The sequence below is a fragment of the Trachypithecus francoisi genome, unplaced genomic scaffold (assembly GCF_009764315.1).
Source record: "Trachypithecus francoisi isolate TF-2019V2 unplaced genomic scaffold, Tfra_2.0 Lachesis_group6, whole genome shotgun sequence".
NCBI classification, from domain to species: domain Eukaryota; kingdom Metazoa; phylum Chordata; class Mammalia; order Primates; family Cercopithecidae; genus Trachypithecus; species Trachypithecus francoisi.
In genome coordinates this window covers 93,775,361-94,063,718 of record NW_022681471.1, presented here as the reverse complement: position 1 = coordinate 94,063,718, position 288,358 = coordinate 93,775,361, and the positions used below count along the sequence as shown (strand labels likewise).

Sequence of the window (288,358 nt, the reverse complement as noted above, 5' to 3'; positions counted from 1 at the left end):
GTTCCACCAAGGCAGGGGTTCTTGGAAGCTTTGCTTCAGCAGATGGTCTCCTTAAAACAAGCACCATCCAAACCTTGATGGCATCACTGATTACTCAAATAAATGGATTTTTTCCCAAATTATTAACACAGGGTATCCAAAAAGTCAAGAACAACAGGATAAACATATTCTTAAACAATATGTAGCTTCTATTTCAAATAATATGCTCACTACATTTTTCTTCTATTTCCATAAATCTTCTAAGGTGAGGTACTTCTAAATTTAAAGCAACCAGTCCAATTGTTACTCTGAAAAAAGTTTATATTGTACTATGCTAAATATATAACAATATTACAGAATGTCTGGAAACACAGGGGAAAAAGTGTATTCATAAATAGATATTTATAAGTGTATGTATAAATGTATAAACAAAAATACAAATAAAATACTCGAGTGTTCAGAAAGTCTAGAAACATAAAGAAAAGATTATAATAGGTTGAGGAGAAATACATTGAACATATTATTTGAAAATGTAGCTAACATACTGCTTGACAATAAGTTTATCCTATGTTTTCTGGATGTTCAGACACCTTGTAGAATGTCATTAGATCACGGCTCACTGTGGTTACATGATTCAGATATATCAGGCCTACATTATATCTTCCTCCTCCCTTCCTCCCTTTCTGCCTCCCTTCCTCCTTTTTATTTTTATTTTTATTTTGTCTTTCCTCCCACAGTCATTTTCTGAGCACCTACAATATGTAAGCCCTCCGCTAGACATGGATGTATGTGTTGGGGTGGGGGGTGGAGGATGGAGGGGGAGGGCGAGCCAGTCCCTGCTCTTAAGGAGTATTCTCCTTGGGACATAAAATATAAATATGTGACACATTTAAATGTTATTATAAGCCAGTATCTCACATGAGTGATTCAAAAAGTATGTGTTATAAATTCTGGGGCAGAGGTGTGAAGCTGTCCAGGACATTTGACATGGACAGACCATTTTTAAGGCATTTCATTATGCGATGTGAAAACTGCCTTCAGTATGCTCTCCACCTAGGATATAAGCACACATGAGTCCAATAGCAAGCCATGAACGAACTCTACCCTACAATACAGTGAGAATTTCTTTTAACTTTCCAAATTTAAATGAAAGGGGATTATTTATTTATTTATTTATTTATTTATTTATTTATTTGAGATGAGTCTTGCTCTGTTGCCCAGGCTGGAATGAAGTGGTGCAATCTCAGCTCACTGCAGCCTCCACCTCCCACGTCCAAGCGATTCTCCTGCCTCAGCATCCCGAGTAGCTGGGATTACGGGTGCGCATCACAATGCTGAAAGTGGATTTTTGATTGAAGGCAATTGTACTTAATCATCCACAACATGAGACCTGGCTCCAACTCAGGGTTAAGGACAACAGCATGTCACCTAGTTTCTGGGCACAGGCTGGATATTACCAGAGGCAGGGAAGTGAATTTTTCCATTTCATTTCTCCTGATTCCTTTCATGCAGATCACTTTCTTTGAGAGGTGAAGAGGAAAACGAGATGTCATCTTTAGCCTCCAGAAGGCAGGAGAGAGGAGAAATTGCCTTGCTCGAAATTATAATCTGTCATCCAATTTAAGGAAGTCCGCTGGAACAAAGCCTCAGACTTCTAAAGAAAGCACGCCCGTTCCCACTCTCCGTGAGAACTTGCCTAGAGTAGAGTTTCTCAACTTCAGCACTATTGTCATTTGGGGCTTGCTGATTCTCTGTTGCGGGGGCTGTCCTGTCCTGTGCACTGTAGGGTGTGTAGCAGCATCCTGGCCCTCTGCTGACTAGATGCCAATAGCACCCACACTCAGCTGTGACAACCGAAGATGTCCTCAGATATTGCCAAATGTCCCCTAGGGGTTGAAATTTACCCTGGGGAGCAGAATCACATCTTGGCTACACATTGTGATCACCTGGGGTAACTGGGTGACCACTGGGTACTGATGCCTGGGGTTAGCCCCCAGAGTGTCTGATTGGATTGATCTGGTTGTCGTCTGGGCTTCAAGGCTTTTATACACTTTCCAAGGGTTGATCTCAGATTTGTCCACTGATTCTGACTCTGACAGAGACCCTCACTCAGATTTAATGTCTGATGCCATGTTGACCTGGTAATCACCCCAGCCTGTAGCCACCTGGCTTAGTTGGTTTGGTGTTGGCATGCAGCTGATGTTGGCATCTAGCACCTGACCTCAGATCAGCCTACTGTAGCCTTTCAAGTCAAAACATTACCTTTTCCACAACGATTTGTTATTCACTCATCACGTTTTACCAAGGAAATTCAGACATCAACATCATACCAATGGGGGACGTATTTGGAGGCAAGGGGTCTTTGTGACAGTCCCTCAAAACATCTCAAGAAGAAGGCTTCTCCTCACAACTCATTTTGTGAGAGTAAAGGCCATGTATGTGGTTCGTGCCTCGGTGGTGTATGCGTGCAGGAGGAAGCACTGAGAAGTAAATGAGAAGTAAAGCCAAGGGACAACATCCACACCTTTTTCTCTTTTCCTCTTGAAATTTTCTTGGTCTATCCCTGAGAAGGCAACATGCCAGAATAATGATCCTCCATGTTTTCACTTTTTTTAAGCAAACCTCCCCTGAATGAACTAGAACAACCACAATCTACCGCCCATACCCTATGACCCGGTCAATTTCTAGCTGTACATTCAACAGGAATGTTTACTTATATTACCTAAAAGTAAATACTACAGTGTTTTTAGCAGCATTTTCCATAGTAGCCCAAACCGGAAACTATCCAAATGTGTATCAACAGCGGAATGGATACATAGTGGTATTCTCACAAAGGAAGACCATACAGCCATAAGAATGAATGTTCTATAACTACACACAACATATTTGTGAATTTCACAGATATTATGTCAGGCAATAGAAACCAGCTCAAAAAGGATATATATTGATGATCGAATTTGTATAAGGTCCCCAAACAGGCAAAACTTCTTGACACTGTTAGATGTCAGGATAGAGGTGACCCTGAGCAATGGGAATTGTGACTAGGGAGCATGAGGGGGCTTCTGGAGTGCTGCATGTCACACTTCATTTCTTAATCTGGATATTGGTTATGTGGGTGTGTTCAGTTTAAGAAAATTGATTGACTTATACATTTATAATTTATATACTTTTTTGTTTGTGTATTATACTTTAATGAAAACTCACAACTTAAAAACTACCTTCTCTTCTTACCTGCTGCATCCTCACTCCCAAGTTGGGAGATTGCAGGCCTTGACTTGACACTGCTGAGTCAGGAGGTGGGCAAGCCCAGAAAGCCCCTCTTGTCCTTGTCATTGTTCCTGCCCCACCACTGTAGCCCTCTGCTCAGGTGCACAGGCTGGAAGCAGTTAGCACAGAAGTGAGAGGACTTACTGTCTCACGGCCTGTCTGCTGGGACCAGGACAATTCCACTGACTATTGACCTCCTGAGACTACAAACACCGTCCGGCTCCAAATCAGGCAGAAAGCTGTAGAATCTTTATTTCTTTTAATCTAGATTGTTTATCCCTAAATCAACAATCTTGCAACAATGACAGAGTCAGGCTATGGCTTGAGGATGGCATCCACTGGTGTGGCCTTTTGGCATCCACCGCCCCGGCATGTCTCACTCCAGGCTGTACATCATCTCTGTCAAGGGCCTCTGCTCATCACAGCAGCTAATGTGCTTTTCCCACAGATGATCCCATTGTATTCGTCCCAACATCTGGGTAATATTCTGGATTGCACACAAATGAGAATCGGGGTGTTTATTTTACTAGCAGAGTACACCTGCAGCTTAAATAGCGTATGCTGAACAGCTGTTGATGACTATAAATTGAGACCTGGGTGAGGAGTTGTAAACCCTGGAGGTTCATCCCTAGCAAGAAGAATCCAAGACTTTCAAATTCAATAAATCTGGACATTATTGAGAGAAGAGAGACATCATTACAGACAGATAATGGTTTGAAATCTCATCCAGTGATGATTGGGGAAGCAGACGTAAGCCAGGATGATTTTTATACGTTTCGATAGCCCCTGCCGAGTGGGAGATTAAATAAGCGAAAGGTCTGATTGGTAACCACATTTGGGCCACCAAGCAATTGCAGAGAGGTGGAGGCAATCATACTGCCTGAGCTTGCCAGGAGGAAAGGAATGGGGTTAAACTGCTAAAGGCAATCCATTTTGTCACATAGCTTTATGTACTCAGACATTCTAAAACCCAGTTATATAATTCACCTAAGGTGTTGCCCATCTGGGACAGTTACTGCCTCCCTCCCCAATATACTCAGTTGTTCAGCCAGTCATTCCAACATTTAAAAAAAAATTAAATAATATTTATGTGCAGAGTGCTGGGAATAGAATAATGAAAGCTATGATCCCCGACTTCAAGGAAGCCACTATCAAGCTGGCCTTGTTATTGACTGCTGCATAATAAACCACCACAAAATTTAAGGTCTCACTACAAGAGCAACCAGGGTGACAATCCTAATTAGTTCAAGCTATTAAATACCAGAGACTGAGAAGTTTATACCACAGACATTTATTTCTCACAGTTCTGAGGCTGAGAAGTTCATGGTGTCAGCAGATTTGGTTCTTGGTGAGGGCTCTCTTCTTGGCTTATAGATGGCAACCTTCTCACCATGTCCTTACATGGCCTTTCCTCAATGCACACACACACACAGAATTCTCTTTCTCGTCCTCTTCCTATAAAGGCACAAATCTCATCATGAGGGGCCCATTCTCCTGATATCACCTAAATCTAATCACCTCCCAAAGGCTGCACCTCCAAATATTATCACATTGGAGGTTAGCACTTCAACATATGAATTTGGGGGGACACAAACATTCAGTCCATAAGAGTGACCAACCGTATTAGTTTGCCAGGGCTGCCATAACAAATACCACAGACTTGGTGTCTTAAACAGCAGAAATATATTTTCTCATAGTTGCGGAGGATGGAAGTACAAGATCAAGGTGTTAGCAGGGTTGGCATCTTCTGAATCTCTCTCCTTGGCTTGTAGATCATCTCCTCCTTGCTGTGTCCTCACATGTTTGCCCCTTGGTCTGTGTGTTGTTTGTCTTTTAATCTCCTCTTCTTATAACACCAGCCATTCATATTGTATTAAGGCCCACCCTAATGTCCTCATTTTAGCTTAATTATTTCTTCAAAGTCCATATCTCCAATTACAGTCACATTTCAAGGTACTGTGGGTTATGACTTCAACATATAAATTTGCAGGGTTTGGAGGGGGTGGAACAATTCAGGCTGCAACACCAACCATTCAGTTTTGCCTGAGACTGAGGATGTGGGACTTTTGGTGCTAAAATATGGAAAGACCCAGGCAAACCAGGACAAATTGGTCACTCTAAGAACAGCATTCAATTTGCTCACAAATCTGTGACATAGGCAGGACTCAAAACAGACAACTTATACCTGTTCCACTCATGATCATCTGGGGCAGCTCAAAGGCTGGAGGCTGAAATCATCCAAGGCTCACTTACTCACATGTCTGACACTTGATGCTGGAAAGACCCAAACAGCTGGGCGATGGACAGCTTGAGTTTCTTGGGCACCTCCCTCTATCTCTATGTGGTCCCTCCATGTGGTTTTTCTAACATGATGGCCTCTGAGTAGCCAGACTTCTTATAGAATGCCTCTGGGATCCCAAGGCAGGCATCCCAAAAAAGCAAGAGCCAGGCAAAATCTGTGTTGCCTTTTATGACCCAGCCACTGAGCACCATATAGCATTGCCTGTCCCACATGCTGCATGTCAAGGCAATCATAACTGCCTGCCCAGGTTCAAGGGAAGTAGAAATCACTGGATCCCTCAAGATCCATCACTTGATCAGGTATCAACAAGAACACATGGGCCAAGAATTATTGTTGCAGCCATTTTTTTTAAGTTTTGATTGTGGTAAAATACACATAACATAAAATTTACTATGTTAATCATTTTTAAATATGCAGCTCACTAGGGTTAAGTTATTCATATTGTTGTGCGACCAAGCTCCAGAACTCTTTATCTTGCAACACTGAAACTGCACCCATTAAGCACTAATTCCCCATTTCCCCTCCTCCCAGTCTCTGACAACCACCATTCTATTTTCTGTCTCTATGAGTCTGACCGCTTTTAGGTACCCATGTAAGTGGAATCATTTGTCCTTTTGTGACTGGCTTATTTCATTTAGTATATTAAGGCCCACCCTAATGTCCTCATTTTAGCTTAATTATTGGTTCATCCATGTTGTAGCATGAGTCAGAAGTTCTATTCTTTTTAAGGCTAAATAATATTCCACTGGATGGATAGACTACATATCACAGGCATTTTTGATACAATCCATCACACTAGAGGAGAACAGAGACCAATCAACTCAGTTATAGCACAGCAAGGTAAGCATTATGACCAGAATATGGCGGGATGTTATGAGGGCACAGAGGAGAGGGAAAGCCTTCCTGGAGGAGGTGATCCATTCCAGACAGGCAGGCATTACGAACTATGCTTTCCAGGCAGAGCAAACAGGAAGCGCAAGGGCCCTAGGGAGCAAAAGCAGCAGGGTGTTTAGGAGCCTGGTTCAGGTTATGCCATACTGAGTTTGCGGGGGTACCGCTCTCACAGAGATGACAATAATGCCCTCTAGAATGATGCTGTGCACAGTCTGCTCATCCATCTTCCACAGTCCTGCAAAAGAACAAGCAGGGAAGAAAGCAAGGAGATGCAGTGGAGATCCAGGAGGATCTTCTACAAAATCCAAAGGGTTAGGGATTTTATCCTGGAGGCAATGAGAAACCACCAAAGAATTTTAAATGGGAAGGAGAGAGAAACAAAAATGAGAACTTACTATTATTAGTGGAAATAAGGCTGCCATTGTGGATGGTGGGGATGTGGAGAGGGATGTTAGATCTCTTCGAGCTCTTTCGTTTTGACCTCCATTGACATATCTGATTTACCAGTTATCACGGGGAAGCCTTAAGGGGCCTGGTCCTGAGGTGAGATTAGAACAGGTCCACTTTCCTTCTGAGCCCAGCATCTGAATCTCCCACCAGCCAGCTCTAAATCTACATGGCATTTGCATTCTAGTCACGGGAGAAAGACAATATGAAAGCAAAGGGGTGTCTGGGGTAGTCACAGATGGAGACCCATGCTGTCAGGAAAAGAAACTCAGGTGGTAGAGAGTGGCTAGGTGGGGGTAAAGCCAACATTTAGTAAGGCGATCAGAGAGGGGATCTCTGAGGAGGGAATTTTTGGACTGACACCTCCATGACAAGTAGATAGCAGCCACGTGAAACTGAGAGGAGGGTTTTGCAGGGAGGGAGATCAGTAAATGTGAAGCCTTCAGGGTGCAAACAATGTTGGTATATTTAAGAAACAGCAAGGTCAGTGTGGCTGAAGTGGAGCTCTGAAGAGGGGGTAAGAGGAGATGAGTTGGGGAGTAGGTGGGAGTTGTGTAGGCCAGCCATTTTAGATGAAATGAATAGGAAGCTACAGGAGGGTTTTAGACAGGAGTGGCGGAACATCAGACACCTCTTAGACACTATCCCTTAACACCTTCTCAACCTCACCTGTTGAATGGGCCTTGACTAGTTTTTCTGTCCTAGCTGCAATGGTGGCCAGCTCTGTACACACTCTATGATTAACTTCACATAGACACACTCCAATGTGACTTCAACTCATGCCTCATCCATGTGTCTCTCACCTCCCCTTAGGATTTTCCCCATTGACAAGGTGACATGACCGCTGAGGAACCCACAAGGAAACTACATGTGTACAACTCGTAAGTGCAGGGAGTTACTGTCTCATGGAGTAGACTGTTGACCTACAGGAGAGAAGAGTTGATATTTCTTCCCCCTTCTTCCCCTGGGACAGATTATCTTGAAAGGCAGAACTTACATGGCTTCTCTGAAGCCAGCCCATCAGCTCCAGCAATCAGTTTCACTTGATACTAAAGAGTTGCTAGCTCAGTAACACGCCCTTTATTGGCTCACCGTCCTTCCCTGCCTCACCTCCTTTGTTCCTCACTGCAACTTCCTTAGATTGCACAACCTAATATAATATTGAACTTTACCACAGAGTATTTTTAGGGGAATCTGCGGTTCAGGCAGAAATGTTCTAATTTACCGGTAAAAAAGGTCAATCTGACTTCTGTACAGGTGTTTGATTACTCAGAGACAAGTGTGGGAGTTGGGAGAGACACATTAAGAGGCTCTTGCAGTTGTCCAGGTAAGAGATGATAGTGCCTGAGATGAGGGGATGGTAGTGGAGATAGAGGAGTGGATACACTCATATGTCTCGGAGGCACAGCTGACAGGAACAGCTAATGGATTGGATATGGCACTACAGAGAAATCAAGGCTGACTTCTAGGTTTATAGCTTGAGCAACTAGCCAATGATGGTGCCTTTTATCAAGAGGGGGAACACTAGAAAAGAAGCAGGTCTGAAAAACTTATTTGTTTATCAAATATTTTTTGGAGCATCTACTATGTGCTAGTGAAGGGGTCCAGGATGTGCTACAGTGGCATAAGGATTATTTTGAGCTGAAGGCATCTGTGTATCAACAGCTGCAGGAATAAGATTTTTCTGAACCTCCCTTACATTTCTAAAAGCAGAGCTTCCCGAAAGAATTTAACTGTCATAAATCCCCTCTCCCCGAGTTTCACAATCAGGGGAAATGGACTCTTATCAACAAAGAGGAAGTCAGCCCCGGTTAAGATAAATCACCTGAACAGATATTGATGTAAAACTGTTACATCACCCATCTTCTCCTAAGGGTGCATTTGTTTTTCCTAAAACTCATTTATTCTCCCAGAAGTGTCCCTCTGCCCCTCCTCATCCTCTCTTAAGATGGTATATAGGCCAGCCGCAGTGGTTCACGCCTGTAATCCCAGCAGTTTGGGAGGCTGAGGCAGGCGGATCACAAGGTCAAGAGAAGGAGACCATCCTGGCCAATACCATGAAACCCTGTCTCTACTAAAAATACAAAAATTAGCTGGGTGTGGTGGCATGTGCCTGTAGTCCCAGCTACTCGGGGGGCTGAGGCAGGAGAATCACTTGAACCCAGGAGGCAGAAGTTGCAGTGAGCTGAGATTGCGCCACTGAGCAAGACTTTGCCAAAACAAACAAACAAACAAAAAAAAAGACGGTATATAAGCCCCAAATTCTAATACCTCCTTGAATTACATTTCTTTGTGAACTTCCCACCTACATATGTAATTAAATCTGTGTTTTTCTCTTGCTAATCTGTTTTTTGTCAGCTTAATTTGCAGGCCTTCAATCACTGAACTCAAGAGGGTAGAGGAAAAATTTTTCCTCGCTGACATTGTCCAGCATGTTAGGTGCTTCAGATTCAGAGCTGAGATGCCCATATGCTATCTCACCAGGCTCAGTAATGACAATACTGTGGAACTGTGTACAAGGGGCCATCAAAATACCATGAGGGACATCAAATGTCCCTCAGGGGAGGAAAGAAGGAGTCAGGGAAGAATCCCGGAAAAGTTTAAGTAGAGTTCTGAAGGATGGGAGAAAGCCAGAAAAAGAGGACAAGGATGATTCAGGTGGCAAATGCAAATATGCAGGAATATGAGCAGGCATAGCCCTTGTAATTAAGAACGTTTGTGGTGAAGGTCAAGAAGAAGTGAAAGAATGAAAGAAGAATCTTGAGGCAGAACAACAGCAGCCACGAGAAGAGCTTTTTAGACATGCTGAGGCATTTGCCCTTTAGCCTGACAGCTAAGGGGAGCCACTGAGGGGGTTCCCAAAACCATACACATACTTTACTATTTTGTGCTTTTGCACGTGGGGTTTCCTCAGCCTGGAACATTCTCCCCCATTCCCCTTCCTACTTCCTGACAAAGTCTTACTCATGTTTCAAGTGCTTCATTCATGGCTACATCCTCTCTGCTGGATCCCCACCCTGCCCCCCAAGTTATAGTTCTCTGCACCTCCATTTCTGCTCAGCTTCACGATGCCACGAGCTGGCTATGACCTTGGCCTCCCTCTTCTCCTCCAGGCTGTGAACTCCTTAAAACTTGGACTCCCTCTTTCCGATTAGAGCCTAGCCAGAGGTCTGGAGAATGTAGAATCTGCTCAGTAATTGGCTGAATGGAATGCCTTTGAAATGTGAGAGAAGCTTGAAACCAAAGAGGACGGACAGCATCCACAGACTCCAGGGAAGAAAACCAGTCTCTGCAGCCAGGTGAGAAGAGGTGATGAAGAGTCATCAAAGACTTTCTATATCTCACATCAGCTCTGAGTCAGGGACATGGGAAATGTCCCCTTTTAAGTCCAACCACTCTTCAGCTTTTGTGCCATGGAATCAGTGCTCACTGTTGGGCTCAGTCTAGTGATGTAGGCAGTTGCCCACATAGCCCCACCAGACCAAGACCACCAACTTTTTTTACACAGTACAAGAAACGGCATTCGTTGAAAGGCTGACATGTTCTGCCAATGCAGACCCAGACTGGCCCTGAACCAATGGCTGGAGGGGGAAGGCGAAAGTTTCCATGTCTCCTTTTCTGCTGTTATTCCCGTTTGCACATATGGGATTTATTCTTTACAAGTTTAAATGTTACATTGAAAATAAATTCAAATGACCAAAATGTTTCATGGAACAATCCATAATAAAGATAAAAGCCACCTGCGCTGGGGGAGGCACCGACAGCCAATTCTAAATTGCTCTAGTGACTAGAACTTCCTGAATGGAATTCTCAAGCGCTCTCCCAACAACTTGAAGAGCTCATCTGTCCAGTTGGAGTAGAACTGTCCAAAGGTGGGATCACCATATTTCAATCAAACAAACAAACAAAACGGAGGAAAACAAAACTTCCTGGAAAGACAGAAACAAAACAAAATAAAACAAAATCACAATGGTACTTAATGGATTCAAATAACATGGAGTTTCCTTATTCTTGTACAGAATATAGTATATATATGTGTGTGTATGTGTGTGTATGTGTGTATATATATGTGTATATATACACATACACATATAATTTCCCATTTATTCCATTATGGAATCCCAGTCTAAGATCATGACCCCTCCCAAATACTAATGTAATGGAGGGACTTTTATGGTCATCTCTACAGTTAGATTGACCTCATAAAATAATGCGAGTTATATACATGCACATACACATAAGCCAGATTCTCAACTTACGTAATTCTATGGGAATTCACAGAGTTATATTGGTTGAGAATTTGGCTTAAGTTTCTATTATAGAAATTCCCATCAACTAGCATGAGATGAGGCTCCACACACATTGCCACAAAGCTTCATAGGCTGAGAATCTGGCCCACAGAGCACAGAATAATGTCCATCCAAACATCGGCTTAGATTTTTTCTGGCCTTGCTTTCCAGAGCAGCTTGCATGATGGAATGAGCAAATGCCTTTGGCCTCTGGAGCTCTATGAATCAGTGTGATCCAGTATGGGAAGTTCCAGGCTATCTGTCCATCCTGGAGGGGCACAATCCCTTCCCACCTCAGTTTCCTTTTCTGTGAATTGGGTGGGACTATTAACTGCCTCCCCACTCTCACTCTGAGGGTTCTCTGCTGTTTATGAAAGTGCAGTTTGTGAATAGGATGTCCAGAAAATAGGCATTAAGAGCTGGAGCCAGGCATTGGTTGCCAGAGAAAATGCATTTATTTGCTAGGTTAGCAAGTGCCAACACCAGTAATTGAATTTGTGCCAAAACATGCATTTTAAAAAATGTTGTTCTGTTCCATTCATTATTTATAGAACATCACCTAAGGGCAGTGCATGCTACAAGCCAAAAATCTCATTCTGTATTTTATCAGAAACCCATTGCAGGGAAGGGGAGAAGGGAGAGGGAGGGAGAAAATAAAATGAGATTTCTGGAAAAAGCTAAAGGAACTTGTCTGGCATGTTTTGTCTGGACCAGCAATGCCCACAGGGCGACTCGATAATAATCTCCAAATGCAAGGGGATTGGAGAGCAGCTGCTCTCACCACTCAGGACGGGAGAAGAAACCTCCACAGCACCATGAAAGATTTAGGCTAGTTAGAAAGGGAAACTTCTTTAACAGGGAAGGTAAAGCAGTGGAATTGAGAGCAGGGGAAGACTTTTAGATGAGGGAAGGGTCTCATGTATTCTAGACAGTGTAAGGATAAGAAGTCGATTCGATGTTTCCTTGACTCTGAGACAATAGATGTCCCTAGAGGTCAGCAACGCACCAGGGAATTTTCCAGATCCAATAAAGGGTGGTTCTCTGGGAAGAATGGCATATGATCACGTTAGGAGCATGGGTTCTGGTGTGAGAGACCGTGCTTTGAATGTCATGTTTGGGCAAATGACTTAACCTTTCTGTGCCTGCTTAAGGATCCATAATATGGGGATAATTGCTCATTCAACCCTACGGCTGTACCAGACATTGTCCTGGGAAAAGGGAATACAGCAATGAACACAGTAGGCAAAACAAAAACAAACAAACAAACAAACAAACAAAAACCAGCAACAACAAAAAACCCTGCCAATTATAATGGGGGTGGTAGACTTACTGTAATAACAAAGAATAAATAAGGAAAATATACTGCATGTCTGATGGTAATAAGTGCTGTGGGGATAAATTAAGCAGGGAAGGGGGGTGGGGAAGTTCTAATTTTAAGTAGGGTGTGGGGGACAGGTCACAAACTGAGACGGCGCCTTTTGAGGAAAGATTTGAAGGAACTGAAGAAGTGAGCTAAGAGGTTGTAGTGGGTTGAATAGCGCTTCCAAAAGGATATGTCCACATCCTGACCCTGGAACCTGTGAATGTGACTTTATTTGAAAAAAAGGGTCTTTGTAGATGTCATTAAGTTAAAGATCTCTAGATGAGATTGGTCTGGATTATCTGGTGGACCCTAAATCCAGTGGCAGGTGTCCTTATAAGAGACAGAAAGGAGAAGACAGGCACAGAGGAGAAGACCATGTGAAGATGGAAGCAGAGATTGGAGTGATGCGGACACAAGCCAAGGAATGCCTGAAGCTACCAGAAGCTGGAAGAGGCAAGAAAGGATTCTCTCCTAAAGCCTTCAGAGGGATCATGGCCCTGTGACACCTAGATTTCAGACTTCTGGCCTCCAGAATAGTGAGAGAATAAATTTATCTTGTTGTAAGTCACCAAGCTTGTGGTGATTTGTTATGGCAGCCCTGGGAAAGCAATACACACAGCATCTAAGGCAAGAGAGTTAAGCAGAGAGAATAGCAGGTGCAAAGGCTCTGAGGCGGATCTTTTGCCTGCCTGCTTGGGAAAGAGCAAGGAGGTCTGTGTGTCTGGGATGGAGGGAGTGATAGGAGTTAACAGCTGGAAGCTCTCTGCTAACAGCACTTTCCACAGCTGGGCAGCATGTTCTTCCTGAAAGAGGAGGGATAATATGGTTTAGCTCTGTGTCCTCACCCAAATCTCATCTGGAGTTGTGCTCTTTGGTGTTGGAGGAGAGACCTGGTGAGAGGTGATTGGATCATGGGGACAGACTTCCCCCTTGCTGTTCTCGTCATAGTGAATGAGTTCTTGTATTATCTTGGTAGTTTAAAAGTGTGTGGCACTTCCCCCTTTGCTCTCTTGCTCTCTCTCCTGCTCTGCCATGGTAAAATGTGTTTGCTTCCCCTTTGCCTTCTGCCATGATTGTAAGTTTCCTGAGGCCTCCCAGCCACGCTTTCTGTACAGCCTGCAGAACTTTGAGAAAATTAAACCTTTTTTCATCATGAAAATTAAACCTTTTTTTATCAGGAAGATTAAACCTTTTTTCATCATAATTTACCCAGTCTCAGGTAGTTATTTATAGCAGTGTGAGAATGGACCAATACAAGTGGGTTGGGGGAAATGACACATATCCATATCTAACATAAGCAGTTAGTCTAAGTGAGAAAGCAATTGCAAAATGATGATGGCTTGGACCAAGCCAATATGATTAGAAGTAGAAGTAGTGAGAATACGTTTTTGAGGGATAGAGACAACTGGGTTTACAGTGGATTGGATGTGGGATATACAATAAAGGAGGAGGCCAAGGATGACTTCAAGCATTTTGGCCAGAGCAAATAGAAACATGGAACTATCATCAACTGAGACCAAGAACGCTATAAATGGGGCAGGTTTGGAAGCAAAGATCAAGAGTTTGATTTCAGGCAGGTTAGGTTTAAGACACTTATTAAACATCTGAGTGTAAACAGCAGACAGTCAATCAGATATCTGACTGAAGGGGAGATGTTTGATCCAGAGACGTAAATTCGGAAAAATTTTAAAATTTATTTTTAAACTTATAGCAAAATTCTGTCTTTTTGTTATACAGTTTTATGAGGTTTTTAAAAAATGCATAATCATGTAACCACTACCACAATCAAGATACAGAATTGTTCTATCATCTTTAAAAAACTCCCTCATATTACCCCTTTGTAATCAAACCCTCCCCCCATCTACAGCCCTTGATAACCACTAATCTATTTTCTGTCACTAGAGTTTTCCCTTTTCAGAATGTCACATAAATACAAATCATACAGTGTATTTGTCTGCTTTTACACTGCAAATAAAGACATACCTGAGACTAGGTAATTTCTAAAGAAAAGAGGTTTAATGGACTCACAGTTCCACATGGCTGAGGAGGCCTCACACTCATGGCAGATGGCAAAGGAGAAACAAAGGCACATCTTACATGGTGGCAGGCAAGAGAGTGTGTGCAGGGGAACTGCCCTTTTATAAAACCATCAGATCTCGTGAGACGTATTCACTATCATGAGAACAGCATGGGAAAAACTCATCCCCATGATTCCACTGGCTCCCTCCCATGACACGTAGGGATTATGGGAGCTACAATTCAAGATGAGATTTGGGTGGGGACAGAGCCAAACCATATGATACAGTATGTAGCATTTTGAATCTGGCTTCTTTCACTCAGCATAGTGCATTTGAGATTCAATCATGTCACTGTGTTTATCAGTAGTCCATTACTTTTTCTGCTGAGTAGTATTCCACTGTATGACTGTACCAGATTTTGCCTACCCTTTCACCCACTGAAGGACATATGGGTGGTCTCCACTTATTAGTAATTATGATAAAGCTGGTATGCACATTCATGTACAGGTTTTTGTGTGAACAAAAGTTTTCAGTTTTCTCAGGTACAAAACTAGGAATGGGATTGTTGGATCATATGGTAGATTTACATTTAACTCTACAAGAAACTGTCAACTGTTTTCCAAAGTAACTGTACCATTTTGCATTTCCACCAGCAACGTCAGATATTTACTTATTTATTGACCATTCTAATGGGTGTGTAGGAGTATTTCATTGTGGCTTTAATTTGCCTTTCCCTAATGATTAACAATGTTGGGTGTCATTTCATGTGCTTATTTGCCATCTGAGTATCTTTAGTAAAGTATCCATTCAGATATTTGCCCATTTTAAATTGGGTTATTTGCTTTTATATTGTTGAGTATGAAAAATCCCTTATAGAGTCTGCTTAAAAGTCTTTTGTCTGATATGTGATTTGGAAATACATTCTCCAAGCCTGTACCTTCTCTTTTTTACTCTTTTAAAAGTATTTTTAGCAGAGAAAAAGTTTTAAATTTTGGCGAAGCTCAGTTTAACATTTTTTTTTTCTTTTACAGATCATGCTTTTGTTGTTGAAGCCAAGAATCCATTGCCTAATTTAAGGTCACAAAGATCTTCTCCTTTATTTTCTTTTAAAAGTCTTATAATTTAGGTATTACATTTAGGTCTATGAACCATTTTGAGTGAATTTTTGTATAAGGCTTCAGGTATAGTCAAGGTACTTTTTTTGCATATGTGTATTGTCTTAGTCCATCTGGACTGCTGTGACAAAATATAAACTGGATGGCTTATAAACTACAGAAATTTATTTCTCACAGTTCTGAGGCTGGGAAGTTCAAGATCAAAGTGCCAGCAATTCAGTGCCTGGTGAGGGCTCGTTTCTCATAGGCTCTTTCTTGCTGCATCCTCACATGGTGGAAGGCACAAGTTAGCTTCCTGGGCCTAATTTATAAGGTCAGTAATCCCATTCATGAAGGCTCTTCATGACCTAATCACCTTCTAAAATGCCTCACTTAACTTACTAATACCATAACCTTGGGGGTTAGGGTTCAACATATGAATTGCGGGGGCCAGGGTGGGGAGGAGACACAAACATTTAGATCATAGCAGGTATCCAACTACTCTAGCACCATTTGTTGAAGTTCTGTTCTTTTTTCAATCTATGCTTTCTTCCATTTTAAAAAATCCTCTTTTAATTATTCAGACTGGATAATTTCTATTGACCTATTTTCAAGTGCACTCACTTTTTTCTGTATCATCCCTATTCTGCTGTTGAACCCATCCAGTGTTTCTTTTGTTAGAGATACATTTTTCAGTTCTAAAATTTCCATTTGATTCTTCTGTTATAGTTTCTATTTTTCTCTTGAGAACATCTATCTTTCCATTCATTCCAAGAATGTTCACCGTCACTTCATGGAACATGGTTATGATAGCTGCTTTAAAGTCCTTGCTAATCCCACATCTGGATTATCATGGTATTGACATCTGTCTATTGTCCTTTCCCTTTCGAATTGATCCTGGTTCTTTATACGTTGAATAATTTTAGATTACATTTTGAACGTATTGACTATTATGTTGTGAGACTGGGTCCTGTTAAAGTTCTCTTGAGAATGTCAATAGATATTGTTTTTATTTTAGCAGGAAATCAGCACAGTTAGGTTAAGACCAGAATTTTGTCTCACTGTCTGTGGGTAGTGGTTCAAATGTCATTTCAGGATTGAATGTCATTGTTTTTATTGTCCTAATCTATGTGACTGGAACTCAGGAACTTGTATGGGACTTGGGGTATACCACTCCTATTATAGCTCAGTTCTCAAAGACTTCACTGTGCTTCTTTGGGTCTGTGTTGCTCATGATAGCTGACTTGTGAAGAGCCCAGGACTTGTGTCAGTTAATACACAGAATTATGGGGATTCCCTTTTCCAGCTCTCTCCTCTCTAAGATTTTCTCCACACTCTCTGGTTCCCAAGGTCCACTTTCTCCAATTCGTTTGGCCAGAAAAATAGGTTTCCCTCAGAGTTCCAACTTTCCTCACTACTGTACTGCCATATAGTTCTGCATCACTGGAACCATCCTTGGGGTAAAGCAGCGACAGAAAAGACAGAGAAAAAAAAGATGGGATTCCTTCTACACTCGTCAAACACAGGGACCCCTTTTCCCAGTTCTATTAGTCAAGGAAACAAATTTTAGGTGCCTGAACTGCCACTGCCACTGTCACTACAGCAGTGACTGGGGCTAGCCCTAGGACAAAGCCTGCAGACAACAAAAGAAAAAGGAAAAAGAATGGGTGTTCTCCTGAACCCTCTCACTCTCAGGGGTTCCTTTCTCCAGGCCTGTGGCCAGAAATATTTGGATTTCTATTAGAGTTTTTGGTGCCCACTCCCATTTCATGTTCTGTGACTTAGGCCACCAGACCACCCTCATATCAAGTCAAAAGACATGAGGAAAAAAAGAAATAGCAATATGGCTAGCATTGGGCCTTATTCAAGTTTTGACTTCATTCTTGAATCTATCCACTATTGTTTACCTTTCAGAGTCCTTCAGTAATTACTTTGTATATTCTGTCTGGAGTTTTCAGATATAATTGGTGGCAGAGATAGACTAAATAGGCTTACTCCATCTTGGCTGGCCCTGGAAGTTTTACACGTATGTGAGTGTGTGTGTCTCTGTGTGTGATATTTATATCAACCATTTAGATTGGACATTTATGCTATTGAAACTATTCATATTGAATAAGATCACCAGCAAAGGAATGGGTTTAGATAGAAAAGAAAAGAGGCTCAAGAACTGAGGCCTAGGAGAATCCAACAGTTAGAGGGCAGGGAACAGAGGAGGAATGACCAGAAATAGAATGAAAACTCAAAAAGCCAAATGTCTCGGATGCCAAGAAGACTGTTTCAAAGGGGAGGGAGTGATTCCCTGGGTCAAATGCTGCCAATGAAGAATACGAAGACTGAGACTTTACCTTTGGATCATTCTGATGGTTGTGGGACAGTTAAGTGAGATGATGTATGGAACAGCTAACAGTGTGCCCAAGAGGTAGAAGCATTATAAAGTTCCTGAGTGACCCTCTTCCCTGCCTTTGCCCATTTTGTTTCTTCACCTGGTATTCTGTCCTCTGCTTATCCATATTGTGGATGAACTTGAATCCCACCTGTTCTCTAAAACCTTTTCTGGGTACTCTAAATCTTAGGGATATTCCTCTCCTCTGGGGTCTCCTTACTACGTGGTCTGTGCTGCCAAGTTACAGAAAGCAACATGGTGTGCAGAAGCTTGCTTGGATTTCTGTCCTTGAATTTCAACTCTACCTCTTACTAGCTGAGTGAACTTAGGGAAACTATGTAACCTTTCTGAGCCTGTATTTCCTCATCTTAAAAATCAGGACAAACACAATGATCTCATCTGCATTTTTGTGAGGAGTAAATGAGATAATATTTATAAAACCTTTGAGTTCAGCGGATCCTTTCTCCTTCCTGCTTCACACCTTAGCATTGGTTCATGTGTGCTAGTTTGCTCTTACCAATAAGCATCTTGAGGGTCGGAGTCATGCCTTAGTGTTCCTTTCTGTCCCCTCTTGCATTGAGCATGTTGATGGGTTCCACAAGTGCTTTATTGACATCAGAAGTATTTTCTAATCCAGAGTACAAATTATAGCCTGTCAAAAAGAAGCACGCAGCTGTGATGTCTGGTTTACAGGTAGCAAGTCATCAGGAATGCTTAGCATGTCTGGACCAATTCACAGAGAGTGTTTGAAGCAAGATATTCTTTCTGGGTATGTATCTGTTGTCCAAGGAAAGCTTGAATCTTGTTTTGATGATGACAATTACAAACTATGAAATTTTAGATAGCAAGAGAATGGAAGACATAAAGTAGGTAAAGTAATAGAAAATTAATTTCAGCAAAGCTAAAGCAAGCAAGTTTGGAAGAACTTGATGGCTAAGGCATTACAAGGTGGTAGAAAGACCACTGGGTAGACAATCAGAGGAACTGGTAGTTCTGGTCTTGTTTTTGCCCCCTCACCGCTTGGGTGGTTTTGACTGAGTTAATAAAGCTCTCCCTGGCAACACACACATGCCTTGGCCTCTTCTCTGAAATAAGGACATAGGACCTTGGGTGGTTAGGTCTGAGCTCCCTTTCATCTCAAGGACCCATTCATTCAAGACACACTCATCAAGGTCTCCTACGTGCTCGGTACTGGAAGAGACAATGGGAATACAGAGAAGAAAACTATGAAATTCAGTAGTCATTGCTCTGGTGATAGATCATGGGTATATTAAATTCCACATATTATATCTTCGCAGTTAATATAAGGAATCAACAATCAGCCAAGTTTGTTCCCTATTTCAACCATTGTTCCTATAATAGCTAACATCCTGCATGACCAAATGCAAAAACAGCAATGAATTTGAAGGAACAGTCTCCTTTTAAAAAAAAAAAAACAAAAAACCTGTTCTTTCTCCTACTAAAAGATAACCACACTCCATATTGAATTATCCTGAAAGACACAAGGCCTGTGTTTCTCGGGGTCACAAATGATGACTTACTAGCTTACTTATGTCCCAATCCCATTTTCTAAAAGCTGTGTCACAGTTGTGCTGATAAAAGGGGATTCCTTTAGGGAGACAATGACCTTTTTTGGGGAAAAGTTAATTTATTAATTTTAACTAATTGTGTGTTTTGTTTCTGGTGCACAACAGCCTCACCTCTGGATGGGACCGAGCATGGGTACACTGGGCCATTACCGTGATTTATCAGGAGCTGATTACCCAGCCAATCACTCCCTGACTGAAATAAAGTGAGAAAAATCAAACTAACCTTCCATTCAGTGGAAGATATTCCAAATGGTGGTTTGCTTCATGCTTGCACAGAGACTCTGGCTGGGCAGCCCAGATGAACACTTTGTGTGATGTGATGCCCACAGCTGCCTAGCTAGCTGTCTCCAAGGGTCCAATCATTTATCGCTTCTCTTCGGCTGTGTGTGTGTACAAGCAGGCAGCTGGGTGGGGGGGGGTGTGACCCCAGGGCTGCTGCAATAAATCAGAATCCCTAATGCCAGATGCATGCTCATCCTTCCGCATTAATTTATTGTGGGGTTTTGTTATTATCCTTCACACAAGGAGGGGCTACATTTATTTTTCCTGAGTGAGAAAAGGCAGAATTGGACATTGAAGTCTCCTGAACTAAAATCCAAAGGAACAGGGACATCCACCCTGGTGGTGGTGATGGTAGGGGTGGAAAGGGAAGCGCTGAAATCAGCAGTTCACCCGGGCATGGCTTGTCTAGAGATGATGTTGTTCGTGGGATAACAGCACAAATCTTAAGTTCTCAGACAGACTGCCTCGCTTTTCTGAGTTCAGAAGGCCACTGTAAATCTAAGACTTAAGCTTGGTTTTTCAGTTTCAAAGTTGCTACATTTCTAACCAGAAATCTGTAGGGGCATAATATTTGGTTTTTATCTCAAGCCTCCCCCAGTAGGTTATTAAGCTCCCTTAAACATCTCTCAGCAGCCTGTACAATGCTACGAGGAGGGGGAGAAAAAAACCTTCTGATATATTGTTTCATCTTTTCGCTGCTTTTCCTAAAGCTCCCTAGATTTTATTTTGTTACCTTGGGAAATAGAAAGATTCTGAGGCTTTCTTATATTTCTGAAAAAGCAGCTTTTGGATATGCTGATAATGGCTAACCAGTCCTCAAATTTGTTGGTTTTTCTTCTCATTAGCACATAATCTCAGCCGTGAACTTGGACTTTCTAAAAAGGAAGAGCCAAGTGTCAGCAAAGAGTGTTTATGCAGGTTGGCCTCAAATTGGCCCATCCCAGCTCCTTGATATCGACACCAAAACTCCTCTGGGTAGAGTGACATGGAGAACATGCTTATAGAGGAAAGCAAAAAAATTGCTGGGTTATTTATTGGAAATTAATATGCCTCTTTGGGGGCTAGTTTTGTGACAAGTTGTGTCATTTGTAGGACTGGTTGGGGGCCCATACACCATAGCCATTCATTTTCTCAGGTGCTATGTATTCCCCACGAGAAAGTCTTCATCCACCATTAGCCTCATCCCTAATGGCCTATATTAATTTATAACTGAGGGGAATTGCAAAAATGCACCATGTTTCACAGAAGGAAGGCAAGCTTTAGTAACCCTTTTAAAGTAATAATAAATTAAGGGGCAAAGAATGCCCGTATTTATCTTGCATCATTTTTATAGTTATTGCTGCTATTTTTCTTATGCTAGCTTAATTAAGATATGTCTTCAGGGAATTAACTTCTGTTGGAAAGGAGCAGAATTTTTAAAAAATGGCTTTGTTTTATTTCTGTGAATAAAGAGTAGGTACTGTGGGTTGATCAGATGGAGAAAAGTGGAGAATTCTGGCCTGGGAGTCTCATCCCAGTTCTACCACACACTACCAGGTGACTTGGGTGTTACTTTCCCCATCTGGGCCTCAGATCTAGAGGAAGAAGTTGGATGAACCAATCTCCAATCTCTGATACCCTTCCCCTGGTTTTTTTGATCATCCTCAGGTTGATAACTAAGCAGTCAAGCCAATCACTGTCAGATCTGTTCACGTCAATCACAAAACTCCCCAAAATCACTGAAACCTATGTTACTTTTTAAACACTGAACTGGGTAGGCCCTTCAATATCCAGATTGATCATTCTGCAGCTGGTTGTTATGACAGCCAGAAACACTGCTGCAAACGCCAAAGACTTACTAGAGAGAAATGGACACAACCAGATGCCCCTCTGCTGTGAGAGCTTTAAAGGGGCCAAGTCGACCCTGTGGATTTGTTCTCTCCTGCCCAGGGCTGACACTGGTCCAATTCGTCTTTTTCTCTGACACAAGATTTTGTGCTTACTCATTTTATGACAGCTTTGTATTTAATCCACAAAGCAACTCTGGTTGACTTGAAAAGTCCGTCTGTAGCCAACCATAGCCTGCTTCTTCAAGTTAATTATTTCTTTGTTTTTTAAAAATCCATATGCACAGTAATTCTTGTGCATGTACATTTTTATTTTCATATTAATGTTATATGACATGGGACAAGCAATAGCTCAATCTGGCTGGTTAAGAAGGGCATACGAGGCCCTTTTAAGGTTTTGCGATCACAAAAGGTTTCCCCTCTTCACTTCCTCTTGAAAAGGCATCCTCTTTTCTCAGTAGAAGATAAGTAATACAGCAATCATTCCAAACAGGCTGTCCTTCAACAGGCCTCATCCCACCAAGCAGGACACTGGCCGTTACCACTGACGGTAAATTACTAGACTGTGGAGCCATCTTTGCCAGTCAGAAATATTTCCTCACCACACCAGCTCTGTTTGGTTGGTTGTGGGTTTGTGCCGTTCCTGGCACAGGGAGAGCCTTCTCCTCCTCTGCCAGGTTTCTTTCAGACTTGCTACAGCCTTGTTTCAACTCTGGCTCAGAAGCCAACCCACAAAACTACCTTTCCAATTGCTCCTTTTGGCTCAGAGAATGTTGTCCAGTTTCCTGTGAGGGCCTCAGTCAAAGGCGTTGTTGTTCCCAGAGCTAGTACCCCCATGGGATAGGCCATTGCCAATCACGTCGCCCTCACCCGCCCCAGCCTTGGGGACTGTTGGGGGACTTTGAGTTCCCACAGACCCAGAAGCAGCCAATGAGAGTCTGGGATGCCATTGGCCAACGTTGCAGTGCATAATGATAGGGTTCTGAAACTTGTGACTTATAAAGACCTTGGTCAAGTTGACTCTGAAAATAAAAAAGAAAATGTCGTCAAGCAACAGCAGGTAATAATAATATGGATTAGGTCTCAAACTAACACAAATTAATTTGAGATTTCAGGCCACTTAACAGGAGACCTCCTATTCATCTTCTCAAACTCCATCCCTCTCCTGTCAACACACACAATGTTCCCTTCTCAGGAAGTAATTTCTGTTTAAAAGCTTTTATTGACCACTTTATGGTGATTTCATTCTCAATTTACAATACCTCTCAGACTCCATACACATAAGCTATGGAATCTTAATTTCTGAAGAGGGAGTAGCTGCTGTTTGTTCAAAAGAAGACATCAGGTTTGGCCAATGCCCTGATTTCTTTAGGAGAAGACTCTGTCCCTGGAACTGAGGAAGGCATAATGCTCTAAATGCCATGTGGTCAGTGGCAGCTGAACCTCATAAGAACTAAGTCACTTCAGCATACAGGTTCCATTGCACCCCACTCATCCTCATCCTTGCCCCTCTCCTTAATTTGCCCACTTGTTTGATAATGGGATGGGAGACATCAAGCCAAAATATCGATTAAGTACACTCTGCATTCTGAACACAGTCCAAAGCAAAAAGAATGGGGAAGGGAGTCAAAACTGATAGCTCAGGCCCTTACAGTTTCTTGCTAAGGATCTTCCTATAGCTTGATAACTGGTCTCTTCCACACTGCCAGCTTCTCCTCTACTCTCTAATACAGTGGTTCTCAAACTTTAGGGGCATCAGAATCACCTGGGGGCTTGTGAAAACACAGGTTTCTAGGCCCTACCCCCAGATTGTCTAATTTAGTAGGTCTAGGAGTGGAGGCAAGCATACTTCACTAAAAAGTTCCCAGATGATTCTTACTTTCATGGTCCGGGGACCACACTTTGAAAAATACTGTTCTAATCCATCCTTCTCTCTGTTTCCAGAGTGATCCTCTAGCACAGAGGACTTATCAAACACTCACCACTCAGTCACCATGGAATAAAGTCTCACTTCAATATGGCAGTTAGGGTCTCCACAACGTGGTCCCCACTGATGCGTGCAGCCACAATCTCACACAGCCCGTGTTCTAGTACTTAGACTGGGTTCCCTCAGAAGCAAATCCTGAGACAAAGATTTGAAGAACAATGCCAGGAAGCAATAGTATGAGAGGCAATAAGTGAGACTGGGAAGGAAAGGAAACCAATACAGTATGAATTAAGAAGAAGATTACTGTTGTGGGCAACTGGGGCTCCATCTCACTGGGTGTCTCTGGGCACTGCACAGAGCATCGCTCAGAGTTTTATTGTCTGAGGGAGTGAGGGGCCCGGGGTTTTAATCACCAACTTCTGCCAGTCACTGGTTGAGGGCTACTTCTAGACTAATTAATTACCCATTACTCCCAGCATGCTCTGTGTACAAGTCTAGCTTACTCTGACGGCCAGAGAAAGGCCGCAGGTAGTGTCCCAGGAATTTGAAGTAGGAAGCCACCAGGCCAGGGTCCATGGGAATGATGAGAGCTGAGGGTTCTTTGCTGGGGCACCAACCGCTTTGGCTCCACCAGCCAAACCCATTCTCTTCATGCCCAGCTCTTTCTCACATCTGCTCTTCCACACAGGCCCGAGCCTGCCTTCTCCGACTTTGGCTCTTTGGAAGACAGAGTTCTGGACTGGGCTGAGCCAATTCTTGGGGTGTGGGTGGGCAAAAGCCTGGATTATCCTTGGCCCAACAGACCATATGAGGTTAAGGAGCCCGAGGGCAGGCAGTGAGTAAAAACAGCAGCCCCAAGAGGCTGGTGGACACTAGAAAAAATGCTGCAAGGTGGGTGGTGGCTTGGGGTGCTGAAAAAGCAGCTGAGGTGTCTGGAGGCACACTCTTTGGAGATCATCAATTTGGGACATAATTTGAGCTCTTTTACCTTCTTTAGGACAGTGGCAGCTACCTGCCCTGCAGTGATTATGAAATATAATAGAATCCTATTGCCCAAATGAGAAGTCTGAAGGAGCACAGGCTACACATCACTGCTAAGCTGGTTCCTGGATGTCTTTAAAACCTCATCGATGTGGTCACTGTTACTGTATTCTGGTACTTTGATTTGAAGTGCCACCCTGCCCAGGTGCTGAGAGAACTCTTTCCTGCTCAGTCAGTCTTTGCCTCAGGCATCAAGCCTAAGAAATTGTTGATTCCTTGAGAATCCAATAGCATGGAACACTAGGACCATCAACACGTTGAGAATGTTCTCTCCCTTGATTTCAGACAGACTTATTCTGCTATTGGGGTTACGTGAGTGCAGACTTATGGTTCACTTAAAGTGATTCGGAGCAGTAAATGTGTGTGACATTGATTGTGTGGGTGGGCAAGAAGGACAAGAATAATAAGCAACAAAAAATTCTCATTTAATGTTATATTGTAACTTAATATTCTCTATACAAAAAATAAAATGTTTTCTCTTAAAAATACAGAAATTTTTTCCTAAGGAAATTTCTAACTGAAACTGTCTTATGCTCATAAAATGTTAGTGAGTGGCTGGTTCATATCCTTTATTGTTTTAAAATCGCCTTATCCTTTTTATCATGGTTGAAGTGATATATGCATGAACTTTGCAAGGCATAAGAAAACATAATTTACTTGACATGATTTGGGGAGAGAAAAACTGAAATATATTAAACAACCCTCAACCGCATTATTTAGAAAGAAGAAAATCAGAGACACTAATTGCCCATGATGGCTATTTATACAACACACCACTGGAGGCAAGGATACTGGTTGCTCTTGAAATAGGCAGTTTAAACTTGATCCAGAAGGCAACCAGTGGAGCCAGTAAAGACACATAATCTGGGAGGTGACATGTTTTCTCTGTTAAAGTTCAGCTATTGAGAGGGTAAAGAAATAAGAACAGGCCCTAAGTCTAGTTTTGAAATCTCAAACGAAACTGCAGAGTGGGAAAACTTTGTCCTCTTTCCTATCTCATTCCCCTGCTTGATGTCCTTCCTGTAGATGCCCACCATCCTGAAGATGACCCCTAAATGTCCCAAACTCAACTAAGCAATGACTCCTGCTCTAGAACGATCCTTTCTTTTCTCCACATCAACCAAAATGTACCTGTGTCTTACCCTTCAAAAGTTTGCTGTATGATTAATTAGCTGCCAGCTATTATATAATCTAATAAACAAATTCCCAGGAAGGAGTCAAGGGCTAATGGTGGCAAAAGGAGAATCCATCAATTTCCCACTTCAATCTGGGTGTCAATGTAGGCAGGTCCTATTTTGTTAATGGATTCTGTTACTGAGAATACTAAAAGTGAAATGAAGAAATACCTGGGGAATCCCTCAATGTTTTAAGGACTTTAGTAGTTCCCAAAGAAGTTGTGATGGGCAAATACACTCAATTGCCACATCATTTTGTTCCCTATTTAATGATGTTTAAATGAGAGGATCCCTATTAGACAGAGAAAGAGGAAAGGTCTACATTTATATTTTTACAAATACACAAATAACTTGAATTTCTAAAAAAAAAAAAAAAAATCATCCAGGCATGGTGGCATGCACCTGTAGTCCCAGCTACTTGGAGGCTGAGGCAGGAGGATCACTTGAGCCAAGAAGTTCAAGTTCAGCCTGGGCAACATAGTGAGACCCTCATTTCTAAAAAATAAATTTTTAAAATTAAAAAAAAAGTCTAAGAGAGTGACCTTAGAATCCTCAGTTCTAATAAATTAAGAATATTTTTTCCTCTTTCACTGGTAGAATATAAATTCTAAATTCCATTTCTCAAATCATTTCCTTAGGCCATGTACCTGAAATGGCATTGGCCTCTCTAAGCCTTAAGGTATCTTTGTTTTGACCCACTGCCAGACAATATGAATCGTCATCAGAGTAAAATACGGACCAACACAGTCACACAAAAGACACTATCTGTTATGACCCAGTAGTATGGAAGGCTCACCCTAGGTTCTCCAAAAAGGCCCCGTGCCTATTCCCAAGTGACCCTCATACCAAAAACACTATCCCTGCACTCCCAAAGATGTTGTAACTAACATTGTCAAGCAGAATTACTTTAGGGGAAGGAATGAAATCTAAGTTAAACTATGGAGCAACAGCAATGTACCAGGCAGTGTATAGTAGGAGGCTTTTATAGACTTTTCTTTCTTTTACTTGTCTCAAAAAGTTGTAAGATGGCTATTATAATTCTCCATTTCTCAAAGAGAAACTTCAAAAAGAAAAAAAATACTTGCTACCTAATAAGTGGTAGAATCAAAACTGGCTGACTCATGCTATTTCCTTGAAATCAGTGCTTCTCTAAGTGTGATCCCTAGACCAGCAGCCTCAGCATCACCCGGGAACTTGTTAGAAATGTCCTTTCTCAGGCCTCACACCAGACCTACTGGCTGAGAAACTCAAATCTCAGTAACTCAGCAATTTGTGGATTTGTGTTTTAACAAGCCCTCCCAGTGATGCTGATGCTCATTAAAGTTTAAGAACTCCTGTCCCAGACCACATTGCCTTTCAGATCCACCATGACCATATCCAGGGAAAAGTTGGCTACACTTTTGCCTCTAGCATGAGCGTTTAATCCTTATAAGCCCAGATACAAGCCTAGTCCTCTGTAACCACCCTGTTCTCAGATGATCTCTTTCTCCTCTGAGCCTCAATAGCGGTCATTGTCTATATAATCCTTTTGCCAATTTATCACTTATGTCTTATGACAACTCTTCCACTGGGGACTGAAACTCTTAGACCTTTGTAGCAATTTAATTTTTCACACTTGTCTTCCACTTAACAGTGCCTGACAACAGTGGCTTGTATAAAGCAACACACTCCATAAATATTAGTTTCCATGATGAATGGAGAGATCAGAAGCTATAACAATTGCTTTATATACTACAAGAATATAGGAGCCAAGTGTGGTGGCTCACACCTGTAATCCCAGTACATTGGAAGGCCGAGGTGGGAGGATTGCTTGAGTCCAGGAGTTTGAGATGAGCCTGGGCAACATAGTGAGACCCCCTCTCTAGAAAAAAAAATTAGCAAGGTGTGGTGGCACACACCTGTGGTACTAGCTACTCAAGAAGCTCAGGTGGGAGGATCGCTTGAGCCCGAGAGGTGAAGGCTGCAGTGAGCAATGAGCAATGATCCCACCCCTGCACTCCAGCCTAGGTGACAGAGCGACATCCTGTCTCAAATAAAATAAAATAAAATAAAATAAAATAAAATAAAAAAGGAACATTGGGCTATTCTTCAGTCTGGAGAGCACTCATTAAATGAAATGCTGACAAAGGAGAATGTGTCCTTCTCACGGCCATTGCTTCTTAAACTCTAAAGTGTGACAAACCATCTGAGGATCTTACTGAAATGCAGATTACATGTAGGAGATCTGAGATGGAGTCTAACATTCTAAATTCCTACAAGCTTCCAGATGGTGTTGATGCTGCTGGTCTACAGAGCACACTTTGAGTAGCATGGCTAAGGCAACCATGATCTTGATGGATCTGAAAACTGTGACACAGGAAGAATAGTTGAGGTGGGGACCTAGGTGGTCTTTAGACATTTGAAGATGAGGAATACATGCACACTTAGCTGGTCCAAGAACAGTGAGAGGAAGTTACATTACATTAAGAAGACTTTATTTCAGCTCAATAGGGAAGACCTTCCAAATAATCAAAATTGTATCTATTGTAAATGTGTTACCTAAAAATACCTGTGCACTTACCCATGCCCAGAGGTACCACAGGAGGGAATCCTGAATGGGACAAGGTGAACAAGATGGTCCCAGGGCCAATCCAGCATCAAGACTTAAGTACAGGGCTTTTCTTCCCCAACTGAGACCACACCTTGTTTATATTAATAATGTTGTCAGTGTTCCCAATATAGGTATTCTGAAGAAAATTTATAGAAGTGTAAAGGGAAAATGAAAATCAGCAAAAATCCTATTATCCAGAGATAACTACTGTGAACATTTTGGACTATTTCCTATAAGCCCTTTTCTAAGCCCATGTTTTAAAATAATTGACATTTTCTTGATATAGAATTTTGAACTCTGATCTTTTTCCCTTCGTATTTGTATCTTAAGTGAGTCCTCCTGTCATTAAAAAAGAATGTTTCACACGCATCTTCTTAACGGCTACGTCATATTGCTTCCTTATAGGTATTGAAATGGATTTTACCAGCCCCTAATTGTAGGACATTTCTGTTATTTCTGTATCTTCACTATTTTACATAATATCACAAATGTTAACTTAGTGCATAAATCTTGGTCATCATCTCTGATTATTTCCTTAGGTTGTCTTCTAGAGGATGGATATGTTAAGGTTGTAAATAGATGCTCCTGAATTGCTATTTATAAAGGTTATACCAATTTACGTTCCCATCAGAAATAAGAGAAGGTACAGATTCCTCATTTTCTTCGGCAATAAATTACTACTTCTTAACGTTTATGACATTGATTTCATGGAAATAGAATCTTATTATAGTATTTCCTTTACTTGATTTACATTCAACATCAAATGCAATTTTAGGTTTGTTGATCATTTTTCTGTTTTGTGACTGTGTTCTTTACTTATTTTTCATTAGTCATAGAATATTCATTATCAAATGTGTATAACATACTTTTTACATATTACAAATAAATGTGGTGACCCATCATTTGTCATATTTAAAATATTTGCTGTCTAATTTTATGTTTTTGAGGTTCTAAAATTTTAATTTCATTATCAAATCTGTTAATCCTTTTCTGCTGCTTTCAATTTCTTTCACACTTGGGAAGTTCCCCATTAGATTATACTTAGTCAACAAATGCTCTTTTTTTTCTTTTTCTTTTTTTTGAGACGGTCTCACTCTGTTGCCTAGGCTGGAGTGCAATGGACTGATTACGGCTCACAGCAGCCTCGACATCCCTGGGCTCAGGTGATCCTGTCACCTCAGCCTCCTGAGTAGCTGGAACCACAGGCATGCACCACCATGCCTGGCTAATTTTTGTATTTTTTTGTACAGACGGGGTTTCGCCATGTTGGCCAGGCTGGTCTCAAACTCCTGGGCTCAAGCCATCTGCCCACCACCACCTCTCAAAGTGCTGGGATTACAGGCATGAGCCACTGAGACCGGCCCAAATGTTCAATTTTGATGGCTTGAATTTTGACAGCGAACTTTTATAATCAACATTCAGATTGGTTATGTAGTTTTATTTTCTGAATAGCTGTTTTTGTGTTCAGTGTATTGAATAATGGGTGTTTTCTCCCACTGAATTGTTTTCATTGTTGTTATTAGAGGTACAATCTCTTTGTCACTCAGGCTGGAGTGCAGTGGCACAATCACAGCTCACTGCAGCCTCGAACTCCTGGGCTCAAGGGTCCTCCTGCCTTGGCCTCCCAAAGTGTCAGGATTACAGACGTGAGCCACCACACCCTGCCTCACTGAATTTTTTTACATTAAAAATTGTAATTTTATTTGTTAATGGTACAAAACGCTTTTACTCTCTAAACATTAATATTTCTAGTGAGAGCAATATGACTGAATATGCATCATTTTTAAAATCTTCACTTAACACAAGCAATAAACTATCTTAAAGTCTTAAATCAAGACTATTTTAATACCTATTTCCCAATGTTTCATTTTTTTAAATTTCAAAATTACAGAAAAATTAAAAGAATAGTACAATTAATACCTATACATCCTTTGTCAATTGTTAATATTTTGGCATACTCCCTTTAACTCTTTTTTGTCTATCATCTATCTATTTATCTATCATCTATCCTTGTTTTGTTTTCCTGAACCACTTAATAGATGCAGTCATTTGGACACTTCACCTGAAAGTCTTCACCATGTGTCTCTGCAAAACAAGGGGATTCTTATATGAATAAAATACTTGGAAAACAGCTTTTATACAACATTATTATCCAATAGAGTCCATATTCAAATTTCCTTGATTTTCCTGAACTATGTCCTTTATTGCTTTAATTTTCCTTACATAGAATCCAATCTGGGATCACACATTATATTTAGTCATTTTAGCCCTTTAGTCTTCTTTTTTGCCTTTCATGATACTGACAGTTTGTAATGTTTTAGGCCAGTTGTCTTGTAGAATGTCTCACAATTTGGCTAGTCTGCTAATTTATTCAAGAACAGATCCTCGTGAAATATTTTTATTGGAAAAACTACACAGGTGATGTTTTGTACTTGTCAGGGCATCATATCAGGAGACTCATTGATTTTTTAAAAAAATCAGTGTAAGGCTGGGCGAGGTGGCTCACTCCTGTAATCCCAGCACTTTGGGAGGCCGAGGCGGGCAGATCACTTGAGGTCGGGAGTTCAAGACCAGCCTGACCAACATGGAGAAACCCCATCTCTACTAATAATATAAAAATTAGCCAGGTGTGGTGGTGCACCCGTGTAGTCCCAGCTACTCGGGAGGCTGAGGCATGAGAATTGCTTGAAACTGGGAGGTGGAGGTTGCAGTGAGCTGAGATCGCACCATTGCACTACAGCCTGGGCAGCAAGAGCGAAACTCTGTCTCAAAAAAAAAAAAAGAGAAAAAAGAAAAAAAAAAACCCAGCTTAATTGAGGTATAACTTAGATATAAAAAATTCACCAATTTTTTTTTTTTTTTTTTTTTTTTTGAGACGGAGTCTTGCTCTGCCGCCCAGGCTGGAGTGCAGTGGCCGGATCTCAGCTCACTGCAAGCTCTGCCTCCCGGGTTTACGCCATTCTCCTGCCTCAGCCTCCCGAGTAGCTGGACTACAGGCGCCCGCCTCGTCGCCCGGCTAGTTTTTTGTATTTTTTAGTAGAGACGGGGTTTCACCGTAGTAGCCAGGATGGTCTCGATCTCCTGACCTCGTGATCCGCCCGTCTCGGCCTCCCAAAGTGCTGGGATTACAGGCTTGAGCCACCGCGCCCGGCTAAAATTCACCAATTTTAAGTGTAAAATTAGATGAGTATTGGCAACATATAGTCATGAAACTACCACTTCAACTATGATTAAGAACATCTGCAGGGAAACATCACACATCGGGTCCTATTGTGGGGAGGGGGGAGGGGGGAGGGATAGCATTAGGAGATACACCTAATGTAAATGACGAGTTAATGGGTGCAGCACACCAACATGGCACATGTATACATATGTAACAGACCTGCACGTTGTGCACATGTACCCTAGAACTTAAAGTATAATAGTAATAAAAAAATATTGGCCGGCACGGTGGCTCAAGCCTGTAATCCCAGCACTTTGGGAGGCCGAGACGGGCGGATCACGAGGTCAGGAGATCGAGACCATCCTGGCTAACACGGTGAAACCCCGTCTCTACTAAAAAATACAAAAAACTAGCCGGGCGAGATGGCGGGCGCCTGTAGTCCCAGCTACTTGGGAGGCTGAGGCGAGAGAATGGCGTAAACCCGGGAGGCGGAGCTTGCAGTGAGCTGAGATCCGGCCACTGCACTCCAGCCTGGGCGACAGAGCGAGACTCCGTCTCAAAAAAAAAAAAAAAAAAATTGAAAAAAAAAAAGAACATCTGCAACATCCCTAAGGGCTCCCATGTTCCCCTTTGCAATCAATCCCCTGCCCACACCCCTGGCATCCACTGATCTGCTTTCTGTCACTTTAGTCTTGGCTTTTCTAGAATGTCATATGAGTAGATCATACCGACTTCTCTCATCTGTATTCCTTCACTTAACATAGGGCATTTGAGATACATCCACGTGGTTGCATATATCAATAATTTGTTCCTTTTATTAGTGAGTAGTAATCGATTGTATGGATGTATCAGTGTGTGTATCCATTCACCAGTTGATTGATACTTTGATTCTTGCCAATCTGGGGATACCATTAATAAACTTGCTATGAATATTTCAATACAAGTCTTTGTGTGAACACGTTTTCATTTCTCTTGGGCATACACCTAGCATGGGATCGCTGCTTCATATGGTCTGTTTAATTTTATAAGAAACCCCCAAACTATTCTCCAAAGTGACTATACCACTTTTGCATTTCCACCAGTTGCTCTGCATCCTAGCCAGCTCTTGATATTTTTTTAAACTTTATTTTAGCCATTCTAATGGGATGTGTAATGATGTCATATGTGGCTTTAATTTGCATTTACTTAATGTCAAATGATGTTGAACTCCTTTTCATGTGTTTATTTACCATCCAAATAGCTTCTTTAGTGAAGTTATCTCTTCAAGTCCTTGGCCTAGTTTTTAAATTGGTTTGTTATCTTAATGTTGAGTTTTAAAAGTTCTTCATATATTTTGGATATAAGTCTTTGTTAGATACGTGATTTACAAATGCTTTCTCCCAGTCTGTGACTTGCCTAATTTTCTTAATCATTTCTTTTGGACAAAATTATACATTTTTATCAAGTTCAGTGCATCACATTTTTCTGTTTCATGTTCCTTAATCTTTTCTTCTGCAGTGTCTAATCTGCTGCTAATCCCATACGGTGTGTTTTTTTTGGCCTTTTTAATATCTTCCTTGCTCTTACCATATTCATGTTTTCCTTTGCCTTATTGAACATATGGATATATTAGCTGTTTTAATTTTGTAGTGTTCTTCAAATAGCTTTGTTAATCTAAGGTTATCTTGGGTCTTCTAAGAGATTGTATTATTATGAAAGTGATTTCTTTCATTATGTTTTCTAGTTATTGCTGATTTACCAGAAAGCTGATTTCTATATGTATTTATATATACATATATCTATATATATACACCTTATATGCATAACTTTTCTGAATTGTTTAATTATAAGATGATCTTTAAAAATTACTCTCTTGGTTTCTCTATGTAGACTATCTTTTCGCCTGAAAATAAGAATTATCCTATCCAATAAGCTTATCCTATCTGATAGTACTACTTCTCATTTCTGTTATGTATCTTATAATCTTCGCTTATATATTTCCCTAAATAATATCAAATAATAATAGTGACACTGGCCATCTTTGCTTAAGATTTAACATGAATATCATTTTTCACTGTTAAGAATGATGTTTGCTATTAATTTGAAATAAATCTTCCCTATCTTGCTAAGAAAGTATTCACACATTGCTAACTTTTGAAGCACTTTCATAAGAAATGAGTGGAGTTTATCTAATATATTGTTGGCATTTAATGTGAAGATCATATGCCTTAAGATGTAATACATTAACTGATTCTAAATATTTAACAATTTTTTTACTGCTATGACGTAGCGTATTTGGTTACAGTGAATTATCCTTTTAATATATTTTTGGATCCGATTTAATGATACTTTAAGATATTTGCATGTATAAGTGACATTGAATATCATCTTCCTTTTCACACTATTTTTTAACGTGTTATGAAATGAATGTTATGTGAGTTTTACAAAAATAACTAGCTTTCTATTTTTAGTGTGGTAGTTAAGAGTATAGACTCTAGAGCTAGACTGTATAAACTTGAATCCAAGATTCACCACTTTACTAGCTGAGTGATGCTAGGCAAGTTACTTCATCTCCTTAGTTTTCTTTTTAACAAAATATATTTTTAATTTCTTAGCATATATGTGTACACAATATTCCCAATAATTTTATAATGCTGTCTATATCCTCTATTACATGTATGATTCTCCATTTCATTATATGTAATAATGTTCACATATTATTTTTCTAAAGCTGATTCCTGAATTTTATTACAAAATTCTACTGATCGCTGTTTCTTTCTTTTTTTTTCTTCTTGAGACAGAGTTTTACTCTTGTCACCTAGGCTGGAGTGCAATGGCGCCATCTCGGCTCGCTGTGCAACCTCCACCTCCCAGGTTCAAGTGATTCTCCTGCCTCAGCCTCCTAAGTAGCTGGCATTACAGGCACCCACTGCCATGCGCGGCTAATTTTTTGTATTTTCAGTAGAGATAGGATTTCACCATGTTGGCCAGGCTGGTCTCGAACTCCTGAGCTCTGGTGATCCACCCGCCTAGGCCTCCCAAAGTGTTGGGATTACAGGCGTGAGCCACTGCACCTGGCCTTTTTCTGATTTTAAATTCATGTTTTTCTTCCTCCGGCTTTTGATAGCTTTTTATCTAATTTGTTTATACACAAGCTTTATATAATACTTTAGAAATCTAAGCTATGAGTTTATCTTTAAATACAACTTTATTCATATTCCACAAATTGTACAGGTTTCTTTTACAGCTTTATTGAAGTATAACTGGTAAACAGTAAACAATATTAATCCACTTTGTCAGTATAGACAAGTTTGCATTCTTTGGAAACTTATGTAAATGAAATCACATAGTATGTATGCTTTTATTTCCGGTTTTTCACTAACCACATTTACTTTGAGATTCATCCATATTCATGACATGTATCAATAGTGCATTTTTTGGATATATTGCTATTTATTCATTTACCTGGAAATTTGGGTTGTTTCCAGTTTTTAACTCTTATAAATAAAGCTGTTATGGCATTTGTATGTAAGCCTTTGTATGGAAATGTGCTTTCATTTCTCTTGGGTAAATACCTAGGAGTAGAATAGCTAGGAGGGTGTATGTTGAACGTTTTAAGAAACTACCAAATTGTTTTCTAAGGTGGTTGTACTAGTTTACATTCCCAGCAGCAGCATGCCAGTTGCTCCACATCCTCACCAACAATTGCAATGATGTAATTTGAGACATTCTATTAGGTATGTATAGTTACCTTATTATGGTTTTGGTTTGCATTTCCTTAAACTATTCATATTGAATATCTTTTTGTGTGCTTATTTGCCATCTGCATACCCTCCAGTACAATGCTGAGCAGAAGTGGTGAAAGTGTACATCATATTTTCCTGATCTTCGAAGGAAAGCATTCAGTCTCTCACTTTTAAGTGTGATGTTAGCTGTAGGGTTTTTTGTAGGTGCTTTTCATCATGTTGAGGAAGCTCCCTTCTACTTTGCTGGGAGTTTTTAATCGGGAATTTTGGATTTTGTCAATTCTTTTATGAAGTCTATTGAAATAATCATGTAATTTTAAAAAATCTGCTACTGACATTTATGTTTTGAATGTTAAACCAACTTTGCACTAAGCTAAACTCTGCTTGGTCATGATGTATTATCATTTTTATAGATTATTGGATTTATTTTTCTAAAATTATGTTAAGAAATTTTGAATCATGTGAAGGTGAGCGCTTTGGCTTCCCAGGGATTGTATTTCCTCAGCTATCTGAAGGAGTTTGGTTAAGGTGGCCTATAAAAAACTTCCTAAAAAGAAATTAAGTCAGCTTGAGACTTCCTCCTTTGAGAAGACATTTAGGGTGGAGTAAGAAGTAAATTTTAAAAAGGTATATGGACATTTTTTTCTACCTGTGCAACACCATAATTCAGAACTATTCCATACTGTTGTTCTGGAAAAATTTTGCTCATGGAATGTCAATGTAATGACTGATATTAAAATGTCTGAAAATGAAGCATCAAACAAAACTGTTGTTTAAAATCTTAAAAAAATAGAAAAAGATGAACAGGTATATATAATAAGAGAGGGTGATGAAATAAATGTGATAAAATGTTCAAGAATCTGGGTGAAGGGGATAGGGGAGTTCTTTGTACTGTTCTTGAAATGTTTCTGTAAATTTAAAAAGACTTCAAAATAAATTATTAGAAAAATAATTTTTTAAAAGAGAAAGTTTGGGCCAGGTGCTGTGGCTCACACCTGTAATCCCAACACTTTGGGAGGCCAAGATGGGCGGATCACCTAAGGTCAGGAGTTCAAGACCAGCCTGGCCAACATGGCAAAACCCCATCTCTTCTAAAAATACAAAAATTTTGTAAATTTTACAAATTTACAAAGGCATGGGGCGTGGTGGCACATGCCTGTAATCCCAGCTACTCGGGAGGCTGAGGCAGGAGAATGGCTTGAACCCAGGAGGTGGAGGTTACAATAAGCCGAGATCGCACCACTGCACTTTAACCTGGGAGACAGAGCAAATTTCCATCTAAAAAAAAAAAAAAGTTTGCATCTATGTTCATGAGGAATATTGATCTGTAGTTTCTTTTCCTTTAAATATCATTTTCTGGTTTTTGTATCAGAATAACATTCAACTGATAGCATGAGTTGGGAAGTATTCCATTCTCTTCAATTTTTTGGAAGAGTTTATGTAGAAATCAGTATTATTTCTTTATGAAATGTTTGGTGCAATTCCCCAGTGAAGCCATTTTCCTTTTGCCTCTGCATTTCATATGAATTTTAGAATAAGTATGTCAATTTCTACAAAAATACTTACTCTCATTGTGATTGGGATTATAATGAATCTATAGATCAATTTGGAGAGAACTGCTCATGATAAACGCTTTCATTTTTTCCATATCTGAAAAAGTCTTTATTTTGCCTTTCTTTAAATTTTTTAAATTAACCTTTTATTAATTTAAAAAATTAATAAATTAATTTTTAATTAAATTTTTAACATGCAGTTGTAAGAAACAATAGAGAGAAATCTCATGTAGCACTTACCCAGATCCCCCATTGGTAGTGTCTTGAAAAACTATAGTACTGTATCACACCAGAATACTGACATTGATAGTGAAGAGACGGAGCATTTTCATTATCACAAGGATTCATCCCTTGCCGTTTTGTATCTACACCTATTTCCTCTCCTCCCAACCTCTACACTACCCCTTTAAACTCTGGCAACCACTAATCTGTTCTTCATTTCTATAATTTTGTCAATATATCTGTATAAATGGAATAATATAGTATGTAATCTTTGGGGATTGGCTTTTTTCACACAGGGTAATTCTCTGTAGACTCATCCAAGTTGTTACATTGTATCAACAATTCATTCCTTTTTATTGCTGAGTAGTATTCTACAGTATGGAGGTGCTGCAGTTAACCATTTACCCTTTGAAGGACAGTTAGGCTGTTTGGGTTAGCGTAAATAAAGCTACTATAACCATTCATATATAGGTTTTTTACCCAGGAGTGAAATTGCTGGGTCATATGGTAATTACGTGTTTAAAGAAACTACCAAGATGTTTTACGGAGTGGCTGTACCACTTAACATTCCCACTATCAACGTATGAGTGATCCAGCTTTTCCACAACCAGCCAGTATTTTATGTTGCTGTTTTCTTTCTTTTTTTTTTAAACATTCTGATAGATGTGTAGTGATATTGCATGGTAACTTTGTTTGTGTTACCCCAATGGTTAAATGATGTTGAATGTCTTTTCATGTGTTTTTCATCTGTACGTCGTCTTTGGTGAAATGTTGGTTCGTGTCTTTTGTAATGGATTGAGTTTTGAGATTTATTTACTCTAGATACTCATCCTTTGTTGCATATATGGTTTGCAAAGATTTTCCCTGAGTCTGTAGCGTGTCTCTTCATCCTCTTAATAGGGTCTTTTGCAGAGCAAATGTTTAAAAGTCCAATTTATATTTTTTTCTTTTATGGATCACACTTCTGACGTTAAGTCTAAGAACTCTTCACCTACCCTTTATCCTGAGTATTTTCTCCTGGGTTTTTTTCTAAACCTTTTACGTGTTTACATTTTACTGTTAAGTCCATGATCCTTTTTGAGGTGATATTTGTACAAAGCATGAAGCTTAAGTAAAGGCTTTTCTTTCTTTTTGCCTATAAATGTTCAGTTACCTCAGCACCACTTGGTGAAATTGCTTTAGTATTTTTATCAAAAATCAGTTGATCATATTTGTGTGAGTCTATTTCTGGGTTCTCTATCCACTTCCAATGATCTATGTTTCTATGCTCCTACCAATGCCAAACAGTCTTGATGATTGTAGCTATATCATAAAAATATTTAAATCAGATAGACTGGCTCCTCCACTTTGACCTTCTTCAAAATCATTTTAGCTTTTCTAGTTCCATTCTTTTTCCATATAAATGTTAAAATAATCTTCTCTGTATCTACAAAAATGTTGCTGAAATTTTAGTGGGAATTGCATTATATTTGTATTTCAATTTGGGAGAATTTACATCTTTATTATATTGAGCCTTTCAGTTCATAGTCAACTGACATTTTTATTGAGGTGAAATTCGCATTGCAAGAAATTAACCATTTTACAGTGTAAAATTAAGTGGCATTTAGTACATTCACCATGTTGTACAACCACCACCTGTGTCTAGTTCCAAAACATTTTCATTGTCCCCAAAGAAAACCCTGTCTTGATGAAGCAGTCACTCCCCATTCCTTCCTTCCTCCAGCTCACTCTGCTTTCTGTCTTGATGAACTTAACCCATTCTGGATATTTCATATCAATAAAGCCATACAATATGTGACCTTTTGTATCTGGTTTCTTTTAGTTGGCATGTTTTTGGGGTTCCTCCATGTTGTAGCATGTATCCATACCTCAATCCTTCTTTGACTAAATAATATTCCACTGTATATATATGCCATAATTTGCTCATCCATCTATAAATGTACATTTGGGTTGTTTTCTGCTAAGAACATTTGTGCATAAATATTTGAGTACCTGTTTGGCCTTCATTTTTGGAAGATATTTTTATTGGGCATAGAATTCTACATTGTCAGTTTTACTTTTCCAGTACTTTAAAGATATCTGTCCACTATCTTTTTGCTTTCATTGTTTCTGAAGAAAAATCTGCTGGAATCTTTATTTTTGTTCCTCTATCCATAACATATAATTTTTCTGTGGCTGCTTTTAAGATTTTCAATCTATATCTAGTTCTGAGAAGTTTATGATGTTTTGGTCTGATTTTCTATTTCTTGTGCTTGTTTTTTAATATTCTTGGATTCATATGTTACTAGCTTCTATAAAATTTGAAAAACTTGAGGTCATTATTTCCCTGTCTTTCTTCTCCCTCTGCTACTATAATCACACATTAGAATGCTTTAAGTTGTCCCACAGTTCACTGATGTGTTCTTTTTTTTTTTTTTTTTTTTTTAACAATCTTCTTACTCCTAGAGCTTCATTTTGGGATTTCTATTGGTAATCTTTTCTTCTGCAAAGTCTAATCTCCCATGAATCACATTATGGTATTTTTCATCTCACCTCACACTGTAGTTTTTATCAGAAGTCCAGTCTTTTCTTGTCTTCCATATCTCTCATTAACTTTTTGATCATATGGAAGATAGTTATAATAGCTGTTTAATTGTCCTTGTTGGCTAATTATAACATCTATGTCAGGTCTAGATCAGTTCCTATCGATTTTTTTCCTCATTGTGAATTGAAGTTTCCTTTCCTATCCATGCCTGGTAATTTTTTTGCTGGATGCCATACTTTGTGAATTTTACCTTCTTAAGTGCTGGATATTTATGTATTCCTATAGATATTCTTCACCTTTTTTTTTTTTTTTTGACATGGAGTCTTGCTCTGTCACCCAGGCTGGAGTGCAGTGGCTCGATCTTAGCTCACTGCAAGCTCCGTCTCCTGGGTTCACGCCATTCTCCTGCCTCAGCCTCCCGAGAAGCTGGGACTACAGGCGCCTGCCACCACACCCGGCTAATTTTTTGTATTTTTAGTAGAGACGGGGTTTCACCGTGTTAGCCAGGATGGTCTCGATCTCCTGACCTCGTGATTCGTCCGCCTCAGCCTCCCAAAGTGCTGGGATTACAGGCGTGAGCCACCGTGCTGGCCTTCTTCAGCTTTTTTTCTACGACATGGCTAAATTACTTGGAAACAGTTTGATCCTTTTAGGTCGTGCTTTTGAAATTTGTTAGGTGAGATAAAACCATGTTTCATCTAGGGTTAATTATTTCTCATTACTGAGGCAAGAACGTTCTGGGTACAATAGTCCATGAATTATAAGACTTTTCAGACAGTTTGTTGAGAATAGGCATTATTACTATGTTTGTATACCAAGTATTACTTCTTCTAATCCTTTCAGGTGCTTCTTTCTCCAGTCTTGGATAGTTTCCTTGCACACATGCACTGCTCAGTACTCAGCTAAATATGTGAGGAGCCCCCTGCAGAACTTTGAAGTTCTATCTCCGTGCAGTTCTCTCCTCTCAAATAATCTGTCCTGTGAACTCTAGCTCCCTGGGTACTCTTAGACTCTTGACCCCATCTCCTGTAGTCATGGGGTCTGCTATATTTGACTTGGTTTACCTCTTCCCTCAACATTGGCGAGACACTCTCTCTCTAGGAGTAATCTAGGGTAAAAGTGAGGTTCACCACACTTTTATACAACAGTAGTTATATAATTTTTAGTTGGTAGTGTTCTAGTTCTAGTGCCAGTTCTAGTGGCAATTTAGTTGGTAGTGTTCTAAACATTTTTCTCTTTGGCTTCATATGCATCATACTTCTACTTCTTGCTAGTTTCCACAGTGTTTAGCATGATGCCTTATATATAGTAAGCACTCAATAAATGCTTGACTTTGATATTTTAAATTTGATTTTTTTGTTTTGTTTTGTTTTTTGTTTTTGAGATGGAGTCTCACTCTGTCTCCCAGGCTGGACTGCAGTGGCACGGTCTCAGCTCACTGCAACCTCCGCCTACAGTGTTCAAGTGATTCTCCTGCCTCAGCCTCCCAAGTAGCTGGGACTATAGGCGCCCACCACCACGCCCAACTAATTTTTGTATTTTTAGTAGAGACGAAGTTTCACCATGTTGGTCAGGCTGGTCTGGAATTCCTGGCCTCAAGTGATCCACCTGACTTGGCCTCCCAACATCAAGTGGCTGGGATTACAGGTATAAGCCACTATGCCCCGCCCAGTCTTTCTCAAATCAATTGTGCCACATAACATAACTTACTTATGGTAGTGACTATCCTATCATATTCATGATTCACAACCATATTCAAATGGGAAGGGATTATATAAAGGTATTGGCCACTGGCAGGCATCTTACAATTCTGCCCACCACATTCTTGTTCCCATCAGTCAGAGTCAAAAACTTTACTAATGATGAAGAATTGGGTAGAGTGCTAAGAAGTGTTTGCCTCAGTATTGGGAAAAAATTAGTCCTAAACTAAAGGCTGCTCTTGTCTTGCCTAACAAAGCTTTAAAGCATGACCTTAAAGAAGGAAATTGTTTCCAAGTAACTTAACCATACCCCAGAACAAAGCTCACAACTGTTTAAGAGAATGCAAATATATTCAGCACACCACAAAATAAAAGTCTAAATTTTGGCATCTAAAAAAAAAATTAGCAAGCATGCAAAAAGCAGGAAGATATTATCCATAATGGGGAGAAAAATCACTCAAAACAGACATGGAAATTACTTAGATGATAAAATTAGTAGATAAGGATATTTGAACCATTATTATAACTTTATTCCATACATACATGAAGCTAGAGGAAAAACTGAGCATCTTAAGTAGGGACATTAAAGATATAAAAAGACCTAAATCTAACACCATGTACAGTACAGGATGAAAAATATAGTGGGTGGGATTAATGGCAGATTAGGTATCGCAGAAAAAATTATTAATGAACTTGAAGACTGAGCAAACGTCAGTATCCAATATGAACTACACGCCCCCCCCCAAAAAAAATGAGAAAAGGGTGAACAACGCATCAGTGACCACGGGACAGCTTTAAGCATCCTAATATATATGTAATAGGAGTCACCAATGGAAAAGAGAGGAGTGGTAATTAAAAAAGCACTTGGGCCAGGTGCAGTGGCTCATGCCTGTAATTCCAGCTCTTTGGGAGGCTGAGGCAGGCGGATCACCTGAGGTCAGGAGTTCGAGACCAGCCTGTTAGTTAACATGGTGAAACCCCATCTCTACTAAAAATATAAAAATTAGCCAGGCATGGTGGTGGGCACCTGTAATTCCAGCTACTTGGGAGGTTAAGGCAGGAGAATCGCTTGAACCCAGGAGGTGGAGGCTGCAGTGAGCCGAGACCATGCCATTGCACTCCAGCTGGGCAACAGGAGCAAAACTCTGTCTCCAAAAAAAAAAAAAAAAAGGCACTTGAAGATAACATGGTCAAACATTTTCCAATTTTATGAAAACTATAAATCTAAGGAACCAAGAAGCTCAACAAATCCCAAGCACAAGAAAACTAGCCCAAGGCTCATCATAAACAAATTGTTTAAAACTAGTGATAAATAGAAAATGCTGAAATCAGCCAAAGAAAAAACATATATTACATACAGAGGGACAAAAATAAAGTTGACAGATTTCTCATGTGAAACAATGTAAGCCAGAAATAAGGGGAGCAATGTACTTAAAATATAGAAAGAAGAAACTTTCAACTTAGGCATTTATACCCTGTGAAAATATCTTTCTAAAATGAAAGCAAAATAAAGACATTTTAAGACATTTAAAAAGAAAGCAAAATAATTCATCACCAACTGACCCATACTACAAGAAATGTTAAACGAAGTATTTTAGGCACAAGAGAAATGATACCAGATGGAAATATGGATCTGCACAAAGGATTAAAAAGCACAAGAAATGGTAACTACATAGATAACTACATTAGTTTTTTCTTGTTATTTAAATCTCTTTAAAAGATAATTGACTATTAAATAAAAATAGCAATGCAGTGTGGGGCTTAAAACATATGAAAAGTAAGGTAATAATAGCACAAGATTTAATAGGGGAGAAATGGATGTATACTATTTTAAGATTACTATACTATACCATACATCATTGGAAGGTAGATTGTGCTAAGTTAAAGGCATATACTGCAAACCCTAAAACAACGAATATAATAACAAATTGAAGAGTTATAATGAAAGGGTCCAGAATAAGTCACCGTGGCATAAAAATTATTTTGAGCTGAAGGCATTTGAGTTCCTGAAAAACTTTCTCTGCCTAAAAGCAGTGCCTCCCAAAAGAACTCAATCGTCATAAATCCCTTCCCCAGGAGCAACTGTCTACCAGATTGCTTCACTGGTAAATTCTACTAAATGTTTAAGGAAGAAATAATACCAATTCTATACAAGCTCTTCCATAAAATTGAAAAGGAAGGAATATTTCCCAACTTATTCTATGAGGCCAATATTATCACAAAACCAAAACCAGACAAAGATATGACAAGAAAAGAAAACTAGGATTAATGTCCTTCATAGATTTTCATAGGAGAAAAAATTTCAACAAAATTTTAGCAAATTGAATCCAGCAATTTATAAGAAGGATAACACATCGTGTCCGAATAGGGTTCATTCCAGTAATGCACAGTTGGTTTCAAAATTTTAATATTCAAAATTCAATGTCATTTTCAATTAAAAAGTGGACAAAGGACTCAAGTAGTCATTTCTCCAAAGAAAATTTACAAATGGCCAAAAAACACAGAAAAGATGCTCAGCATCATTAGTCTTTAGGGAAATACAAATCAAACGAGCTACCAGTTCACACGCAGCAGGATAGCTATTTTAAAAAATGGAAAATAACATGTGTTGGTAAAGATATGAAGACACTGGAACCCTCATACCTTTCAGGTAGAAATATGAAATGGTTCAGTCACTATGGAAAACAATTTGGCAGTTCCTCAAAAAGTTAAATGAAGAATGACTATATGACCCTAGAATTCTACTGTTAGGTATATACTCAAGAGAACTGAAAACTAGTACTCAAACAAAATACATGTGCATACATGTTTATATAGCAGCACTATTCACAAAAGTCAAAAGGAGAAAACAACCCAAATGTCCACTGATGCATGAATGGATATACAAATTGTGGTATATCCATAAAATATTGTTCAGCCACAAAAAGAAATGAAGTAGTAATACATGCTACAACATGGATGACCAAAAACATTATGCTAAGTGAAAGAAGCCAGATACAAAGGTCACATACTGTATGATTCCATTTATATGAAATATTTAGAGTAAGTAAACTCATAAAGACAGAAAGGAGATTAGTGGTTGCCAGGGGGCTGAAGGCAAGAGGTATAGAGAGTGACTGCTTCATGGGTATGGGGTTCCTTTTGTGGTGATAAAAATATTTTGGAACTAGAGGTGGTGGCAGCACAACACTGTGAATGTACTAAATGCCACTATATTTTACAATTTAAAATGGTTAATTTTATATGAATTTTATCTTATCAAAACATTTAAAAATTAATGTCATTTACTATATTAAACAAGTACTATGTTTAAAAAGAAAAATAAGATTATCTTAATAGACGCAGCACAATGTTTAACAAAATCCAAAATCCATTCCTGATAAAATCTCTCAGCAAAATAGAAATAGAAGGGAGCTTGCTAAGCCTGATAAAGGATGTCTACTAACATCCTATAGCTAACATCATACTTAATGGTGAAACACTGAATGCTTTCCTTCTAAGTTCAGTGACAAGAAAGGGATGTCCACCCTCATCATCTCTATTCAATGTTGTACTGGAAGTTCTAGCCAGTGCAATATGACAAGAAAAGGGAATAAAAGGCATCCATATTTGAAATGAAGAAGTAAAACTTTATTCATGGACTAACATCATCTATATGAAAAATCTGATCATCTATGATTGTCTATTTGTATTGTACATGTGAAATATCTGATGATGTCTAAAAAAAGCTGCAAGACTAATAAATGAGTTTATTAAGGTTGAAGGATATAAGATCAATGTATAAAAATCAAATAAATAAAAAATGTATTTTATCTTCTAGCAACAATCAAAAATTAAAATTTTCAAAAATTACCATTTACATTGGCATTAACAATTGGAAATACTTAGGGAGGAATCTGTCAAATATGTACAATACCTGCTCACTGGAAACTACAAAACATTGCTGAGATAAAGAAGCCTTAAATAAACAGAGTGACATACTGTGTTCATGGGCCAGAAGACTCAATATTATTAAGATAACAATTCTCTTCAAATGGGTCTGTAGATTCAGTACAATCCCAATAAAAATCCTAGCATGATTTTAGAATTGACAAGCTGATACATAGGAAATTGTAAAAGATCTAGAATAGCCAAAACTACTATGGAAAGAACAAAGTTGGAGAATTAATGCTACTGATTTCAAGACCTATTAAAAAGCTATAGTAAACAAGCCAGTGTGGTATTAATGTAAAAATCAGCACATAAATCAGTAGAACAGAATAGAAAATCCAGAAATAGATCCACACATAATTGACAACTGATTTTCTGCAATGGTTAATTCCCTGGAGACATGTTAATCTTTTCAACAAAGGATACTATAACAATTGGATATCCATATTCAAAAAAATAAATAAATAAACTTGGAGCCATACTTTGTGCTGTATACAAAAACAAACTTGAAATGGATTATAGACGTAAATGAAAAACCTAAAACTACAAAACTTCTAGAAGGAAACACAGAAAAAACCTTTGTGAACTTGGTTTATACAAAGATTTATTAAGTATAACACCAACACATAATCCATGAAAGAATAAATTAATAAAATAGACTTCATCAGAATTAAAACCTTTTGCCTTTCAAAAGACCCTGTTAAGAAAATGTAAAGACAACTATAGTCCGAGATAAAATATTTGGAAATCACACATCAGATAAAAAGCCTGTGTCCAGAACATTTAATGAACTCTCAAAACTCAATAAGAAGAATATAAACAATCACAATGAGTTACAGTGTTTCCTTGATATCTGTGGAGGATTGGCTCCAGGACCTCCTGCAGATACCCAAATTTGTGGATGCTCAAGTTCCTGATAGACAAAGTGGCACAGGTGTTCACATATAACCTATACACTTCCTCCCATATACCTTACATCATCTCTAGATAACTTACAATACCTAATACAATGTAAGCACCACGTAAATAGTTGTTATACTTCATTGTTTAGAAAATGACAAGGCAAAAACATCTGTGCATGTCAGTACAAACGCAATTTTAAAAAATGTTTTCTGCCTGCAGTTGGTTGAATCAACATATGTGGAACCCATGGAGATGAACAATTGACTGTACTACTACACAGCTATTAGAATGGCTAAAATTTGAAGGATTAACCATAACAAGTGTAGGGGTAGAAATGTGCGCTACCTTTCCTCACGGTAAGAGTCACGGCCAACACTCCTATAACAAAAGACTGGTTAACAAGAGAAAAGCATAACTAATTTATTTAATCTCGATTCTATGTGACATGGGAGCCTTCAGACCCAAAGACCCAGGACAAACTGTCTATTTTTATGCTTAGGTTTGATGAAGAACGGACAGCTGTGTGGAAATGTGTTTAGACAAAAGGGTACAATCTAATGGTAACAGCCTGAAGGGGGAAGCTCAGTAAGGCCTGTCCATTCATATGCTTTTTGGCCTCTCTGTGTAGCATTTCTTTCCTCTGGGTATAGGACACCTGTCACATGAGGGTCTCCAAGGGAAAAGGGGAAGGTCAGAGATGACCTTTCTAGGTTCTATGACCTACATTGGGGAAGAGGAATTCTGGTTTCTATGACACTTTTCTAGGAGAAAACCAGGAATAGAGAGAGGAGGGCAGCAGAGGGTCAGAGAGACCTTGCCTCTGAGGACTTCAAATCTCCTTTAGTTTAAAGTACTCAGCACACCAAGTTACTAAATTTTGGGGTATTGTGTTTTTGTTACTGGAAAGGGGTCCCAATCCAGATGCCAAGAGAGGGTTCTTGGACTTCATGCAAGGAAGAATTTGGGATGAGTCCATAAAGTGAAAGCAAGTTTATTAAGAAAGTAAAGAATAAAAGAATAGTTACTCCATTGGCAGAGCAGTGGCATGGGCTGCTCGACTGAGTATACTTATAGTTATTTCTTCATTATATGCTAAACAAGGGGTGGATTAGTCATGAGTTTTCTGGGAAAGGAACCGAGATTTCCCAGAACTGGGGGTCCCTCCCCTTTTTAGACTATATAGGGTAACTTTCAGATGTTGACATGTTTATTAGTCCATTTTTACACTGCTATGAAGAGATACCCGAGACTGGGTAATATATAAAGGGAAGAGGTTTAATTGACTCACAGTTCCCCATTGCTGGGGAGGCCTCAGGAAACTTACAGTCATGGTGTAAGGCAAAGGAGAAGCAGGCACCTTCTTCACATGGTGGCAGGACAGAGTGAGTGCAAGCAGGGGAAATGCCAGATCTCTTGAGAACTGACTCACCATCATGAGAACAGCATGGGGGAAACCATCCCCCATGATCCAATTATCTCCACCTGGTCCCATCCTTAACACGTGGGGATTGTGGGGATTATGGGGATTATAATTCAAGGTGAGATTTGGGTGGGGACACAGAACCAAACCATATCACCATGGCATTTGTAAACTGTCCTGGCACTGGTGGAGTGTCTTCTACCATGCTAATGCATTATAATTGGCATATAATGAGCAGTGATGACGACCAGAGGTCACTTTCATCACCATCTTGGTTTTGGTGGATTTTTGGCCAGCTTCTTTACCACATTCTGTTTTATCAGCAAGGTCTCTGTGACCTGTTTCTTCTGCTGACCTCCTATCTCATCCTGTGACTAAGAATGCCTAACCTCCTGGAAATTCAGCCCACTAGGTCTCGGCCTTATTTTGCCCAGCCCCTATTCAAGATGGAGTCGCTCTGGTTCAAATGTCTCTGACACTCCTAAGTCAGGCTTTCAGTTATTTATAGTTCATTACGCTAGGACTCAAAGTAGGAAGGCAGCCTCAGGCCAAATTTAGTTTAATTTAACAATTTATGATCTTGATAGGGGTGATGTATCATGGGTACATACATATACCAACTCATCAAATTGTATACTTAAATATGTGCAGTTCACTGTTAAGTCAATAAAGCTGGTTTTTAGAAAGTTATTACTGTTAGTAATATGCGAGGCACTATGGTTCTCAGACAACATGCCTCCCCTGGGTAATCTTATCCAAACTCACAATTACCATCCATACTCTGATGATTCCCAAGTATGCATCGCCAGCCCAGGCCATTCTGCTGAGATTCAGACCTGTTAATCCAGCTGCCTTAACATGGCCACTTATCAGTTCTGCAAGCACCCTAATTCAGCATGCCCAAGGCAGAATTTTTGATATTCTCCCTTCACTTGATTTTTCTCTCATGTGCCCCAGTACAATGAAAGGCAACACCATCTATCCAGCTGTGAAAATGACCCAGTCATAATTTTGATTTCTTCTCCTCATCTCCAACATCACAAATGCATTGTGAATCCCTCCACTTCTCACCAACATTACATTAATCCAAACTACCCATCACTTCTCTGGCAACAGTCTCCTAATCAGTCTTCTTGCCGCCAAACTCACTCTTAGAGTTCACACACACAAAGCAGCCAGAGATTTTTAAATACAGACATGATCTTTCCATTCCCCAGACTAAAATATTTCAGAAACTTCTCATTGCCTTGGGATGAAGTGCAAACTCTTCAACATGACTCACACACACAAGGTGGTCCCTATTTTTGTCCCAACTCCCCTCTAAAATGGTCATCTTTTGCCACTTCCCTTCTCACTCTCCTAGCTCCAGTCATAGTTAAAACTGGGGGTATTTACAGGCGTCTGAAATGGCCGTTCAGCTCCTGTTTTTTATTCAACGGGTGGCCTTACAGCAATAATGAACAGTGGTAGCACAGGAGAAAAAAGCAGGCAAAAGTAATTTTATCAAGTTCCTATTTCAGTCAGAGGTTCTTGTTGTATAGGCAAAGTAGGAAAAAAGAAACACAAAGATGACTTTGGTGGAAGTATTTCTAAAGGAGAATGCATTTTTATGTTTTCACCAAGCTATCGGCCCCTCTGGATTTCAATATTATAGTGGGGTCATAACAAGCATTTCCTCTATTGTTGGCTTTACACAGATGCGAAGTGGTGCTCAGGAAGCTAGGAGACTGATGAATAGTTGGTTTGATGTATTTGAATCATTCAGCACTTTGAGTTAAATGTGCATATTCTGTTCAAAATAGACAATGGGGAGGGGCAGTCCCCCCTTTCCCTCTCTAACTTGCATAACATCAGGCCTCACTGCTTTAACTAATGAGTATTTAGAAGTAAAGGCTCCTACTGATTCCAGCGAGTCATTAATTCTCTGCTTGCAGAGCCGCTGTGGAGTTTTTCATCGGCCACATTTTTTTAGCTTTCACCAAGTTGCTTCTGAGCCGCAGTGCTGACCCCTGGGCTCCTGTGTGTACCACACACCAGACACATAATGGACTTGAAAGTCCCCTTGCAAGGAATTTTACTGGGGACCAGGAACAAATTACAAAGAAGATGCATATTCTAGCCACTCCATTGACAAAGATGTCTCAGAACTCTTAGTTTCAGGGAACTTAATTGACCTTGAATGAAAATGTATATTTAAACCAATATGTATAACCTGGTAGAATAAGGGGAGGAGGTGAGTTACAAAATTCTCTTAAACTAATTGCACAGTCAGTCCTACCCTTTGTAATAATGACTGTTTGCTCCATTATCGCTCCAGGTTATTATTTTCTAAATAGCCTCATTGATCTTGCCTCAGTGGGCTTTCCATTTTTACACATTACATTCTCTTGGGAATTGAAAAGCACGGTGTCTCTGAAGATGCTCAGTCAACTTGAAAACACTCATTTTCGAAAAGGTCTTACCCTGCCTTCAACTTGAAGCAACTCAGACTTTGCACAAACAAACATTAGAGCAGAGACGCATCACTCGTGTATATGTTTCTACCATCACTGGGAAGCTGTTTGTCTGAAAGGTTATTTATAGACCATTTTTTAAGGGTATTCAAAATTCAGGGATCTATACTCATCACTAAAATGAATGTACATGTAATTGGAAGCATGACACTTCATTATAATGATTATAATGGTTTCTGCATTATTCAATATCATAAATATTTTGTGGAAGGCCCTATTTCGTTATGACTCCAACTACTAAACTTATAGCTAAATCATGTGTGGTGGAAGGGAAATGAGAAAGAAGAAATAAGTGGAAAAGGCGAGGAAGCAACCCCAACTCAAGATAAATTCAAGTTGGAAAGGCAAGAGTTTTGTGTTTTGTATTGATTTGAGATTTCACTTTACTCATCAATAATTCCCTGTTTGAAAGAAGGGAGGGCAATTTAAATATTCTAAACTCATGACTGAGGGGTCCATAAAGCCTGGAAGCTCTATGACCCCAAATAACCAAACTTCAAATACTCTAGTCTTTAAAAAAATAATAACAAGAATAGTAATTGTCAGTAATTGAATCAAAGGCAATACAGGAAATAAAGTAGGCAAAATGTTTAAACTATTATAAATGCTTGAAAGTTACAAAGCTCTGTATCTCCCCTCTGTTGTCTAAACTTTTAACCATTTTAGTAAGCTGAAGCTAAAGTAAACCAATAGACTTACCTACATTACTTTTCAAGTGGTTAGGTAAAAAAGGTAATAAAAGGCAAATAAGTACTGCAAATTAATCCTCTGCTGGCGACATCATACCTCACAACAGTGCCTCAGCAAACCACTTAATGTGAACTTCAACAGCTTTTAATCAGTTTTGTATGAAAAGACATGATTTGATTTGGGTTTTCAAATGGCTTTATCAATCATTCCCACAGTTCCAAGAATACTAAATAACAATTAGTTCTTAGGACAAAAGGTTTGCCTATATTAACCTTCAACTCACCCAGACATCCAAAGGCAGCACTTGCTTTTTCTTCAAAATGAGAGCATGTTAGCAGCTGAAAATATAAGTATATGGAAAGGTTGTGAAACTTCTTTCAAATTATTACCCTGGAACAATGACCATAGTTGGGATTTCTCTTTTGCAGAGGGAAGAGAAGAGGCAGAAATTCCAGTCCTCCTTCCTCCAAAATTTTAGTCTCGGGATTTATTGGTGCTGAAAACCACAGTTATCTACTGCTTGAAACCTAAGCAGAATGCATCAGCATTTCGGGACCACCTGGGACCAAGGGGGGCTGGGAGACTTCCAGATGGATTGTAAGACAATTCACTGATATTTACACAACGAGAATAAATGTTTTTCCTAAGATAGCATTTCCTTTCAGTGTTTTGAGACCACCAGCAAAAGAGGGAGGTACAGAAATTCTATTACATTAATAGTCTTTGTTTTTATGGCTTTGGCATTTATTAACTAGTGGGAGCTGTTTATTGGGTCATAAACTTTACTAATGGGGATATTATCTCTAAATTATAAATCTTGTTCAGTATATGGCTTAGTTATAAAAAGAATAATTATTTAAAATGTCTGTATGGCTGCAACGTATCATGTTTATCGGCATGAATCCTATAATGGCCATTTCATTGCTAATTGTGGGCTTGAACTAGAAACAACCAGGGCAGTAACACACATCTATGCAATAGAATAAGCAGTTGTCCACAAACTCAGGAGCATTGTCATTGGTTTGCTTCCTTTTTCTCCCCCAGCTTCTCAAATGAACTACATTATAAACCTCTACAAGGGCTAAATTATCTACATATTTAAACTCTTGAAGGAAAGACAACTGACTGAAGAGTTGAATAGGTAAGTGACGAATGTGTCAGCTTGAAAAGTTCCAGGAAAGTGTCATCCTTCTAAAAGCTTGCTCTCTGGGGAATGAAAAATCTTAAAGTGACAAAATGGCTTGGCACTGTCAGTTGCCTTAAAAAGAACCTGGGACAAAAATCAAGTAGTCAAATTTAGGATTTATGGTAGATAGTTTTGGTATATAAATTGAGTATACTAGTTTAGTGTTAAGTCCTGAGAGGGTTGGGGGGAGCATCTATTCTAACAATAGCACATGTGGAATTATTCTAGGGTTTATATATAGAAATCGCTTATTGATTAACTTCAATTTTTTAAAAATGAAAGGGCCATTGTTGTCGAGAGTAAATTGGTACATTTGAGTGTCAAGAAGCCAGCAAGACACTGCTGCAAATGTGGAGTGAAAGAATAATGAGTCCGAAGGGTCCCTTGAGATGTCATCAGCTCCTCTTCTTCTCAGAGTAGTCCCTGAAAGGTAAATGGTGCAGTTCCTTCTTGATAGGCCTCCATTGTCTCCCAGAACAACGGAGGCAAATGGATTTATGATACATAGCACCCCACACTGAACAATGGGATAGACGGGGATAGACTTCTTACACTGAATTCCCAGAGGTACATGGCTATGGGTTTTAATCAAAGGTACACTACATGACAAGAGTTCTGCTGAAGAAAAATAAAAATAGAACTAGAAAAATGCAGGGGAAAAATGTAGTTTCTGAATATTTAAACCTCTAGGGTGGGGTGGGTGGGATGTGTGTGTAAAACAAACCAAAAAAAAAAAATCTCAAAATCTTCAGCTTTCACATTTGCAAATATTTTAGACATAATAAATTTTTGGTCAAACTATAATTATATACACATGCATATATTCCTAAGCTAACAAGCTGACTTCAGATAGAAAAAAGGGCATTACAAATATAAATACTGCATATGTTTCCTGTGTGTGTGTGTGTATATATGTGTGTGCGTGTGTGTGTGTGTGTGTGTGTGTGTGTGTGTGTTTTGGGAGGTTCTTTTTCTTCCCATAGCTTTACTAAGTTCAAAAAATAAACATATTTACTCTAGAGAGGCTTAAGAATTATTTTGATGAGGTGGGTTGCTACAAAACTTAACTATATAAGTAATAAACGTGTCAAAAAGGTTTCAAAAATGTTTAATAGAATCACAACTTATTGCTGTGATATAATTTGATTTGTATTGTCATGTATAACCTTCAAAAGTTATTTTCTGTTCATATACTAATGAATCAAATTATGTTGGATGAAAAATTATCAGAAGATTTTTTGGTATTAATAAAACATACATATAATAAAAATATTCAACATTTTTTTTTTTTTTTTTTGAGATGGAGTCTTGCTCTGTCGCCCAGGCTGGAGTGCAGTGGCCGGATCTCAGCTCACTGCAAGCTCCGCCTCCCGGGTTTACGCCATTCTCCTGCCTCAGCCTCCCGAGTAGCTGGGACTACAGGAGCCCGCCACCTCGCCCGGCTAGTTTTTTGTATTTTTTAGTAGAGACGGGGTTTCACCGTGTTAGCCAGGATGGTCTCGATCTCCTGACCTTGTGATCCGCCCGTCTCGGCCTCCCAAAGTGCTGGGATTACAGGCTTGAGCCACCGCGCCCGGCCTCAACATGTTTTAAGATGGCATTTTAAATAGTAACAGTACGGCAGCAATATAACATGATGTTCTGAAAAACTAATATGACAAAATAGGATTAATTGTGATTTGTGGATTTCCATTTAATATAAACCTTCTTTCTTTTTTGTTTTTAATGAAATTATATCTACTAAAGTAAATGTGGCAAAATGAGAGAAGTAAATCAAAGAGAATTGACCAAAACTGGCATGGTTATTCCTCCTCTAAGCCAAACACGTCCTTCAAAAGGGTCAAGTAGTCAATGTATTTCGCAGGAATAGGTGATGGCATACCAAGCCCGATATCATCACATCTCTAGAAAAAAAACCAAAAATGGATATGATTAGAACCACATTTCAAAGTACAGTTTTGAAAATTCAACACCAAAGTTTATTTTCAAAGGGAAAATTTCTACCATCTACTTTAGGTTCATAAAGACTTTGTGGTAGACTTGATACTTGTTCTTGATTCTTCATTCCCTCCCTGTATAAGAATTACGTGCCCACACTCTTTGTCATATGACTCTGTAGAACCTCCCATGGAGTAAGAAGAGTATATTTTCCTGTTCCTTTGATATGTGGTTGGCCACATGACTGGCTTTGACCTATGTACTGTTAGCAGACATATCATAAACAGAGGCTCTAGCGTGCTGGCATCATTTGGCTTGGCCTTCTGTGCCTCTGCCATCACCACGAAAAGAACATGGCCCAGGATGCTGCTGTTTTTAGAATGACCAAGGGGGATCAGACCAGGCTGGACTTGCAGACTAAGAGCCAAGCTTAGCTGAATCCAGCCATGCTTCACTGACCCACATGCCCATAGACAAGAAAAATAAATGTGCCTTGTTGTGAACCACTGAAATTTCAGGAGTTGTCATGCAGCATTAATACAGTGATAGATCCTCCTATACTTTCTTAGGAACCCAATTTTTATTTTTATTTTATTTGTTTTAAGACAGGGTCTCACTTTGTTGCCCAGGCTGGAGTACAGTGGCGCAATCTCTGCTCACTGCAATCTCTGACTCCCAAGTTCAAGTGATTCTCATGCCTCAGCCTCCCAAGTAGCTGGGATTACAGGCACATGCCACCACGCCCGGCTAATTTTTGTATTTTTAGGAGAGACGGGTTTCGCCATATAGACCAGACTGGTCTGGTCTCAAACTCCTGGCTTCAAGTTATCCGTCCACCTCAGCCTCCCAAAGTGCTGGAATTACAGGCGTGAACTGCTGCCTAAAGAACCCAATTTTTAAAATACAAACTGGTAGCTATACTGGCTGTTTGGTTACTGTTTCTTCCGTAAACAATGAAAAGAACACTGGATCACTCACAGTGTGATCTTGCAGATAAGCCACTTTGTGTGTGTGTGTGTGTGTGTGTATACATATACACACGCAGATGCACATTTTATATAATATGTAAATATGTGTGTATATACACACACACACAAACTTTTTGAATATGCTGCAATGGTTAATTAATATCAACAAGAGGCAAAGTCCATATATATGGCTGCTTATATTTCTACTGTCAAGGTTAAAATATATGACTGTCAAGGTTAATTGTTGTATATAAGAGGTTCTATATCTTTACTAGTGTTACATTAGTATCCAGAATCGCAAGGTGTCATAGAAATACAGGTAAAGGCTCAATAATTTGATGTGATGGAATTTTGGAAGCAAGCTGAGTAAGTGGTGTTTCAGTTGCACCTTATGGGATGAAAACCAGTTCAGCAGAGGGTTTAGGTCGTGAAGGGTGTTCCAGGCATAGGGACCAGTGTAAGCAAAGGCCTGGAGACCTAAAATCTATTTTCAAGAAAGGGTGAGTAGCCCAGTGTGGTATGTGGCACATGGTGCAAAGTGGCAAGAGTGATGGTTAGAAGGAGAAGCTGGGGCCAAACTTCTGGCCTTCTGTGCTAGTTTCTACTTGAGGCTGTGGTTACGGGAAGTCACTGTAGGTCTTCGCCAGTGAAATGACAGAAATCTGATTAGAAACTGATTAGCTAACTTGCTGGATGTACAGAGAATGAAATGAAGTAAGAAAATCAATCTGGAGGTGAGTGCAATAATACCGCTGAAAGACGACTGTGCCATAACCAGGGCAGCTGAAGTGGGCATGGAGGACAGGAGCTACCTCTGAGAGATGCTGCTGCAGGAGAACATGAAATAGCTAGAAGGGGATCAATTGAAATGGTGAAAAAAGAAAGGTGTAGTGCTATGGGTTGAGTTGTGTCCCCGCCCCCCGGCAAAAGAGGTATGTGAAGTCCTAATCCCTAGTACCTCAGAATGTGACCTTGTTTGGAAATAGGGTTTTTGCAGATGTGATTAGGTAAATTAAGATGAGGAAAATGAGATCATACTGGAGTAGGGTGGGCCCCTAATCCAATATGACTGGCCTCCCTATAAGAAGACAGCCAGGTAAAGACAGAGACACACAGGGGGAACACCAGGTGACCATAGAGGCAGAGATTAGAGTTTTGCAGCTGCAAACCAAGGAACACCAAAGATTGCCAGCAAACCATCAGAGTCTAGGAAGAGGCAGGGAAGGATTCCCACACAGGTTTCAGAGAAAGTGTGGCCCTGCTGACATCTAGATTTTGGACTGCTAGCCTCCAGAACTGTGGGAGAATAAATTTCTATTGTTTTAAGCAACTCAGTCTGTGGTGCTTCGTGAGGGCATCACTAGGAAACTAATACAGGTAAGGATGGTTCTAAGAACTCTAAATTTAGTAATAGTTGACAGTATCTGTTATTAGTTTCCTGGGGCTGTCATTACAAAGTACCACAAAAGAAGTGGCTTAAAGCAACAGAAACTTATTCTTTCACAGTTCAGAAGGCCAGAAGTCCAAAACCAAGGTGTTGGCAGCATTGGATCTTTCTGGAGGCTTTCAGGGAGAATTTATTCCATGCCTCCCTCCTGGCTTCTGGTGGTGGCTGGCAGTCATGCCTTGGCTTGTAGGCATATCACTCGAGCGTCTGCCTCCAACTTCACATGGTGTTCTCTGTGTGTACCAATATGTCTTCATGCGGCTTTCTTATAAAGTCACCAATCACTGCATTTAGGGTCCACTCTAATCCAGCATAACTTCATTTTAATTAATTTTATCTGCAAAGACTATTTCCAAATAAGGTCACATTCTAAGGTTTGGGGTAGACATGATTTTTGGAGGGGACAATATTCAACCCAGTGTAATATCATAAGGAAAGCAGGAAGAGTTTAAAAACATTTTTTAGTAGGAAAACAAGGCTCAGAGGGAAATTCTAAGTTCAGTTGTGGGCATTTTTTCTTTCAGGTGTCCATGGGACATCAAGGTGAAGATTCTGGTAAACATCTGTAAATGTGGTTCTATATAGCACAGAGCTAGAATCCAGAACTGTGCAAAGATATAGAAGTCACTGGAATATGAGTGACATGTAAAACTATGACAATTGACAACACTGTCATAGAATCAGACAATAACTAAGTACCAGCATCTCTAATTCAGGTGTAAAACCTTAATTTAAGAGATGATTTACGATGATGATAAACTAGTTGCAGATTTGTGCAGGGTTATAGATAGGAATCTTGTAATTACCTAGTAGTAATAGGACTAACAATACATTTATTGGATATTTACTACATGGTTGATACTCTTTTAAGTGTTTTACATGTATTAAGTTACTTAATCATCACAGAAATCCCTTAAGAGGTAAGTATTATGAGGATAATCTATTTACAGAAAAAGAAACTGAGACACAGAAGGATTAAATAGATTGTCTCAAGTCAAACCTCCAGTCAGTGGAGAAGCCTGGATTATAATAACCTGGGCAGTGGGGCTGCAGAACTATGCTCATCTGCGGGGCAACCCTCCAGAGCTGAGAAGGATCTATTTAGAAGCAGCTGGCTTTCATCCTACATAGCTACATTTGGTCCTCACACTTCCAACAAGAAAAGTTAAGTACAAAACAAGGCAGTTCTTGAAGTGACACTACTCTTCTCTCTCAAGGATGCTGCCTCTCAGAAGTTGAGTCCAAACCACCAACTGGCAGTATGAAGAGCGAAATGACCATTCAGATGGCTGATGGCTAAACCCACTCCTAAGGGGTGTTTTGTGCAACTCATACCACATGGAACTTGGTAAAACGTCCTTCCTTACACCAAAAAGTAGTAAACCATTACACACACACACACACACACTAAACAATACATTTTAATCAATGAAGGCTAAGATCAATAGTCATTCAACTCCACTATTTAACATGTCCTCAAAAATTTCATTACAAAACTTACAGCAATATTTGCTCTTAAGTGATGTTTGTAAATTTATTCTCATTATAGAGAAATAATACAAATATATGCCTTCAAAAATCACCTCCTCTAAGAGGTCTTTTAAATAAAAGTTTTCAACACAGAAATAATGCATTATGTAACTCATAAAAATATGATGAAATGGGGGCGGAGCAAGATGGCCGAATAGGAACAGCTCCAGTCTCCAACTCCCAGCGCGAGTGACACAGAAGACCGGTGATTTCTGCATTTTCAACTGAGGTACTGGGGTCATCTCTCTAGGGAGTGCCGGACAATCAGTGCTGGTCAGCTGCTGCAGCCTGACCAGCGTGAGCTGAAGCAGGGCGAGGCATCGCCTCACCTGGAAGCACAAGGGGGAAGGAAATCCGTTTTCCTAGCCAGGGAACTGAGACACACAACACCTGGAAAATCGGGTAACTCCCACCCCAATACTGCGCTTTAAGGAAACAGGCACACCAGGAGAATATATCCCACACCTGGCCGGGAGGGTCCCACGCCCACGGAGCCTCCCTCACTGCTAACACAGCAGTCTGCCGCGATCTATCCGCAAGGCAGCAGCGAGGCTGGGGGAGGGGCGCCCGCCATTGCTGAGGCTTAAGTAGGTAAACAAAGCCGCTGGGAAGCTCGAACTGGGTGGAGCTCACAGCAGCTCAAGGAAACCTGCCTGTCTCTGTAGACTCCACCTCTGGGGACAGCCCACAGCTGAGGTTCAATAGGGGAAGCAGCGGGGGCCGGTGCAGAGGCGAACGACTCTGTCTGACAGCTTTGGGGAGAGCCGTGGATCTACCAACGTGGAGGTTGAGATCCGAGAACGGACAGACTGCCTGCCCAGGTGGGTCCCTGACTCCTGAGTAGCCTAGCTGGGAGACATCCCCCAATAGGGGCAGTCTGACACCCCACACCTCACAGGGTGGAGTCATCCCTGAGAGGAAACTTCCAAAGGAAGAATCAGACAGGTACACTCGCTGTTCAGCAATATTCTATCTTCGGCAACCTCTGCTGCTGATACCCAGGCAAACAGGGTCGGGAGTGGACCTCAAGCAATCTCCAATAGACCAACAGACAGTCCTTCTGACTGTCAGACGGAAAACTATCAAACAGGAAGGACACCTACACCAAAACCCCATCAGTACGTCACCGTCATCAAAGACCAGAGACAGATAAAACCACAAAGATGGGGAAGAAACAGGGCAGAAAAGCTGGAAATTCAAAAAATAAGAGCGCATCTCCCCCTGCAAAGGAGCGCAGCCCATCGCCAGCAACGGATCAAAGCTGGTCAGAGAATGACTTTGACGAGATGAGAGAAGAAGGCTTCAGCCATCAAAATTCTAAGAGCTAAAGGAGGAATTACGTACCCAGCGCAAAGAAACTAAAAATCTTGAAAAAGAGTGGAAGAATTGACAGCTAGACTAATTAATGCAGAGAAGATCATAAACGAAATGACAGAGATGGAAAACATGACACGAGAAATACGTGACAAATGCACAAGCTTCAGTAACCGACTCGATCAACTGGAAGAAAGAGTATCAGCGATTGAGGATCAAATGAATGAAATGAAGCGAGAAGAGAAAACCAAAAGAAAAAAGAAGAAAAAGAAATGAACAAAGCCTGCAAGAAGTATGGGATTATGTAAAAAGACCAATCTACGTCTGATTGGGGTGCCTGAAAGTGAGGGGGAAAATGGAACCAAGTTGGAAAACACTCTTCAGGATATCATCCAGGAGAACTTCCCCAACCTAGTAGGGCAGGCCAACATTCAAATTCAGGAAATACAGAGAACGCCACAAAGATACTCCTCCAGAAGAGCAACTCCAAACACATAATTGCCAGATTCACCAAAGTTGAAATGAAGGAAAAAATCTTAAGGGCAGCCAGAGAGAAAGGTCGGGTTACCCACAAAGGGAAGCCCATCAGACTAACAGCAGATCTCTCGGCAGAAACTCTACAAGCAGAAGAGAGTGGGGGCCAATATTCAACGTTCTTAAAGAAAAGAATTTTCAACCTAGAATTTCATATTCAGCCAAACTAAGTTTCATAAGTGAAGGAGAATAAATCCTTTACAGATAAGCAAATGCTTAGAGATTTTGTCACCACCAGGCCTGCCTTACAAGAGACCCTGAAGGAAGCCCTAAACATGGAAAGGAACAACCGGTACCAGCCATTGCAAAAACATGCCAAAATGTAAACCATCGAGGCTAGGAAGAAACTGCATCAACTAATGAGCAAAATACCAGTTAATATCATAATGACAGGATCAAGTTCACACATAACAATATTAACCTTAAATGTCATGGACTAAATGCTCCAATTAAAAGACACAGACTGGCAAACTGGATAAAGAGTCAAGACCCATCAGTCTGCTGTATTCAGGAGACCCATCTCACATGCAGAGACATACATAGGCTCAAAATAAAGGGATGGAGAAGATCTACCAAGCAAATGGAGAACAAAAAAAAGCAGGGGTTGCAATCCTAGTCTCTGATAAAACAGACTTTAAACCATCAAAGATCAAAAGAGACAAAGAAGGCCATTACATAATGGTAAAGGGATCAATTCAACAGGAAGAGCTAACTCTCCTAAATATATATGCACCCAATACAGGAGCACCCACATTCATAAAGCAAGTCCTTAGAGACCTACAAGAGACTTAGACTCCCATACAATAATAATGGGAGATTTCAACACTCCACTGTCAACATTAGACAGATCAACGAGACAGAAAGTTAACAAGGATATCCAGGAATTGAACTCATCTCTGCACCAAGCGGACCTAATAGACATCTATAGAACTCTCCACCCCAAATCAACAGAATATACATTCTTCTCAGCACCACATCGCACTTATTCCAAAATTGACCACATAATTGGAAGTAAAGCACTCCTCAGCAAATGTACAAGAACAGAAATTATAACAAACTGTCTCTCAGACCACAGTGCAATCAAACTAGAACTCAGGACTAAGAAACTCAATCAAAACCGCTCAACTACATGGAAACTGAACAACCTGCCCTGAATGACTACTGGTACATAACGAAATGAAAGCAGAAATAAAGATGTTCTTTGAAACCAATGAGAACAAAGATACAACATACCAGAATCTCTGGGACACATTTAAAGCAGTGTGTAGAGGGAAATTTATAGCACTAAATGCCCACAAGAGAAAGCAGGAAAGATCTAAAATTGACACTTTAACATCACAATTAAAAGAACTAGAGAGGCAAGAGCAAACACATTCAAAAGCTAGCAGAAGGCAAGAAATAACTAAGATCAGAGCAGAACTGAAGGAGATAGAGTCACAAAAAACCCTCCAAAAAATCAATGAATCCAGGAGTTGGTTTTTTGAAAAGATCAACAAAATTGACAGACCGCTAGCAAGACTAATAAAGAAGAAAAGAGAGAGGAATCAAATAGACGCAAAAAAAATGATAAGGGGATATCACCACTGACCCCACAGAAATACAAACAACCATCAGAGAATACTATAAATGCCTCTACAAATCAGCTAGAAAATCTAGAAGAAATGGATAATTTCCTGGACACTTACACTCTCCCAAGACTGAACCAGGAAGAAGTTGAATCCCTGAATAGACCAATAGCAGGCTCTGAAATTGAGGCAACAATTAATAGCCTACCCACCAAAAAAAGTCCAGGACCAGTGGATTCACAGCTGAATTCTACCACAGGTACAAGGAGGAGCTGGTACCATTCCTTCTGAAACTATTCCAATCAATAGAAAAAGAGGAATCCTCCCTAACTCATTTTATGAGGCCAACATCATCCTGATACCAAAGCCTGGCAGAGACACAACAAAAAAAGAGAATTTTAGGCCAATATCCCTGATGAACATCGATGCAAAAATTCTCAATAAAATACTGGCAAACCGGATTCAGCAGCACATCAAAAAGCTTATCCACCATGATCAAGTGGGCTTCATCCCTGGGATGCAAGGCTGGTTCAACATTCGCAAATCAATAAATGTAATCCAGCATATAAACAGAACCAAAGACAAGAACCACATGATTATCTCAATAGATGCAGAAAAGGCTTTTGACAAAATTCAACAGCCCTTTATGCTAAAAACGCTCAATAAATTCGGTATTGATGGAATGTATCTCAAAATAATAAGAGCTATTTATGACAAACCCACAGCTAATATCATACTGAATGGGCAAAAACTGGAAAAATTCCCTTTGAAAACTGGCACAAGACAGGGATGCCCTCTCTCACCACTCCTATTCAACATAGTGTTGGAAGTTCTGGCTAGGGCAATCAGGCAAGAGAAAGAAATCAAGAGTATCCAGTTAGGAAAAGAAGAAGTCAAATTGTCCCTGTTTGCAGATGACATGATTGTATATTTAGAAAACCCCATCGTCTCAGCCCAAATCTCCTTAAGCTGATAAGCAACTTCAGCAAAGTCTCAGGATACAAAATTATGTGCAAAAATCACAAGCATTTTTATACACCAGTAACAGACAAGCAGAGAGCCAAATCAGGAATCAACTTCCATCACAATTGCTTCAAAGAGAATAAAATACCTAGGAATCCAGCTTACAAGGGATGTAAAGGACCTCTTCAAGGAGAACTACAAACCACTGCTCAGTGAAATCAAAAAGGACACAAACAATGGAAGAACATACCATGCTCATGGATAGGAAGAATCAATATCGTGAAAATGGCCATACTGCCCAAGGTGATTTATAGATCAATGCCATCCCCATCAAGCTACCAATGACTTTCTTCACAGAATTGGAAAAAATGGCTTTAAAGTTCATATGGAACCAAAAAAGAGCCCGCATTGCCAAGACAATCCTAAGTCAAAAGGACAAAGCTGGAGGCGTCACGCTACCTGACTTCAAACTATACTACAAGGCTACAGTAACCAAAACAGCATGGTACTGGTACACAACAGAGAAATAGACCAATGGAACAGAACAGAGTCCTCAGAAATAATACCACACATCTACAGCCATCTGATCTTTGACAAACCTGACAAAAAACAAGAATGGGGAAAGGATTCCCTATTTAATAAATGGTGCGGGAAAATTGGCTAGCCATAAGTAGAAAGCTGAAACTGGATCCTTTCTTACTCCTTATACGAAAATTAATTCAAGATGGATTAGAGACTTAAATGTTACACCTAATACCATAAAAACCCTAGAAGAAAATCTAGGTAGTACCATTCAGGACATAGGCATGGGCAAGGACTTCATGTCTAAAACACCAAAAGCAATGGCAGCCAAAGCCAAAATTGACAAATGGGATCTCATTAAACTAAAGAGCTTTTGCACAGCAAAAGAAACTACCATCAGAGTGAACAGGCAACCTACAGAATGGGAGAACATTTTTGCAACCTACTCATCTGACAAAGGGCTAATATCCAGAATCTACAAAGAACTCAAACAATATACAAGAAAAAAGAAAACAACCCCATCAAAAAGTGAGGAAGGATATGAACAGACATTTCTCAAAAGAAGACATCCATACAGCCAACAGACACATGAAAAAATGCTCGTCATCACTCGCCATCAGAGAAATGCAAATCAAAACCACAATGAGATACCATCTCACACCAGTTAGAATGGCAATCATTAAGAAGTCAGGAAACAATAGATGTTGGAGAGGATGTGGAGAAATAGGAACACTTTTACACTGTTGGTGGGATTGTAAACTAGTTCAACCATTATGGAAAACAGTATGGCGATTCCTCAAGGATCTAGAACTAGATGTACCATATGACCCAGCCATCCCACTACTGGGTATATACCCAAAGGATTATAAATTACTCTACTACAAAGACACATGCACACGTATGTTTATTGCGGCACTATTCACAATAGCAAAGACTTGGAATCAACCCAAATGTCCATCTGTGACAGACTGGATTAAGAAAATGTGGCACATATACACCATGGAATACTATGCAGCCATCAAAAAGGATGAGTTTGTGTCCTTGTAGGGACATGGATGCAGCTGGAAACATCATTCTTAGCAAACTATCACAAGAAGAGAAAACCAAACACCGCATGTTCACTTATGGTGGGAACTGAACAATGAGATCACTTGGACTCGGGAAGGGGAACATCACACACTGGGGCCTATCAGGGGGAGGGGGGAGGAGGGAGGGATTGCATTGGGGAGTATACATGATATAAACGTTATGCACATGTACCCTAGAACTTAAAGTATAATAATAAAAAAAAATATGATGAAATTATTTGGGGACTGGATCCTCTTATGAAACAGGTCAGGACTAGAAGATTCTGCCTCATAGCTTATGAGTTAGCAAAAGTGGTTTTGTTTTTGTATTTTTGAGCAAGGAATTGTGATTTCAATGCTGACAATAAAGGGAAAATAATAGAACTTACAATGCAATCATGAGAACTCAAGAATTTGGAGATGAGATCAAATTTGTTAGCAACTTGGGCACAATGAAACTCAAGTAAATATCCATGAGATTTGGTACTAAGGATATTTAAGATGAAAAGGTAACCGTGGTCCATTTCTTTAAATCCTGACCACTTTAAACCCCATGACTCGCACAAATCTCTCCTGACTACTCTGGCCCCATTGTGCTCTTTCTTTCGAATCAATGCCACTTCCCTTGATTATTTTTCCTTTTGTTACTCTTCCTTAGGTTCCAGGTGGGAGTGACTTTCTGTCCAAATACTTCATAAATGCCACAGCACATTAGCAGTGCTGTGGGTCCATCTATTGCCAACCCCCAATTCAGGGAGATTTTCGCAACTATTGGCTTAAAATGGACTAATGGAATCAAATTTGGGACCAAAGGAAGGTTAGGAAACAGGGGAGGTTTCCAAGGCTCAGGGGATGGGGTGAGAGGCATCAATAAAGTAGAGGGAAAGGCACTTTCTTCATAATTTTGTCTATAATTGGATCTACTTAAGGAATCTCGTGGCTAGCCCCTTGGTAAAATGACGACATTTTTGGCAACATAAGAAATCCACATATTACCACTGCCTAATTGTACTTCTAATAAATCTGCAAATGTTCCAAATATTGTAGAATCTTTATGAAAATCTGGGCAGTGAGTTAAAATAGTGCTTCATTGATTTTTTTTAACCCTACACTATGCAATGCAAAGAAAACTCATATATGGCTTTCCCAGCAGTGCATATCAGTTTTAAGTGGGAATAACTGTGTGGTACTTTTACAACAGGAGGAGTCATCCACAGAAGTTGATCCTGCCCATTCCAGGTGAGAACAAGCTTACTTGCATCTCTGTAAAGCAGATTCCCCTGGCAGTGCAGGTTTGGAATTTGGGATTTTAACTGTCTACGTGTAGCAGGCTCTGCCAGCACCCCTTCCTATCTCCTCATCCTTTCCACTCTGGAGCACACCAACATGACTTCCAATGGCCAGCACCTGCGTTCCTTCACCCTAGGGCTACTCTTTGGCCTCTGAGGCTTGCTTTGGCTGTCTCTGTGGCAAGCCACAAGTGCCAGGGAATTATTTCCTTTCCTCCACTTCAAGAGCAGCCCTCAAACAATGACTGATGGGAGTTGATGGATGAATACTGTGGCTCCCTTGCACTTTGGGTGGGATGACTCTGAAGTGTCAGTGTTTCCCAGTTGCATTAAGCTCTAATCATTAGGTCAGGTGTGGGGGCTCACACCTGCAATTCCACCATTTGGGTGGCTGAGGTGGGAGATCACTTAAAGCCAGGACTTCTAAACAAGCCTGGTCAACACAGTGAGACCCTGTCTCTACAAAAGAAAAAAAAACAAACAGCAGGGTGTGGTGGTGTGGGCCTGTAGTCCCAGCTGCTTGGGAGGCTGAGGTAGGAGGATTACTTGAGCCCAGGAGTTTAAGGCTGCAGTGAGCCATGATTGCACCACTACACTCCACCCTGGGTGACAGAGTGAGACCCTGTCCCAAAACAAAACAAAACTTTCAATCGTCTACATCATCTACATTTGTAACTGGTTTGCTAATATGCCTTTAGTAGCTCCTTCCCTTCCCTTTCTCACTCTCCCACTCCCTTACTAGTGTTTTCACTTCTCCCCACAAAATGATTTACACTTAAATCTTTGTCTCCAAGTCTGCTTCTAGAGGAAGTCAGATGTAGATTCTATGCAATTTTGCATTTATCAAAATTAAGAACATGTCTAAGAAAGCACAGCACAGCTTGAAACAAAGCAACTTCCTGGCAAACTGGATGAATCCAGAGTCTCCAAGTGACTTCCAGATAACTCAAAAGACAGCACTCAAATCTCAGAACAAAATTTGATGTAATCTGGAGCATAAACAATACATGCCACATAGTGTTTTCTGGAGGAAGGAAGAACTATGAAATGCAGAGTGAAATTCAATAATACAAAAATCATGATTCTAAAATGTCTGGGAATCATTGTCTCCAAGAAGGCCCTATGACATCTTCCAAGCTGGCTGTCACTCGAGGCACTTAAGATGTCAAACCAGTTGGCAATAAATTACTCGTTCATCAGTGGTGAAAAAAATGTAGCTGCCGATCTGTAAAATCACACACCCTTGAAATGGGAAGCAAAGATGGCACTGGATGAAAACCCAGTAAACAGCAGCTGCCCAGTGAGAATAGCAAAGCTGTGTGTGAGCTAATGGGCCCTAGATTTATTTGCTTTGACATTTTTAAAAGGAAATTAATTGGATTATGTCTCCTTCTTGTTTAAAATTTTCTAATGTAATACTGGCCACCAGATGCATGAGGGGAAAGATCGGGAGCCAATTAAATTCCATGCTTCACTGAAACAAGGTTATTTTTATTCCTCCCAAATGCAAGGCAGATAGAGTCATGTTAGTGATTTCACCATGTTACTCCTCTCTACTCACTAGCAAAAGGATGTTTCTATGAGAAAGATCTATAAATGTATGGAAAAGGCCAGTGGTGTATACAGTATTAAAACTGTGATTTTCTTAGATTTTCTCCCTTCAAATAAAGTTAACACGGCTTTAGAAATAATCTAATTAGTTTGACAAAATCATAAAAGCAATTAAATTTTAAGCAAATCAAATTGAAATAAATTTGGGGAAAGATGTTGCAAATATTTCTTGAGATAATCAAGAGCGTTCTGATAACATAAGGAAAAGCTCATATATAAAGCCAGAAGATTAGCTTATATTTCTGTACATTTCTGTCTTTACAGCAATGCCAATATTTCATGATTGTTTCCCCTTTCTGTAGACAAAGCTTCAACAGAGTTGTCATCTGTATGTGAGTTGTAGCTAAAAGACAGGTGTAGTTTCTAAACAGAAAACCTTTCCTTGGAAGTGCAATGCAGGGCAAGTAAAGTTTTCAGGGAGATGTGGATTTTTGAGCTTCAATGACAGGCTTATGTGTACAATTCAAGTGGACATCACCCGATGCTGTAGATGAAAGTGGATTCCAGGAGTATCATTTCCTACTAGGTTATTGCTCTGTGTTAGGTCAACAGTATGTGTTTGCCAGTTATTTTTTAAGTCTAAGAGGAATGGTTAACAACCTTTCATTTTGACTGTTATATTCAACCACAAATATTAGAAATAACTTTACTTATTTAAAAAATTGGCACCAGTCCCTGACTATATAATCCTCACCATTAGGAATATCTCTGAACCTCAGCTTCCTATCTATAAATTGGGGATAATACTTATTCTTGCAAGACTGTTGGGACAACAAAATGTCACAGGTTATTCCATGCTCTAAATACCAAAAGGAGAATCTCAGCAAGGTGAGTGTCCAAAGGCGTTTCCCAAGGTGTACCCAACTGCCCCCTACTTCCTGATGCCAAGGGCCTATATCATCCCATTGCGAAAGAGAGCACTTTCGAGCTGACTACTAATGTTTTCGCAGTGACGATGTTCATAAAATGAAGCCACATCCAATTTTTCTCAGAAATGTCAAAAGATAAGACGCCAGTCACACCGTGTAAGTTATAAAGTTTATATGAGAACCGATTTAGTGTTATTTTTTAAAACGTGACTTCTGAGATTAACCAGACAGGCTCTAAACAGTGGGACCTATTCTGCCAGTTTTACAGCTACCATCTGTGAGCAAACACAATAGAATGGAAATGGGGTCTCCAGGCCATGACAGCGCCAGGGCAACATGCTGAGACCATAGATAGTCACATAATGGAGTGAGAGTTAAATTACAGCCCCATGGCTCACCATGGGCTGCTGAGGGGCCAGGCAGAGGGATAAGCAAGAGAGTCCAATGAGAATCCAGGCTACAAGCCATTGGCTACAGGCCATAGCCAACAGTCATGATGGATGACAGCTTACATCCAACCATGTAGGAAAAACCTGTCACCAAAGGGCAGTAGGACTAATCAAAGCTAGACGAGCTATACTACAGTACTCTTTAAATTCTCCTTGTTTGTTGTTGGCCCCAATTCTTACTAGCTGAGGCCACCTGACAAGCACATGTAGGGGAGCCACCTCTGAGTACAGGAAACTGGTTCTCAATCCAGCAAACCAAGCCCCAGAAGCAGTTAGTGTAGATCTGGCTTTTATCCTGGCTGTGGGGCTTGTTCTGAGCTCAAGGCTTTATTCTGGTAACAGATTGTGCTGGGTCAGTCTCCATTTGCCCCTCAAGATCATTCTTTGTCCTTTTCACTCTGCTTTCTGCCCCGGGAGACCGACTCTGTGGATTGCATCACTCCTCAAGCTTCCTTGCTTTCTGGCTTCTGGGTGGGTTCAGCCAATGTGAAGCAGCATCAGGAGATCAGAAAACAGGAGAAGCAAGAGGTCAGAGTATGGATTTTACTTCCCTTCACCCTGTTGCCTCCATGCCAGGCCATGGTTTGGAAGTGGCTATAGTGGCTACACTACTCTACCTGCTGCTATAGTTCCAGCTCCTCTGCTGGGCTCCAATAACACCAGTCCCCCAGTCCCTCCCTGCTTCTCCCGTTCTTGCCAGTCCCTGAGGGCTCCACCCTCCCCCGCATCCCTTAACCCCACCCACCCATCAACAGTCCCTTTATCAAATCCATCTCCAGGATCCCTTTGAGTATGCTGCGTACTTCCTGCTGTAACCTCACGGGTTTAGGGACTTAGCCAGCTCTGTCCCCTTGGCAGGGTGAAAGCTTGGTCTGAGCCTGCTGAGTGGCTTCCTCTGATTGCCGAATGGTGCTAACTTCAAGATTCCCCATCACTATGCTCACTGTTTTGGAGGGATGCCCTGCTAGAACTCCCTTCCAATCTCAAGTCTTGTGGACCAGACCACACCCCTACTCAGCCTGTGGTTGGCTGAATCCTGTGGTCTTGTTCCTGGTTTCTGGCCTCTCCCTTCTCACCCCATGATGGTTAGTCACACTAGACTGGGAAGGTGTCCCAAATTTCCACCCATAACATCCATCCTAACCATTCATGCTGATGCAGACAGAATTAGAGTTGAATCTAGTACTGAGGCCTACTCAACTTTCATCAGCCAATAAGTTTCTTTTTATTTCTCAGTAAGATTCCCAGTCCAGAAATGAGATCCTGCTGATGACAATATTCAGCCCAGGAGTAAAAATATCCAGGTTCCAGGTGGTGGCCTGTCCTGGTAACTTCTACAGAGCTCTCCATAACACCTCTGAAACTTTAACCTGAGCCAGCCTGTCAGGCTCATATACTGGAGGAAGGGTGCAGCTCCCCAACCCTGGCGCCTCCATTTAAGCCTTGCTTCCACATAGGAGCTCAGCCTGCCATTCCTTGTTCTCAAAAGACCTTTGGTCTCATCACTTCACACTCAGGGCTGGGATGCCTTCACAACCTGATGGATCTTACCCTGAAGCCCTACATGTGACTGGCTATGGAAGACTCCTCAAACGTTGGCAATCCCCAAAGTCATAACTGGGAGGTTTTCTCTGCCCAGTTGTGCCCCCAGGACATCTAGTCTGACTCCACCATGGTCTCTTATGGCATAATCACTCTCCTCTCAGTTCCCTACTATGAATAGAAGGCTAGGAAATAACCAGGGAACCAGCTGGGGAGGAGGCTGTCACACTGCCAGGCTCTCAGTTGATACCAAGTAACAGTCAACAGGGGCTTCAAGAGTAGTTGGTTGCCAAGCTGTGATATACTATCCAGAATTCCCTTGAGGAGGGATTTGGTGGCCCAGCTGCTGGGAGTCCCCTTCATGGATTTCCTGAGCTACAAACATGTCTTGGCTGCAAAGAGCCACGCTGCACAAAGTCACATCTCTTCTTGAACCAACCCACCGGGACAAAGGCCAGGCCATTCTGGCCCAACTCAGGACAACACTGAAAAGACATGCTAACTCCAGAGCTCCCTATGGGTTGGACAAGGCTATCTTTGGGCTTGTATCACAGTTCAACTTCTCCCTCTGCCCACTCTTCTTCTTTTCCCCCACCTTCCATGGGAGATGATCCCAAGGACACTCCTAAATAAATATCCTACACATTAGACTCCATCTGCTTCCTGGAGAACCCCACCTGTGACAAACTCTGACCTAGCAGTGTTTCAGGGCATTATTCAACATTATTAATAACATGTGAGCACACTTACATGGGTCAGTAGATATTATACTTTTTGCTCCTGTATTCTACTGTATAAACTATTCAACATTGTGCTCAACCCCTTCATGCTAAATATTTTCACATGAGATTATAGACTCACTGGTAACATTCCCAAGCTATTTTATGTCTTCTTTATGAAATAATAACAAGCTTATCAGTACCAGAGTGGTTCAAACTCTTTGGAATCTAGTTTAGTTCTCATTGTTGGTGAAATTGATCAGGTACCATTTTATATCTATTTTCTTTTCTTTTTAATTGGCTGAAAAAGAATAGTCCTTTCCGAATGCCTCCTGCAGACTGAAATATTTCTAGGCTTTATCAGCAGAACTGATGAGCCCTATGAGTAAAGTTCTCACCATAAATGAATTGCAATTAGAAGAACCTAGTGCTGAAGCCCAAGCTGTTTCTGATGTGACATTCCTGGCCTAGAACCATTCTCTTGCCATTAAGAATAGAATCTCCCATCTTAACCTTGGCAGGACTGCCCAGCCCCCGACTTGAGGAAAGTAAGACATCTCCATTTTACAAAAAATAATAGCATCCAACACTTAAGCCCTTACTATGGCAGAGGTATTGTGATAAGTGACTTGTGTATTGATTTCCTTAATCCTCACAACCCTAATGGAAGAACTATTCTTATCGCCATTTTTGAGATGGGAAAACCTGAAAGGTTGAGTAATTTGTAAAAAGTTACCCAGTTAGTTGATCGTAGAGCTAAGGCAGGGTCCCTGTGATTGGACCTTCTGTTCTACATTGCCTCTCAAAAGCATCTGAGGTCCAGGGCTCGATACCTATCACGGTTGACAGAGTTGAAAAGTGATGAAACTGGGGAGAGGTGATTAAAGGCAGAGTGGATCTTTGGCCATCCCATGTGGTGACTTCTCTTCTAGTGTGTATGGTGATCTTTTTGCGGGTCATGAAATCAATTTAATGGGTCATGAACAACATTCAAAAGAGAGGAGAAAAAGAGGTGGTGGGTAATGACAAAAAGGAAAAGAAAAGAAAGGAAGAGAGAAATGAAAAAAGAAAAGAATGTATCATACTGCCACCACATGTAGTCAGAAAAGTATTAATCCATGAAACTTAGATTCCGTTATATATGTGCATGCTGTGTTGTTATGAAAAAAATATCTTTCTTACTGTAGGTTGCAGTACAAAAGATGATTGGATCTCATTCAAACTCAATAGTCATCAGGAAAATAAAATTTAAAGTAGTAAGTAGTAAGTAGTAAGGTATGTTTTCAGAGGCAAAATAAAAAACAACCTGAATGCCTGTCAATAAAGAGTAGATTAACAGAGCCAGGCGCGGTGGCTCATGCCTGTAATCCCAGCACTTTGGGAGGCCGAGGCGGGCGGATCATAAGGTCAGGAGTTCAAGACCAGCCTGGCCAACATGGTAAAAACTTGTCTCTACTAAAAATACAAAAAAATTAGCCAGGCATGGTGGCGTGTGCTTATAGTCCCAGCGACTCAGGAAGCTGAGGCAGGAGAATCGCTTGAACCTGGGAGGTGGAGGTTGCAGTGAGCCAAGATCACGCCAGCTTGGGCAACAGAATGAGACTTCGTCTCAAAAAAAAAAAAAAAGAAAAAAAAGAGATTAATAAATTATTATATATTCACACTACAGCTATTAAGAATGGTTTAGGTCTATACATATTCAACTAGGGAAATTTTCCATGATAAGAAGAAAAGCATACTCCAGATAAATGCATGTGGTATAATCATATTTTCACACATACATGATGAAATAAAACCCCCAACACAGAGGTAAACATTTGGGTGGTGGACTGAGTGGAATGGAAGAGTAAAGAGAGAAGTAGAAAGTAAAGAAAAGAATGACAAAGGATTATAGCAAAAATAGGTATGTCCTATATATTATTCAGGGTCTCACGGGAAATGGAGGACATATGCAAACTGTGGAAATTGAGAAGAGTTTAATAAAGTGACTAGTTACAAAGTTGTGGGAAGTGTTTAGGAAAACCAACAGGGGATAATTCCCTGGGTTTATAACAGCAGGGAGCCATTACTACCGCCTGAGGCTGAAGGGGCACATGAAGTGGCCAGCCATATGCAAAGAGCCTCTAGAAAAGTGCTGTGGACTTTGAAGGAGGAGGCCATCAATCTTCTGTGACTGGTAGGGAGGAAGAAGATTGCTCTCTCCTTTCACCCTCTACTCTCCTGCTAGTGCATCCCACTGGTCAACCCAACTGGAGGCCAGAGGGCTAGGGGACCCACTCATGTGGCCTACAAAGGTCAGCTGCCAAGGACTGGCCTGGGCAGGGTCAGAGCACGGTAAGGGCTCTGGAGAGCAGTCCTAAAGAGACATAGGGATGCAGTCAATACAGACTACTAGAACATTCAATGAAAAGGTAGAAAAATATAAATCCCATCTACCATGTTTCTATTTGTATGTAAAAATTAAATATTCACATGGATAAGAATGAAAGGGTTATCAGGGCAAATGACTGATTTGTTTTTGTGATAGTATTTCAGATTTGGGTTAATCCAATCTAGTATCTTCAAAAATAATTATATTTGAAGGACAGTTTTCTTTTTTATTCTTTGCAGCAAGAGACCTGAGTTAAAATTCTGACTCTGCCTTACGTTGCTGTTTATCTAACTTCCTCATCTCTAAACTGGGAATAATAAAAGTACCTAAGATTGCTAAGAGGATTAAATAAGCTAAGTGATTTTGAGATCTTAGAACAGTAGTTGGCACACAGTAAATGCTTTAAGTGTTTGCCGTTATTTATGGGGACAACAGGACAAGAGCCTCCATGGCCAGGCGTGGTGGCTCACATCTGTAATCCTAGCACTTTGGGAGGCCAAGGCAGGTGGACCACTTGAGGTCGGGGGTTCGAGACCAGCCTGGCCAACATGGTGAAACCTTGTCTCTACCAAAAATACAAAAATTAGCCGGGTGTGGTGGCACGTGCCTGTAATCCCGGCTGTTCGGGAGGCTGAGGCAGGAGAATCGCTTGAACCCGGGAGGTGAAGATTGTGGTGAGCTGAGATCGCACCACTGCACTGCAGCCTGGGTGACAGAGTGAGACTCCATCTCTAGTCCACCCACCATCCAGCCAAAGCAAGTTCTGTGTAAAGGGCACTCTTGATCATGTTGCTGTCTTCCTTGAAGTTAGTCAGTGGTCTCCAGACCTCGCAGGACAATATTCAAATGTTACCCTTGCAGGTATCTCCAGCTTTATCCTTTTCACCTCTTCCCCATGTGCCTTTGCTCTGGCCACACCAATTCCTCCTGGTTCTGTACAAGTACCATGCTGTCCCATGTCCAGAGAATTCTGTTGGAAATGCTTTTTCCAGACCATGTCACTGTCCTACCTTGCTAACTCTTACTACTCATCACTGAAATTTCAAATGTCACCTCCCCTGAAAATACTTCCTGTTCCCCCCAGTCTGTTTAGAAGCAGCTACCTCCTCATCCCATAGAATCTCATGCAGGCTGTATCACGCCACACTCCAAGTCATGAGGGTACCAATTCCCGCATCAGTAGTGGGCCCCTCAAAGGTAGCAATGACAATTTTAGTCTCTGGACCCTAGCCTAGAACAGAGAACCTGATGAGAGTCGATACTTAATCCTGATTTGTCTGGGGATTACATTCATAAATGAACAAGATAAGTAACTTAACTGACCCAAAGTCATTCAGCTAAGTAGGTGGCAGGGCCAAAATTCAAACCCAGCTCTGTCTGACTCCAAAGGCTACTACTTTCCCCCAACCATCTGGAAGTTCTATGGCTGCCCTTGGAGTAGCTGCATGCCTGAGGGAATTCCAGGGGCACTAGACCAGCTCCAGCCAGAATGAGCTGGTCAGCAGAGACCGGGAGAAATAAATGCCTCCTTTCTGGGAGTATCAACCACATGACATTTGCTTTATCAGGGACTTTCCCAAGAAAATCAATTTCTGGAGCATGTTAAAATACAAACAAACCACCACCCACCCACCCACTTCTTAAAGACAATTGGTCCAAAGAGATCTTAGAGAATTCAGACAATTCCACAATGTTGACAGCACCATCTGATCACGTGAACTTTGTTTTCCCTAACCAAGCATTTTTCTATGGAATTTTGATTTTAAATTTGGCTCCACCGTGAAATGTGCATCCCATATTCTATTGTTTCACCCATGGCAAACCTGGGTGCACAGCCACGGATACCCTAGGGATTCTTGCCATAGGCACCATTTGAGATTTGCTCTTGTGGCTTATGATGATGTTACCAGAATCCCTTGATAACAGTGTTTATATCTATTTATAACTGTAACCTATTATCCTATTTTCCATATAATTGGATGCGACTGAGGTTAAAAAGAAATTCAGCTGCATAAGAAAAGTCATGCTTTACAGAGCAGATGTTTGCTCAGCATGGAAAGTAAATTAGCCTTTAACACAAATACCCAGAAACACATATACACTCTTTCCAAAAGCACTGGTGTTAATATTTTATGATGAAAAATAATTTAAAGATAAAGGATATTAAACATGCAAGGGAAGTAACCATAGATGGTTTTTAAAATAGGTGTTCATTTACCTCTTTAAGGTATGATGCTGGTTGCAATTCAGGCACTGGATTCTTTCTCCAGTTCAGGGCAGAGAAAAATGACTTATAATCTATTTGTTTTTCACTGTCTTCAAACCTGAAAATATAATTATAATATATAATTTGACTCAATCTGCTGAATTCAAGACCAAAATGTCAGTTTCAATTTTTATCATGAAAACATAATACCATATATGCTTCAATATCTGAGATTTTTCTTATTTCTTACAATTTCTTATTGCTTCTGACCCTCCAGAATGTAAATTCTTTGAGCAGGGATCTTGCCTATCTAATTCATCAAATATCCCCAACAACAAGATCAGTGCTGGCACTTAGTAGGTGTTCAATAAATACTTGTTGCACTTGCCACAGAAGTAAATTTGCTCATTCAGTAACTAAGACTATAGTGATATTTTGTTAAAAATATTTAAAGGTCCTTTTAGTTTAATGGTTGATATTATATGTCAGCAAAATAGAATGTCCTTATATTTCTTAAATTGCATACCTTTTAAATCTTTAAGCAAGCTAGATTCATTTGTCTACCAGTATATTTTTTGAAAAAATAAAAGGCATCTTTGTCATTTATTATGTAGCCATTAAAAGGAGTTATTTAGATCCAAATTTGCTATCATATAAATTTGTTCTTGATACACTGTTGAGCAGAAAGGAGGCTGTAAAACAGTATGTAGAGTTATGATCCCACTTTAGGTTTATACTTCTATTAAAAAACAGAAAAAGTATGGTAGCAATAGACTTTCGTATTAAGAAGAGATATCTCTGGAAGAGAGATTCTGATTTTGCTTTTCTTTAGACTTTTGTGTATCATCTGATGGTTTTAAGTTTATAATGAGAAAAACTTCAGCCCATTTTCATTTTGAAAAAAAATTAACAAATGATTATTCTGTACCGTAAAAATACAGGTCAAAAATAACGAATCTCTTTCACTACTATTTCCTAATTATGGACATTGGCTAAAATTCTTCCTTAACCATAATAGAGTTTTGGCCATGAAGATACAGTAATTTCAACACATTGCTACAATGACCAAAACATAAAATACTTCTTAGTGTAATGCCTTAATGCCACCCATCCTAAATTTGATCATGTTCTGCCAGTTTTTAAGGCTGATTATCATGTAACACCAGTTTTTGAAGGAAAATACAAAGTACAAAGTGGTCACTAGACATTGTTCCAGGCACCCTATTCCAGGCTCCTGCCCTTAAAATATACTCCTAATCAGTCCAAAGATTTTTCTCTTTTCTTCTCAAAGTACTAAAAAATTAATAGCTTATATTTATAAACTAATAAAAATTAGCAGCAATAAATTAAATGTTACAAGCTGAAGTCACATAGCCTCATCAATCTAAACAAAATAGAATAAACAAAGTGACCAGAAGAGGGGAAAGGGGAATTCTGTAATTCTTTTGTGTACATTTTCTTTGGCCAAGGATTCTAAGCTGCAATTCCAATATACTGCCCCCTACCCACTGTTTACCCTTTAAATTGTGGCTCACTAGTCAGTTCAACTCCTTTAAAGGACATACTCTGTTTATGGAAATATTTATAGCCAAAATGTGGGACCATCATTTCTTTTATTTGTGTATGTTTTTGGGGAAGAATGAAAACTCAGTTAAAGATGTCTCATAATAAACTTCTTCTTCTTTTTTTTTTTTTTTTTTTTTTTTTTTTTTTTTAGCACAGAGCCTTGAAAGAAAGCATTTCCTAACATTCTGAGCAGGAGCTAAGGTCAAAGAATGAGATCATGTAGGACCTTTGGCTTTTATGCTGAGGAAAACTAAGAACCACTGGAGCATATTATACAGAAAGGTTATGAGACCTTCAATGTTCTGAATGTCTGTGTCCCCTCAAAATTCATATAATGAGACCGCATCAATGTGATGATATGAGGAGTTGGGGCTTCAGGAAAGGTGATTAGATAGTGAGGGCTCTGCCCTCATGATGAGATTAGTGCCCTTATATTAATTAAAGAGACCCCAGAGAGCACTCTTGCCCCTTCTGCCATGTAATCCTTTAAGGATTCAGAGGGAAGGCATCGTCTATGAACCAGGAAGTGGGCCCTCATCAGCCCCAAATCTGTTGTCATCTTGGTCTTGGGCATCCCAGCCATGAGAACTCTGAGCAATGAATTTCTGTTGTTTATAAGCCACCTAGTTTATGGTATTGTTGTAGCAATCCGAACAGACTAAGAAGGGACTTATGATATTTTTAAAAGATCACTCTGACTGATATATCAGAGTTGAACACAGAGGGCAAGGCAGAAGTGGCAAGGACAGTTAGAAGTCCCTTGCAGGGATCCAGATGAGAGAAAATGGCAGTTTAGATGAGGGCAGTGGCACATGGAAGGCAGTGAGAAGTGGGCAATTCTGAATATACTTTGAATGTGGGATTCCTAAAAGACTATATATTATATATATATATTTAAGAGAGAGAGGGAAAACAGAGAGTATTCAGGATGACTCCAATGCCTCTGCTTGAATAACTGGAGCAATGGAACTGCCCTAACTGAGATGAGAAAGACTGCACGGGCTGCAGGTTGGAAAGATCATGAGCTCAGTTTGTTTACGCCGCATTGGATGGAAAGTGAGAAAGTGGGGCTATGAGTCTGAAGCTCAAGGAAGTAGTCCATTTGAAGACACAAATGTGGGAGTCGTTAGCCATACAGAAGGTATTTAAAGTCATAAAATTGGGAGACTTGAGGAGATTATCAATAACATAAGTTCTTCTGTCTGTTCTTAAAGTACAGAATTTGTTAGCAAATTCCCATTACATCAGTTATAAGAGGCACTTACTCAATCTTAGGGGTTTCAGAAGTATAGTATCCTAGTAATCTGGGAACCAGTCAAAGACTACCAAATAAATCTAGGATCACATCAGACTTCACTCCTCATATACAATCCACTAAGCAGTCCTGTGGGTTCTACCACTGTAGCATATAACAAGTCTATCTATTTCTCTGCATCTCTTTTACCACTCCCTAATTCCAAGCCACTATTGTCTCTTATCTGGATTATAGCAATAACTTCCTGTCTTGGTCTTGCTACTTCTACTCTTACCTTGCTGCAGACCATCCTCCACCACAGTGCTCTTTCTAAAACACAGATCAATCACTTTCTTGCTTGCAATCCTCCAGTGGCTTCCCAATCCACTTAGAACACAAGCTAACTCCTTATCAGGGTTTATAAGACCCAATTAATCTGGCTGCTGATGGCCTCTCTGATTACATCTCCTCACTTGAAAACTCTCTCTGTTTAAAATGTTTCAGGTAAACTAGCCTTCTTCTAGTTCCCTGATCATGCCAAGATTGCTGGCAGAAATGCAAGGCATTTGCTCTTCTGGTCCCTTTGTCTGGAAAGTCCCATTTCAAATGTTGCTTCCTTAGAAAGTCCTCCTGAAGTTCCTCTTATCTGAGTCCCTATGCCTGACTTTGCATTTGCCCTAGATGATGGCACTGGAACTTACTGGAAAATTTCTGGAAGTCACCACAGGAAGTCCTATTATTAGACTCTGTTACCACTAACTCTGATACTTACCTGTTACCTCATAACACCCAGTCTTCCTTCCTGCCCAGTTCATATGTCAGACTCAAAACATTGAACCATTTATCCATTTAGGGGGACATTTGAGAATAATATTTAGGAATCAAATGATATTCAGGAAGGTCCACTGAATAAAAGTATACATAGCTCAGAAATAATGTCTATATTTTTTTGAGAAAAAATGCCCATGAACGACTTCATTTCCAAAATCCCAGAGCCAGGCCTAAAGGAAGACTTGTGGTAATGTGGTAAAATACTCCAAGCTTTTCTTTTTCAGTTCTGTCTTAGAGGATCTCAGTGTGTGTGGGAATCCCCCCAAGAGGCACAAGGGAGAAAAGAACAAAGGATATTTCAATCAAAAGGAATAAAACTAGCTCATGTTTCTTGGAAGAATTCTTTGCTCTTGGGAAGTAGATAGAGTTGCAGTAAATCACGATGAATCAATCACAAATATTTCTCTCCCTTTTCCCCAAATCCTACCAAAATGACCAAAAAATAATAAAAATAGGTTATAACCCACAATGACAAAGAGAATTGGAAAAAAGACAATGGTAGAGAAGAGACGTCAAACTCTTTTCAAGATGAAAAGTAAACAGAGGATTGGTAAATAACTTGGCAGAGCTGAGGAAGAGAAGCTGAACCCTAAATGTCCCTGTCAGTGGGGAGAGTGCACTCAGAGTCCAGTTTATTTGGCCCACAAAATTCCTGGGAGAATGAGTAACTGCTGACTCCAGGTGCCAATAAAGGGAGGGATACGGCGTGGCACTGAAAACACCGATTGTTTGAAAGCCTGAAGAAAGCGGGGGCGGGTGCAGTGGCTCAGGCCTGTAATCCCAGCACTTTGGGAGGCCAAGGCGGGCGGATCACGAGGTCAGGAGACCAAGACCATCCTGGCTAACACGGAGGAACCCCATCTCTACTAAAAATACAAAAAATTAGCCGGGTGTGGCGGCGGGCACCTGTAGTCCCAGGTGCTTGGGAGGCTGAGGCAGGAGAATGGCGTGAACCCGGGAGGCGGAGCTTGCAGTGAGCCGAGATCGTGCCACTGCACTCCAGCCTGGGTGACAGAGCGAGATTCCATCTCAAAAGAAAAAAAAAAAAGCCTGAAGAAAGCAAGAGCAACTGAACCGCCAAGTATCTTCTTCCATACTATGCTCCTCCCTGTAGAGAGCAGAGGCTTGTTCGCCAGAGAAATTCAAGGAAAGAAGCTCCAGTTGGGGAGAGGAGGCAAAATGGAGTGTAGAAGACGAGGGCGGTCAGGCGCCTTCCTTCCCCTTTTCTATTCCTAGAATACCAGTGGCCATGCTTAAACTCTCCCTTTCCCCCATCACACCCTCCCTGCTATCGTTGCAGGAGAAGGTAGGATTCTTCTCTCCATATTCTGAATGGTTAAAGAGAAATCTCCAGATTCCAGCTTCTGGGGATTCTCTAATAAAAGGAAGCCTCAGGAGTTGACTGGGCAGTGAAATCCATTAATCAACAAACCCCTTCCCCCGACCAAAGCATCCAACATTAAAGACAGAAGCCAAAACAGCAACAGAAAAAAAAAAAAAAAAAAAGGAACCAATGGCAATTCAGGGAACGAAGGGAAAGATGTGAGATATGAGGATGTATTACATTCCTGAAAAAAGAACAGAAGACTACAAGAAAGGAATATCTGGATGAAAAACGTGCTCTTGGAATGAAAAATATTAATATGATAGTAAAAGACGCAGTAGAAGGGCTGGAATACAAACTTAAGCAAATCCCTTAGTAAATGCATCCTAATGAAAAAGAAAATCTGGGAGAGAAAATATCCAAATTTGAGAGATCTAAAATCTTTCTATTATTTATTTATTTATTTATTTATTTTTCATACAGAGTCTTGCTCTGTTGCCAAGGCTGGAGTGCAGTGGCATGATTATAGCTTATTGCAGCCTCGATCTCCCAGGCTTAAGTGATCCTCCAGCTTCAGTCTACCGGGTAACTGCAACTACAGGCATGCACCACCATGCCTGGCTAATTTTTTTTATTTTTATTTTTGTAGAGACAGGGTCTCACTATGTTGCCAGGCTGGCCGAGAACTCCTGAGCTCAAGTCTCCTCCTGCCTCGGCCTCACAAAGTGCTGGGATTACAGGTGTGAGCCACCACACTTGGCCTTAAAATCTTAGCAATAGGAGTTCTCATAATAGAGAAGAAATTATTAAATAATTAATAGAAAATTTCTCAGAACCAAAGGACAGTGACTCCAAACTAGAAGAGCCTATAGGGTGTTAAGCACAATGAATCCATATATAGTTACACACACACACACACACACACTCTCTCTCTCCCTCTCTCTCTCTCTCATCATGAACTTTCAGAATACCAGGAATAAAGAGAAGATCCTAAGAGCATTCCAAAAGAATAAATAGCAATGGAAATCAATATTAAGCTAAATTTTCAGTCACTATAACAGGAAGTTAGCAGACAGTATCTGCAAATGATCAATTATGGTATCATGTGCAGTGCACTCAATATGTACATGCTGTTTTAAATAGCAGAAGCAGCTAGAAGTGCTAAAAGTGGCTCCTTCTTGTGAATGGGTCTGGGGGGTGGAGAAGAATGTGGCCAGAGACTGCTGTTGTTGAAATAAGCTTTTTAGAATGATTTGATAATTTTTGACTATCAACATATGTCAGTTTGATACAAATAAAATTTTAAGGAGTGTAAAAGCAGATGAGAGACTCTGAGACATGATTTTCCAGGGAGTAAACATGTAAAAGTCAGATGTGGAAAGAAAGAAGTGCTACTAGTCAGGAGTATATTCAGGAGGAATGAGTCTCTCAGTTTTCCTCCCTGCTCCAAATTCTGCCCGTAGCCTCCTGGGCCACTGACGTAAGGTGATTTTTCATGCCATCATTTACTATATAACATGCACTCTAATATACACCATGCTTGCTAGATGAGGTTGTAAGGAGAGAATCAGGACATAAGGAAGATCTCCAGTCCTAACAATAGTATAGGTCAGAGGAGGAGGAGGAGGCAGGGGAAGCAGTTCAGAGAAAGGTCTGAATATTACAGGAGTGAGAACAAATCAGTCAGTCAGTGACTACAGTTACCCCTGAAGGTTATCTCCCCAAGTCTGCCATCGAGGAGGGAGGCCTCCCTCTGTCTCATGGCTAGAAGCATCATTTACCAAATCCTAGGCATCCTTTCAAAATAATCTGGAAAAGCCTATGAGTCGTATAGAAGATAAATCTCCTTATTTCATTGCCATGCTGTGCTTTCCATAAAAAACGTGGTCCCAATTCTCCACCTGAGTCCTCTGCTTCACTCCTCTCCAAACGACATTGGCTCTTGTTAAAACTCTGATCCATGGTCAAAGGACAAAGATTTGCCACTCTGGAGGAAATTCTTTTCAAAAGGCTTTGAAGGCAATTCCAAAGAAGAACTTTCTATGGCCACATTGTTGGAATCAGTGTGCAGCCTTCCAGGGTGACTGCCCTAAAGGGCAGCACTAATTCTGGCTTTGAAGTGTTTCTACGCTTGTTAAAAAGTCAGCCTTCTTACTTTCAAGTCCTAGCTCACAGTGTGAAAGTGTTTTCCTAAAACCTCCATAAATTTTCTTTCCCTTTGATACTCACGAATCCACCATTTTCTCCACTACACAAACTCGGAGACATGTTTGTGGAAAAAGGGGGAGGGAAGGCAATTCCTCTGGTTCCTTTCTAGATAATACGACCCCTCGAACATGCTTCCTGATGTCTTGCTAGGTGGGAGTTCTTAGAACTGAGTCTGATGTGACGTTTGACTGATGTTCATACTCTCCCTCCCCAAAACGATAAATGGCTTGAAAACCACAGAAGCCATCCATCTCCTTGCTAAGGGGAATAATCCTGAGCTGCTCTATTTCCACCCCTGGTAGAGGTAAAAGGCTCAGTGGCAGCTGTATTTTGCTGAAGAGGAGCCTTCTTCTCCTCTATTGCAAAGGTCACCCCATCATTTAGGGGAATGGTCTGGAGGGAGAGAAGATGGTGAAGATCCATTTTTGACTCAGTTGTATTTGGTTTCAGTCCATTACCCAACAAACCCAGGGGTGCATCCTGAAACACCTGGTAAAAGTCATCAAGGCCAGACATTTGAGAAGAGGTGGAGCTCTGGGCCCCTGCGTCAAGTTGCCAATAAGTAACTCTGGTTATCTCTAAATAGTCATGCCTCTAAATTCCAATTCTGACTACAGCACAGATCTCTGTGAGGTGGGTCACAGCTGCCAGGTAAGGACTGTACATAGAGTCGATACTCTGTTTGTCCACATGGTTTGGGATTTAAAAGAAAAATCTTTTCAACTAGAAATTCCCTTACATTTGAAAAGGTAGAAAGCATCTGGGTGGGTGGATGTGTCTGACAAAGAGACAGAGAGAGTGAGAGGAGAGAGCATACTAAGTAGGAAAAAGGGAGAGACAGAGAGAAGGGGCTTCTCTCTGAAAACTTCATCAGTACACCAAACACTCTGCCACAATAGCTACCACATGGCTCAGCCTTGCCCTTCACCCTCACTGCCAGGTATTGTTGGGTGAAATCACAGGAGCCCTAACCCTGCCTCTGGGAGCGGGGCAGGGGGTAGGGCTGGGTAGACTATAATGAGATGATTTTAAAGCCCTGTTAACTTTTTCCATTTTAACTGATATTTCTGGATGAGGCACCAGCTCTCTTGGGAGGCCAGTTCTAAGGCATTCCATGGAACCCAAAGCCAACTATAAAAGTCTAGCTCAGGACAGAGCTGTTGGGGAAAGAGTTGCACTTGAATCTCTAGTTATTCCAAGTCTAGATTCAGAAGGCCACAATTAGGGGAGAAGGCTGCCTCTTTCCTTCCCAGTCCCACGAAGAATACAGAATGGAATGACTTCAGAATTCCCTCTACCTCTTACGGTCTAAGAATCACAATTTCTTGCTTATTATTACAGAGGAACATTAATATCCAAATGAAGGCTCAGAGGGGTTGAGTAAATGCCCAAGAATCGCATGGCAAGGAAGCAGTAGAGTTGACCTGCAGAGGCAGGAGCAGCTCTGGTGGATACCAAGCCCATGTTTTTCTCCCCCGTGTCCAGTGCATTAGCACAGGACAAGTTTTTGAGGCTGCAAAAATAAACGATATCTAGTCCCTACCCCCAGAAGCTCAGATAGAGGCAAAGGCTTAGAGTATCTTAGGGAGTTGCAGTTCTGCTTCCATTAGAGGCTCATCTTGGCCTGGAGCACAGTCTTCAGTGAAAGACTCTCCTTATACCTCAGAGTTACACTTATGAAATGAAGAATAATGCCTATTGTCAATTAAAATGTACCTTTTAATATGCTCAAAAATTTGTAAAATATTCTAAGGCCCTTAGCACTACATCAATACAAAGTGTCACTCCTATTATTAATGGATAATCGCTACCACTATAAGAACATTTGAGTCTGATGCTCTGTACATTAATGAAATGAATTTGCTTGGTATGTAAGGTGACCTTATACCAGCTCCCACAGCACAAACTGACAGGGGCTGACATAACCAGATACAAAAAGATTTTGAAGTCTTGATTCCAGTTTGAGTTATGCTAACATAATAGGAAAAGGCCAAGCTGAATTACAAGAAAAATGGGAATGGGGTAGAAGGAAAATCCTGGTACCAAAATATAGGGTTAGGAGAAATACATGGGTAACAATTACTGGGTGAAAGAAAACATCCAACCCTTTAGCCATATTGTTTTTCATCTCCTGATGTGAATTCACACAGCAGGTTACACGGCTGCTCAACAGTTGCCTAGCTTCATCCCAAGGCAGGTAAAACTACTACTGGGCAAGAGCGTGCATTGAACAAAGTCAACAAGCTCCATGCCTGCCTCCCACGGGAGACTGCAGACGTCAGAGGGGGCTCTGGCTTAGCGTGCCATAAGGAGGGCTGTGCAGAAAGAGACTCTGGTCAGGGCTCTGTAAAACCTGTGGAGTCTGTGGGGAACAATAAGAATGCAGAATATAAATGTAAGCTGCAGGCTGATGGGCCCATTAGGAATTAGGGCAGTCTTTGAAAGGAATCTGCAGAGATGATGCAAAACACCAAGCATGTGACCCAAATCATGGCAGGGCATATTGGAGGGAGAGGGGAATGGGAATGAGACATTTTCTAATCTGATTAGTCTGAAGTTTCCCCTGAGTGTGGAGAAGGGTCACTGCACAATTAGAGGCAAAGTTAGACTGAACATGGTCTGCTTAGCAGCTGAGCAGGATGACCTCCTCAAAGCTAAGCTGGGCTTGGAGACAGATGTGTTCAGAGACTGAGACGACTTCGAAGCAAGTTCTGAAACAATCTTTTTGCATTTAATGTCAAATCGTAAAGGCAAAGACAAAACAGTCTGCTGAGAGAATGAGAGGATGATGACTTGGTGGCCTCAGCACTGGATAAGAAACATGTAGGTCCTCCAGAGGCCAGGCTCCCACATTACTGGACTTTCCAGGACAACTCATCCTCAAGGCCATCAAAAGATAATCTAATAAACATCCACAGCTTCCTGACTAGAAGACAGCTTAATGTGTGAAAGGCATTCAGATCCAATTGTTGTAAAACATGGCTTCGTCTACATAGAAAGACACAGGTTTCTTCCAGTTCATTTCTAAGTCCGAGTGTGTGGTCTACGGTCCCTGACTTTAATTTCTCTCCTAGTCCTCAATCAATTCTTTGCATGAGGTACTGTGCTGGGTACTTTATGTATGTTATCTCAATTAATCCTCCTAACCACTAGGAAATAGGTAATGTTATCTCATTCGAGAGATAAGGAATCTGAGGTTCAGGCAGGTCAAAACCCATGCACAAGATCACACAGCTAATAAGTGGACTCAAAGAATTTAAGAGATAGGAGTGGAGGAGGGGGGTAAAATTGTCAGGATGTGACAACCCATTGGTTATTTATAGGTGGTAAATCAAACAGAAGCAGTGTCTGCATCTGAATGAATCAAAGTTCAAATCACAACTCTTCATTACAAGGTAAGGGATAAAGAGACACATAAATAGTGCTGTGAGAATTCTTAGGAGGAGATAATCACTCTGAGGTTCAGCCAAACAAATGCAACAGAGCTTCATGGACATGGTGCCACTTGAAATGGGTCTTGAAGGAAGAGCAAGCTTTCAGCAAGTGAAAACCATTGGGAGCTATTGCCTACTGAAGAAATAGCAAGAGAAAAGGCCAGAGGAAAAAAAAAGGTGGGGGGAGCTAGGGAAGGCAGGAGGTATATGTATAAAATGCTAAACGGCCCATGTGGCTACACTACTGGGAACAGGAAGGGGAGTTTTGGGGGTGGGGGATGATAACTGTGAAGAACTCTGAGTCCAAGGCCTGCCTACTTCATCTCAGTTCCTTTACAGCAGGATCCCTCACATGGCTGCTAGCAAATAAAAGCAAATAGGGTTAAACAAAAACAAATCAAAACAAAACAAATAGAGTTGATAATCTAGAAAATTATCCAGGTCGATTCAATGCACACACACATCCAACTAGATTTGCCCTCTTCTGGGTTTCCCTCCTGACACCTTGGACCCTAGTTCTCTGACATAGAATTGGCTTTACCTGTTCCTTTGGTTTCTCTTTTTGTCTCAAACAAGGACTCCCCACTTCAGACCCTATTTGAGAACAATGCTCCAACTGTCAACCCTAAGCCCCACTATGGAGAAGGAGCTTAATTCAAAGTTAAAGAGATGGTCCTTCCTTAGAGAGCAAAGAGACACCACAGAAGGTTTGTGAGTAAAAGTGCAATATGATGTCATGTATTTTTGCTCTTAGAAGGTACTTAGCTGCTATATGTAAAGATGGATTTAAACATTTAGAGACTCGTGGATGAAAGACCAATGTGGTGGCACTGCAGTATTTAAGAAGCAATATGGGTCAGAACAAGAATGATGATAGTGGAAATGGAGAGGAGAGAGTAGACGCAGGCAGTAAGGAAGAGGTAGAACTGTCAAGACATTCTAATCTACTGGCTATTTGTAGACAGTAACTCAAAATAATTAGAAGCAGAGGATGTGCCTTTGAAAAGTTCAGGATTCAATTCACAGCTCTTCTTCTTCCACACTATGTGAATCTGGGCAAAATACCTTGTCTCTCTAAACCTCAGCATCCTTATGTATGCGATACAAAGGATAACAGTTCCGACCTCACCAAGCTGTACTCAAAAAGTAAATGAGATAATGTATCCAAAACAATGATCACAATGCCTAGAACACAGCCAAAAATGTCAGAATTATCAAGATATATAAGTCAGAGGAGGAGCTAGAGTGAGTGATGCTATAGGACGCATAAGAGGTGGCTGGAGTCTAGGTGGCTGAGAGGGACATGCCAGGAAATCAAAAGTCAGATTCAACAGTAGAATTGATGTGTTTTAGAAAGCAGTTCACCATGCTCTCCTTTTACAGCATCATAATCTCTAGGTTTTACATCTGGTGCTCTATCAGGACAGAGCCCCATGCTAATAATCCTAGGTTCTCTTACTGCATGTCTGTAGCTATCAGGAACTGCTGCTTTGAAAAACCTGCCCTGAATTTTACATCTAATGTCCTCCTAACCAATAAAGTTGTGTATTTCATTTTGCTCCAGGAATCTGTGGATATGTAAGTGTGTATTCATGTTAAAAAGATAAAATAATAATTTGTAATAGGCTCTCTAACATTCAAAATCAAGACAAACTTTTCCTTCAGTAACACTTAAATGGAGGTAGGTCACCAATAATATAATCAAAACAGTTAAGGGTAAATCAAGGATAATTAAAGGGAGATGTAAAACCAGGAATGGTCCCCCAGATAAAACTATGCAGGCCAATCCCTATCAAGAGTGGAACTCTAACTTACCTTGACAATAAGGATTCTAGAAGATCATCACTCAGAGGTAATCTGGAGGATTTGCACAGCCTTTTAATGTCTTTGGTGGGTAATACATTTTTTCTGCATTAAAACAGAGTAAATGAGCTTTTATATACCTTGTATACCTTTAGTAACAATTACATATTATAGGAAAGAAAATACATTTGTGATGTTTCCTGAGAATGTACACATGGAAGTATGAAAATTGGCATTGGAATTCACATAAGGAAGAACAGTCATATTTCATCAACTTTTTCTATTTCAGAGGCCACCAGACTCCATCCTTACAAAGGCTTTTCCTTCAAGATGCAGATCCTTGGTTGGTGACAGTACAGCCTATTAAGGCCGCAGCCACAAGTGTTGCTCTAATAATTGATCTGCATTCTTGACCACTAGTCAAAAATGGTTCTGATATTTGAAAACATCTCTTAATTTGACAGGCATCTAGAGCCTCCAACACAAGTATGATATGACTTGAGGGTGTTTTTCTGTTCTTTTCCTTGGACCCAAACCTTATAACCTGGAAGCCCCAGCTGGGGCCTCAATATTTACTTCAATTTTTTCAGATGCTAGCAGTTTTCTCTAGAGCAGCCCAACAGTCATTTTCTCCAGTCTTCTGGGGGCAAAGAAATGCTTGTCCAATGTTCTCATTCAGCCAACACTTTTCCAGGCATCAGCAAAATTAGAACCAACAGGAAAGAAAGTTGGCTCTTTTCTTTGCAATGAGAATGTTTATATCTAGAATGAAAGCTTGTTGGATCTGGAAGAACCTCAGGCTATCTGGTCAAGCAGCCCCATTGTTCCCAAGAAGTGTTCCTTGAATGAAGGAGGGCCACACTTCTCACTCTGGGGAAGGGGCACCACCAGGGTGGAAGGCAGGGCAAGGGCCATGCAAAACTCAGGTCACACATCTTCTAGGAAGCTTGGGGAAGCTTAAAGAGTCAAGGAAAAATACCACCTTTATAAAAGCTCAAAGAGGATGCATTATGGATTAATTAAAAAAATGTTTATTTCTAAGACAAACTATGGGACCTACACAGATATTCAGGGTATGCAGTTAGCCACTTGGGTGCAGACTTCAAGTTTGGGGATAAGGAAAGAGGTCATAAGGAAGAGAGATGGCAGTGGTGTGCAGCATAAGGACTAGAAGCTAGAGTGAGAACTAAGATTTTTCTAATTCTAGATTAAATCAGTAAATTTATATTTCTCCCCCACTGTATCAGGTCTGTAAGATGAATAAAAAAAAAATAAGATGTTTGCATCCAGTTGTATATAACAATGACTTAATGAAGCTCAACACGCAGACAATCAACATATAAGAAATAGCTTATGCTGAACTTCATTATTTTCAAGAAGAAATAATTTCAAAGAAATTCTATAGATCGTTTGCTTGAAAATTCCATTTTCTGTTTATTATAAAAGTTACATGTATAAATCTCCATCAGTAATAAAATAATGTAAAAAGATCACATCTCAGAATTAACCCTTTTAACATTTTGATTTACTATGCTTCAGTTGAAAGCTTCTAGAAACAAATGAAAAGAACATGCAAGGGAGAGGCCTATTCTTTCAAAGGTACAGGGCCTCTCCTATTCCATCAACAAGACCAGCCTGGCCAACATGGTGAAACCCTGTCTCTACTAAAAATACAAAAAAAAAAAAATTAGCTGGGCGTGGCGGTATGAGCCTGTAGTCCCAACTACTCAGGAGGCTGAGGCAGGAGAATCTCTTAAACCTGGGAGGTGGAGGTTGTAGTGAGCCGAGGTCATGCCACTGCACTCTAGCCTGGGCGACAGAACCAGATGCCATGTCACACATACACACACACACACACACACAAAGCTCACCATCACTGGGAAATATCTGTATCCAAATACTTCTCCGAAAATGATTTAAGTGTCTGTGCTAAATAGTAGAGTATGAGTATGATGACACATGTCAATTTTCTTTTTGCACTTTTTGATAAAATAGAAATTCCTTCATTATTCAGGTTCACAGAAATGTAAATGATTAGAATCAATAAAACAAAAGCTTACTTTTCTCGATCTTCATATACACAGGAATAAATGAAACTGTCGAAATTCTCAAACATATTTTTCTTGAACTTTTCGTGGGCCAGTGCGATTAAGAAATCCACATCTGAACAGGTGTCCTCAGGCGCACGGTAGTGACGTACAATGGTTACAAATTCTTGCTCTGAGAGGTTTCCAACAGTAAAAGACATCAATATGTCTCTGTAATAAAAATGGAAAAACATTTATAAGCTGATACATAATAATACAGTATTTTACCTCTCCTTCTATTTAAAGATACAAATTCCATTTTATAAACTTTACCAACTGTACAGAGGTCAGGTGATTTTTTTAAACTTAATTTCTCTACTTAATTTGGGAGCAGCAGGAAGGCACCAATGCCAGAATGGAAAATCATAGGCACTGTAGCTTATAAATAAAATGGCATTTTGCCCAGAGTCAAACACCTACCAAATAACAGCCTGCAACCAGGAAGTAAATTTTTAAAGACCTTGAATGGTCAAAAAACCTGTCACCAAGTACATGACTTTATTCAATGCCTATTAATCTTCCTTACACAAAATAGTAACAGGCTTGCGTTTCTGGTTTCCTGGGACATAAGATTGTTAAGTTAATAAATTAGAAAGGTGTTTTGGGATGGGGAAAGCAATCACACACATTTCTGTAATAAAAAGTAAAAATGGACACACCCTAGCAGTGAGAAAAAAAAATAAGAGAAAAAAATGAAAAGTTAAAAGACCTATGTAAGCGTATAGCTATCTGCATCTTTAGAAGGCAAATGATACTGAGATTATTAGGCAGAGCTTAAAAAACTAAATAACAACATATCAACGAAGAAGACTCGAGGCCTAACAAATTGGCTGAATTGTTTACAATGTAACTCTGTGTGAAAGCCATAAACTATGCAGCATACATCAGAAAGAATTACATCAAAACGATTAAAATGCAAAATGTTATGTGGTTACAGGAATAAGCTTCCACTGTCTAGAAAATTTATTTACTGGAAATAATTCAGTTTCCAAGAATCCTGAATAAACAAAGGAATAGAAAATTTTATTTGGCCTTCTGCTAGAAAGAGGTCTTTCAGAATAAATGCTTTCAGTTCTTTCAGGTATTTCTGGACATTATCATTTAATAATTCTAGATTCTCCTAGTCAAGAATTTCCATAGAGTCTAGGAAAGCCCACAGCAATGATGTTGACCTATCTAAAGGAAATTCATTTCATCTACATCTACTTCTCAAGTTTCCTCAGTTGTTTGTTTTGTTTAAATTTGGTTTTGCTTTTGTATTTTTAATGGGAAATGAATGCAAAATCCAACCAAGATGATCCCAGAATTTCAGCAAGTCAGGTCAGACAACCAATTAGTAATATTGGCAGGAGGCTCGCTATATGGAAAACACTGTAAAAGGCTCTCTGGCATTTTAACTTTTCCGAGTCTGTTATCTATTTGCACTGTCCAAGCATATAGAAGAACTTTCAAAGCCACAAACTGGTAGGGCCACTTAAATAAACAGTAATAGCAATAACTTCTGCCATTTGTTGAGTACTAACTGTGTGCCAGGTCCTGTGCTAACAGGGACTTCTGACATCTAGCCTAGGAGGTGATGCTACTATTATCCCCACTGTACAGATGTGAACTGAGGCAGAGAAATGTTAAGTAACCTGCCTAATGTCACAAAAGCCAGAATGTGAACCCATGTAGTCTGGCTCTAAAGCCCATGCTCTTGCATACTACTCTATCCCTCTTCTGTTGGGACACAGAAGGTGGAGAGAACTGATGGAGTGGGGCTCAGTCAGGAAATCTGCCTAAAGTCAGTGGGGTTTAAGCTGATTTTTTATGAACCTCTATTGCCTTTATTTCCATCATCTCTGCTTTGAGGGCTATCACTAACCATTATTTAAAAACTAAGAGAAAATAATTTCAGAAAACCTGAGTCACCAACCATCACTGACAGAGGGCTAAGTAACCACAAAAGAGCCACTCCAAGTAAAGCCCCTGGCTCCTCTACAACACTGGTCAAGAAATAGTCATGCCATGTGTGTAAAATGGAACACTACACCATCATTAAAAGTATGATGTTTGGGGCCAGGTGCGGTAGCTCATGCTCATAATCCCGGCACTTAGGGAGGCCAAGATGGGCAGATCGCCTGAGGTCAGGAGTTCGAGACCAGCCTGGCCAACGTGGTGAAACCCCATCTCTACTAAAAATACAAAAATTAGCTGGGCGTGGTGGTGCACACCTGTAATCCCAGCTACTCGGGAGGCTGAGGCACGAGAATCACTTGAACCCAAGAGGCAGAGGTTGTGGTAGCTGAGATTATGCCACTGCACTCCAGCCTGGGTGACAGAGTGAGACTGTCTCAAAAAAGAAAAATAAATAAAATAAAAATAAAAAGAAGATTATAGAAGAATATATCTAAAAGTTAAAAAAAAGTTATGATGTCTGGGAGGCTGAGGCAGGAGGACTGCTTCAGCCAGCAGTTTGAGGCTGCAGTGAGCTATGACCATGCCACTGTACTCCAGCCTGGGCAACATAGTGAGAACCCATCTCTACCAAAAAAAAAAAAAAAAAAGCTGGGCATGGTGGCATGCACCTATAATCCCAGCTACTTGGGAGGCTGAGGCAGGAGGATCACTTGAAGTTAGGAGTTTGAGGCTGCAGTGAGCTATGATCATACTGCTGCACTCCAGCATGAGTGACAGACCAAGACCCCATCTCTAAAAAAAGAAAAGTATGGTACTGATTGATATTTATTGGTATGATAGATGTCCATGCTATGTTGATAAATGTAGTATGATCCCAGTGAAAAATCAAGATACAGGTACACATATAGTCATAGAAATAAGACCAGAAGGATGCATGCCAAAACATCAATAGTATTATCCTGAATGGCTGAGATGTCTTTTTAAAATAAAACGTATTTCCATTTTTTCTGAATTTTTGTAATAATCAAATATTATTTTCACTGTCTAAATAAAAAAAAAAAAACATTCGAAAGCATTTCCTTTTGAGAGTAGAATATGGCGTGAAGAAGAGAAAGTGGCATGCTCCCAAGGACAAGGAAAAAGAACGTGTGAAGCAATAACTAGAAACTTTCCATACATCTTTCACTAAACTTATTATAGCATCACCAGAACATAAAAGTTTATTTTCCTTTTCATTGGATAAACTGAAATTATCCTGGCTTCACTGCAGTTAAAATTTATATCTGCTGGGTTTCTGTATGCTTGGGTTTTAAACAGCTCAGTATTCCAGTTTTACATGGCGTTACATGAGAGTTTCAAACAAGCTGCGCTATACTTGAAACTGCTGACAGCCCTGCAGAGCATCAGGGGCTCCTGGAGCGGCTGCCTGTGTGGCTGCTGCGCCCACATGAGGCAGGTTCCTGCACCAGGGATCTCAATCAGGATGTACAAGCCTCACCTTGCAGACCTCAGATGGCTGTTGCCACTCTGCCCCGCATTTGCCACATGTGTGTTTTTCAGGATTCACCCCGCCCTGTTAAACTTTAGTAGGATTCACAAAGAATTAAAAATCAAAAGTCACACATTCCATTTTTTTTGTAGTAAAATACACATAGCATAAAATTTCCCATTTGTGACATTTAGTATATTCACAATGTTGTACAACTACCACCTCTATCTAGTTCTGAAACATTTCCATCACCCCAAATAAACCTCATACCCATTGAGCAACCACACCTCTTTCCTCCCTCCTTCCTAATCCTCCTCCCTACCCAGAAACCACTAATCTGCTATCTCTACAGATTTGCCAGATTCTGGATATTTTATATAAATGGAATTATGTAATATGTATTCTTTTGTGATTGGTTCTCTCAGCACATTTTCAAAGTTCATCCAGGTTGTAGCATGTATCAGGACTTCATCGTTTTTCACTGCTGAATTCTTATTCATTGTACTATCATACTATTGTTCATTGTATGAATGTGCCATACTTTGTTTATCCACTCATACGTCCATGGACATGTGGGTTGTTGCCACCTTTGGCTGTTGTGAATAGTGCTGCTATGAACATCTGTGTACAAGTTTTTGTGTAAACACCTGTTTTCAATTCTTTGGGGTACATATACCAAGGAGTGAAACTCCTGGGTCACAGGTAAGTCTGTTTAACCTATTGTGGCACTGCCAAACTGCTTTCTGCACACTCTATTTTTGCTTAGCAGCAGCCACAAAAACATAGGTCCAACTTCCATCAAGCATAGCCCTTCCTCACCTAAAAACGTCATACTGAACTTGAAATAAAATCTGATAGCAAAATCTGATCTCAGTACTTCTTGACCAATCATTTCAGGGAAATAAAAATGTATTTTAAAAGGCAGTTGTGATTGTATTGATCTTGTGTCCTGTGATTATTATTACTAATCTTGAAGATTTAGATAGCAAGTTACCTTTGCCTTTAGCCAACACTGCACTACATTCCTGGAACTGATATTTTTATACAGTATAATACTATAATATCACAGTATTATTTAGTTAATCTTATAAGGGATGCTGCCATGATTTTCTCTTGGCTTTTGTAACTAAAGTCATAAGACTCAAAAAAATGCCAAGATGCTCTAGGGTATTGAGAATTCTATGCAGAATTCTGAAACATGAAACGCTAAACAGCTTTATAAGACATAATTCCATTAAAGTCATCCAGTAAAATGGTGAATCAAAACTTCCTTTTAAAGCTCTGAATCTCAGGGTATTTTCTTACTTGTTGAATCATTAAAGTCTGAGCAATGTCTTTCAAATAAACTAAAAAAAATTAGTTTTAGCATAAACAAGGCTCAAGAGCCTAAGCCTTCAGACCCCAAGGCATACAGCAAAATCTAGTTGAGCCTAAATTAAACCAAGCAGCAGTTTTGGCGACAATTAGGTAGCACCCTTTCTCATTACTTTCAATTTGATATTCATCAAATAAAATGTGTTTTGCTTCCTGTAATCAGAAGCTGTGCACACCTGCTCATATTCTACCCTCCCTCAGGCTTTCTCTTACACTTGTGGGCCTAAGCTGTCCATACAAAACAGAAACCTTTGCTGTATTATCACTTATGTTCCAGCATGTCATACTGTGGTTTTGTTCATTGTTGAATCTGTGGCTACAGTATTGCCAGACAGTAGAGGGTGGTAGAGATAGCTGGTAGAATATGTGTCAGAGGAAGGAGAGATGGGAAAATACATCACAGAGAGTCCAATACAAATGTCTGACCAAACAGGTTTTGCTACAGGCCTAACCAGAGTTTAATGCCATGTACAAAGCTCTTCAACTTCACTGGAGAACAAGGCCATTACAGATGGCCACTTCACCTCCAGAGAGTGCAGTTATAGACTTGTGGTATAAGTGGTTTCTTCTGGAGTTATGCAACATGGTGGCCTCACAAGACAGACCAAGGAATTCCACAGAAAAGGAGAAAAAAGGGGTCACTGCAGACTATCAGAAAACTATCTACTCCAGCTGAGGTCACAAGCTTGTTTTCAACCAGGAGGCAGTGTGGTTTAGTGGAAAAAGTGTGAGCTTTCAAATTACATTGACCTGTATTAAAATTCCAGTCCCACTAATTCACCAGTAAATGGGAACTGTGGTAAACTACTCAACTTCTCTGAACCTCAGTTCCTTACCTGTGAAATGGGACAAGACCACTTGTGAAACATAATTTTATTTTCCTATAGAAGCCAGGATGGTATGTTAAAACAGAAGTCAGATCATGTTCTTTGCCTATTCAAAACCCTGTGAGGGCTTGCCATCTCTCTCAAAGTAGAACTCAAAGGCCTCATGATGGCTTACAAGGCCTGACATGATTGGCCCCTCCTCTGCTGCTGCTGTCGCTAGGAACTCATCCTCTACAACTCTTCCCATCCTTCCCTCTACACCAGCCTAAAACAAGCCAGGCACATTTCAACTTCAGAGCCTTTGTACTTGCTGTTCTCTCTACCTGGAATGGAATGTTCTTCCCCAAGACAGTCACATAGGCTATTCTTTCACCTCCTGTAGGGCATCTTATCTTGTTAGATGTCAGTTTCTCTGTGAGGCGTTCTCTGGCCAACCTTCTTAAAAGTGTGACCCCTGGCGGGGCATGGTGGCTCACGCCTGTAATCCCAGCACTTTGGGAGGCCAAGGTGGGCAGATCACCTGAGGTCAGGGGTTCAAGATCAGTCTGGCCAACATGGCGAAACCCCGTCTCTACAAAAATTAACCAGGTGTGGTGGTGCACGCCTGTAGTCCCAGCTACTCGGGAGACTGAGGCAGAAGAATTGCTTGAACCTGGAAGGCAGAGGTTGCAGTGAGCTGAGATCGCGCCATTACCCTCCAGCCTGGGCAATAAGAGCGAAACTCCATCTCAAAAAAACAATAATAAAAAATAAAATAAAAAGTGTGACCCCTTCCTCCACAACTCTGGCACTTCCTAATCCTTTTCCTGCTTTCTTTTCCTCAGTGTCATTCATCACACTCTAACGGTATATAATTACTTATTTTGAAGATAGTCTTTATCTCCCTCCCACCCCCACTGGAGTGTAAGATCCACAGAGAGTAGTGGTTTTTGTCTGTTTTGTTCATTGTTGAATCTGTGACACCTTAAATAGCCCCTGGCACATAGTAAGCTCTCTATAACAAATAGTCTGATGAAGAAATGAAAAATGAGGATTAAGTTAGCAAGATATAAAAAGCATTCAGCATAATACCTTGAACTATGAATGCTCAATAAATGATAGCAATTTTTATTATTATCATCATCTCACAATGGAGATAATTTCAAGTTGTATTAAACTGAAAGCACTACTTCTCTTAAGTAAGTTTGTCTTGGAGAAATGTGAAATGCTTTTGATGACTCTGAAACCTTACAATCTATCTGCAGGATATAAAATGAAAATGGCATGCTTGTTTTAAATAGTCATATTCAGGAGTAAGTCTAAAGTGCTAAAAAATAAACTCCAGGTGTGCCTCCTTTTATACAATGAATAGATCTGAAATGCTCCATAAATACTTAATTTTTAGAAATTGAATTAGATGCCCTCTTTCACTCTCTATTACATATAAAGATATGCTATCTTTATCTTGGTCATTTTAAATTGGCAATGGCATCTAACATCTTAGCTTTAAATTCCTCTAATTTCTGTCAAGTTCTTAATGACAAGCAAGCACACTGAACCCTGAAAGAAATAATAAATCCTTTTTTTTTAAGAGGCAGGTTCTCACTCTGCACCCAGGCTGGAGTGTAGTGGTGTGATCATGGCTCACTGCAACCACGGACTCCTGGACTCAAGCAATCCTCCCATCTTAGCCTCCCAAGTAGCTAGCTTCACAGGGGTGCACTACCATGCTTGGCTAATTTTTAAACTTTCTTGTAGAGATGGGGTCTTGCTATGTTGCCGAGGTTGGTCTCCTAGGCTCAAGTGATCCTCTCACTTTGGCCTCCCAAAGTGCTGGGGTTACAGGTGGTGAGCCACTGTGCCCAGTTTAAAGAAATCCTTTGAAACTAAATAACATTTACATACTATAAATAATAACAGCCAAATTCATCTGCCTTGTAAATTGAGTTTTTGATACATTTTCTCAAAGAGAAGTAAGTACATCTGCAGTGAAAATCATTGACCCTACTGTCTTATTCCAAATAAATATAAGCAGCTTCATGTTTTCTCTGTATTACTGTTCTAATCTTCATTTCACATCAACTATAATACTATGGTTTTTCCTGTTTTGACATGTAGTGGAATGTACATGGTAATTTTAATTTATTTAGTTTGAAATTCAGTATGTCTTGGTACACTCAACTTCAGGCCTATTTAAGTGTAGCCAAACAAAATGAGATATTTTCATGCAGTTAAGAGTAATTGCTGTATACCATTAACAGTCTATTCTTCACAGAAGTATAATTTTAGAAATCCTTTAAAATGTTCATCTATAATTCTTCCATGATTTGGTACAGTATGCATTTAAACAAGCTAAAGCAACAGTGGGCTTTTTAGTTTTGTTTTTTAAATTGTGTCAACATTTTTGGTAATTGGTAACAGCAAATGAAGTCTCAATACTGGTGCTTAACATGCAAGGTAAGCAGAAGGAGTGAATATTAATTTCATTTACAAGCAGAGTTCTTTGTTTTCTACCACTGCCTTTGCATTAACACCCACTTTACGTTCAGGGATTATTTGTCTCCAAGCAAACCCCACTTGTTTGGCGTTTTGTTTTTCACTGTCTCTCACTTGGTTACCACACGGTTTAGAGGCCTACAAGATCATAGTGAGCTCTGTGACAATCGGGGGGCCTTATGTGATGAAGGGTGCCCCCAGCTAAACTCACAGGTACTTACTGATCATACAACAGGTGAATACAAAACACGGTCTCTGTGCCCTATTGGTGCTTATAATCAATTTAGTAATTCAAGATTTACTCACATCAAATAATTATCAGTAATATAATCAGATTCTTTTTTTTTTTTTTTTTTTTTTTGAGATGGAGTCTCGCTCTGCCGCCTGGGCTGGAGTGCAGTGGCTGGATCTCAGCTCACTTCAGCTCACTGCAAGCTCCGCCTCCCGGGTTCACGCCATTCTCCTGCCTCAGCCTCCCGAGTAGCTGGGACTACAGGCGCCCGCCACCACGCCTGGCTAGTTTTTTGTATTTTTTAGTAGAGACGGGGTTTCACCGTGTTAGCCAGGATAGTCTCGATCTCCTGACCTCATGATCCACCCGTCTCGGCCTCCCAAAGTGCTGGGATTACAGGCTTGAGCCACCGCGCCCGGCCTCAGATTCTTAAATCTTTTTGAACATACACTTTAAAATATAAAATTTGGGCCACGCATGGAGCTTCTTACCTGTAATTCTAGCAACTCGGGAGGCCAAGGTGGGAGGGTGACTTGAAGCCAAGAGTTCAAGGCCAGCCTGGGAAACCTAATGAGACTCCATTTTTACCAAAAAAATTAAAAAATTAACCAGGCATGGTAGCACGTGCCTGTAATCCCAGCTACTTGGGAGGCTGAGGTGTGAGGATCATTTGAGCCAAGGAGGTCAAAGTTGCAGTGAGCCATGATCGTTCTGCTGTACACCAGCCTGGGTGACAGAGCAAGACCATGTCTCAAAGGAAAACAAAATGTGTACATATATATACAGGCTTTACTCCATTATAAAAGTAATATATTTCCAATTATAGAGAATTTGGATAACATGTAAAAGCAAGGAAAAAAAGAAAAGAAAAACCATACACACCCCTGCCACCCAGATATAACCAAGTAAACATCCTGGTACACTCCTCTGCAGTCTCTTTACTATGCATGGGCATTTGTCTTTTTCTTAATAGGTGTGAACATATTTTCATCTTTTTCACTTAACTAATACATTTCCATGTTATTACAGACTATTCTGAAACCAAAATGCTAAACCATACTTCTGTTACTGGATATTACATGTTTTTTTTCCAAATTTTTATACAAATAATGCCATAATGAGCATCTATATGCATAAACATTTGTCTGTATTTACAATTATTCCCTTCGGATGGTGTTCCAGAAGTACAATTAGTGAGGCAAAACAAAGGAACATTTGACCAGCTAGGCAACATAGCAAGACCCCATCTCTACAGAAATTTTAAAAAATTAGCTTGGCATTGTGGTGTGTGCCTACGGTCCCAGCTACTTGGGAGACTGAGAGGCCAGGAGGATAGCTTGAGTCCAGGAGTTTGAGGCTTCAGTGAGCTATGATGGTATCACTGCACTCCAGCCTGGGTGACAGAGTGAGAAAGTGTCTCAAAAAAGAAAAGTAAAATAAAAATTAAAAAGACTGTAATCCCAGCACTTTGGGAGGCCGAGGCAGGCGGATCACAAGGCCAGGAGATTGAGACCATCCCGGCTAACACGGTGAAACCCCGTTTCTATTAAAAAAAACCCCGTCTCTATTAAAAGCCAACCCCATCTCTACAAAAAATTAGCCAGGCATGGTGGCGGGCGCCTGTAGTCCCAGCTACTCAGGAGGCTGTGGCAGGAGAATGGTGCGAACCCGGGAGGCGGAGCTTGCAGTGAGCCGAGATCGAGCCACTGCACTCCAGCCTGGGCGACAGAGCAAGACTCCGTCTCAAAAAAAAAAAAAAAAAAAATTAAAAATAAAGTAACACTTAAAAAGGTCTTGACACACAGTACTAAGTTGCTTTTACCCTCCCATCAGCAATGAGGAAGAGTCCTCAGCAATGGAATATCCTTTCAAAAGGTGTTTCCTGTCAAATATGGAGACGGAAGTAAAAGAAAAAAAAAGTGTGTGTGTTTCTTTTTTTCTTTCTTTCTTTAACAGAGTCTCGCTCTGTCACCCAGGCTGGAGTGGAGTGGTGCGATCTCAGATCATTGCAACCTCTCCCTCCTGGGATCAAGTGAGCCTCCCACCTCAGCCTCCTGAGCATATGGGGGCTGCAGGTATGTGCCACCACGTCCAGCAATTTTTTTTTTTTTTGGTAGAGACGGGGTTGGCTTTTTGTTTTGCCCAGGTTGGTTTCAAACTCCTGGGCTCAAGCCATCCGCCTGGCTCAGCCTCCCCAACGATGGGATTATAGGCATGAACCACCATGCCTGGCCATAAAAGCATTTCCTAATTCAACAAGTAAAAATGATGCCTCATTTTAATCAATAATAATTGATTACTAATAAACTTCAACATCTCTTCCCCTTATTTAAGAAATATTCCTCTATTGTGTTCTGTCTGCACACATCCCTTGTCCATGAATTCATTCATTCATTCATTCATTCATTCATTCAATAAACACTGATTGAACATTAACTTTATGTTGAATGATGGAGAATAATAGAGGAATGGACCAGATTTGACTCCCAACCCTCAATATCTACATCCTAGAATCAACCACAGACTAGAGGAAAAGCCAAGTCAGTGAAGTAGAAAAAGTGCTACAATAAAGATATGTCCAAAAGCTCAGAGAAAGTACCCCTCATCCAGTCTGACATGTGTATACATGTAGGAAGAAATTCAGGAAAGCTTCACAGCAGAGGTGGTAGCAGAGCAGATCTTGAAGATGAAAGGCAATCTGCCAACCAGAGAAGTGGGAGCTGAGTAAGGGAAGGAGGCTGAGAGGAATGGGAGAAAGAATCATATCCTCAAAGATTCAAAGAGGGCAAGAAGAGCCAGTGTGGTGGATCACACCTGTAATCCCAGCACTTTGGGATGCTGAGGCGGGTGGGTCACTTGAGGTCAGGAGTTTGAGACCAGCCTGACCAACATGGTGAAACCCCATCTCTACTAAAAATACAAAAAAAAAAAAAAAAAATTACTGGGCATGATGGTGCACACCTGTAGCCCCAGATACTTGGGAGGCTGAGGTAGAAGAATGCTTGAACCCAGGAGGCGGAGGTTGCAGTAAGCCGAGATTGTGACACTGCACTCTAGCCTGGGCGATGACGAAGCAAGACTCTATCTCGAAAAAAAAAAAAGAGGGCAAGAAGATGGTATAATACACCTGAGAAACTGTACAAAGTGTTAATAACAGGCACAGACATTATCAAGAGCTCAGTCTATGTCAAACATTGATCTGCTTCACATGCATAGACTCATTTAACCCTCATGACAATCCTTTCAGTAGGAACTTGGTTCCCATTATGCTGATGAGGAACTAAGGCCTAGACAGCTTTAACAGATTGCCCAAGGGCACAGTACTATTAATAGTAAGAGGTGGAGCCAAGAATTGAACCACGATGTTCAGGGTTCATAGAATGATTAGAATATAGTGAAAACAAAGCAAGAGATAAATTAGAGAGCTGGCAGGTGGGGCCCAATCATGAGAGGTGCATGTGTGTGCCATGTTAGGATACCTAGGTTTTCTTCTGTTGGTGAAGGGAATCTCTTGAAGTGTGTTGAGCAAGACAGCAATATGAGCAGAGAGTTAGAAGCCCAAGTACTCAGGAAGCAATGCAGAGGTAGGCACGGGAGTGCTTCTGGGATGAAGAGAATGGGCTGAGGTTGCAGCTCAGAGGCAAAACTAGAATTGAATGTGCTGGACCTCGGATGGACTCTAAGCCTCTTGTTGAGTGTCTGGGAGACAGGGCCATCATGGAAGCTAGCTTTGGACAGCAGGAGGGACACCTTTTCTACTGAGATGAAAAAGGAATGCCAAGTTGTGGATGTGGGGGCATGGGTGTGGTTTACATCTCAGGATCTCTATATGCTCTATGAACCTGGAGATGAGGTTTTCTGTTATAAATTGGAAGAAAATGGTGAAGTTAGGAGCTTAAGAGTGAGAAAGTTTGAAATATCCATTGTGGAGCGTGGAAACAGGTACAACTAGGCCTTGATTCCCTCCTTAACTGCTTCTTCATCCTCAGCTACTCACTGATCCATCAGTTGTTCAGCTTGTCATCTGTGCCTTTGATTTCTATTGGTCCTTTCCTTTCAGCATATAGAATGTTCATGTCTCTCTCAACTTAAAACAGCAAAACCCAGTCCATGACCTTCTGCCCAGTAAAGTCATCCTGGTAGTGTCCACCAGCCTGGCAGAACCTGTCTTCCACAGCAGCCTGGTGACAAGAAGAAGCCACAGCAGCGGCGTTTGGCAGTGGTCTGGCCATCCCCAGATAAAATAAGCATCCCTGAGGTTCCTGGACAACAAAGGACAAAGGAAAAGAGAAGAGGTCTCAAGAATAGACTGACAAATCTCCAATAGGAATTCCAGATAATATGGCAAATGGGAATTAAATGAGAAAGTAAAAGAGAGGCGACCATATGCCAATCTGGAGCAGGTGGCATGTGCCATGATGGTTCAAGGGCAATCAAGTTCACATTTATGGTGAAGATTTCTCTTGATTTCTTTTCCTCCTGTCATCTTATTTTGTGTTTTCAGTTTTTCATGTATTGTTGCTATTACCTTAGACTGATTGCTACTTGTCTTTTGCAATACAGCCTAAACGTAGCAGGTTCTTGAATAACATTACCTCACTCAACATCATTTTATGATAATGCTGATTGGGAAAAAAATGGCTCCAGGCTAGAGCCACTGTCTGCATGAAGTTTGTACTTTCTCCCCATGTCTGCATGGGTTTTCTCTGGTTTCTTCTCACATCCCGAAGCTGTGCACATGAGGTAAGCTGGCATGTCCATATGGTCCCAGTGTGACTGAGTGTGGATGTGTGAGTGCGCCCTGCGATGGGATGGTGTCCTGTCCAGGGCTGGTTCCCATCTTGTACCCTGAGCTGCTGGGACAGGCTCCAGCCACTCATGACCTTGAACTGGAATAAGTGAGTTGGAAAATGAATGAACAAATGAATACAAATTAGGATAAAATAAAAACTCATCAAGTCTATGACGATAAAGGATATGGGACAAAAGCACTCAGCAAGCCTGCTCTACTTCTGATTTTTTGGTTTTGAACTGCAAGGTGGCAAAAGATGCTCCTTACAATGTTTGCTCTGCAAACATTTATTCCTGATTTAACCCATCACTACCATGGCCACTGCCACTCACTGATTCACCAAAATTGGGTAAATCATTGTCTTGTTTTTATTAATTTTTTTTTTTTTTTGAGACAGAGTTTCCCTCTTGTTGCCTAGGCTGGAGTGCAGTAGTGTGATCTCGGCTCACTGTAACCTCTGCCTCCATGGTTTAAGCGATTCTCCTGCCTCAGTCTCCCGAGTAGCTGGGATTACAGGCGCCTGCCACCATACCCGGCTAATTTTTTGTATTTTTAGTAGAGACAGGGTTTCACCATGTTGGCCAGGCTGGTCTCAAACTCCTGAACTTAGGTGATCCACCTGCTTCGGCCTCCCAACGTGCTGGGATTATAGGCATGAGTCACTGCGCCTGGTCTATTCATCTTTCTTAAATGTATGTATAGCTCACATTTATTTCAATGCTTGATATTGTAAGTGTCTGGGTCTTTATTTAGAAGTTTGGTGATTTTTTTTGTGAACAGAAGTATGCTGCAGGACCTTAACTTCTGTTTATCTCAATTAGCCTAAGGGAAAATTGGTTTCATATATGTCATTCACCTAAAGTCACAGTTTCCGAAAACCTATTGACAGCATTAAGGATTTACCGTATTTGGTTTGCTCTTAGGTTCTGCAATTCCATTTAGAATCCTATTCTTGATTAACTTGAAATTGCCCTAAAATATCTTAAGCCTATATATACCTAATTATCAAAGAAATGGATGAAATATGATTTCACATTCAGATACAATATGAGGAATTTTGCCCTTAGTCTCCTTATTCTCTCTTTCTGAGTTTCAGTTATTTTATCTGTGGCATAACCCATATCATCTACCTTTTTAATTTTTCTAATCATGTCATTCACCTCTTTGAAATAATGTTTTTGCTTTGAATTCACGTATGTAAGTGTGTGTGTGTGTGTGTGTGTGTGTGTATAAAACCTGTTTTAATGTCCAATGCTGCTCTAGTTTTTAAAGATAAGATGTCCTCTTTGAGTTCTTAATTTTGATTTTTGTCATCATGTTCTGGATTAAGTTATTAAAGTAATATATTACTTTGAACAATTTACTAAAGAAACTAGATATTTTTGGTTTTCTTAAAGATTTAAAAAACATTTCTATTGTTCCATGCATAAAAAACAACTTGTTTACCCTCAAAGCACTGAAGATTTAACCACTGCCGCTGTGTATTGCCTGAGGTAACATCTTTTTGGGTTTCAGGGCATTGGTTCTGCTGGTGATGGTGGTATTTTTAAGCGTTGTTTTGGATAAGTTTGCTTTGATGCTTATAAGAGTCTTTTCTTTTATGTGACCTTTCACATTTTTACCAAGGCATATTTAATGATCTCTTTTCATATATTTTACATGGATCAGAGTGAATTCTCTCAATTTACAAATACTTCATTTAGCTTAGAAAATGATTTTTTAAATGATCTTTGATTATCACTTCAGCTGCATTTATTTAGTTCTCCCTCTACCTTCCTTTCTGCTCTCTTCTTGGTCATTGTTTCAATCCCTCTCTTGGTGGTGTTTCCGAAGATAGTTCTCTGGTTTATTACCAAGTTTCTGCAGTGTCCAGTTTTCTATTAGTGCCTCTAATTTAATTTTTAATTCATAAAATGTGTTTTGTAAGTTTTAACACATCTTTCTTTATTCTTCTCTTCTTGCTTCTCAAAATGGCTTGCTCCTGCTGAGACTCTGATATATTTTGTTGTGACCATAATGAAAATTTTAAGGCCCCCCCAACCATCTGAATGGACGCCTCCTCTCAACCAAGGGCATTCCAAAGTTAACCTGAAAAACTAGTTCAGGCCATGATGGGAAGTGGGAGCCAGACATGCTTCATTATACCCTCCTCCCTTTTGGAATTATTGATAGAACAGACTTTTTAAGTCTGATTAGAAACATGTACAATCTATTCTCTCTGAAGCCTGCTACCTGGAGGCTTCATCTGCATGGTAAAACCTTGGTCTTCACAACCCCTTATAGCAGTGCAGACATTCCTTTCTATTGATAATAACTCTTTCAACCCATTGCCAATCAGAAATCTTTAAATCTACCTATGACCTGAAAGCCTGCTACCCCTACCCCTTCAAACTGTCCCACCTTCCTGGACCAAACCAATGTACATCTTACATGTATTTATTGAAGTCTGAAGTCCCCATAAAATGCATAAACCAAGCTGTGCCCTGACCTACCTTGGGCATACGTCTCAGGACCTCCTCAGGCTCTGTCACGGGCATGTCCCTAACCTTGGCAAAATAAACTTTCTAAATTGATTGAGACCTTTCTCAGATACTTTTGGTTTACAATTACATAACTAGTTTCTTAGAACAAACAAACTAAAACTAACGTTTCATACAACAAATCACTTTCAGAATCTGTATGGATTCTCCTGTAGTGCATGATTTAGTCTTTTTCCGCTCATGCAACTTTACAAAGAGGTCTCTAGAACAGTCCTGGGCATTGGTGTGTGGCTATGGTTCACGAATTCCACAGGCTCTGTCACAGATGGCGCATGCATGTGTATGTGTCCGTCTGTGTAGACAGAGGGAGAGTGACCAAGGAAAGGAGGGACCTAGTTGTATCCGTCATAAATAAATGTGCCAAATCACTATGAAAAGAGGGCACATTTATTTAGGGAGGGAGGGTGAGAGGGAGGAAGAAAGACCAGCTTTTGATTTAGAGACCAAGAAGCCAAATTTGGGATAGGTGTTTGGTAGGAAAAGAAGAGGATGAAGGGCAGAGTAAAAGCTGGGAGCCTTGTCCCAATACCCCAACCACTGACAAAGGAATTCCAAGAGAGGCTCTCCATGCAGTGGTCCAGAGTTGTGTAGTTCACAACCAGCACAACCCTTAGCAGTGGCTCTTCCCTGGGACCACTGACTCACCTGGAAGCCCTAGGGTAGACTTTTGGGCTTGTGCTCAATTAACAAATTGTCACTAAGGCAACTAGGTCTCTCATGCCAGGAAATAAATCAAAAAGGCAGAAATATAAGTCCATCAATGAATAAAATGATTTACTTCCTTACCAGAATATGAAATAGGAGAATTTCTTACATTTTATTGTTGTGGCCTATTTTTTTATTTGTTTTGGGTCTTCTATGAAGAATTCTGAGCTTGGGAGAGGGTAGTACTGGGCTGAAAATCAAATCACTTATCTGAATTAGAAGTCATAGACACGATCTAGGCAAGTTATCCGGCTACATTTTGACAGTGACTGGAACTTTGAAACTTTGCAATGTCAGTAAGAAATCATTTTCAATCCAGATAATGTAATGAGAACTTGTTCTTGGCTCCTTGTTTTAAACACTCTGTGCTTAAATTCTGTGTAATGGATCCCAGCATGTAACCACAGAACATCAGTCCTAAATATAGAAGTTTTCAAAGTAATGGAAGAAATCCATATGCTGATAGCTTCATCTCTAAAACTTAGGTGGCTCTAAATCAAAAATAAAGTAAATATGCTCACCTAGTGTTCACATTTCTACTTATAAAATATAAGGAAAATGAGCATGAATTAATTAAGATCAAACAAAATGGGGAAGCTGGTTGTCAGTTACAACCGTAACTTCCCTGCCACTTCAGGGACCCAGCTATATTCCAGCTTAGGGAGGGAGTGTGCAACTCTAGCAGGCGCTGGCACAAAGTTCTACCCAGGTTACAGAATGGTCACTCACGGGGTCCAATTTGTACTGAGCTCATTTGTTGCAATGGTAACTAGCCACAACCAGAGCCACTTCATGCCCAAGCCTCCTGCAGCGGGGAATTAAACCTGCATGGTGGCAGCAGATACAACCAGTGCAGGGGCCTCTGTGCCTCAAGGGGCAGTGAGTTTTTCTCAAAGTCATTTCCATTCCCTCTGTGGGATATTGCACCATTGCCTTCAATACTTCCCTCTTGCTATCTGGGCCCTTTCCCGTGTCGTTCTGCTGTTGCACTCTCCAAAGGGGCACAATTTTCCTGATCTTTGACAATGGGGTCAGCTACAGGACTTGTTTTGGCCAAGAGAATGATGTGGAAGTCAAAGTGTGTCAGTTCTGAGCCTAGGCCTCAAGAGGTCTTCTTATTTCCCACTCCAACTGCACTTCTGCCATCGCCATGAGAACGACATACTTGGGTAGCCCGCTGCTCCTTGAAGGAGAATGACAGACATGTGGAACAGAGCCACCCCAGCTGGGCCCAGCTCAGATCAACGAACCCTCAGCCAACCCACAGACCTGTAAGCTAAATAAATGTGTGTGTGCATGTGCGTGTGTGTGTTTGTGTGACAGAGATTTTCAGGTCATTTATTACACATCAAAATTCTGGCAATGATGATTGATGTACTCTCCTAAGTCCTGCCTTCTTGCACTTTCTTCTCCTTCACACCTTAGTGCTAAGAGGCAGCTTCAAACCCCAGTGTTAAGCTGGACCTCAAGAAGGTGGACACCTGGGCTATGGCACATGATGCCTCTGGCAGAATTAATTTGACTGAACAGTATTCTGACGGAATGATATTATTTTCTTCTAAGGAATACTGTCAGAAACAGCCACCTGTCCTTCATCCCTGGGTATCCTGGGGCATGCTACTGAGACCACCACTCACCTACCAGAGAGTCCTTTCTGTGAGTGGCCAGTGGAGAATGTCTTTCTTGCGCTCTGCATTAGGATCCCTTTTCCTAAGCAACTGGCTTATTGTTGCTTTATGTTTTTTGTGTTTTGGGTTTGGTTTTTTTGTTTGTTTGTTTTTTGAGACAGTGTTTTACTCTGTTGTCCAAGTTAAGAGTATAGGGGTGTGATCACAGCTCCCTGCAGCCTCGACCTCCCCAGGTTCAGGTGATCCTCCCACCTCAGCCTCCCTAGCAGCTGGGGACCACAGGTGTGCACCACCATGTCCAGCTAATTTTTGTATTTCTAGTAGAGATGGGTTTTCACCATGTTGCCCAGGTTGGTTGGAAACTCCTGGGCTCAAGTGGTCCACCAGCCTTGGCCTGCCACAGTGCTGAGATTACAGGCATGAGCCACCACACCCAGCTTATAGTTGCTTTATGAACACCATGAACTGATCATGGTCTCCTATTTTGCACTGACCTCTAGGAAGCCTGTGGCTGACTGCTAGTAAACGCCCCTAACTTCAGAGCCTGTAAATATACTCTGTATGCCAACCCCACTCCTGGCTCCCTTGTTCTTTCCTACTTATATTTTTTCTTTTTAGTATTTGCATATTCATTTTATGCTATAGAACTGTCTACATCTTTCTAGCTTACCTTAAATCCATTTCTGAAACAAGGCAAAATAGATAAATATAAAAATACAAACAGTAGCGAGAAGAAGAACTGAAGGGGTATTTACCCAGAAAGTTTTTTTAAATCCTACCCCAACTGCCCCCATTCCAAAAGACAGTCTTCTAGAAAAGGCAGAGTCAAGGAAAAAGATTTTAATCAGAGCCAAGATCTCAAAGTTGGTGGAGACAGCTGCTGAGCCATCCAGGGGCACGTGCTTTCTAGATCCAGAGTGTAAGTTCCATGTGGCCAGTGGTAAGAAGCGGATGGAACTAATGCCATGGATATTTGCTGGCTTAGTGTTTAGCATATGTTAATTCATCTAATGCCCCCAGTAAGCTCCTGAATGATTCTCATTTCACAGATTATGAACCTGAAGCATTAGAGAGGCAGAATGAATTGTCAACCTTAGCTAGTTTGATTCTAAATCTTAACTCATGATGAAATTGCTAGACTGCCTGGTACAAATCCCAGCTCTGCAACTTAATATGTAATTCTGGGTACATTCCTTAACCTCTCTGCTTTTTAGTTTCCTCATCTGCAAGATGGGAATAATAATAGTGCCCACTTTGTAGGATTGCTGTGAGGAGTAAATGAGTTAATATGCAGAAAGCATTTAGTGCAACATTTGTCACATGGTAAGCAGCAAGCATATAAATGTTAGCTACTATGATAATTATTAGTAAGTGGTAGAATGAACCATCCTTCAAGAAAGGTCAAAATAAGTCTAGGAATGCCCTGTCAATATGATCCTATTAAGTGAGTGAAAATTGAATCCAAACAAAAGGTACCACCTTTGTTCATTCATTCATTCATTCATTCATCTATTCTCCAACTAACATGCATGTCGGAATAAAAAGATATGCTGGGTAACACCAGCCATAAATAAAAAGAGTTCAAAGAGGCAAGGATTACTGTGAGCTGCGGTGGTAAGGAACATCTTAAGAGAAGAAATATAATTTAGTCCATGTCTTCAGGAGCAGGCAGGAGAAACTGGACAGCAAAGGAGAAACCCCTCCAAAATGGTGTGGGAAGAGAGTGACCCAGACTGGGCAGCACAGAACCAGCATTCCAAGGCCACAGATGAGGCTGGCACTCCCAAAGGGCAGCTTATCATCTCTGAGCCTCTATCATCCACCATGGGACCTGACACAGAGTACATGCAAAATATATGTTTTATTGAATGAATGAAGAAAGAATAAACTTACATGATTAAACACTGTACTATGTGGCACGCCTTCCAAACCCAGTACTTTGAGTTGCAAAATTTACTTGAATGAAAAGCAGCCTGGCAGGGCCTGCCCTATGGTGGCCCAAGTGCCATTACCCTCCTGCCCTGCAGTATCCTCTCATTTTATATCCTAATTTTTACATCATAATTCTCCCTCTGAGGAACTACAAATTAGCATTTACTTACTGCTCCCATTTTTAAACACAAAATTTGCAATCTAATTAAAGAAGAAATCATGGGTGGCACTAACTGGGTCATTTGTTAGCAACTAAATGGCTATATAGCGGCCTTGCTTTTATTCATAGAAGCTTCATTTAGAAAACAGACCATTAGAACATTGTATTTTGGACGAAACAGTAGTTTCACTGTTAATGATTTCCTCATTTCCACAGGAATATAATCATGGAAAAAGAAATAAAATAAACACAATATAAAAATATATGTATATATAAAACTCCAGAAAAAGAGTTGGCCCTTTTTCCACTCTTAGAAACATAAGAAACACTCTATCTGTTTTGGCACAACATTATATGGTTTATTTATTCTAAAATGCCAATAATTTTTTCTAGCGTCCCATAAAATTCAAGGTTATAAGAATGGATGTGCTTCAAAAATAGAAAGAGAAAAGCCTAAGCGTGATTAAGATTTTTAAACAGTGGAACTGATTTTAACTAGGCCTATATGATCACAGCCAAATCCAGTTTAGCACAGGTATTAATAATAATGTGACATTCCCTAATAATAACGTGTCTAGTCAGTATTTTCCCCAGTGTAATTTTAGAGAGTCTTATGGCATGGGAGAGAGATTGTGCATGGCAAAATGGTAGATTAGGCAGCAATTAAAACTCACACTCCTGGCTGAGCTTGCGAAAACAGAGAGAAATGTCTCCAGGTACCAACGCGAAGAAGTAGCTGACAGCCAAAGAGAAAAGTGAAAAAGCGAATAGGTGGCAGCAGGATGAGAGGTAGTTGGGGTGGGGAGGAAGTGGGATCAAACCCTTTAGCAGGTAAGAGCTTAGATTTTTAACACTCACTGGGGCACAAAAGACAAGACCTCCAGTCCAGGACAGTAGCAACTGGGAACTCCTACACATTAAACCTGTGCATAAAGCTAGAACTGTAAAAAGGCTGCAAGTGAAGTGAAAGAATTAATAAACTCTACCCATTGGACAAGAGAGATGACAATGAGGCCTTTCTCTGCTGAGTCTCTAGGTATAAAAAAAAAAAAATTATCTGATACAAATCAAAGCCAATATTCCACCTAATAAGAATTTAGAGTATAAATGTACTTTGCCCACTTACTATATAAGCTCTGATACAGTTTACATGTTTGTCCCCTCCAAATCTGACATTGAAAGGTAATCCCCAGTGTTGGAGGTGGGGCCTGGTGGGAGGTATTTGGATCATGGAGGCAGATCCCTCATGAGTGGCTCAGCACCGTCCCCTCAGTGATGAGTGAGCTCTCGTTCTGAGTTCACATGAGATCTGTTTGTTTAAAATAACTTGACACCTCCTTACTCTCTCTCTCTTGCTCCCACTTACCATGTAATATGCCATCTCCCCTCTTTGCTTTCTGCCCTGATGGTAAGCTTCCTGAGCTCTCCCCAGAGGCAGATGCTAGCACCACACTTCCTATACAGTCTGAAGATCCGTAAGCCAAAATTAACATTTTTTCTTTATAAATTACCCAGCCTCAGGCATTCCTTTATAACAAAAAAAATTGACCAACCCATGTTCCAAGGCAATTAAGCAACATCAAAAATAACATGAAATTAGACCAGTTTGTAAGCTAGCCCAGAAAGGTAAAATCCAAACTACTCAAAGAGTTCTATTGCTGGATGCTAAAATTAGCAGGTGAGTTTGAGAAAAAGTAGGGTTTGCATAGTCTCAAAGTATCTCTTTCAAGGTATTTATTAAATGCAAAAGGAAAGATAACAACTTTCCAATGGAGAAACCTGGCAGACATTACCTGAATCAAGTGATCAAGGCCAACATCACCAATAGTAAGACATGCTGACATCATGAACCACTTGATATGATGTTCTAAGAAGGAGACAACATCATTTCTGTGGTATTCTTTACAAAAGTGTATAATCTCAATGCAACTATGAGAAAACATCAGACAACTCCAAATTGAACAACATTCTACAAAATAACTGACCACTATTCTTAAAAAGTATCAAGGTCATAAAAGACAAAGAAAGGTTGAGGAATTGTTACAGACCACAGAAGACTAACAAGAAACAACTACTAAATGCAATGTGGGATCCTGGATAGGATCATGGGACAGAAAAATGACATTAGTGAAAAACTGGTAAAATTCAAATGAAGTTTTTAGTCTGTAGAATTGTCCCAATGTTAATAGTTTGGGTTTAATAATTACACTATGGTAAGATGTTAACACAGAAAAAGCTGGGTGAGGGAAATATGAGAACTCTCTGTACTAGTTTGGTAACTTTTCTGTAAGTCTACAATTAGTTCAAAATAAAAGATTTTTTAAAAACGACTCTAAATGGTCAACCCAAGCAACAAAAGAATAATGAAGTGGAGGAAGAAAGTCCAATTTAAGATGAGCAAACAGAAAACAAAAGCAAACAACCCACCCTAAGTCAGCAGATACAACAGAAGAATTGGCATTCCATGAATTTGGGACAATAGAACAAAAATCAGTAATGAACCATGAAATTATTATATTTAAAATTATTAAACAGATAAAACATAGAGAAGCCATAAGAAAAGAATAAGATGCTACAGAAAAGAACGGAAACATGAAACACAACAATTAAATAGTACTTAAAGAATAAGAAGGCAGAGTCACTGAATCAATGAACTAGATGAAATTTAAGGAAAATTCCAGAAATGGAGCAGCACAGAATGAAAAATAAATGAAAAGAATGAAAGATCAAAAGACATGGAGAAAAAAGAGGAGTTTGACAGGATATTAAGAGATAACAAGAACAGGTTGAGTTTGAGAAGGAAAACAGGCAAAATGAACAAGAGAAGTTATTTGAAGAGATAATGGCTCAGAATAATTCTCAAACTGAAGAATTATAAATAGTCCCAAGATGCATTGTAATAAAACTGCAGAACACCAAAAACAAAGAAAGACAGCCAGAGGGAATAAAGGCTTATGACTACAAAGGAACAATTATATTAACAAGAGACGTACCAACAATGGAGACAGAAGACAATAGAGTATCTTCAAAAGATCAAAGGAAAATAGTTAAATCTAGAATTATGTACCCGTTTAAACTTCAAAAGTAAGAGAAAAATACATGCATTTCAGAAATTAAGACTTAATTCCCAGGGTTATGAAGCAAGTCTCATTAAATATCAAAGAATCAAGAAGATGCAGACAATGTTCTCTAACTAAATGTAATAAAAAGAGAAATTAAGAACCAAAAGACAGTAACTTCACACACATATGGAAATGTCAAAACAAACTTTTAAATAATTAATTGGCCAAAAAAGAAATAATACGAGAAAATATTTATATATGGAGGATAATAAACACTAAACACACCACAGCTAAAGTAATACTCAGAAGGCAAATTAAAGCCTTAAGTGCATTTCTTAGAAAAGAAACAATGATGTAACAAACCTGCACGTTGTGCACATGTACCCTAGAACTTAAAGTATATAAAAAATTTTAAAAAAAGAAAAGAAACACTGAAAATCAGTGAAACAGATATCCAAGTCAAGAAGTTAGAAAATAAACACAGAGAAAGTACAAAGAACAACATGATAAAAATAAGAATACAAATTGATGAATTAATGAAATAAAAAACAAAGTTTAAAAAGAGGGTTAACAAGTTAAAATTTGGTTGTTTACAAAAATCTAAAAAACAACTCCAGTAAAATTGAATTTTTACAAAGGTAGAAATCAACAGTAACAGGACTAAAAAGGTGATAAAAAATTTAAAATTAGGTGAAATGAAAAAGTTTCTAGAAGCTACATAATTTTCAAAACCAACTCAAGAGAAATAGAAATCCAGAATAAAATGTATTACCCTTAGAGGAAGTGAATCATTAAAAATCTACCCACTGAAAAAAGGAAGGGCCATATGGTTTTACAGACAACTTACACAAAACCTTAAAAAAATTGACAATACCTACATTTTACAAGCTGCTTTAAGAAACAGTGAATGTTCTGAAACTCATCTTATGAAGCAATTATAAAACACACATTTCATATGGAAAAAAGTGGTATGAGAAAGAAAAAGTATAGAGCTATCTCCTTTATGAACAAAGATGTAAAAATCCTAAAGAAAATATTTGCATCTACCAAAAACTCATAATAAGTACTTAGTAAAAATATCTCTTGTAAGGTAAGGAAAAAGATAAGGAGATCTGCTATCACTACTCACATGTTGCATTGTAGGCCCTAGCCAATATAATAAAAATAGAAAAAAAATCATAAGGATTAGAAAGGAAGAAGCAAATCTGTCATTATTTATAGTTTATATAATATGGTCCAAAATTAAAATCCAAAGAATCTACAGACTCTGAGAATTCAAAAAATAAAATGAGATCAATATATAAAACATAATCAGGTGGATCACGAGGTCAGGAGTTTAAGACCAGCCTGGCAAGATGGTGAAACCCCGTATCTACTAAAAATACAAAAATTAGCCGGGCGTGGTGGTGGGCACCTGTAATCCCAGCTACTCGGGAGGCTGAGGCAGAAAATTGCTTGAACCCGGGTGGCGGAGGTTGTAGTGAGCGGAGATCACTCCATTGTACTCCAGCTTGGGCAACAGAGCAAGATTCCATCAAACAAACAAACAAACAAAAAACAATAGCATTCATACGTACCATCAACTAGAAAATGTAATTTTTAAGTAAATATACCATCTACAATAACAACAAAACTATAAAGTATTATAAAACAAGATACATTATATTTATGGATGAGAAGTTTCTATTTCAAAGTGACAGAAATTGTGTCCCCAGAATCTGGTGGCCAGCTTATGCAGCCATGCCACACAACTCTCAGACTGAAACTGAGATGGAGGGTACCATACCAGCTGTGCATGTGTGGTGCCACAGCCGCACCCAGGGATCCTCTGCCCTTGAGCCACTGCACCAACAGACGGCCACAAACATACCCTAGAACCCACTATAATTTTGGCAAGCACAGGGGATCAGTAGGTCCCCTGGAGATCTAATTTCAGTGTGGGCTGCCCCTAAGGGAGAGGGGAGCATAGCCCACCAAAGCATTCTTTGGGACAAAGGAATGATGGGTGTGGTACTAACTGCTGAAGGGGATATTACTGATGCCTGGGAACAGATATGGAGAGACGGGTCATCTCTCACCCGCCTCCCAGTAACTGTTGGAGATGCAGCAGCAGATCTTCCCACCAGGGCCCCATGAGCATGCACTGAAAGAAAGCACTGTTCACACTTTTCTGGGGGCTCCATCCCCCCTCAAAGTGAATGTGCACTGAAATAAAGCAATTTTCACACTTTTCTGGAAGTTCTGCCTCCAATGAAAGTCAGAGTGCACTGAAAGAAAGCACTTTTCATGCTTTTCTAGTAGCTCTACCCCTGCTCAAAGTGAGCTCACACTGAAAATGCTTGTCACACTTTTCCCACAGCTCCACCCCCACTGAAAGCAAGCCCATGTCTGCTTGTGCTTGCACGGAGTGCAAGGCCCAACTCCCCCTCCCTAAACAGAATGGCAGTGCCCTAGCAATGGAGGACAGACCTCGGAGTTACCCTCCCTGGAATGTGGGAAGAGGCTCTGCCCTGACCCCCACTCTAATGGTAGCCATCAGAAAGGTGGATTCATGGCCCACAGCCACACTATGGCATAGAACCAAAGGACGAAACCTTTCTAAACAGGTCATGAGCCCTGTGAGAGTGACATGATAAGAAAACAGATGGATTCCTGCTGGTCTACGACAAGAAGCTGGTGCACTCCCTAAATCCACCTCTGAGACTTTATTTATTTATTTGAGACAGAGTCTTGATCTGTTGCCCAGACTGGAATGCAGTCACATAGTCATGGTTTACTGCAGTCTTGAACTCCTGGGCTGAAGCAATCCTCCCACCTCAGCCTCCCCAGTATTTGGAACTACAGGTACACACTACCACATTCAGCTAATTTTTAAATTTTTCTTTTGTAGAGATTCAGTCTCACTATGTTAACTAGGCTGGCTTTGAACTCCTAGCCTCAAGTAATTCTCCTGCCTTGGCCTCCTAAAATATGAGATTACAGGTGTGAGCCACCAAGCCTGGTCCCTCAAGATTTTAGCACACCCCATCATCATCTCTTCCTGCCATCACCATCAGGGCAGGTGCGTCCACCTGGACACCAACCTACCTACTGGCTGCTACTCTTCAGCACCATCCACTGTACTGCAGCCTGAACTGTGCCACCAAACAAAAATGCATTGCTACAATAAGCAGCATCTGAGAAAGTCATAGCACAGAACCTATTTGTAACCAAGGAACTTGTACAGAGCCTTGGCCCCCTGAAAGCATCTAGAAAATAAGCCAATCAATCACACACAACATACACCACAGTCATACCCTCAAGGGAAAAACGAATAACAAATTTTTAGAAAGCCCTCTGAAATGGTAGCAAATCCAAAAAAAAAAAAAAAAAAGGCAGCAACAGCCTCAGATGAGAAGGAATCAGCACAAGAACTCTGGCAGTACAGAAAACCAGTGTTTTCTCAACTGCAAAGGATCACACTAGCTCCCTAGCAATGGATCCTAACCAGATTGAAATGTCTGAAATGACAGATAAAGAATTCAAAATATGGATTGCACAGAAACTCAACAATATCCAAGAGAAAGTTGAAATCCAGCACAAATAAAACAGAAAAATGATCCAGGAAATGACAGATGAAATAGATATATTAAGAAAGAACCAAACAGAACTTTTGGAACTGAAAAGTTCACTACAGGAATTTCAAAATACAGTTTGAAGCCTTGACAATAGACTAGATCAAGTAGAAGAAAGAATTTCAGAGGTCAAAGACTGGTCTTCCAAGTTAACCCAGTCACACAAAAAATAAGGAAAAAATAATTTTAAAATGAATAAAACTTTTGAGAAACAAGGGATTATATAAAGTGACTCAACCTATGACTTACTGGCATTCGAGAGAGAGAAGGAGAAAAAGCAGGCAATTTGGAAAACATATGAGGCTATAATTCAGAAAAATGTCCCCAATCTCACTAGAGAGGTCAACATGTAGATACAAGAAATTCAGAGAACTCCTGCAGGATACTACACAAGACAACCACTCCCATGGCAAACAGTCATCAGACTATCTGAGGTCAAAACATAATGAAAAATTTTCAAAGCAGCTAGATAAAAGGGCCAAATTACCTATAAAGGGAATCCCATCAGACTAACTAACAGTGGACCTCTTAGATTAGAGACCTATTTTTAGCCTTCTTAAAGAAAATAAATCCCAGCAAAGAATTTCATATCCCACCAAACTAAGCTTCATATACAAAGGTGAGTCTCTACCAGACAAGCAAATGCTAAGGGAATTAATCACCACCAGACCAGTCAAAAGAAATATTTAAAGGAGTTCTAAACATGGACATGAAAGAACAATACTTGCTACCACAAAAGCACACGTAAGTACGAAGCCCAGAGACCTTATAAAGCAACTACACAATTGATACTACAAAGCAACTTGCTAAACAACACTAAAATAGGAACAAAACCTTACATATCAATATTAACCTTGAACATAAATGGCCTTAATGCTCTACATAGAAGACATAAAATGGCAAATTAGGTTAAAAAAAAAAAAAAAAAAACAAGACCCAACCTTCTCCTGTTTTCAAGAGGCTCATTTCACATGTAATGACATTGATAGGCCCAAAGTAAAGGGATGGAGAAAGATCTATCATGCAAATGGAAAACAAAACAGAGCAGAGGTAGCTATTTTTGTATCAGATAAAACAGACTTTAAACCAACAACATTAAAAAAAGGACAAAGAAGGGCAGTACATAATGATAAGGCGTTTAATTCAACAAGAAGATTTAACTATCCTAAATATATATGCACTCAACATCAGAGCACTCAGATTTATAAAACAATTACTACTAGACCTAAGAAAAGACATAGACAGGCATACAATAATAGTGGAGGACTTCAACATCCCATTGACGGGACTAGACAGATCACAGAGGCAGAAAACTAACAAAGAAACTCTGCACTTAAGTTGGACTTCTGACCAAATGGACCTAATAGACATCTACAGAATACTCCACCCAATAACCACAGAATATACATCCTTCTCATCTGCACACGGGATATTCTCTAAGATTGACCACGTGCTCAGTCGTAAGTCTCAATAAATTCAAAAATATCAAAATTCTACTAAGCATCTTCTTGGACAACAGTGGAATAAAACTAGAAACCAAGAGGAACTCACAAAACCACACAAATACATGGAAACTAAACAACTTGCTCCTGAATGACTTTTAGGTAAACAATGAAATTAAAGCAAAAAATTATTTGAAACAAATGAAAACAGAGACACAACATACCAAAACCTCTAGGATACAGTAAAAGCAGTGTTAAGAGGAAAGTTTACAGTGCTGAAGGCTTACATCAGGAAGACAAAAGTTGGCAGCATTTCCCCTAATAACTGCAACAAGACAAGTATGTCCCCTCTCTCCCTATTCAATATAGTACTGGAAGTCCTAGCCAGAGCAATCAAGCAAAAGAAAGAAATAAAAGGCATCCAAATAGGAAAAAATGGAAGTCAAATCATCTGTTTCCCAATAATGTGATTCTATACCTAAAAATCCCCAAAGGTTCCTCCAATAGACGCCGAGACATGAAAAATGACTTCAGTAAAGTTTCAGGATACAAAATCAATGCACAAATATTAGTAGCATTTCTATACACCAATAACATTCAAGCTGAGAACCAATGAAGAATGAAATCCCATTTACAATAGCCACAAAAAATAAAATACCTAGGAATACATCTAATCGAAGGGTGAAAGACACCTACAAGTAGAACTATGAAACACTGCTGAAAGAAATCATAGATGACACAAGCAAATGGAAATACATCCCATGTTCATAGATTATAAGAATCAACATCATTAAAATATCCATACTGCCCAAAGCAATCTATGCAATTGATTCAATGCAATTCCTATCAAATTACCAATGTCATTTTTTCATAGAATTAGAAAAAACACATTTCTAAAATTCATATGGAACTAAAAAAGAGCCTGAATAGCCAAAGTAAACCTAAGCAAAAATAACAAAGCCAGAGCCATCACATTACCCAACTTCAAACAATATTACAAGGCTATAGAAACCAAAACAGCATGGTACTTGTACAAAAATAGGCATGTATTAATAGATCAATGGAACAGAATAGAGAACTCAGAAACAAAGCCACACACCCACAACCAACCGATCTTTGACAAAGTTGACAAAAATAAACAACAGAGAAAGGACACCCTCTTCAATAAATGATGCTGGGAAAATTGGCTAGACATGAATTGGATCCCTAACTCTCATTATATACAAAAATGAACTAAAAATGGATTAAAGACTTAAATGTGGCTGGGCACGGTGGCTCATGTCTGTAATCCCAGCACTCTGGGAGGCCGAGGTGGGTGGATCACCTGAGGCCAGGAGTTCAAAACCAGCCAGGCCAACATGGTGAAACTCCGTCTCCACAAAAATAGAAAAGTTAGCTGGGTATGGTGGCATGTGCCTTTAATCTCAGCTACTTGGGAGGCTGAGGCAGGAGAACTGCTTGAGCCCGAGAGGCGGAGGTTGTGGTGAGCTGAGATCACGCCACTGTATTCCAGCCTGGGTGACAAAGTGAGACTCCATCTCTAAAAAAATAAAGAAAGAAAGAAAGACTTAAATGTAAGACCTAAAACTATGAAAACCTAGGAAAAATTCTTCTGGACATTTGTCTAGGCAAAAAATTTATACTGAAGACCTCAAAAGCAAATGTAACAAATCCAAAATTTGACAAATGGGACTTAATCAAACTAAAGAGCTTCTGCACAGCAAAAGAAACTGTCAATGGAGTAAAGACAACCCACAGAATGGGAGATAATATTTGCAAACTATGAACCTGACTAAAGGACTGATATACCGAATCTAAACTTAAATCAACAACAACAACAACAAACATTCAAAAGTGGGCAAAGAACATGAACAGAGACTTCTCAAAAGAAGACAGACATAAAAGCAGCCAACAAACAAGAAAAAAACGCTCAGCATCACTAATCATCAGAGGAATGCAAATTAAAATCAAATAAGATACCATCTCACGCCAGTCAGAATGGCTGTTAAAAAGTCAAAAAATAACAGATGTTGGTGAGGATGCAGAGAGAAGGGAATGCTTATACGCTATTAGTGGGAATGTAAATTAGTTCCACCCCTGTGGAAAGCAGTTTGGAGATTTCTCAAATAACTAAAAATAGAACTACCATTTAATCCAGCAATCCCGTTATTGGGTATCTACCCAAAGGAAAAGAAATCTACATTTTCTTTATCCAGTCCACTGTTGATGGGCATCTATGTTGACTCTATGAGGTTGTTATTGTGAATACTACTTTTATAAACATATCAGTGCAAGAAAATGTGGTATATATACACCATGGAATACTCTGCAGCCATAAATAAAAGAGTGAAATCATGTCCTTTGCAGCAACATGGATGCAGCTAGAGGTCATTATCTTAAGTGAATTGATGTAGAAACAGAAAAATCAAATACCACATATTATCACTTATAAGTGGGAACTAAACAAAAGGGACACACAGACATAAAGATGGAAATTATAGACACTGAGGACTCCAAAAAGGGGGAGAGAGGGAGGAAGGCGAGGGTTGAAAAGTTACCTATTGAGTACGATGTTCACTATTTGGGTGACAAGGTCAATAGAAGCCCAGACTCCAGCATTATGCAAAATACACAGTAACAAACCTGCACACGTACCTCCTGAATCTAAAATTTTTTGAAAAATTTCTGTCCTCAAATTAATGTATAAATTCAACACAATTCCAATCAAAATACAATCAACCTTTTTATAGAGCTAGAAAAAGTGGTCATAAAGTTCGTATGGAAAATTAAAAGTCTGCAAATAGGATGAATCTGAAGAAGAAAAATTAGAACTTACCCTGCTTATATTTCATCATGACATATCATGATGCTATAGTAATAAATGAAAACAGATAATACTGATTTAAGAATAGACAAGCAAACAAATTTAATAAAATTGGAGGGCTTAGAAACCAATTCATATGGATATGGGTCCATGACATATGTCAGATATATCAGTACAAACCACTGCGGAAAGGACAGACAATGCATGATACTGGGTTGATTGGCAATCTGCGTGTGTGTGTGTGTGTGTGTGTGTGTGTGTGTGTGTGTATGTTAACCTAGACACAAAAATTAATCTGGGGAAAGGACAGACAATGCATGATACTGGGTTGATTGGCAATCTGTGTGTGTGTGTGTCTGTGTGTGTGTGTTAACCTAGACACAAAAATTAATCTTAGATTAATTTAAGACCCAAATGTGGAAGGCCAATGTTGGAACTTTTAGAAGAAAACAGAGAAGAATATCTTCATATATGTGGGGCATACATAATTTCTTAAACAGAATGCAAAATTCACAAACCCATAAAGGAAAAGATGGACAAATTCAAGTATAATTAAAAATTTGGAGCTTTCATGTGACAAAACACACCATATTGGCACTTTTAGCCAGTGCAATAAAGCAATCAAAAAGAAATCAAAGGAATCCAGATTGAAAACAAAGAAGTAAAAATGTCTTTATTCACAGATGACAAGACCATCAGTGTAGAAAAACTGATAGAATAAAAAGGAAAACTACCAGAACTAATAAATGAGTTAGCAATGTTGCAGAATATAAGATCAATATACAAATATCAATCTTATTTCTATATATTAGCAATATACAATAAGAAATTAAATTTTAAAACATTTATGAAAATATCAAAAATAAAATATTTAGTGACAAGTCTGACACGAGATGTGCAAGACCTATATCCTAAAAACTATAAAGTAGGGGTCCCTAACCCCCAGGCCACGGACCAGTACCAGTCCATGGCCTGTTAGGAACTGGGCTGCACAGCAGGAGATGAGCAGTGGGTGGGCAAGAGAGCAAGTGAATCTTCATCTGTATTTACAGCCACTCCCCATTGCTCGCATTACTGCCAAAGCTCTGCCTCCTATCAGATGAGCAGCAGCATTAGATTATCATAGGAGTGCAAACCTTTTTGTGAACTGTACATGCGAGGGATCTAGGTTGCACGCTACTTACAAGCATCCAATGCCTGATGATTTGTCACTGACTCTCATCACTCCCAGATGGGACCCTCTAGTTGCAGGAAAACAAGCTCAGGGCTCCTACTGATTCTACGTTATGGTGAGTTGTATATATTTCATTATATATTATAATGTGATAATAATAGAAATAAATTGCACAATGAACGTAACATGCTTGAATCATCCTGAAACCATCTCCCAGCCCTGACACCTGGGTCTGTAGAAAAATTGTCTTTCATGAAACCAGTCCCTGGTGCCAAAAAGGTTGAGGACCACTGCTATAAAGCATTTCTGAGATAAAGGAAATCCAAAATAAATGGAGAGACATACCATGTTCATTAGTCAAAAGGCTCAATATTGTCTCCAAATTTATCTATAGAGTCAATGCAATCTCAATCAAAATCCCAACAGGGTTTGTTATAGAAATTGACAAGCTGATACTAAAGTTCATAAGAAACTACAAAGATCCAGTATAGAGCCAAAATAACTTTGAAAAAGAAGAACAAAGTTGGAGGACTAACACTACTAGATTTCAAGACTTATAAAGCTACAGTAATCAAGAAATTGTGGTATTGGTATCAAAATGGACAAATAGGTCAATTGAACAGAATAGAGTCCAGAAATAGGCCCATTCCTACATGGACAATTGATTTTCAACAAGGCAATTCAGTGGAGAAAGGATCATCTTTTCAACAAATGATGCTAAAAAAAATTGCATATCCACATGCAAACTAGCAAAACTTTTTAACAAATACTTCACACCCATACAAAAATTAACTCAAAGTGGATCATAGACCTAAATATAAAATCTGAAATGTTAAGCTTCTAGAGGAAAATACAGTAGAAAAGAAACCTGTGTGGCCTTGGATTAGGCCAAGACTTCTTAGATACAATATCAATGCATAATCCATAGAAGCAAAAACTGATAAATAGGATTTAATCAGAATTTAAAACTTTTGCTCTTTGAAAGACACTTTAAAAAAATAAAATCCACAGAGAAACAGAAAATATTTGGCAATCATATATCTGATAAAGGTCTGGTGTCCAGCATATATTTTTAAAACTCTCAAAATTCAGGAATAAGAGAAACTAAAAATGGACAAAATGCTTGAATAGGTAGTTCACTAGATATATGGATGGCAAATAAATGAAGAAAACATGTTCAACATTATTAATCATTAGGGAAACGCAAATCAAAATTACAATGAGATACAACTACACAGCTATTAGGATAGCTAAAATTTAAAAGACAGACCATATCAAGGGTGACAAGCATGTTTTAAAAGTACTAGAACTCTCCAAGACTCCTGGTAAAAAATAAAAATATACAACTACTTTAAAAAACAGTTTGGAGGCCAGGGGCAGTGGCTCACGCCTGTAATCTCAGCACTTTGGGAGGCTGAGGTGGGTGGATAACCTGAGGTCAGGAGTTCGAGACCAGCCTGACCGATATAGTGAAACCCCGTCTTTACTAAAAATACAAAAATTAGCCAGGCGTGGTGGCATGCACCTGTAGTTCCATCTACTTGGGAGGCTGAGACAGGAGAATCACTTAAATCTGGGAGGCAGAGGTTGCAATGAGCTGAGATCGCACCATTGCACTCCAGCCTGGGCGACAGAGTGAGACTCCATCTCAAACAAACAAACAAAAAACAGTTTGGGAAGTAAAAATAAAAAAACGAACAAACTGAAAAATCAAGAACTCTTCTTAGATCTGTCAGAGAAGTGAAGTCACAGGGCAAATCATTGTCCCCAAAATTAGACAGGCAGGAACACACAGAGAATCACAATTTACTAGAGCAGAAACCTCTGTGGGAACCAGTACCAAGGTAGAAAACTCTGAACTGTAATTGGAATGCTGGAGGCTCAATGTGGATATGCCTGAGGGATAAAAACTCCTGAGGTCTCAGGACACAGTAATGCCAGCCACTTGAGAGGCTGAAGTGGGAGGACTGCTTAAGCCCAGGAGTTTGAATCTGGCCTGGGCAATGTAACAAGATCCCGCTTCTAAAAAAAAGCAAAACTTTTTTTAATGCCCTTTAAAACTCTAGATGTCCCAGTCAAAGTGGATGAGGGGGGTGGGGACGAGAGCCTACACTTAATATGAACTTTACCTCCACGATCTCCACCAGGTTCTCACAGTGACTATCAAAAAATATGCCCTCAGACTTCTGGCAGGGAGAGTAGCAAAGTAACCATGAGCCTGACCTACTGGGGTTTTATCAGAGCCTAACAACCTGGGAGAAGGGTAATACTCAACTGCAGCCTGCTCTAGCCATCCACATGGGGGAAGGGAAATACCTGACTCCAGTCCCCTCCAGATATCCAGTCCCATCTAGAGTAGGGGGAGGGGAGGGGAGGAACTGAGGGTACTTCACAGTCCAGGGACATAGGCTCACTAAAAGACTGAGACCTAATCAGAGGACTAGAGAATATTTCCCTGCCCCCATACCTTACCATCACATCACTAAAGGCCACATTATTTATTTTTTTAATTTATTTTTTTGAGACAGGGTCTCACTCTGTCACCCAGGCTGGAGTGCAGTGGCACAATCTAGGCTCACGGCAACCTCTGCCTCCTGAGTTCCAGTGATTCTCCCACCTCAGCCTACCAAGTAGCTGGGATTACAGGCACGAGCCACCATGCCAGGCTAATTTTTTGTACTTTTAGTAGAGATGGAGTTTCACCATGTTGGCCAGGCTGGTCTCAAACTCCTAACCTCAAGAGATCCGCCCACCATGGTTTCCCAAAGTGCTGGGATTACAGACGTGAGCCACTGTGCCTGGCCCACAGTTCCTTTTACCTAGTACATCATGTCTGGCTTTCAACAAAATACTACAAGGTATGCTAAAAGGCAAAAAACACAGTTTGAAAATACAAAGCATCAGAATCAGACTCAGATATAGCAGAGAAGTTGGAATTATCAGACCAGGAATTTAAAACAAATAACCATAATTAATATGCTATGAGTTATAATGGAAAAATTAGACAATATGCAAGAATAGATGAATGATGTAAGCAGAGAGATGGACATTCTAAGAAAAACTCAAAAAGAAATGCTAGCAATCAAAAACACTATATCGATAAAAAGTGTCAAACTCTATAATATTTGAAGAGATTTATCTGAGACAAATATGAGTGACCAGTGGCCCGTGACACAGCCCTCAGGAGATCCTGAGAACATATGCCCAAGATGGTTGAGGCACAACCTAGTTTTATGCACTTTAAGGAGACATAAGACATCAATCAAATACATGTAAGATATACTTGTTCGGTCTGAAAAGGCAGGACAACTCAAAGGGCGAGGGCTTCTAGGTTACAGGTAGATTTTAAAATTGTCTGATTGGCAGTTGGTTGAAAGAGTTAAGTTATTATCTCAAGATCTTGAATCAATAGAAAGGGATGTCTGGGTTACAATGATAGCATATTGTAGACCAAAGGTTTATCATGCAGATGAAGCCTCCAAGTAGCAGACTTCAGAGAGAATAGATTGTACACGTTTCTCATCAGACTTAAAGAGTATGTTCTGTTAGTAATTCCAAAAGGGAGGAGGGTATAATGAGGTATGTCTGACCCCCGCCCCTCATCATGACCTGAACTAGTCCCTCAGGTTAGTTCCTCAGGGATACCCTTGCTGAGAGGAGGGGTCCATCCAGATGAGGTGGGGGGCTTTGAATTTTATTTTTGGTTTACAACCATAACAGAAATGAAGAATACTTTCAATGGGGTAGTAAACTGACAAGGATGAGAATCTCAGACCTTGAGGATATGTCAACAGAAACTTCCAAAACCAAATGCAAAGAGAGAAAAGACTGAAAAAGAAAATGGAACAGAACATCCAAGAACTGTGGGACAACTACAAAAAGCATAACAAACAGGTAATGGGAATACTAGAAGAAGAAGAAAGAAAAGAACAGCAGAAATATTTGGATAAGTAATGATTGAGAAGCTCCCTAAATTAATGTCAGACACCAAATCACAGATCCAGGAAACTCAGAGAACAGACATATAAATGCCAAAAACAAACCAAACCAAAACCAAAACCAAACAAAAATACTGCACCTAGGCATTTCACATTCAAACTGTTGCAAATGAAAGTTAAAGAAAATATCTTGAAAGAAGCTACAGGGAAAAAAATCTTACCCAAAGAGGAGCAAAGGTAAGAATCACATCTGACTTCTCAGACACCATGCAAGCAAGAAGAGAGTACACTGAAATATTTAAAGTGTTGAGAGAAAAAGACTACCAGTCTAAAATTCTGTATCCTGTGAAATTTTTCCTTCAAAAGTGAAGAAGAAATAAAGACTTTCTCAGCAAACATGGAGGGAGTTTGTTGCCAGTAGACCTGCCTTGCAAGAAATGTTAAAAGAAGCTCTTTGAAGAGAAAGGAATTATCTAGGTAAAAATCTTAGATCTACCTAAGGAAAGATAGTGCATTAGAGAAGGAGTAAGTGACGGTAAGTAAAAACGCTTATTTATCTTGTTCTTAAGTGATCTAACATAAAAGTTTGTTCAAAATAATAGTAACAATGTATGTGATTATGTATGGTTTCAAACTTATGTATGCTTATATGTAAGTGAAATGAATGACAGCAATGGTACAAGAGAAGGGAGAAGGAGTACTGGCCTACTGGTGAAGCTAGTATAGTGTTATCTGAAACTGAACTTAGTTAGTTTGGTTCTCTGTCCCCACCCAAATCTTGTGTTGAATTATAATCCCCAGTGTTGGGAGAGGGAACTGGTGGGAGCTAATTACACCATGGGGGCAGATTTCCCTCATGCTGTTCTCGTGATAGTGAGTTCTCAAGAGATCTGATGGTCTAAAAGCATGTGGCACTTCCCCCCTTGCTGTCTCTCTCTTTCCTGCCACCCTGTGAAGAAAGTTCTTGCTTCCCCTTCACCTTCCGCCATGACTGTAAATTTCCTAAGGCCTCCCAGTCATGTTTCCTGTAGAGCCTGCAAAACTGTAAGTCGATTAAACTTCTTTTCTTCATAAATGACTCCGTCTCGGGTAGTTACTCACAGCAGTGTGAGAACTGACTGATACAATCTGGATTAGTTGTAAATGTATATTGCAAACTCCAGGGCAACCACTAAAAATTATACCATTCGATAGCATCAATAATATCAAGTATCTAGGGAAAAATCTAATGAAAGAGGTAGAAAACCTCTAAAACAAAACAAAAAACTGATAGTTTCTTACAAAGTTTAAACATACACCTACCATATGATCGAGACATTCAACTCCTATGCGTTTACTCAAGAGAAAGCATACTTCCATGGGGGTGGGGAGGATTGGAAGGGGGAAGGCAGGGTGATAGAATTGTTTTGTATCTTTATTGTGATGGCAGTTATACAACTCCAGGAATGCATCCCAATCGGAATTGTACACCAAGAAAAGTGAATCTTATTGTATATGAATTTAATTTAAATTAAAAGTTTAAAAATCAAATGTGGTCTTAGAAAAGGAGACCACATCTTCTTTGGATGGAAAACCCATCTAAAGTCACAAAAGCCTCCACCTCACCTGGCTGAATTCAGGTGAAAGGAAGATATTCCCTATTGTTCTTGCAGACTGAAGATACAAGTACAAAGAATCTTGACATGCACACACGCACACACACACACACACGTGTGTGTATCTATACATATCCACACACATACATATTTCTGCATTTTAATTATATATATGACAAGGGAAGGTCTTTTAACAAGAGATTCTTCCACGATGTGGCACGAGATTTCTCTACCCCTGCATTTAAAAAACTGGAAAGCCATGACTTTGAGGCACTAAAGGATATCAAACCCATTTTGCTATTTTCATGGTTTCTGAGAATCAGCAATTCAGACAGAGCACAGAAGAATGTCTGGGGCTTTAACTAGGAAGATTCTATAACTGGAGACTTGAATTACGCATGACAAGGGCCATTAACTGAGATATCAGCTGGGGCTCTCAATCGAATTACCACCCACAAGTGGTTGGCTTCTCGGTGTAGCCTGGGCTTCTTCATAGTATCGTAGACTCAAGGTGGCAGGACCTCTTACACACGCAGTAGCTCAGGCTCCAAAGGGAAGTGTCATAGCAGACAATGCACAACCCGCATCTTTTCTAACTTGGCCTCGGAAGTCACGCAGCATTACTTCTGTCATATTCTATTGGTTACATGTGAGTCACAAGCCTACTCGAGATTCAAGGGAGGTGCCAGGATCATACACACTGGGGAAAAGACAGTCTCATCAATAAATGGTGCTGGGAAAACTGGATATCCATATACAAAAGAATGAAATGAGACCCCTATCTCTCACCATATCGAATCAAAAATCAAATCAAAATGGATTAAAGACTTAAATCTAAGACCTCAAACCATGAAACTACTACAAGAAAACATTGAGAAGCTCTCCAGGACATCAGTCTGGGCAAAGATTTCTTGGGTAATACCCCACAAGCACAGGCAACTAAAACAAAAATGGGCAAATGGGATCACATCAAATTAAAAAGCTTCTGCACAACAAAGGAAACAATCAACAAAGTGAACAGACAACCCACAGAATGGGAGAAAATATCTACAAACTACCCATCTGACAAAGGATTAATAACCAGAACACATAAGGAGCTCAAACAACTCTATAGGAAAAAAATCTAATGATATGATTTATAAATAGGCAAAAAATTTGAATACACATTGCTCAAAAGAAGACATACAAATGGAAAACAGGCATATGAAAAGATACTCAACATCACTGATCATCGGATAAATGCAAATCAAAACTACAATGAGATATCATCTCACCCCAGTTAAAATGGTTTATATCCCAAGAGACAGCCAATAACAATGCTGGAGAGGATATGGAGAAAAGGGAACCCTTGTACACTGTTGGTGGGAATGTAAATTAGTACAACCACTGTGGAGAACAGTTTGGAGGTTTCTCAAAAAACTAAAAACCGAGCTACCATATTATCCAGCAATCCCACTGCTGGGTATATATCCAAAAGAAAAGAAATCAGTATATCGAAGAGATATCTGCACTTTCATGTTTGTTGCAGCTCTGTTCACAATAGCCAAGATTTGGAAGCAACCTAAGTGTCCACCAACAGGTAAGTAAAGAAAGAAAATGTGGTACTCATACACAATGGAGTACTATTCAGTCACAGAAAAGTATGAGATTTGCTCATTATGTTAAGTAAAATAAGCCAGGCACAGAAAGACAACATCACATGTTCTCACTTATTTGTGGGATCTAAAAGTCAAAACAATCAAACCCATGGAGATAGAGAGTAGAAGGATGCTTATCAGAGGCTAGAAAGGGTAGTGGGGGAGTGGGGAGGGCAGCAGGTGGGGATGGTTAATGGTACAAAAAAATAGAATGAGTGAATAAGACTTAGTATTTGATAGCAGAGCAGGGTGACTATAGTCAATAATAATGTAACTGTATACTTTAAAATAACTTAGAGTGTCATTAGATTGTTTGTAACACAAAGGATAAATGCTTAAGGGGATGCTCCATTTTCCATGATGTGATTATTATGCATTGCATGCCTGTATCAAAACATTTCAGGTACTCCATAAATATATACACCTACTATGTACCCACAAAAATAAGAAATTGTAAATTAAAAAAGATTCAAAGGGAAATGACATAGCCCTATCCCTCAGAAGAAGAAGGGTCAAGTTCACACTGTAGGGGAGCATGTTGGATAGGAGATACTGTTGAAGCAATCGTTGGAAAATAGAATCCACTATATGTGTGGCATACAGTTTCTTTCAGTTAATAAGATCATTGGTATCCAGCATTCCTCAGTTAGTTGGGATATTATTTTAGTGAGAATACTTCAATTTTCAAGAAATATGAATGTATTACATAAGGAAATATTGAAAACTGTAAGATTTGAGAAAATATAAAAGGCCAGTATTTTAGCTTCCTTTGCAAAGGAGATTTTGATATTTTAACAGTAAAAACTATACCACAGAATAAGAAAAAAAAAGTATGGGTAAGATGTCAGTAATTGAATAAGAATTTGAAAATTATGAAAACTCTTTCATTTCAAAATTATATTCTAAAGCTCTAGAGTTATTTTTTCTTTAATATAAAATATGCTGGCCCATAATATTAGAATTTCAAATAATTTTAAGTATTTAAGATGAACCTTGATCCCTACTTCATACCACATACAAAATTTAATTTGAGATAACTCATAGACTTAAAAGCAAAAGCTAAAACCATAAAGCTATTCGAGGGAAACATAGGAGACTATCTAGGCGACTTTGAGCCAGCCAAAGGCATCTTAAACAGATCACAGAAAGCAACAACCATAAAAAACTGACAATGTGGACTTGGAAATGTAAACTGATACAACCACTTTGGTAAAAGGTCTGGCAGTTTCTCAAAAAACTAAACACACACTTACTTTATGTGTGACCCAGCAATTCCATTCCTAGGTATATAACCAAGAGAAATAAAAATATATGTTTACAAAAATATTTGTGCCAGGAATATTCAGACCAGGTTTATTCATATTAGCTCCAAGTCGAAAACAACCCAGGTATCCATTGGCAGGGGAATGAATCAGCAAATGGTGGTATATTCATACAATGGAATCCTACTCCGTAATATAAAGGAATTACTGATACACTCTATAATATGAATGAATCCCAAAATCACACTGAACGAAAGAAGTCATAAAAGGGTACACACTGTATAATTCCATTCATATGAAATTCTAGAACAGAGAAAAATCACCAATAGTTTGAAAAAAAAAAAAAAAAAAAACAGCACCTAAAGTGGAAAAAAAAAACACATCAGAACAGTAGTTACCTCTTGAATGGCGGGTGTGCACATGAATTGACTGGGATGGAGCATGAGGGAACTTTCTGGAGTGATGGTAATGTTCTATGTGTTAGTAGGGATTTGGGTTGCACAAACATACATTTGTCAAAACTCAGCAAATGTATAAAGTTTGTGCATTTTATTGAACATAAATTTTACATAAAAAGAAAAACTATAAATAAATAGTAAGCATGCTAAAATATTTAGAGGGAAGTAACTGATGTCTGTGATTTTCTTTGAAATGCACCAAAATTAAGATGGGTTAATAGATAGATATAAGGATGTATAAATGGAGAGATGTGTCATAAAGCAAATAAAGTAAGAGGTTAATGGTACAATGGTGGATATATGAGGTGTCCACTGTTTAATCTTGCCAAATTTTCTGGATGTTTTAAAATTCTCATAGAATGTTGGAGAAAATGAATGGGTAAAACATGCTAATTTGATAGGAATTTGAACATTATAAAAACTATTTCATCTCAAAACTTAACTTTAAACCTCTGAAACTTTGTAATTGCATAAACATAAAATATTGTGGCCCCTAAAATAAGAACTTTAAGTAAGCACATTACAATTATTTGACTGTAGTCAATAATCAGAGTAGATAGAGTATCAACTACAACAACCTGTGCCCTACTGTACAATTCCAAGCCTCTCGACTTTTGCTCAGAACATCCTGCCAGCATCTGCCATTAGCTGTTTCTGGAAACTGAAGCAAGAAATAAAAAATGTTCTTTCTGAAAAAATGTTCCATAAGCTCTTTGCCCAGGCTTTTCGGTTTTATTTGTTTGGGTTTTATTTTATTTAAATTGAATTTTTTAAAAATAATTGCTCATTGTAAAAAAAAAAAAAAAACTAAAAATCAAGGAATGAAGCATGCTCCACTAACAGCTTAGCGTGTAGCCTGCTAGCATTTCTTCAAAGGATATACATTCCTTGAAATATATATACACACACACACACACACCTGCACTTTTTACAACTTTTACATTTTTGGCATAAGTAGGATATTAACATACTTCTGGATTTTGCTTTATCTACAAAACAGCACAACACATATGTGGTAGCCACCCATAGCTGTTCACCAAGATCTGGTTTCCCTCCTTCTTCTAAGCACATGAGTGGGGTCCTGTGACTAGTGCTAGCCAATAAATTGAGAGTGTAAATGATATGTATTTCTTTCCAAATAAGAATTTGTTGTACTTGACCCTCCAAATTCTCTTTCCTTTATGGCAATGTGACTGGGAACATTCAAGTTGGTGGCTATTCTGTCAGCCTCAGTCTCTGAGTGGCTACTATGAACAAAATTCCCCTGACAACCACAATGGATACATAAAGTCAGCAAACAATAAATCTTGGTTGATTTAATTCCCTGAGATTCAGGGGTTGTTGTTACTGCAGCAGTACTTAGCCAATCCTAACTGATACATCATACATTTTTTCTGGTATGCATATGTGGTCCACCTCTTTCTAACGGCTAAAAAATATTGTCTGAAATTAATGCAATAGAATACATCCAACTATTCCCCTATTGTTGGGCATTTTATTTTTCCAAATGTTTACTATTACAAAGTTTGTTGCAATAAATATTATGCATGCACATACACACATATTTATCAATCCACCTGTCTAAATTTTTCCAAATAAAAAATTTCTACAAGTGCAATTACCAGGTAAAAGAGTCTAAACATTAGACACCTTCTGCCAATTGCCCTCCAAAATGCTGAACCAATTTAAACTCCTATCAATGGAAAATGAGAGTACCTGTTACCCCACATGTTTACCTGGAGTCAGTTATATCATTCTTTTTAAATGTTGCCAATAGAGTAAGTGGAAATAATATTTCATCATTGTTTCAGTTTGTGTCATTATTGGGCATCTTTTCACAGGTTTAAAGACCATTTGTATTTCTTCTGTGAACTATTCCTGTCTTTGATCCATTTTTGTCTGTTGATTTTATAGGAGTTCTTAAGTACTTAAGGTTAATCCCCTGGCTCTTAACACTGGCTATAAATATTTTCTCTTAGTCTGTCCCTTGTCTTTTAGGTTTGTGATATCTTTTTCTGTAGAGAGATATAAAATTTTTCTGTAGTCAATATAATCTTTCCTTTATGGCTTTTGGAAACTGTGCTTCACCACAAAATAAGTGTATATAGGCATTTTCTAGTTGATTGTCACCAAAATCTTTATTAATAATCCATTCTTTCTCTACTGATTTGAAATGTTCTCCATACTTATACGAAAGTTCATAAAAATGGGTCTTTTATGGACTCTACACTGTATTTCACTGATATTTTTGTTTCTCTGCTAGAAAATGTTTTCAGATGTATGTAAATCATATACCTTTCTAGTATCTACATTTTAATATTCTTTTCAACATTTTATTGGATATTCTCAACCCCTTATTCTTGATGAACCTTCATAATCAGTCAATTTATCCCCCCAACCCTGTTAAACAAAACCAAATCTAACAACAGCAACAGCAAAAACCTACTGTGTAATTCTGATTGGAATTGCTTCAAATCTATAAATTTGGAAAATAAGAATTTTCACAATATTGTCTTCCCATTCAGAGATATCAAGTTTAAAAATTGCATTTATTTTAGTCTTATGTTTCTCATCCAATTTATTCCCAGATATTTCATTTTTGTTGCTACAGCAAATAGTATTCCCCTTTTCAGAACACTTCCTAACTAGTTATTGCTGATATAAAGTAAAGCTATTGTTCTGTATATAGTTTTCTTATATTTAGCTACTTTCCTGAATGCTCCTAATAGTTCCAACAATTTTTAAATTGATTCCTTTGAATTTTCCAAGTATACAATCATATTTGGATTCTAATTTTTAAAAATTAGTCTTCAGTTCTATTTTGAACTATTTATACAGTAATTCCTAAATGCCTATTTCCACAATACCTAGAGTAACAAAATAATGGAATTTTATGTCTGGGAGGTGCCTTATAATGATCTAATCCAAGAATTACGTAGTCTAGTACCTGCTGGGGTAGGTATGTAAGATAAATAGGAGAAAGTGCCTTGGTGTGAGGCAATAAGGACTTGTGGAAACTGAGAAGAAATGCAGAGAACAAGCTCTATCTTAGGAGGGCAAGTGCCATTCACCCCCAAAAGATTGTTGCCATGGAGAAATGTGGGTCCAATTTCTATTTTCCAAGAGGCACCAGATACATATATTCTTAGGTTTAAACTCCTAATTTTAAAAACATTAAACAAAAGCCAAACAAAATATAACTGCCAGCTTTCAACCTATAAACCTGTATTTAATTCAATACCTTCATTTAAGGCAATGGAAACTCAGACAGGTTCATCAGAGATTGCAAAAGTAGCCAAGTGTAGGGGAGGGCTTTGCTTCTTGTTTAGTTGCTTGGTGAGTCAAAACAATATTTTCAAAGTACTAAAACTAGGTAGGCGCTTTGCTTGGTTTGGTTACAAACAAAGACTTTAGTCTCTGTTGTCAACATACATTCGTTGTTCCCTGTTTGGCTCATGTTGGTTTGGATTTACTATCCCTGCAATATTCATGGCAAATGAAAAGGGTACCTGTTATTTATTTTGTTTCACCCCAGCTTTATTAAAGTATAATTGACAAATAAAATTGTATATATTTACAGCACATGTGATGTTTTGATATATGTATACATTTAGAAATAACTAACTCAAGCTAACTCACATATCTATCACCTCACACGTTTATTTTTATGTGGTGAGAACATTTAAGAGCCACTCTCTTAGCAATCCAAGTAGATAATACATCATTATTCACTATAGTCACCATGTTGTACAATAAATCTCCACATCTCCAGAACTTATTCATCCTGTCTAACTGAAACTTTCTACAAAGGCTATCTCTTAAATAGCCTTTCTATATTTGGGGAATCCCACATAAGTTTCCTACCACCCCAAAAGAGAGGTCAGAGCTCAACTTCCCAGACTTCCTTACAGTTAGAAATATGCAGGTGACCCAGGCTCCCTACCAATCAGGGAAGTAAGACTGTGCCTCAGAAGGGATTCACAGAAGAAAAGCAGCTCAGAGTGGGCCACATTTGGTGTCAAAGGAGCCCAGCCTTCAGGGGTGGTAAAGGACGATTGCCAGAAATAGTGGTAGTTATGGCTGTGGTAAAATCAGGTTCTTGGCAGCAATGCCAAGTGCAGCAATGAGTCATGGGTGGTGGTGGTGGTGGTAACAGAGGTCATTTTCTCATCAGACAAGTTCTACGGCCCTGTTTTGAGCACTGTTCCTATAGTTCAGCCTTGAGCTTATTTCTCCAGCCCTTCCAAAGACACTGTGAACCACTCAGGTTCCTTTTAATATATTCCTTTTTTGGCTTAACCAGCCAGAGAGGATATTCCTTTTTAAAACTAAGCCCTCACCAATACAAACACCACCACCAGGCAGTGACAGAATCAAATCAAAGATCTCCATCTTTTTGACTCCCAGGCTAGCATTCTTTCTACAACAACATATTATTATATTTAATGCTTTTAGGAAAGTTCAAAATGCTGTTTTCAAAAATGTATATTGAAATTTCCATTTTGAAGACAGGCTATGAATACTGTCAAAGAATCTATTTGGTTCATGATAAGAACCTATGTTTGAGCGCTTTGGGATTTTATTGTTTTTGTTTTTGCTTTTGTTCATATAGATTCATAGACTAGTGGCTTCCTTAAAAGATGCTAGATTGCTTACAATAAAAAAACACCAATAGCAATGTACACAGAGTAGTCCAAATAAAAATAGAGCAAAACCATACAAAGGGAGAGATAATTGCCCTAGATAAATCAGGATGAGATCATTATCATGTTCTAAGCACTAAATTTACAATCTGCTTCTGTGAAGTAAAGGACACCAACAGGGTGGATTATATTAATGTTTCCTAGCCTTGGTCCACCAACAATGATGTTTATTATTTTCCATCTTCAAGGTCTACAAGTTTTTAGAGTTTCTCTTTCAATCTCATTTATTAAAGAATGTTTTGAATGACCCCCACCATGAGTAAATATAAAGCTTATAGAAATACTGAAAACAGGATGTACATTCCTATTACTGTTGTTGGTGACACCAGTTTACAACTATTGGGATAAAGCATTTTCATTTTCTAAGTATCCACCATGCACTAGTCAGCTACAGTAAGAATTTTAATATCAGTATCAAATGTATTCATCACAACAGCTGTGTCCTATGTATTACTATCCCCATTTTACAGATGAAAAAATTATTCAGCAGCCTCTCCAAGGCCACTAAGCTGGTAAACAAGAGAGCCAAAAGCTGGATCTGGGTTTGCCAACTCCAAAACCAGTGATAAGAACTATTTCTAGGCCGGGCGAGGCAGGAGAATGGCGTAAACCCGGGAGGCAGAGCTTGCAGTGAGCTGAGATCTGGCCACTGCACTCCAGCCTGGGCCACAGAGCAAGACTCCGGCTCAAAACAAAAACAAAAACAAAAAACAAACAAAAAAAAACAAAAGAACTATTTCTATTATATTACCCCTTTTAGGAAGAATTTTAGTTTTACAAGAGAGAAAATTTCCTCGAGGTTCTAAATCTTAGAAGGAATTTATTACATGGATGTTCACAGGCGAGCTACTGATCCTACAATTGATAATGGGGACCTGAAGAAAATATCTGTAATAATTCACTATGTTCATTGAGGTCTGATACACTGGGTTCTGGAGGTATCCGGGAAAGACACAAGAGTGAACCAGGCACGGGCCCTGCCCTCTGAGAGCTTCCCCAGGTGGGGAGAAGAGATAAGCACTCAGCTAACCAAAATACACACAGGCTACATGGGGCCAGGTGTCATCTCTAATGGGTAGATCAAGGCTCAGGGAACTGGCCAGAGAGATGGACTGACCACATCTTCCTTGGCATTGGGCTCTCAGTGCTGCTGCTGCTGCCTGTGGTTCAGAGTCCAGGGCCCTCACTGGAAGCTCCACTCTGCCCATGTTCCCAACTGCATGAAATACTAGCCCTGCCAAGCTTAGTTCCTGCCCTGCTCCCTGCTGAAATCTGCCCACCACTGCCACCAGGTATCTATCCCAAGGCTCTGAGAAAGGTTATCTGCACTCTCTTGGATAACGATCAGCAGCTCTCACAGGCGAATCTGACAGACCATGCCAAAAAGATTCTAGAGAGGATCAATGAAATAGAAGCAGAAGTGGTGAATTCCCACAAGGCAAAAGAGAAATGTTCCCTACTCAGATTAAAAAAATCAAAAAAACACAAAAAAACAAAAACCAAACATTCCTTACTTCCGTTTCCTGATAGCTGCCTGTCCCTGCATTCCATCAGGTCTATTCTGAGGCAATATCTCTGGGAGGCCCACACATTAATCCATTATTGACCAAGGCACCTTATGCAGAGGTAGTTTATCAGTTCCTACCCTCAAGGTTTTCCTGAGAGGAGATGCACATCTCTGAGAAGAAGGGTAATGCTAGGGGCTTGGACCACTGCCCAGAGCAGCAGGTCTGCGCCCTGAAGCCCCAGGTGTATGCTGAGAGTGCCAGGTATCTAAGCAGGAGAGAGTCAGGGCCACAGAGGCCAAGCCCATAGACCTATGCTGCAATCCTGCCGTTGCTTGCCTCTGCTCTTCTCCACTATCTCAATGTACAAATTTGAAAAGAGAACATTTTACAAGAATATTATAAACTTACATCTTCAGAGTTTCCAGTTGTCAGAGCCTAGAAGGGACCTCAGAGACCAATATATGAACAAAAGAGTGAGACACAGGTAGGTGAAGTGAATTGCCCAAGTTATTTGGCTAGTGAAGATCAGGCCTAGCTTCTCCTTACTTCCCTAAGTGAGAGCCAGATGGCCCTTCCCTGGTGCAAGGAAATCAATTATTTACTTGATTGCTGCAAGCTTTAGACTGAACATTCCTTGAGAAATAGGATCGTTCATTAAATTATTCAGCAAACATCTATTGCACTTGGCAGGAGCTGATGTGGAGGCAGGGAAGCAAATAAGCAACAACTTGACAGAAGGCTACCAGTAAATAGTAGGTGGAAAGCACTTAGCACGATGATTGGCCCCCAGTAAGTGCTCAATACATGGTGGCTTCTATAAAAGTATTATTATTCTAGTGAGATGGAAATATGGAGAGAAAGGTAGGCAAACTCACGTGACACACTGATGCAGGATTAAGAGCAGAGGAATGATCCTATCAGAGTTTAGGAAGGTCACTCTGGCAAAACTTTGGAGGATGAGAGTTAAGAAAAAGAGATCAGTTACACTGCTCTTCAGAGGGTTCAAGTAAACAGTGATGAAAAGCTGAACTACAACGGTGAAGCTGCAGATGGAAAGAAGGGGAAGTTTCCAGAGGTAGTTCAAGACGTATAATTCCAAAGGGTGAGTGGGAGAGGTCGAGAGAGGGGAGACACAAAGCCAACCCCTGGTCTGGACTCTCGGGGATGCCCATGATGGCCTTTATCAGGATACAGTCCTCTAGCTGCTCCTTTACGAAAGAAGAAAACGAGGTCAAGTTAGGGAAAGTTATTTTGGGGGATGCCTAAAAGACATGTGAGGGGCATATGTCCCAGAGGTATGCATATTTCCAGGTTTATAGTTCAGGAGAAGGTCTGAGCTTGAGGAACTAGCATGGACAGAATCACCCTACAGGTCAGAGCCAAAGCAGTGAGGGCTAGATAAAATGTACACATTCAGAACACATAGACACAGGGAGGGGAACATCACACACCAGGGGCTGTCAGGCGGTCGGGGCCTAGGGGAGGGATAGCATCAGGAGAAATACCTAATGTACATGATGGGTTGATGGGTGCAGTAAACTACCATGGCACGTGTATGCCTATGTAACAAACCTGCAGGTTCTGCACATGTATCCCAGAACTTAAAGCATAATTAAAAAAAAAAAAAAGAAGAAAAAGAAAGGAGGGAGGGAGGGAGGGAGGGAGGGGAAAAGAAAAGAAAAAAAAAAAAAAAAAAAAGAAAAGGGAAGGTGGAACACAAAAGACACAAAAGCAGAGAATTATCTCAGTGGATTTCATCTGACGCATATTAAACACTAAACAAAAATGTACCCACTCAACTAGTATTTATTAACACCCCATTGTTTGCCAGACCTGAAACAAGTCATAAGGCTAAAGCAGAAAACAAGAAAGAGAAGGCCCCTGCCCTCAAAGAGGTTATATTCTGGTGAGGAGAGTCAGAATACACACACACACACACACACACACACACACACACACACATAATGAAAGGAAAATATTAGCTAGTAAAAGCACTGAGTAAAGAATTGAATTAGGGTATGATGTGATAGACACGGGCTACGTAGTTCCTTTTTGTTTGCTCAGGAAAGAGTTTGAGAAGCATAAGATGGGGCTGAAGACAAGGTGCAGGGACCCACATTTGTGGGCCGAGCACAAATGAGCAGCCCCAGCACCAAGCATGTCATATGGATCGAGACATCTAGACTCTTGGTCTATGCTCTTATTTGGAGGCCATGCCATCACCTCCAAACTAGAACCCCCAGGAACAACTCTAGTGGTTCATTATTTCATTTGGTAGCTATATATATAAATAAATACATATATTAAAAAAAATATATATATAGAGAGAGAGAGAGAGAGAGAGAGAGAGAGCGCCCAGCAGTAGGGGATGCTGCAGGGAACACCACCATTGAGCTCCCTGCCCTCAGAAAGCTCACATGCGAATAGGAGAAGACACACACAGCACACACACATAGACGCGCTACCCCCAAGTAAACAGATCTCTAAATAAAATAACTGTAAGTTGTGCTGAGTGCTGGGAAAAATATAAACAAGTGGCTAAGAATAACAGCAGGTGATCTACTCTAGATAGGATCTAGAAAGCCCCTCTGAATGAAAGCCCCTCTGGGAGCCGGCATTTGAGATGAGTCCTAGAGTTTGCTATGCAGAGGGATGGTGATTGCATTCCAGGCAGAGGGAACTGGGCGTGCATAGGCTAAGAGTCAGGAAAGAGCTTGATGTGTTTGAGAAACCGAAAGACAGTCAGTGAGGCCAAAAGACAGGGGTGCAGAAAAAGAGGTGATGACACTGGAAATACAAACAGACTCACATCACTCAAGGCCTTGCTGGCTGCAGTCAAATGTTGGATCTTATTGTGAGGACAATGGCAAGCCACTGAAGGATTTTTCAAGCCAGGCGAAACCTGAACCTGATCTGAGTTTCATTTTAAGGAATTTCTGGGACGGGGAGGTCCTTCTTTTTGAGCATGCAGCTCCTTGAGGCTACCCCTCCAATCACAGCATAGTGGTCCTTTATCCCACCCACAATTAGGGTCAGGCCTCCATCTGCAAAGCAACTTTTCCTCCTTGGATCGCCTGCCTGGCCTAAGTGCTTCCCAAAAAGCCCTATAAACTCACTAAAGTGTTTCCAATAGACTTTGCAAGTGTTGGAAAAATGGATGCTTTTGTAAAAGGACACAAATAATAAAACAAAACCACTCCCTCATTTCTGATGGAAATTTCTTGCTTTCTCCTCCACTGCTTTCCATTAGCCCATGGCCTGAGTAATTGTCTCTGCTCTTTACTGTCTCCATTTATTTTCCAAAACACTATGAACATGTGTATGTGACTATGAACATTAACAAAGAACTATAAATTCTTATTGATCCCAGAAGGTTGGGAATTCTAAACAATAAAAATGTCCTCTGACTGCTTCTCTCCAAAGAACATTTTGGAGACACAAAAGAGCTTTGTTAAAACAACAAATGAGCTCTTGGGACACTCTGGGCCTAATGGTGGGCTCCAGGCCACCAGGTAGTGATGCAATAGGCGACTGCAGACACAAAGTTGGAAAGACCTCCCTGCTACCCTCTCCTGGGCTCACTTCCTCATTTCTCAGCCCACATCTTGACTGCATCAAGCAGAGTTTACTATATAGCTTTCAGCCACTATCCTTGTCAGGAGCCAGAATTCTCAGCCTAAAGAGAAAGTCCCCTTTGTCCTCCATCCATGATTTAATTTATTCTCCTAAACGCTCCATTCACTTTGTTTTCAGCCTAAGAAGTATCACAATTGTACTAGACCCTGAATTTGAATTTCCGTGTGTTTCCGCTGTTTGAAAATTTGCCTCGGTCAGCCACTGGATAGTCCCAGAATTCAGCTTCACCTTAGAGAAAACCTTGATCAAGATTTGTTATAATATTTCCCACTACTGTCACATATTTTTCCCTCGATTCCTGTATTTTCATGTCTTTCAGAATACACATATGTGTACAAGCACACATATACACAGATGCATACATATCACCTTTGCTCTGATAATCGGTGAAGTTTTTACTATTTTCCAACTTCACCACATTCCTGGAGATGTCCCTCCTTTGTCCCCCAGATTTTGGTGGTGGGGAGGTGCTCTTAGCAGTGCTTTTTTCTGTCTTTCTCACTCAGATGCACCATTCCTGGCATTCTGCTGATCCTTCAACTCCCTGATTCATAAGACATGTCACCAACTGACTTTCTATGCTCTTGTCCTCTGTTCCCATGTACAAACTCCTTTTATATGTAAATTTATAACATTTACTAGAGTATTAGTGGCCAAAACTTGACTACAAAATAATACAAACTCAAAGAAATGCCAATTCCTAATAAAAAATAGTTAACTGATTAGGAAAGAAACAGTTCTTTCTGTTCTTTGGACAACCTTAAGGGAAAACAGACGACTGTTAGCAGAATATGGCTTACCTGAATGTATTATAATCCACCTTCTTTGTGTGCTTATGGTCAGCAGCTCTGAATATCTGCTTGAGCTCTCTGGATTTTGCTTCTTCTTGCTTCAGCTTTTGTAGGGCAAGTTTGAGGTTACTGCAAGGATACTGTAAGGGGGAAATGAAAGGAAAAACATATTTAAATATTCCTAACAGCTCAGGAGCCCAGTCTTGCTCATGGCCAGTAAAGGGACTTCACACTGTGCACATGAAGTTAGCAGGTTTGTCTTTGCAAAGAAACCAACACTGAGAAGGCATGACTAGCTTTGGATCTCCTCAGTTAAAGCTTCTGGACAACAGCTGACATCAGCAGAGGCCCCAGCTCTGAGGGAAACGAGCTTAAGGAACACGAGGCCACAGAGATCAGAAAACAACCCCTGCTTCCATCTCAGCCTCCTCTCTATAACCCTTGGATATCGGCCCAATATGTTGGGAGATCCTAATGGAGAAAATGGGATTCAAAACTGGATAAGTAGCCCTCCATTTTCTCTAGATCTTTAGAATGGGGTGCCCCTGGAACTGTTATCCATTAGGCAACGCACTGATGAGAGCAAGGCTGGGTATGGAAGATCCACACAGGTACCTTAACCCCTCGCACAGTCATTCTCTGGGCTGTCTACTGTTCCTGTCTCTTATCCTGTGACTAGCTTTTTGACTTGGTAAGAATACTTCTTGCATCCAGTGAAACATAAGGTCGTAAATAATTATAGCTAAGAGATCAAAAATGAGAAGATGAAATTTTAAAATAAAAACATTGATGGCAATTTAGTCTAAAGATCCCTCTCTCCCACCAGAAAATGATCCAGGTGGTTTGGCAACTATCACAGACCCCTACTCCTCCCACTTTTTGGCATTTCCTTTCATCTATTTCCATGACAGGATCTATTAGCTCTTTTGAAAAAATTCCGGCCAGGCGCGGTGGCTCACGCCTGTAATCCCAGCAGTTTGGGAGGCAGAGGCGGGTGGATCACGAGATCAGGAGATCGAGACCATCCTGGCTAACCCGGTGAAACCTCGTCTCTACTAAAAATACAAAAAATTAGCCGGGCATGGTGGTGGCGCCTGTAGTCCCAGCTACTCGGGAGGCTGAGGCAGGAGAATGGCATGAACTTGGAGGCGGAACTTGTAGTGAGCCAAGATCGCGCCACTGCACTCCAGCCTGGGCGACAGAGTGAGACTCTGTCTCAAAAAAAAAAAAAAGAAAAGAAAAGATTCCTCAGGCTGATATTAAACAGTATGGCAAACTTTCTCTGCTTAGAATGTCTTTGCTAAGGGCAGTTTTAAAATAATGCAGTTTTCACTTGGGATGCTGATTCCAGATAATGTCCTACCCTGCTTTTATTGTCCCCAAAGGAAAAATATAAAACTTTATATCTTATATTTATACTATATATATTTTATATTAAGGTATAGGTTCACCCTCTGATTGGAAATAGAATTCTAATTTACAATAGTAACACTGATTGAGCTTACCATGGCCTCATGGTTAGCTCAGAGCTTCACACACATTATCACATCTAATCTTCATGGCAATTCTATCAAATAAGCACTCTTGTTCCTTCCATTCCAAAGATGAAGAAACTGAAGCTCAGGAAAAATACGTATCTAAGGTCCCTCAGCTATTAATGTGGAGTCAGGTTCCCAAGTCAGGCCTGCTGGTTTCCAGAAATCTGAACTCCCGATTACTGAGCTTCTTGTCTAGATTCAGTGTTTTCGAATAGCTCCTGGTTCATGGTTTTATGATAACCTGAATCCCTAAGACTATAAATGGAGAGATGGCGTGGCAGCCATGGAGGGCGCTTCGCAGGCCTCCTGTCAAGAGAGACCCTGTGGAGAAGAGCATCGTTGCCTGACAGACTCCAGCTGCCATACCTTCCAGATTCATACAGAGTTCACAGGCAATGTCGCTGCTGGGGCCACCCTCTCCCCAGGCTGTTCCCACCCAATGGCACAGCACAGCAGGGGAACTAGAGCCAGGCCATTCCTGCCTGACAGGGGACCTCTCTGATGGGCAGTCTGTGCTCTGGGGCTCCCCTTCACTGAGAAAGTGAGACATTCTCAGAGCTGCGCTGTCAGCTGAGGCTTTCCCTACCCACCCCTCCTTCCTTTCTCTCTCCTTCCAGAGGGGTTCAACCTGCCTCCTGGTCTGAAGGCCCCCCTGCCCGCTCCTGTCCCCTCCCCCTTTATCCTTCTCAGAAATTTCCCCCATGACATCTCTCACACTTCTCATTCTGTCTTGGCGTCTGCTTCTCAGAGGACCCAAACTGATATGAATGATGTGATGTACACAGAGACACTGATCTTAGCAACTTAACCCCAGCCATTTTATATATAAATGAGATAAAATTGGCACTGTATGTATATAAATGGTACATAAATATTATCACTTATAGGTAAACTTTTAAAATAAAATTTTCCAGATAGATTTTTCCATATTAGGAAATGATTCCCAAATAAACATGTTTGTACACTGAACTAGCCCACATTTAAAATCAAGATTTTATCAATATGTTATTTTTACTGAACAGCATTGCCATAATGGCACCTGCAGTAACAGTACCCATCTGCCATCTTATTTCAAAAAAAAACTCTTTGAGCTCACTGTCGCCAGTTTATCCTGAAATCCTTATTTAGGCCTCAGGTGGCCACTGTTATGGGAAGTTGCAACTCCAGCAACTATTCAGTTCCCTTGAGGTTTCTGTTTGTTCAGGTCTTGGCCTTCTCTGTTGGCCTGTGCCAATTAACTGGGACGGCACAGTGTGTGGCACCAGATTTTTCTTCCTTTCCTATAGTTGTTGAATTTCTTTCTGAAAACATTGTTAGTGTCAGCAAAAAACCCAGGAAACTTGATTCAACCCTGGCCCTGCCTCCTGCCTGTGCCTGGAATCTGTGATGCTGGGCAGAGGAGAACCCAGCATGTAAACAGAGTAGACAAGAACCTGGCCTCTGTGATGGGACATGTGGCCAAGTCACACGAATCCATTATTCATGCCCACATGTATGAATGCACAATGTAAAACTGGTGGCAAGATGAAGAAGAAAGGCCCTAGAGAAAGAAAAACACAGACTGCAGAGGACTGAGAGGCAAGTGAAGAATTACACAAAGTAAATTCACCTTATCTGTATTCTGCTCCATGTAGTTTAAGGTATACTCATCAGCACTGAGCAATGAAATAGGTAACCATTCACATTCACTGTGACTCCAATGTACAGCTCCTCAGCCTTGATATATTCAGATAGTTCACTTTTAAAGACTTCTGTCCAGGCTTCTTAACACGACTTCTTTTCAAGAACATCCCACCAGTAATTCCTATAGAAAAATAGAAAAGTTCATGAGCAGCCTTTATTCTTAAAAGAACCATCTGACTTGCCTTCAGAGTTACTTTATCTTCAAGCACAGACCACCATATAAGTTACCTGTGAACTAATATTGCCTGTTGTTTTGGACTTAAGGGAAGAATGAGGCAGTGAGTGAAGGAGTAAGAATTCCTAGGCGAGAGTGTTCAAGACAAAAAGCAAAGCCAGGCATGGTGGCATGTGCCTGCAGTCCCAGCAACGCAAGAGGCTGAGGCATGAGGATCGCTTGAGGCCAGGAGTACAAGACCAGCCTGAGCAGTATAGCAAAATTCCATCTCAAAAAAAAGAAAAAGAGAGAGAGAGAGAGAGAGGAGAGAGAGAGAGAGAAATGATGTGTAATTCTAGCCTTTTCTTCTCTCTCTCTACTCTCTTCCCAGTCCAATAAGCACTTGGCAAGGACCTCCTATATATGCCCAGCAGCATACTGGGAGTGTGGAACATCAGGATACTCATCTTTAGAGCATGTTTGAACAGTAGCAGTTAGAAAATTCCCCCTTGTGCTTATTTCCACCTATTTGTCCCAGATGATTCTTATACTTAATCTGACATGCAGATTAAGTAGCAAATGCCCTACCTCTGTAAGGAGATTACTTAAGTGTTCAAAGGTAACTATGGGAGTCCCCTTAAGTCATTTTTTCCTACAGGTAAAATCCCTTTGCTTCTTTTAGTAATGCTTCATATTAGTTTCCAGAGCTGTCACCATTTCATCTGTTCTCTTCTAGACATTATTTGTTTTGACCTCTTGGAAAGTAGCCAGTAGAGTTGAACAGGGAACTCCAGCATCTTCTGATACTGAACTGAAATCTACAGACCTATAAATATAGCCTGAGACCAGATAAGCTTTTGGGTCACTTCATCCCACTCCTCCTGCCACATTCAGAAATGATAGGTGGTAAAAAGGCACAGGCTTCTGAGTTCTGTCACTTGCTCGCTGGGTGATCTTTAGGAGTTATTTAATCTCTCTGAATTCTTATTGGTACAATGGGAATCAGATGTGTGGAGGCCCTGAAATGTACTTCTCAGGTCACCTATAGTGAAGAACATAACTGATGGAAGGCCCCAGCTGTTGTGTTTTTAAATCAATCTTCAGGTGTGTGTTGAGGTCACTCTTCCCACAGGCTGCTGCCAATAGATGAGCGACCAAGGCAGGGATAGTAAGATAGGCTCACTCCTACAAAACAAGGACTCCTCCAACTAGCAACTTTGCCTTAAGGACTCCCTGTCAACCTTGTCGAAATTTTCTTAGAATTTTACTGCAGTCTAAGACTCCCTCTTTCTTCCTTCCCTCTGTGCTTCACAGGTGTCAGAACTGCACTACAGTGTGACAGCTCTCCCAGCCTCTTCTGGCTCCTTCCTCATTTTCCCTCACCAGCATTCCCCCTATTAAATCTTTTGCACATTTAATCCTGTCTTGGCAGTTGCTTCTTGGAGGAGCTGGACTAACACAAAACCTAACCTCATAAAGTCCTTGTAAGGATAATAGTAAGTTCTCAATCATGGCTGCTGTGATTACTAGTAAGCTTGCTGCTGACTACCATCACTCCTTTCTGTTTCACACATGCTGCAACTTGTTTGGCCACATCTCCCCCATTCTAAGTGTACAGAGTTGATTTTTGACCTGTAAGAGCATGACTTATATTCATCCCTATGCAATTTCGTATTTTAAGATTTGATCCATTATTCAAATTACTGTGAAGCCTTAGTTATACAAGTTATTCATTACTCATCGGTGTGCTAAGTAGCTCATACCAGCTCATAGGAGCTGATAGTTGAATTCTCAGAGATTTTGCAAGCCAGTTTTTAAATTCTCGGCTGCTTGAAATTGGCCATGGTTGGGGTATTCACACCATGGAAACTGGCAAACAGTACAAATCAGGGCTTTTAAAATCTTTTCAAAGAGCCAGTGAACCAGCACATCACTGATTATTCTTCCCAAATGCATGTCTTCAGCACAGATAAAGTTCTAAACGTGTTGAGACAAAGAACAGGATCCTACAGTGCCATGATTGGGTAAGTCAATGGCTCTCCTCAGCAGTGACGGTGGTACCAGCATATTGCAGAGAGGCATTCTATGGGCCTCAGTGCAGGAACCTTGGCAACAACCTCATCAGACAGAAGGACCAGATAAAGACGGACCCTGACGATTGAATTTGTGTATCTGGGATTCTTGTCTTACAGCCAAACAAAAATTTTTTAAGTAGGACTATCAAGAATACAGACTTCCTCTTGGCTTGCTGGCTACAAGTAAAACTAGTGGTACCCAGACCATGAATTTGAAGCCCTTGGGTTCCATAAAGGTGCCTCAGAAGTCACAGTGGAAGTGGGGATAGTGGCAAAAAAGAAGTAACTCCAGGTCTCCCGGCCCTAAGCCAACCAAAACTGTTCCACTTCTATCATTTTAAATGTTTAGGTTCCCATTTAAGAGATTTGTAAAAAGAACTCTATTGTTCGGGTTTTTTTTTTTTTAATAAAGCCTCTATTGTAGATAATCTAGGCTACAAAACCAGATCATGTTCCCTAATTTTCAACATGAAGAGACACTTAAAACATTCTTAAGAAAATACTGTGAGAAGGATATCTCTTACCTGAATTCCTCTCTATAGGTTCAAACACTGAAATGGTGTCATCACTGAGATAATATGAAATAACAAACATCCTGTCCAAGTGAACATATTTGTCTGTGACTAGTTTTGCAAAAAAACGGAGTATATTGCTTTGGAAGCCATAGCTAAATGGAACAGAAATGAGAGTTACAGCATTATACAGGTAATCTTCCACATATTATGGTTTCAAAAGTCTGCAAAAGATATAATATGGCTTTAATATAGTAGGCATAAACTGTCCAAAGTGAAAGAGTTCAACCGTCTTCTAATTAAGGTTCTAAATCTAAATGCAGAGGAATTTTCTCAGTATATTACGATATCTCTGATTCTTTACATGTCCTGGGTAACACATTGGGAAAATGAACCCAAAACAAACGTCATAAACACACTGCTCAAACCAGCTGTGCTAACTGGCTGTTCGCTAATGATGAGGCTAGTCACCAATCACAATAATCATGCTGGAAAGAAGAGCAAGCACCTAGCCCTACCGCGTGGGCAATCCTGGGCTCTGCCAGTATCTGAGGCTACCTCCCCCATTCACCACTCACTGTCTCATGCCCTTTGCTTTTCTGTTTTCCAGCCCACATCCTCCCCTCTCTGACTCACTCCTCCAGCTCCCCAGCATCCCCCCAACTTTATTCAAGGGAAAAATTAACTTTTCCTTTTCAAATGCTATAACACATAGGATGGACCCACCTTTTTTTTTTAATAGTGCTTATCACTCATATTGTAAGCCATTACAAGTCTGTTTTCCAAGGACAAAGACTGTCTTATTAACCATTATCTAATATAATACTTTTTACATTATAAGTATTCAATAAATGTTTATGGAAAATTGTTATGAGATCTGTATTGATTGGAATTTGCACTCAGAATTCTATGCATAAATAGAAGAGTCTAGTAGACTAAAGATAGGATCGAATTATAGAATTAAAGTTACCAAAGTTGACTGCCTGGTCACTGAAGAAACTGATTTCTGATCTGTCAGCAGAAGCATGTCTGTGGATATCAGCTAGTGAAAGGTGGACTTTGTAACAAACAGTAAACCCTTGGAGAGGTCTTTGATAACTAAAATCATTACCCCAGGAGGTACACAGGATAATAAACCATGTCCTCTGTCACAACTCTAAGCAGAGAAGTCTTCCCTTGCAGGGTCTCCTAGGCTAAAAATCATTCTTTCCTTGTGTCCACAGTGATTAGGAAAATAAAACAAGTATTTCTGACTTGCAGAGGCAAAAAGTGCTTTTCTCTGCCCCTTTCTCGGCTGTACAAGAATCACGGCTGAGAAAGGATGGCACCAAGATTCCTAGGCTTGAGGCCCCATGTGAGATGGTGTGCGGCAGTTTGGAAAGCTCACCGTAGAACAGCCTGAGCAAAGCAGCCAGGTCTGCACGGCTGTTTTCTCAGTACCCAGTTCCCAGGCTTCAGACAGACCTCATATAGTGTGTGGGGCGCGGGAAGAAGCTATGCCTTGTCAGCTATCTTCTCTGGTACATAACTGGGTTTGTAAGTAACAAATAGATTTGATAGCCCCTCTCACACAAAAAGCCATAACATTTCAGATACCCGAAATATCACTGAAACAACTGAGGAAGGTCTAACTTCAGGAAAAGGAATATTACTATAAATTTAACTTCTTATAATTTATAAGTGTATATGTTAAGTGTGGGTTTTTCACACGTTCAATATGCCTTTTTTTTTTTTTTTTAACCTAAATCTAGTGTTCTGGAGATCTCATCAATTGAGAATATAATCTACTCAATAAAATTTTCAGACTAGCAGTTCACAAAGTTTATTGTATATAAAATCACCTGGGGAGCTTGTTAAATATACAGAATCCAGAGTCCCATCCCCAGAGATACAGGGGGATTCAGTAGCTAGCTCACATCTCCAGAAACCTGCATTATTAATAAGCACCCCAGAAGATTCTGATAAGGTGGTCCCCTGGGCATACTTTGAGAAGCACTGCAAGTGTCTTCAGATATTTCCCTAATAACTACTTCTCAAACTTCCCAGAATATTCTTTTTTATCATAATACTCCAGCTGACCACCTACTTATACCTCCTGCATCAATTGTAAGGTCACACCCAATTTAGCTCTATATAGACTTGCACTCTTGGATGGTTGTTTTAAAAATGTGTTTATTCCCGTTGTCCCCAAACAAATTATAAATTCCTAGGTCCAGAAGCCATGTCTTAACTTTTTCTACATACAGCTCGGAGTTATCTAAAATCATTATGTCAAATTCTTCTCCCATTTTCTCTGGAATCCATTTCCATTAGGTTTGCTCTACCTAAACTGCTCTTGTAGAGGTCAACAATGATCTCCACAATGCCAATTCCAATGCTTAATTTTTTGTGCCTATTTAACTTAACCGATCAGCAGCAACCGGCACAAATGATCACTCCTTCAGTGTTACTCTTGCTTCACTGGCTTCCGGGATCCAGCATTCTCTTGTTTTGTTCCTACCTCCTTGTTTGCTCCTTTTTAGTCTCCTTTGTTGGTTCCTCCTTTTTTTCCCCAAGCTCCTAATTGGGGATGTTTCAGAGTTTATTCCTTGGTCATGCTCCACTCTATGTATATTCATTCCCTTGGTGATCTCATCCAATCTCAAGGCTTTAATACAATTTGGTATCATGGCTTTAAATACCATCTACATGCTGATGGTATCCATGTCCACCTATCTTCTGAACCCTATACTCACATATGTATTCAATTGCCTACTTGGTATTGCCACTTGATATCTAATAGACATCCCAAACTTAACCCGTTCTAAAACTGAACTTCTACTCTTGTCCCTAAACCTATCCCATCTCCAGTCTTTCTCATCTCAGTGGATGGCAACTCCACCCTTCCAGTTGCTCAAGCCCAAATTTTGAGTCATCTTAACTCCTCACTTCTTTCATACTTCATAACCAGTTTGTCAGGGAATCCCACTGGCCCTACCCTCAAAATATTTCCAGGATCCACTATTTAATTTCATCATTTCCACTGCACTCACCCAGATCTGAGCCACCAAAACTTTTCTCTTGGATTACTGCAGTAGCTTCTTACCCGGTCTTAATTTCCACCATTGCCATCTATAGTCTGCTCTCAACATTACACTGGAATGATTCTTTTAAAAAGAAAATCAGCTCAAGTCACTTCTCTGCTCAAATTTTCTAATGGCTCCCTTATCACTCAAAGTCAAAGCGTCTTTAAACAGTCCATAAAGCCCTGTGTACCCAGTTCCCCATACACTCTCATCTCCTCTCCGTGTGCTCTGCCCTTTACTCATCTACTCCATCCATGTCGGCCTCCTGGATGCTCCTTGAATATCCCAAGCACACTTCTTGCTCAGGGTCTTTACACCGACTGTTCCTTTTGCCTGGAGCACATTTCCTCTCTTCAGTAAAGTCCCTCAAGACCACACTATTTAAAATTGCAACCAGGAATGTTCCTCAGCCCCATACTCCCAATCTGCCTTTATTCTTTCCACAGCAACTTAATACCTTCTTTATTTTTTTATGATACTTAACATCTTGTAAATATTTCATAATTTACTTATGTATTAATTGATGGTCCACCTCCCAGAACTAGAATATAAGTTCCACGATGGCAGGCCTTGGTGTCTATTTTGTTCGCTGATGTATCCCAAACACTCAGAACATTGCTTGGCACACAGCAGGGATTCAAGAAATAGTTGTTCACTAAGATAATGAATGGCTCATCCAGGGCTATACACCTACTAAAAACCTCAAATATAGCTACAGCTATAGAATCTTATGGTTGGAAGACACATGAAGGCTTATTTTTATTAATGGGGAAACATTTTTAAAAGAAGGAAAAAAATGACTGGTGGTGAAACCAGATGGACAATATTTGTAACAAGACAGAGATGAAGATTAAACCACGAATTTTTGGATGCTATATGGCTATGACTGGCACAAGTCTGGGATAATAACCCTCCCAGTGAGAAGTCACCTGTCTCTTCTATCCATGATTAAGAACTGGATGAGTGAACATTTATTTTATTTGCTCACTTCTTCATCCATTCCTTCTCTTCTTAGACAAACTATTGATCCCCAAATATATAGCCAGCACTAGCTCTTATGGAAGCAATAAAGCTGGCCCCTGCCCTCAAGGAGCTCTTGGTCTAAAAGGAGCCCACAAATTACATAAACAGTCCTTAACATGCACTGTTATATGTATAGATTCTGTCGAAAGACAGGTAAATTCCAGAAGTCAGATTTCCCTGGGTTCAGTTCCCAGTTCAAGTAAAAATTAGTTGTGTGACCTTGAGGAAGTTGCATGGCCTCTCTGAGCCTCAGTTTTCTCATGTAAAAAATGGGTACAATAACATTATCTACTTTCCAAGGATTTGATGATTAAATTAGATTAAGTATTGTAACATAGCACATAGTAACCACTAATGGCTTATTATGAGTAATCAGCAATAGTAATAACATTATTATTAGAGATATAATCAACAGAGTACTGTGGGCACACAAAGAACAGAGTAACTAATTCAGCCTGGTGCAGCAAGAAAGATATTATCCTGGCTCTTCCTCCTCAGACTAGACAATCTGCCCAGCAGGCTACCACAGTGATATCTACCCAGATAATAAAGAAGATCTTTATATCCATCAAAAGCTCATATGCTTTAATCTGAAACTATTCCCTCCTATGACTCATAGATCAGCGTTAACCTCAGAACAATAGCACCAAGTACATTTTTAATAGCAATATATATATAATCAAAGTGTCATATACAATTTCATGTCTCAATTCACAGTTTATTTGTATTTTAAAAAACTATTTTTTGTGTGCTTTGTGAAATCATCTTCCTTAGGTTCTTACAGTTTTAAAACCTTGGGTTATTCAAACTCATGTATAAGTCTCCAGCTGAATGTGCTAGTTACTATGGAAACACGGTCCCTGTGTGAGAAGAGCTTGAGGAAAGTATATTCCTAGCACAGATTGAGCAGTGGACAGAAAGAACAAAATGAGAGACATTTGTGCCTACACCACCGTCCTTCAGCCATGACAACATGACAAGAACATAGAACACCATCTACAGTCAGTGTTCTGTGGGCAAGTTTTTACCCAGTGTAGACAGAAAGAGGGACTAAATCAACTACTCACAAAGAACGGTTTTCCCCTGGGTTCCAGAAGCAACACCCTGGATAATATTTCATCTTGTTTACTTACAAGAAAAATTCCCTCTCCTTTTACAATAGGGACATTCTTTCTGCCCACCTCCTTCGGGTGGCTGTCCTTAAAAACAGCAGTTAGTCATCAAAAGTCCTACCCTGGAACCTCACCTAAACACTGTTCTCGATCAGGGAGGACAGAGTATAAGCTGGCAACCCTCTTATGTGATAAAAATCAGTGATTCTCAAACACTGGTGTGTCTCAGAATCCCCTGGAAGACTTGAGAAAACTCAGAATGTTGGGCCCCTTCCCCAGAGCTTCTATCTCAGTCGATCTGGGTGGGGGGGAGGCACAATAATTAGCATTTCTAAAAAGTACAGGGACCATTCCTGAGAAGCATCAAATCTAAAACTTAAAAATAGAACCCTAAAGTCTTTCAAAATAAAAGATTATTTCTAGAAAGACGAAGGACATCATGTCATAGCAAAGGCAGACTTTTAGACATTCTATATAATTCTTAATTGATTTTTACCACTTTTACAAATATAACACAACTACTGTTCTCTCTCCTTCAAATGTTCTACAACAACACCTGACCCCAATCAATTTTATGAATTCAGGATGTCTTTTTCTTCTCCTTCTCCTAGACTTACCACGTTCCTTTATCAGTGTTTCTCCCCAGGATCTCCTGATCCATTATTTCCCTCACACAGGACTGCAAGCCTTAGCCCACATCCTATTCAAGCACCTACAATGTTTCCCCACCACTTTTCCCCTGACTTCTTTCTCCAGGGCTTGCTCTCCCTGCAGAAGCAAAAAGTAGCCGAGGGCAGTGTCTACATTCTATCTGCATGATTTACAGGCAGGTTTTTCTCCATGTCTATTAGGAATACTTCTGAAAGTCCATCATTTAAAATTATATTCAGCCAAGTGAGAAATCTATGGTTACTGAACTCAACCAACCTCTCAAGTGAAAACAACAACATTAATCACCAAGTAACATTTTTAAAAACACGTATAAATCCTTGAAATCTCTATAGCGGGGGTTGGCAAACCACAGTCAGTGAGCCAAATCCACCAGGCCACCTGTTTTTATATGACTTTTGAGATAAGAATGGTTTTTACATTTTGAAATAGTTGGCAAAATCAAAATAAGAGTAATATTTTGTGATATGTAAAAATTATATCAAACTTGAATGTCAGTGTCCATAAAAAAAGTCTTATTGGAACACAGTCACACAACCATTTACATTCTGTCTGTGGTTGCTTTCACGCTACAAAAGCAGATCTGAGTGGTTGTGACAGACACCGTATGGCCCACAAAGCCAAAAATATTTCCTATCTGACCCTTTAAGAAAGAGCTTGCTAACTCCTACTCTACATCTTTCCCATCTTCGGGAGACAGACATATAGATAGATAAGGAAAGGCAACATAGATTGGAGATAATATTACTTTAGGGGCCTCCAGATGATACTTATTAAAATAAGCACTCAAGTAAGAACCTGTTAATACGTGCATGTTAATCAACCTCATTAAAAGCCTATAATAATGTCTCCCCGGACTTGCAATTAGATGAGCTGCGTGACATCTGTTTTGTCATGAGAACTATGTTATAAACCCCAAACACATTTGGGAAAGATCAGACTAAAATCATGGTTCCCTCAAGCACCTGTCTTTTTCCATAAACTTCTTGAAGTTCCTCCGATGAGGTGTGGGCTTGAGGCCTATGCAGGTACGGAGAGAATCCTCTTCAGAACCAAAACCGTTGTAAGGTGGAAATTTCCTTTCTATTTTTGGAGGAGGAGAAGGAGGCTTGCATGAAACTGAGGTAAAGTTCTCTAGAACAAAACAAAGGCAAACAAAACATCAATATTTTTTTGCCCTGATTATGGCTGTTTTGAAAGGTTTGTTATGTTTTCAAGATCAACATGGAGATCTTTGTAGACTATTTTAAACTCTTTCAAACAAAACACAGCAAAATCCTGTGAGAGTACGTTTCAATCATGTTTACAAAAACCATGGAACTCAATAATCACCATCGGTTCAAAAGTTAAAAGAAAAAAAAAAGAATCTATGTCAAATAAGTAAACGTTTATATTTTGTCATCACATTCCCATTTCTGAATATTTTTTGTTCTCCTCTGATTTTTCCAATAATATGAAAATTCATACTTGAAACTTTATGCCACTCATTCCATATTTTAACCTGCAATTTAGCTCTCTCCTATCTCAGTCAACACTCACTAATAAAATTCTTTTCCAAACAGGACTTATTCCTCACTATTCACCTTTATCCTTCCCCATCCACCATCTCCTCCTACTGCACCCTCTATTTGAGTACCCTCCATTGCCTCCAAATCAACTCCAGGTCATAGTATTTCCCTATGAAGTTCAAAAACAAACACCAAAATAAAACTTTCCTCTCACCAGCCACAGCCCCAGGTAGCTTTTGTTAAGCCCAAGAAAAGACTACAATTGCACTCAAATGAAATGAAGTGAACAAACAAAACAGAAAGAGAAAAACTTTTAAAATAGCCAACTGCCTACTCTCTCCAAGGGAGTGCTATGCGGTAAATACTGTTGATTTTATTTATATACTTATCATCTGTGAGGAAAGAGAGGTGGAGAGAGAGCTGGTAACATATTTGTAATAGCCTAGGAGCTTTCAGGTACTCATTTGCGAGGTTGTACAATCTCAGAAGCAACCGTGCTCTCCAGAGCAAGGAACATATTGACCTGATCTATCCAAGTCACTGTGTTTGTCCCCAACATAAATGGCAAAAAAGATGCCAGATCTTTCCTAAAACAAAACAAAACAAACTCCCACAGAATCTATTTTCTACTTCTTCTCCAAGCTTCAGTATGACATAGGTGTTTTCAATCATGAATGAAAGGAGTTCTACATAAGCAAATATTTCCTTTTCCACTGTCAAAGTTCTCATAGAGGAAGAGTACAAATTTTAGTGCACACCTCTAGAAGAGAAAATGGAGATCAATTTTTCATCCAAGACAACCTAACTCTTAATATTACGGTGGTTTTTTGTTTTTGTTTTGTTTTTTAACTGATGATCAAAAGGCTAAGAGCTTGAGGCCATTTCTAACTCTTGTTGAAAACATTTTCAGCTTTCATATTTCCTTAGACTTCCTAGCAGCCTTTGTGTGAAATTTCCCCAAACACAATCCCCAAAAGAGTATTGTTACATCCTAACAGAGACTGCTTACAGCAGACATGTTTATAAAGGTGACTCAGTGAAAGGGGGGAGTCAGTCTGCCTGTATAGAAGTGACTTGTGAGCTTCAACTATTATTATTTTTGTGGTGATTAAGAAAAGTCTTGGAAATAAAGAGGAGAGTTCAAATCTTGGAATTGGGCAGAATTGCGGTAGACTCTATCATTGCTAACCATTACATCTAACGTACCACTGTTTGGTCTTTCATTTCAGGAAGAGCATCATAACCATGGCAGGAGAGCTCTATGTGATTACTAAAAAATCTGGGCCTGAGCAGTTTCTTACAACAGGAGACATATACATACAACTCTACGTACCAATCTAAGCAGTCTAACCAAAAGAGGACACATATTGAATTTCAAAGTAATTAGGACTGCATTCTACACTTCCCCCCAGAATTACAGGGCTTATAACACACTGTTGTTTTCTCAACCATATAATTTTTGCAACAGATTTAAGTAACAAAAGAACCAATTTAGAGCTTTCCTCTGCACCCACAGTGCCATCTAGTGTATAAAAGCTGAGAACTTTTCCACTCCATCATGCCTGACTTTTATACCACCACATACATCTTTTTGGAAACTCTGGCTCAAGATCCAACTTTAAATTCCATTTCTCTGGGTAATTTGCATACATTCACAAAGCTCTGAACTCACAGCTGAATGACAAGTTTCCTCACTTTGGTTTTCCATCATCCCAGCATCCCGCATGTTTTAGGTGTTCAAAAATATTCACTGAATAAATGAAAAAGTATACATTTTTGTACAAAGCATCTTCCCCAATGTCTTAAGGTGGCATTCTGCTAGATCCTGAGACAGATATGTCTTTTAATTATCTGATTTCTCTAATTCCAGTGACTTGTCAAAACATATATATATATATATATATATATCTCGAATGCCCATCCATGGTTGACGAGATTCCAACAAATTGGCAAAGAGATGATACATATTACAAAGAAGTCTTAATGCTTCTTCGTGGTGATTTCTATTCACCATCTCAGTGGGAAAGACTACTGGGAAAAGCCTTCAATTACCTCATAGTTCATCGCTTATGTTCTAGTAGCCTAGAGATGAATACAGGTTTTGGGAGGCTGGAAGCTTAAATAATTTGGGCGAAGCTCTTCTAGACGAAGAATGTCAAATTACTAAGACAAAATTAGGCCAGGGCCTTGGATTGGGACCCCTGGAAAGGAAGACCTCTAAAGATTATTATTCATTAGCTTCAAGGTAAATCCACTTGTACTTGTATTCAATACCCACGTCAAATGATTTCAATGAAACCTAAATTCGTGATTCACATCATGTTAGAGCTACAAAATCTTTAAGAATCCTCCCATCTCAACCATCTTCATTTTATATGGAAAGCAGAAGAAACAAAATTGTTAGGTCCATCAGGACCATGTAATGAGACCAGAAGCCAATTCTATCCTATTGATGCAATTTTAAGTGTCCAGTTCACTCAAATAATTATTAAACACTCATCTTAAATGTTCTGCTGTTCCTAAAAATTCAGAGATGGCCAGAAATGACTCCACAAAATTAAGGGTCTTTAAGATTTTTGTTCAATCTAAGTATAGCCTAATAAGTGTTCAAAAGCAGTGAGAATGAACAGTCTTGTTACTAGTTTCATTGTCCTAGCCACTAAGAAAAAATAAGGAAGTCCACCGATAGACAAATAACAACCTAAAGCAGAAATTCCTACGTATGAACAGTTTACATTTGATCCCTGTCCTTTTAGTGAAAGAAACACCTGCTGGAACCCCTAGAGCCTTTTTCAACCTTCATGCTATAGGAAAGATCAACAGACCTCCATCTGCCGGTCGGTGTTCATTCACATAAAATAATGAGGGAGTGACATGCTACAGCCCGGCAGGCAAGCCAGGGCCAGCAGGATGGCCAAACTGCCTGATGGAGGGCGTCACACTGCACTATTAAAGAGAAGAAATCTATGGAATCGCCTTCTCCTTAGAATCCTTAAAAGTATGAAGGAATCATCTTAAGAGATTGAGTTTTACACAGGAGCTCAAATGTCTCTTGGAATTCTAGCAAGCCCTCCACTTCTACATAAATAGAAAGGTTATCCATGTACCTTTCTTGGGACTGTGGCCAACTCCTTGTCTTTGTCTGCCATTTTTTCTCACCCAAAAATATGCTGGGGTGTCATCACACAGGAGAAGGTACTAAAGCACCAAGGCTGCATTCTGCATTAGAAGTCTCCCCCGACTTCCTGCTAGAGAGGCCCCTAGCTGTGTTGCTGGTACTTGTCAGATCCTTCCCGCATCCTGCACAGTGGAGACACCCAGGTTTTCTACTGAACGCAATTATTGACAAGGGAGGAAATGTGACCACGATTATTGACAGAACCACAATGATTGATGGGACTTTGTTCTGGTTTGGGTTTTAAGGATACCAAAACGTAACACATGTAATTTGGTCAGTTTAAAAAATTGCTGGGACCGGATGAACTATAAATAAAATTAAAATGGCAGAAATAACTGTATCTAAGTAACATTAAGGATATTAATTTAACCTTACCAAAAAATCAGGAAAAACAAATGTAAAGATTATCAGAGAATACTGATTCATTCTCCCCTCCACCTCATCATAGATATAATTTCTAGTCTTTACTTACATTAAGTACACTGTTGTAACTCAAGAATGTTGTGTAATAATAGTGTCTGTTAAATGGGATATTTTAACATATGTTATGAGAAATATAAAAAGTCAGTGTGACTATGAAATGCATCATAATTTTGCATTTGCATAATTTTCTGTTTAAATGCATAATGCTCATGTTATATTAGCTTTAAAGGCACAGAGTACTTTTTTTTTTACATAATACAATTAGTCCACAGAGTGAACAAAAGAAGTGAACAGAAAGAAATTAAGCACAAGGACTCGACTGAAATGGACCATAGGACATTTGAAGCTGATACATTTACCCAGGATGGCTCGATTTGGAGCACAACAGGGAATTCACACTGCCTCCAAAAATTTTCTAGAGAAGCCGTTAAGACCCTAACAACATACTAAGTCTCACCACTAGGACATTCATTTTCCAAATGCAATTTTCATATTCTCACCAAGCTGACAGACAAATATCAACCAAAAGTTGGACTTTATGTTTAAGGAATCATACAATGCTTTGGAACATTTACCACATCCTTTGTATTAAGGTAATCATCAGGTGTAAGTTATGGCTTTTGGTGACTCATCTTGATATATACATTTAAATTTTCATTCTATACTAAAGACTTATGGATTCCAAACAGGCATCTACATTTATTAAAGGCCAAATTCTTTTCCCATAGTCTAAGGGCCACCAGCAGCTTCTCCATAGCAGCTGCCACCTACACATTCCTGGCTGCTTCTTGTTCACAGTCCCCAAGGCAAATATGCCCAACTGTGTCCACTGAAGGGGACTAATTTTAGAAAATAAAATAAAAAGAGGTCACCAATTTGGCCCCAGTAGGGCCCATACATTTTGACTAATCTGGCATGCAGATGCAGTGCAACAAATTCCCCTAATGAACCTAAGAGTAAAACTGAAAGCCTTTTTCACTCTAACCCCTTTGTGTGCCTGATGTGCCTTCTCTCACACTATAAAGACTCCCAGAAGGCCAGGAATACTACACAATGCAGACAACAAGACACATAGCATGGCTTCATCTCATTCTAGAGACAAAGCACTTTGTCTTTTAAGAAGCTGCGGTTGCACTTGGCTTCCATCTCACCCCTTGGGGAAGTGTGTTCATATGAATACTCCAAGGTTCAGAGAGAAGTACAGGACTAAGTACCCCCTATCCCAACTCTAGTCCCAAACTGGGAGGTCAGCAAGTCCCATCAATTTCTAGCAGCAGCAGGTACCTGGAGACTCAGGTAGAGGGGAGTTTAACAAATGAGGGTTTATATTTTAGGTTACACGTCACATCCTCCACCAGCTTCCAAGACACTCGTAACATGGTGTCACACGCTGCAGGTCTCAGTTCCCCTTCCAGCCTAGAAACCTCTTATGCAATTCTGTATCTCCTAAGTCTACTACAATGACCTACACATAGAAGGTGCTCAATCAATAGCTCATTTTCATTCTGAACTGAACTAACCTTATTGGAATGGAGTTAATGTCTGAGAAGAGAGAAGCTTAAAACCTGGCTGAGCCTCACCAGGAAAGGTAGAGCAAAACTAGCAGAAGAGAATTCCCTCGATAACTCAATTAGGTATACCCATTGTGGTAAGAAGAATTAAGTGAAAAGAAAAGCATTCAGATTTCCATTTTGATTGCTCAGCCAAAACATTTACCCCATATTGGAGTAGGGCAGAGGACTATAAAGGAAAATGGAAGTCCCTGGCATCAGGCAGACAAGTTCAAATCTTGGCTCACTCTTTGCTCACTGCATAACCTTGGACAAATGAGCCCCCTTTAAGCCTCGGTTTTTTTCACCTCTAAAACGGGGATCATGAGCCTACCCATAGAGAATTGTTAGGAATATATATGTAAGACAACGAACGGCCGGAAGATAGCAAATGCACAATAAGTGGTAGCTATTATGAGCCTAACATTTGAAACTCCAAAGTAAAATCTTAACTGGGGAACAAAGAGTTTAATTTTAAAAATATTTTAATTGACATATGTATCACTTACCAATTCCATATTTAGACTTATAATAAGACTTCGTAAATTCATCACAGTCATAAAGGAGCACTTTTCTTCCCCACACATTGATGGTGACTCCGAGGGACAGGTCACTATCTTTGTAAAACTCTTGGTCTACTTCTCCTAGCTAATAAAGACAAATTGGCACCATGGACCCTCCAAAGAACCAGGAACCCCTTCCCAGAGAAAAAAGGAAATTAAAATAAAACTTTAATCTTTAATAACTAAATTTTAAAAATCAAATAAAAAAGCAACCAGTTGATGTTAATATTCTAAAGTATTATTTTAGTACTGTAGTATTATACTTACAAACTGCAATGCAATGCATATATTTATATAGACATTTCAGCATGCTTATTACTAATAAACAGCAGTACAATGCATATTTATGTAATCATCGATTTCATTCACAATCTCACAAGAGAAGAGTATGTAACTCGCCCCACTATTCAGGTTCCAAAGAAGTCACACTAGAAACAGGTAATAAAATGTGAGGTTTCTTCCCTTATATCTATCCATCAGGAAGCCATCCGCTTGGTTCTTTATGAAGTCACCATACAAATTGAGAACCACTCGATCTGTTATCTGGCCTGGTTGATAGACTCTAGGTGGGCAATTCTGGAAGACAAAATCAAAACAAGGTGTGGTAGGATTTAATCCATTCCCTTTCTTACTATAACTCCAGGGCTGGCATACAGGTGGCACTCAATGAATATTTGCTGAATGAATGAATAAAATGAATTAACTGATGTTGGCACACTGTAAATGCCAGGTATGTCATTATTATTTTATATTTAGCCTATTTTTCAAAGTCATTCTAAAAACAGGTTTTTCTGGCACCTCCTGGTTGCCTGCTATGCGTATCCAGGGCTCACTCTGGGACAAACTGTGCCTCCCCTGCCTGCAAGCACACGCAGTAGGGCTTCTGGCAGTGGGGTCAGAGAATCTGGAGAAACCTCCCGTGAGGACTGAATGGCCAGCAGTTATTTGCCTCGGAAATTAGTGTTATGGTAACCTTTTCATGTGCACTAAGAAGATACTTTATCCAAATAAGAAAGAAAATATAACAGAGCTTTTGAAAAAGCCTTTATGTTTTTAAGTGTCCTTATAGGTGTTTACAGGTCCTTCGATGGTGTTTTTTGTTTTTTTTTTTTTGTTTTTTTTACTATGTTACCACATTTTAAAGACGGGGAAATAAGCTCAAAGAGGTTATGTGATTTGCCCAAGGTAGCACAACTATTAAGGGGCAGACTCACAACCCTAATCCAGGTCTGGGAAGTTTCTGCTGCACCCAAATTACATGAGCTCTCAAATGGCCATAAATATTTATAGAAATCAATCTGACAACTCTTTTTAATATCAAATAAAATGCAAAAGTCTCACTGCCACTAGCTAGTGGCTAGTTGGTGACCAGCTGCTACACTCAGAAAAGGCACTTTGGTTTGTAAACTTGCATGTGTATGTTTGTGAGTGCATGTGTACATGCACATGTAGGTGCACGTGTATAGTGTGTGTTTGTATTCACAACCAGACCAAACCATGGGCTCTCCTCAGTAGTCTGCAGTGCCCCGTCCAAAGCCACAAGCAATTCTTTTACTAAGGAGTCATTTAGTTTCATAAAACTAGATATGAACTCAATGATGAATAGGTGCTTTCTCTTACATTTGACTTTTTTCCTTTACTTGCCTTAACTTCAATGTTCCAACTCTAATTGATCATATTCTCTGTATTACTTTCACAGATATATATTAATAGAGAGCACAAAATGAAAGTTTTCCAAATACCTGCACCAGTGCATGGTTATTATCATCACATAGTCATAACACACAACATTGCAAACAGTGACTCTAGTCTCTTGACTCACAAGCAAATTCAAAAAGTGGTTATGTCCACTGCTCACCTTGGGCAGCTTACTCCTCCGGAGGAACATTTTTATAGCATCTCGGCCTGAGTTGTACGGAAGCAATTCTTTGATTTCAATAGTATCATCACACAAGAAGTAATGCAGGATGAGTTCTCTACGGTCTCCAAACATCGAGACTGAGTCATCCCATAGGCAGAAGAAACACAAAATCTTGCCATGATACTGGAGGAACTGTTTCAGGGTGTCGAGGGATTCGTAGGGACGTAAGGGCTCTACGTGTTCTAGAATCTGCAAATGGAGAAAATGTCAGTAACAGTTGCAGGGTTTGCATAATCACTTCTAAGATACACACAATCAAGTGACAAATATATAAAGATATATTTTTGGCCAGGTACGGTGGCTCATGCCTGTAATCCCAGCATTTTGGGAGGCCAAAGCGGGAAGATTGCTTGAGTTCAGGAGTTCAAGACCAGCCTGGGCAACATGGCAAAAACACAACTCTTAAAAAAAAAACATTAGCCAGGTATGGTGTCACACGCCTGTAATCCCAACTACTCGGGAGGCTGAGATGGGAGAATTGCTTGACCTCAGGAGGTCAAGGTTGCAGTGAGCTATGTTTACACCACTGCGCTCCAGCCTAGGCGACAGGGCGACAGAACATGACCCTGTCTCAAAAAAAAAGAAAACAAAAAAGATCTATTTTTCTATAGACTATTCTGTGATTTTGTTTTTTAATTTCAACTATGACATAGATACATATGCATCTATAACCAGTTTTAACCTTAAGAATAGAGACAAACAAGTATGAGGAAGTTTTTCATATTAAACATTAATACACTCAATTATACTTCTAGCCAGGCGGGGTGACTCCCACCTGTAATCTCAGCACCTTGGGAGGCCAAGGTAGGTAAGGTAGGTGGATCATTTGAGGCCAGGAGTTTGACACCAGCCTGGTCGTCCCTACTAAAAATACAAAAACGTTTAGCCAGGTGTGGTGGCAGGCGCCAGTAATCCCAGCTACTCAGGAGGCTGAGGCAGGAGAATTCCTTGAACCTGGGAGGCAGAGGTTGCAGTGAGCCGAGATTGTGCCACTGCACTCACTCCAGCCTGGGCAACAGAGCAATACTCTGTATCAAAAAAAAAAAAAAAAAAAAAAAAAATTAAAAAAAGAAAAAAACTATACTTCTTTAATATTTTTTAAAACTGACTTTTCTAAAAGATTTAAAATTCTTATTTAAGAACAGACAAAACCAATCTATGGTGACAGAAATCAGAATAGTAATTGCCTCCAGGTAGGGAATTTGACCAGAAAGGGGGAGAAAGGAATTTTCTGAAGTGGTAAAAATATTCTACATCTCGATTTTTTTTTTTTTTTTTTTTTGAGACGGAGTCTCGCTCTGTCGCCCAGGCTGGAGTGCAGTGGCCGGATCTCAGCTCACTGCAAGCTCCGCCTCCGGGTTTACGCCATTCTCTCGCCTCAGCCTCCCGAGTAGCTGGGACTACAGGCCCCGCCATCTCGCCCGGCTAATTTTTTTGTATATTTTAGTAGAGACGGGGTTTCACACCGTGTTAGCCAGGATGGTCTCGATCTCCTGACCTCGTGATCCCCCGTCTCGGCCTCCCAAAGTGCTGGGATTACAGGCTTGAGCCACCGCGCCCGGCTACATCTCGATTTTGTGTTGGTTACTCACTGCACACATTTTTTTTTTTTTTTTTTTTTAACAGCTGGGCCTCTGAGGGTGACATCACAGGTTCCATGATGCCCTCTGAGCTGCAAAACCAGCAAGGTTTTATTAGGGATTTCAAAAGGGGAAAGGGGTACAATAGGGATTGGGTCACAGGATCACAGCTTCAAAGGCAATAAAATATCACAAGACAAATGGCAGAGCAAGATCACAAGGCCAGGTCTTTTCACAACTAGGGAAGCTCCACCCCGGTCCGGCCTTGTTACTGAGCCTCGCTTCACCCCTTTATCGCACAGGAATCATCCCAACCATACTGTTCCCTCTGGAACTGGAGCCTATCTGGCCTTGCTTTGGCGTTCTGTTCATTTTTCCGTGCAAAGAGATATAGATTTTTGTTTTCTTTTCTTTTTTTTTTTTTTTTTTTTTTTTACCATTTTAGTCGTTTTCTTTTTTTTTTTTTTATTTTTTTATTTTTTTATTTTTTTATTTTTTTTATTATACTTTAAGTTCTAGGGTACATGTGCATAACGTTTATATCATGTATAACTCCCCAATGCAATCCCTCCCTCCTCCCCCCTCCCCATGATAGGCCCCAGTGTGTGATGTTCCCCTTCCCGAGTCCAAGTGATCTCATTGTTCAGTTCCCACCTATGAGTGAGAACATGCGGTGTTTGGTTTTCTCTTCTTGTGATAGTTTGCTAAGAATGATGGTTTCCAGCTGCATCCATGTCCCTACAAAGGACGCAAACTCATCCTTTTTGATGGCTGCATAGTATTCCATGGTGTATATGTGCCACATTTTCTTAATCCAGTCTGTCACAGATGGACATTTGGGTTGATTCCAAGTCTTTGCTATTGTGAATAGTGCCGCAATAAACATACGTGTGCATGTGTCTTTGTAGTAGAGTAATTTATAATCCTTTGGGTATATACCCAGTAGTGGGATGGCTGGGTCATATGGTACATCTAGTTCTAGATCCTTGAGGAATCGCCATACTGTTTTCCATAATGGTTGAACTAGTTTACAATCCCACCAACAGTGTAAAAGTGTTCCTATTTCTCCACATCCTCTCCAACATCTATTGTTTCCTGACTTCTTAATGATTGCCATTCTAACTGGTGTGAGATGGTATCTCATTGTGGTTTTGATTTGCATTTCTCTGATGGCGAGTGATGAGCATTTTTCATGTGTCTGTTGGCTGTATGGATGTCTTCTTTTGAGAAATGTCTGTTCATATCCTTTCCCCACTTTTTGATGGGGTTGTTTGTTTTTTCTTGTATATTTGTTTGAGTTCTTTGTAGATTCTGGATATTAGCCCTTTGTCAGATGAGTAGGTTGCAAAAATTTTCTCCCATTCTGTAGGTTGCCTGTTCACTCTGATGGTAGTTTCTTTTGCTGTGCAAAAGCTCTTTAGTTTAATGAGATCCCATTTGTCAATTTTGCTTTTGCTGCCGTTGCTTTTGGTGTTTTAGACATGAAGTCCTTGCCCATGCCTATGTCCTGAATGGTACTACCTAGATTTTCTTCTAGGGTTTTTATGGTATTAGGTCTAACATTTAAGTCTCTAATCCATCTTGAATTAATTTTCGTATAAGGGGTAAGGAAAGGATCCAGTTTCAGCTTTCTACTTGTGGCTAGCCAATTTTCCCAGCACCATTTATTAATAGGGAATCCTTTCCCCATTTCTTGTTTTTGTCAGGTTTGTCAAAGATCAGATGGCTGTAGATGTGTGGTATTATTTCTGAGGACTCTGTTCTGTTCCACTGGTCTATTTCTCTGTTGTGGTACCAGTACCATGCTGTTTTGGTTACTGTAGCCTTGTAGTATAGTTTGAAGTCAGGTAGCGTGACGCCTCCAGCTTTGTCCTTTTGACTTAGGATTGTCTTGGCAATGCGGGCTTTTTTTTGGTTCCATATGAACTTTAAAGCAGTTTTTTCCAATTCTGTGAAGAAACTCATTGGTAGCTTGATGGGGATGGCATTGAATCTATAAATCACCTTGGGCAGTATGGCCATTTTCACGATATTGATTCTTCCTATCCATGAGCATGGTATGTTCTTCCATTTGTTTGTGTCCTCTTTGATTTCACTGAGCAGTGGTTTGTAGTTCTCCTTGAAGAGGTCCTTTACATCCCTTGTAAGCTGGATTCCTAGGTATTTTATTCTCTTTGAAGCAATTGTGAATGGAAGTTCATTCCTGATTTGGCTCTCTGCTTGTCTGTTACTGGTGTATAAGAATGCTTGTGATTTTTGCACATTAATTTTGTATCCTGAGACTTTGCTGAAGTTGCTTATCAGCTTAAGGAGATTTTGGCTGAGACATGGGTTTTTCTAAATATACAATCATGTCATCTGCAAACAGGGACAATTTGACTTCTTCTTTTCCTAACTGGATACCCTTGATTTCTTTCTCTTGCCTGATTGCCCTAGCCAGAACTTCCAACACTATGTTGAATAGGAGTGGTGAGAGAGGGCATCCCTGTCTTGTGCCAGTTTTCAAAGGGAATTTTTCCAGTTTTTGCCCATTCAGTATGATATTAGCTGTGGGTTTGTCATAAATAGCTCTTATTATTTTGAGGTACGTTCCATCAATACCGAATTTATTGAGCGTTTTTAGCATAAAGGGCTGTTGAATTTTGTCAAAAGCCTTTTCTGCATCTATTGAGATAATCATGTGGTTCTTGTCTTTGGTTCTGTTTATATGCTGGATTACGTTTATTGATTTGCGAATGTTGAACCAGCCTTGCATCCCAGGGATGAAGCCCACTTGATCATGGTGGATAAGCTTTTTGATGTGCTGCTGATCCGGTTTGCCAGTATTTTATTGAGAATTTTTGCATCGATGTTCATCAGGATATTGGTCTAAAATTCTCTTTTTTTGTTGTGTCTCTGCCAGGCTTTGGTATCAGGATGATGTTGGCCTCATAAAATGAGTTAGGGAGGATTCCCTCTTTTTCTATTGATTGGAATAGTTTCAGAAGGAATGGTACCAGCTCCTCCTTGTACCTCTGGTAGAATTCAGCTGTGAATCCATCTGGTCCTGGACTTTTTTTTGGGTAGGCTATTAATTGTTGCCTCAATTTCAGAGCCTGTTATTGGTCTATTCAGGGATTCAACTTCTTCCTGTTTAGTCTTGGGAGAGTGTAAGTGTCCAGGAAATTATCCATTTCTTCTAGATTTTCTAGTTGATTTGCGTAGAGGCATTTAGTATTCTCTGATGGTTGTTTGTATTTCTGTGGGGTCGGTGGTGATATCCCCTTTATCATTTTTTATTGCGTCTATTTGATTCCTCTCTCTTTTCTTCTTTATTAGTCTTGCTAGCGGTCTGTCAATTTTGTTGATCTTTTCAAAAAACCAACTCCTGGATTCATTGATTTTTTGGAGGGTTTTTTGTGTCTCTATCTCCTTCAGTTCTGCTCTGATCTTAGTTATTCTTGCCTTCTGCTAGCTTTTGAATGTGTTTGCTCTTGCCTCTCTAGTTCTTTTAATTGTGATGTTAAGTGTCAATTTTAGATCTTTCCTGCTTTCTCTTGTGGGCATTTAGTGCTATAAATTTCCCTCTACACACTGCTTTAAATGTGTCCCAGAGATTCTGGTATGTTGTATCTTTGTTCTCATTGGTTTCAAAGAACATCTTTATTTCTGCTTTCATTTCGTTATGTACCCAGTAGTCATTCAGGAGCAGGTTATTCAGTTTCCATGTAGTTGAGCGGTTTTGATTGAGTTTCTTAGTCCTGAGTTCTAGTTTGATTGCACTGTGGTCTGAGAGACAGTTTGTTATAATTTCTGTTCTTGTACATTTGCTGAGGAGTGCTTTACTTCCAATTATGTGGTCAATTTTGGAATAAGTGCGATGTGGTGCTGAGAAGAATGTATATTCTGTTGATTTGGGGTGGAGAGTTCTATAGATGTCTATTAGGTCCGCTTGGTGCAGAGATGAGTTCAATTCCTGGATATCCTTGTTAACTTTCTGTCTCGTTGATCTGTCTAATGTTGACAGTGGAGTGTTGAAATCTCCCATTATTATTGTATGGGAGTCTAAGTCTCTTTGTAGGTCTCTAAGGACTTGCTTTATGAATCTGGGTGCTCCTGTATTGGGTGCATATATATTTAGGAGAGTTAGCTCTTCCTGTTGAATTGATCCCTTTACCATTATGTAATGGCCTTCTTTGTCTCTTTTGATCTTTGATGGTTTAAAGTCTGTTTTATCAGAGACTAGGATTGCAACCCCTGCTTTTTTTTGTTCTCCATTTGCTTGGTAGATCTTCCTCCATCCCTTTATTTTGAGCCTATGTATGTCTCTGCATGTGAGATGGGTCTCCTGAATACAGCAGACTGATGGGTCTTGACTCTTTATCCAGTTTGCCAGTCTGTGTCTTTTTTTGGAGCATTTAGTCCATTTACATTTAAGGTTAATATTGTTATGTGTGAACTTGATCCTGTCATTATGATATTAACTGGTTATTTTGCTCATTAGTTGATGCAGTTTCTTCCTAGCCTCGATGGTCTTTACATTTTGGCATGTTTTTGCAATGGCTGGTACCGGTTGTTCCTTTCCATGTTTAGGGCTTCCTTCAGGGTCTCTTGTAAGGCAGGCCTGGTGGTGACAAAATCTCTAAGCATTTGCTTATCTGTAAGGATTTTATTTCTCCTTCACTGATGAAACTTAGTTTGGCTGGATATGAAATTCTGGGTTGAAAATTCTTTTCTTTAAGAACGTTGAATATTGGCCCCCACTCTCTTCTGGCTTGTAGAGTTTCTGCCGAGAGATCTGCTGTTAGTCTGAGGGCTTCCCTTGTGGGTAACCCGACCTTTCTCTCTGGCTGCCCTTAAGATTTTTTCCTTCATTTCAACTTTGGTGAATCTGGCAATTATGTGTCTTGGAGTTGCTCTTCTCGAGGAGTATCTTTGTGGCGTTCTCTGTATTTCCTGAATTTGAATGTTGGCCTGCCCTACTAGGTTGGGGAAGTTCTCCTGGATGATATCCTGAAGAGTGTTTTCCAACTTGGTTCCATTTTCCCCCTCACTTTCAGGCACCCCAATCACGTAGATTTGGTCTTTTTACATAATCCCATACTTCTTGCAGGCTTTGTTCATTTCTTTTTTTCTTCTTTTTTTTTTGGTTTCTCTTCTCGCTTCATTTCATTCATTTGATCCTCAATCGCTGATACTCTTTCTTCCAGTTGATCGAGTCGGTTACTGAAGCTTGTGCATTTGTCACGTATTTCTCGTGTCATGGTTTTCATCTCTGTCATTTCGTTTATGATCTTCTCTGCATTAATTAGTCTAGCTGTCAATTCTTCCACTTTTTTTCAAGATTTTTAGTTTCTTTGCGCTGGGTACGTAATTCCTCCTTTAGCTCTGAGAAGTTTGATGGACTGAAGCCTTCTTCTCTCATCTCGTCAAAGTCATTCTCTGACCAGCTTTGATCCGTTGCTGGCGATGGGCTGCGCTCCTTTGCAGGGGGAATGCGCTCTTATTTTTTGAATTTCCAGCTTTTCTGCCCTGCTTTTTCCCATCTTTGTGGTTTTATCTGTCTCTGGTCTTTGATGATGGTGACTACTGATGGGGTTTTGGTATAGGTGTCCTTCCTGTTTGATAGTTTTCCGTCTGACAGTCAGAAGGACTGTCTGTTGGTCTGTTGGAGATTGCTTGAGGTCCACTCCAGACCCTGTTTGCCTGGGTATCAGCAGCAGAGGTTGCCAAAGATAGAATATTGCTGAGCAGCGAGTGTACCTGTCTGATTCTTCTTTGGAAGTTTCCTCTCAGGGATGACTCCACCCTGTGAGGTGTGGGGTGTCAGACTGCCCCTAGTGGGGGATGTCTCCCATCTAGGCTACTCAGGGGTCAGGGACCCACCTGAGCAGGCAGTCTGTCCGTTCTCGGATCTCAACCTCCGCGTGGGAGATCCACGGCTCTCCCCAAAGCTGTCAGACAGAGTCGTTCGCCTCTGCACCGCCCCCGCTGCTTTCCCTATTGGACCTCAGCTGTGGGCTGTCCCCAGAGGTGGAGTCTACAGAGACAGGCAGGTTTCCTTGAGCTGCTGTGAGCTCCACCCAGTTCGAGCTTCCCAGCGGCTTTGTTTACCTACTTAAGCCTCAGCAATGGCGGGCGCCCCTCCCCCAGCCTCGCTGCTGCCTTGCGGATAGATCGCCGCAGACGGCTTGTAGCAGTGAGGGAGGCTCCGTGGGCGTGGGACCCTCCCGGCCAGGTGTGGATATATTCTCCTGGTGTGCCTGTTTCCTTAAAGCGCAGTATTGGGGTGGGAGTTACCCGATTTTCCAGGTGTTGTGTGTCTCAGTTCCCCTGGCTAGGAAAGGGATTTCCTTCCCCCTTGCGCTTCCAGGTGAGGCGATGCCTCGCCCTGCTTCAGCTCACGCTGGTCAGGCTGCAGCAGCTGACCAGCACCGATTGTCCGGCACTCCCTAGAGAGATGACCCCAGTACCTCAGTTGAAAATGCAGAAATCACCGGTCTTCTGTGTTACTCGCGCTGGGAGTTGGAGACTGGAGCTGTTCCTATTCGGCCATCTTGCTCCGCCCCCTGCACACATTTTACAAAACGTGTTGACCTATACACTTAAGATTTATACAATTGACTCTATGTTAATTATATCTCAACCAAAAACATCATTTGTCTTTTCACTGGGAAATTCATATGTGTACATAATTCTTAGTCATTCAAAGATTTTTGTGAAGGTAAAAGGGAAGAAATATATTCACTGTTTTATTTTAGCTCAAAAGCTTTAGGTATCAAGGATAAAATGTCCCGGAGAAACAGTTCACACAGCAAATCGAGAACTTAAGGTCTGCAGAGCCTCTGCCTCGGCTGTCCTCTGCCCAGGAACCACTAGTTCCATAGTCTTCTTGATGCAACTCTTCCCTCTATTTGCACTTCTGCAGCCCTGTCGTGGAGTTAAACTGCCCCCATTTCATCTGATGTAATCAAATAGGACTGTTACATAAAGAAGTGCACACTGACAAGGAGATGTTATCCCAAATCAGGTTATACAATCTTTTTATAAATTCTTGAAATTTCTATCTGTTGAGGGCAGTCTAGGTGCAGTCTTAACCCAAGACAGCGGGGAGACATGATGGCTTTCCAAAGACTCTTCAGTCTTATCCCTGATATTTAAATGAAATTATGGGACCACTATTTCAATTGATTGAAAAACGTTTCTTTGGCATTATGAGGCCTCTAAGAAAAGCATTATTGATAATATACCATTGGGATTCTTTTCAGTCTAAGTTAAATTGTTTAATTTCAACTTTACAGTTCAAGACAGCAAACACTGCAGAAGTAAATGTGTGAAAGTCAATATAGAAGCCTCTTATTAACTCCTAATTTCCCAAGATTTCTATATTATTGAAGAATTTTCTCCCTGAGGGAATAAATGCTAAAATGATGTTCCCACTCTGAAAGGAAATTATTTAAAACATTTCTTAGCTGTTCTTGGTATTTATTCTCAATTCCTGGCACAAAAGATCTTTTTCTGGGGGTGGCTGGCAAGATGGCCGAATAGGAACAGCTCCGGTCTGCAGCTCCCAGCGAGATCAATGCAGAAGGGGGGTGATTTCTGCATTTCCAACTGAGGTATCTGGCTCATCTCATTGGGACTGGTTAGACAGTAGGTGCAGCCCAGGGAGGGCGAGTCAAAGCAGGGTGGGGCGTTGCCTCACCCAGGAAGCGCAAGGGGTCGGGGAACTCCCTCCTCTAGCCAACAGAAGCCATGAAGGACCATGCCTTGAGGAACAGTGCACTCCAGCCCAGATACTATGCTTTTCCCATGGTCTTTGCAACCCTCAGACCAGGAGATTCCCTTGGGTGCCTACACCACCAGGGCCCTAGGTTTCAAGCAAAAAACTGGGCAGCTGTTTGGGCAGACACCAAGCTAGCTGCAGGATTTTTTTTCATACCCCAGTGGCCCCTGGAACACCAGTGAGACAGAACTGCTCACTCCCCTGGAAAGGAGGTGGAAGCCAGGGAGCCAAGTGGTCTAGCTCAGTGGATCCCAACCCCACAGAGCCCAGCAAGCTAAGACCAATGGCTTGAAATTCTTGCTGCCAGCACAGCAGTCTAAAGTTGATCTGGGATGCTGGAGCTTGGTGGGGGGAGGGGCATCCGCCATTACTAAGGCTTGTGTAGGCAGTTTTCCCCTCACAGTGTAAACAAAGCCTCCAGGAAGTTCTAACTGGGCGGGGTCCACTACAGCTTGGCAAAGATTTTGCAGCCAGACTACCTCTCTAGATTCCTTCTCTCTGGGTAAGGCATTTCTGAAAGAAAGGCAGCAGCCCTAGTCACAGGCTTATAGATAAAACTTCCATCTTCCTGGGACACAGCACATGGGGGAAGGGGTGGCTGTGGACACAGTTTCGGCAGACTTAAACGTTCCTCCTGCCAGCTCTGAAGAGAGCAGCAGAACTCCCAGCACAGCGCTCGAGCTCTGCTAAGGGACAGATTGTCTCCTCAAGTGGGTCCCTGACCCCTGTGCCTCCTGCTAGGAGACACCTCCCAGCAGGGGTTGACAGACACCTCTTACAGGAGACCTCCAGCTAGCATCTGGCAGGTGCACCTCTGGGATGAAGCTTCCAGAGGAAGGAACAGGCAGCAATCTTTGCTGTTCTGCAGCCTCCACTGGTGATACCCAGGCAAACAAGGTCTGGAGTGGACCTCCAGCAAACTCCAGCAGACCTGCAGCAGAGAAGCCTGACTATTACAAGGAAAACTAACAAACAGAAAGGAATAGCATCAACATCAACAAAAAGGATGTCCAAATGAAAACTCCATCCAAAGGTCACCAACATCAAAGACCAAAGGTAGATAAATCCACAAAGATCAGCCAAAACCAGCACAAAAAGGCTGAAAATTCCAAAAACCAGAACACCTCTTCTCCTCCAAAGGACCACAACTCCTCGCCAGCAAGAGAACAAAACTGGACGGAGAATGAGTTTGATGAATTGACAGAAGTAGGCTTCAGAAGGTGGGTAATAACAAACTCCTCCGAGCTAAAGGAGTATACTGTAACCCAATGCAAGGAAGCTAAGAACCTTGAAAAAAGGTTAGAGGAATTGCTAACTAGAATAATCAGCTTAGAGAAGAACATAAAAGACCTGATGGAGCTGAAAAACACTGCACGAGAACTTTGTGAAGCATACACAAGTATCAACAGCCGAATCGATCAAGCAGAAGAAAGGATATCAGAGATGGAAGATCAACTTAATGAAATAAAGCATGAAGACAAGATAAGATAAGAGAAAAAAAGAATGAAAAGGAACAAACAAAGCCTCCAAGAAATATGGGACTATGTAAAAAGACCAAATGTACGTTTGACTGGTGTACCTGAAAGTGATAGGGAGAATGGACCCAAGTTGCAAAACACTCTTAAGGATATTATCCAAGAGAACTTCCCCAACCTAGCAAGACAGGCCAACATTCAAATTTAGGAAATACAGAGGACACCACAAAGATACTCCTCAAGAAGAGAAACCCCAGGACATATAATTGTCAGATTCACCAAGGTTGAAATGAAGGAAAAACTGTTAAGGGCAGCCAGAGAGAAAGGTCGGGTTACCCACAAAGGGAAGCCCATCAGACTAACAGCAGGCCTCTCTGAAGAAACCCTACAAGCCACAAGAAAGTGGGGGCCAATATTCAACATTCTTAAAGAAAAGAATTTTCAACCCAGAATTTCATATCCAGCCAAACTAAGCTTCATAAGCAAGGGGGAAATAAAATCCTTTACAGACAAGCAAATACTGAAAGATTTTGTCATCACCAGGCCTGCCTTACAGGAGCTCCTGAAGGAAGCACTAAATGTGGAAAGGAAAAACCGGTACCAGCCACCACAAAAACATACCAAATTGTAAAGACTGTCAACGCTATGAAGAAACTGCATCAACTAATGGACAAAATAACCAGCTAGCATCATAATGACAGGATCAAACTCACACATAACAATTTTAACCTTAAATGTAAACAGGCTAAATGCCCCAATTAAAAGATACAGACTGGCAAATTGGATGAAGAGTCAAGACACATCAGCGTGCTGTATTCAGAAGACTCATCTCACATGCAAAGACACACATAGCTCAAAATAAAGGGAGGGAGGAAGATTTACCAAGCAAATGGAAAGCAAAAAAAAAAGCAGGGGTTGCTATCCTAGTCTCTGATAAAACAGACTTTAAGCCAACAAAGATCAAAAAAGACAAAGAAGGGCATTTCATAATGGTAAAGAGAACAATGCAACAAGAAGAGCTAACTATCCTAAATATATATGCACCCAATACAGGGGCACCCAGATTCATAAAGCAAGTTCTTAGAGACCTACAAAGAGATTTAGACTTCCACACAATAATAATGAGAGACTTTAATAACCCACTGTCAATATTAGACAGATCAATGAGACAGAAAATTAACAAGGATATTCAGGACTTGAACTCAGCTCTGGACCAAGAGGACCTAACAGACATCTACAGAACTCTCACCCCAAATCAACAGATACACATTCTTCTCAGCACCACAATTATTCTAAAGTTGACCACATAATGGGAAGTAAAACATTCCTCAGCAAATGCAAAAGAGCGGAAATCACAACAAACAGTCTCTCAGACCACAGAGCAATCAACTCAGAACTCAGGATTAAGAAATTCACTCAAAACCGCACAACTGCATGGAAACTGAACAACCTGCTCCTGAATGACTACTAGGTAAATAACAAAATTAAGGCAGAAATAAATAAGTTATTTGAAACAAATGAGAACAAAGACACAACATACCAGAATCTCTGGGACACAACTAAAGCGCTGTTTAGAGGGAAATTTATAGCACTAAATGCCCACAGGAGAAAGTGGGAAAGATCTAAAATCAACACACTAACATCACAATTAAAAGAACTAGAGAAGCAAGAGCAAACAAATGCAAAAGCTAGCAGAAGGCAAGAAATAACTAAGATCAGAGCAGAACTGAAGGAGATAGAGACATGAAAAATCCTTCAAAAAATCAATGAATCTAGGAGGTGATTTTCTGAAAAGATCAACAAAAAAGATAGACTGCTAATAGATAACAGTCTATATAGATAGCAGTCAAAATAGATAGCCAGACTAATAAAGAAAAAAAGTGAGAAGAATCAAATAGACACAATAAAAAACAATAAACAGGATATCACCACTGATCCCACAGAAATACAAACTACCATCAGAGAATAGTATAAACACCTCTATGCAGATAAACTAGAAAATCTAGAAGAAATAAATTCCTGGACACATACACCCTCCCAAGACTAACCCAGGAAGAAGTCAAATCCCTGAATAGACCAATAACAAGTTCTGAAATTGAGGCAGTAATCAATAGCCTACCAACCAAAAAAAGCCCAGGACCAGATCAATTCACAGCCAAATTCTACCAGAGGTACAAAGAGGAGCTGGTACCATTTCTTCTGAAACCATTTCAAACAACAGAAAAAGAGGCACTCCTCCCCAACTCATTTTATGAGGCCAGCATCATCCTGATACCAAAACCTGGCAGAGACACAATAACAAAAAAAGAAAATTTCAGGCCAGTATCCCTGATGAAGATCGATGCAAAAATCATGAATAAAATACTGTCAAACCCAATCCAGCAGCACATGAAAAAGCTTATCCATCCAGATCAAGTCAGCTTCATCCCTGGGATGCAAGGCTGGTTCAACATGTGCAAATCAATAAATATAATGCATCACATAAATAGAACCAATGACAAAAACCACATGATTATCTCAATAGATACAGAAAAGGCCTTCAATAAAATTCAACACCCCTTCATGCTAAAAACTCTCCATAAACTAGACATTGATGGAACGTATCTCAAAATAATAAGAGCTGTTTATGACAAACCCACAGCCAATATCATACTGAATGTGCAAAAGCTGGAAGCATTCCCTTTGAAAGCTGGCACAAGCCAAGGATGCCCTCTCTCACCACTCCTATTCAACATAGTATTGGAAGTTCTGGCCAGGGCAATCAGGCAAGAGAAAGAAATAAAGGGTATTCAAATAGGAAGAGAGGAAGTCAAATTGTCTCTATTCGCAGATGACATGATTGTGTATTTAGAAAACTCCATCGTCTCAGCCCAAAATCTCCTTAAGCTGATAAGCAACTTCGGCCAAGTCTCAGGATACAAAATCAATGTGCAAAAAACACAAGCATTCCTATACACCAATAGTAGACAAACAGAGAGTCAAATCATGAGTGAACTCCCATTCACAACTGCTACAAAGAGAATAAAATACCTAGGAATACAATTCACAAGGGATGTGAAGGATCTCTTCAAGGAGAACTACAAACCACTGCTCAAGGAAATAAGGGAGGACACAAACAAATGGAAAAACATTCCATGCTCTTGGATAGAAGAATCAATATCGCAAAAATGGTCAGACTGCCCAAAGTAATCTATAGATTCAATGCCATCTCCATCAAGCTACCATTGACTTTCTTCATAGAATTAGAAAAAACTACTTTAAATTTCATATGGAACCAAAAAAGAGCTCATACAGCCAAGACAATCCTAAGCAAAAAGAACAAAGCTGGAGGCATCACACCACCTGACTTCAAACTATACTACAAGGTTACAGTAACCAAAACAGCATGGTACTGGTACCAAAACAGATATATAGACCAATGCAACAGAAGAGAGGCGTCAGAAATAACACTACACATCTACAACCATCTGATCTTTGACAAACCTGACAAAAACAAGCAATGAAGAAAGGATTCCCTATTTAATAAATGGTGTTGGGAAAACTGGCTAGCCATATGCAGAAAACTGAAACTGGACCCCTTCCTTACACCTTATACAAAAATTAACTCAAGATGGATTAAAGACTTAAACATAAGACCTAAAACCATAAAAACTCTAAAGAAAATCTAGGCGATACCATTCAGGACATAGGCAGGGAAAAAGACTTCATGACTAAAACACCAAAAGTATGGCAACAAAAGCCAAAATTGACAAATGGGATCTAATTATGCTAATGAGCTTCTGCACAGCAAAAGAAACTATCATCAGAGTGAAGAGGCAAACTACAGAATGGAAGAAAATTTTTGCAATCTATCAATCTGACAAAGGGCTAACATCCAGAATCTACAAGGAACTTAAACAAATTTACAAAACAAAACAAAAAAAAATCAAAAAGTGGGCAAAGGATATGAACAGACACTTCTCAAAACAAGACATTTATATGGCCGACAAACATATGAAAAAAAGCTCATCATCACTGGTCATTAGAGAAATGCAAATCAAAACCACAATGAGATATCATCTCACACCAGTTAGAATGGTGATCATTGGGAGGCCGAGGCAGGTGGGTCATGAGGTCAGGAGTTCAATACCAACCTGGCCAAGATGGTGAAACCCTGTCTCTACTAAAAATACAAAAAAAAAAAAAAAAAATTAGCCGGATGTGGTGGCAGGCCCCTGTAATCCCAGCTACTCAGGAGGCTGAGGCAGAGAATTGCTTGAACCTCGGAGGCGGAGTTTGCAGTGAGTCAAGATTGTGCCACTGCACTGCAGCCTGGACAACAGAGTGAGACTCCATTTCGGAAGAAAAAAAAAAAAAAGAATGGCAATCATTAAAAAGTCAGGAAACAACAGATGTTGGAGAGGATGTGGAAAAATAGGAATGCTTTACACTGTTCATGGGAGTGCAAATTAGTTCAACCATTATGGAAGACAATGTGGCAATTCCTTAAGGATCTAGAACCAGAAATACCAGTTGACCCATCAATCCCATTACTGGGTATATACCCAAAGGATTACAAATCATCCTACTATAAAGACACATGCACAGGTATGTTTACTGCAGCACTATTCACAACAGCAAAGACTTGGAACCAATGCAAATGCTCATCAATGATAGACTGGATAAAGAAAATGTGGCACATATACACCATGGAATACTATGCAGTCATTAAAAAGGATGAGTTCACGTCCTTTGCAGGGACATGGATGAAGTTGGAAACTACCATTCTCAGCAAACTAACACAGGAACAGAAAACCAAACACTCCATGTTCTCACTCATAAATGGGAGTTTAACAATGAGAACACATGGACACAGGGAGGGGAACATCACATACCAGGGTCTGTCAGGGGATGGGGGGATAGGGGAGGGATAGCATTAGGAGAAATACCTAATGTAGATGGTGGGTTGATGGGTACAGAAAACCACTATGGCACGTGTATACCTATGTAACAAACCTGCACATTCTGCACATGTATCCCAGAACTTAAAGTATAATTTTAAATAAATATATATATATATTTTTTCTTCATAAACCTATGAAATCCCATGATGCTCTGTGCATTTTCATATAATCCATCATCATTCACAATCACTATCATGTAACAACTGTTAGTGAATGAGTGTAGCCATATGCAAAGGGTGGCAATTCATTTGGATCCATTTCCTTCAAGTTCTCTCTGCTGGTTCTAAATTCTTTCTATTTATCTAGACTCTTTCATCCAGGGCATTTGGAAAAACTAAAAATGAATCCAAACCAAAAATATCCCTTTGTACATCAATATACAGGCATTTCACCTTAGATATTCCAGGATCAACAATATATATATTCTCCAGAGGGTTGTATGCCTATAACAACATTAAAGAATAATTTTGCTGGGGCTGGGAGGCAGGAATAGATGAATGATCCTACAAGTGGCTTTTAAAAAGAGATCAAAACAGAATCAAAAGAGAATTTTGTTCTAAATTTTGTTACCTTTCTGCAAGGAAATGAATTGTAAGTTTTAAAACAATAAAAATCAGACAACACTCATCTACGGGGATCGAAATGAGGACAGCAGTTAACTGTGGTGGGGAGTGGGATTGATAGGAAAAACACATGAGGGGACTTTCTCGGGGAAGAGAAAGGCTCTACATCTCAATCTGGGGGTAGGTTATAGGGGTACATGTATTTGTTAAGACTCATCTAACTGTACACTTAATTTCTGTGTATTTTACTGTGTGTAATCACACTTCAATAGAAAAGGAAAAAGGAAACAAGTGACGATGATGGAAATCAGAGTAAGAGTCAAGAGATTTGCGATCCAGTCCCAGCAAGGAGATTAGCTGGGTGTGCCACCTTCTACCCCTGTGAGTGTTCAAATTCTTCTCGAAAACAGAATTTGGGCCCAGGGACTGTTTAAAAAATAGGAAGACAAAAATAATACTAAAAATATTGAGTCTTTACTCCCTTACCCTAGCTGGGGTCAGACCTTGTACACAAACATCATTTCCTAAAGGGGGTACACCAGACTCATGGTCCTCCTTATTCTTCCAGAGCATCTCGGCATTCCAATGCCACCCTAAGAGGACCTGGAATTTCCTAGGAGGAAGTAAAAAGGTGTACCCAAGGCTTGGTTCACTAAATCACTAGTATAGAAGCAAAGATCTTTCTAGCCAGTTAGGCAACTGACATGCAAAAACACAAGCCAAGGAAGTGTGGATACAATTCATATACCATCAGTGACCACAAAGCCAGTTGTGGGTGTCTAGAAACTGTCTCACCTGTGCAGTTCACTGAAGACTCCTACTACCTGAAAGAGAGACTCTCTACAGAGAGAATTGGGGTGAGGCAGTGAGGAAGTCACTTCTGCTCTGTGGCTAACACTCAGCCTTTTCTCTGGCCCAAAGAACAACAAAACAACTGGAATAACTATGGCCCTAAAAGGTCTTTGACATCTGCATCAGGAGTACAAATACCCTTTACTGACTTTCCAAAGGAATTTTTATTTTGAAGACAAGAACTCAACGAACGTCAATTCCTTACCTCTCTCCGAATCTTCATGTAAGGATCTTCCGGACATTGTACTGGGGGATTCACTTTGACCCCTATTTTCCTCAAAAAGTTTCTTGTGAATGCATCACAATCATAAATCTTGAATGTCCGGCCATAGAAGACAACCTCTGTGCCGACATTAAAATGATACACAGTATAAAACTGATCCTCATCAGGGGGCGGGAGAGTAATCCGATGACGCCGGATAGAAGTCCCTATGGCATGAAAGAAAATACAACTGTTTTATCATGTGGCTATCAAGTAAGAAGATGCAGCACATTCACTAACAACCCCAAATACTTTCCCGCAACAGAAAACTGGGCAAAGGGCTCATTCTAGGAAGCAGCATTAGTACGTTCCAACTCCGAGGGAGTCAGAAGGAGCTGAGACTTCTGAGGTTCAGAGCTCTGTGGCCAGCCTTGCACGTGGTTAGAGTTGCCTAAGTGGTGGCTGGGAAGTATTTTAATAAACCATAAAGACTAGGGTGAGGATGGGGGATGAAGGAAAGGGGACATAGGCAGAATGACCAAAAATACCAGATGTTGCCATTATGTCTTTTCCCAGAACAAGCCTGCTCACATTCAGCCACCAGCAAGCACTCAATGTGGGCATACTCAACAAGGCATTGAAGCACCAATGCAAAGTGCTCACAAAAATGTGTACTCATGGCTCAAAAAAAAAAAAAAAAAAAAGCTAATAAGCTTTGGAATGATAGGTGCCAATGCTGACTTAGAAGTTTCAATAAGGATGAATGACTTTTGGCTGCTGTGAAGTTTCATGGAATCTTCTTTCCTCTATCAACCTATTTTTCTTCCTTCCTCTACAGCCTCTGTCCACCTCTACCCAAGCACTACCTCAAGTTTTATCAGTCTTCATAGTTCTAGCCAGTGCTCTGCGCCAAAAGCTCTAGATCTCATCCCATCTTCTACTTCCGACCCTGATGCCCATTCATTCTCCTCATGGTGGCTGGAGAATATGTTCCCAGGGTCCCCACATATATCCAAAAGAGTGGTCAGCCACTGTAGGTAAAAGGGTTCCTTGCCTACATGAGTGTATCAACTACACCACACCATACCAGCCAAGTTACCCAAATATTGCTGCAATCTGTTGTCCAGGATTGTTTAGGGGCCAGGCACGGTGGCTCATGCCTGTAACCCCACCACTTCCAGAGGCCGAGACAGGCAGATTGCTTGAGCCCAAGAGTTGAGACCAGCCTGGGCAACATGGCAAAATCCTGTCTCTACAAAAGAAAAAAAAATTAATTAAAAAAAAAATTAGCTGGGTATGGTGGTGCCCACATGTGGTCCTAGCTACTCGGGAGGCTGAAAGGTGGGAGGATTGCTTGAGCCCAGGAGGTTGACTGTACTCTCTCTTGGACAACAGAGCGAGACCCTGTCTCAAAAAAAAAAAAAAAAGAATTGTTTAGGGTTTGAGATTGTATCCTACTTGCAAGATGTCAAGTTAGCCTTCCACAGTTTCATGGATGCTGGTAGAAGACAGAAGGTGCCTTGGTCAGAGACAAAAGGCAGTTTATTAATCAACAGCAGTAAGAGTAGCCTGAATATCAGCATTTCTTGTTCCAGTTTCCTAAGCCCCAATTCCCACAGGATGACACAATAAGGGCCAGGTAACATTTGTACATGCAGTGGGTTACGTTACAGGAGAGGAACCCTTAGCTTAGGGAACCCAAATCTTCTATAAATAGCAATAAGCATCCCTGTTCTTTATCTCAGAGGGAGCCACTATCTTTATTAGACTTTATTCTGGAAGGAGACACTAAGCCTCTATCTTCCAAGGCTATAAGCAAACCTATACTTTGCTCCAGAGGGAGAGATTATTTTTGTCTTCCACAGCTACTTGCTATATAAACATCCTTGAAGAGATAGTCCAGGACAAAGAGAAGTCAGTGCCTCTGCTTGCAAGAGATACAGAAATGCATGATGCCCATGGAGAATTGTCTCTCAATATCTGTAACTGACTTAGGCCTGAGAATCTACTCCAAGAACAAAGAGAAAAAGGAAAGCAGAGCAAACTGCGGATCTAATGATTCAATAAAAATTGGCTTGTGGGAACTCTGCATGGAGGTATTTTAATATGAAGATGTCAACCTATCTTCTTTGTATTTTATACAGCACTGAAAATGGTGCCTTTTCTCAAAGTCTAGAGATACTTAGAAATTAGTCATTCCTTATTCATTAAGGAATATTTAATGAATATCTTTACGTGCCAGGAACTGTGTTGGGCTCTCTTCCATCACTCTACTTATCATCTTTTCACTCTGTTGAGGGGAAATTAACTAAAATCATTTTCGGCTTCTTTTCTTTGTAGCAATTTTTAATTACTTGGTGCATTAAATTAAAATAATAAAACTATAAAATTAGAACTGGCCTAGAATATTTTTAAATGTACTAGATAAAAGATGATATAATTTTACTGCAAAAAAATTATACTTCAATTAGTCTTTAATTCATAGCACTGAAAACAGCATGCAAATTATTTAATCACTCACGATTAGACATTTAGAACAAATTGCATACTTAAACATGTATAAAAGGATGGGCATTTCAGGTATTTTCAGGAACCATTATATACTACTTTAAAAATACTTATATTGTGACAGTTTTTAAAATATATAAGAATTATTCAACAGTCAGGAGCTTCTTCAAAAATTCCATCTATCTTGAATTTTTACTTCATTATAGAAATTCAAATAAGCAAGTTAGTGATGATTTTTGTTCCATAAGACTTTGAATAGGAGTCCTATATTTTTCTAGGTGGGAAAAACTGGCCCACCACTGGACTTTTAAATAATACTAATCACAATCATCATCATAGCCCTAGGATAAACTTCCACTTACATTTTCTCATTTAATCCTCAATAATTCTGTAAGGCAGATAATACATGAAATATGAATACTCAGTTTAAGGATGAGAAAACCAAAGCTCAGAGTGGTTAAATGCCATGCCCAAGGTCATGCCCTAACAAATGGCAGTAAAAGATCTTGAAGTTGGGCTTTCAGACTCTAACTAAATACCATTACTTTCCATAGTTTGCCCTGAGCTGTATCTCACTGTACTGCAGCTACATATGACTTGAGGAGGAAGAGCCATAGGCATAACAGGATGGAAATGGATAAAGAGCTACCAGCCACCATGAAAAGAAAAGAGAGATGATGAAGCTGCTCTTCTGAAAGAACAGCCTCTCTGCTCTAAGAGGAAGTTTCCAGAGATGCCCACCCACTGCTATGGCAATGCACCCTGCAGGGCCTGCCCCACCAGGTGACTTGCCTCTCACAGGAGCCTGCAGATTTCAAGCCCCCCCAACTCTTCCTTCTTTTAGCCTCTACACTTCTCTCACTAGATGCTTCTCAGAAAAGGCTAGGGAAGTTCTTGGTGTTAAAAAAAAGAGTCCTGAGTCCTGAATACTCATGAGTTAGAAAGAAAAGGCAGGTCTAACACTAACAGTAAAGTTTTGATAACCAAAAATCTAATGTCACAATTCCATATTAATCAGAAAACCAATGTGGGCCATTCGAAATGTACAGTTGCACATGAGAGTTTTCAATAACATATTCATAAGGTTCCTGAACTGTGTCCTTTGAGAATTAAAATTTCTAATTATCAGAATTTGTATGTTTTTAGTCTACCACGATAAATGGCAGAAACTCCATAAGCAGGAATTTGTTCTGGGATATCAAAGAAATGGGCAGGATATCATGTCCTTGGCCCACATTGAAGAGCAGGTGAAATCATCAAGGTAGATAAATAAAGATATTGTTACAAAACAGAAAAACAACTAAAGCACTGTATTTGCCCTTTAAATTTTTGGGTGTTTATCTTAACTGCCCCATAAAGACTATTAGGACACATGTCCAGGGATCGGGTGCCTGCTTTCCAGCTTTTCTTCATCTTCATGTTTTACATCTCTCTTCCTTTGTAAAAGCCCTGCTATCGGGCTATACTTTTCAAGCTTTAACTTTCTAACATTTCCCTGTGGTTTAGATCAAAGTGACCATATATCCATTTATGTTTAATGTGTTTTCATGTTATTCAGTTGGGACTTGCCTTAGATCTTTGCTCATACCACTAAATTTACTTTTCTGGAATTCACCTTCCAGAATTAAGACTCCAAACTCTCACCTCTATTTTATTTTTTATTTTTTATTTATTTATTTATTTATTTGAGACAGGGTCTCACATGGTTGCCTAGGCTACAGTGCAGTGGCATGATCATGGATCACTGCAGCCTCAACCTCCCAGTCTCAAGCGACCCTCCCTACCTCAGCCTCCCGAATAGCTGAGATTACAGGCATGCACCACCACGCCTGGCTAACTTTTTATTTTTTGTAGAGACAGAGTCTTGCTTTGTTGCCCAGTCTGGTCTTGAACTCCTGGCCTCAAGCAATCCTTTTGCCTTGGCCTCCCAAAGTGCTGGGATTACAGGCGTGAGCCAGTGCACCTAGGTCACCTCTATTTTAATTTAAGTATGTTTATTTCATGTTAGTAATGCTGCAGACTTAGAGTACACCCAAGTCTAGAGGCAGACATTTCTTAGGTAAATGAAGATATAACTGCAATTGCCACTTGTCATCCCATCTACAAGTTTGTGCCCTAAAAATACTAAGAGCCTTAACCACAATCACACATAACAGTCTTTTCTTCCTCTTGTGTTTACTATATTCCTCCACTAAAATGACTTGTATACTTTTACTTTTATTTTTCTAACATGTCACCTTCAGAGTTTTGGTTTCACAAGAATAACTATTTTTATATACATAACCTGGCACCCACCTCGCAGCACAAGAGTAAGAAGTTTAAAATTCCACATTTCTGCTCACAATAAGAAACAGTAACCCTATGCATCTCCCCCTTAGCCACTGAATAAGCACCAAAATAACAGATGCTTTAATGTCCTCTTGCACGACCACCTTCTTGCCCAGTTTTCCCTATTCAATCTATGATCTGCTCCCAAATACTTCCCAATTTATTGTCCCACCACTTCATCTCATGTTGCTCCTTTTGACTATTCTGCCTTTCTCTTCCATCTTTATCTAGAGAAACTTTTGAGGTACCATTCAAATGCCAGCTTCTCTAGTGGATACTGGCTTTTCCTCCTCTGATCCCTCAGGTACCTGGTTCCCTCCCCAGTGTTCACCCTCTAGGGTCACCAGATTTAGCAAATTAAAATATAGGCTGCTCAGTGAAATCTGAATTCCAGATAAACAATGAAGAATTCTTCTTTTTTTTTTTTTTCACCCAGGCTGGAGTGCAGTGGTGTGATCTCAGCTCAGGGCAACCTCCGCCTCCCGGATTCAAGTGATTCTCCTGCCTTAGCCTCCTGAGTAGCTAGGATTATAGGCATGTGCCACCACGCCCAGCTAATTTTTATATTTTTAGTCGAGACGAGGTTTTGCTATGTTGGTCAGGCTGTTCTACAAACTCCTGGCCTCAAGTTATCAGCCCACCTCTGCCTCCCAAAGTGCTGGGATTACAGGTGTAAGCCACCATGCCCAACCAAATTCTTTAATATAACTATGTCCTATGCAATATTTGGGACATAGTTATACTAAAAACTTCACTGCTTACCTGAAATTCAAATATAACTGAGTATCTTATACTTCATCTGGCAACCTTCCCACCACCCCCCACCACTTTATGGGATATAATACCTAAATACAGTATATGCCCAATAAGAGTGAATGGCATATGAATGAATGACTTCTATTTTGTGTGATTACATTTGCTTGATCAAGTAGATTATCTTAGAGTATTAAATATATATATAAGAAATACTACCTTTTTAAGGGGCCAAAACAAGTCATTAGTGGAAATCAGTGTTTTCAACTAAGACGAACTAAGAACCACAGGGAAGCCAGTTCTTGACCCCACGTCTACAGAAGAAAAAATTCTGGGATGGGCTAGGAGATTCTGAGAATCACTTTCAACTGAGAACAACTGGTATAGACCATACCAGAAAATCATGGCACATTTCTAATCATTATCCTTTCTTTAGCACAGATTAGTCTGGACTTGGTGTATTTAACTGACAATTATTCTGCTAGACAATTAGAGGTAAAACTACTGGGTTAACCTCTGACATTCTTGGCTTGATATAATGTTGTTTTAACTACATTCCAGCAGAAAAGCAACACATTCTATAAATATAACACATCTAACCGAAAAGAGAGTGATGTCCTGGCAAGAAATGAAAGCAAGCCTTGAAGTGCAACACTGGCTTTCTTGACTCATAACACACACAAATCTCCTTGCCAACAAGAACTTGTGAATATTAAAATATGTTGTTCTGATTAGAAGCTGCATGAATGCCTATTTTGGTACCATGCTAATAGATGCCTCATTTGTTTCTGGCTGATTCCAAACTCCCCCCACCCTAAAAAATTACATGATAATAGAGGCAACTAAAAGGGAGCAGGGGAGGGTTATAATTCCTCCAGTTGCACTAATTTTCAAATGGTCACACAAGAAACAAATGCATCTGACCTCCAAATTCATTTAGAAAATATCAAAATCCTATGGAAGTGACAGGAAGACCATCAATGCACAGCACCTGATCTTGACCATCTGCCTCTTCCCAGGGCCCAGATGCATGGAAAGCAAGCCCAGGCCACTCGTCACAACTGAAAGAAACACTACCTACCCTGTCCCACTGACATCTGAAGCACTGGCTCATTAAGTGTGTTTTCTTTTTTCCAATCACTTAATTTAGAAAAGATCGAAGAAGGCATTTAAATGATTTTTCAAACTATCTGCAGTCCAAATAGACCTTCCTTAACAAGAATTCTCATATTAAATATTTCAAGAGAGACTGGTTTCTCTCTAAACAAAGCTTGGTGACAGAGTGTTATTCATGTTTGCTTTCTACAGGATTTGCTACAGCCTTCCAAATTTTTCTACTCTGCTAACAAATTCAATGTCATTACGCAGCGTGATTACTGTGTATTCTATACAGAACTCTTGAGCTGTGTCTTCACACAGGGAAATGTCCTGACCACAGTGAACCAATCAAAAATTCGGAAAATTTCCAGAGACTTTAAAATTGTCTTTTACTCAGGTCTTTTTTTTCCGAGCCTTTATGATAGCATTCCTCCCTCCTTACACAAGAATGATTTTCAAGTACATCATTATGACTACCTTCGGCTTGCCTCTGGAATCTGCCTATGTGAGATTTGAAATCAAGAGTCTAAAAGAATTGAAGTCTTAATAAAAGCCTTTCCAAGATTCTAAAAGAAGTCACATTTCATATTTCTTCTTGGATAGTTTAATAAAACTAAGATGAACTGGACAGGAGCCAGTGAGCTATAGGATTATGAGCTTTCACTTGAAAGGTAATAATGAAAACAATAATGCAAGTCACTAACCCAGGCCTGGGGTGTCCTGTGACCTCCAGTCTATCATTTTTGCAAGTTTGGTGTCATGGTGGGAAAGTAATCAGAAAATAAGCAGAGCTTAGTTAGAGAATATCAGAACAAAATGTTTAGATAAAAACCTATAAGAATTTTTTTTTTTTGCTATAGCAATACTATTACATAATCAAATACACATAAGTAAAATAGATGTCCACAGAAATTATAAATTGTGAATTCTTTGTTCTTAAATAATCTTCAACCATTTTCTAATGCATTCTCGCCACTCTTTAAAAACTGCCTTATATGTTTTAAATGACCTTAAAGAATCTAAAACCTCTTGTCCCTTTGTAAAATGTCATACTTTTAACCTTAAATTTGTGAAAACCTGTTTTTAAAATGTTAAGGTATTTCCCTATTTCCTGAAAGATTTACCATTAAGCCAAATTCACCAAATAAAATGGCCAGGGAGTGGATAGTGTGTCAGTTGGAACACAAAGAACAATGAGGACAGCTCATATTACCTCCTCATACTGATCTTCCTCTTTTCCCACCACTAGTAAAACCAAGTAGAGACACTAAATTGAATTCTCTTTCTCTTTCCATCACCTCACCAGTGGCTGTCCTCTAACATGGTAGAATAGCCTGGTCACGATCTGGGCACCTTTGATTCCCAATCTCCATTTCTAGTCTTGACTTTTTTCCTGAAAACACATCCCAAGTTTCTACCTGCCTGGAGGGACATCACCACACAGATGTCCTAACACCCCTTCAAAGGCCTCATGCCCTGAAACATACCCCAGCTTCAAACTCCAATCCTGTTTCTTGCTCTGTGCTCCTGAGCTTTATAAAGGTATCATGACTCAACCACAGAGACCTCTGAGGCCGATACAGTTTGGATATTTGTCCCCTCCAAATCTCATGATGAAATGTGATCCCCAATGTTGGAGGTGGGGCCTGCTGGGAGGTGTTTGGGTCATGGGGGTGGATCCCATATGAATGTCTTTGTGTTGTCCTCGCAGTAATGAGTGAGTTCTTTCTGTTGGTAACCATAAAATCTGATTGTTAACAAGAGCCCGGCATCCCCTCCTTTCTCTCTTGCTCCCCGTCTTGCCATGTGACACGCCTGCTCTCCCTTCACCTTCCACCACAAGTAAACGCTTCCTGAGGCCTCACCAGATGCAGAAGCTGGTACCATGCTTCTTGTACAGTCTGCAGAACTGTGAGCCACATAATCCTCTTTTCTTTATAAATTACCCAGCCCCAGGTATTCCTTTAGAGCAATGCAAAACAGACTGAGCAAATTACCTCCCTACGCCTGTTTCCTTTTCTGTAAAAGCTGACAGTGACAATAACTATTTTAGATGGTCATCAGAAGATTAAATGAGATAATGATAAGGTAGGCACTTTTTCATTAGATATTCCCCCTCCTCACTCTCTGTATTTAATCACAGGCCAATGCCTATCAACTCTGCCAACCAAATGTCTCTTAAATCCTTCCCCAATTTTCTGTTCCTATAATCATTGTCCTGGTTTGGACACTCAGCATTTCTAGCCTGAACAATTGCAAAACTCTTGGACTGGTGGCCTTGCTCCCTTTCCTTTCCAATCTGGTGGCCTATTATTGCTCCATGAGATAGGGCTATGATGGGACTCAGTCCTTTTGTCCATTTTCCCAAAACACAGCACAGTGCCTGACACAGAGTAGGCATCCAACAAACACTTCTTGGCAATGCTGGCTGGCTCCAAATTCATTATTCCAACCACCAGACACAATGAAGCCACGCTCTAAGAAAAACCTCAATCTCATGAGCATTGAAGGAAGTCTTCTGCACATGTAATGAGGTTGCATGACAACCTTATTCTCAGAGCCCATGGCCCTCAAATCCCTGCTTCTCCCCCTTGAACTCATGGTGGTATATCAATACAGAGCCCTCAGGCCTAGATTAGTAATTAGAAAGCAAAATTTGTTCAACATAGGCAGAAATCATGAGATGTGTTAAATAACAAAAGGAAGGTAGGCTAAGCAGAGCATGGGCATGTTAAACATAGAAAGAAAGGGATGGAAAAACCAAAAGATAACTGATCTTCAGTAGGTCGTAAATATACATGAGGCACCTGGGCTCTAAATATTTATGATATGTTAAATAGAGAAGGGACACTAAATATTCATGAGCACCCAATATTTATGAGGCCTCAATTTGGCCACTCATTCATCGGTGACACTCATTTTGGCCCCATGTGACCTCTGCCCAAGAAACACAAACAAAACCCAAGACTATTCAGCAGGCTTATTGACAAGCTACAGCCATGGCCAGGCACACTTCTCCCTGCATCTCTCCAACAGAGCAAGTGTGTGCCCTCAGCCCAAGGCCCCTTCTGTCTGTGGTTCTACTTGCTTGACCCTCAATTCTGGTCTCCAAACCATACTAGTAGCAGGGAAGGTTAGTGAAGCAGAGACAGAACCATTGCTGACGCCAGGATTCAGGCAGTATGGTCCTTCTGCCTACTTGTACCCTGTCCCAAGTGTGTGAACCTACCCTATCTCTTTCCCTCTTGTTTCTCATCATGTGTTTTAAATTACTTTAATGTATCACGTGATTCATGGATTTTAATGTGATCCATAAGCCTTGTGTTTTGTGGCCTCTGGGAGAGTCTGCATGTATAATTCTCAAAGGCCACCACTGCATATAGGTGACATCCCACACAACACTCTCCCTGCCGCATACAGAACAGATTGTAGGAGGAGCAAGAATGGAAACAGAGAGACCACGTTAGGCAGATATTCCATTCCTCTAGTCAACAGATGAGGTAACTTGAATGAGGATGGTACAGAAGGGGATAGAAGACATGGACATATTCAGGATATGTTTTTCTAGGAGAATGAAGAACAGGGATGGTAGTTATGAGCAAGTGGGGAAAGTAAAAGGAGTAGAGATTGTAGTTAGAGAAGGCAATTTCAGAGACTGAGATACTGGAGGTGGCAATACCCTAAAAGGCAAAGAAACAACAACACACCCAAGAATCAGCTCCTCAAGGAACTAAGTACCCTGAAAGGTCATTTACACCAGCGACCAAACAAACACTCAAATCCTCTCATACTTCTAGCAGGCTGTCGGTGAAAAACAACCCCTGACCTGCCCCCAGGGCCATCTATCTACACGAGGGAATAAACAAATCTGTGACTCTCCTCTCCTCCGCCCCTACACCAGACCCCTAACCCCAACCCTATCCAGGTCCATTCCCTACAACTTCTAGCAGCTCTCTGCCAGAAAGTTCTCCCTCTTATTGACCTGAACGCTGATCCCTAGGTCCCATCCATGAAGACATGAAGATACAGAAAGAAGGTCACCCCTTCTCCACATGACACCTTTAGATTCCTGAGGACATTTATCAAGCACACTTGAGTCTCCTCATTACAGACAAATATCCCTTTTCACTATTCTGTCTTGCACATGGCAAATGTTCAGTTCTTTCACCGTCATAGTTGCTGTTCCCTGAAGTCACCCAGAACTCAGCAGCATCCCAAGAGAAGGACCCACAGCACAAACAGAAGAAATCAGTCACCTCCATTGATCTCTGCCATACTTAATGCAACCTAGGATTAGCTTCTCTGGTGGCCACATCACAGAGTTAACTCTTACCTGTGGCTGAGAGGAGTATGGACAAAGATGACTGGCATACACAGGGTGAAGGAACAATGACTCTCTGGTGAGGTACCATTGAAGTCTGTAGTTAACAGGTATGAGGATGAGGAGGGGGTGGTTGAAACAAATGACAGTAAATTCAAGAAAGAAGAGAATGCCAATCTGGAAGCTGCAGTAGAGAACAGCTTTCTCCTCTCCCCTAATGGTGTTGTGAAGGAAGTGATCTGCTCACAGCAAAGTGACCAAAGGGTTTGAGGAAAAAGGGTCTGAGGAAAAAGTTAAAGGCACAGGAGAGTTTACTCATACCAGAGCAGCACCTGAAAGGATACAAATATGCCACAGAGGAGTGAGAGACCCAGCCAATGTTGAGGTGCAGAGGGTAGAAAGCTGGTAAGTCACCATCAATAACTACATGCTAATGGCATGTTTATATTCACCATTGCCAGCAGGTTAGACAGCCTAAACAGTAGCATGCAGTCTTTTGAAAAGCTAAAGGCAGGCAGTTTATAAAGGCAGGAGTCAGAAGTGAAGGAACCATAGCTCTGCTTAAATAGATACCTTGAAGCAATCCACTATTTTTCACCTCTGGTTCATTTACTTGTATTGTGTCATCTTCAGGGTAGAAGTAGATTTTGTAGTATCTTATTCTGTAGTTGGTTTGGCTTTTATCAGGTACTTCCTCTTCCAAATAGGCATCAAAAGATAATACCTGTTGGAATCATAATTAGAAACTAAGAAATGAAAAGAAAATTCAGCAAACTTAAAATCAACATAGCAGCTGCGTGTATACTTTTCGTTAATATAAAGAAAAAAGTAGAGAGAATTTTTCCAAGAAGACATTCTACACATCAGCTATGCGAATGGATATACAATCTAAGATACAATACATAAAGATTATTTTATACTTTTATCACCATCTGGTTAGAACAAGGAAATGATATTCAAGTAATACATCCATCGTTCAGCTCTACCATAAACTGAACTAGAGTCTGCCTTTGGGATTTCACAGTGGGATTCTAAATGTATGTGTTATAGAGACAAAATATTCTTTCTCACAAGATGAATAAGTTTTGTCATTTTTTTCCCCATTAACAGTAACACAAAGCTGCCTTGGTTCTGGCATAAAATTATCCTGACTGTTAGTCCAGACGATTGCTTGCCTTCAGGCAATCCAAGCAGGCATATCTGAAATGCATCCAATGCCCTGGAGACGCCACCTTACACTTCGGGAACCTCAAGGAGCCTAGCCCTATGCTAGACTCAGACTCATCTTGTATGGGGGCGGTAGGGAATAAGGAAGGGAAGGACAGGTGGATTCTAAAGCAGTTATGGTAAAATTCAGAGATAGTCAAAAATATCTTGGAAAATTCCTTAACTACTTTAGAAAACTGTGCCTCTCAGTAAAGTAAAACACAGCCCATTTTTCTCCATATTGAAGCAGATGACTGCCTGCTTCTTCAGTTGAAGACCAGTTAAAATCATTTCTTTATGCTTAGGTGCCATGTTGTATGAATAATATATATCTTTAACCATTGGAAACATTCTTAATATGGCATCCTGCTCACACACTGAGCACGACAAGGTAACTGAGGACAACTGTGGGAAAAGTAGATTCAGGCTACCATTTCAAGCTTGACCTGTGGCTCAAGCTCTGTGAGAGCTCCATTTAAATATTCTCTTCGTCTCTCACTTTTGATCAATTTTTATAATTGAAGTTGCAAAAGTTAACTGTGCATATGATGTAACTCCAGGGTTATTTAATGTGGACAATATGATATATATGAGTGAGTCTGTTAGATGCAATCTACCCTCTAGGGGTGGTGGTCAGTTAACCTAATTAAGAATATATACTCCAGGAGTGCTTAGCAATTTTTATCATAAGCCCACACTTCAGAAGTAGCTAACAAAATGCCTCAGTAGCTTATTCTCTGATCAACACAAGAAGCTTTGTCAATTGCCATAAGTGATGTTAGAAATAAATTTTAGTGAAATGATTATATTCAAAATGCACATACCAGTTACAAATACTAACCAGGCACTGTCCTTACAGGAACAGGTTCTAAGAGTCTGGTGAGCCCAGAGATCCGCTCCCTTCAAAATGGCACCTTTGGCTTCATTCCCAAATAGTCCTATGTTCAGCTGCTTTCTTAAGGAATTTGTCTGGCCTGACTCCAATTAGGTTAGCTAAACCCCATTGCTAGAATGCTGTCACATTTGTATTGAGTGAACATTTCAGATAAGATGCTGTTGGACAAGTGTAGAGTTTCCTTCTGGGGTGAAAAAAAAGTCTTGGAACTAGATAGATGTGATGGTTGCACAGCCTTGTGGATATGCTAAATGTCACTGAATTGCACACTTTAAAATGGCTAATGGTTAATTTTATGTTACGTGAATTTTACCTCAGTTAAAAAAAAGATATTAGACACTGAGTCATGTTGGACACTTTAAAATGGTGAGTTTTTGTTATGTGAATTATATTTCAACTTTTAAAAAGTAGAGGGAGGGAGCTGGGTACAGTGGCCCAGGCCTGTGGCAGGAGGATCACTTGAGCCCAGGAGTTCAAGACCAGCCTGAGCAACATAATGAGACCCTGTTTTTACAAAAAAATTTACAAATTAGCCAGGCATGGTTACATGTACTTGTAGTCTCAGCTACTAGGGAGGCTGAGGTGGGAGGATCGCTTGAGCCCAGGAGATTGAGGCTGCAGTGAGTTACCACCTCGCCACTGCACTCCAGCCTGTGTGACAGAATGAGACTCTGTGTCTCAAAAATAATTTAAAAAAAAAAAATTTTTTTAAGGAAAAAAAGATGTTAGAACACCTAAAAGGAGAAAGAGCTGGGGCTTTATCAAACTTTCAGTGTAGGTAATATTTAATCTGAGATTTTTTTTTTCTTTGTAATCAAGTAGGAAAGTGTAGAGAGAATATTCTTGGCTCTCACCCACCTCTATATACTGAATGCTACCAGTATAAATTTGTGAATGACTGCACTGGCACAGGTCAATTGACAACTGGTATAGGTCAACTGTCATGTATGTAATCATTAATATTTATCAATCAAATGATGCATTAAAAGAGAAGGATGCTAAATTGAAATAAAGAGAAAAGGAAAGACATTTTCTTAGGTTGGGCTTCAATATGTCTAGATGAGGGACAGAGTGATAGTTCATATTCTGATCCCATGAGAATACAGGGCTGTCAAACTCCAGCATGAAAGATACAGAGCAAGTCAGAATGAGGTAGAGATGGAAAGATAAAAAAGGAAGAGGAAGAGGAAATTGTAAAATGTGGCAAAGTAGAATGTAAGAGGAGAGACACCAAATAGATTAAAAAGTGATCTTGCAAAAATAAATGATCTAATTGCAATGGAACTTGATGTATCAGAGAATCCAGAAAACAGAACCTAAAATAAAAACTGTTAAAAATGAAAATTTATAGGAACATAATTATGATGTAAGGTGTTATCATCACTTATGATGTCAAGCAGAAACTAGATAAATAAGGTCTTAAGCTGGGGACGGTGGCTCACGCCTGTAATCCCAGCACTTTGGGAGGCCAAGTCAGGTGGATCACTTGAGGTCAGGGGTATGGAGATCAGCCTGACCAACATGGAGAAATCCCGTCTCTACTAAAAATACAAAAATTAGCCGGGTGTGGTGGCACATGCTTGTAATCCCAGCTACTCAAGAGGCTGAGGCAGGAGAATCACTTGAACCGGCGAGGTGGAGGATGCAGTGAGCCAAGATTGTGCCACTGCACTCCAGCCTGGGTGACAGAGTGAGATGCCATCTCAAAAAAAGAAAAAAGAAAAGAAATAAAAAAGAAAAATAAGGTCCTAGAGGATGTAATTGGCTGCAATTTTCTTGCAAACAGAACATATATATATCATTTGGTGGGGGCATGTGATCTTCAGTCCTCCACAGGCCTCTGCAGACCCTATGATATTATATGAGGTTACCTGCCTGATCCTCAAGGCATTTGGAATTTTAATCTTAGCCTAGAGGATATAAAACCTTAGGCTGGGCACAGTGGATCATGCCTGTAATCCCAACACTTTAGGAGGCTACATCAGGAAGACTGAATCACTTTAGGCCAAGAGTTCTAGACCAGCCTGGGCGACACATGGGTCCCCGTCTCTTCAACAATTTTTCTTTATTTAACTAGTCAAGTATGGTGGTGCATGCCTCATAGTCCAAGCTGCTCAGGAAGCTGAAGCAGGAGAATTGCTTGAGCCCAGGAATTCAAGGCTGCAGTGGGCCATGATCACGCCATTGCATTCCAGTTTGGGTGACAGAAAAAAAGAAAATGAAAAAAACCCTGAAATCTGAAATCAATTAGCTTTAAATAACAGGTATATGATTTCCTCATTACAAAGGAAAAATTTTAAATGTTAATATTTCTGAATTCAGGATCTTCTTACAATTAAAGCAAAAAGAATCTCAAAGCAATCAAGAAAGCATTTTGATGGGCAAGTAGTTCCAACTTGATGTATGGTGCAAATTTAGCTTTGTAGAGAAGGATCTATCCTATCTTCATGTCAGGTGAGTTATTTGCTTTGCATTGCATATCCCAAACAGCTGGATTTTAACACTAGATTCCTAATTTTCACTTAAAATGTTTGAAAATAATTGTTGCCTGATGCAGTATGACACAAAAAATAATTGCTTGGAGAAGGTTGTCCATTGCAGGCTAGACCATGCAACTGTAAGGCAAAAGCAAAAGCCTAATCTCTTAGAATAAATCATATAATTTTTAAAAATGGGGAGGCTGATGTGGCCAATACATGAGTCAGAAAGACTATTGCTTCAGGAACCAAACATCTAAGTGTCAAAAACTTACAGCTGAATTTCTAGAGAAGCTATCAGGAAAGAAAGACAAAACACTGGCAATGTTCAATAACCTCAACATTTTATAAAGAGGTCAACATCACATGTCCAAGTTTAATATGTTTAAGCTCGATTTTATGAAACAGGCTCGGACTTAAATTGTGAAATACTATAAAAGGGATATAATGGTAAGGACAAATGCATGTTCTATATGTTAGTAGACAATAAAAATTTGTGTACATTTAATACAATGTTGCTTATTCTTCCTGAAAAAGCTATTATTAAATCAATGGTTTCTCTTATGATTATGAAGTCCCATAATCAAGGAAATAAATGATAATAAATTTTGTGTTGCATATAGAGGATGGCTCCTTTATACATGACAATATATATATTTACAGAAATATATCTGAAACATATACTAATTCACAAAAATTTTAATAAATTTTAAAAACAGTGAAATTACACAAGTTATACTCACTGATCACAAAGTAATACAACTAGAAGTGTATAATGTAGCTATAAACAAAAATTGTCACTCCTCATAATTGTACCAAAAATAAATTTAAAAATATAAAAAGTATAAAAATAAAATTTATATAAATGTATGTAATAAAATTTCTATAAAAGTATATAATAAAATATAAGACCATACAAACCTATAGGATCTAGGCAAATTTGCAATCTGGGGTAAATTAATGGATTAAAATTATTACATAAAAGAATTTAGAGTCTGAGAGACAGGATAAATCGCTAACAGTGTTTCTCAGCCTTGGCTATGCATTAGGAACTTTAAAAAAGTTTTAAAAGACCAGACCCAGCAGCGCACAATGGCTCATGTCTGTAATCCCAACACTTTGGGAGGCCGAGGTGAGTGAATAATCTGAGGTCAGGAGTTTGAGACCAGCCTGACCAACATGGCGAAACCCAATCTCTACTAAAAATACAAAAAATAGCTGGGCACGGTGGTGGACACCTGTAATCCCAGCTACTCAGGAGGCTGAGGCAGGAGAATCACTTGAGCCTGGGAGGCAGAGGTTGCAGTGAGCCAAGATTGCGCCACTGCACTCCAGCCTGAGTGACGACAGAGTGACATTCCATGAAAAACAAACAAACAAACAAAACACTCAGACCTTGCCTAAATAAATTAAATCAGAACCTTGGGGAGGGGACTATTACTATTTTTAAAAGCTACTGATGGGGCTCAGGACACGCTACCTCAGCAAATATGCCGAGGCACATGACACCTTAGCATTTGAGAAAAAGGTAGAAGCAGGAAGGTCTCTCTGACCTTCTCCCATCATTCTCCCTGGAGGCAGGTCATAAAACCTAGAAAGGTCATTATCTGACCTTCTCCCTTCCCCCTTCCCTATAGACTCGCATGTGACAGGTGTCCTGCCCTATACCCAGAGGAAAGGAATGTCACATAGGGATGGAGAAAAAAAATCTGAACAAATAAGTCTTGCTATTGTAAGTTCCCCCCAGTTTATTACCATTAGATCATATCCTTTTGTCCTCCAATCATAGTTCTACATGACTGTCCACAAAAATTCAGTTTTCTCCTGTTTCTTTGGATCATTTCTGAAGGCTCCATGTCTCCTCAACCTTTCATTAAATAAATTTGTGTGCTTTTCTCTTGCTAATCTGTCTTTTGTTATAGAGGTCTCAACCATGAACCTTGAAATAGGCAAGTACAAAATAACTTTTTCTTTCCTACTCTCCCTAGATAATTCTGAAACATAGCCAGAGTTTAGAACCAGTGAGCAATGATTCAAACAAAAGCTTTTAAGGCCGGGCGCGGTGGTTCACGCCTGTAATCCCAGCACTTTTTGAAAGGCCGAGGTGGGCGGATCACCTGAGGTCAGGAGTTCAAGATCAGCCTGTCCAATATGGTAAAACCCCGTCTCTAGTAAAAATACAAAAAAATTAGCTGGGCCTGGTGGTGCATGCCTGTAATCCCAGCTACTCAGCAGGCTGAGGCAGGAGAATTACTTGAACCCAGGAGGCAGAGGTTGCAGTGAGCCATGATCGTGCCACTGCACTCCAGCCCGGGCGAAAGAATGAGACTGCCTCAAAACAACAAACAAAAGGTTTTGAAAAAGCAAAAATTTGTCATAAGAAAAACAGGAAGCAAAAAAGATAGTATGGATATATACATTTGAAAGAAGAAAAACAACTACAATAAATAAACACAAGGACTTTTTAAATAAATAAAATAGATAAGATTTTAGAAAGCTCGGCAAGAAAAATACAAATAAAATGAGAAATGAGACTGTGCACGACAGAGATGCAATTATAAGATATAAACTATAAGATAAATTATTTTATAATAATCATGCAAACATATGAAAATGAATTTTAAAATTGCAATTAAATAAGTGATGTTCTATAAGAACCGTGACTTATCAAAAATACAATGAATAAGCTAATAACCAAGTAAGAAGTGAAAAAAAGTAACCAAAGAATTGCCCCAATAAGCCTCCAACCAGGATGATTTACTAATGAATTTGTTCCAACTTTCAAGGAAAAGAAATCACCAAATTATATAACTCCCCAGGATACCAAAAAAAGATGGAAAGCTACAAAGGTGAATTCCTATGCCTAATAGATGTACCATGAAAAAAAAGTAACTGTAAAACAATAGTTCTCACCCTGCTACACATTAGAATCACCTACAGAGCTTTTAAAAATCCTGATGCATTGGCCACACTGTCCCCACCACCAGCACCCCCACCCCGACCACAGACATCCACCATCCCCTACACACACACACACACACACACACACACACAGAAATCAGATTCTCTCCGGGTGGGCCTAGGCATCAGTAATTTTTAAAGCTCCCCAAGTGATTACAAACTGCAAGCGAGAGTTGAGAACTATTGCTACAGAGCACTTTCAATACTTATGATTTATAAAAGAAAGATCCTAAGTAAAATACAAGCAAACAGAATTCAATAGTCTGTAACAATTACAAGCCACCTATACACACAAAAAAACAGCATTTTACTCACAGATGCCAACATGTTGCCCAATTAGGAAATATGAGCAAATATATAATGATCTCACACCATTTCCTACCACATACATTTTTAAATGCAAGGGGTAGTTCCTTAACAAGATTACAAAAGGATCTGCTTTAAAACAACAGCCTAAATATCTAACATAACACTTAATTAAAATATGTGCCTACCAAAATCAGGAACAGAACAATAATGCCCCTACTAGCATCATTATTTAATATTGTTTTTAAAAGCACTGACAATGTAGAAAGATATGAAGTAAAAATATTAGCAAGAAAGAGACAAAAATTATCATTATGGGTAGATAAAATAACGATGTAGACAAAGGCTGAAAAACTAACAAAGATTTCAGTACAACCATACCTGAATTTAAAATATTCTTATGTGTCAGCAATAACCAGCTAGACCATACAGTGGGCGGAAAGTATGTTCATAATAAAAAATTACAAAATACTTAAAAATAGTTTTAATAAAAACTCTGACCCAGATAAAACTCTAAATAGATTTACTAGAAGATATATGAATACAAGAGTTTGACTAAAAGGATAGGTGAAGTATATTCTGGATAAGCAGAGACTGAAACAACTTTTCAAGTGGGTATTTCAATGTCATTTTGGAGGGACTTAGAATTATTATTATTATTATTATTTATGAGATGAAGTCTCACTCTATCACCCAGGCTGCAGTGCAGTGGTGCGACCTGGACTCACTGCAACCTCTGCCTCCGGGGTTCAAGTGATTCTCCTGCCTCAGCCTCCCAAGTAGCTGGGACTACAGGTGCACACCTCCACACCCAGCTAACTTTTTTATTTTTAGAAGAGACGGTTTCACCATGTTGGCCAGGCTGGTCTCAAACTCCTGACCTCAGGTGATCCGCCCGCCTCGGCCTTCCAAAGTGCTGGGATTACAGGTGTGAGCCACTGGGTCTGGCCTAGAATTACTTTTTTAAGTCTACCTGATAAAATAAACAGTTCAGCCTATTAAAGATAGTTATAAAATTTGAGTGTAATGAAGGAGATATAGCTCTCCCAGACTTTATACCTTAATATAATAGTTTAATTATTAAAGTAGTGCAATACCAGAGTAACAAGAGACATAGTAGGTGTAAAAGAATAGATGGCCTGGAAATAGACTCTATTAACAGGAATTTAACACATAATGAAAGAGGAGTCATATATCAATAATCAAAAAAAGTACCAACTTGGAAAAGCATCAGTGTATAGCCCCCTGAAAAATCCAACCCAAATATCAGATGAAGTATTGGCTTAAATATAATAAATCAATACCTTTCACCTTCCAAAAAAATAAATATGTGTCAAGCCTCAGAAGGAGGAATGACATTGCAGGCTTGGGAGAAAAAGAGAAAGAAAACATTTTTAAAAATTAAAATTTAACGACATAAATAAGTTATAACTTCGATATACTAAAATATAAACAAAAACATGCCAATAAAAATTTTTAGAAAATATAGCTAAACTTTAATTTTATAAACATTTTTAAATTAATTTTTTAAAGACCCTAAAAGAGAAATGGGAAAGGAGCATAAACAAAATTCATGAGAAGGTCAACAAATAAAAAGCTCACTCTAAGAAACTGTCAGATTAAGTGCAAATTAAAATAACAACGAGGCATCGGGTTTATGTGTGTGTTTCTCCTATTAAATGGACCATTCATCACGGATGAGATTTTAAGTTAGTACACTTCTTCTGCGGCAATATAATGCTATGAGGAACCAATTTAAAATTCCTACCTCCTCTCCGGAACTCCATTTCCCGGCACGTAGTCCAAAGAAACAACCCAAAATACAGAAAAAACTGATATGTGCAAAGATGTTCTTTGCAGCTTTTTATCATTAAAAAAAAAAAAGGTAGAATAAGAGGATCTGAAGAGTTAACAAAAAGGGAAGGGCTTGGTGAATTACGGCACATCTACGTTCTCCATGGAGTATTATAAAGGCACCAGCAAGATGTTTTTGAAAAACATGAGGCAAAAAGAAAAATATTGAGGCTATACAGTAATGTTAAGTGAATAAAACACAGGACTGGGCCGGGTGCAGTGGCTCACACCTGTAATCCCAGCACTTCGGGAGGCCGAGGCGGGTAGATCAGTTTGAGACCAGCCTGCCCAACATGGTGAAACCCCGTCTCTACTAAATAAATACATACATACATACATACATACAAAATTTAGCCTGGCATGGTGGAACGAGCCTGCAGTCCCAGCTACTTGGGAGACTGAGGCAGGAGAATCGCTTGAACCCAGGAGGTGGAGGTTTCAGTGAGCCGAGATCACGCTACTGCACTCCAGCCTGGGCGACAGACTGAGACTCCGTCTGGGGGGGGGGGGGGGGGCGGGGGCGGGGGGGAACCACGGGACTGAAAATTGTTATATACCACAGTCATAACTATGTTTTTTAAAACTACACTTTTAAACTATGCTCTATAAACCACAACTACGTTTTTGAAAAAACTGAGGGTAGAGAGGAGGAACAAAAAGCATGTAATGTCGGCAGCTCGGGTAGACACGTGGCTGGGCAGTGAAAAGAGGCGTGGTAAAGGAGGGGCTAGACGGGGGCCAGGGTGGGGGGTGCGGGTGAGTGTTGCCCTTAGATGGAGCGGGCTGGTGGCCTGACCCAGGCTGGTGGGCGAGGTGATGGGGGCTGGGCAGGCTTCCCAACTCTGCTTCTACATTGTGTTCTGCCCTGTCCTTCAGCTGGCCATTGGGGATCAGGGCCTCTAGGCCAGTAGCCCACCCAGGGGCACCCTGTGTGTGATCCCTAAAGTGTCTTGTTGTCATTTCATGAACTCTGACATCTCCAACGGGCCTTTTATTCCAAACCAAAAGTAAGAGTTTTGATCGGAAGCACTTTGTTTGTTTTTGAGACGGAGTCTGGCCCTGTCGCCCAGGCTGGAGTGCAGTGGCGCTATCTCAGCTCACTGCAAGCTCCGCCTCCCGGGTTCATGCCATTCTCCTGCCTCAGCCTCCCGAGTAGCTGGGACTACAGGCACCCGCCACCATGCCCGGCTAATTTTTTGTATTTTTAGTAGAGACGGGGTTTCACCATGTTAGCCAGGATGGTCTCCATCTCCTGACCTCATGATCCACCCGCCTTGGCGTCCCAAAGTGCTGGGATTACAGGGGTGAGCCACGGCGCCCGGCGGATCGGAAACACTTTGACCCCCTCAGAAGCACTTTGACTCCCCGGAAGCACTTTGACTCCCCGGAAGCACTTTTTTTTTTTTTTTAAACATCCGGGAAGTTGCACAGCGCAAACTCAGACCATTTGGGGCAGTCTTAGGGGTACGGTGTGGGTTCGGACGCCATTCCGGGCCTGGATTCTTAGGACTTCTCCAAAGCACTTTGAAATAATTGTGGAAGGACTTTGGCATCTCTAGAACACGGAGAACTGTGATAGACAGTTGAAAAAAGGAGGAAACGTTCCTGAGGCGCCGGAGTGGCCTCAGGGCCCTCCGGCTCGGGCCCGTCAGCACGCGGAAAAGTACCATCTGAGCGGCACTGAGGTAGGATCCCCCAGCAAACACAGGCGCCCCGCGGAGCTCAGTAACGTGGTTTGCAGCAAACACAGGTGCCCCGGGGAGCTCAGTAACGTGGTGTGGAAGGGGACACAGGCCCCAAAGGCCTGAAAGCCCCAAAGGAGTACTTTGTGGCCTGCACACCGTGTTTTTCCTAAGGTTCATCCTGCCACAGAAATTCTTTCTCCTCCTTCTCCTCCCGTTCCTCAGCCACTGGCGTGATTAGGGCCGGCTCCAAAGACTGCCTAATTTGGAGCATTTGGGGTTCCTTTCGTCCTTGTGATCCCCAATGCAGTCTGCCAGCTCCTTTCTAAAAGAAATGGCTTCTCTGGAGGAGGGCATCTACAGCCTTAAAATTAATTCCAAACATAGCTCCTATAATTTCATGAGCCCTCAATTTGCAGCTGGAAATGAGGGTCAAAATGAAACTGAGGAACCAAACAAGTTCCAGAACAGGAAGGGCAGACCTCAAGATAGTGATGTTCCATTGCCTCTGAGGGTTATCCAGGAGATCCTGGAAGATGACATGCCAAAAGGAGAAGAAGAGGCTGTCACTAGCTCACAATCAAGCCTAGGACAGCGTCCCTACTATGGAGAAAGAGCAGCCAGGAATGCTCCTGGCTTTGCTCCTCAAAAAGAGAAAGAGTCAGCCCCAGAGATGAACAGCTCCTGTGACAAGAGGGTGACTGTTAATCCTCCTGAGAAATTCAGTGAGGGGCGACCTAATAAACAAAGTAGAGTCATTTGTGAAAAATGCTCTACGCCTTTAAATTTTCTGGATGACTATAACCCGCATGTAATAATCCAAAAGCGACTTAGCAACCAAAGTAGAGTCGTTTGTGAACAAAGTTCTCCATCTTTAAATTTTCCGGATGACTGTAACTCCCATTCAGTAATCCAAAATCACAAAGAAAAGATGGTGACTGAGCGCCCCTCTTCAGGGAGTGACTGGTCTGATGTAGGTGGAACCACAGTCATATTCTCTGAAGAGAAGCCATTCTCACTGTGTCTCCCTGTAGTGTCAGAGCTGCCATACTACGCCACTGACTATACCACTTTTTCACCTCATTATAGTCCTTGGCATGACTACACCAGCTCTTGGTTCAGCAAATCCAAGTCTTCTTGCTATCCCTCCTTGAGCAGCAGCAGTAACACATTACAGGCTGGGAAGAGCAGCTGCAGCAGCAGCAGCAGAAGCAAGAACAACATATTCCAGGGTGAGAGGAGCAGCCACCAGAGTTTCCTGAGTGATGATTCCACCAATTTTCCAGTGAGCTCCCAAAACACGTCCAGAGATCTGAAGATGACAGAGGAAGGCAGATCCAAGAATTCTTCCTTATTTTACTACTCCAGAAATGTGGAAACAGAGGCGAAGGAGGAGAGAGCATATCAACAGGAGACATTACAACCTCATGAAGGACATGCATCTAGCTTTCCGCCAAGGACCCTCTGGCAGCGAAAGCAACAGGGTTTCATTGATACCCACTGTCATTTGGACTTGCTGTATTCCAGGCTGCCTTTCAAAGGCACCTTTGCCAAATTCAGAAAAATTTATAGCAACACCTTCCCCAAGGAATTTCAGGGCTGCATTTCTGCTTCTGCAATCCTCAAAACCTAAGTGATGACCTGTGGGAGGATCAGTTGAAAGATGATCTGGTTTGGGGGGCCTTTGGCTGTCGCCCTCATTTTGCCCATTATTATAACAACTATCAAGAAAGAAATATTTTAAAAGCCTTACGACACCCCAAGGCTGTGGCATTTGGAGAAATGGGCTTGGATTACTCCAGTAAGTGCACCACACGTGTCCCAGAGCAGCAGAAGGTGTTTGAGAGACAGCTGCGGCTGGCTGTCTCTCTAAAGAAGCCCATAATGATCCACTGCCGAGAGGCCGATGAAGACCTACTGGGCATCTTGAAAAAATATGTGCCCTCTGACCACAAGATACACCGGCATTGCTTCACTGGCAGTTACCCAGTCATCGAGCCCCTGTTGAACCACTTTCCCAACCTGTATGTGGGCTTCACGGCAATTCTGACTTACTCTTCTGCTGACCTAGCCCGAGAAACTGTGAAAAAGATCCCGCTAGAGAGAATTATTGTAGAAACCGATGCTCCCTTCTTCCTCCCTCGCTGGGTTTCCAAAAGCCATTGCCAGTATTCCCACCCAGGCCTGGCCCTGCATACGGTGCAAGAGATTGCCAGAATCAAAGATCTGTCGCTCTCGCACACCTTGGCCATCTTGCGGGAGAACACCCATCGCCTCTACCAACTTTAAACAGAAAAGGCACAGTCAGGAGTCTTCCAAGAAAGGAGACTGGTAGCCTGACAAAACATATAGACTAGATTTGAACTCTGCCTATGTCCCGGGTCAAGGATGTATTTGAAGAATTCGTTGGAATGGAGTAAACTAGGACAGGATATTTTCCTCAAAACTTTTTCATAAGACTTCTGCTTCTGGCTGGTAGGGTGGGGTACAATGGGATGGAAGGAGGGTTAAGGTAAACTGCCCTTGATGTTATTAAGGTTTTTCTTCCCAGCAAAAATGCCTTAAGGTAGCCAGTAAAGAAGAGAGCTTGATAGAATACGAAGAGTTTCCCAATCTAAATCCCTGTGCTCTGCAGCCTGCTTTTGATCACTTGGTGAATAAAGTCACCCTCCTACTTGTCTTTTAAAAAATGTAGAATTTTAAAAGTGGGGTAGGTGATTTGTGTATTATATTTGTATATTATAGGAATTCTATTTAAGAAATTTAAAAATTGGTCGGGCGTGGTGGCTCACGCCTGTAATTCCAGCACTTTGGGAGGCCGAGGCGGGCGGATCACTTGAGCCCAGGAATTGTGTACCAGCCTGGGCAATATAGTGAAACCTCGTCTCTACAAAAAAAAAAAAAAAACAAAAACAAAAAACAACAGCTGGGTGTGGTGGCACACGCCTGTAATTCCAGCTATGTGGGAGGCTGAGGTGGGAGGATCACTTGAATCCAGGAGTGTCAGGCTACAGTGAGCTATAATCACACCACTGCACTCCAGCCTGGCAACAGAGTGAAACTCCCACCTCTAAAAAAATGTTTTTTAATAAAAAATAGGCCGGGCACAGTGGCTCACGCCTATAATCCCAGCACTTTGGGAGGCCAAAGCGAGTGGATCATTTGAGCCCAGGAGTTTGAAACCAGCCCAGGCAACATAGAGAATCCCGTCTCTAAAAAAAAAAATGTTTTAAATAAAAAATGTAAGAATACCTTCAACACGGTAAGCAAGATATACACACAATGAGTTTTCCTTTCCAAAAAAAATTTTCTATCAAAATTTGTTTAAATTTTAGATGGGAAAAATACTTTTCCAACCGGATCCTCTCTCCCTGCATTTCTGTGTGGCAAATGCAAGTATTATACTCTGCAGTGTTTCTAATATGCAGGAGAGAACCTTGCTGTAATTCACCTTTATTTCTTTAGGAAGAGGAGTGAGCAATGTAGTTCTCAGTGTAGTATATCAAGAGTGGCCTAATCAAAAAGCACAATCTTCATTTACTTATTCCATGAGTGAGATAAAGAACAGTTCACCTACTCATGTTACTAGTAAAACCTTGAAATGCAAATGTGCAAAATTTGTGACACTTTGTAAATAGTTTGCTACTTAAGTGATAGATATTCCATTGAACCTCAAAGAATTATTATTTAGCATTTATTTGTCTGGCATTTGGTGTGTCTACTCTCCCATCCTGGAGGCATCAGAGAGCTGTGAAGGTAGCCGGTAATCTAGAAATTCAGTTTACTCTTGGTGGTCCCTAGGTCATTAGTCCAGAGTCACAGAGCCTCTCAAGGCCCATTAACAGACTCCCTGAACCTTGGCAGTCCTTTCAGGGCATGTCAACATTTCGCTTCACTTACATTTTAGAAAGGCAGCTATTTCTACCTTTAAAGCTCAAAAGAAACAAACCTGCCTACTTTGTCATGGGAGACAGAGGGATTTGCTTTTTCAGTTGTTTTTTATTATATCTAACTTCAAAATTCATACCTGCTTATTAAAAATTTTTGAGACAAGCAAAAATATAAATGTGATTTTTTAAAAACCCAAACAAAAGCAACAGAAGGGAAAATGCACATGGTAAAATTGATTTTTAAAAAATCAATAGAAGAGTCAAATATTGGCAAAATCTAGATATAAAAAATTTGACTCAGGAAAATTGATTTTGGTAGAAATGTGATCATTAAGAAAACTCAGATTGTCAAAAGCCATGATGGACAGCATTCATGTAGACAAAAATTAATGAACCAAATGTTTTCAGTAAAATTTATTGTAGAAAAAAATCTATTGAAAATATTTCTTAATAGGAAAATATGGTAACAGTTTACCCGCATGGAAAAATTGTTCAAAGAATTAAAGTAGCTTGTAGTGGGGAAAAGAGTAAAAAGTAAAAATTAAAAAAAAAAGCATGCCAAGAGGGAGTAAAATAGCCCATAATGCTACCCACTTAGAGACAATCACTAACATTTGGAGTAGCTCTTTGGCAGTTTTCTCTAATATTTCCATAGTTACTGGCAAATTCCAGCACTGTACTTAAATCAGTTTTGCTAGTTAATACTATTCACTTCATAGTTAGCATAGCTATACATTTTACTTCCTCTGAGTTTATGATTTAAATATATTGTTTTCTGTATTTTTTGTTTAGGTTTAATTCTGTTTTAAATGATCAACTCAGCATGTGCTCTTTCAAAACTATTGTTTACTGATACATAAAACTGTGCTTTGAAATTTGTTTTTCTTTCTGTTCTCTGATGTCTGTTTTATTGTGTATTTTCTAATGTCTTAAGCTAAATGCTTAGTTTATTTTTAATTTGGAGAACAAGAACAAAGCAGTCAATACCACAAATGTGTCTGTAATTATAACTCTGCTGTATACATAGATTTTTTTATTTTGATAAAGTTTACTTTACACACTATAAAAATACAAACGTATTACAAAAATATGGAAATAGTAGCAGGAAAAAGTATATGGCATTTCTATTATCTAGAACCCCACTGTTGTTGATGTCTTTCCTTGACATAGTTGTGACCATATAGCTCTGTTAAATTGCATATTCTTCTAAATAATTTATATATTTTTTTTCTATCCCTATCTTGCATTTGGGGCTTTTATGATTGTTATTCTTTTATCTTTCAATAAATACTCAAAATGTTTATGTCATGTTTTGAATTTTATTTCTATTTCATAATGTATTATATATGTTTCTTTCCACTACTCACCACTAATCCTTTTATTTCATGACCTCCCCATGGTTGAACTGTTTAATTTGCTTTATCTCTTAATTGGCTAGCAATTAGGCAACTTTTTCAGGAAAAGCATGTGGATAGCATATTTGTGATAAATTATATAACTGAGATCTTACTGCTGCTTTCACTAATGATAACACCCTGGCTGAGTCTAGATTTTCTAAGTCACAAACATTTTCCCCTAAAAGTTACAGATATTGCTTCATTGTCTTCTGGCATTTAGTATTGCTGAGAATTCCGATGTCAACTTCTCCTTTGAGGGTTAAATTACTTTTTCTTTCCTGATGCTTGGTAATTTCCTTGCTTTATCCTTGAAAATTTGTCAGGGTAGATCTAATTATTGATCTATTTTTTTATTTTCTCTGGTACAGAATAAGTATTTTATCTGCCGGTCTACGTCTTTCTATAATCCAGAAAGTTGCTTTTGTTTTTATTGTTTCCTTATGGTATGCTTAATCAATTTGGTTGCTTTAATCTAACCTTTAATTCCTTAGGAACAATTGTCTGCATGTTAGAGCTCCATCCTCTGTCCAACCTGCCATTATCTCATTGCTCTGTTATCTTTTTCCATTGCATTTCAGGATAATTTCTCAAGTTTACCTTTTCCATCACTCATCCCATTCTCCCAGTTTTAATATTTTTCTTTACTACATATAATGCATTTTTAGATTCCTCACATTTCATCCTTCTTCAGCAATCTCCCTTTGACTTTTTGCCTGCAGTCTCATTCAATAATATTTTAATTTGCTTTTACTTCTCACTTTGTGTTATATACTTGCTTACACAAAGCACATTGTTATCAAAAATATTTATTTTTTCTGTAGAAAACATACTTTTAAAATAAGTATTTTTCTTCCTCTGTCTTTTGAATACTATGTTCTCCATTTATGTTGTAGAATCTTTTCAGAAACCTTAAGTTTCTTTGTTCATTCCTGAACAAAGAGCAGTCTGTCTAGGCTGGTGTTTTCCACAAAATAGGGTGGGTGGGTGGTTTCCTTTCACTCCCTTCACCATCTATCCTAATGTTCTTAGATCCCTCCTCTCTGGTTAATATAAATTCATGTAGAGTGGTCAAGAGAAGTAGGAAGGGAGCTGGAACCATGGGTAGTCCCCAGCAGGAAAACCTTCTAATTTTCCATATAAACATTTTATGAATTGACCCAACCTCCACTCCAGGAAGAGTGGCCAGTCTTTCGTATGCCATTGCCTGTTCCATCAAAGAAAAGCCCGAATGCAGGGCCTGCTTTGACTTCAGTGTGACTATATTTCTGGGCCTCCTAGTGACACTCTTACGCCATCAAAAGTTGTGAAAGTGAACCAGGTGGAAACCCCTACAGGTTGTCCTAACCCCCAACTCGATTCTTGTGACTTTCTCGGGAAGTGAAATTGCAAGTTGGTTTGGGTATATTCCTTCATTATGATCCCATCTGCACTATATCAGGTGGAAACTCTTCAAAGTTTGCAACATGAAGATGGAACCCCTCCCTGGCCTCCAGCACTAATTTAGTTTCTCCACATTTTAAAATTTTGCAGTGATTTCAGTTGGGATTGTGGAGGTGGGGGTACATCTAAATACCAATGCTCAAGTTATAATCTCACTCCAAATTCTTATTTTTTTCCCTCTCACTTCATTTTTTGATAAATTTATGTTCCTATGGATACTGTGTTTATATAGGCGTATCTTATTTTCAGAAAACTCAAGTTATACAAACCTGAATCTCATTTAGCATGTTGAACATAAAAGATGGTCAACAAAGGTAAGTTGCATAAATGAATAACAAAAAAGGTAAATTACAGAGGGATGACTTCCAAAGAATATTTTTGTATTACAAAAATATCATAAACTTATTATGATTGATACTCAAATTTTCATGACTAAATCTATGGTTTAAGATAAAATGCACCTGTATGGGCAATATAAGCATTCATGAAATTTAGTTTTACTTGTCTGCATAAGACATGATTTTATGATGCATAAAAATGGAAAGGGAAGTGGCTAGAATGCTAGAATGTTCATGTAGCTTCATCACTAATTAACTACAACAATGGTACAAACCACTTAAGCTCTTTGTTCACTGATTAACCTTTCAGCAAAAATTAGAAAATCAACACTTGCTAACCACAGTGATAACCACAGCACTATTTAAAGAATTAAGAAAAGTATGTATATATAACAGGACTTTGGAGAGAAAATGAATGTATAAAAATACTGAATAATATATAAATCAGTGTAGGATGCAAAGCTGGAAGCTTGAAAATACTGTCAAAACCATATCTAAAATAGTCTTCACATCCTTATGGAGTCTATTGCGCAAGCAATTAAAAAACACTTGATATTACTAAGAGAAGAGATTCCAAACCACTGTTTAAAATCAGACTTCCTGGAAAAATCATACTAGGACTAGAAGAAAGGGGGTCAGCCTATCCCGCAGATATCATATTGCTAATCATGGAGTTTTATAAACTGAATCAAGAAAACTGACATTCAATACGAAAAATAGAAACGGAAAACACCTACCATATAAATGATTATATATATATGTGTGTGTGCGTGTGTGTGTATATATATATGATTGTTCCTTTATCTTTTATAATACTTTTCCTTTATCATGTATATACACACACACGTATGGAAATATGTAGATTCAGTACCCCATATCCGAAATTCTTGAGACCGGAGTGTTTCAGATGTTTTTCAGATTTTGGAATATTTGAATATACATAATGAGATATCCTGGGGATGGGAGACAAGTCAAAGTAAGAAATCATTTATGTTTCATACACACCTTATACACATAGCCTAAAGATAATTTTATGTACTATTTTTTAATGATTTTGCACATGAAACAAAGTTGTGTGCATTGAACCATCAGAAAGCAAAGGTGTCACTATCTCAGCCACTCATATAGACAATCTGGTTATTTGGCATAATCATCATTCCTGAGTGAATCTATATGCTTTGGATAAGCAATCATTTTCTTACACTTATTCACATGTGATATGGTTTGGATCTGTGTACCCATCCAAATCTCATGTCAAATTGTAATTCCTAATGTTGGAGGTGGGTCCTGATGGGAGGTGATTGGATCAAGGGGGTGGATTTCCCCCTTGGTACTATCCTCACCATACTGAGTTCTCATGAGATCTGATTGTTTAAAGGTATGTGGCACCTCCCCACTCTTTCTTTTCTTCCTGCTCCAGCCATGTGAAGTGCCTCGCTCCGCCTTTGCCTTCTACCATGATTGGAGGCTTCCTGAGGCTTCCTTGTAAGCAGATGTGCCATGCTTCCTGTACAGCCTGCAGAACCATAAGCCAACTAAACCTCTTTATAATTTACCCAGTCTCAGGTATTTCTTTTTCTTTCTTTCTTTCTTTTTTTTTTTTTTTTTTTTTTTTGAGACAGAGTCTCGCTCTGTTCCCCAGGCTGGAGTGCAGCAGTGGTGCAATCTCGGCTCACTGCAACCTCCATCTCCCAGGTTCAAACAATTCCCCTGCCTCAGCCTCCTGAGTAGCTGGGATTACAGGCACGTGCCACCATGCCCAGTTAATTCATACACTCTATTTTTTTAGGTGAGAAGAAACATCAGAAGCAGTTGAGGGACCAGTAAGTAGGTCCTCTAGAGATGAGGAGGCATTCTGCTGGATGGCTTTCTTAAATATTTCCTCCAGAGTTATCAGCCTCATTAATAGAGGCTTCTGTCTTATAAGTGCCCCTGATTTTATCAACTGACATGGTTTCTTGTTCTGTTTTGAATGCATATGGCTCTAGTCATCCAATAATCCCATCACAATTTCACCACATCATCTATAGGCACTTTTTTTTTTACAGTTAGCAATGTCATCTTCATCATCACCTTGATTTAGAACCATTTCAGCTATTATAGGTTGGTGCAAAAATAATTACAGTTTTTGCCATTGAAAGCAATGGCAAAATTTTTGCCATTTCTTTGCTTGTTTCATAATCAGCATACCATTAAATGGCACATGTTCACTGTGACACTGATGGACTCACTCTTTCAATACATGTTCAAGACCTTCATTTTTAGCTTTATGCAGTGTTTTTCTACTTTTCATTAACCTCTATACATCACTTTTGCATAGCACTTCAACTGTTTATCATTCTGTTTCTTCAGGTCATATATTGTGGTCACTCCAACACCATACTCTCCTATAAGACGCTTCACACTTACACTGCTGTCCAGTTTCTCCCACAGCTTGACTTTCTATGCTATAGATACACATAAACCCTTCCTCTTACCCATAAGGCTATCTTCAGACCTATTTGACATTTTCAACAATATCTTTACACCACAGAGCAGAGAATAAGCAAAAATACACAATGAGTAATGCACGAAGGTCTTGGTCCTACACGGGGCATTATGGGGAACGTGCCATTGGCATATCCAGCCTGCACATGTGCCATTTTATTACACTTTGTAGGCATGCTTGTTTGGAGGAATCTGGGCATGTGCAAAGAATCTATATTGTAGGTGAAGGGGGTTGGGAGGGCTTTTTCTTCCCTTAGGATGCTGAATAAACTGTGTTGTGCACTTGTGTTTTGACTGTGACCCATCACATGAGGGCAGGTGTGGAATTTTCCACTTGTGGCATCATGTCAGCACTCAAAAAGTTTTCAGATTTGTTATACTCAATGTGTGTGTGTGTGTGTGTGTGTGTGTGTAAAATTAGCAGGAACAATATGAGAGCCAAGGCAAAAACACTCCTTCATGCCATCATTTTGCGGTATTATGGTTTTTTTTGTTTGTTTGTTTGTTTGAGACGGAGTCTCGCTCTGTCGCCCAGGCTGGAGTGCAGTGATGCAATCTCGGCTCACTGCAAGCTCTGCCTCCCGGGTTCACGCCATTCTCCTGCCTCAGCCTCCCGAGTAGCTGGGACTACAGGCGCCCGCCACCACACCTGGCTAATTTTTTGTATTTTTAGTAGAGACGGGCTTTCACCGTGTTAGCCAGGATGGTCTCGATCTCCTGACCTCACGATCCGCCCCCCCTCAGCCTCCCAAAGTGCTGGGATTACAGGTGTGAGCCACCGTGCCCAGCCGATATTATGTATTTTTAAAAGGCTGGATTCCATGCAAAAGATCAGAAGAAAGATGCTTGGATATGATGCCCTTTATGTTCTCCTCCAATCCAAAGAATTTGTTCTATAATTCTAGTAATTACCCAATGAATTGGACCTCCCCGTGCATTGGATGATTTTAATGATCCCAAAGTATGTTATTTATTTCCCACAAGTGCATCAACAACCAAAGTCACAAAATGGATATTTCATACTGAAAGCCTCCCTTACTAATGGAAAATAATACAAACCAACCAGCCATAGAATACCTGCTAAGTTCAAAGCTCTGTGCAGTGGATACAACACTCAATAAGACAATCTCTCCAGTTACAAAGGGTACACACTCAAGTAAGGGGAATAAGACTATATGTAAATAACTGCAAAACAGAGTATGGTACCTCCAAATAATGATAATGCATTGGAGATAAAAGCTAAAAGCCATTAGGAAAGACTTAATAATATTGCAGCTCTGTATATATTGCCAAGTTGTCTTCCATGTGTCAGGTGTTGTGCTAAGGCCTGAGAATTCAAAGTTAAATAAAATAGCCACCACTGATTAAGTACTTATAATGGGTCAGCATTGTATTAAGTACTTTTATACTCTATCTCATTTACTCCTCACAAAACACCAATAAAGTAGGTAATACTGTGATTCTCATTTTATAGAAGTCAAGATTTGGGAGGTTAAGTAATCTATGCACCATCTCAAAGTAAAAGAATGAGACAGCTGGGAACTCAAGTTGCCTAGCCTCAGAGGCCACAAACTTAACCACTATGCCCTGAACTGCCACAAAATCTCCACTCACTCCTGCTCAGTGGAGGACACAGAGAAGACTAATAAACATTTATGAAAATGCTCCAAAAGGAGAGGAAATTGCCAATCACCTGAAAGTATTAAGCAGAAGGCATCATGGTGGAGGTAACATCTGAAATGGGTCTTCAATGGGCTGAAAGATGGTGGAAGTGAACAAGAGGGGAGGGCATTCTCTGAAAAGGGGAACAGCATGTGCAAAGTTATGGGAGCATAGGAGTGTTCGGTATGTGGGATACTGCAAGTCATTTTGTGTGGCTAAGGGTTGAGTGGTGATGGGGGAGCAAAGGAGATGAGACTACAAAGGTACAAGAGCCAAAATATAGGTGGTCCCTAAGCCATGAAAAGGAGGTCAAAGGAGTCTAAACATTTTAGAAAGTTAACTCTGTAGCAGAGTGGGCAGTTGAGAAAGGGAATTATACTGAAGGCAGGGATGCCTTCAATGGAGGCTACTCTCCAGGTGAAAGATGAACTAGGATGGCAGCAGTGGCCATGGAAAGAAGGAGACTGATGAAAGGGAGATTTCAGAGGGAAACGAGAGGACTTAGGTCAACTGATCGGTGTTGGGAGAGGGGTGGGTAATAGCATTTCTCTTATTTGTGTAAGCATACACAAAAATATATAATTTAGTAAGTTCACATTTAGAAGTAACTCAAATAATAAGCCAGTGTGGCTTAGTCTCAGCATGGTAGTATATTCAAAGAAAAGGCCCAACAACTAATAGCAATTGAAAATCCTGTTTCATCTTCACTTAGACCTCCAAGGAAAATCTAAAGGTGATCCAATTTATGCTCCACATCTACACTTCCCCCCAAAAAAGCCTTTTCTCTCTTTTTCAATTCTCACAAGTCTCACATTTCATCACCATCAGTGCTCTCCCACTCACACTCTCTCTCCTTCCTATCCCCTTCTTCCTTTCCTATATCCCACAAAGCATAGGAACAACTGAAAAAGTTAGAAGAATCCTTAGAGCATGGAGGAGGAAAAAAGTGGAGTGAGCAAAGACAAATTTTTGTTCAGCAGGCAGGGTATGTGGAAAAGGAGAAAGCTGGGAACACACAATAATATTATCTCCTTTACCTACCCATAAGAACCAAAGCTTCAATTCATAAAGCTGACTATAAAACCCAAGTAGACCAGAATTAAAAATAGTTTTAATATGTAAAACTATAAAATATAATATTTTGATATGCAAATATAAATACAAAAATAAATGCTTTGAAATTTGAATGAAAAATATCAACAAGTAGAATCAAAGAGAAATAGTAAAATGCATGCAAAACATATTTCATATTTTAAGCCAAAAAAGGGGGGAACATGGTAGACTGCAAAGGAAGTAGATTTCAATTAAACATAAAAGGACCTGCATGAAATTCTAGAACCTAGAGGATCATGGTATAAAATCTATGAGTACAGTTATGAATAATAGGCATGTAAATACAATTGTAGCAGCCTATTACTGACTGCTATTAGTTCAGAATAATGAAAAAATAATTTAAAAGGTAGTTATTTATCACCTTTCCTCCTAAAAGACCATCAAGTAAATTTGCTAAAATAGAAGAGACATGACAAAATCTTTTGTTTAAACAATATATGATTTTATGAACTACCCTAATTTCAACATAAATGGTGCACAGGACATTTGGAAAGAGCAATACATTGATAGCTTAATAGCTGCTTTTTAGAACTCACTGGTCTCAGTGGTAGCATCTCCAAACTTATTCTTCTAGAAAATCCCAGAATTTATCCCAAAGAAAAATGCAAGAATCCTGTAGCACAAATGAGCACTGGGATAGTCCCAGCTTATGCTTCACTTCCCCTAGGAAAACTGCTCTCCCCACCCTATGTAAGGAAATAATTCTTCGTGACTACTATGACCTGGGCATTTGACATGCATTACCCATTTGATGCTCACAGAAACTTTAAGGTGGGTTTTGTTATTCCCACTTGACAGATGAGAAAACTCAGGCTAAGAGAGGTTAAAAACATGGCCAGGATGAAATAGGTAATAGATGGTAAATCCAGGTTCTAACTCTCAGTCTAACTGAAAAGCCTTGTTTTTTCTACTATACCCAACAGCCTCTCATTAAAGAGGTATTGCAGGCAGGCCATGTTTCCAAAGAATACCCTAGACACGGCACACAGAGTTAATTTCAAACAACACTCCATTTGGAGAGACATATATACCCTGGGTCCAGCCCTAGTGGAAAGGGGAAGGGGAAAGGCCCTAGTGATAATGTCAATGATGGGCTGGGCACGGTGGCTCTTGCCTGTAATCCCAGCACTTTGGGAGGCTGAGGCAGGTGGATCACGAGGTCAGGAGTTCCAGACCAGCCTGACCAACATGGTGAAACCCCATCTCTACTAAAAAAAAAAAATACAAAAATTAGCTGGGCGTGGTGGCACACACCTGTAATCCCAGCTACTCAGGAGGCTGAGGCAGAAGAATCACTTGAAACCAAGAAGTGGAGGTTGCAGTGAGCTGAGATCACGCCACTGCACTCCAGCCTGGGTGACAGAGCGAGACTCCATCTCAAAAAAAAAAAAAAAAAATCGATGACGATGATGATGATGACAACAATGATGATACTCTCCTAAGAAGAGAAGTCAGCAACTGCAAGGCCAGAAACAGGAGAAGACAAAGTAAGGAAAGGAAGAAAGCTAAATAGGGCACTCACAATAGAAGATGAATAAAAATTGATGAAAGTAAAGAGAATGAGGATGAAGAGATAGAAGAGTCCAATAAAAGAGAAAAGAAAATAGAGAAAAGGTAAAAAAAAAAAAAAAAAAAAAACAGAAGGGGAAGGGACAAGAAAATTGAGAGAGATAGAATAAAAGAAAAGGAAATGGGACAACATTGAAAAAAGAATGGAGATAAGCATTTCTTCATACCTTTGAATAATGTGGCGTTATTAACATCTTAAAGTATTTTAAAACCTCTGAAGGAGGTTAGAGAGTAATTTGAAAAAATGGAACCAGAATTTTTAAAGTACAGGGTTATAAAACCAGAGGACTAAGAAGGACTGTAAAATGCCCAGAAATCTGTTATAGTAGATTATTACATGAATTTGCTACACTTTGTTTATATACACATTGTCAAAGCTATGCCTCAAATCTTTTTTTTTTTTTTTTTTTTTTTTTTTTTTTTTTGTTGAGACGGAGTCTCGCTCTGTCACCCAGGCTGGAGTGCAGTGGCCGGATCTCAGCTCACTGCAAGCTCCGCCTCCCGGGTTTACGCCATTCTCTCGCCTCAGCCTCCCAAGTAGCTGGGACTACAGGCGCCCGCCATCTCGCCGGCTAATTTTTTGTATTTTTTTTAGTAGAGACGGGGTTTCACCGTGTTAGCCAGGATGTCTCGATCTCCTGACCTCGTGATCCGCCCGTCTCGGCCTCCCAAAGTGCTGGGATTACAGGCTTGAGCCACCGCGCCCGGCCATGCCTCAAATCTTAAATCTCAAACAGTAAGCTAGACTTCAGGGCAGACGCACCATAAGATTCCGTTTATCTGAAATCCAAGAACATGAAAGACTAAGCTATGGTGATAGAAGTCAGAACAGTGGGAAAGGGCTAAACAAAATGGGGGAATAAGGGAACCTCCTGAGGCAACAGAGACATTCTAGATGGTGTCTGGGGTGGTGGTTACACAGATGCATACATTTGTCACAACTAATGGAATTGTATACTTAAAATAGGCTCATTTTGGCCAGACATGGTGGATCATGCCTGTAATCCCAGAGCTTTGGGAGGCTGAGGTGGGCGGATCACGAGGTCAGCAGTTCAAGACCAGCCTGGCCAACATGGTGAAACCCCGTCTCTACTAAAAATACAAAAATTAGCCAGGAGTGCTGGTGGGCACCTGTAATCTCAACTACTTGGGAGGTTGAGGCAGGAGAATCACAGGAACCCAGGAGGCAGAGGTTGCAGTGAGCAGAGACCATGCCATTGCACTCCAGCCTGGGCAACAGAGCGAGACTCTGTCTCAAAAAAAAAAAAAAAAAAAAAACATTTATTACATATAAATTATACCTCAATAAAGTTGATTTTAAGAATTAAAATGAAGTTTACCTCAATAAATGAGGACTCAAACAGCAAAATCCTAAAGAATACAGTTATTCTGTATCCTGAACATGATGGTGGTTACATGAATCTATATATGGGATAAGATGCCATAGAACTATTAAACTAAGGGGGGAAAAGTTAGTGCATGTAAAAACTGGTGAAATCCAAATAAGGTTTGCAGTTTAGTTAATAGTATTATACTGTAAACCAAAAATAAAATTCTAAGCCCCCCAGCCATCTGAACAGATCCCTCCTCTAGGCCAAGGACATTCCAAAGTTAGCCTGAAAAACTAGTTTCAGGCCATGTTGGGAAGGGGGAGCCAGACATTCCTTATTATACCCACATCCCTTTTGGAATTCAGGAAAATTTGACCAGCATTATCATCAACGCAGACCTTAAGTCTGATAAGAAACATTTACAGTCTATTCTGTCTGAAGCCTGCTTCCTGGAGGCTTCATCTGCATGATAAAACCTTGGTCTCCACAAGCCCTTATCATAAATCAGACATTCCTTTATATTGATAATAGCTCCTTCAACCAATTGCAAATCAGAAAATCTTTCGATCTGCCTATGACTTGGAAGCCTCTCCCCAGCTTTGTGTTGACCTGCCTTTCCAGATCAAACCAATGCATATCTTACATATATTGATTGATGTATTATGTCTCACTAAAATGTATGAAAGCAAGCTGTACCCCAACCACCTTGGGCACATGTCATCAGGACCTCCTCAGGCTGTGTCACAGGCACATCCTTAACCTTGGCAAAAAAACTTTCTAAATTGATTGAGACCCATCTCAGATACTTTGGGGTTCACAATGCCAATGCTGATTTCCTGCATTTTTGTTCTTGTTTTACCATGCTGCAGAAGGTAAAATCCTGGTTTTGATAAGGCATTATGGTTATATAAGACGTTATCATCGGGGAAAGCTGTGAAAAGGGTATTCAGGAACTCTCTGTACCATTTTTGTGATTTTTTGTGAGTCCAAAATTACTCCAAAAAAATTGTATTAAGAATACAGCTAGATTATACGCTCTATGGCATTTGTGCTATCACCCACCATCAGTGTTACAAAAAGTGAGTTTACCGTAGGGCAGAGTCCTGCAAATGCAAAATCAAGGAAGGTAAAGAATTTTTTTTTTAATATTTCAAATAAGCTTGCAGCTGGTTTGAATTCAGAGGGAGAAAATACATAAATAACCATGACTTCTATAGATTAAAAATTCAGAACAAAATATAAATCAGCCTAAAATTTAAGTCAACAAGTCAAATAGTAACTATCAGTTTCTTCCTAATTTGTGAACTAAAATCTTACAAATGACAAGGATTTTATGTTCAAAATAACTATAATTAGTGTGCACAGAGGATGAGGCAGCAAGACGGTAGTCATCTGTAAGACAGGAGAGAGAGGTCTCAGGAGAAACCAACCCTACCAGCACCTTGACCTTGGACTTCCAGCCTCCAGAACTGTGAGAAAACAAATTTCTGTTTAAGCCATCCAGTCTGTAGTATTTTGTTATGGTGAAACCGCCTTTACAAAAATCATAATTGAGAAAATTATTACAGTGAAAGAGCTCTGACCTAACCAACTCCATCTTGCTTCTAACCTCCAAGCTGTCCTTGTTCAATCTGAGGTATAGGTTGAACTAAGTTCAGGAGAAACTTAGTGTATAGTTTAGCTTTGAAACAAAGACATACTAGCCCTTTCCCAAAACAACTCCTTTCCTGCCTAGGGACTAGACTGCCTTTGCAGAACTAACAATTAGCCACAAGATTATAAATTATGGCTTACGAGTCACATAGCTGGAGGTGGCAAGATTCTAAACCTCCCCAAATTGCTCCTGGGGATAAATAAGATCATTATTATAAAACCTAACATCACCAGGTGCGGTGGCTCACACCTACAATCCCAGCACTTTGGGAGGCCGAGGCAAGCGGATCACAAGATCAGGAGATGGAGACCATCCTGGCCAACACAGTGAAACCCCGTCTATACTGAAAATACACAAAATTAGCCGGTGTGGTGGCACATGCCTGTAGTCCCAGCTACTTGGGAGGTTGAGGCAGGAGAATCGCTTGAACCTGGGAGTTGGAGATTGCAGTGAGCCGAGATCGCGCCACTGCCCTCCAGCATGGGCGATAGAGTGAGACTCTGTCAAAAAAAAAAAAAAAAACTAACATCAGTGCTTGAGACACTTTGCAGACCCTGTTTTCGATGGATCAGTTGGCACCACCCAGACTGATAAACTGGCTCATCTGGTCTTGTGGCCCCCACCCAGGAACAACTCAGTGCAAGAGGACAGCTTCAACTCCCTATGATTTCCAATCTGACCAATCAGCACTCCCCACTTTCCAACCCACCCCCTCCCTGCTCCACCCTGACCAAATTATACTTAAAAATCTCGATTCCTGTGTTTTGTGGGAGACTGATTTGAGTAATATTAAAATTCTGGTCTCCCGAACAGCCAGCTCTATGTGAATAACTCTTTCTCTATTGCAATTCCCCTATCTTGATAAATCGGCTCTGTCTAGGCAGCAGGCATGGTGAACCAGTTGGGCAGTTACAATGGCAACCCAAACAAACTAATATTTTAAGCTGTAATTTATACACCATAAAATTTACTACTTTTAAGCATATAGTTCAACGGTTTTTTGTAAATTTACAGAGCTGTGTAATCATCACCACAATCCAATTTAGAACGTTTCTATCACCCCCCGACAAAAGTCCCCTCTCCCACCATCAGCCCCAGTCAACTGCTGATCTGCTTTCTCCTATGTATTTGCCTTTTCTAGGATTTTATATATATGGAATCATATAATAGGAAGTCTTCTGTATCTGGTTTCTTTTACTTAGTGTAATGTTTTTGAGGTTCGCCCATGTTGTAACATATATCATTAGGTTTCTTTGTTGCTGAATAGTTTTCATTATGTGGATATACCATATTTTGTTTATCCATTATTACTTAAGGGACATTTGGGTTGTTCCCTGTTTTGGGGCTACTATGAATAATGATGCTATAAACATTCACACACAAGATTTTGTGTGAATATGTTTTAATTTCTTTTAGATGGATACGTAGGAGTAGAATTACTGGGTCATGCAGCAAGTATATGTTTAAGAAACTGTCAAACTGTCTTTCAAAATGGCAGCACCATTTTACATTCCTAGCAGGAATGTATGAAGGTTCTAGTTTCTCCACATGCTCACCAACACTTAGTGAGTGGTAAGAGTCTTAAAGTTATAGCCATTCTAGTGGGGATGTAGTGGTATCTACAAAAGTTTAAGTTCAAAAAGACAATTTTAATTTTGGACTAATCAGAATAAGCCACAGGCCTAGTTACTGATAAAATGTTCTCGCCTGAGGGAAGGGCCTTAAAATGTTGTCAAATAGCTACATTCTAGGTTTTAGAAAAGCGGGGAGGAAGAACTGTCTTCTTTAGTAAAAAGCTCATTTATGATTCTCATTCTTTTTATTCCAAAAACATTTATTCCAGACTTGGGGATTTTTATTAAGTGCCTTTTGAGTTTCAAAAGAAGATTAAAGAAACCCACATAATACAATGAATTTGGAAACTTTATCCATTTAATATAAATTTAATATAATATATATATTTTAATATAAATTTAAAGACTAAGTGTTTTATTCTTAGTGACAAATGCAGAATGCATAGTTGAGAATTTGGGGCATGACATGGTTGATTTCAGGCAAGATTTTTTATTTCTTCTCTAAAACTGAATAGCTGAAGATCTGTGTAATTGTGATGTAAAACATGGGATTAAAATGGCAATGTATTACAATTACATTGTCTTATAATTATACATGTTGGTATCTTTTATGACATGGTAATAGCAGGAGTCAGATAATCTAAAAATTATATAAACCTATGGAAAGATTTCCATTTGAAATTTCAGGTATGGTTTAAAGGTTTAAATGCATTTTCCAGTTTTTTTAAAAGCTTAATTATATTTTATTTTTATATATACTGATTATATTTTATAACATTCCTAACTGGCTTTAGGCAAAACTTCAAGAATCTGTATTTACGTATTATTCTTTGTTAACCAAGTGAAATTGTAATGTACTTGATCATTCTTTAATCTCCCTGCAGGAAAATTAAAAATTCTAGCTAGTACTGGGTAAGAAAGAGAAAAGTAGCCCCCGACATCCAGGAGCTGGCCTATACTATCAGCTGGTCTTGGTGCTGCTACAAGCTGGCCTGGCACCCACAGCTAGGCCTTGGTGTTCTCCTGCTGAACAAGAATAATTTCAGAGACCACCAACATCAGACAAGGCCACTCTGTGACCGTGATGGATCAAGACAAAACCAAGACCACTCCATAGTCACATCTAAACACAGACAGAAAATGAACCTTGTCCAGCCACAAAATGTCAAGCACCCCCCTCTCCTGGCTCACAGAAGTGACAGCTGCTTCTCTCCCAATTATAGGTATAGACTCACTCTAGTCTGTTCTCTCTATAATGAGATTTATTAAGATACCCAGTCGTAGAAGTACCCCTACTTCCTTAATCACTCCCCACAATTACTTAACACAAGCCCAAATCCTATAATAAGCCTTTTCTAACACCTGCTTCATTAGACGTCCCACAGTTGCTTAGGGTGTGTTTTTTCCCTTGCTGCAAATGAATAATAAACTAACTTATTTAATCCAAAAAAAAAAAAAATCAAGATGACCCAAGGGACCAAATTATATTTTAAAAATCTATTTTTATATTGTTCAAATCATAGAGTCACACAGGGTTACATAAATAATCAGCTCATTACAAACTTGATGTCAATTAATGTAAGTGATTAAAATTCCAATTGTGCGGCCAGTAGTTTTGATTATAATCATTATGTTTACAATAGATGAAAAAAAGAAATAATATTTTTAAATGTATGCATATCCCATAAGATCAACTTTTATCTTGCCACTTACTATAATTGAGTCATTTGTGAAATAGCAAACAAATTAGGCTAACTAGGAGCTGTTGACAAATGAAAAATGAGAGCAAAATTGTAGTCTATGTAAATGGGGCTTAACATCCAGACGAAAGTCATATAAAAACATTCAGTCATTTGTATAGTTCTAAATATTCCAACATTTTATAAAAGCAGCTAACTATAGATCTTATACAGCCACCACAGTGTAGCACAAACTGCTAAATTCCAAATTTCAATTAATAATGAAGTAGTGGGTGCCTGATGTAATTAGAGAGTCCTAGACCATGAGATCCAGGGTCTGGGCTCAGTTCTAGGATAAATAAGCTGAATTTGACTTTAGTCAAGTCTTAGACATAAATTGCCAGAGGTAAAAGGGCCTTACAGATCAGCTAGCCAAGTCCTGCATTATAGTTAAGGAAACTGAGGCTCAGAGAGGTAGTGACTAAGGCACAATCACACATATAGTTAATGGCGGGACCAGAACCAGAATCAGTGCCACCAACACCCAGTCTCAGACTCTGGTTCCTGCTCCATTTCTCTTGAGAATGATTCTTCATTTATATGGTGAGGACAACCATCTACATTTGCTTCTTACTCATGGAGGTACTGGGATGATGACTGGAAATAACTGGTGTGAGTGATACATTTTGTGACTTGGACGGTGTTCGTGTTCTGTGTTCAGACAGTTATGATTATGGAGTAGTCTTGTTTTTGTCTTGGTCCCACCACAGTCTGCTTTTATTTAAATGAATTCAATGAAATAACTAAGTCTTTGAAGGGTGGATGCAGTATTAAGCAAAATTCTTTTGCCTGCTTTTAGAAATTCTCCCAATGCTAGGGGTTTTAAGCAAGTAGTACACACACTGTGTTTCTCAATGGAAACAGTATTGGCATTTGAGGTAGAACAATTCTTCCCCAATGTAGGGTTGCCTTCCCCACACTGCAGGATATAAAATATACACTTGGTCCCTGGATACTCAATGGTAGCAGCACCTCCCAGTCAGGGCTGGCCCTAGGGTGAGGCGATTTAAAACATCAAAATTAATGCAAGCCAGGAAAATTAATGTAATCCCAGCACTTTGGGAGGCTGGGGGTGTTGGGGGGGTGGATTACCTGAGGTCAGGAGTTCAAGATCAGCCTGGCCAACATAGCGAAACTCCGTCTCTACTAAAAATACAAAAATTAGCTGGGTGTGGTGGTGGGCGCCTGAAGTCCCAGCTACTTGGGAGGCTGAGACAGGAGAATCACTTGAACCTGGGAGGCGGAGGTTGCAGTGAACCAAGATTGTGCCACTGCACACCAGCCTGGGCAACAGAGTGAGAGGCCACCTCAAAAATAAATAAATAAATAAAATAAAACAAAATGAATGTAAAATATCCAGGAGGAACAAAATATCAAAATGCCAAATTTTTAATAAAGATTGGATCAGTGTTACTGATTTTTCCTTTTGCCTCAGGCTCCAATATAACTTCCATGGCACAGTTACTGATCTTGTCTTTATTTAAAATGTTGACATTTTGTTCATCATGAATTTCTGGCATTAATTTGATTTTTTTAAAACATTATACTAGCTTAATAATAACTAGATAATAATAAAATATTACCTAGCTTAATTGCTGAGTTTGGGGGTACCCCTTAAATATTGCACTGAAGGCAAGTGCCTCACTTGCCTTACCCTCGTTCGGCCCTGCTCCTGATCATTGTGACAACCCAAAACACCTCCACATATTTCCAAATACCTTGCTAGGTTGAGAATCTCTGAAATATGCTTGATTTTTCTCATATAACTACAAGTCCGAAGAGAGGCAGCCTCGGCCTTAAACAGTGGCTCCATGATGCCAACAAGGAGCTAGGTTTCCTTTATGTCTGTCATGCTCACAAGATAGCTGCTGTGCCCTAGGAATTATGTCCTAGTGTAACCACACCAGACTAATCTAGTTCAACTTTTATATAACAAAATCGTGAGTTGTTTTTCAGTTGCCGTGGACCCCAGGGTCGAAGGTCATACAACCCGAGCATGACCAGTTGAACCAAGTGTGCACAGGTGAAATCTAAGTGCTTGGACCAAGGAACAGGGACTGAATGAAGAAATGGACCCCATATGGCAGGATCCAGGAACCAAAGAGATCACGCTCTGGTGTCACCCCATAGCAGGATCCAGTTAGATTATGCCTCCCAGCATCACCTCATTGCAAGATGCAATCAGATCACACCTCATTACACTATGCTTATAAACCTGACCCAGCCCCCAGCTCCAGGAGACAGGTTTGAGTGTTTCCTCCTGTCTCCTTGCCAATCAACTCAATAAACCTTTCTTGCTGAAAAAACCTAGTGTTTTGACGTTTGGCTTTCCCTTGCATGAAGGTAAATGGACCAGTTTGATTCGGTAACACTAGTTCCAGACGGAAAAACAAAAGGAGGGCAAAAGGCAAGGAAATCATACCCGCTTGAGCCTGTTTTCATTAGAAAAATAGTAACTTTCCCAGGAGCCCCACCCAATAAACCTTAATGCATATATCATTGGCCAAAAGTGAGTCATGCAGCCAGCCCTAGCTGCAAGGAGCCTAGGAGGTAACACGTTTAAGTGGGCACAATTCCAGCCTGCATAAAACTGTTCTGCCCATAAGAAGGAAGGGTAGAATGCACAAAGGATAAACAGCTAGAAGTGTCTGCCACAGGGGCCATGCGGGATAACAAATACTGGCTCCTTTTGGTGATTGCAAATGGCATTTTCTCTGCTTGTAATGTGATAGTCTACTTGAGCAAGGCATTTTGGTCGTTGCTTTCAGAATTACGGATTAAAACCTGGAATGTTGTCTTAAGTTGGGTTCCATAGAGGCAGAGCCTGAAAACAGGGATTTTAGTGCATGTGATTTATTAAGGGCAGACTCTTGGGAGAAACCTGTAAGAGTGCGAGGGAAGCAGCAAAGGAAAGGGAAATGAGCCGCGCAAGCAAGGATGCATTCTCAGGTCAAGTGTAGCCTTGGCCTGATGCACGAGGGGCTATGGAGCCTGAATCATAGCAAAGAATTATCCCTCCTTCAGGCAAGGAAGCTGACCTTTTTTACCCTTGATAAATCAGTTATTAGCTGCCCCCTCTTGGTGGAAAGGGGCCAGTGTAACCTCCCAGGTGTCTCTGAGAGATGCAACTCCCATCAGCCAAGAGCAAGTCTCCAGAGAGGGTTACAGGTGTGAGCTGTTTGTCAAAGCATTTGTCACAGCTGGGGGTGGGGTAGCACCACCCTAGCATGGATCTGGGTGGGCACAAAGAGCATCTACTACAAATATTAATTTTAATACACTTTCCAAAGAACCGCCTTTATTTTTACTTTGTATTATTTGAGAGCGTAATGCTAGATATATTGCTAGGATTAAAAGCTACTGGAAAAACTGGCAACAAATTGAAAATCTCTCTTTTTTTTTTTTTGCCTTTCTCCATTTTAATGTTGTACAAGTATAAGGACCATATGATCTGGATTAACTTTAGGTAGCAATAACTTAAAAGATGGGAAAATGTATCATATTACAGAGATTTAAAAATTGACTATACCATAAATGATGAAGAAAACTTAACAATAGAACAGGACAATATTCAAATAGTGAATACAATTAACAAATAGAGCCAAAAGATCAACATTCATTTCTCATCATCTTTCATGCAATGTCTCAGCCTTCTTCTCCCAAACATAAAGGCAGATTAATTCAAAGTAGCCCTATAAAGAATATTTGTTTATCACGCCTGTAATCCCAGCACTTTGGGAGGCCGAAGTGGGGGATCACCTGAGGTCAGGAGTTCAAGACCAGCCTGACCAATATGGTGAAACTCTGTCTCTATTAAAATACAAAAATTATTCGGGTGTGGTGGCACATATCTGCAGTCCCAGTTACTCGGGCGGCTGAGACAGGAGATTGCTTGAACCCAGGAGGTGGAGGTTGCAGTGAGCCAAAATCGTGCCACTGCACTCCAGCCTGGGCGACAGAGCAAGACTCTGTCTAAAAAAAAAAAAAAAAAAAAAAAAAATTCTGTTTCCTTCTGAACTTACTATTTGAATGGAAACTATATTAATAACTCATGGTTTCCTACTGAAGTTTAAGATTCCCCAGATAATACTCAGATTTAGACAATGCTAGAATAAGACACTGAAGCTGAAACTGGATCCTTTCTTACTCCTTATACGAAGATTAATTCAAGATGGATTAAAGACTTAAATGTTAGACCTAATACCATAAAAACCCTAGAAGAAAATCTAGGTAGTACCATTCAGGACATAGGCATGGGCAAGGACTTCATGTCTAAAACACCAAAAGCAACGGCAGCAAAAGCCAAAATTGACAAATGGGATATGATTAAACTAAAGAGCTTCTGCACAGCAAAAGAAACTACATCAGAGTGAACAGGCAACCTACAGAATGGGAGAAAATTTTTGCAATCTACTCATCTGACAAAGGGCTAATATCCAGAATCTACAAAGAACTCAAACAAATTTATAAGAAAAAACAAACAACCCCATCAAAAAGTGGGCAAGGATATGAACAGACATTTCTCAAAAGAAGACATTCATACAGCCAACAGACACATGAAAAATGTTCATCATCACTCGCCATCAGAGAAATGCAAATCAAAACCACAATGAGATACCATCTCACACCAGTTAGAATGGCAATCATTAAAAGTCAGGAAACAACAGGTGTTGGAGAGGATGTGGAGAAATAGGAACACTTTTACACTGTTGGTGGGATTGTAAACTAGTTCAACCATTATGGAAAACAGTATGGCGATTCCTCAAGGATCTAGAACTAGATGTACCTTATGACCCAGCCATCCCACTACTGGGTATATACCCAAAGGATTATAAATTATTCTACTACAAAGACACATGCACACGTATGTTTATTGCGCACTATTCACAATAGCAAAGACTTGGAATAAACCCAAATGTCCATCTGTGACAGACTGGATTAAGAAAATGTGGCACATATATACCATGGAATACTATGCAGCCATAAAAAAGGATGAGTTTACGTCCTTTGTAGGGACATGGATGCAGCTGGAAACCATCATTCTTAGCAAACTATCACAAGAAGAGAAAACCAAACACCGCATGTTCTCACTCATAGGTGGGAACTGAACAATGAGATCACTTGGACTCGGGAAGGGGAACATCACACACTGGGGCCTATCATGGGGAGGGGGGAGGGGGGAGGGATTGCATTGGGGAGTTATACCTGATATAAATGATGAATTGATGGGTGCTGACGAGTTGATGGTGGCAGCACACCAACATGGCACAAGTATACATATGTAACAAACCTGCACGTTATGCACATGTACCCTAGAACTAAAGTATAATAAAAAAATTTAAAAAAAATTCTGTTTCCTTCTGAACTTACTATTTGAATGGAAACTATTAATAACTCACAGTTTCCTACTGAAGTTTAAGATTCCCCTAGATAATACTGAGATTTAGACAATGCTATAATAAGACACTGGTGATTATTTTAAAGTATGAACTACAGGCAAAATCTAAAAGGACATACATAATAAAAAATTTCTGATTTAAAAGACATAGTAAATATAAATTAATTAACTCACACAACCTACTTACACACAAACAAAACCAGAATAAACAAGAACTTGCAGGAACCACCTCTAGTTGATTTCACCACTTAACAGGAGCAAGATCTTAGGTGGGTCATTTTGTTTAAGGATGACTTGAAATTTGACAATACTGCCTTAGCTGCCACATATGAAAACTCTTCAAGATTTTTTTCTTATCAACTAGAAGTTGGGGAAAATACAGCAAGAAATAAAATGAAATGGCTTCTCACACACATGAAGGCCCAGATCATGCCTAAATTTCTAGTGATTTAACTTAAGAAGCTCCTTGCCCTGAGAGATTCCTTTATCCCACAGCACTTTACTCAGATGGGGCAGAGAATCCCAGGACACTACCCAAGCCACAGGATAAAAATACAACCTGTCTTCTATCTGGCACCAATAGACTAATATCTATCTATACACAGGACTGACTTTAAAGTTGGTTAACAAGTATTTTAATTCACTAAAATGAAACTTAGAAATTACATGCTTAGTCTACACAAGTTTAACTTACTTTAGTCACTTAGTGAATTGCGAATTGGCTCCCATTAGTGGTCAGGAGAATGCTTTGTATTTGGTGTCCAAACCAAATAAATCAAGCTATTATCACCTTGCGAGTACAAACAATGTTTATTTGTTTGTAAAGTGCCAGTTTTATGTTTAAGTAAACATTAAAATCTGTGTTGAAGCAGTGAGGCTGCATCTTTCAACTGCCTGTGCTGGTTAAATGATTGTTTAATCCTGCTGTGCCAAGTTCACTAGAGGGTCACCCCTCACTTTAAAGCCAAGACTGCCATTGTCACTGCTATTGTAAGTCACAGCCAGCCAGGCCTGCTGGCAAAAGGTGATACTACCAGCATTATAAATAAACAGGACTGTTTGTGAGGTAGCTACACAGTTTTAAAGATGCTGTTAATGAACATGATGGACAATTCATGGTGTGGCTAGTTGATAACACTTCAGCTGATTTTTTTATGAGATGGGAAAAAAAATCAGCAAAATAAGGGCATATCTTCAGTTCATTTAGAAGTCAGCATCCAAGGTAAAAGAATTCTCTGTTGGACTTGACACCACTCCCATCCTCTGATACTCCCTTACTCTCTTCTCAAAGAAGTTCGTCTTTCAGTGAAATATTCTCCATAAAGTCAAATGGGTTCTCTACTCTGAAAACCTTGCTAAAACCCAGTTCCAGCATGTCTGTCTGCCACAAACTCAATGTATTGCTTCATTAGAGTGCAATTCATCCCAATAGGCTTCACAGGCAAGGCCTCAGTGAGGAATTCCTGTTCTATCCGAACAGCATTGATAATTTTTCTCTTACTCTCTCCTCCAGTGGTTTGGGTACCAGGTGTTTGAACATCAGGCAAGCAAAATCACAGTGTAAACCCTCATCTCTGCTAATAAGTTCATTGGAAAATGTGAGGCCAGGCATCAGTCCTCGTTTCTTGAGCCAGAATATCGATGCAAAATAACCAGAAAAGATGCCTTCCGCTGCAGCAAAGACTACAACACTTCACCATAGGTAGCTTCTTTGTCCCCAATCCAGTGCAAGGCCCAATGTGCCTTCTTCTTGACACAAGGCATCATTTCAATGGCATTGAGGAGAAATTCCCTTTCTTTGGGATCTTTTATGTAAGTGTCAATAAGGAAACTATACATTTCAGAATGTATGTTTTCTATGGCAATTTGGAAGCCACAGAAACAGCGGGCTTCTGTCATCTGAACTTCTTAGCTAAATCGCTCCACCAAGTTTTCATTTACTATGCCATCACTTGCTGCAAAGAAAACCAGAACATGGGATATAAAATCTCTCTCCTTGGGCTTCAGGGATTCCCAGTGCCAAATGTCCTTGGACAGGTCCACCTCCTCGGCGGTCCAGAAGGAAACTTCCGCCTTCTTATACATCTGCCAGATATCATGGTACTCGATGGGGAAGATGACAAAGCGCCAGGGGTTTTCGCTCAGCAGCGGCTCATCCTCCACGCCGGGGACGGCTGCTTTAGTTTTCTGCTCCGCGGGCTCCTGGAAGATCCTCCTCGCGGTCTTGCTGGCCAGGACGCGGGTCCCGCTCAGGGCCGGCGGCGTGTTCTCCTTGTAGCCCAGGCTGAGCCCCTTCAGCCGTGAGAGCTGCAGCTGCTGCCGGTCCGTGATGTGCGCGAGCGGGACGCGGACGGAGAGCACGGTGGCGGTGCAGCGCGGGGAGTGAGGGGACTGGACCGGGCGGTTGGGACGGGGTGCACCGAAAATGTCTCATTTTTAAGAAAAATGATTAACAGGTGTTGACTTGTTTTTGTTGAACCGCTATTGTAGAAAGCGCTTTATAATTTGCTTGGGGTATTAACCAGGATCTAGTCTGTAGTTCACAGTCTCATCAGAGCACGTAAATATTTCAGTCTTAGTGTCTCATTTAAAGCTCAATGAATATTTAATAGAAGTTGACCAACAAAATAACTGAAGGAATTATGTTGCATTTAGTTAGACCTGAAATGAGCAAGCTCTTCATTTTCTCAAGTAGTCTGAAGCTAAAATTATTCCAGATTCACAAATATTCTACATAACTTTATAAGTAATTAAAGGCCTGCAAAATAGGCTTGAAACGCATATATTAAATATTGAAAAAAACATGAAATTACTTTTTGACTTGAAATGCAAGAGAATAGTTTAATATTAATACATTGTGGCCTATGTTACTTATTCAGTAGTGGATTAGTTTAAAAATATTGTCAATACCCTCTTTTTTACATGAGGTAAAAATAGAATCTTTTCTTTGGCCCATGCAAAGTAAACATCCTATAAGATTGAGAGTAACAGAAAACTATGCATAATCCACCCAAGTCAGTCAGTCCAGAATTATTTTTGGGCTCTGGGTCCAGCACTGAGCCAGGTACTGAAAATAATCCAAGAAAAGAAAAGAATATTGGCCCATGTTGAAAGGAGAGATGGTTTCCCAGGAAAGAAGCCTCCCTGTGGTCTGTTAGATCACGGTTGGCTTCAAAAAAAAATGTGCACTCTAATTGATCTACCCTATCACAGATGACATGGGGATGTGTCAATTCTACCAAATTTGAGGACATTTTAATTAGAATCAAAGTACTGCCAATCAATCCGTGTTGAAAGCTGCTAAAAACCACCTGGTAAACTTAGCATGCTATGGTTTCAATTCTTTATCTAGTCCTGAACTATCTTTCACTTACAGGATCTAAAATAATCTAATAACTAGTTCTTTCTGGAGAACAGAACATTGGGCTGTGATACAGGGCTGTCTGATAAACACAGCATATCCATATAGCTGGTTGCCTTTTCTTTCCTTTGATCTTCGCCTTTTTAAAAAATATTCAAATACATTCCCTTTTCTAACTGCCAATATGTCCATACGTATGTGTGTGTGTATGTGTATAGACATATACATTAAAAAATTCCAACTCTTGTCTAATAATGGCATCGCTTCCTTTCACTACTCTTCTTGCCATATCACATTTTAGCCCTTAGGGATGGAGAATCATTACTATGGTTTATTACTAGTTAGTATGGAGAAAAGAAGAGAAGGCATTTTTCTATTCCTATTTAAAGCCACATTCAGACTCAAACACAATTTTTAGTCAATGGCAACTCAAAACCAAAAGTGACAATCTGACCAGACTCTTAGTGTCTATAGGACAGATTATCCTGTTCAGTGAAGATGAGAGAAAGGTTAATAAGCATTAGCCAAGAAAGATAAACATTTGGCATCCTGCAACCAATGTGCCTGACAAAAAAGAGCAGAGCAAGAATAATTTTTCTTTGTTTAGGATACTTTGAATTTATCTTTTCAGGAGAACTAACCTTAGTCAAAAGAAGCAAAATTTCACTTAGAAGGAATACGTTTAAGAGATCTATTGTATAACACAATGACTATAGTTAATAACAATGTATTGTACACTTGAAAATTGTAAGACAATAGATGGTGTTTTCATCACAAAGAGAAGCACATGAGGTAATGCATATGTTAATTAGCTCAATTTAGCCATTCCATAGTGTATACATATTTCAAAACATCATGTTGTACACCATAAATATATACAATTATGTTTCTCAATTTAAACAAATAAAGACAAGGGGAGAAACACTAAAAATAAAACACTAAAAATAAAGGCAATAATAAGTAGAAAAAGCTAAAAGAAAAAGAACTAGCCTTAACATTTACACTGAAGACTCCTACTTTCTCAAAGCTATTTAGCATCTGTAAAATTCTAAGATTGCATTCCTCCCAATGTCATGTGACTTACCTGTTTATCAAAGGCTACCCATGATGGTACATCACTTCCATCTCCTTTAGGATATATGCTACATTTCGGCTTTATCTTTTGTCCCAGAAGTGGTTCTCCACCTATTCCAGGCTTTTCATCACTCACTAACATCATAACATTGTTGCAAAAGCCCCAATGCTGGGATTTGTGAAACTTCTCCTTTCCCACCTGTGAACATAAGAAACAACATAAAATAGCCAAAATTACTCTTTATGACTTTTCTAATCTGTTTGTAAAATGTCAACACATTTTCTCACCATGATTTTTCCCTCACAAAAATGCAAATAAAGTGGCAAATAATTATGATCAATCTTTATCCATAAAGTTGTGTCACATTCTTAATTCATTTTAACCAATTCAAAACATTGAAAGGCGGTAAACATAAACCTAAATGCTCCATGCTATATAAAACATTAAAAAATGACTATTACTGCAAGTAAATATTTAGAACATTAGCTTCCTAATTTGTCTTTCCTACTTGTTTGCCAAGAATGCGAACAGAAAAAAAAGAAAAGAAAAAACTGCTCTGCTTCAGAATAAAAAGTGTATGTAACTGTTTTCCACAGAAATCTAAACATTATTTTCACCAAAACAGAGAACAAAATCTTTTCCTCATTCAAGTAAATGTAACAGGAAATTCTTCAGAGCTGACATTCTCCTTTAATTGCAAAACCTTATCTCCCACCTTTTCTGGTGATCTGGAGACAAAGAAGAAAGCACAGATACAACTACCAAGGGTTGGCAAGGACATAGCCAACATCAACATTTGTGCACTGCTGGTGGGAAGGTAAAGTAGGACAATCACTCTGAGGAGCGATGTGGCAATACGAACAAAGAGAGAGGCATATATGTCCTATGGCCTAGCCAGTCCACTCCCACACAAGTATCTTCTCTTAGGCACAAGGAACTGCATACCAGACTATTTGTTATAGCACTGTTTGCAAAAGTGAAAAATAGGAAACCACTAAAGTGTCTACCCATAGCAGAAAAGATACATATATCTCTTTATAAACTGGAATATTAATACAAAGTCTCATATTACATATATCAATATAGACAAATCTAGGCCGGGCGCAGTGGCTTACGCCTGTAATCCCAGCTCTTTGGGAGGCTGAGGCAGGAGGATCACCTGAGGTCAGGGGTTCAAGATCAGCCTGGCCAACATGGTGAAACCCCGTCTCTACTAAAAATATAAAAAATTTCCCGAGCATGGTGGTGGGCACCTGTAATCCCAGCTACTTGGGAGGCTGAGGCAGGGGAATCATTTGAACCTGGGAGGCAGAGGTTGCTGTGAGCCAAAATCATGCCATTGCACTCCAGCCTGGGCAACAAGATCAAAACTCTGTCTCATAAAACAAACAAACAGAAACACAGACAAATCTCAAAAACTGTCAGGCAAAAAATACAGGTAGCTGAAGTACACATAAAATTTCACAACACATATATAAAGCTGGAAAATACCCTAAAAATATGGTAATATTTATTGATAATACATGCATAGAAATAAGCAGCAAATTCAAGATTATATAATGTTCATGATAATAAATGAACACTCATATGCCCCATAGCCCTGTGTAAACAATAAACACCTCAGAGATAACTGAAGCTTTATCTCAGAGCTCATAGCCCTGCCTCCCTTCTCCAGAGGTAACCATTATCCTGAATTTGCTTCTTTAATATTAGCACATTGCCCAGGACTGTATATAGCCAAGGCAATAGCCTCTTGCAAAACATGATGCCTTGGCAGAGAAGTCTAATAGGGTCAAAAAGACCTCATTTCCTTTTGTGGAAAAAGGCAGCCTGGAAGAATGAGGGAAGGCCTGAGCAGCCCTCCTCAGGGAAGTCAGGGCCATAACAGCTGCCCTGGGCAGATAACAGCCCAGCTCTAGGGCTGGGAGAGGAAAGCTAGATGCAGTGGTTAGGATGGTGAGCTATAGCTGGCTCTGCCCCTTAGGGAATCAATTGTCACTACCTCCACCATTGCCTCCACTCTGTCTCTCTGTCTCTGTCTCTCTCTCTCACACATACACACACACACACACACTTGCTCACACATACAATCAGATTACCACAAGGCAGTCCCAGATCCCCATAAAACAAAGCAAAAGTTGCATTTCAGAAAATGAATAGTGGAATAATATAGAATTTAATAATGATATACTGTCTCCTAAAGCAAGTAACTCTGAGTAATCATAAGTCACCTCAAACCAACAAATGTTTCTTAAGTACTTACTATAGTCCTAGCTTTGTGCCAAATATACGAGTTAAAATAAGCATAAGACTCAGCCCCTGCCCTGAAGAAAAAAACCCACAATCTTGTGGAGGAAGCAAGATTTAGATATATGAAATGATACAGTTTGGATGTTTGTCCTCTCCAAATCTCATGTTGAAATGTGATTCTCAGTGTTGGAGGTGGGGCCTGGTGGGAGGTAATTGGATCGTGGGGGCAGATCTCTCATGAATGGTTTCACACCACCCCCTTAGTGATAAATGAGTTGTCGCTCAGTTAGTTCACATGAGATCTGCTTGTTTAAAAGAGTCTGGGACCTCCCCCTTCTCTCTCTTACTCCCACTCTCACCATGTGATATACTGGCTCTCCCTTTGCCCTCCACCATGATTAGAAGCTTTCTGAGGCCCTCATCAGAAGCAGATGCCAACACCACACTTCTTGCACAGCCCGCAGAACCATGAGCCAATTAAGTCTTTTTATTTTTAATAAATTACCCAGCCTCACGTATTTCTTTGTAGCAACACGAGAACAGCCAAATACAGAAAACAACTAGAAAACAGTACAGCTACCATTTTTGACCACTTACTATGAGCTGGATGCTTACTAAGGGTTTTATATCTCATTTATGATCTCAGTTCACTGTCACAAAACTGTTTTATCAGTGTTATTACTGCCATTTTTCCAATGAGGAAACCAAGGCAGAGAGAGGGAGACTGGCCCACCCAAAGTTACATAGTAACTACTGGAGCCTGAGATCTGAACCTAAGATCACATGACCCTAAGCTCTGGTAAATGTATGGCTAAGTGTATGGCTGACCAGAGCCACACACTGATGTGCTGGAGTAGTAGTGCTGAGGTTCTGTGGATAACTGGATACTATCTTGGGCCTGGAGGAATGAGATGAATTAGATAGGAGAGGAGGGGCAAGGATGTTCCAAGCAGGGTTATGAGTGATGTACTGCAGCTGAGCTGACAGCACCTAGGGAGAGGGGCAAATCTAGTAAAAAAGAAAGTCAAGGTCAAGTTTGGAAGGAGGGTGAGCTAGAGTAGAATATATAAGGAGGACTATATCATGAAAAGCCTCTCATGTAAATATCTTAAAAGTCTCCTTCATCAGGCCACTGGAATATTTACTAAGGCCTAATACTGGCCAGGCCCTATTCTAGAGAGTATGGTATAAAGATGAAGTCACAGCCAGCCTTCCTTCCCTGAGGAGCTTTCTCCACTACTCACAAGTTTCCTCCATGGATCTAGGTTTCCATAATCACATGGAAGAAGCCCTTGCCACCGCTGAAGGCCTCACTCAGCTACCTATCCCCCAGAATTCCATAATTTGTTCATGTGTACCCCCCCTTTGGTCAGACCACATCTTACAGCTTACAAGGTACCTTAACGTCTATTCAAAGTCATGTCCCTGGTCAGGCTATACCTCTACACAAACCCCTCTCCCCACCAAGGGTCAGCTCATATCCCACTACATAGTCATCCCTTCTACAAACATCTGGTGAGCATCCATTGGGTGCTAAGTTGTGAGAGACTTTGGGGACATGGCCTTGGGCAAGCCATAGCTCCCAACCCTAGAAAAGAAGCCAGTCACTATGGCTCTGGATTTGGCAATGGGTTTCATACATGTGGCACCAAAAGCACAAGCAACAAAAGGAAAATAAATTGGACTTCATCAAAATTAAAACTGTGTGTCAAAGGATACTATCAAGAGAGTGAAAAAACCCATAGAATGAAGTTTGGATGAGGTGGCTCAAGCCTGTATCCCAGCAACACTTTAAGAGGCTAAGCTGGAGAATCACTGGAGCCCAGGAGTTCAAGACCACTCTGGGCAATAGAGTGAGATGTCATTTCTAAAAAACAGAGAAACCCAGAGAATGACAGAAAATATTTGGAAATCATATAAGGGTCTATTATATAGAATATATAAAGATTCTTACCACTCAGCAGAAACACAAACAATTCAATTTAAAAATGGGCAAAGGATGTGGTAGACTGCCATGGTTACTACTTGAGACCACCACCATGACAGTTATTACTGTTACTACTTAAGACCGTCATTATGACAGTTACTACTGTTAGTACTTGAGACCGTCATTACAAGAGTTACTACTGTTACTACTTGAGACCGTCATTACGAGACTGAATGAAGGGGGACAAACATAGAAATGAAAACTTAAGACAAAAGAAACTGTTTTAAAGGAAGGGTCCAGGGAAGAAGAGAGCTCTCTGCTTCTAGTGAGCAAAGGCAGCCCCCCCACCGCCCCCCATTGAGCTTCCACAGCCCTTCGTATTTATTGGGTAGAATGAGGAGGGAGGAGGTAATGATTGGTCAGCTCCTTAATTGATCACAGGTTCATATTATTACTAACAGGCTTCAGATGTACCTAATCACAAGAAACACTGCGCTTGGGGCATGACTGCCCTCAGCACTCCTTCCGGGTGGCAGACACAGTTTGTCAGTTTGCCAACATTCTGTATTTATGAGAAACAGTTTGCTGTTTACTCATATAGCCTCCAGTGGTATACTGAGTTGACCATGACCCTCATTCTTTCGGCATGTAACAAAAGGACTTGAATACACATTTCTCCAAAGAAGATAGACAAATGGCCAAAAAGCACACGAAAATATGTCCAATGCCATTAGTCATTAGGGAAATGTAAATCAAAAGTACAATGAAGCCAGGCACAGTGGCTCATACCTTTAATCTCAATACTTTGGGAGGCTTAGGCAGGCAGATCACTTGAGTCCAGGAGTTTGAGACCAGCCTGAGCAACATGGTGAGACCTTGTCTCTACATAAAATACAAAAATTAGCCAGGCATGGTGGTGCATGCCTACAGTCCCAACTACTCAGGAGGCTGAGGTGAAAGGATCACTTGCGCTCATGAGGCTGAGGCTGTAGTGAGGTATGAAGCTATGATCACACCACTGCACTCCAGCCTAAGCGACAGAGACCCTGTCTCAAAAATACATACATACATACATATATACATACATATAATGGGATAATGCTTCACATTCACTAGGGTGGCTACAATTTTTTAAAATGGAAAATAAATGTTGGTGAGGATGTGGAGACACTGGAACAGTCACACCTTGCTGGTGGGGATGTACACTAGTATGGCTGCTGTGGAAAAGTTTGGCAGTTCCTCATTAAGCTAAACATAGAATCATCATATGATCCAGCAGTTGCATTCCTTGGTATATTCTCAGGAGAACTGAAAACATACATCTACAGAAAGAAACTTACACATAAATGTTCATAGCAGCATTATTTACCATGGCCAAAAGGTGGAAATAACCCAAATGTCTATCAGCTGATGAATGGTTAAACAAATGTGGTATATCCATACAATGGACTATCATTCTGCCGTCAAAGGGAACAAAGCACTGATACGTGCTACCACATGGATGAACCTTGAAAACGTTATGCTAAGAGAAAAAAGCCAGACACAAAGGGCCACGTATTATGATTCCATTTATATGAAATATACAAAATAGGCAAATTCACAGAGACAGAAGGCAGATTAGTGGTTGCCAGGGACTGGGAGGAAGAAAGAATGGGGAGTGACTGCTTACTGGGCACAGGTTTCCTTTGAAGTGATGAAAATTTTCTTGAAATAGTGGGAACAGTTGCACAGCATTGTGAATGTACTAAATGCCACTGAATTGTATAATTTAAATGGTTAAAATGGTAACTTTTATACTTTGTATATTTTACCACAATAAAAAAGAAAACCCCAGCCAGCATGAGATTCACACACCACAAATGAGCTATATGATGACCAAGCCCAGGGATGGGCAGATTCATGAAGCCTTCCCTGACCACCAGCCCTTCGTTGTGTACATGCACCATAATATGTGCACATACTCATGTCCGATTTGTCTCCTCAACCAGATGACACATTTTTTAAACTCTAGGACCATGGTGTGTATTTCTTCCTTTTTCCATGTCCCCTCACCATCTAACATATTGCTGCAGATATAGGAAGCCCGTAAAACTTGAGTGGTAGATTCACTGGTTGCCAAATTGAACCTTGTGTCTGGATCAAATAGGCAACAAGGAGCCATTAAAGTTTCCCTGGGGACACAAGGACAATATGAGGCAGCAAATCTGAAGACAGATCCACTAAGAGTGGGTAGGGTGAGTTGGAAGGGGGAAGGTCTGAAGGCAAAAGACTCTTTTTTTGAGACGGAGTCTCACTCTTGTCACCCAGGCTAGAGTGCAGTGGCGCAATCTCAGCTCACTGCAACTTCCACCTCCCAGGTTCAAGCGTCCTCCTGCCTCAGCCTCCCAAGTAGCTGGGATTACAAGTGCCCACCACCACACCTGGCTCTTTTTGTATTTTCAGTAGAGACAGGGTTTCACCATGTTGGCCAGGTTGGTCTCGAACTCCCAGCCTCAGGTGATCCACCCACCTTGGCCTTCCAATGTGCTGGGATTACAGGCATGAGCCACTGCACCTGGCCTGGAGTAGATAAGTTTAAAGCACCTAGGAGGAGGGCAGGAATAGGAGACAGAGAGAATAGTGATCCAGAAGCAATGTGACCCTCAGGAGCTGTGTCACATCCACAGTGTTCAGGAGCCTGGAGCAGAACAAGGGAGAAGGTGCTGGGATTGACTGGCAGGCATAATAAAAGGGCTGGGAAGGGTTAGACTGAAGATACTTAGAAGGCTCTGGTCAGAAGACAGAGTGAAGTGGTGGGATAAAGCCACGCACCTAAGCAAACAAAAGTGACTGCAGTCAATTTATTATCTCCATATTCACGTGGGCTCTAACTGTCTCTTCTTCCAGTACTGGATTGCTTGTGTCCCTGGTAAGTCAGTGATCAACAGCATTAGCCTCTCCCTTCCATGACCTCCTTTCAATGGACTCATAAAGACACTCAAGTCTTTCACCTCTTAGAGGAAGAAAAGCTTCCTTCAGCCCTTAGTCTTGCTTTCATTACTGTCTTCACTCCCTCCCATCCTCTATCTTCATGTTTCACGAAACAGTGTCTGCAGTCACCGAGAGTCCCTTCTCCCTCCATTCACTCCTACACTCTGGATTGTCATACACCTCCCCCGTGTTAGGCCTTACCTTGCAGCACACCACATTATTCTAATGTTTGAAAGGTCTAGAGTCCTCTAACTTGAGACATGAGATTAAGAGTATAAACAGGGACCAGTGCCTTAGAGGTTTAAAGAACACTGGATTTTGTTTTGAGCAGGGCATAGAAACGATTGCTCTGGTCACAATACAAAGAACTGGGACTATTGCAATAGTCCAGGCAAGAAATGATAGTGGCCTAGACCAGGGGAATAGAAGTAGAGACAGTGGAAGTGATCAAGTTCTGTATGTATCTTGAAGGTAGAACAAAAAGGATTTACCAATAGATTAGATGTAGGGTGTGGAAAAAGGGATGAGTTGTTAACAACCCCAAGTATTTTGGTCTGAACAATGAGAAGAATGGAGTTTCAGGTGCTGGGATGCAGAATAGTGGGAGAGAACTTAAATGAGAATTCTGGAGGTAGGAGGCAGGCACAGGAGTCCAGAATTCTATTTTGGACATGTTACATTCAAGATACCACTCAGACAAGCAAGTAGAAATGTGGACTAGCAGGTAGATATGGGAGTCTGAAGTTCAAGCAAAAAGTCAAGGCTGGATATAAAAATTTGATATACATCAGTTGATGGATGGTATTTAAGGCTACAGTGCTACAATGAATGATGACAGTGCAGAAAAGAAGTCCAAGACTGAGCTTTAAAATATCCCAATGTTACGTGATCAGGGAGATGGGGTAGAATTAGCAAACAAGACTAAAAAGGGGCAGCTGGTAAGATGGGAAGAACACCAGGAGAGTTCAGTATCATGGAAACTACATAAAGAAAGCATTTGAAGGAACACAGGACTAACTGTGTTAAAGGCTACTAATAAGTCAAATGAAGACGAGGCTTGAGACTTGACCCCCTGATTTGGCAACATGGAGGTGGCTGGTGACCTTGACGAGAATGGTTTCAGAGGAATCATGGGAACAGAAATAGCTTGTGAACCATATGGCTCTTTGAACAGCTCTAGGTAAGGTATTGCAAATCAAAACTCTTGAGTTTCTAGTATTTATAATTTCCTTAAAATAACCCAAGCTCAGAAAAATGCAAGAAATAAATAAAAGATCATCTAAATGTCATCTCTTAAAGTCTTCTCTGACTGCCAGAGACAGAACATTCTGTTCCTGCATAGATCTTCTATTAAAGTCTGGAAGGTTACCCTGTCTTTAACTATTTAGGAACTTGCCCTTTCCCCTCCCCCACCCCCAGCTGTATCACCAGGGCCAGGCGAAGTGCCTAGAACAGGGAATAAAATGTTTTTTAAAAAATAATACATGTGCTCCTTGAAAGGGCAGCAGTGGTACAGACAGAAACAAACAATCTCGCAAGGTTTATTCTTGATTCATTCATTCTATACCCATAATTCCTGTATAGTCATCACTGTAATGCAGCATATTATACTATAGTTTCCTATTTATATACTTGCATTTTATACTAGACTTTGTACTTTCTGACAGTAAGGACTATAGGGCCTGGCACATAGTAGGTGTTCAATGAGCATCTATTGAATGAATAGAACATAAGCTGTGGATTATTTTCAAAAAATCAGATACTGTCAGCTGATCTTTCCATGTTCACGTTACCTGGCTTAGGCACCCTTAAATCTAATAATCAAACATTTGGAATGGAGAGCAGAACCAGGGAGTAATAGGGTCATAAAGATAGGACAGGAGATCTGGCATCAGAAGCCTGGCATTCACCTTCCAGCTTTGCCTCTATGGGCCATGTGATGTTGGAGCAATCACTTTACTTCTCCAGAGGCCTCTGGCTTGCCATGTCTGAAGTGAGAATAATATACCTGCTTCACAAGACAGTGGTTAGGACTAAGTGAGAGAATATCTGTGACTGTGCCTGCCTGTTAGCATTTTTTCTTTTGTTTTCTCAAGAAGAAGGACTTGGTACTAGCTTTTAGAGAGAACTGAGTCAGAGTTCCAATAAAAAGGGACCAAGTACAGGAGTTCGAGACCAGCCTGGCCAACATGGTGAAACCCTGTCTCTGCCAAAAATATAAAAATTAGCCAGGTGTGGTGTTATGCACCTGTAGTCCCAGCTACTTGGAAGGCTGAGGCAGGAGGATCACTTGAACTTGGAAGGTGGAGGTCACAGTAAGCCAAGATCGCGCCACTGCACTCCAGCCTGGGTGACAGAGTAAGACTCCATCTAAAAAAAAAGGGACCAAGCATGATTCCCTTACTAACCAACCTAAGAGCTTATATATTTTTTTCAAGTAGATTTATAGATTTATCTCCATTTTTATGACATTATTGGCCATAATATTTGCTCCATGAACATTAATTATCTGAACTTCATTCCTGGGTCAAATGTCACTTTTAACACTGTTTTTCTTAGTTCCATGGAAGCAGGGCCACATGTTAAATGCTGAATAAGAAATACTCAACATTTAACACAGGGTCTGATAGGTACGAGTCAATAGTTCTTCGACTTAAACATACCATCTGTTTTTAAGATTTATTTTTTGGGCAACCCACTGTAGCAAACAGCCAACCCTATGTATATAGATTAGGGCTATAGGAATTCAAAGAAGTATCTACGGAGTGGTCGATGCCAGAGAAAACTTCATGTGGAATTTGAGTCTAAAGTGAACCTTGAACCATGCACTGAATTGGGCAAGTAAGAGAAAAGATGCTGAAGCATGTTGAAGGACCAGGACTAGACCCAGTTAGACACAGGGGCATTTCCTACAGTAGTGGGACATGAACTTGGAACAGTTATGTAGGAATCAATCCATAGAGAGCCTTAAATAGCAAAGTCAGACACTTAAACAACATCTTATGGGGTATAAGGCTCATTTCTGCTAGTATTTCTAAAGGAGGCTGAAGAGGTGGATTGAAATTCAAGAGCCCTCACAAGGCTAACCTTCCTTTCCTGGTCACCACCACCGCAAGAGAAAGAGAAGGGGCTGGAAAAAACAAGGGCAAAAGAGGTATGCCTGAAACTGCCTTTGCAAAAATTATGACAGTAAAAGAAATGTGACCTAACCGACTCCATCCTGCTTCTAACCTCCAAGCTGCTCTTGTTCATTACTGGACATAGGCCGAACTAACTTTGGGAGGAGTTTATAGTTTAAATTTGAAACAAAGATGATAACAGTGCCTCCCCGAAACAAACCCCTGCTCCTTGCTTGAGGACCAGATCACCTTTGTAAAACTAATAAATTAGCCACAAGATTGGAAATTATGGCTTAGGAATCACGCAGCCTGAGACCACAAGATTTCTAACCTCCCCAATTGCTCCCATAGATAACATTACTATTATAAAACCTAAGACCAGTGTTCAAGATAATTTCCAGACCCTGCATTCTGATGGATCCGTTGGCACCACCCAGACAGGTAAAATGGCTCATCCGGTCTGTGGCCCCCATCCAGGAATTGACTCAGTGCAAGACGGCAGCTTCAATTCCCTATGATTTCATCCCTGAACCAGCAATCAGCATTCCCCATTCCTTAGGCCTGCCTGCCAAACTGTCTTTTTTTTGTTTTGTTTTGTTTTTTCTGTTTTTTGTTTTTTGTTTTTGAGACGGAGTCTCGCTCCGTCGCCCAGGCTGGAGTGCAGTGGCCGGATCTCAGCTCACTGCCAGCTCCGCCTCCCGGGTTTACGCCATTCTCCTGCCTCAGCCTCCCGAGTAGCTGGGATTACAGGCGCCCACCACCTCGCCCGGCTAGTTTTTTGTATTGTTTTAGTAGAAACGGGGTTTCACCGTGTTCGCCAGGATGGTCTCGATCTCCTGACCTCGTGATCCGCCCGTCTCGGCCTCCCAAAGTGCTGGGATTACAGGCTTGAGCCACCGCGCCCGGCCAAACTGTCTTTTAAAAACCTCAGTCTCAAAATTTTCAGGGAGAAGGATTTGAGAGTAATAAAACTCTGGTATCCCATTTAGCTGGCTCTGATTATATGAAACTTTATTGCAATTCCTCTGTCTTGATAAATCGGCTCTATCTGGGCAGCGGGTGAGAAGAACCCATTGGGTAGCTACATGCTTGCTTCTTTGAGGGGCAGCAACCACTGCACACCTGCCCCCGCACCACCCGCATACACACACACACACAATTGCTACAAACTCTTACCAGCATATCTTTGTCCAGCTATAATAGTAACAATAACTAAGAATATCATATGACAGGGCCTTTTAATTTTAAACATTAAACTCCAACAAGGCCAACAGAGTCGTATGGAAGCATGTGGGGCCCATAAAATCCAACAATGCTATAAAAATTGAGGAGAAACCAAAATATATCAAAGTCAGAATGCAGTTCATTCAACCAAGTTGCTGCTAAATTTATGAGCAAATTCTCCACCCAAAGAGTATTATCCAGATACTTGTTAAATATTTCCAATTCTCGTGCTAAATAAAATAAAATCAACCACACCTAATTATTTAAAACAATGTTTTTAGCATGAAAGGAACTATTGCTAAAACCCTCCAAAACTCTTGGCTTGTGATTGTGAATTCACAATTCAAACTCAACAACAAAACACACACACACTTTTTTTAAGTTCAGTGATGCCAATGCTATTGTTATTCTAATTGACATAGCATGCAAAACTCCATTTTTGCACTTTAGAGTATTAGCTTGAGATTTCAATTCAGAATTCTATACCTTAGAAACTAACATGTTGAGAATTTGTTTGATATGATGTAACAGTCCATAGGGCATCTGTTTAAAATGTTTGCCCCACACCTCCACACCCCCACACACATACACAAGCTTGAGATTTGCCATTATAGCTCTTAAGATGGCATGGCAACCTACCCTTTGCCATAGTGACTGTGAATTGGTACTCAGTCTCAATTCAAGGAAATTAGCAAATGTCTTAGCAAATGATAAAGTTAGGAACATAACTATTCCTAGATCCTATATCAGTGCTCCTTGGCATCTCAACTCCCTGATTCCCATTCTACCACTGTTGGAAAGGTGGCAGCCAAATCCAGACTCTGCTTCATATCAAATTAAAAGCTAATATCAGCACCCCTTCCTCGCTGCTAAAAATTGGAAGGGCAATTTTATCACATGCATAAGTTGATTAATCAGTTAGTTATCAAGGCTGCTACGGAAACGTAAAGTTAAAAACTGTTAGAAGCTGGCTATAGTCATCTACATTAGGAGCTGTTGATCTGTTTGCAACCTCTGTTTTAGAACCCCAGCACAGCAGTCTCTTGTTTCTTTCTAGGCTACACTCAAAAGCCCAGATGCTTGACAACCACAGGACAAAGGCAGGTAGAGTGAGGTGCTTGGTAAGAATGGGACAGCTTACTAGGACCACCATGAGCTAGATAAGCAAATATAAATGTCATTTCTGTTGCCATAATAGCTAACAACTGTAGCACTATTCTAAGCACTTTAGAAGCATTAATTTTTATTATTTATTTGTTTTTGAGACAGGGTCTTTCTCTGTCACCCAGGCTGGAGTGCAGTGGCGTGATCACAGCTCACTGCCCTTGATTCTTGGGCTCAAGCTATCTCCCACCTCAGCTCCTGAGTAGCTTGGGACTACAGGTGCACACTACCACACCTACTAATTTCTGTAATTGTTGTAGAGATGAGATTTCACCATGTTGCCCAGACTGGTCTTGAACTCCTGGGCTCAAGTGATCTACTCACCTCGGCCTCCCAAGGTGCTGGGATTACAGGAGTGAGCCACCATGTCCAGCCACATTAAATTCTCTTAATCATTGGGAGTATTAAAGGCTGGAAAGGGGAAGAAGAGGAGGTGGGGAGAGGTTGGTTAACAGATAAAAAATTACAGTAGATAGATGAAATGAATTCTGGTGTTCTGTAGCACTGTAGGGTGAATATGTTTAATTACAATTTATTATATATTTTCAAAAAACTAGAAGAGAGGATTTTGAACGTTCTCAACACACAAGAAATGATAAATATTTGAGGTGATCAATATGCCTGATTTGCTCATTACACATTGTATACACATATGGAAATACCACTCTTTATCTCACATATATGTACACTACAAAAGGGAAAACCCAACAGAAAAATGGGCAATGATTTGAAAAGGCACTTCACAAAAAAAGGAAATTGAAATAGCCAATAAACATACTAAAATATAGTTAATCTCATTAATAATGAGATATGCAAATTCTTTTAAATGCTCTTAATCCTCAGAGAGAAAATCTATGAGCATATTCTATCGTCATCCCCATTTTATACATGAGGAGTCTGACTTTTTCTTTTTTTTTTTCTTTGAGACAGGGTCTCACTGTGTAGCCCAGGCTGGAGTGCAGTGGCACAATCATAGCTCACTGCAGTCTCAACCTCCTGGGCTCAAGCAATCCTCCCACCTCAGCCTCCTGAGTAGCTGGGACTACAGATGCATGCCATCATGCCTGGCTAATTTTTGTATTTTTTGTAGAGACGGGTTTCACCATGTTGACCAGGTTGGTCTCAAACTCCTGAGCTCAAGCGATCTGCCCACCTCGGCCTCCCAAAGTGCTAGGATTACAGGCGTGAGCTACTGTGCCCAGCCTAGATGGGGATTCTGAGAGACAGAGTTTTAGTAATTGCCCAAGGTCACTCAACTAGTATTATGTGGTGAATCCAGGAATGCAAATCCAACACCAGAGCCTTAAGCATTAGGCCTCATATTCTTTGTGCTTTTTTGAGAAAAGTAATAGATGTCTCCTGTTTAAGTCATCAGGGTTGAATTGTTACTTTTGCTTTTGGCAATATAACAGCCAAAACATCCACCATGACCCAGAAGGGAGGAAATAGACCAAATAATTGGATCTAGACTCAATCTCTTAAAAGCTGGGGAAGTATTAAAAGAGAGTGCTGTAAATGCCTCTACAGTCACCAGCAGTACTGGAAATTTGGGAACTGAAGAGAGACAGTTAATATTAATATTTCAATAAACATTAACAAAACTTATTTTTTTTTTAGGTTAATAGAAAATTTGATATAGAATTATCTAAAACTATCATTCTTAGATATTTCTGTCTGATCAGGTTCTGGACTAATTTGCTCCTATTCTGTGAATAGTGTGGGGTTTTTCCTCCTTCATCTAATATTTACTTAAAAATTCATTTTCTCTTTTCTTTATTCTTTACTTTTATGGAAAAAAAAAGTCATTCAGCAGATACTGCAAACCTCCCAGAGAAAATAACAAAATCGCCTCAGGTATAGTGGGATCTGACAGTGGAAGACTATAAGAGCGTGAAAGCCATCATTACTTATTAATTAAGCTAAATCACTCAAAAACTAACCCCAAATGTGCAAATTAAAAAGGCACGCCAAAGAAAACCTCAAACATTTTTTAAGCTACTTTCCTCTCTTTCTAAAGCTAACTTGAAAAAGTGTTGTGCTCATGATTCTTAGCCATCAACTCAAAATAACAATAAGATTGATTTTATATTTAATAACATATTTAAATCAGTAGAGTGAAAAACAAAATTTAAATCATAAGATCTGGAGATCTGCAGAATCTTTCTCACAAGGCTCTGATATTTTTTCTCTAAATAACTGAACTTAAGGCACCAGTCAATAAAGAGAATTCTAAAGATTTTCCCCAAAGTAAGTTGAAACCACTGGCTCATTGTAGCTGATTCGTGCAGCCATTCCCAAATTCCTTCTCCCTTGCAAGTCTCCATTTAAAAACTCCAGAAAAAGCTAAACACTGCACTTGTTTCTCAGCCTCTTTTTAGAATCTGTTTTGGAATCTCTGAAGGATTTTTGCTCCCTTGAGCCAAGGGACAGATGCAGGTCACGTTCCCCTCATTCATCTCTTCTTGCCTTGAAATGTATACATGATCCCTAGAGCTGCAGCAGCCATCTTGGGATCATGGGCAAGATTGCAGAAATGCTGGCTGAGGCAAAATTGAGCCTCTAAACATGTGCCAGCAGCCACCTACCTCTGAGGCAAGAGAATAGGGTCTGGAGGCAGGGAACCTAAGGCTAATTCACGCTGACTTCTTAGAACTAAATCAAAAGAAAACCACAACTTTCCACACCTAAGTAACAAAAGGACCCAAGGGAGGCTACTCCCTTTGCAATCCCCCTGTGACCCCCACCTTTTTCTGCATGGCAGATGGAAAACTGAAAGTATCTGATTGGCTACAGAAAGCAAAAAGTATCTCTGATTGATTGCAGAAAGTTTGCATAGGAGTGTAACTATGTAACTTCACTTTAGTCTCTGATTGGTTGCTTTCCACAACCAATCAGATGCTTGCATAGGGTGTAACCTTTGTAACTTCACTTCAGTCTCTGATTGGTTGCTTTCCCCAACTAGTCAAACTGATTGCTGGGCCACTACTTCATTTATATAGGGTCTACGTCAAGTAACCAACGGGAAGCCTCTAGAGGGTATTTAAACCCCAGAAAATTCTATAAAGGGGCTCTTGAGCCCCTATGCTCCCCCTGCTCCCAGACTGTGCAGTTTACTTTCATTTTTAATAAATCTCTGCTTTTGTTGCTTAATTCTTTCCTTGCTTTGTTTGTACATTTTGTCCAATTCTTTGTTCACAATGCCAGAAGCTGGACACCCTCCACTGGTAAACACCTCCAGACTTCCTACTTGGTGAAAAAAATAAATCCCTGCTTGTTAAACCTCTATTGGTCAGGTATTCCATTACTTTCAGGAGAAAGCATTACAAACTAATGTATGCAGTCTCTAAAAGCTATCTTTTAACTTTTTTTAGCAGAATAAGATTAAGTGATCTAAAGAGTAATTTTCTTTATATATTAGGAAAAACAAAAAAAGACAAATAACCTTGACAAAGAAAAATACAGTGGGAGGAAGAACTGAACCTGATATTAAGGTTTACTATACAGATACAGTAATAAAAACTGTGTGGCAATGGCAGATGGATAGATACAGCGACCAATGGAACAGAACAGACAACTCAAAAGACAACCCACACAAAATGCTCAAATGGTTTTGTAAAAGATTCAAAAGTAATTCCATGGAAGGATAGATATTCTTTACAACAGATGGTGCTTGAGCAACTGGGCACCCATAGGCCAAAAAAGTTCATCATGACCTAAATCTCACACCTTAAATAAAAATTAACTTAAAATGGATCAAATACTTTTTTTTTTTTGAGACAGGGTCAAACACTGTCCTCCATGATGGAGTACAGTAGTGTGACCACAGCTTACTGCAGCCTCCATCTCTCAGGCCCAAGCCATCCTCCCACCTCAGCCTCCCAAGTAGTTGGGACCACAGCTGCACGCCACCACACGGGGCTTTTTTTGTATTATCATTTTTGTAGAGTCAAAGTCCCCTTATGTTGCCCAGGCTGGTCTTGAACTCCTGGCCTCAAGTAATCCTCCCACCTCAGCCTCCAAAAGTGCTGGGATTATAGGCATGAGCCACCATGCCTGGCGGATCACAGACTTAAATATAAAATGTAAAACTATAAACCCTTTAGAAAAAAACAACAACAACACAGGAGGCCAGGCACAGTGGCTCACACCTGTAATCTTAGCACTGTGGGAGGCCGAGACAGGTGGATCTCTTGAGCTCAAGAGTTTGAGACAAGCCTGGGCAATATGGTAAAACCCTGTCACTACAGAAAAAAAATAAAAGAGCCTGGCATGGTGGTACACACCTGCTGTCCCAGCTACTGGGGGGCTGAGGCAGGAGGATTGCTTGAACCTGGGAGGTTGAGGCTGCAGTGAGCTGAGATTGTGCCACTGCACTCCAGCCTGGGCAACAAAGTAAAATCCTGTCTCAAAATAAACCATCACGGGATGTAGGGCTAGGCAGTGAGTCCTTAGACTTGACACCAAAAGCACAACTCATAAAAGAAAAAAACGATAAATTAGACCTTATCAAAATGAGAAACTTTGGCTCTACAAAAAATACTGTTAACAGGATGAAAAGATAAGCCACAAACTGAGAGGAAATATGTGCAAACCACATCTCAAAGGACTAGTATCCAGAATGCATAAAGAATTCTTAAAACTTAACAGTAAAAAAACAAGGCCGGGCACGGTGGCTCACACCTGTAATCCCAACTACTTGGGAGGCTGAGGCACGAGAGTCACTTGAATCTGGGAGGCAGAGGTTGCAGTGAGCCAAGATCACGCCACTGTACTCTAGCCTGGGCAACACAGTGAGACTCTACCTCCAAATAAATAAATAAATAAATCTTAGTAAAAAACAATCAAATTAGAAATGAGCAAAAGACATAAACAGACATTTCACTTAGCTGGATATACAGATGACAAATAAGCATATGAAAAGATATTTAATTCATTAACCATCAGAGAAATGCCAACTAAACCCACCATGAGATATCACTACACACCTATCAGACAGCTAAAATAAAAATAGTGACAACACTAAATGCTGACCAGGGTGCAAAGAAACTAGATCACTCATATTGTTGGGAATGTAAAATGGTAATTTGCTCTCAAAAATAGTTTGATAGTCTTTTTGTAAAATTAAACATGTAAGCATCAAATAACACACAATTGCACTCTCGGGCTCTTATCCTAGAGAAATGAAAATGTATGCTCACACAAAAACCTGCACATACATCTTCACAGCAGCTTTATTCATAATAGCTAAAAACTAGAAATAGCCCCAATGTCCTTCTAAAGGCAAATGTAAAGAAATTGTGATACATACATGAACTACTACTCAGTAGTAAAAATGAATGAACAGTTGATACACACAACAACTGGATAAATCCCCAGGGACTCATACCAAGTGGAAAAAACAATTCCAAAAGGTACATACTTTATGATTCCATTTATGTAACATTTTGAAATAGCAAAATTTTAGAAATGGAAAACAGATTCGTTGTTGCCAGGGGTTAGGAATGGTAGGGTTGGGGAAGTTGGTGGAAGGGAGGGAGGTGTGGTTATAAAACGATAACATGAGGAATTCCCGTGGTGATAAGACTGTTTTATACCTTTATTGTGGTGGTAGCCACAAAAACCTACACAGGTGATGAAATGTATAGACTAAATACACACATACAAACATACCAATGAATACAAGTAAAGCTGAGGAAATCTGAATAAGATCAGTGGAGTATATCAATGTCAAGATACTGATTGTGATATTATACTATAGCTTTGAAAAATGAGCTGGACACAGTGGCTCACACCTGTAATCTCAACACTTCGGAGGGCCGAGGCAGACAAATTGCTTCAGTCCAAGAGTTCGAGACCAGCCTGGGCAACATAGCAAGACCCTCCAACTCTAGAAAAAATAATTTTAAAAAATTAGCCAGGTGTGGTAGTGTGCACCTGTGGTCCCAGCTACTCAAGGGGCTGAGGTGGGAGGATCGATTAATCCAGGGAGGTCGAGGGTGTAGTGAACTATGATCATGCCACTGCACTCCAGCCTGGGTGACAGAGCAAGACCCTATCTTAAAAACAAAAAGAAAAGAAAAGAAAAATGTTACCATTGGGGTAAATGGGGTGAGGGGTAAATAGGACCTCTCTGTATTCTTTCTTAAGTGAATCTACATGTTAATTTACAATTATCTCAATAAAAAAAAGGATTTAAAATTTTAAAAAATTTTCGATTAAAAAAAAGAAAAGAGAAGGTCCACTTTCCTTGGTCACTAGGAGAGGCTCTACTCACGTGTCTTTTATAAAGTTTAGGTCTGAACATAGTTGAGCAACAAATGACTAAACTCTAACCGAAATGATATGGAAATAGTCCTGTAACTGATTGAACAAACATCTCTGCTTGAATCTGACAGAACAGTATGTTTCAATTACCAAATTCATGTGAAGAAGAAAAGGTAGTCTAAATTACAGTTAATCATGCAATTGACCTAAACTCCCCTCGACCCCACACCCCGAAAAAGATCTAGCGGTTTTGACCATTCCCTCCTTTGGGATGTCAAACATACCATTAGGAAAGCAAATAATTTGTTCAGCCTTCAGCTGGTCAAGCTGATCACTTTGCCACACTGGAGTTGCCAGGTAGAATTTGAGCACCCAGGGGCCTGGGTAATGGGGAAATAAAAATGCCCACCCCTCAATACCCTTTGCTTTAGGGAATCCCCCCCTCTGGAAGAAGTTGGCTCTGCCCTTTCTGCAACTGTAAAAACAGAATAAACTCCCCCAGGAAATGGCCTAAGAAATCCCTTTATATCTGTACCATTAGCACAGCTGGAATCCTACTGTGGGGAGAATGGTCTCCTTAGGAGTCCTGACTGATGAATATGCACAGACAAACCTGCTGCTTCCAGGAAAACCCAAACTGGATGCCAATAAGAGAGAGAAAAATATCCCTCAGCATGGCACAAGAGGCCACAGAGAGGCTTGGAGTCACAATTTAGATAGGTACATCTTCATATTGCCCTGGCTGCTGTGTATAAACCATGTATCCTGAGAGGCTTATCTCCTATTTAAGCCACAAAAACAAATGACTTTCTTTCTCCTTTATATTCACTATTGCTAAAATAAGAACTATTTTGTTCTACAGCAGCAGCGGAAGACATAAGCAGGAAACTAATTCCAGAGAGGATTCCCCCAAGCTGTGTTTATTCCCGTCCATGTTTTAACCATGATTGCTGCAGGTAGAGGCATCAATGGACAATCACCTATTAAGGACCCGGTTTGTATAAGGAAGGCACTGAGAACATGACCCAAAGAGCCACCAATCAGTTTCTTAGTCAGCTGAGGACTGCCACGATCACACATAAAGAACACAAAACACAACACAGGAAATAAGGTGGTAAATGGGCAATATGAGCATGCAAGATTATGTAGACAGATGGTTCCTGCTGAGAAGATTGGGGAAGGCTTTAATGAGGAAGGGGGATTAGAGCCAAGTTTTGAGGGAAGGTCAGGATCTAGATGGGAAGAGGAAGAGACATGAGGATGCTGCTATCAGGCAAGGGGACAAACAAACTAATAATTGAGTGGAAAAGTCCAAAGTATACCCAAAGGACAGAGAGTGAACATGCTGGATTAACCAGAGTATTAGGCTTATTTTCCATTATGGAAAAGAAGACAGTTTAGAAAGAACAGTATTATTGGAATCCTTTGCAATGATGATATACTCATGTGTTACTTGTATAATTTAAAAACACAAAGAAATTGTAATGAAAGGGATACTACTAAGTCTGACAATACCAGACTCACAGGTATTGTGTGTGGCTGGTGTGGCATACAAAGTTTGTTGGCCATTATTACAGCTACTATTGAACTCTCTTTTCCCTTTCCCACCTCCAAAAGTAGATAGTGAAAAAAATCCAGATAATTTCCCAGCACTCCTTGTAGCAAAGGATGGCCATGTGCATCAATTTTAACAAATACGATGGAAGGAGGGAATCTATTGGGAGGCTCCTGGAAAACATTTTATTTTCTCATATAAGAAGAGCTGTTTCCCCTCCCTCTCCTTCCTGCTTGTCTTGAACATAGTTACATGTAGTTATGATGACTGGAACTGAGGCAACTATTTTGCAACTATGAGGTCACAAGCCTAAGAAAGAAAAGCCAGTATCCTGAAGATGGCAGAATGCAGAGATAAAAAGAGCCTGAGTTCTTTATGACATTCATCAGTCACTGCCTAAATCTGAAAATGCTACACCTCTAAACTTCTTATGATATGAGAAAATTAATTTTGGCTTAAATCACTGTTAGTCAGGTATTCTGTCACTTATAGTCAAATGTACCCTAGGTGACAGAGCTATGAAGTTCAGTACAGAATGCAAAGTGACCAAAATTAGGTGTTTGAATCCTACATAGGCAAAGAGACTCTAATTTCTGAACTTCAAATGAACATTTAGGAATAGTAATGGAATATGTTATTTCCAAAGTATGGATGGCAGCTTCAATAAGCGGCCCAATCTGAAATAATGTAATTTCAAGGATATTTTAATAGGTACTGGGAACAAAGTAACATAATTCATTATATCAAAACCATCCTGTGATCTGGCATAGTAGACATCAACTGTTTTGTCTGCCCAGCAATTCCACACCACCAAAACTGGATTATTATTGTTTTTTTTTTTAGATGAAGTTGCACTCTTGTTGCCCAGGCTAGAGTACAGTGGCACGATCTCGGCTCACTGCAACCTCCACCTCCCAGGTTCAAGTGATTCTCCTGCCCCAGCCTCCTGAGTAGCTGGGATTACAGGCATGCACCACCACACCCAGCCAATTTTGTATTTTTAGTAGAGATGGGGTTTCTCCATATTGGTCGGGCTGGTGTCGAACTCCTGACCTCAGGTAATCCACCCACCTCAGCCTCCCAAAGTGCTGGGATTACAGGGGTGAGCCACCACACCTTGCCTATTTGTCTTTTTATTATTGAGTTTTGAGAGTTCTTTACATATTCTGAATCTAGTCCCTTATCAGATAATATGCTTTATAAATATTTCCTCCCACACTGTCAGCTGCTTTTTCACTTTTTTGATAGTGTCTGTTGAAGCACAGTTTGGCGATTTATTGCGACATTATTGGATAATAACAAACAACTGGAAATAATGTAACTGTACACCAAAAGGGGATGGGTTGAATAAACTTGTAAGTCTACACAATGAAGTACTATGTAACTGTAAAAGGAAATGAGGAAGAGCCCTATATACCACTACCAAGTGATCGCCAAGATATACTGTTAAAATGAAAAAAAGAAGGTTCCAAAGGGCTTCCTTCAGGGTCTCTTGTAAGGCAGGCCTGGTGGTGACAAAATCTCTAAGCATTTGCTTATCTGTCCATTTTTAAAATTCATTTTGTTTTTATATGTTATCAGATTCTATTTATGCATTTACTTATTGATGAACATTAAGGTTATGTTCCGGTTTTTAATTATTTTAGATAGTACAACCACAAAAATCCTTATTCATATCTTTGTGAACATCACATACATCATTTTCATACCTAGCTGATAATATGTTTTTGAGAATAGAGATTGTGTTTTTTTTAAAAAATGTTTTTGGCATAGGGGGTACAATTCTATCTATAGTACCTGATAGTTTTCACATTAAAATACGTGTATAAATAAAAAAAAAAAAAAAAAAAGAAAAAAAGAAAAAAAGAAGGTTCAAGAGACTGTGTAGATTATGTTACCATGTATTGAATAAAAGGGGAACATGTGAATATATTTAACAATTTGCTGTTTTAAAAATTAAAAAAAAAAAGAAGAGGAGAAAGAGGATAACCCCAAACTAAATAAAGGTTTTTGTTTTTTTTTAAAAGTTATTATGGAGAGAGGGAGAGAATAAGATTGAAGAGACAGAAATAAAAGCTAGAGCTCTCTGAAAGTAACTTACTTTGCAAATTTGACTTTGAGGCAAATCATAACTACATGTAACCATGTTCAAGACAAGCAGGAAGGAGAGGGAGGGGAAATGCTTTTTTTAAAGTTCAGAATCAAAAGCACAATGAAACAAATGAACCTAACTGGATACTGAGTTGGTAACTTAACCATACTAACAGCAATGATTTAAATGAAACTAAAACCCAGTAATTTGACAATACGTTCCTGGTGGGATATACCCTCACAACAGAAATAGCTATAAAGAAATCTTAAACTATTTTCAAAATTTAAATTGTTAATAATGGTATTATTAATTAAAAATTATTATGTGATTGTTTATTTTTATTTATGTTAGGATAAGTAATTCAGCTAATGTACTTATGGAGCAATATTACATGTAAATATATAAAATCAAAGAAGTTAAATAAAATCGCTATAATCCTTGATCTGCATTGGAAACAATAGTTTTTGAACTCATGTTATGTTTTATCCCTAAATATATGTACATATTTTTTAACTTTGCTTTAAGAGAATGAAAATTCAAGCCATAGACTGGAACAAAATATTTACAGTCTATATATTCAATAATAGACTTGCATTTAACTTGTATCCAGAATATATTAAAAATGACTTTCAAAACTCATCAGTAAGGAAACACCCCAATTAAAAACGAGTAGAAGACACGAACAGACATTTCACCAAAGGGGATATACGGATGGGAAATAGGCACATAAAAAGATGTTCAACATCATAGCCATTAGGGAAATAAAAATTAAAATCAAGAGGAGATATCAGGCCAGGTGTGATGGCTCAGGCCTGTAATCCCAGCACTTTGGGAGGCCAAGGCAGATGGATCACCTGAGGTCAGGAGTTCAAGACCAGCCTGGCCAAATGGTGAAACCCTGTCTCTACCAAAAATACAAAAATTAGCCAGGCGTGGTGGCACACGCCTGTAATCCCAGCTACTCAGGAGGCTGAGGCAGAAGAATAGCTTGAACTGGGAGGCAGAGGGTTGCAGTGAGCCAAGATCGCACCACTAAACTCTAGCCTGGATGACAGGTGAGACTCAGTCTCAAAAAAAAGAAGATACCACTATACACCTATGAAAATGGCTAAAATCCAAAACATTGGCAATACCAGTTGCTTACAAGGATTTGGAATAACAGAAATTCTCAATCATTGCTGCTGGGAATGCAAAATGGTAATTTCTTATAAAGATAAACACACACCTACCATATGGCCAGTTCAAAATTTACATAAAAGGAAGCATCTTGCCATTCACAGGAAAGCAATGACCACTTTGCTATAATTTTCAACTTCTTATACAAGCAAGCAAAGCTTTCCTTGTTTAACAAGTATCGAAAAGAAGGCCAGAAATCTTCTCATTCCCGCTGAAAATGAAATTGATGTGTGCTTATTTCAGGTTTGACCCGGAATTATTCATGTGGTAAAATATGAACACAGATTTCAGAGTGGAGAGGTAAATTTTATTATTTATTTTTAGCTTTTAAAAAATAAGACTCTTATGTACATACAGGTCTATAAAGAAATCACGGCCAGGCGCGGTGGCTCAAGCCTGTAATCCCAGCACTTTGGGAGGCCGAGACGGGCGGATCACGAGGTCAGGAGATCGAGACTATCCTGGCTAACATGGTGAAACCCCGTCTCTACTAAAAAATACAAAAAACTAGCCGGGCGAGGTGGCGGGCGCCTGTAGTCCCAGCTACTCAGGAGGCTGAGGCAGGAGAATGGCGTGAACCCGGGAGGCGGAGCTTGCAATGAGCTGAGATCTGGCCACTGCACTCCAGCCCGGGCGACAGAGCGAGACTCCGTCTCAAAAAAAACAAAGAAAAAAAAAAAAAAGAAATCAAGATTATAGTTTTGTAACTGCCTATATTTAAGCCCAATCATGTCAATCAGTAAAAGAACTTAATTTTTAAGTCTTGTATAAAATTGTATCTTAGGTTATATTTTTACTCATAATGCTTTGTCATATGGTTTTAGTAGCTTTATTATGTAACACTGTCAATACATTTTCATGTTGAAAACAGCATTAATTACAATGAGTTTACAACCTTTATTTAAATTAAATCATCTTAGCCTACTTTTTGAAAAAGTAAATTCCATCTTAGATATAAACAGAAATAATCTTGAATTATTTAACATGTTTACATTATGCTGACTGAAAAGTTTTTTGAATGTATGAAAAGGAAAGAAAGGTAAACTAAGTTTACCTGTTTTGGGGGTATTTTTTTCCTCAAAAAAGCTGGTGAAAAGTCCTTTTCAGTTTTTAATAGGGAAGAAAACCACTCTTATCCATACCATATACCATATATCATTCCTCAATAGCACCCTCTATAATAGAAACTATAGAGAACTTTTAGGCCTACCTGGGTAAGGTAAAAAGGAAAAATAAATCAAGTAGGAAACTTTACCATAAAACAACCTGAAGTTTCCTCTATTACATTCCCACTTGCTTTAAGGTTGATACCCTTTGTGAGAAAGGGAAAGAGAAGGTAAACAAGTTGGCTGAAATCAAGAGATTCACAGAAAACTACCATTTTTTACTTAAAAAAGACAATTATTGGATTGTTATAGCTACAATATTTTCATTCCAGTTGAAAATGAAATTGATGTGTGCTTATTTCAAGTTTAACCCAGAATTATTTACAGGAATTTATTTATTTCACATAAATTTGGAACTGGCCATATGGCAGGTGTTTAACTTTATGAGAAATTACCAGTTTGCATTCCCACCAGTAATGAGTGAGAATTCCTGTTATTCCAAATCCATGTGAGCAACTGGTATTGTGTTTTGGATTTTAGCCATTTTAATAGGTATATAGTGATATCTCATCTTGATTTTTATTTTTATTTCCCTAATAGCTATAATGTTGAACATCTTGTTATATAATTATATATTTATTATCACAGATTGTGCTAATGTACCACGGACTATAGATATAGGTTTTATGCAGGAGTTCTCTAAGACCAGAAAATCATTTCAAAGACTCCTCCAGCGTAAAAAGATTGAGATTTGAGGTGATGAAATGTTTTGAAACTAGTTAGAGGTGTTAGTTGTTGCACAACAGTGTGAATGTACTAAGTACCACTGAATTGTATAATTTTAAATAGTTAGTGGTTAATTTCATGTTACATGAAATTTACCTCAAAGCATTTTAAAAAATATATTGAGAAAGGCTGACAAGGCTCTTTGAAGGGTGAGAGATGAGATCTGACCTTGAAAGAAGCTGAAGATCTAAAGTTAAATCAGAATTGCCCAGTCTGGACAATAGAGTAAGACCACATCTCTACCAATAATAATTTTAAAAATTAGCTGGGTATGGTGGTGCATGCCTGTAGTCTCAGCTACTGTGGCAACAAAGGTGGGAAGATGTCTTGAACCCGGGAGGTTGAGCTTGCGTGCAGTGAACTGTGAGCTGTGCTCTTGCCACTGCACCCCAGCCTGGGAGAAAGCGCAAGACCCTATCGCAATAAAAAAAAAAAAAAAAAAAAAAAAATGATGGAGGTGGCTCAAATGAGAATGTTTTTCAAACACTGATTGCACAACCACAGTAACAGGCATATTTCAGTGCAGGCCAGTTCACATACATACACAAGCACACACAGGAAAGACAAAAAAGTCCATGAAACACTTAACTCTTGTCAAGCATAACACACTCTAATTCTTTATTCTATCCCACTCTCTTCTTTTTCTTTTTTCCTTTTCAAAAAAAACAAAAAACAAAAAACAAATGCTGGTCATGATTCATTACATTCTTTTTTTTTTTTTTTTTATTGCTGTGAATTCAAATGTTTTCTTTCTTCTTAAGGAGGACTGTGCTTCACTACAAATTAGATGATGGGCTATTAACAGCAAATCCTCCCAAGATGGTGTCAAGGTAGCTTCATTAAAAGCAGAAAGAGAGGCCTGGCACAGTGGTTCATGCCTGTAATCCCAGCACTTTGGGAGGCTGAGGCGGGTGGATCACCTGAAGTCAGGAGTTCGAGACCAGCCTGATCAACGTGGTAAAACCCCAACTCTACTAAAAATACAAAAATTAGCTAGGCGTGGTGGCACATGCCTGTAATCCCAGCTACTCAGGAGGCTGAGGCAGGAGAATTGCTTGAACCTGGGAGGCAGAGGTTGCAGTGAGCCGAGATGGCGCCATTGCACTCCAGCCTGGGCAACAGAGCGAGACTCCGTCTCAAAAAAAAAAAAGGCCGGGTGCGGTGGCTCAAGCCTGTAATCCCAGCACTTTGGGAGGCCGAGACGGGCGGATCACGAGGTCAGGAGATCGAGACCATCCTGGCTAACATGGTGAAATCCCGTCTCTACTAAAAATACAAAAACTAGCCGGGCGAGGTGGCGGGCGCCTGTAGTCCCAGCTACTCGGGAGGCTGAGGCAGGAGAATGGCGTAAACCCGGGAGGCGGAGCTTGCAGTGAGCTGAGATCTGGCCACTGCACTCCAGTCTGGGCGACAGAGCGAGACTCCGCCTCAAAAAAAAAAAAAAAAAAGCAGAAAGAGTGAACAAGTGAACTCCTCATCATTCATTAGAGACACTCAGGATCAGGCTGGGCCACACAACCATCTGTCCAAAATACTGTAGAAAGGATTTTTGGCTTTGACTGGAAATGTCCCTTTTAATTTTAATGTTTTCAATTTTAATAATATGCCCAAGATTCTCTTGCTCTATACAAGTTCAGCATGGAAATTGTTGGAAAAAAGATACAGTGTCTCTGGAATTTAGTTGTGATATTTCCCTAAGGTTTTCAACTTATATCAAAATAATTCTAATGTCATCAAAGGTACAAATGTTCATATTTTAGAAGGCACAATACTTCTTATATTTCAGAGAGAGAAATATAGGTTGCATATCATCTAACCATGGATAGAAATCAATCTATTGCTTATAATTGACCACTGGCAGCTAAGTAAGGGGCACATAAGTTCCTTTTCAATTTATATGGAAAAGCAATAAAAGTTAGCTGTGTTATAATTTTAAATCCAAACAGCCAAGTAATTATGCTATCTACAGGAGGCCAAGGTTTTTCACTTGGTAATTTAATTCAGCAAGCGGGGGTGGGGGGGATTAAAAGGCAAGATATGGCTTTACTGACTTTCTGACCATTCTATGCCAGAGAACATTCAATCTTTTAACTAAGTACAAGTTTTTAAAATATTAATTTGTGGGAACACATAGTACATTTAGTACCAAGGCTAGTGTAACAATTTTTTAAATGCAGTCACCTAATTTTGGCACATACTAGGATACTCAATAAATAATAGATACTGATTTGTTGAATGACAGACAGTCCAAGGTACTGTCATTCTCTATTACACATGCACATACACACATGCACTCCCACTGTTCTCAGGCACAAAGTAAATAAATGTTTTAAATACTCATGAGTCTAGAATTAGACCCACACGTAGATGGATGTTTGATTTTTGGCAAAGTGGCTCTGCAGAGACGTGGAGAAAGAGTGATCTTTTCCAAAAATTATTCATCGAAAACATCATTAAGAGAGGGAAAAGGCCAACCACAGACAAGAAAATATCCAAAATTTATATATAAGTTCTACAAATCACTAAGAAATAGGCAAACAACCCAGTAAAAATTAGACAAGAGATAAGTAGGTGCTACACAAAAAAGTAGTGACCAACAAATGGTCATACAAATAAAGCCAGTCACCGTGGCTCACGCCTGTAATCCCAGCACTTTGGGAGGCCGAGGCAGGCGGATTGCCTGAGGTCAGAAGTTCAAGACCAGCCTGGCCAACATGGTGAAACCGCGTCTCTACTAAAAAATTAAAAAAAAAAAAAAATTAGCCAGGCGTGATGGCGCATGCCTGTAATCCCAGCTACTCGGGAGGCCGAGGCAGGAGAATCGCTTGAAGCTGGGAGGCAGAGGTTGCAGTGAGCCAAGATTGCGCCATTGCACTCCAGCCTGGGCAACAGAGCAACACTCTGTCTAAAAAAAAAAAAAGGTAGTGACCAATAAATGGTCATGCAAATGACCAATAAATGTGTAAAACATGCTCAATTTCATTAGGAATCAGGAAGTACAGATTGTAACTACAAACAGTTGCTATACCCACCAACCAAAATATCTAAATTTTAAAAGACTAACAATACCAAGTGTTAGAATGTGGAGCAACAGGAACATAAAATGCTGGTGGGAATTTAAGTAGTATAATCACTTTGACAGCATCCACTAAAGCTGAACATATGAATACTGCATGATCTAGCAATCCTACCAAAAGATACGAACAAAAATAGTCACGGTAAAACTATTCTTAACCCCAAACAAGCCAAATATTTATCAAGAGTAAAATGTATATATAAATGATGTGAAAATCATACAATGCAATACTACAGAGTAATAAAAATGTACAAACTACCTCTACAGACAGCCACATGGACAAATCTAACGAACATACTGTTGAGCTAAAAAAGCCAGTCACAAAAGAATAAACACCAAACATTTCCATTGATAAAAGTTTCAAAGGCAAGCAAAACCTAATTATAGTGATAGGAGCCAGAACAGTGGTTACATTTGGAGAGCAGGGAAGGGGTACTGAACAGAAAGGTTCATAGGTAGAGTTGTTACATAAAATACAAGATGCTCAGTTAAATTTGGTAAACAATAATCCTTTCCCATAAACAGGTTCCATGCGATATTTAAGATGTGTATTTTTATTTGCTAAATCTAGCAGCCCCAGTCAAGGGTGGTATTTTTGGAGAACAGGTAATATTTTATTTTATTTATTTATTTATTTATTTTTGAGACAGGGTCTGGCTCTGTTGCCCAGGTTGGAGTGCAGTGATGCAATCATAGCTCACTGCAGCCTCGACCTCCCAGGCTCAAGTGATTCTCCTGCCTCAGCCTCCTGAGTAGCTGGGACTACAGGCATGTGCCACCATGCTTGGCTAATGTTTTCAATTTTTTGTAGAGACGAGTTCTTACTATATTGCCCAGGCTGGTCCCCAACTCCTGGGCTCAAGGGATCCTCCCACCTCTGCCTCCCAAAGTGCTGGGATTACAGGCGTGAGCCACCGTGCCCAGCCCCCATATTTAATTTCTTGATGTTCATTTTGTGATCATCCATTGTGCATCTTTCTGTATATGTGTTGTACTTCATGATCTTAAAAGTTTTTTAAAAAGCAAAAATACACTCAGAACCTTGCAGATTTATAAATATCTCATCCATCCACTGTTTTTCCTTCCCATCCTTAATCACTGCACGTGAGAGCTATGATACTTCTGCAGGAGGCAGGCATTGGTAATCAGAGTGTTGCTGGGCAAAAAGCTGTAGACTTTACTTTCATTTTTTATTAAAATTACTTTTACACAGCATGCTTCTTTACTTCTGGAATCTGTTTTCACGTCCCGTCTCTCAGGGACCTTTCTTATTTGCATGTCTGGCTTAAACTTACCAAAGGACAATGCTATGCTGGAAGGCCAGCCTCTACCCATCAACCAAGAAATGCACAAATCAGTGTTCAAAGTTGGACTGACCAGACGTGTGGGGGTCAGAATTCAATGACCTGAAGCTACAAAGAAAACTGGTACTTTAGGGCCAACAACTTAGATACAGACACTGTTTGGAAACTATAAAGTCAAGTACTTCAATCTGCTGCCTGCTTTCTAAAGTTATCAAAGGTTTACACAATTGCTTTGAGGGGCTCCATCTAATACCCTCCCATCTAATTGGGAATTAGCTTTTCCTGCAGACACAGATGGCTGACCCAAGTGAAGAGTAGTAACCAGTATAAACAAAAGCCTGAATCATTTTCCTGCTGTCCTTTAAATGAGGTGCTATTTATTGTCAAAAGTTCTTTCATGCTCAGGGTTTTTTGTGTTGTGCTGCTTTGTTCTATATGTTCATGTTCTTTTGAAATGAACCCCTCTAGGACAGGCGCGGTGGCTCAGCCTGTAATCCCAGCACTTTGGGAGGCCGAGGCAGGCAGATCACTTGAGGTCAGGAGTTTGAGGCCAGCCTGGCTAACATGGTAAAACCCCATCTTTACTAAAAACACAAAAATTAGCCGGGTGTGGTGCTGGGCGCCTGTAATCCCAGCTACTCTGGAGGCTGAGGCAGGAGAATCGCTTGAACCTGGGAGGTGGAGGTTGCAGTGAGCCGAGATCGGGCCACTGCACTCCAGCCTGGGCGACAGAGTGAGACTCCGTCTCAAAAAAACAAAAAAAAAGAAGAAGAAGAAATGAACCCCTCCCAACCTCCCAATTATAAATAGAGGGGAAAAAAAAATCCCTCCAAGTTGGGTGCCTGTCTCTATAAAGTTGGGAGTAAACTTTACAGGCTGCCACTCTTATCTGCCACCTACCCCTCTTGATAAGTGCCAGATTTCTTCGATTTGATAATTGAAACGGTATCTTTTTTCACACAGGATACGGGGGATAATGATTAGGCTTCTGGGCTGTGGAGACAAGGTTGCTTGAAAGAAACCCAGCTTCACCACTGAGACTGTGTAGCTCCGTGCCTCAGTTTCCTCAATAGTTACTGGGAATAAAAACTACCTAATTCAAAGGGCTGTTGGGACACTGGATGCTGCATAAGATGATTAAAGCACAGCGCCTGGCACACATTAAACCCGCAATGGTTATCGTCACTATTATTCGTTACCTTTGAGGGTCCTGTCACCTATAAGGGGTCTATATATATGTTTCTAAATTAGGAAAAACATTCAGATGCAGTTGGAGAGATGGGAGAAGGGGCCTATTAGTTTGGTCCAAGTTGCCACCAACCCAGGGCAGCAGCATCCGGCCTCCAGGAGAGTCCGCGGAGATGGCCACGCCACGACCCTGCCTGGACCCCAGACTCCAGCCGGGAGCTGTGACATCGGACGCCCTTCCTACTCACGTTGCGGTTGAAGCTGTTGCCGGGCAGCAGAGGCAGGGCCATGGCGCTCAGCGTCCGAAAATCGAGGGTCCCAGAAGAGAGGGCCCGGTAGGCAGCGCCGCCTCCTGGCCGGGTTGTTTGGCCCCCACGTTACCTGGAGACTGGAAGCCGCGTCACTGAGGGAGGAGGGGCGGGGGTGGGGTAGGGAGAAGGATTGTGGGGGGGCGGGGGGCACCTCCGCGGCGCGCCCCTCCTCCCCTGCCCCAGTTCCCGTCGTCCCGCTTCATCCCCGCACACACTCAGGTCCTGGTCTCCTGAGGAGTCTCCTGTCTGCACAAGCAGTGTGCACACACAAAGATTGACTGTTCCCTGCCCCCGCCGCTTTCTGGTTTAACCCCTTTATAGAACTCAAAGCCTTTCTTGTACTTTGCTTTCCCAATTCTTGTCGCCAACAGTTTTTTGCTATGTGGTTCAAACACACAGCAAAGTACAGAAAATAATATGACGCCCGTGTGCTCACTGAGATGTTACACAAGTCGATGTTTTCCTATGTTGCATAGACTTCAGCTTTTATTTTGTAATTAAAACGTTCAAGATGACTCTAAAGCCACACGACAACGCGTTGTAATGGTAACCACCGCCTTCAGTCTTTCCTCTGGATTTTTTTATATTTGTTGTTTGTTTGTTTGTTTTTGTTTTGAGACAAGGTCTCACTAGGTTGCCCAGGCCGATCTCGAACTCCTGGGCTCAAGCAGCCCTCCTGCCTGTGCCTCCCAAAGTGCTGGGATTACAGGTATGAGCCACCGTGTCCGGCCCATTTTTGTATTTGAACTAAACGTTTGTAAAGTCCAATCAGGGGTGGCCAGGGGCAGAGTCAGGTGTCACAAAACGCAAGCCCTGTCACTCCATCGTACACCCCAAGATAGCCAGGAACCTCCTCTCCCGACACCTACCTCTAATCCCTCCCTGAAGCCCTAAAGGTTGGACTCGATACTCTCTCTCAGTCACCACCTCGTCTATTCCAGCTGCGATCCCATTTTTTCTTGTCTGGTTTTCTTCTTTAAAAAGAAAAACAAACACACAAAAAAACTAACTGATCTTGCCTCCAGAGCCGTCGTTTTTATAATTCATGATGCAACTGTTACTCTTCTGCTTCAATAATCTAGCCTTCCCGCCGCCTTCAGAAGGCGGTGAAACTCCTTATAGCCTGGTCTGATGACCCTTTGTCAGGGAGCACCTACCAATGCCCTCCATCCCTTTCTTTGTCCCCTCCTCCATCGACTCCAGCTCTGAGAAACCACTGGCAGTTTCCAAATCAGGCTCTGCGGTTTCTCCTCTCGGGGCTTTTGCAAATAACACTATTGCCTAGAAATACCCTTCTTTCCTATCTTTCACCTAAGTAATCCCTTCTTGTCTTTCAGGACTTGATTCAGCGTGGGAGTGGGGCATGGAAGGTATTGTCATTTCTTCGGTATATTCTTTCACCTTCTTCCTGCCACCTCCATCTGTATTTGGTGTCTATTCTGATCGTGGCTTTCATCCTACTACATTGTAATCACCTGTTTACTTGACATTTCTTTAAATGCCCCCAAATTCCTCCAGGGCAGGGACTGTATCTCCTTTTATATTCATCAACAATATCCATTATTGTTTCTGTGTTTATAAATTTTACACTCTAAATTTCTGCTAGTTGCTTTTTTTTGCCTAAGATTCTGTTATTGAGGCTGAGTGCGGTGGCTCATGCCTGTAATCCCAGCACTTTGGGAGGCCCAGGCAGGCGGACCAAGAGGTCAGGAGTTCGAGACCAGCCTGGCCAACATAGTGAAACCCCATTTCTACTAAAAATACAAAAATTAGCTGGATGTGGTGGCACGTGCCTGTAAATCCCAGCTACTTGGGAGGCTGAGGCAGGAGAATTGCTTGAACCAGGGAGGCTGAGGTTGCAGTGAGCTGAGATTGCGCCACTGCACTCCAGCCTGGGCAACAGAGCAAGATTGTGTCTTGAAAATAATAATAATAATAAAATTCTGTTATTGAGATTTCTACACATTAACACATGTAGAGTTTATTAATTTTAAGTGCATTGTATGATTATACCACAAATTGTTTAACTATCTGCTCTCATCTGTTGATGACAATTAAATTGTTTCCAATTTTCCACTGGTTACCAACAGTGCTGCAGTGAGCAACTCTGCCTGTTCCTTTGGCAATAATCTAGGGCACATACTGAAAGATGGAATTACATACATATCTGAGTGCATGCCTTCAGTTTTACTAGATTTTGCTAGACGATCTGCAGATAGATAAACCAATTAAGAACATCCCCTTCCCTGTTCATCCTTTCAACGATAGGTATTACCAAATTATATAATTTTGTGTAATCATCTGAATAAGTGTGAATGGTATACTGTTGTTATTTTAATTTGTTTCTCCCTAATTCCTAGTGCAGTTGGTCATGTTTTCCCATGCTTGTTACTTTCTCCTGTGACTCAGCTATTCATATCCTTTGCTTATTTTTCTCTTCGGTCATTTGTAGTTTTTTTTTTTTTTTCCTAGATAGATAGATAGATAGATAGATAGACAGACGACAGATAGATAGACAGATAATCTGGATACTAATCCGAGGCATAGCAAATATTTTCTCATTGTCGTTTGTCTTTTAACTCCAATATAGAGTTCTTTATTGTACATAAATGTGTTATTTTATTTTACTCAAATATATCATTCTTTCAGTTATGGTTGGTGGGTTTTTTGGTTTATTTTACTTTTTATTTTTTGAGGCGGAATCTCACTCTGTCACCTAGACTGGAGTACAATGGTGTGATCTAGGCTCACTGCAACCTCCGCCTCCTAGGTTCAAGTGATTCTCCTGCCTCAACCTCCTGAGTAGTTGGGATTATAGGCATGCACCACCACACCTGGCTAATTTTTCTATTTTTAGTAGAGACGGGGTTTCACCTTGTTGGCCAGGCTGGTCTCGAACTCCTGGCCTCCAGTGATCTGCCCACCTCGGCCTCCCAAAGTGCTGGGATTACAGGCATGAGCCACTGCACCTGACCTGTTTGGTGTCTTATATGTGAATTCAAAAATCTTATACTGCTCCAAAAGAACAGTTATTCTCCTACATGTTCTTGCAAACATTTTCAAAATTCCTTGTTGCTTTTTAAATTGAAATAATTTCAAGCTAGTAAGTTGCAAGAACAGTCCAAATAACTCTCATTTATATTTTCCCCGGATTTCTCAATTGTTTTATATTTTACCACATTCATTTTGTCATTTTCCCCATATATAGTTTTTTTACATTTTAGAGTAAGTTGCAGGTATCATGCCCCTTGATTCCTAAATACTTCAGTGTGTATTTCCTAGAATAAGGACAGTCTCTTATATAACTGAGTACAATAATTAAAATCAGAAATTTAATATAATACATACTATTTTCTTTTTTCTGAGACAAGGTCTCACAATGTTGCCCAGGCTAGAGTGCAGTGGCATGATCATGGCTCACTGCAGCCTCCACCTCCTGAGCTCAAGTGATCCTCCCACTTCAGTCTCCCAAGTAGATGGGACTATAGGCATGTGCCACCATGCCCAGCTATTTTAATTTTTTTTTTTTTATTTTTTGTAGACATGGGGTCTCATTATGTTGCCCAGCCTGGCCTCAAACTCCTGACCTCAAGCAATCCACCCATCTCAGCCTTATAATACAATTTTCTTTTTCTTTTTTTTTTTTTTTGAGTCGGAGTCTCGCTCTGTCACCTGGGCTGGAGTGCAGTGGCCAGATCTCAGCTCACTGCAAGCTCCGCCTCCCGGGTTTACGCCACTCTCCTGCCTCAGCCTCCCGAGTAGCTGGGACTACAGTAGCCCGCCACCTTGCCCGGCTAGCTTTTTGTATTTTTTTTTTTTTTTTTTATACTTTAAGTTCTAGGGTACATGTGCATGACGTTTATATCATGTATAACTCCCCAAAGCAATCCCTCCCTCCTCCCCCCTCCCATGATAGGCCCCAGTGTGTGATGTTCCCCTTCCCGGAGTCCAAGTGATCTCATTGTTCAGTTCCCACCTATGAGTGAGAACATGCGGTGTTTGGTTTTCTCTTCTTGTGATAGTTTGCTAAGAATGATGGTTTCCAGCTGCATCCATGTCCCTACAAGGACGCAAACTCATCCTTTTTTATGGCTGCATAGTATTCCATGGTGTATATGTGCCACATTTCTTAATCCAGTCTGTCACAGATGGACATTTGGGTTGATTCCAAGTCTTTGCTATTGTGAATAGTGCTGCAATAAACATACGTGTGCATGTGTCTTTGTAGTAGAGTAATTTATAATCCTTTGGGTATATACCCAGTAGTGGGATGGCTGGGTCATATGGTACATCTAGTTCTAGATCCTTGAGGAATCGCCATACTGTTTTCCATAATGGTTGAACTAGTTTACAATCCCACCAACAGTGTAAAAGTGTTCCTATTTCTCCACATCCTCTCCAGCACCTGTTGTTTCCTGACTTCTTAATGATTGCCATTCTAACTGGTGTGAGATGGTATCTCATTGTAGTTTTGATTTGCATTTCTCTGATGGCCAGTGATGATGAGCATTTTTCATGTGTCTGTTGGCTGTATGGATGTCTTCTTTTGAGAAATGTCTGTTCATATCCTTTCCCCACTTTTTGATGGGTTGTTTGTTTTTTTTCTTGTATATTTGTTTGAGTTCTTTGTAGATTCTGGATATTAGCCCTTTGTCAGATGAGTAGGTTGCAAAAATTTTCTCCCATTCTGTAGGTGTCTGTTCACTCTGATGGTAGTTTCTTTAGCTGTGCAAAAGCTCTTTAGTTTAATTAGATCCCATTTGTCAATTTTGGCTTTTGCTGCCGTTGCTTTTGGTGTTTTAGACATGAAGTCCTTGCCCATGCCTATGTCCTGAATGGTACTACCTAGATTTTCTTCTAGGGTTTTTATGGTATTAGGTCTAACATTTAAGTCTCTAATCCATCTTGAATTAATTTTCGTATAAGGGGTAAGGAAAGGATCCAGTTTCAGCTTTCTACTTATGGCTAGCCAATTTTCCCAGCACCATTTATTAAATAGGGAATCCTTTCCCCATTTCTTGTTTCTCTCAGGTTTGTCAAAGATCAGATGGCTGTAGATGTGTGGTATTATTTCTGAGGACTCTGTTCTGTTCCATTGGTCTACATCTCTGTTGTGGTACCAGTACCATGCTGTTTTGGTTACTGTAGCCTTGTAGTATAGTTTGAAGTCAGGTAGCGTGACGCCTCCAGCTTTGTCCTTTTGACTTAGGATTGTCTTGGCAATGCGGGCTCTTTTTTGGTTCCATATGAACTTTAAAGCCGTTTTTTTCCATTCTGTGAAGAAAGTCATTGGTAGCTTGATGGGGATGGCATTGAATCTATAAATAACCTTGGGCAGTATGGCCATTTTCACGATATTGATTCTTCCTATCCATGAGCATGGTATGTTCTTCCATTTGTTTGTGTCCTCTTTGATTTCACTGAGCAGTGGTTTGTAGTTCTCCTTGAAGAGGTCCTTTACATCCCTTGTAAGCTGGATTCCTAGGTATTTTATTCTCTTTGAAGCAATTGTGAATGGAAGTTCATTCCTGATTTGGCTCTCTGCTTGTCTGTTACTGGTATATAAGAACGCTTGTGATTTTTGCACATTAATTTTGTATCCTGAGACTTTGCTGAAGTTGCTTATCAGCTTAAGGAGATTTTGGGCTGAGACGATGGGGTTTTCTAAATATACAATCATGTCATCTGCAAACAGGGACAATTTGACTTCTTCTTTTCCTAACTGATACCCTTGATTTCTTTCTCTTGCCTGATTGCCCTAGCCAGAACTTCCAACACTATGTTGAATAGGAGTGGTGAGAGAGGGCATCCCTGTCTTGTGCCAGTTTTCAAGGGAATTTTCCCAGTTTTTGCCCATTCAGTATGATATTAGCTGTGGTTTGTCATAAATAGCTCTTATTATTTTGAGGTACGTTCCATCAATACCGAATTTATTGAGCGTTTTTAGCATGAAGGGCTGTTGAATTTTGTCAAAAGCCTTTCTGCATCTATTGAGATAATCATGTGGTTCTTGTCTTTGGTTCTGTTTATATGCTGGATTACGTTTACTGATTTGCAAATGTTGAACCAGCCTTGCATCCCAGGGATGAAGCCCACTTGATCATGGTGGATAAGCTTTTTGATGTGCCGCTGAATCCGGTTTGCCAGTATTTTATTGAGGATTTTTGCATCGATGTTCATCAGGGATATTGGTCTAAAATTCTCTTTTTTTGTTGTGTCTCTGCCAGGCTTTGGTATCAGGATGATGTTGGCCTCATAAAATGAGTTAGGGAGGATTCCCTCTTTTTCTATTGATTGGAATAGTTTCAGAAGGAATGGTACCAGCTCCTCCTTGTACCTCTGGTAGAATTCAGCTGTGAATCCATCTGGTCCTGGACTTTTTTTGGTGGGTAGGCTATTAATGTTGCCTCAATTTCAGAGCCTGCTATTGGTCTATTCAGGGATTCAACTTCTTCCTGGTTTAGTCTTGGGAGAGTGTAAGTGTCCAGGAATTATCCATTTCTTCTAGATTTTCTAGTTGATTTGCGTAGAGGCATTTATAGTATTCTCTGATGGTTGTTTGTATTTCTGTGGGGTCAGTGGTGATATCCCCTTTATCATTTTTTATTGCGTCTATTTGATTCCTCTCTCTTTTCTTCTTTATTAGTCTAGCTAGCGGTCTGTCAATTTTGTTGATCTTTTCAAAAAACCAACTCCTGGATTCATTGATTTTTGGAGGGTTTTTTGTGTCTCTATCTCCTTCAGTTCTGCTCTGATCTTAGTTATTTCTTGCCTTCTGCTAGCTTTTGAATGTGTTTGCTCTTGCCTCTCTAGTTCTTTTAATTGTGATGTTAGAGTGTCAATTTTAGATCTTTCCTGCTTTCTCTTGTGGGCATTTAGTGCTATAAATTTCCGTCTACACACTGCTTTAAATGTGTCCCAGAGATTCTGGTATGTTGTATCTTTGTTCTCATTGGTTTCAAAGAACATCTTTATTTCTGCTTTCATTTCGTTATGTAGCCAGTAGTCATTCAGGAGCAGGTTGTTCAGTTTCCATGTAGTTGAGTGTTTTGATTGAGTTTCTTAGTCCTGAGTTCTAGTTTGATTGCACTGTGGTCTGAGAGACAGTTTGTTATCATTTCTGTTCTTGTACATTTGCTGAGGAGTGCTTTACTTCCAATTATGTGGTCAATTTTGGAATAAGTGCGATGTGGTGCTGAGAAATGTATATTCTGTTGATTTGGGTGGAGAGTTCTATAGATGTCTATTAGGTCCGCTTGGTGCAGAGATGAGTTCAATTCCTGGATATCCTTGTTAACTTTCTGTCTCGTTGATCTGTCTAATGTTGACAGTGGAGTGTTGAAGTCTCCCATTATTATTGTATGGGAGTCTAAGTCTCTTGTAGGTCTCTAAGGACTTGCTTTATGAATCTGGGTGCTCCTGTATTGGGTGCATAGATATTTAGGAGAGTTAGCTCTTCCTGTTGAATTGATCCCTTACCATGATGTAATGGCCTTCTTTGTCTCTTTTGATCTTTGATGGTTTAAAGTCTGTTTTATCAGAGACTAGGATTGCAACCCCTGCTTTTTTTTTCTTCTCCATTTGCTTGGTAGATCTTCCTCCATCCCTTTATTTGGAGCCTATGTATGTCTCTGCATGTGAGATGGGTCTCCTGAATACAGCAGACTGATGGTCTTGACTCTTTATCCAGTTTGCCAGTCTGTGTCTTTTAATTGGAGCATTTAGTCCATTTACATTTAAGGTTAATATTGTTATGTGTGAACTTGATCCTGTCATTATGATATTAACTGGTTATTTTGCTCGTTAGTTGATGCAGTTTCTTCCTAGCTTCGATGGTCTTTACATTTTGGCATGTTTTTGCAATGGCTGGTACCGGTTGTTCCTTTCCATGTTTAGGGCTTCCTTCAGGGTCTCTTGTAAGGCAGGCCTGGTGGTGACAAAATCTCTAAGCATTTGCTTATCTGTAAAGGATTTTATTTCTCCTTCACTGATGAAGCTTAGTTTGGCTGGATATGAAATTCTGGGTTTAAAATTCTTTTCTTTAAGAACGTTGAATATTGGCCCCCACTCTCTTCTGGCTTGTAGAGTTTCTGCCGAGAGGTCTGCTATTATTCTGATGGGCTTCCCTTTGTGGGTAACCCGACCTTTCTCTCTGGCTGCCCTTAAGATTTTTTCCTTCATTTCAACTTTGGTGAATCTGGCAATTATGTGTCTTGGAGTTGCTCTTCTGGAGGAGTATCTTTGTGGCATTCTCTGTATTTCCTGAATTTGAATGTTGGCCTGCCCTACTAGGTTGGGGAAGTTCTCCTGGATGATATCCTGAAGAGTGTTTTCCAACTTGGTTCCATTTTCCCCCTCACTTTCAGGCACCCCAGTCAGACGTAGATTTGGTCTTTTTACATAATCCCATACTTCTTGCAGGCTTTGTTCATTTCTTTTTCTTCTTTTTTCTTTTGGTTTCTCTTCTCACTTCATTTCATTCATTTGATCCTCAATTGCTGATACTCTTTCTTCCAGTTGATCGAGTCGGTTACTGAAGCTTGTGCATTTGTCACGTATTTCTCGTGTCATGGTTTTCATCTCTGTCATTTCGTTTATGATCTTCTCTGCATTAATTAGTCTAGCTGTCAATTCTTCCACTCTTTTTTCAAGATTTTTTTCTTCTTTGCGCTGGGTACGTTTCCTCCTTTAGCTCTGAGAGGTTTGATGGACTGAAGCCTTCTTCTCTCATCTCGTCAAAGTCATTCTCTGACCAGCTTTGATCCGTTGCTGGCGATGGGCTGCGCTCCTTTGCAGGGGAGATGCGCTCTTATTTTTTGAATTTCCAGCTTTTCTGCCCTGCTTCTTCCCCATCTTTGTGGTTTATCTGTCTCTGGTCTTTGATGATGGTGACATACTGATGGGGTTTTGGTATAGGTGTCCTTCCTGTTTGATAGTTTTCCGTCTGACAGTCAGAAGGACTGTCTGTTGGTCTTTGGAGATTGCTTGAGGTCCACTCCAGACCCTGTTTGCCTGGGTATCAGCAGCAGAGGTTGCAGAAGATAGAATATTGCTGAACAGCGAGTGTACCTGTCTGATTCTTTCTTTGGAAGTTTCCTCTCAGGGGTGACTCCACCCTGTGAGGTGTGGGGTGTCAGACTGCCCCTATTGGGGGATGTCTCCCAGCTAGGCTACTCAGGGGTCAGGGACCCACCTGAGCAGGCAGTCTGTCCGTTCTCAGATCTCAACCTCCGCGTTAGGAGATCCACGGCTCTCCCCAAAGCTGTCAGACAGAGTCGTTCGCGTCTGCACCGGCCCCCGCTCTTTCCCCTATTGGACTGCAGCTGTGCGCTGTCCGCAGAGGTAGAGTCTACAGAGACAGGCAGGCTTCCTTGAGCTGCTGTGAGCTCCACCCAGTTCGAGCTTCCCACCGGCTTTGTTTACCTACTTAAGCCTCAGCAATGGCGGGCGCCCCTCCCCCAGCCTCACTGCTGCCTTGCGGATGATCGCGGCATACGCTGTGTTAGCAGTGAGGGAGGCTCCGTGGGCGTGGGACCCTCCCGGCCAGGTGTGGGATATATTCTCCTGGTGTGCCTGTTCCTTAAAGCGCAGTATTGGGGTGGGAGTTACCCGATTTTCCAGTGTTGTGTGTCTCAGTTCCCCTGGCTAGGAAAACGGATTTCTTCCCCCTTGCGCTTCCAGGTCACGCGATGCCTCGCCCTGCTTCAGCTCTCGCTGGTCAGCTGCAGCAGCTGACCAGCACCGATTGTTCGGCATTCCCTAGAGAGATGACCCCAGTACCTCTGTTGAAAATGCAGAAATCACCGGTCTTCTGTGTCGCTCGCGCTGGGAGTTGGAGACTGGAGCTGTTCCTATTCGGCCATCTTGCTCCGCCCCCCCGCTTTTTGTATTTTTAGTAGAGACGGGGTTTCACCATGTTAGCCAGGATGGTCTCGATCTCCTGACCTCGTGATCCGCCCATCTCGGCCTCCAAAGTGCTGGGATTACAGGCTTGAGCCACCACGCCTGGCCCAATACTATTTTCTATCTAAAACACTTATTCAAATTTTGCAATTGTCCCAATGTTTTTTTTTTTTTTTTTTTTTTGGGACAGGGTCACGCTTTATCACCCAGGTGCAATCACGACTCACTGCAGTCTCCATCTCTTGGGCTCAAGCGATCCTCCCACCTCAGCCTCCCTAGTAGTTGGGAATACAGGAACACACCACCATGCCTGACTAATTTTTTTTTCTTTGTTGAGACAAGGGTCTCACTATGTTGCTCAGACTGGTCTCAAACTCCTGGCTCCAAGCAATCTTCCTGTCTTGGCCTCCCAAAGTGCTAGGATTACAGGCATGAGCTACCACATCTGGCCCATAATGTCCTTTTTTAGCAAAAAGAAAAATAATTTGTTTTGACCCAGAATCTGATGCAACATCACGCGTGGCATTTGGTTGTCATGTCTTTTTATTGTCCTTTAATTGGGAATAGTTCTTCCATCTTTCTTCATCTCTTGTGACCTTGATATTTTTGAAAAGGATAGGCCATGGCTAAGCGTGGTAGCTCACGCCTGCAATCCCAGCACTTTGGGAGGCCGAGGCGGGTGGATTACTTGAGGCCAGGACTTCGAGACTAGCCTGGCCAACATGGCGAAACACCATCTCTACTAAAGTACAAAAATTAGCTGGGCATGGTGGCAGGTGCCTTTAATCCCAGCCTACTCAGGAGGTCGAGGCAGGAGAATTGCTTAAACCTGGGAGGCACAGGTTGCAGTGAGCCAAGATCACGCCATTGCACTCCAGCCTGGGCGACAGATTGAGACTCTCTCAAGAAAAAAAAAAGAAAGAAAGAAAAGAAAAGGATAGGCCAGATATCTGGTAGAAAGTTCTTCAATTTAGGTGTGACTGATGTTTCCTCATGAGGAGATTCAGTTTATGGCTTTTGGACAACAACGTCACAGGAGGACTGTTGTGTCCTAGTTCATCAAAGGAACAGGCACATAATGCGCATTTTTACCATCAATGATGAGGTTCACTTTGATCATTGGGTTAAGGTGAAGTGTGCCAAGTTTCTGTCTACAGCTAGAAAGATGAAGATATAGATATACACAGAAATAGATATATTAAAAGTCATGAGTTTATACTAATACCTCCAATTCCAATCAACATAATAGAGTACCTGCTGGTATTCCCCTTTCTGCACTGGTGACGCTCTGCTCAAGCTGTAAGAAATCTCATTCCAATTATCCTCAAAATATAGTTGGCCCTTGAACAACACAGGCTTGAACTGCATTGGTCCACTTATATGCAGACTTTTAAAATTATTCTTGGAGCAGACAGCCCTTTCTCTGCTGTGCTGATGATTGCAACCTTGCCAAGTAAAAATAAAATAAAATAAAAATAAATTATTGGTGGGAAGCAAAACCCACATGTACAGAGGGCTGACTTTTGTATACATAGGTTCTGCAAGGCCAACCATGGCACTTGAGTGTTCAAGGATTTTGGTATACTCGGGGGTCCTGGAACCCATCCCCCGTGTACACTGAGGGGCAACTGTATTTACTTATTTGCTCTATACTACAAGACCCTGAAAGCAGCCTCAGAACACCTAACTCATATCTCTGTAAAACAAAAGACAAACCTACTAATTAGAGTTCAATATTTGTTTGCAGTGTTTTTCTTTGGTCTTAATGTACACAGTCAAAATACTAGGCTCAAAAATTACTTAGGCTTTTGCCCCCTTCTCTGTTTAGAATGCTTATGTTATTCATTTACAAAACAGTTTGGTCTGTTCACACCTATTCATATTCCACATTATGTCTGTTTTTTTTTTTTTTGAAACAGAGTCTTGCTCTGTCGCCAGGCTGGAGTGCAGTGGCGCAATCTTGGCTCACTGCAACATCCATCCCCTGGGTTCAAGCAATTCTCCTGCCTCAGCCTCCCAAGTAGCTGGGACTACAGGCGCCTGCCACCAAGCCCAGCTAATTTTTGTATTTTTAGTAGAGACGGGGTTTCACCATGTTGGTCAGGATGGTCTTAATCTCTTGACTTCGTGATCCGCCTCCCTGAGCCTCCCAATGTGTTGAGATTACAGGAGTGAGCCGCCGTGCCCGGCCTATTTCTTCTTTGTCTTATTTTGTATAAATGTGTTTCTCTCTTTGTAGTTTGATTAATTTAGCTAGTGGTTTACATATTTTCTTACTTTTTTCAAAGAACCAGAATTTTTCTTTATTAATTTGACCCACTGTTTTCTATTCTTAACCTTTACTGTTTTTCTGCTTTTACTTTTATTGTTTTCTTCCTTGTGCTTTCTTTTGACTCATTTGTTGTTCTTTTTCTCACTTTTTAAGCTGATATTGTAAAATTAAATAATTCAAACTTAAAGCTGTTGGAACTTTAAATTACCCTGAGCCTTGAGGGGATTTTAACTATGCAACCTGGGTCATAAGGCATGCAATTGCAACTTCTGCCTTTTTTTCTCTTTTTCCTGTAAATAATTAAGACCAAATAGCTCCAAAGATAAGAATCCCTGACTCAAGTCACTACGCCTCCTCACAGAGTAATAAAGTAATCTTCATTGGAATGTAGCAATCTGTAACCAATCAAGTAACTGTGGCACATGTGCACTGGTCTTGTATGGAAAATGTAATCCTGCTGGATCGTCTCTGTCTCTGCCTATATAATTGAAACTTTAACTTCTCCATTTTAAAACCACTGACTCCATTCGTTTGGAGTCCGTGCTTTCCCAGTGGCCATCCTCAAGCTTTGTGCTTGGATAACCTCTACACTTAATCATATTTTCTGAATCTCTCTCTCTTTCTTTCTTTTCTTTTTTTTTTTTTTTGAGACAGGATCTTGCTCTATTGCCCAGGCCAGAGTGCAGTGGCACGATCTCTGCTTACTGCAACCTCCACCTCCCGGGTTCAAGCAATTCTTCTGCCTCAGCCTCCCGAGTAGCTGGGATTACAGGCGCCCATCCCATGCCTAGCTAATTTTTGTGTTTTTAGTAGAGACAGGGTTTCACCATATTGGCCAGACTGGTCTCAAACTCCTGAACTCAAGTGATCCACCCACCTCAGCCTCCCAAGTGCTGGAATTACAGGTGTAAGCCACTGTGCCCAGCCTGAATATCATTATTTAAAGTTGACAATATAATTCACTCATTTTCATCCGTTTTTTATTGATATAAGTGTTTACAGCTATAAATTTTCCTATAATCTCTATTTTAAACATATCCAATATCCTGATACGTAGTGTTTTCATTACTTGCTTTTTGTTGTTGTTGTTTATTTGTTTGCTTTTTAGATATTCTGTGATTTTGGCTTGTATTTTCCCTTTCACCCAAGAGTTGTTTAATAGAAAATGTTAACAGTTTCTAGTTGGAAAAGATTTGGGGGGAAGCTTTTATTTTGTTCTTAGTTTTATTGCACTTTGATAAGAATTGTTTTAATATTCTTTTCTCTCTTTCTTTCTTTCTTTTTTTTTTTTTTTTTTGAGATGGAGTCTCGCTTTGTCACCCAGACTGGAGTACAGTGTCGCGATCTCGGCTCACTGCAAGCTCCATCTCCTGGGTTCAAGCAATTCGTCCACCTCAGTCCCCCAAATAGCTGGGACTACAGGCGCACACCACTATGTGTCAGGCCTCTGAGCCCAAGCTAAGCCATCATATCCCCTGTGACCTGCATGTAGACATCCAGATGGCCTGAAGCAACTGAAGATCCACAAAAGAAGTGAAAATAGCCTTAACTGATGACATTCCACCATTGTGATTTATTTCTGCTTCAACCTAACTGATCAATGTACTTTGTCATCTCCCCCACCCTTAAGAAGCTTCTTTGTAATTCTCCCACCCTTGAGAATGTACTTTGTGAGATCCACCGCCTGCCTGCAAAACATTGCTCCTAACTCCACCGCCTATCCCCAAACCTATAAGAACGAATGATAATCCACCACCCTTTGCTGACTCTCTTTTTGGACTCAGCCCGCCTGCACTCAGGTGAAATAAACAGCCTTGTTGCTCACACAAAGCCTGTTTGGTGGTCTCTTCACATGGACACATGAGACATTCGGTGCCAAAGACCCGGGTCCGCGGAACTCCTCTGGGAGACCAGTCCCCTGTCCTCACCCTCACTCCGTGAACAGATCCACCTACGACCTCGGGTCCTCAGACCAACCAGCCCAAGGAACATCTCACCGATTTTAAATCGGGTAAGCGGCCTCTTTTTACTCTCTTCTCCAACCTCTCTCACTATCCCTCAACCTCTTTCTCCTTTCAGTCTTGGCACCACCCTTCAATCTCTCCCTTCTCTTAATTTCAATTCCTTTCATTTTCTGGTAGAAACAAAGGAGACACATTTTATCTGTGGACCCAAAACTCCGGCGCCAGTCACGAATTCGGGAAGGCAGCCTTCCCTTGGTGTTTAATCATTGCGGGGACGCCTCTCTGATTATTCACCCACATTCCATTGGTGTCTGATCTCCGTGGAGACGCCTGCCTTGATCATTCACCCACATTCCTTGGTGGCAAGTCATTGCGGGGACGCCTGCTTTGGCTGCTCACCCATGTTGCAGCCCAGGGCTGCTCCCCACCCACCTTCTCCTGTCTCTACCCTTCTGTTTAAACTTGCCTCCTTCACTATGGGCAACCTTCCACCCTCTATTCCTCCTTCTCCCTTAGCCTGTGTTCTCAAGATCTTAAAACCTCTTCAACTCTTGCCTGACCTAAAATCTAAGCATCTTATTTCTTCTGCAACACCGCCTGGCCCCAATACAAACTCGACCATGGTTCTGAATGGCCAGGAAACAGCACTTTTGATTTCTCCATCCCTCGAGACCTAGATAATTTTTGTCGAAAAATGAGCAAATGGTCTGAGGTGCCTGACGTCCAGGCATTCTTTTACACATTGGTCCCTCCCTGGTCTCTGCTCCCAGTGAGACTCGTTCCAAATCTTTCTTCTTTCTCTCCTGTCTGTTCCTTCAGTCTCCACCCCAAGCTCTGAGTCCTTTGAATCCTTCTTTTCTACGGACTCATCTGACCTCTCCCCTTCTCCCAGGCTGCTCCTCGCCAGGCCAATCCAGGTCCCAATTCTTCCTCAGCCTTTGCTCCCCCACTCTATAATCCTTCTATCAACTCCCCTCCTCACACCCGGTCTGGCTTACAGTTTCGTTCCACCACTAGCCCTTCCCCACCTGCCCAGCAATTTCCTCTTAGAGAGGTGGCTGGAGCTGAAGGCATGGTCTGGGTACATGTGCCTTTTTCTCTATCAGACCTTTCCCAAATCAGCCAGCTTTTAGGCTCTTTCTCATCAGACTCCACTAAATATACACAAGAATTCCGATATCTACCTCTGTCCTACAATTTAACCTGGAGTGACTTAAATGTCATCCTAACTTCTACCCTCTCCCCAGATGAATGGCAAAGTTTTTTCTCCAGCCCCATTTCATGCTGATAACCACTGGCTTCATGAGCCAGACCCCAGAGGAAGGCCGTCTTATTCTTAATATGCATTTTATTACCCAGTCCGCTCCCGACATTAGAAAAAGGTCCAAAAATTAAATTCCGGCCCTCAAATCCCACAACAGGACTTAATTAACCTCGCCTTCAAGGTGTACAATAATAGAGAAGAGTTGCCTGTGTTGTTAAAGAAACCCCAGCCATATCTCAAGCACACAAAAACTTCAAAACGCCTAAGCCACAGGAGTCAGGCGTTCCTTCAGGACTTCCTCCCCTCAGGAGCTTGCTTCAGGGGCCGGAAATCTGGCCACTGGGCCAAGGAATGCCCACAGCCTGGGATTCTTCCTAAGCTGTGTCCCATCTGTGTGGGACCCCACTGGAAACTGGACTGTCCAACTGGCCCAAGGCTCTGACTGACTCCTTCCTAGATCTTCTCAGCTTAGCGGCTAAAGACTGACACTGCCCGATCGCCTCGGAAGCCTCCTGGACCATCACAGACGCTTTGGGTAACTCTTACAGTGGAGGGTAAGTCTGTCCCCTTCTTAATCAATACGGAGGCTACCCACTCCACATTACCTCTTTTCAAGGGCCTGTTCCCCTTGCCTCCATAACTGTTGTGGGTATTGACGGCCAGGCTGCTAAACCTCTTAAAACTCCCCAACTCTGGTGCCAACTTGGACAACGTTCTTTTATGCACTCATTTTTAGTTATCCCCACCTGCCCAGCTCCCTTATTAGGTTGAGACATTTTAACTAAATTATCTGCTTCCCTGACTATTCCTGGGTTACAGCCACACCTCATTGCCACCTTTTTCCCCAGTTCAAAGCCTCCTTCACATCCTCCCCTTGTATCTTTCCACCTTAAACCACAAATATAGGATGCCCCTACTCCCTCCTTGGCGACCGATCATGCACCCCTTACTATCCCATTAAAACCTAATCACCCTTACTTGGCTCAATGCCAATATCCCATCCCACAGCATGCTTTAAAAGGATTAAAGCCTGTTATCACTCGCCTGTTACAGCATGGCCTTTTAAAGCCTGTAAACTCTCCTTACAATTCCCCCGTTTTACCTGTCCAAAAACCGGACAAGCCCTTACAGGTTAGTTCAGGATCTGCGCCTTATCAACCAAATTGTCTTGCCTATCCACCCCGTGGTGCCAAAGCCATATACTCTCCTATCCTCAAAACCTCCCTCCACAACCTCTCCACAACCCGGCATTCTGTTCTGGATTTCAAACATGCTTTCTTTACTATTCCTTGCCCCTTCATCCCAGCCTCTCTTTGCTTTCACTTGGACTGACCCTGACACCCATCAGGCTCAGCAAATTACCTGTGATGTACTGCCGCAAGGCTTAATGGACAGCACCCATTACTGCAGTCAAGCCCAAATTTCTTCCTCATCCATTACCTATCTCAGCATAATTCTCATGAAAACCACACATGCTCTCCCTGCTGATCGTGTCCGGCTAATCTCCAAAACCCGAACCCCTTCTGTGAAACAACAAGTCCTTTCCTTCCTAGGCATGGTTAGGTACTTCCGCCTTTGAGTACCTAGTTTTACCATTGTGACTAAACCATTGTGTAAACTAACAAAAGCAAACCTAGCTGACCCCATAGATCCTAAATCCTTTTGCCACTCCTCTTTCTGTTCCTTAAAAACAGCCCTAGAAGCTGCCCCCATGCTGGCTCTCCCTAACTCATCCCAACCCTTTTCATTACACACAGCCAAAGTACAGGGTTGTGAGGTCAAAATTCTTATACAAGAGCCAGGACCGCACCCTGTAGCCTTTCTGTCCAAACAACTTGACCTTACTGTTTTAGGCTGGTCCCGCTCCCATGACTGTATCTCTCTGATCCACCTGACATTCACTCCATTTCCCTGTATTTCCTTCTTTCCCTGATCACACTTAGTTTATTGATAGCAGTTCCACCAGGCCTAATCGCCACACACTAGCAAAGGCAGGCTATGCTATTCTATCGTCATTTCATAACCTCTTCCATCTAGGTTACAAGCCACTAGCCCACCTCTTAGAACCTCTAATTTCCTTTCCATTGTGGAAATCTATCCTCAAGGAAATCACTTCTCGGTGTTCCATCTGCTATTTTACTATCCCTCAGGGATTGTTCAGGCCCCCTCCCTTCCCTACACATCAAGCTCGGGGATTTGCCCCCGCCAGGACTGGCAAATTGACTTTACTCACATGCCTCGAGTCAGAAAACTAAAATACCTCTTGGTCTGGGTAGACACTTTCACTGGATGAGTAGAGGCCTTACCCACAGAGTCTGAGAAGGCCACCACAGTCATTTCTTCCCTTTCGTCAGACATAATTCTTCGGTTTGGCCTTCCCACTTCTATACAGTCTGATAACGGACCAGCCTTTATTAGTCAAATAAGGAAGGCCTTTATAGAGGCCTTCCCACCTCTATACAGTCTGATAACGGACCAGCCTTTATTAGTCAAATCACCCAAGCAGTTTCTCAGGCTCTTGGTATTTAGTGGCTCTTGGTTTTACCTCAAATTGCCACCCTTAAGTCTCTCTTGAAGTGGATAGAAGATCTTCAGTGACAAGGTACCCTCCAATACTTTCACCCTGAAGTCCTATTCTTTACTTTCATACTCTTATTCTGGTTCCCGTTCTTATGCCACCCTCTACCTCTCCCCAGCTATCTCCACCACACTATCAATCTCACTCTCTCCTAGCCATTTCTAATCCTTAAACAGTTGCTAGCTTTGCATTTCTCTTTCTTCCAAAATCTCCGAGGCCTTGACTTACTGCTAAAAAAAAAGGGGGGGGGGACTCTGAATATTTTTAAATGAAGAGTGCTGTTTTTATCTAAATCAATCTGGCATGGTATATGACAACATAAAAAAACTCAAGGATAGAGCCTAAACTTATGCCAACCAAGCAAGTAATTACGCTGAACCCCCTTGGACACTCTGTAATTGGATGTCCTGGGTACTCTCAATTCTTAGTCCTTTAATACCTGTTTTTCTCCTTCTCTTATTTGGACCTTGTGTCTTTTGTTAGTTTCTCAATTAATACAAAAACTGCATCCAGGCCATCACCAATAATTCTACACGACAAATGCTCCTTCTAACAACCCCCTCAATATCACCCCTTACCCCAAAATCTTTCTTCAGTTTAATCTCTCCCACTCTAGGTTCCCACGCCACCCCTAATCTCATTTGAAGCAGCCCTGAGAAACATCGCCCATTATCTCTCCATACCTCCCACCAAAATTTTCACCACCTCAACACTTCACCACCATTTTGTTTTGTTTTTCTTATTAACATAAGAAGATAGGAATGTCAGGCCTCTGAGCCCAAGCTAAGCCATCATATCCCCTGTGACCTGCACGTAGACATCCAGATGGCCTGAAGCAAGTGAAAAATCACAAAAGAAGTGAAAAGAGCCTTAACTGATGACATTCCACCATTGTGATTTATTTCTGCTTCAACCTAACTGATCAATGTACTTTGTCATCTCCCCCACCCTTAAGAAGCTTCTTTGTAATTCTCCCCACCCTTGAGAATGTACTTTGTGAGATCCACCCCCTGCCCGCAAAACATTGCTCCTAACTCCACCGCCTATCCCCAAACCTATAAGAACTAATGATAATCCACCACCCTTTGCTGACTCTCTTTTCGGACTCAGCCCGCCTGCACCCAGATGAAATAAACAGCCTTGTTGCTCACTCAAAACCTGTTTGGTGGTCTCTTCACACGGACATGTGAGACACCACGCCCGGCTAAATTTTTTTGTATTTTTAGTAGAGACGGGATTTCACCATGTTGGCCAGGTTGGTCTTGAACTACTGACCTCAGGTGATCCCCTCACCTCAGCCTCCCAAAGTGCTGGGATTACAGGTATGAGCCACCACACCCAGCCCTTAATATTTCTATTGTATAGAATTTATTGATGCTTTATTTGTGATCTAATATTTGATCAATTTTTGTAACTATAGCATATGCAGTTGAGAGGGAAGGTGTATTCTCTATTATTAGATTCTAAAGTTCAGTATAGATCAATAAATCTGTTTTATTGACTATGCTGTTAACTTTATATCCTTACTTATATTTCTACCACTTGATCTGTTTTGCTCTGGGTAGTGTATTATACTTTCCTACTAGCAGAGTGTTTCTATCTGCATCTCCTTTCAGCTGTAGTTTCTGCTTTTTAAAGATGGTCATTTAGTGCACAGATTGTCACAACTGTTAAACCTACCTTGTGAAATTGACTTTTTTTGGTCACATTTAATTATTCGTTGGCCTAAATTCTACTTTGATATCAGGATCTCAGCCCCCACTTGTTATTTCCATATGCCTGGTACTTTTTTGCCCATGCCTTTATTCTTAACCCATCTGAATCATTTTGATTTAGATGTATCTCCCATATACCACATATAGTTGGGTCTTGCTTTATGAGCCACATTGAAGATATTTTTGTTTTAGTAGGTGAGTTAAGCCCATTTACGTTTGTTGATAAGATTGATGTTTGTGGTCTCAACTTCAATATATTATTTTATATTGTAATCACCATGTATATTATGTATATCTACTGTTTCTTTTTCTTCATGCTGTTGTTTTCTTTGCTATTATAATTTATAAATATCTTTGAATATTTAGGAAGGCTTGTATTTTTGTTCTAGTGTTTGCCTTTGTACTTACAACATTTTTAAGAGATAGGGTATGGACATCTTCAATTTTACCAAGTAATATTAAATTCCTTTTAAAGTGAACATAGCTGATACATTAACATGTTAATTTCAATAAATTTCGTTTTCTCTAAATCTCATTTGTTCTTTTTAAACCTGTATGTTCTTTCTTTTAAATAGAGTCTTATTTAATTTCCCTTGCTAATTTTATCTCTTTAATCATTTTAAACATACTTAGCAGAGTCCTTAACCAACAATTCTGATCTCTTATGTTCATGGGGTGCCACTTACCCTGCTTCTTGTGTTGGCTGACTCTCCTTCATGGTGGATTGTTTCCTTATGTGTTTATCGATGTTTGTGGTGATCCCACCTATGTGGCAACTCGTCAAGGTGGGACTGGCACCTTCTGCTTCCAAGTGGAGTGTTCTCTCTAATATGCCATATTACACGCACTGACCACTGCTCCATCACAGCCACAATCTACACCGAGAAGGCCTCTGCCTTTCACAGTGAGGATGTTTTACAAAGCAAAAAGCAGTTCTGATAAGAATGATTTTCTTAAGAGAGTGATAAAGGAAAATATTGTAAATTAGGGCTGTTGGAAAAGTCTAGGACCTAAGGCTACCATACACATCCATCTACTGCCTACATGTTCATACTTGCCACTTCCTTTGGGGACAATGATATCTTCTTGTACCTCTTTAGATACTCCCCACATAATGTCTGCTCTCCCATACACACACACAGAGTTTTATAATCATTGATTCCATAGTTTCTCATTTAACAAATATTTATGGAGCTTCTACTCTGATGTGCCAGAACCTCTTCTAAACACTGGGACAAATCAGTGATTAGGACAGAGTGAACACTTTCAAACACCCGAGATCCGAGATTCTCAGTCTTTTATAAGTTGTAACTTCTTGCTTCGTTTCCCTTCTGTGATACATATCTTCCCATACTGCCTCTCCTGACATGTCTACCACAAAGGAATATCTGAAATGGTATATAGCTCTTTTTAAAATAAATTTAAAGTAAACTAATTCTGGGAATTACAAGACACCCCTGAAATAACCGAAGACACCTTGGGACATGTCAAGACCAGCACTGGGAAGCACTATTCTTGATGTTCAAAGAATCTGTTACACACCCGTGGATGAAGAAAGCGCAGGGGAGGCCAACAGAACTAACACTTCTGAGCAAGCTCAAACTGGCCTAAGAGTAAGGAAATATTTGCCAGTTGGAGAATTTCTTCTGAGGAATGAGGTCATCTTGTAATCTGGAGCCTTTCTACAAGATGCAAGAGTCCTTGGCAGCAGGAAGGAGTGCCTTTGATGGTATTTCTGCACAAACTTCCTTTTCTCCTCCAGCGAAGCCTTGTCTGTCAATTCTCCCTTCTCTTGATATCTTCAGAAATATCACTGCCCCATTCCTCTCAGCTCCTGAAAGCTAGCACTCTTCTTCGTTATTCTGTGATTCCTTGGTTATATCCACATTTCAAGTCCTCATCCTGAGCACTTAAAGAAGAATTAGCACCAATCATTTACAAATTCTTTAGAAAATAGAAGAGAAGGGAACACTTCCTAACTCATTCTATGAGGCCAGTATTACCCTGACACCAAAACCAGACAAAGACATTACAAGAAAAGAAAACTATAGGTCAGTATCTTTTATGAAAGGAGACACAGAAATCCTCAAAAAATACTAGCAAACCAAATCCAGCAACCTATAAAAAGGATTATAAGCCATGAGCAAGTGGGATTTATTCAAGAATGCAAAGTCAGTTTAGCATCTGAAAATCGATCAATGTAATGTACCATATTAACAGAATAAAGGACAAAAACCATATGATTTTCTCAATAGACACAAAAAGTATTAGACAAAATACAACATCATTTTTCAATAGAAACACTCAACAAACCAGGAATAGAAGGAATTTCCTCAATCTGATCAAAGCAGTTTATGAAACTCACAACTAACACCACACTTAATAGTGAAATACTGCATGCTTATACCCTAAGATCAGGAACAAGAGTAAGATGTTCCTTCTCACCACTTCAGTTCAACTCGTCCTGGGGGTTTTAGCCAAGGCGATGAAGCTAAAACAAAATAAAAGGCATTCAGATCAGAAATGAAAAAGTAAAATTACCTCTATTCACAGAAGACATAATCTTGTATATAGAAAATCTTAAGGAATTTACACACACACAAACAATTGAAAATAACACATTTAGTAAAGTTGTAGAATACACCAATATTCAAAACTCAATTGTATGTCTATGCACTAACAATTCAAAAATGAAACAAGAAAACTGTTTCAATTACAATAGCATCAAAAAGAATAAAATACTGATGAATATGTTTAACAAAAGAAGTACAAGACTTGAACTAAAAACTGTAAAACATCATTGAAAGAAATTAAGAAGACCTAAATAAACGGAAAAACATCTTTTCCATGGACTGGAAGACTAAATATTGTGGGGTTTGGGGGAGGGGGTTTGAGACAGACTCTTGCTCTATAGCCCAGGCTGGAGCGCAGTGGCACAATCTCAGCTCATCGCAACCTCCACCTCCCAGGTTCAAGCGATTCTCATGCCTCAGCCTCCCAAGTAGCTGGGACTACAGGCATGCACCACTACATCCAGCTAATTTTTGTATTTTTAATAGGGATGACGTCTCGCTCTGTTGCCCAGGCTGGTCTCAAACTCCTGGCCTCAGGTGATCCACCTGCCTCAGACTCCCAAAGTGCCAGGATTACAGGTGTGAGCCACAGCATCCAGCCAAGAAGACTAAATATTATTAAGATGGCAATAGCCCCCAAATTGACCTACGCATTAATTGCAATCCCTACCAAAATCTCAGCTGCCCATTTTTGCAGAAATGGACAAGGTAATCCTAAAATTTATGTAGTAATACAAGGGACCAAAAGAAGCAGAAACTGGCCGGGCATGGTGGCTCACGCCTGTAATCCCAGCACTTTGGGAGGCTGAGGAGAGTGGATCACCTGACATCAGGAGATAATGCCATTGCACTCCAGCCTGGGCAACAAGAGCAAAACTCTGTCTCAAAAAAAGTAAAACATAAAAAAAGAAGCAAAAACCATCTTAAAAAGTAATAAGGTTAGAGGACTCACACTTCCTGATTTCAAAATTTACTACAAAACTACAGTAATAATGACATGTAATCCTGGTATAAGGACACATATATAGATCAAAGGAATAGAATTGCGAGTCCAGAAATAAACTCTTACATTTACTGTCAATTGATTTTTGACAAGAGTGCTAAGACAAATCAACGGGGGAAAGCACAGTCTTTTCAACAAATGATATGAGGACAACTGGATATCCACATGCAAAAGAAGGGAATTGTACACCTGCCATACACCAAGACATGGAGATCTCGCCATATACAATAATTAGGTTGAGGTGGACCAGAGACCTAAACATAAGAGCAAAAACTACAAAACTCTTAAAAGAAAACATAGGAGTAAATTTTTTTTGAACTTGGTTTAGGCAATGGTTTTTAAAATATGACAGCAAAAGCACTAACAACAAAAGAAAACAGATAAATTAGACTTTACCAAAATTTAAAACTTTTGTGCTTCAGAGGAAATCATCAAGAAAATAAAAGGGCGACTCAGAGCATGGGAGAAAATATTTGCAAATCATCTATCTAATAAGCAACTGAGTTGTATCTAGAATCTATATGTAAAAACTCTTACAGTTCAAGAACAACTACAAAAAAAAACAACCCATTTAAAAATGGACAAAGGATTTGAGCAGTCATTTTTACAAAGATAAAAAAATGACCAGTAAGCACATGCAAAAATACTCAGCATCATTAGTACCACAATGAGATACCACTTTACACCCACTAGAACAACCATCATTTTTCTAAAAAGTAGAAAATCATACTGGGATGGGTGACTTACGCCTGTAATCCCAGCACTTTGGGAGGCCGAGGCTGGTGGATCACTTGAGGTCAGGAGTTCAAGACCAGCCTGGCCAACATGATGAAACCTTGCCTCTACTAAAAATACAAAAAATTAACCAGGCGTGGTGGTGGTCACCTGTAATCCCAGTTACTTGGGAGGCTGAGGCAGGAGTATCACTTGAGCCTGGGAGGTGGAGGTTGCAGTGAGCTGAAATTGTGCCACTGCACTCCAGCCTGGGTGACAGAGTGAGATTCCATCTCATAAATAAATAAATAAATAAATAAATATCACAAGTGTTGGCAAAAATGTAGGGAATTGGAACCTTCATATGTTGCTGGTGGGAATGTAAAGTGTTGCATCCACTTCGGAAAACAGTTCGGTAGTTCTTCAAAAAATGAAACACTGAGTTAACATATGACCCAACAATTCCAACCCTAGTTACATACTCAGGAGAATTGAAAGAATATGTCCACGTAACAATTTGTACAAGAATGTTCATAGCAGCATTATTCGTAATAGTTAAAAAGTGAAAATAACCCAAATGTCAATCAACTGATGAATGGATAAGCAAACTGAGGAATATGCATACAATAGAGCATTATCCAACCATAAGATGAAATGAATTAAGTGACACATGCTACAATGTGGATGAATCTTAAAAACATGATGCTAAGTGAAAGAAGCTAGATGTAAAAGGCCCATATGATAGGACTCCTTTGTATGAAATATCCAGAATAGGTAAATCCATAGAGATAGAAAGTAGATTCGTGATTGGCAGGGATTGGGGAGAATGAGAAGTGACTGCTAAAGAGCTTCTTTTAGGGGTGATGTAAATGTTTGGAGTAGATGGTGAACAATGTACAACTCTGTGAACATATTAAAGCCACTGAATTGTATACTTTAGAAGGTAACCTTTATGGCATGTGAATTTTATCTCAAGCTGCCAGTAAACATTTTTGTTGTTGTTGTT

At 40.2% G+C, this 288,358-nt stretch overlaps 1 protein-coding gene and 1 pseudogene across 1 annotated transcript; both read right to left on the bottom strand.

The window, feature by feature from the left end:
* Positions 1-53,667: 53,667 nt before the first annotated feature.
* On the bottom strand, positions 53,668-263,426 carry EFHC2 (EF-hand domain containing 2). Its single transcript, XM_033201359.1, is given in 17 exon segments — positions 53,668-53,899; positions 74,912-75,017; positions 87,312-87,404; positions 89,360-89,557; positions 141,093-141,223; positions 144,231-144,286; positions 144,289-144,375; positions 144,378-144,425; positions 147,058-147,200; positions 153,880-154,048; positions 160,083-160,221; positions 160,599-160,712; positions 161,995-162,246; positions 179,441-179,664; positions 191,019-191,169; positions 231,864-232,052; positions 263,304-263,426. Coding segments are annotated over 17 exon segments (2,244 nt in total). The 5' UTR covers positions 263,346-263,426; the 3' UTR covers positions 53,668-53,797.
* On the bottom strand, positions 228,509-231,817 carry LOC117078409 (annotated as a pseudogene).
* Positions 263,427-288,358: the final 24,932 nt, after the last annotated feature.